Raw genomic sequence first — 224168 nt, forward strand, 5'->3', positions numbered from 1 at the left:
GGCTGGTAGGTTGGCTCGGGCTGTGGCTGGGTGGTTCCTCCCTCCTTCCCGCCCGGAGGCGGGCAGTGCTGACGGCTCGTACTGACGCAGGCCCCTGCGTGTGGGCGGCTGCCTGTAAGTCTGTGTGTCTCTGTATGTGTGTGTGGTTGCTGGGGCCTCCGAGGTCTCCTAAATGGGGGTTTCCTCTCCCTGTTGTCAAGGAAACAAACAGAAGCTCCACAACTCCAGGGCTGGGGCTGGAAGGGCAGGGTCCCCGAGCCCTACACACCCATACATTTCCAGAAGGTGAGGCAGAAAAGGATTCCCTGTCCCCCTCCGCTCTCAGGGTACTGACCAAACGTGACCAAACAGTGGGGCCCTTAAACTGGAGTAGCCGCCTATCCTGTTTGCAGAGCACTGGGGAGTTTCCTAAGACAAGGGAGTAGTGGTGCTCAAACCAGGACAGGTCCTGGCAAACCCGACAGCTGGTCTCCCTACATGTTCATCCAAGTTTTGCGGGGAGTCTCTTTTTAAAATATAAGAATATCTTTTACAGATTTTACACAGATATATGACGATGTGGAAACACGGGCAGACTCCTCTGAGGGTCTTGGAAAGGCCTGTGCAGCTGAGGGTCCCTGAGCTTCCCCTTCATCACCTTCACTAGAAACCCACCTGAGGCCCCAGTCCCCATTGCCCTTGAGCTCCGTGGGTCGCTTTGAAGGCTACCCACCTCTCCCACCAGGCACTCACACTAGGGGGATCCACTGGGAAGGTGAACTCTTGCAAGGAGGATGGTGTTAATCTGCAGATTTCCTGGTGGGTGGACCGAGCAAAGGGTTCTTTCTGGAGAAGTGGTTGGGCTGCCAGGTGGGGCAGGTGGCTCGGCAGCGTCTCTGCCAAGATCAAGAGCTCCTGGAGAGAGGCGTCATGGGTCAGGGAGGGACTGTATTGGGCCAGTGCTTCATCATTCATTGCCTAGAAGCCAGAACTAAGGAGCTGGGAGGAGTTAGGGCACCACACAGACCAGCCCCCTCATTTCTAGACCCGCCTTGGTCAAACTCCCTAGATTGCCCCGTCCCACCATCCCTATGCTGCCCACAGGCCTGCCCCAGAGTAGCACCCCGTTTGCCCTCTTTGTCCAGTAAATCCAAAGCTTACAGGGCACCCTGAGAGCCCACCTCACTTTGGCCCTCGACCCTTGAGGGGGTCTTCATCAGAGTAACAGATAATGGGGAAACCACTGGAGCAGGGTGAGGCAGCAGGGGCTGGTCGGGAGAGACAGGATGCATGGGCTGAGGCTGTGCTCCCAGGCTGCCCAGGGAGGGGCTGAGGGGGCATCTGTTTCCTCTTGGCCAGGATTCCCTCAATCTCATCCCCAGAGGAGGTGAAAATGGTCCTGGCTTCCCAAAGCAGAGCTTTCCGGCCTGGGAATGGAGGATGGTTGAGGTGTCTATCAAAACATCCCGTATCCCCTCTCTTCCCTCTGCCTGGAGCTTCAAGGAGCTCAGCTAGGGTTTAGGGGTGGGGGCACACTTCCTGTTGCAGCAGAGAGTTGAGGTCCTGGGGCTCAGTGAGCACCAATGATGTACCTGAAGCTTTAGCCAGGCTGGACTCTCAGTGGATGTAGTGGGGTAAGGGAAGGGGACTTGTCTGGCTCGGGGTGTGGGGTGGAGGTGGGGGCCTCACCTTAGTGGATCATGGGTGGAGGATGGACCAGAGAGAGGTGAGCACAGAGGGTAAGTGGGGATGAGGGAGACATACGAGTGAGTAAAGGAAGGAGGTTAGGGAAGAAGTCTACCGTGAGAGACGAAGAACTGAGCTTTGAGGCAAGGGGCAGGGGGTCAGATCTGGAGCCCAGGCCAGGGGGGACCAGGAGGAGTGGCAAGCTGGGCAGAGGGGGAGCCCAGGAATTGAGGAGAGGGGCAGCTAGCTGCCCAAGCTGACGCCAGCACTCCAGCCCCAGATCCTGGTGGGGCAAATATTTACCAGGCAACAGTTGCTAAGTAAGGAGGAAGGAGGAGGAAAGCCAGTAGCTAGAGGGCTTTCCAGGCTCCTCCCATCCTCACAAAAGAAGAGGGTGAGCCATTCTGTTCTCCTCAGCCCTCCACCCCCACCACACAGGCGTGGCCACATCCCTTCACGCACACATATCCTGGAATCACCCCTACCAATGCCCCCCCACCCCCGCCCCACCAAACCCCAAGCTGGTAAGAGGACAGAGGGCTGGGCTAGGGGCAACTTCATCCCAGGGCTGCCAGGCCTTCCGCCTACCCTAACAGCTCTGCGGGCTCAAACCTTGTGAAATTCCCCTTCCCAATCTGTTGTTCAGTGGGGGCTGGAGAGGAGGGTGGTCCAAGCAGTCAGGATACAGTGAGGGAGAGGATGCTGAAGGATGGAGTCAAGATGTCCAGGGGGTGCAGGCTGCAAGAGAGGATGCGGAGGCGGAAAGGCGGGGAAGGAGTGACTCCATTAGAGGCTGTTCAAGGGCAGGCAACTGGGGGCTGCTGGACCCAGAGAAGAGGGATTCTCAGGAGTCCCTCCTGCCCTGGCCCCTGGGCAGAGGAGGGGGAGGGCAGAGGAGGGGGAGGGCAGAGGAGGGGAGGGTGTGCTCAAATGGAGCCAGATGTGGCCCATGTGATGTGGGCTGTCGTTGGCATGGGCACAGTAGGGGGCAGGGCATACAACTGCCGCCAGAAAGAATTAGTCAGAAGCTGGGAGGAGACAGGGGAGAAGGACCGCTAGCCCAGGACCCTCGGGGGAGCAGATGGAAGCTCTGGGGAAGGGTGGGAGGGCTCACAGCCTGCAAGAAGGGGTTGAGATGACCTCCCAACCATTGCCCTGGCTGAGCCCCGATTTCCTTATGCAGAAGAGACATCCTGACATCCCTTCCCAGGACAGAAGACGTGCCGAGGGCCCAGCTCTCGGCCTGACACGTGACAGGGGCTCTCTTCTTTTTACCCACCTTCTCAGGGTGAGGTCTCTGCTCTGCAGGGCTTCTCTTTGGGGGTCAGTGTGTTTAGACCCTCTGGAAATTGGGGCGCAGGAAGGGGAGGGAAGGGCACAAAGAGGGCGCTGCTGGGGCAGAGGCGGTTCCGAGCCCAGGCTCCCTGGCGCTGATGGAGGTTCTTGAGGGTCGAAGGGTCGGCCAGAGTGACTGCAGGCCCCATGGGTCCACCCTGAAATGGAGGTAGATGGAGGGCCTTCACTGTGGAATGGCACCAGAAAAGAGACCAAGGCACCTCCCCAGGGGGTACTTCCAGGAGCCCAGAGCTCACACAGCGTGAGCCAGCAAGAGGGAGAAGGGCTTGAGATCCCAGGAACCAAGGCAGACTTGAGGGGTGGGCCAGGGCACAGCCCTGTAGAAACAGAGGGACCCTTGGCTGGCCAGGTCCAAGCTGGCAATGGAAAGAGGGTTGCTTTCCAAACTCCCGTCGGAAAGTTTGAAAAATACACATGGAAACATGACTCACTGCCCCCTCCCCATGGCCCCTCTTTCCTGATTTCTGTGATTTTTTTTTTCTCCCAAGAGTTAATTCAAGTCACATTCTCATAGAAACCATACTTAATGAGGGAGGGCAAAGGGCAGGCTGAAGGAGGCAGAGAGGCACGGCAGGAGCTGTCTAGAGAAGGAGAGGCGTCCAGGGCTGGGCCAGACCAGTGAGCGGCAATCTAGCTGCAGGGGAACACCTCAGACAAGCTTCCAAACACTGAAATGCTCAAGGGAGGGAAGCAGAATCCATTCACACACAGCCAAAGCTGCTGCAGAGTGACTGCTGCGCCCTGTGGCCCCGTGTAGCTCAGGCCCAGAGAGCGGCCTTCTGGCCTCCTCCTCAGAATCCATTCCGGAGGCCACAGCTGAGGCCAGAGGCCCAAGGAGGTGGGAGTGGTGGCGGAGCTCCCTGCACTCATTGCCTCCGCGGCTCCCTCCCCAAAACGTGTCCTGGAGCTGGGCTCTCACCCTCTGGGCTGGGGAGGATCCCGAGGGCCGCCCCCCCCCCCCCACCCCCACCCCACCCCGTAGGGTATCCCTGGGCCAGGAAGTCTCAACCTATCCAGAAGAGGCCAGGGAAAGGGAAGCCCGGCCCTGGGCCAAAGGTGAGGGGCCCTTCCACTCTAGACAGCTCTCAGGAGAGGCCGTACAAGATTCCCAGGGCAGGGGTGACTGCTGAGCTCCCACACTTGCCATCCCTCCTTGGATGTCCCACATGGAGCTCCTCAGGCCTCCCCACCACCAGCCCAGCCCCACCCTGTGCCTCCTCCTCAGCCTCACCCTTTCTGTTTCCCTCGGGGAGCAACGCCTCCCCCCCTACCACCACCAAAGTCCTCTGGATCCAGAATCTCTCTCCGTTCTGCCCACTGCATCCAGCCCCTGTGGTTCTTTCTGTTTTGTTTTTTTGGCCATGACACGTGGCTTGTGGGATTTTCGTTCCCCCAAGCTGGGCCCTCAACAGTGAGAGCGGGGAGTCCTCACCACTGGACCGCCAGGGAGTTCCCCAGCTCCGACGTTCTGATATCACACCTTCAGCCCTCGCCTGAGGAACTGCAGGAGCCTCCGGCCAGTCTTCCTGCTTCCACCTTTGCCTCTGTTCTGATCCTTTCTCCTCCCTAAACCACAGCCATCTTTCCAAAATATAAACCTCGGCGTGTTTCCACAAGACTTCAGACTCCCTGACTGTATTCGGGATAAAGTCCAAATTCCTTGAGCTGCACTGTAAAGCCCTCCTTGACCCAGGCTCTGCTTGTTATCTTCAGCCTTGCCGCTTGCCTCACTCTCAGTTCAGTTCAGTTCAGTCGCTCAGTCGTGTCGGACTCTTTGCGACCCCAGCGACCCTATGAATCGCAGCACGCCAGACCTCTCTTCCAGCAATCCCGATCTCTCTCGTTTGTTCTGAGCTAACCTTCTGGGACGTGGCACACGCTTTGCCCTCTGACCAACTCCTCCTCATTCTCCAGGCTCAGCCAAGAGTGTCCCTAAGTCAGGGTTAGGTGTCCCACTAAGCCCCAACATCTCTTGTCATGGGAAATTGACCCAGTGTTCACCTCTGTCTTCCCACATCAGGGGAACTGCTTGAGGGTAGAGGGTGGGTGGATCTGGTGCTGGTGGTTTAGTCGCTAAGTCGTTTCCAACTCTAGAGACCCCACAGACAGTAGCCTGCCAGGCTCCTCTGTCCATGGGATTCTCCAGGCAAGAATACTGCAGTGGGTTGCTATTCCCTTCTCCGGGGGATCTTCCCAACCCAGGAATTGAACCCAGGTCTCCTGCATTGCAGGCAGATTCTTTACCAACTGAGCTGGTGGGTTTGTCTCTTCCCTTTATTCTGAGACACCCAGCATGGTACATAGGGACAGAGAAGTTTCTCTTCACATGTGAGCCAAACATCTCAACATATCTCCCTCCTGAATGGGTACTCCCAAAGCTCTATTTCTCCCTCTACTTTTTCCACTCATCCCACTCTTCACCACCTAATTCTAGCCCCGCCTGCCTCCCACGTGCCTCTTGCTGCCTCCCTGCATTGGAGCTCTTCCTGTGCCCTGCAGCCAGGCCTTTCTCCACACCCAGCCCACAGTTCAGTCAGTCGCTCAGTGGAGTCTGACTCTTTGTGACCCCATGAATCGCAGCACGCCAGGCCTCCCTGTCCATCACCAACTCCCAGAGTTCACTCACACTCACGTCCATCGAGTCAGTGATGCCATCCAGCCATCTCATCCTCTGTCGTCCCCTATCTCCTCTTGCCCCCAATCCCTCCCAGCATCAGAGTCTTTTCCAATGAGTCAACTCTTTGCATGAGGTAGCCAAAGTACTGGAGTTTCAGCTTCAGCATCATTCCCTCCAAAGAAATCCCAGGGCTGATCTCCTTCAGAATGGACTGGTTGGATCTCCTTGCAGTCCTAGGGACTCTCAAGAGTCTTCTCCAACACCACAGTTCAAAACCGTCAATTCTTTGGCGCTCAGCCTTCTCCAGAGTCCAACTCTCACATCCATACATGACCACAGGAAAAACCATAGCCTTGACTAGATGAACCTTTGTTGGCAAAGTAATGTTTCTGCTTTTCAATATACTATCTAGGTTGGTCATAACTTTCCTTCCAAGGAGTAAGCGTCTTTTAATTTCATGGCTGCAGTCACCATCTGCAGTGATTTTGGAGCCCAAAAAAATAAAGCCTGACACTGTTTCCACTGTTTCCCCGTCTATTTCCCATGAAATGATGGGACCGGATGCCATGATCTTCGTTTTCTGAATGTTGAGCTTTAAGCCAACTTTTTCCCTCTCCTCTTTCACTTTCATCAAGAGGCTTTTGAGTTCCTCTTCACTTTCTGCCATAAGGGTGGTATCATCTGCATATCTGAGGTTATTGATATTTCTCCCGGCAATCTTGATTCCAGCTTGTGTTTCTTCCAGTCCAGCATTTTTCATGATGTAGTCTGCATATAAGTTAAATAAGCAGGGTGATAATATACAGCCTTGACATACTCCTTTTCCTATTTGGAACCAGTCTGTTGTTCCGTATCCAGTTCTAACTGTTGCTTCCTGACCTGCATACAGATTTCTCAAGAGGCAGATCAGGTGGTCTGGTATTCCCATCTCTTTCAGAATTTTCCACAGTTTATTGTGATCCACACAGTCAAAGGCTTTGGCATAGTCAATAAAGCAGAAATAGATGTTTTTCTGGAACTCTCTTGCTTTTTCCATGATCCAGCGGATGTTGGCAATTTGATCTCTGGTTCCTCTGCCTTTTCTAAAACCAGCTTGAACATCAGGCAGTTCACGGTTCACGTATTGCTGAAGCCTGGCTTGGAGAATTTTGAGCATTACTTTACTAGCATGTGAGATGAGTGCAATTGTGCGGTAGTTTGAGCATTCTTTGGCATTCATTGCCTTTCTTTGGGATTGGAATGAAAATTGACCTTTTCCAGTCCTGTGGCCACTGCTGAGTTTTCCAAATTTGCTGGCATATTGAGTGCAGCACTTTCACAGCATCCTCTTTCAGGATTTGAAATAGCTCAGCTGGAATTCCATCACCTCCACTAGCTTTGTTCGTAGTGATGCTTTCTAAGGCCCACTTGACTTCACATTCCAGGATGTGTGGCTCTAGGTCAGTGATCACACCATCGTGATTATCTGGGTCGTGAAGATCTTTTTTGTACAGTTCTTCTGTGTATTCTTGCCACCTCTTCTTAATATTTTCTTAATGCTTCTGTTAGGTCCATACCATTTCTGTCCTTTATCGAGCCCATCTTTGCATGAAATGTTCCCTTGGTATCTCTAATTTTCTTGAAGAGATCTCTAGTCTTTCCTATTCTGTTGTTTTCCTCTATTTCTTTGCATTGATCACTGAGGAAGGCTTTCTTATCTCTTCTTGCTATTCTTTGGAACTCTGCATTCAGATGCTTATATCTTTCCTTTTCTCCTTTGCTTTTTGCTTCTCTTCTTTTCACAGCTGTTTGTAAGGCCTCCCCAGACAGCCATTTTGCTTTTTTGCATTTCTTTTCCATGCCCAGAGCCGAGTCTCAATACCAGTAGTAACAACAGCTACTGTTTACGGAGTGCTTGCTATGTGTCGGGGCCTGATCTAGGTTCTTTCCATTCATTGGCTCATTCGATACCAGGCAGAAGCTAAAAAAAGAGATTGGCCCAAGAACCTGACCTGTCCGATGGTTCAGTACCAGTCTCTCCAGGAGTTCATAATTCTGTTGTCACTGTGTGTAAAGGAGATGGGTTATATGCGAGGCCCTCAATAAATGTTTATTGAAGGAATGAACAATGTAATTGCCTACCTGTGAAGCAGGTCCCATCACTACTGAAACATTATCTCTGAGCAGCCCTGAAAGGTGAGCAGGGCAAGGGCATTATTCTCACTTTATAGAAGAGGACTTGGTCCAAGTGAGTGAGGAGAGACCTGCTTCTGGCCACACAGGTGGTAGTGGGCTCCTGTTCAGTGGCAGCACCTCCGGGCCTTGCAGAGGGTCCCATGTGGCACAGACAGGGAGCTGCTGTCCAGAACGGGGGTGAGGGTGGGGAAGGATTTACTTGAGAGTTTTCAGGAGTCATGGCTGGAGGAAACCCAGTGGTCTCAACCCTCACTGGGCAACAAAATCACTTGGCCGGGGTGGGGACACTTCCTCTGTGGTTCAGTGGTTAAGAACCCACCTTCCAACCCAGGGTACATAGTTTCAATCCCCGGTCAGGGAACTAAGATCCTACAACTAAGCCTGAGTGCGGCAACCACTGAGCCCAAGCGTTCTAGAGCCCATGCTCCGAAACAAAAGAAGCCCCTTCTCGCCACAACTAGAGAAAGCCCACGTGCCACAACAAAGACCCAGCATAGCCAAAAAATGATAATAATAAATAGCTTGGGAGAGGGAGCTTTCAAAACTGCCAGCCCCCAAAGTCTTAGATATTTTAATTCAATAATTCGTCTAGGGTGGCTGCTGCTGCTGCTGCTAAGTCGCTTCAGTCGTGTCCGACTCTGCAGCCCCATAGGCGGCAGCCCACCAGGCTCCAGTGTCCATGGGGTTTTCCAGGCAAGAGTGCTGGAGTGGGGTGCTATCGCCTTCTCCCGTCTAGGGTGGAACTCTGGCATTTTTCGGCAAACACTACTTTAGTCTTTCGTTTAACAGATGGAGAAGCTGAGGCTGGAGTAGGAATCACAATGACAGCTGATACCGAGTGCTGATGATGCCCGGCTCTGCTCTAAATAGAGCGGGTGGATTTTTCACCTGATCCTCACCGTAACCCTGCATGGGAAGGACTGTTATTATCAGCTCCATTTTACGAGTGAGAAAACAAAGTCCAGTGGGTCCAGAGTCACACAACCAATCAGCGGTGGAGCTGGGATTCAGATCCCAGAGACCTGGCTTGGAAGCGCACACTTTCAACCCCAGAGTTGCAAAGGAGCCAGTGGTGGAGCCAGTGGCAGAGCCAGGCCCAGCCAGGCGCCACCTCTTCTAGACAGAAAAGTCAGAAAGCTGGTGAGGGTGGGTAAACTGAGAGCAGAGAAGCCACAGTACAGATGGGAGCCCCTCCCTCACAGAGGGGGAAGGGGATGGGTGATGCGCGGCTGGGCAGTGAGACAACTTCCCCATGGGACCACCCTTCCACCTGTCTGCCTCCCTGGCCTCCTGGAGAGGAGCCCTGACCAGCCCCAGCTGAGCCGGTACCTACCCTGTGCTAATTGATGGAGCCTCCTAATTGCTGATCACAAGCAGTCAATTAAGTCCAATTAGGGAGCAAGAGCTAATTAGTGCTCAGCTTCCTACAGCCTCTGGGCACCCCTGGGGTCTGCAGGAACCTGCTGCCCACCTCTCCCCACCCCCAGGGAAGAGAATTGCTGCTTGTAGTGAGTGTGTCAAAAGTTCATTTGGCTTCCTTGCTCTACTAAGGATCCAGGGTCAAGCACCTCGGCTTATCCACCATCTCTGCACTCCAGGGCAGCTCTGTCTCCAGTCCCACCACGCAAGACTTGCCTTCCTTGACATCTGACAACATTCATGTCACCCCATAATTCATAAGGATCATCCCATTCATCATCCTGAAGCCTGGAGGTAGGGCACTCCATATCATCACTGAGGCTCAGAGAGGGTAAGTGATTTGCCTAAGATCACACAGTCCACTTTGACCAAAGATCCTATACCCCCTGACATATGTGATAAATCTTTCTGATGATCTCCCCTCTATCATTCCGGCTGTAACATGGCAGACAGGTGGGGCATGAGTTGTGTTCCTTCTTTTCACGTGCTATACTATGGGCTTCCCTTGTGGCTCAGTGGTAAAGAATCCACCTACCAGGGCTGGAGACACAGGTTCGATCCCTGGGTCAGGAAGATCCCCTGAAGAAGAGAATGGCAACCCATTCCAGTATTCTTGCCTGGGAAATCCCATAGACAAGAGGAGCCTGGCAGGCTACAGTCCATGGGGTCTCAGAAGAATTGGACACAACTTAGCGACTTAACAACAGCAAACCTATACTACATTAGGTTTCTCCACTTAATCTGCTGTCCTCCCACTGTTCCTCGGCCTGACTCCAGTTCCAAGAACCAGCGTCAAATTCAAAGAGGTTCTTTCTGAGATCACAGAACAGGGGATATAGTTCTCTCTTCTACTAATTCATTCTGTGACCTTGGAGAAATTGCTTCCCTTCTATGGGCCTCGGTTTTCTCATCTGCAAAACAGGTGGACTGGGCCGGAAGATTTCCAAGGCAGTTTCACCTCCATCCCTTCTGCTTCAAGGGAAGAGATAATGAAGAGCTAGAGCTCCTTCTTGCATGTCATCAGGGCCACGGGATGGGACAGGAATACTCCTTTTCATACTGAAATTCTGGGGGCCCCACAGCTAGACAAGAATGAAACTGTGCTGGGACTTCCCTGGTGGCCCAGTGGTTAAGATTCCATGCTGCCAATACGGGGGCATGGGTTCCATCCCTGGTTGAGGAACTAAGACCCCACATGCCATGCAGCACGGCCAAAAGATTGAAAAACAAAAAATAAATATAATAAAGGATACATTGGAAACATAAAAAAGAATGAACTGTCCTAATAGCCACCAGCGAATGCTGGGAATTGCCCCGCTCTAGCAGGGGCTGGGAGTGGGGAGTAAGGGGCAAACATGATGACCTTTCTCACTGTCACTGTCTCTCTCTCTCTCTCTCACACACACACACAACTACCCCAAGGACCAGGATACACGGAATGTTGTGGGGGATATTGGATGGCCAGAATTAGGGCCTGCTTCTTTGGACTTGGAAGATGGTGAGAGGCAGGCTAGATGCAGTTTCTGGCTCACATTAGGCTGTACATTTTGCCAAACTCCCTCTCAATCAGGGTCGGATTCACAGAGGGCAGGGCAGGCAGGGAGGCTGGGGGAGGTGGAGGGAGTCCCCTCCTGTCTCCTCCTGGGTCTTAGCCACACTGTAACTTCCATGCCCCCGATCTGCTTTCTGGATCTTCACAAAGATGGTTAGAGTCAGACTAGACTGGATCCCACTCTTCACTCAGTCACTCATGCCCTACTTCAGTCACCCTTGGGTCACTAGAGTCACCCTTGGCCAGCCTGAGAGTTTCCTCTAGTTTTTCCTCTTCTGTAAAATGGGGTAACACTAATTCCAGGGGCCGTTGTGAGCAACAAGCAAGATGTGCATGTCCAGTGAGGAGCAAGGGCCCTGCCCCTTGTCAGGGCTCGATTCCCCGCGAAGCATCTGAAAGAGCACAGGTCCAGGAGCTGTGGTTGGGGGAGCGTGTGCTGAATACCAAGAAGGAGCCACACGGCATCCGGTGCCTGGCACCCAGTCCCTCTAGCAGCTTTCCCTTTCCTGTGGTGAATCACTCCTCACCAACCCTGGGGACTCAGGAGTCCCCAGCTTACCACAAACACTACCATTGTCATAGAAACCGGGCCTCCCCTTCCTCTCTGACTGACTGATTTCACCACATTGTCCCCCACTCTGTCTCTGGTTCCTAGATCTCGGCTTTTGACTCACTGATTGAATCGCTTCTCATTCCTGTCCCCAAGATACTATCAACCTCATCCCCGCTTCATGGTTTGCGCCCGCAGCCCCTCAAGCAGGGCCCCTTTCCCCAGTGGCCTCCCCTCCCTTCTCTGCCAGGTTGGGCTGGGCGCCCCCTAGAAAAATGTCTGCCCAGAATAGATGAGTGAGCGTCAGCCCGGGCTCTGGCTGCACCCCCACCTTCCACGTCAGGGGCCCAGTTCAAACTCCTTTAGCGCGGGATTGTGAAACCAGCAAGGGCAAGGGAGGTGGCCACGGGCAGAGACTGACGGGCACTGGCGCCACCTGCTGGCCCCGAGGGGACCAGCCTCATCTTCTCCCTATAGGTGGGCGTGCCCAGGCTAGTCCTGAGTGGCAGAAGGCCCTGGCTCTGTGTCCTGTCAGGGCAGTCATCCCCATCATCGTTCGTTCCTTCATTCACAGATATTCACAGATTTGTGTGCCCCAAAGAGCTCTTTTCCTCATGGAACAAGCAATTAAAATGGTACGACTACCCCCAAAGATGCAGCTCTGGAAGGCAGGGACAGAGAACCAGGCCCCTAAGCAGGGGTGACTAAGCTAAGTCCTGAGTAACAATCACCAACATTCATGAAGCACTTTCTGTCTACTAGACACTACGTCAGTACTTTACATGCCTCTTCCCACTAATCACACGACAAACCCATGAGGTAACTGCTATCATTATCTTCGCTTTATTGATGAGGAAAACAAGTTCAGAGACTTTAAGTAATTTGCATAGGGCTCATGGGTAGTAGGCAGCAGTACCACCTGCCTGCTTGTAGCCCAGGTGTGGAGGACAGCCACTCCATGGGCTCCTGCTTGAATAGCTGGGCAGAAAGGCCGGACAAAGTGCATGTCAGGTGGAGGAAACTACAGGCCTGGGAGCCACTGGCCCTGGGGACAGAAGAGGAGAGATGAGCAAAGGAGACTGAAAAAGAGCACCAGGCAAGTAGGAGAAAAGTCAGGGAGAAAATAACGCATTTGGAGAAGGAAGCCGGGACCGGCAGGGTCAGAGGTCAGTGTTCGAGCAAGATTGAAAACGGGACTGGACTCAGCCCCTGCTCTGAGGGAGCCGGTTAGTGTGGGAAGGTGGGGCCGGGAACGCCTGGAGAGCAGGGCAGGCAATCCCTCTGCACAGGTCTGACGTCAGGGCTTGGGCCAACCAACAGGCCTGGAGCAGCCTGGGAAGGCTGTCTGGGAGGGGCATGCAGAGTTACCACCGGGCAGGTCAAGGAAGTACCTCAAGAAAACTGGCAATAAGGGTGATAATAAGGGTATAACTGGCTTCCCACACTGCGCTACTAGTAAAGAACCTACCTGCCAGTGCAGGAGATATGAGACACACGGGTTCGATCCCTGGGTCGGGAAGATCCCCTGGAGGAGGAAATGGCAGCCCACTCCTGTATTCTTGCATGGACAGAGGAGCCTGGTGGGCTTCAGTCCATGGGGTTGCAAAAGAGACCCAACTGAAGTGACTTAGCCAAAGATATAACTGGCAACCTGGGTACAACTAGCCAAGTCCCAAACTGGATACAACTGGGGAGCAGCCTGGCCTCCCTCAGGCTCTGGTGCGGGGCGGGGGGCGGGGGGCTGCTTATGCAAGGATGTTAAAACAAGAAAATGCCTGGAAGGCCTTTTAGCCCAAGCCACCCCACCTGTAGTCCTGAGTGGGAGGTGGCTTGTACCTGTTGGTAACAGACCTTGCTCACATTGAAATCAGCCATGGTGATTGACACCCTGGAAATTGACAACCACCACAAACCAGAGCTTCCCCTCACCCCACCCATTATTAAACATGTGCAACTACATCTCTGTTCTACCTCTCCTGCCCCTACTTTACAGAAGAGAAAACTGAGGCCCAAGGATGGTATGACTTTTTCAGTATCATACAGTAATTTTCTTCTGCTTGTTCGTTTATCATTTGCTAGCACAAATTTTTATGGAGTGCCCCCTCTGCTAGACTTTGGGGAGACATGTCCCTTGTCCTGGGGGCACCTGAAGTCTGGACTGGCGTACAGAACATGTACACCGGCTGTGATGGCACTGAGGGCTGATAACCACAAAAGGGATGGGTGGCAGAGCCACGGCAGACTCGGGAGGAGCGCCAGCGTCCATCAGCACGGCCAGGAAGGCCTCTCACAGGACAGGACTCCTGAGTGAAGCTCTGAAGGATGAGTGGGAGACGGACGAGACGATGGGGGCAAGAGGGCTGGAGGCAGAGAGAACAACATCTGCAAAGGTATAGCCAGGGAGAGGGCCTGGCAGGGGCACATGACCTGTGGGCACCTCTTCGTACTCTCAAGGACCCTAGGTCCAAGACTCCTTTTACCAGCAGCAACCGAGAAGAAGGGTACACTGCTTAGACACCTTCGGAGCCATCAGTCAGAAGTCACACCAGTGAATTAGCACCAGTACTGAGTTCCTGCTGGATGTGAGTTCCAGACTAGGCACTGGGGAGAGGAGGAATCCAGTGAGGGTGTATCTGAAGCATGACCCCCTAGAGGATCAGAAAAGGAATGTCTGTGACGGCCGGGGTGGGGGCTGGGGAGAGCAGGGGAGAGATGCCATTGGGTGTGGAGGGTGGGAGGTATGATGGAAAAGCAGAGGGAGAAGATGAATATTTGGTGGGGTATGGAGGCCAGAGGCTGTTCAAGAGGAAAGGATGGATGAGTACGCACAGCTTCTAAGCAACAAACGTTAAGCACTTGCTGTGTGCCAGGCACAGGTGTGGGGAATACAAGAGTAGACTAGAGCCCATCACTGTCTTCAAGTGGCTCCCAGGTACTGGGAGACAGAACTGTAAATGGACAGTTACAATATAGTGTGATGAATGGTAAGACATCCCCAAAAATGACCAGGGGAGATTCCCGGGGAAAATAACATGTAACTTGAGTCCCACAAGATGAACCAGCATGAGCCAGGTGAAGTGTGAGGGAACAGTAGATGGGACAGCCCAGGCCAAAGCTGAATGACAGGCAGAACAAGATGTACTGAAAGCCCTGAAAGAGGGCCCATGTGGCTGGGGTGGAGGGCGGAAGGGCAGGAGCAGCTGGACTGCTGGGCAGAGGGAGGAGCGTGAAGGACACTCTAAAACACACTAAGGAGGGAGCTAGTGGCTAAACTAGTGGTCCAGAGGTTAAATCTCAAGTGTTTCCAATCCCTGGTAAGAAAACTACGATCCCACGTGCTGCATAGCCAAAAAAAAAAAAGGTTTTTAAGTAAACTACCTGAGGGCTTCCCTGGTGGCTTAGTTCTAAGGTAAGTCTGCCTACCAATCCAGGAGACACGAGTCCAACCCCCAATTCGGTAAGATTCCACATGCTGTGGAACAAGAGATACTGGTTTGATCCCTGGGTTGGGAAGATCCCCTGTAGAAAGAAATGGCAGCCCACTCCAGTATTCCTGCCTGGAGAATCCCAAGGACAGAGAGGGACCTAGTGGGCTACAGTTGATGGGGATGCAAACAGTTGGACACGACTGAGCACAGCACAGCACAAACCACGCCAAGGAGTTTGGTCTTGGATCTAATGACAATAGGGAGCTAATAAAAGGTTTTAAGAAGAAGAGTTTCATGATCAGATTTTTTTTTTTTTTTTTTAAATGATCTCTCTGGCCACCTTGTGGAGAATGGATTGAAGGGGCAGGGGAGACAAGAGTGGAGAAGAGAGACCAGTGAGAGATTACTGCAGACAGGAAAGGATGATGGCTTGGATCAGGAGGGTAGCAGCAGCAGTGGATGGATTTGGGAAATGTTTTGAGGCACAGTTGACAGAACTTGTTGATGGGTTACATGGGAGGAATTAGGGAAAATACTGGAATCATAGATGGCTTGAGCCACTAGGTGGAGGGTAATGTCATTTACCAGAAGCAGGGGATGGGGGAGCAGCTTTGGACTGTTGTCACAGAGCCGGGACTAAAAACTTAGGACTCCTGATTCCAAGCCAGCACCTGTTTTCCCTGGGGGGACTGCTGGGAGAAGGCCGGGAGAATGTGGGACAGAGGAAGAGGAACATGGACATGGAGAGGAGAGGAAGCAAAGGGAACAAGATAACAGTAACCACTGTTAAGTCAGTACCAGGCACTGTGCTGGTATACATGCCCAGTTAAATTCTCACAACATGCCCATCCTTTCTAAATTAGCCACCTCACCTTTCTACCCCCATATCCTGCTTTGTTCTTCTTCACAGTGATTACCACTACCAGAAATTACATGATTTACTTGTTTATTCTCTATCTCCCCTCTCCCACAGAATGTCCACTCCATGAGAGTAAGGACCTTGTCTGTCTGGTTCAGTGATATCTCCAGGCACCTGGAACAGTGCCTGACATGACAAACGTTCAATATGTATTTACTGGATGAAAACTTACAACTCCTTATCAGTTTTATTATTATTCCCCTTCGGATCCAAGTCGGTGGTACTCAAATGTCTGGTTAGCCTGGCCCTGAACAGTGTCTTCCAGGGACTCAGAAGGTCAACTGGACATGAACCAGTCTTAAGCAGCTGGAGAGGGCTCAGGATGACCTGGGGAGCTGGTCAGACCATGTGGATGCCCAGGTTGTGGCCACCTGGCTTTTTCATCAGACTGGTAACCTTATCTCCCGTATGTTAGATGGCCTGCCAGAAAAGGGCAAAGTGGAAGCTGGAGATGACACCTGAGGAGGCAGGATGGGTGCGGACCCCTAGCTTGGGCAGGAAGAAACCTCTGGGCCCTGGTGTCCAAGCCCACCCTGGAGCCGCTCCCGGTAGCTGGTCTGCAGCGCCACCTCGTGGCCAAAGTTCAAAGACGCTTTTCCTCCCCCTGTCCCCTGCTGCTCAGAATGCAGGCAAGCGGGCCACTAGTCCAACTTGTAAGCTTCCTGAGTACCTCTGGGATCAGTCTTCATCCATCTCTCCAGTCCTTTCGCTTTGAATGAACCTCTCTCATCCTCAGGGACTCCAGATCCACTTCATGCAGGAAGCCTCTTCTGGTCAGTGATCACTCTCCTTGGCCTCCAGACTACTCACTGGGTATCACTGTTTACCTCTGGGTTCTTAGCCTCTGGGGTCAGACAAATCTGGCTTTAAACACTGGGGTGTCCATTTACCAGCTGTGTGACCTGAGCAAGTTACTTAATCTCTCCGAGCCTTAGGTCCCTGATGCTAAGCAGAGATGGCAATTCCAGTCTCACAGGGTTGTGAAGAGGATTAAGTGAGATCAAGTTTGTAAATGTAAAGAAGAGAGCCTAGCAATAGGCTCGGGAAATAGAACGTCCCTTCCTACCCCTCTCTAACTTCCTCTTCCCTTTCCTGAAAAAGGAAGCATGATGAAATAGAAGGCGCAAGAGTCACAGGACCTGGGTTCTCTGGGCCTTGGTGTTCTCGCTGTCTGTAAAATAAGGCCATGAGACAACTGCTAAATCTATTTGTTCATTTGCTCATTCACTCACTCATTCATTCAGTTTCTAGTCCACCTACGACATTCTAAACAGTGAGTATGTCTTTTATATCCATTCATTCACCTGTGCCAGATGGTGTCTTATGCTTCAGTATCAACCTGTTAGTTTCCAGCCCAGTGCCTGACACAGAGAGGGCACTGGAAAAAATCCTTCCCCAACAATCTACCAAGAGCATGTTTCCTGCCTCCCCTTCCCTGCCCCAAGAGAACACCCAGCCCTGCCTGGCACCAGGTGCCCCTCCCCCTCCTCAGCCTGAGAAGCCAGAGCTGGCGCCACTGGGTGAGGAATCTGGGGACCAACTGTCACAGCTCCGGTATCACCCGCCCCTGGGACGCCTGGGTCCGGCCCTGAATCCCAGTGGGGCTCTATCAGCCAGCTGTCCTGGGGGACCCTAGCTCTGCCCCAGCCCCTCTGAGCTGCTCTCCCTGGGGAAATCAGAGAGGGCGGGTGACCTGCTGGGGGGAGTTCCGGAGTGGTACTGGAGGAGGAACAGAGAGGAGTTTGTCTGTCCAAGTCCAAAGCTCAGGCTGGGCGGCAAAGTCCTTGGAGGCTGGATGCACAGCGGAGGGCCCAGAGAGGCCTCCTCTCTCCCCCAAACTCTGCAGGCTGCCAAGTCCCAAAGACTGCTTTGCCCTCACGTTTGTTCCCGTTTGGCCCTGTTCCGTGGGTCAGATAGGCTAGTTTCTGTGTCTTTCTGTGGGCAGAGAGCAAGTCTGTCGTTTCCTTTGTGTGTCCTACAACAGAATTTTACCCAATACATTCTCGCTAATGGAAATTAATGAGTTGGGTGCATTTGAGCAATACACCCAAGAGGGAATACTGGCTGCACTCTCAGCAGCAAGGATGATGTTAGATCACAAGGCAGACTTCCCATAAGGGAAGAGTATTAAGAAAAGAAAACAAAAACCCCATAAAGTTTAGTAGAGGAGGTTCAGTAGGACTGATGGAGATGGCTTCTCAAGAGCAGCAGGGACACACAGGTGAGACAGCCTCTGTAAGGACCAGCCAGCTTAGAAGGGCAGCCTTGGTGGTAGCCTCCTGTGTCTGCCTCCCTCCCCAGGGGCTCTGAGAATAGGACAAGGGAGGGGCGGGCATCAGGTCTGTGCCCCATCCCTTGATACCTGATGCCTGGACAGCAGTAACAGGTGCCCAGTTTTGCTAGAAAAGGGACATAGATGCACAGAGATAGCACAGTCCCGATCACCCATCTCACTCCTGTCCTCCAGCCTCCACTGGAGTTCTGAGCCACCCCACTCTCAACTAGGTCACCTTTCCTGCCTTGCAGCCAGACCTGTGGGTACACATCCCCACCCACACATACACAACTTGCACACAGACACACTGCTCGTATGGCCAACTCAACAACTCCACAGGGGCCTCTGTTCCTCAGGCCTGAGGCTGTGTGTGTGAGAGACATATAGAGTTCGCCTGCATTCCAGGGCTCAACAGGAATTATGTTTGGATCTCTCTGTTTGTTTGTTTGGGATGATCTTATTTCTGCAAGTCTAGATCCAGAACTGACTTCAGTTGACTCACAGTGGGTCAGGATCTCCTCCAGTGCCTGGCACGTCCTAAGAACTCAATAGGAAGTAGTTAGCTGAATGAATACATTAAAATTAATTAATGAAGACCACAGTCTAGCTAAAGTCAATTGCCAGCAGAGAACAACCAGGGGCCCAAAACTAGCATTGATTGAACATCTAAAATGAGCCAGACACTGTGCTAGGAACTTGGCTTATTATTTCCATTTGAAAGATGAGGAAATCGAAGCGCAGCAGTAATTGCCTGTTCAAGAAGCGTAAAAGGGACTTCCCTGGTGATGCAGTGGATAAGAATTCACCTGCCAATGCAGGGGACATGGGTTCGACCTCTGGTCTGTAAAGATTCCACATGCCATGGAGCAACAAGCCTGTGTGCTGCGACTACTGAGCCCGCGCTCTAAAGCCCTCGAGCCACAACTACGGAGCCTGAGTGCTGTGGTTCCTGAAGCCTGTGCACCTAGAGCCTGTGCTCCACAAGAGAAGCCACTGCAGTGAGAAGTAAGTAGAGTAGCCCCCGCTGACTGCAACTAGAGAAAGCCCGTGTGCAGCAACGAACACCCAGTGCAGCCAAAAACCAACAAATAAATAAGAAGCAGAACTAATAAGCAGCGCTCTTGGCTCCAGAGGTCACCTCCTTCCTCTTACACCACGATGCTTGGAATGTGCAATTTCACTCACCACACCCTTACAGAGTTTCTGCTCCGAGGAGGGTTGTGTGCTGGACACTGGGGGACCAGGGTGGGACACAATGACAAAGTGAGACACACAGTCCTGTCCTCCAAGGTCCTGAAGGGGAGATATGCCACCTACCCACCTTTCTGGTCATAGGCAGAGTGAAGCGTGGGGAGGGGTGGGCACAGCTATCTATTTCCAAGCAAAATTGTTTAAGTAAGGCCTTCGGTCCTTATGGTCATAATTCTAGATTGAGTAGGCAGGGACTTCCCTGGTGGCACAGTGGGTAAGAATCCACCTGCCAATGCAGGGGAAACGGGTTTGACCCCTGGTCTGGGAAGATTCCACATCCACCGAGCACCTATGGCTGTGTGCCACAACTTCTGAGCTCCTGCTCTAGGACTATAAATACCGAGCCTGTGTGCTGCAACTACCGAAACCCGCTGGCACTCCCCAACATGAGAAGTCACGGCAGTGAGAAGCTTGGGAACTGCAACGAAGAGGAGCCCCCGCTTATCGCAACCAGAGAGAGCCCATGAGCAGCAATGAAGATCCAGTGCAGCCCCCACCCGACCTAAAAATAATACTGATAATATGATAAATAGACTGGGTAGGCAGAGGGAGAGGAAAATGGGAGCTGCTGGACAGAAACTTAGCTTGGCCAACATGTCAGTGGATGAGGGGAGTCCCCTGAATAAAGGAGGCCACCCACTTCTGGAAGTGAGGAAAGAAAGTGGGTGTGTTAGTCGCTCAGTCGCGTCCAACTCTTTGCAACCCCATGGACTGTAGCGCCAGGCTTCTCTGTCCATGGACTTCTCTAGGCAAGAATACTGGAGTGGGTTGCCATTTCAAAGGACTCATCAAATAAGTTATTTAAAGAGTTCAGAATAGGGAACCTCCTGGCAGTCCAGTGGTTAGGACTTGAGCTTTCACTGCCAAGGGCACAGGTTTGATCCCTGGTCAGGGAACTAAGATCTCACAAGCCCCTCAGCCAAACAATAACAATGACAAAGCCCTCCCCGCTCAAGGTGCACGCTCCACCCCCTCTGCTGCTGGGCACTCTGGCAGGTCCCCTGTAGGTGAATGTACCCCCACACAATTTGGAGGCACACACCTCTGTGTGTACACCCATGCCCCAGACCTAAGTGTGTTCACACACAGCCTGCCCTCCAGGTGCCAAATGCCTCTCTTGCTTTGGATATTTGGAGTCAACGGGACCCTGAGGATGGACCCATGGCACATGAATACACCCCGGGGGGCTGATTAGTCCTTGCCGGATCAGTGAGGGGGGTCCAGCAGGGACTGCCCCTTCCTCTACCCCCCTCTTTAGTCTACCTCTTTGCATTCAGCAGCTGTCCCCTCCCCACTCACTTACACTTGTTTCTGTTCTTTGTTTTCCTCCCTGGCCAAATCCCCAAGGCTTCTTTGGTCATTAACCTCCTGCTTTAATTAGCTTAGTGGGGAGGAAAGTGGAAGCAGGGAAAATTCAGGAGTGGGTGTCTAGGGGGAATCTCATTTTGGTGGGGACAGGAAGGCTTGGACCAGCTGGTGACAAAAATGCCTGGCACACGGTCAGACCTACAAAACTGTCTGCGATTTCTGATAATGTGAAAAACAGTCGCCTGGTCCACAGAGCAGGAGGCTTCCCCCATGGCTCCCAGGTCCCCCAACCTGGGTTCCTGGGGTAGGAGAGAAGACAAGAGCAGGGAACAGCCACTCTCAAAAGGTCTCATCTCTCCAATTCTTCCTCTCTCACTCTTGCTTAGAGGTGGGAGGACTCAATCCCACAAAAAGGTTTGTTGCTAACTTTGTTAACTCCTTGATCCAGAGGGCATCTCATTCCCAATTCTGGGGCCTTCCAGGGTCTCTCTCTGTCATGGCTTCCCTTCCCTGGATCTTCCGCTGGGCAAAGCAAGAGACCTACAATAAGCCAACTCCCACGCCCTCCTGAGATCCTCCACCTTGTCTCCCACCCTCCCCTTGGTGTGCAAATTTACTCTCTCCAAGAATCAATTTAGGGAACTGGGCTTCGCAGCTCAGCCCTCACGGCCTCACAGTGCCTGGTCTATGAGGTCATCTCCTTCGTTCCCCCATCCCCCTGCCTCCAAGCAGGACGTTACCTCACAAACTAGCTCAGATTTTTGGTTTCCAAGGCACTCCAAAAAAGAACACCCACCCATTCTTATCAAACTCTTTTGGGAAGTTCTTAAAAGTCCGTCCTCAAGCCCTCAGGTTGCGGTGCCATCCTTTCTCCTACTGGGAAAGACCCAGGCATAAAAAGGATGACAAAAATGCCGAAGCTCTGGGATAAGGGGAGAAGAAAAGATTGCATTACACTCCAACTTCCACAAACTCCCCTAAAAATACTCAGCTCTCCAATTCATGGCTTAAAAACTGATTTTTCACTTTCACCAAATTTCCAGAGTCAAAGGAGCTGAATTAGTGGGTTTTCAACGGGGGAGAGGTGGGTGAGGCAAAGTGGAATGATGGTGACGGCTAAAGAACAGTACACCCCCGAGCTAAACGGATGGCCCGGGCGGAGGAAGTCTGGGTCTCCATTCCACCCGGTGCCTTCTTTCCTCCTTCCGTCGCACCCAAAGCTCGTGTGGCTCTCACCCGAAACTGTTAACTCCTATCATGCCTTTAAGACTTGCCTTGCCTCTCCGCTCTCGGTCCCCTACTTCTCTCCACCCCTTCATCCTCCTCACCTCATTTCTCCACAGCCCTCCCAGCTCCCCTCCACTGATCAGAAGGATGTTAACTAACTCACCTCCCAGTCGGTGCTTCTCTGATCTCCGAGACTGGGGGGAGGGAAGGGAGGAAGGGGGATGGCTTGCCGCTTGGGGAAGAGGGGACCCCGTCTTTTGCCAGGGGGTCCCACCCTCCAACCCGGCACCCCATCCCGGCCCCCCACCCCCACCCCCCAGCGCGCAGAGCCGTGTTCTCCACGCATCGCCTCTGCGGGCTTTGTCTGCTCTGCGGAGAACCTCTGCCCGCGGCCCGGAGCCGGGATCGACTCTGGGAGAACGGGAGGGGGGGAGCGGAGAGCGGAGAGGGAGCGCGGCAGGGAGGGGGAAGAGGGGAGAGAAAGCGAGAGAAAGCCGCAGTGACCCAGCCGGGACAGCTCCCCGCCCTCTTCCCCCCGCCTCATTACCATAAGAAAGAGGGACCTAAGACTGGCCGGGATCGCGAAGGAGCCCGTTTTGGGAGGGGGGCACACTCCATTAGCCTGTTTTCAACCCGTTCCGTTTCTGTACACTGACTCCTTTCCTCTTTAAAAATGAGGGACCTCGACTGCCTTCCCACCCCCAGCTTCGCCTCCCCGCAGCGGGTAAAGACCGAAGGCGCATCCCTATCTTCCTCGGGTCAAGGAATTCGTCCCCGCGCCCCCGAGGGCGGGAAACTACAACTCCCGGCATGCCCCGGGCGCCCCCGGCGCGCCCCCCTCCCGTCAGTTCCATGCTGCTCCATCCAGTTCATTTAAAACAAAAGAGTTTGAGCGCTGGAAGGGGCTGGGCTCTATTGGGGGCCACTGAGCGCCGCTCCTGGACTGGGGCTCGGTGCGGGAGCCTAAGGGGGGCGTCTGGACGGTGGGGTCTAGAGACTCCCGGGACCGAGGCGGGAGGGGTGGGGGCAGAGATCCCGCAGCCCCCCGCCCCCCCGTCACCCCCGGAGAGGAGAGGAGATCTGCTTTCTCGGTTTTGCTTCTCTATCCCCCCACCCCCACCCCGGGGGCTGGGGCGAGGGGAGTCGGGTTACAGGGTGTTTGGGGAGGGGGGCTTAGAGGGAGGGTCTATCTTTCTATCTCGCTTTCTTCCCCCCTCCCCAGTTCTTTGTTCCCCCCTCCCCACACACCCCCCTCCTCTCCTCTCCCCTCCCCTCCTCTCTCCCCTTTTCCCTTCCACCACCTCTCTCTCTCCCTCTCTCTCTCTCCCCCAGCTTTTGTTTCGCCATGCCTAGTCTAGTGGTATCTGGAATAATGGAAAGAAATGGGGGCTTTGGAGAACTAGGATGTTTCGGGGGAAGCGCTAAGGACCGAGGGCTGCTGGAAGACGAGCGCGCCCTTCAGCTGGCTCTCGATCAACTCTGCCTCCTGGGTTTGGGGGAGCCCCCCGCCCCCACGGCGGGCGAGGACGGGGGAGGTGGGGGGGGCGGCGCCCCCGCGCAGCCGGCCGCCCCCCCGCAGCCGGCCCCGCCGCCGCCGCCCGCGGCGCCCCCGGCCGCCCCGACGGCGGCCCCCGCGGCGCAGACGCCCCAGCCCCCCACCGCCCCCAAAGGGGCCAGCGACGCCAAGCTCTGCGCTCTCTACAAAGAGGCCGAGCTGCGCCTGAAGGGCAGCAGCAACACCACCGAGTGTGTACCAGTGCCCACCTCCGAGCACGTGGCAGAGATCGTGGGCAGGCAAGGTAAGCGGGCGCCGGGACCGCGGAGAGGGACTGGAGTTGGGGGGCACCCCATCCCTAGCACGGAAAGTTCACTTCCTCCCTCCTTGCCCGCCTCTGGCTCAGTCCCTTCCCCACAAAGGGGGACCCGCCCCCTACCCTGATTTCGAAGTGCCTCAAAGTTCCCTGCTACCCCCCTAGTTGGAACTGTCCTCCAGATCCTTCCTTCCCTAGGGCTCTGCCCTTAGACAAAGAAATATCCTCTCTCGGAGAGAGGGAAAAGGGAGGGGGATCGGTTTTCCAATCCGGGGAGGCTGTCCGGAGGGGGTGTCCACTCGTAGCCAGAAAAACTGGCCGAATGTGCAAAAGAGTTACTCAGGAGCCTCAACTACGGCATCTACTAGTGGTTTGGGGAGGGGGCACCCCTGGGACCCCCAGCCACCTGGAGTTACAGACTTTGGGGGAGACCTGGCCCAGGAAGGCAGACTGAGTATCTGTCTCTTTGTTGGGCTGAGTGTAGGAATGGAAGGGGGTGTGGCTCATGGGAGGGTCCCAGCCTGGGGGTGAGGTGGGAAAGGGGGGCTGCTGGGAGGAGGGAGTCCTGTGGTCACCCGCACACTAAAGTTGGATGGTCTATGGGATTTTGGAAGGGGTGCCTCCAACGAAGTGCCACGTCCCGGTGTGGACCTCTTCTCCTCCCTCTCAGGCTTTTGTTCTGGGCTGGCCACGGCAAGGGGCCAGAGGCCTGCAGAAGGGTCTCTGGTAGTGAGAGAGTAGGACAGGGTGGGAAGGGGCGTGCTGAGGGGTGAGGAACCATCACCTGGAGATTTGCTGGAGGGCATGGGTCTGGGTGTGTTGTTGGGGTGGGGGGTGGGTACAGAATTAATCCAATGTAGAGTGTCTGATACCACACCCTCCTCTGCTCCAGCATCCCTGGGCGGGTGGGGGTGGGAATGTTGGTAAGGGTCCAGATTGAGCAGACGGGATCCTGGGGACCCTTCCCTCTCCCAGTTTCCCAAAGGGGAGTGGGGGGGGCGGGATTTGGAAATTGCAAGGGGGCTGGACTGGGGAGGTGTGGGGTGGGGGAGGAGCAGGGGAGGAGCTGTCCCACAGTGGGGAACAATAGAGGAGCTGCATTCCGGCTGGGAGTGAAGGAGGAGGCCGGCTGCTGGCTGGGGAAGAGGGGAGGCAAGTCGGGGAGCCCCTACTCCACATCACACCTCGTCTACCCGAAGTGTGGGGGGTTGGGGGGATTTTGCTGGGAGATCCAGAATGGAGGAGGGAAAGATGCCACTCCCCGGCGTAGCCCTCATCCCCCTGGGGCACCCCATCTCTTGAGATTTCTGGTTTTAAAAGTTGGATTTCCTCTTGTTGTCAGAAACTAAGGACCCAGAGCCCTGGAATTGGGTGGGGACACTGTTATCTTTTCTTGGGTGCGGGGGTGGTCTTGGGAGGCCCCGGAATTTCATGGAGTCATTCTTTCCTCTTCTGCCTCCGCATCAGATGGGCCTGTCTCTCATAAAAGTAGGGGGATTTCTCCTATTCAGAGAAGACAAGCCTCCCCCTCACTCCTTAAGGGAATGGAAGTCCTTTCTCTTGTCTAACCTCCCTTCTCCTGCTGTGGCGTCAGTGGTGCTCTATTTGACCTCTAGGAAGGTGAAGCCAAGTGGGTCTTCCCTTCAAGAGATGTTTCTTCGGGGTTGGGAAACGCAGGACGAGATCCGCTACCAGTTCTGCATCTATAGGCCTCTAGCTTTTCTCCTTACTTTTATACCTGGCCTGTTCTCCTCACCCCAATTCCAGCCCCCAAAGACACCTATAACAGCTCTCATGTAAGTTTAGGGGCCCAAAACTTAGAGCCAGAACCCAGGTGCCTATCAGATGCCATACATTTAGAAGTTGTAGAAGGCTCTTCACTGTTCCTTCCCCCGCCCCCCATGCCTCCCAAACAGAACAATCATTTACTGACATTAAAGCAGCAAAGATGTGGGCTTGACAACAGGTAGGACTTCTCAACTGCCAAGAGGTCTGAAGACAAAAAGGGAGGAGCAAATTCTCCTTCCTAAGGTCTCTTGAAGGTGAGGAGAGCTGCCCCCAACCCACTCTCTCCTCCCACATGCCAATCTGGTAGGTTTGGAGAAGAAGCCATCTGGAGTGGAGGAAGGAGAGGGAAAAAAAGATGAGCTCACCTCAGGCCTATGGTTGGAGGGTTAGGCAGAGTCAGAAAACTAGGACCACTGACATTGGTTGGGGAGTGAGAAAGGGAACTGTAAGTGTGTATATGGAGATGGGTATGAATGTTTACATGTGAATGGGGGCAAAAGTTGTGGGCAGGGGTGTATAGGAATGTGCTGCATGTGTCCTGGGAATGATGGGGATAGAAGAGTGGGCTGGATGAAAGGATGAAACACTGGGAATCCATGTGTATGGGGGAGAGGGGTATGTGAAAGTGTGCTTTAGACTTGCACCAGAAATAACATTTAGATAAAGGCAAGCTGCATAGCGGCTTCTAGGTCCATGTCTGTGTCTATGCATGTACACACACACATGTAGCATGTGTGCTTTGAGAAAACATGTGAGTCTCAGAGGTTCTGTGTGAAGACAGGGGCAGGGATAGGGAATTGGAAAAGGAGGAGAGAGGTTTGTCCAGTCAGCCGTCAAGGTCTGCCACCTTTAGACTGCAGTCTGGCCATCCCAGCTTCCCTCACTTTTCTCTTTCCCCTTCTCCCTCTTTGTCTCTCTTTGTCTGGGCCATTCTCCTTTCTCTTCCTGCCTCTCTCCCCAGCCTCTCAGCTTTTACCCACTCCTTCTTCAAAGCAGGAGTATGGGTCGAGAACACCTTCTCCCCCCACCCTACTCAGCCCGCAGCCCATCTTGGCTCTCCTGCCCCAGGGGACAGGGTGGCAGGAGTGTCCATGAGGTCAGGCACTGCGTCCCTCACACGTCATTATCCTCCTTTCCTTCCTAAAACTGATTCTCAGACCCTTCCCGACCTCCCACACTCCATGAGTTGCTGAAAACTTGCTGTGAATTTGGGACCGGCTGAGAGACACTAATGGGTGGAAGGCATGGGAGCAGATGCGGGTCAGTCGTCCCAGTGTAGACTGGAAGACACTTTTAATGCATGGAGATCAAGTGAGGAGTAGACTGTAGGCTTCTGAGGCAAGATCAGGGTCAGTGACAGACTGGAGATCTCAGTTGCAGGGCAGGGTGGGTGATTGAGTGATTTGGAAGTTTGTGAATAGCCAGAAATCAGTAGAGAAATTGGGGAAAACAGCTAATGGTTGTCGAGGAGTTAGTGAGTAGATTAGCAGCTTGTCTGGGAAGGTCAGTGATTATTTCAGGATTTCAAAGGGTGCATAAATTTGGAGGTCCTACATGGAATTCAAGGGAAAGTTGCAACATTTTGCAATCTGTGGCTGATAGATACACTGGATAGATTTAAGATACAGTAAGTGAATTGTTCTGGTTAGAGTAGGGGGGAGGGTTTCCTAAGGGTAGATAGAGGTTCCTGGTGGGCTGGGTATCGGAGTAGGAGCAGGAGCTTGTTGGTTCCAGCACAAACCTTCTTGCCTTGTGAGTTTATTTCTCTCTTCCCTTCCCTATCCCAGGCTGCAAGATTAAGGCTCTGAGGGCCAAGACCAACACCTACATCAAGACGCCCGTGCGAGGCGAGGAGCCAGTGTTCATGGTGACTGGGCGGCGGGAGGACGTGGCCACAGCCCGCCGGGAAATCATCTCAGCGGCCGAGCACTTCTCCATGATCCGCGCCTCGCGCAACAAGTCGGGCGCCGCCTTTGGAGTGGCGCCTGCTCTGCCCGGCCAAGTGACCATTCGTGTGCGGGTGCCCTATCGCGTGGTGGGACTGGTGGTGGGCCCCAAGGGGGCAACCATCAAACGCATCCAGCAGCAGACCAACACGTACATTATCACGCCAAGCCGGGACCGCGACCCGGTGTTCGAGATCACCGGTGCCCCGGGGAACGTGGAGCGTGCGCGCGAGGAGATCGAAACGCACATCGCGGTCCGCACAGGCAAGATCCTCGAGTACAACAATGAAAACGACTTCCTGGCGGGGAGCCCCGACGCCGCGCTGGATAGCCGCTACTCGGAGGCCTGGCGGGTGCACCCTTCCGGCTGCAAGCCCCTCTCCACCTTCCGGCAGAACAGCCTGGGCTGCATCGGCGAGTGCGGAGTGGACTCTGGCTTTGAGGCCCCGCGCCTCGGCGAGCAGGGAGGGGACTTTGGCTATGGCGGGTACCTGTTTCCTGGCTATGGCGTGGGCAAGCAGGACGTGTACTACGGAGTGGCGGAGACTAGCCCCCCGCTCTGGGCGGGCCAGGAGAACGCCACGCCCACCTCTGTGCTCTTCTCTTCCGCCTCTTCCTCCTCCTCCTCTTCCGCCAAGGCCCGCGCTGGGCCCCCGGGAGCGCATCGCTCTCCTGCTGCCTCCGCGGGTCCCGAGCTGGCTGGACTCCCGAGACGCCCGCCGGGAGAGCCGCTTCAGGGCTTCTCTAAACTTGGGGGGGGCGGCCTGCGGAGCCCCGGCGGCGGGCGGGATTGCATGGTGTGCTTCGAGAGTGAGGTGACTGCCGCACTGGTGCCCTGCGGACACAACCTGTTCTGCATGGAGTGTGCAGTACGCATCTGTGAGAGGACGGATCCGGAGTGTCCCGTCTGCCACATCACAGCCACGCAAGCCATCCGAATATTTTCCTAAGCTCCTGGCCCCTGGCCTCCTGGGGCCGCTCCCCAGGGGCCCTTCCTGGAGCTGTTTTCCACTGGGGCCTTTTGCAAATCAGTGGTTTGAGGGGCAAGGTGCTTAGATACTCGCTTGCTGGGGGGGCGGGGAGGGGAGGCGATGGTGGCTGGAGGGCGGGGCCACTTTCAGAGCCTCTGGTCCCCCTATCCTGGAAAGGTTGGGAGGGGGGCCAGGCCGGAAATTTTACTAGAGTTACAACTCTGATACCTCAACACACCCTTCAATCCGGAAGCAGCTAAAAAACTTTTGTTTTGCCAGAGGTGGCCGCTAAGGCATCCTGACTCCCTGCCCGCCCAACTCACACTACCCCTTCCTCTAGGGAGGGGATGGGGAACGGGAGAGGGAGAGTTACCATCTGTATCTAGAGGTGCTCCAACAATCCCCAAGCCTCTGGTCCTGACCTCTGACCTCCAACCACGACCCTTTAGACCCTCCACCACCTTGTATTCTGTTTGAGGATTTGTTCTGGGCTTCCAGCAGTATGAGGGGGTTGGGGCCCTTTCAGAAGTCTGAATGGATTTTCTGAGGGGGAAGGGGAGGAAGTATGTCAATCAATAAAAGGGCTCAGAACTCGTCCCTCCCCACAAAGCTGGGCTAGAGGAATCTGGAGAGGGGTGCTCCTCTGCTTTCCCTACACACTCTCCTCCCCGTCATCCTTCCCTTTGGGTTTTCCTCTCTCCTTAGCTCTGTCCTCCAGCTCTTCTCTCTGCTTCCCCTTGCCGGCTGTCACAACCAGCCCTGCCTGTCTTTTTTTTCTTTCCTTCTCGCCTCTCCTTCTGCTCCATCCAGCTCAGCTTTGGGGGACACTATCCCCTGGGGAGAGGCAGAGGGAAAAAACATTTTGATGGTCCCCTCAATTCCTCTTTGTCATTCGGAGGCCCACTTTTCTCCTCCTCCAAAGAAACACCTCAAATTCTTGATAGAATGTATTCCTGTTCTCAGTGAATATTTGAAGAGAGGACTAATACTGGGGTACATAAAGGGTCAAACCTCCACCCTTATCATCTTTGGGCATTACATGTAGGGAGCAGTTTGGGGGCTGGGTTTTCTGGTGGTGGGATGGGGAGAGCCAGGGTAGTGTGTCTGCTCTTGGGGAGCAGGAAAGAGGCAGTAGGAGATGCTGCTGGAGGGAGGCAGGGTTCCTCCTCCCTTGCAGTGCCCCATTCCCTGCGCCCCTCTCTGGACCTCACCTGAACCCCTGTTAACAAATTAATCATGAAGTCTCTGTCTCACTCATTGAGGAGAGACCTTGTCTTCAGAGAGGGGTCACTCCAGAGCCAAGCAGGACTGGGGTGCAGCCGGGCCTGTTCTAAGAATCATGTATTATTACAGGCCTTGCACCCCCTTTGCTGCTTCCCTACTGCTCACCTGGGGCAATCACCAGCCTCCCACCCTCCTGGTTCCGCTGGCCGGGCTAGGAGGGGATGGGGGATGGGAGTCCCCGGGGGTCCTAGGAGATTCTTGTATATAGTAGGGTGGGACTGTTCTAAGTGATCTCTGAGCCTTGAGGCTCGGGAGTCCCATTCTTCCTGGATGGAGAGGGGGTGCAGGGATGGGGGCACAGAGGGGATTTCCTCCTCTCCTTCCTCCTGTTGTGAATTAACTCACCTCTCCTCAGCCTGCCCCTCCAGACCACCAGCCAGGGAGGGGAGCGGAAGGAGGTCACAGCCAGGAAAACTGGCCTGTGACAACTTCCCTCCTTCCCGCCAATGTGAGCCATCCTGAGATGTCTGTACAATAGAAACCAAACCAAACCAATGGGCACCCCTCGGGCGCCGAGGGGGGGTGGGGAGGGGGGTGGGAAGATGGGATGTCTGTCTGTCGATCCCCTCCCCCTCTCCACTCTACCCACAAAGGCGGAAGACTGTTACACTAGGGGGCTCAGAAAATTCAATCCCACTCTTACTAATTGAGCCAAACCTAGAAACCAACACAAAACACATAGTGAGAGACAAAATAGAGGAGAGAAAGAGAGCATGAGAGGGAGCGAGATAGGCAACCAACACAGAGGAGAGAAAACAAAAATAGAAAAAAAAAAAAGCAGTTCTTTATAATTTAATATTCTATTTTAATAAAGGCATTTATTACCGTATAAATGTAGCAAAGAACCTGGGCTAATATGAAAAAAAAAAAGACTTTTTATTAGGTAATTTATTATATGAAAAGGATATTTTATTTTATGATAAAGTGATCCTTAAAAAAATAAAAAAACTTTAGAAGGTTTAGAATATATGTAGGGAGAGAAGAAGAAAAAAAAATACATTTGTATTCAGAGTTAAATCTTAAAAAAGTGTTTTTAATATATGTTCTGGTTTACGTTCCTTTTTTCCCCCACATTTTTTTGGGGAGGAATGTCGTTTGCTTTTCCGGGGGAGCATCCTGGGATGGCTTGTGGAGACGGGCTAGGGGAACCTGGTCCCTCTGGGGCCCTGCAGGTAGATTGGATTTCACCCCCAAGGCTCCCCCTCCCTCTCCCCCTCCCCTTTGGGGGAGCCGGCAGAGCCAAACAAAGAAAGGGATTAAGGAGAAAGGAAGAAGCAGTAGGACTGAGGATCCTGGGGTGTCCCCCCCCGCCCCTTCCCCTGTCCGGTCCCAGGGGCAAGTAAGGTGGGGAAGTCCAGAACTGAGGCCTAGCAGGCCTATGGGAACCCTCAGAGAGGTGTGAGATTTAAGAGAAATAGTTTCTTTTTTGTTTTTTTTTTTAACCAAAAATGAGAGAAGAAAAACCGAGGGGTTTAAAAGAAAAGAATACTACAAAATAATAATAATTAATAATAATAATAATTCAAATTTATTTCATATAATCCTAGAGACAAAGAGAAAGAATTACTAGTTACTTAGTAGACGATATTCAGATAGCTTAAAGTTTAGTAGCATTGAGGGCCCCTGGGTCCAGTAGAATGTATAAAAGTCATAATGAAAAGGAAAATAGAGGAGGGAAGTGGCTGAGTCCACCCTGAGCCCCCCCCCGCCCCCATCTTCAGATATCAGGGTGGAGCAGGTTGCTAGTTATGGTTGGGAGCTTCCTTCCAGTCTGCTGGGGTTGATTCTAAGAATCCTTGGATTTTTAAATTATAGGACAAATAGATGAGGGGCTCAGTTCCCAGGGTCTTTGAAAGCATGAACACTGATCATTTCAACCAGAGGTGGGCTGGGTTAGGGACAGCTGAGGTGGGAGAACATGGTTGGCTCCCTGTCTTTGGGCAGCCCTTACTCCAAACATGTCCTCTTGGGGCTCTCTGAGAGGGGGAAGATTGCCCAGCTTCAACCCTCCAGAGACAACTTCTCCCAGGCCTAACTGAGGAAGTCCTTCCTGAAGTATAACTGCAATCCATTCTACCTCTGATTAATTCAAGAGCCTGGTAGGTCATTCCACCAACAGACACACATGCACACGCTTCTTTCTCTCCCAGAGCTTCAAGGGGACTGGAGGGTATCTGTCCCCCATTCTTTTCCCTCCTGCTTAGCTTCTGACCTCCATGGCAGCAGGTGAAAGAATGATCTCAACAATCAGTCTCCTTTAAAGCTGCACTGTGCTTTACAAATTTGCAGAAGTGCTTTATTATCTCTTAGATACCAAGGACTTGCCACCCACTGGGGTGGAATGGAGACGCTGTCCTTGAAGGCCTGGGAGAACTGGCCCCCAAGGGTACAAAGTCAGGGGGTGCAGCAGGGACTTTAGGTGACCCTCAACCCTAACCATCTGTTCTAGTTCACTGCCATCTGTAAGAGTTCAGGTAGAGGTCATCTGCTGTACCCTGACCCTCCCCATAGAAAGTTGGGGAGCTTGGCTTTTGCTTGTGCACTTGCCTTCTACCAACCCCAGCTTGTAATCAGTTGGTCCCCCCACCCTCACTCCTGTCCAAGGGGGTGTAGAGGCCTCTTGACTCTTGGCAAGAAGTTCCATGACACTAATGACTCTGTCATGCCCCTCCCTGGCCCTAGACCCCAAACATATCTCCTCCCCAATTTACTCTTCTCACCCCACCCAGGGACAGACTTTTCCCCTGCTCTTTTTGTCCTAGGAACCCCGCTAGTTTGGGAAGGTAGCGTCTGGGGTGGGGAGGGCTTCCTCTTCCCTGCTCGAGGGTGCGGGTGGGGTAGGGTGGGTGGGGGGAGACAGCCCTGGGGCAGGGGAATGGTCTCTCCACTGTAGAAAGTAGAGTAGGATTGTGGTCAGACTTAATTTGAGGCATCTAGTGAAGACACGTTACAAATCCACCAGGAAAACCATTTCAAAAGCAAAATAAAGGCGGGAAACAAAACGGACCCATGAATAATCAAGTCAAAGTGATGTTGCACAAAATGCAGAGAAACCAAGAAGGGGGAGGGTTAATGTATTAAATGTGCTATTAAGAACTTAATTTTATTAAAAGTATTATTACTTAAGGCTCAGGCTTCTTTCTTGGCTTGTTGGTCAGAACCACCTTAGGGTGAGTGGGGTTTTCTCTGGTGTCATTCTGGGTGACCTTGCTTACCTTGCATGAAGTGGGTGGCTCCTATCTGTTTGCTCTCCACAGCTCCCTACTTGGGTCTCTAAGTACTCAACCCCTCTTTTCTCTCCATTTACCTCCTTCTATTCCTTGGGGCACCAGGAGACCTCATTCAACCTTGCCTTGCAGAACAGGGGAAGGCGAGGCAGGGCCACCTAGACCTTGCCTGGAAAGCCAGCTTCCGGACTTGATGGAGAAAGGGCTGAGCTGAGAGCTCGACCCTCCCATCAATTTGCACCAGATTCAATCCATCCCTACACCCCACATCTTCTCTTCAGGGTCAAGCAGAAACCTGGATGGAAGACTTAGGCCTTCCACCTCCCAGGCTTAAAATCCCTTCCCCAGCACACACAGCCTGGGCTGGCCCTGACTCCCCTTTTCTTAAACATCCCCCCTGCCTCCTCCCCTCACCCCTGGCATTGGAGTGACCTCAGCTCTTGGCACCAGGGCCCAGGGCACCAGATGGTACCCGCTGATGGTTTCCTTTGTCTGTCCTTCCAGATACCCCCTCTCTGCCATGCTGTGCTCCCTCTTCCACCTGCCCTGGGGGTTGGCAGAGGGAAGGGCGGGCACCTCCCACCCCCTTGGCACTGTCCCCAGACCACAAGACTCCAGAGACAGCTGGCCCTGGGGGGCAGTGGATACGGTGGTGGGGATGAGGGGAGGGAAAGGGGAACAAGGACTCAGAGGAGGGCCCAGAGATGAAAAGGAGGCAGCAGGATGGTCAGGCTTGATATAAAACACAGCTTTATTGGAGGGCCGTAGTCTGTAAGAGGGGGACCGATAATAGAGATCTGGGGGCAGGGAGGGGCACATGAAGACCTTAGAGCTCTGCAGGGTTGTGGACAGGGACTGGCCCCTCTGACATCTGGACCAACAGGGCAGAGAAAGCTCCTGGAGCTGGGCAGGGCTGGGGGGCACCGGAACACAGTGGGGGCAGGTCAGAGGCTGATGCAACAGGCCCTCTTCTCCCCAGGACCCAGCTCCTGCCCAGCCGGGCCACTGCCCAGGGTGACGGCATTGGTCCGGGCATTGTTCTGCCTCTGCTTGGACACCTTGGCGAAGATCTCTGTGAGGGCAGAGGGCAGTGATCAGGGCAGATGAAGATTAGAAGCCCACCCTCCCCATAAACACTCTGCGTGCCCCTTTCTGAACACTGGGGGTTTTGCTGGAAGGAAGAGGAGTTTGGGCACCTGGGTCCCGTCGACTTACGTGGGTGGAGCGGGACTAAGAATCAGGTCCCTGGGAGTGTGGCCTTCTGGTTCTTTCCCTAAGCTCCAGGGGTGGGGGTGTATGAGGGAGGCTCTGAGGAGGCTGGGGGGGCCCACAGAGGGGATGAGGAATCGGCTGGGGCGGGCGAGGGCTGGGTGTCTGCGTTCCTCCCGCTGCCCGCAGAAGCCTCAGGGGTGGGATGGCGGTGCCTGTCGAATGGAGGCAGGGGCTCTACCTTTGAGGACAGTCTCAAAGGCCAGCTCGACATTGGTGGAATCCAGGGCCGAGGTCTCCAAGAAGAGCAGCCCATTGTTTTCTGACAGAGAGGAAGCACACCGTTAGTTGTGAAGGGTCAAGACAATCATATTCACTTCACGTTTTACCATGTACGTTCGTTACGCGCTAAACCCTTGGCATGTGTGGCTCATTTAAACCTACAGACAAACTGGAAGGTAGGTCTAAATACTATTCCTCTCTTTTAGAAGAGGAAACTGTAGCCCAGAAACAGAGAGAATGAAAAAAGAACTTGCTTTGTGTCCCACATCTAGTCACTCACCAAGAGACACGGGCTAGGCCACGGGACCCCACAGCCTACACCCTTAATCCCTGTATCCTGCTGCCTCTAAACCCCAGAAAGCTCCTGGGGAAAGTGTGACAGGAGACAGTCAAGGGAAGCCCATCTGCCACACTTAGGATCTCTGAGCACGGCAATGTGGGCTGCCTTAAAACCAGCTATGAATAATTGCCCATAAAGACAGGGCAAATGGGTGGGACATAACGAGGGACACAGGGTCACTGAGGGGAAGGTCTAGGAGATTCTGAGGCAGGCAGAATGGAAGTGGGGAGCCTGGGGAGGAAGTCCAGGCCAGAGCCCTACAGGGGGACCAAGGGCTGGGATTACATTGGCAGAGCAGCCGGAGGGGTCCAGCTGGGTTGTGGTGGGCTCTCACCAGCAAACATGCGGGCTTCCTCAGTGGGCACCTCCCGGGACTGGCTGAGGTCACTTTTGTTACCGACGAGCATGACGACGATTGTGGCCTCGGCGTGGTCGTAGAGCTCCTTCAGCCAGCGCTCCACCACAGCATAAGTCTGGTGCTTAGTTAGGTCAAACACCAGGAGGGCCCCCACAGCACCACGATAGTACCTGGGTAGGGGGTTAGTGGGGTGGACAGAGGCAAGGTCAGGGCCATCAAGTCTAACCTCAGAACAGAACTCTTAGGCCAAAAGCCAGAGATGAGCACCAGAGACAGGGAAATATGAAGATTACAGTCCAGAGACCCAAAGCGCACAGGGCAGTCCAGAGCTCCCGTGTCTGATGCTGAACGCCTTCCAAGGATACTGGTCTTGGAGTCTCTGAAGACTCACCTCCCTTCTCCAAAACCACAGGCTCCCTCCTCCCTCCTAACCCCTCTGCTGCCTCTGGTCTTTGTTCTGATGTTAGCCACAGCTATCCACGGATGTATCCAGGGCTCTGGTCAAACTAGCTTCTTGGATGCCCAACACCCCAAATCTCCCTCACATAGCTCCTTGACCCCCAGTGCTTTTCTCTCATGGCCATCTTTCTAGAACTAGCTGAATCTTCCTGACCATCTGAGGCACCCTTACTAAGTATCCAGTCTCACTCTTGGAAGTTTGATAGCACTTCTTCAGACTGAAAGAAAGAAAGTAAAAGTGAAGTCACTCAGTTGTGTTCAACTCTTAGTGACCCCAGCAGGTTGGTCTTCCCCACTCCTGACTCGCCGATCAGCACCTCCTGCAGCCTCCTAAGGCTCCTCCATCCATGGGATTTTCCAGGCAAGAGTGGGTTGCCATTTCCTTCTCCAGGGGATCTTCCCGACTCAGGGGTTGAACCCGGGTCTCCCGCATTACAGGCAGACGCTTTACCCTCTAAGCCACCAAGGGAAGCCAGACTGTTGCTGCTGCTGCTAAGTCACTTCAGTTGTGTCCGACTCTGTGCGACCCCATAGACGGAGCCCACCAGGCTCCCCCGTCCCTGGGATTCTCCAGGCAAGAACACTGGAGTGGGTTGCCATTTCCTTCTCCAATGCAGGAAAGTGAAAAGTGAAAGTGAAGTTGCTCAGTCGTATCTGACTATTAGCGACCCCATGGACTGCAGCCTGCCAGGCTCCTCCGTCCATGGGATTTTCCAGGCAAGAGTACTGGAGTGGGGTGCTATTGCCTTCATATATAATTATTCCCTTTGTACTGAGGCTTGTAAGAGTCAAGTAACCAGTCCAAGAGTGATGAATATGCATAAACAAAGCCACAAAACCCCCAACTCCTGCTTCCTGCCCCCTTGCAGGTGCTACCCGCCCCCCCCCCCCCCCCCCCCGCCGACACACACACCATCTTTGGCCTGACACTGACTGGTAGACGCTCTGTGTCCAGTATCAAGAGGCTTATGTTCCTCTGTGTCCTCTGAGTTTTGTAAAGTGTGGTTATGGGGTCCAGCCTTTCACCTTGCAGTTAGATAGTGAAGGTTGCCAAGTGCAAAGCACTGCAGAAGTGAGGGGGAGGTGCTCTCGATCCTAGAATATGTCCCCATCACAGCTGCACCCCAATTTCACCTGCTTGAAACACAAACTTCTTATCTAAAGAGGGATTAATGATAGCACCTTACTCCTGTGGTATTTGGAGGATTACATAAAATGCCCAATGTAAAGTGTCCTGTACCTTCCCTGGCACATAGTAAAGACAAGTAAGTGGTGGTGATGACTCCTGTTTTTGGCTCCAGCAGTCAGTATCATTGCTTCCTGTCTCAGACTGTTCGTAGCTCAGAGTACTCCTGTCTTCTCCCCCAAGCCATGGTGGCCCCACGGTCCCATTCAGGGAACTCCCTGCTGAGTTTCCTTGCCTCCTCCTCCTCCACTCCTCCTCCAATGGTACCCCCTGACTTCCCCAGCACCCCAGCACCCCAGTACACCCCCAGCCCAGGGCTCACGCCGACGTGATGGCTCGGTACCGCTCCAGGCCAGCCGTGTCCCAGATCTGAGCCTTGATAGCGGCGGTGCCCAGCATGACAGTGCGGGTGGAGAACTCAACCCCGATGGTGGTGCGGCTGTCGTGGCTGAACTCATTGCGAGTGAATCGGGACAGCAGGTTGGTCTTCCCCACTCCTGACTCGCCGATCAGCACCACTGAAGGAGTGGAGAGATAAGGACTGAACTTAGAGGGTCTGCCCATCAGAAAAGACGAGTAGCTCAGAAAACTGAGGAGGGAGCCAGGTCTCCTGGCAGAGCCATGCACGCACGCTCAGTTGCGTCCCACTCTTTGCCACCCTATGGGCTGTAGACTGCCAGGCTCCTCTGTCCATGGGATTCTCCAGGCAAGAATATTGGAGTGGGTTGCTGCGTCCTCCTCCAGGGGATCTTCCCGATCCGGGGATCTAACCTGCGTCTCTTAAGTCTCCTGCATTGGCAGGCGGGTTCTTTACCACTAGCGCCACAGGAAGCCTGGCAGAGACAAGGGTCTCCAACTCTACATGATGCACCCACCCTGGGGCAGAAGGGATGAGAGTCTGAAACAGGCTGAGGGGCTTCAAGGGTTCTAGGCCTGGCCTGTTGCAACATAGCGGCACACATCAGCCCAAGAATTTGGTGAGGGAGTGATGTCTATGGGCTGTTTGTGGATAGTGGCGTCCAAGGGTTATGAGGTAACAGGGAGGGTAGGGGGTCTGTGTGTGGGGGGGTGCACATTTCTGGGCGAGAGGATCTGAGAACATGGGCGTGTTTCTATGTATACAAGCTGGAAGGAGAAGTGGGCAGTTTGTGTGTGTTTGCGAGGGGAGAATAGCAATATGGGTGAGGACAAAGTTGGCAGCTGACACTTCTGTGGGCGGGGGAAAGGTATGGGGGTATGTGTGCAGAAACTAGGATCCCGTTATCCCCAAGAAGGGGCAGTCTTGCATGCTTCAGACCATGGAACTGGATGTGGGGCCAGTTATGCATGGCTTCAGCAACTTATTATTCTCTTTCTGATGAAAAAAATGGGAATAACAATTTTATCTGTGAGTTGTTGCAAGAAGTAAACAAGATATTGCCCAGGATATAGTGAGTGTGCAAAACTGTTACTGTCATTATTGTTGGTGGTGAAAAGTGAAAGTGTTAGTCACTCAGTCGTGTTCGACTCTTTGTGACCCCAGAGACTGTACCTTGCCAGGCTCCTCTGTCCATGGGATTCTCCAGGCAAGGATACTAGAGTGGGTAGCCATGCCCTCCTCCAGGGGGTCTTCCTGACCCAGGGATCGAACCGAACCTGGGTCTCCTGCGTCTCCTACATTGCAGGTGGATTCTTTACCCACTGAGCCGCCTGGGAAACTCGTTGTTGGTAGGCTGGTGCTTTTACCTTTAGGTTTTCATGGACAAGGATACACCAGAGGGGCCATGAAGAGCCTTTGGGTTGAAGGGCAGGATCCAGGGCCCTGCCTTACCCACTGTGAGTGAGCTAGGGGCTGGCATTAAAATGTGGGGGCTGATGTTAAATATAACCCATAATCCACTGGCCCGGAGCTACCCAGGGTGGTTCTGGAAAGGCCAGCTGGTGCCCCAGGACTGGGCACTGCATAATCTGGGTGCTGGTCCCCACTCACCCTCTGACTAGCTATATGACCCTGAACAAGTGGCTCATCTTTTCTGGGTCCCAGTTTCCCTGTTCATTAAATCTACAAAGGCTCACTCCAACTTCAAAAATTCCTTATTTGTGTAGGATAGGGAAGAGCTGGGAGCTGTATGGATGTTTGTAGGTAAGAGGATTTATGAACATGAGTGTGTGTGTGTGTCTCTGCTATTGGGAACCTCATCCCCATCTCATCCCTCCCACGAGGTGGACTCTGAGCCAGGGCTTTGAGTACTGACTGTGCAACCTTTTGAAAACTATTTGTTCTGTGTCTTATCCTCTGAAAAATGGAGATACTAATGGTTAACGTTTTTTGAGCCCCCTCCAGTATGCCCGGTGCCCTCCTGAACGTCTGACCTCATTTAATCCTCACAACAATGCTACAAGGCAAGTACCTCTATTAGGATCACCCCATGTTTACAGGGGGTGGGTGTTCAATGACTTACACAAGATAACACAGCCAGTGTGGTAAACGTGAGCTGTGCTGCCCACATGAGCCTTCCAGGGAGGCCTTGCCCCCAGCCACAGGGAGTGCAGGCAGCACCCAGCCTTCAGCTGTTGCTCCTTCAGCATCTGCTTCTGAAATCGAGGCAGCCTCATCTGGGCTCATGCCTCTCCCTGGGCTGCCACACCCAGTGCGCAAAGAGAGGGGAAACCCAGAGCTGCTCGCCCATGGTCAAGGCTTTGTGTTCCTGCCTTGCAGTGTGACTTCTCCCTCTGCCCAATCCTGTGTCCTTCCTCTTCCTTTCACTGCTGTTGAGCCACAATAAACATCTCACACCCCAAACTTCTCCGGGTCTGCCTCTAGTGACCCTAAATTGCAATAACTCCTAAGTGGCGGGGCTGAGATCTGAACTCGGTATTGCCCCAGTCTACTGTGACCCCTTACCTTGTCTCCCTTCCTGGGAAAAATGCTGGGAGTACAGGTTTCCCAAGCCCTGGTCTCCTGAGAGTCCCAGCTCAAGGGAGGGTGGAGCTGAGGCTGGGAGGGTGGAGTGGCTGGACAGGGAATCGTAGCCAGTCCACCCTGCCCTGAAGGAGGTGCAGAGGTGGGGGTAGGGAACACACGACTGGCTAAACACAGGGGCGAGATAAAGGAGCAGGAAAGATACATGCAAACTTCCAGGGATAGCCTAGTTAAACCCAGTTCCTGGTATTTGAGCCCAGGGGGTCTGCCAAGGGACAGACCAACGAGCCTATGGTGCTGGGAGTTCTCCAGATTCTATTAGACCCTGGTCCCGATTCATATCTTCCCTGTGTCTTCCTCCAGCCCTGTATGGTAGAGATCTTCCTATCTCCTTTGCTGTACAGCTGCCCGGAAAGGTGACTTTCTTCCTCTTAAGTCTGCTTGTCCCTCCTTCTCAGGAGGGAATCCTCTCTGAAGTCTCACCTCCATCTCTTGTGCTGCAGTGGCTAACTCTTCCGAGGGACTGGGGCTTCCCTTAGGAGTGGGGCAGAAGAGCCTGACTTGCACCGTTAAGGAGTGATCAACATTATTTACTTCCGCAGAGCATTCTGGCAGCTCCAGGACTTTTGCTCCTGTAAACAGACCCCCCGCCCCCCCCCACTCCTTAAGCTTTCTTTCTGATCTGAAGGAATGATGAGCCCTGGGAGGGGGGCCCTGCTAATTGATTCAAAAACAGGAAGGGGCCCTCTGGCTCTGCTGTTCTCTTCCTGGGTCTCTCTCAGGTATTCTTTCTTTATGGACCCCCGACTCACCCTTGAAGACAAAGTTATAATCTTCCTCGGCTCTGTTTCCCATCTTGGCTCCGCATGGAGGGCACAAGTATCTTCGAGGGCAGAGGTGATGGGTCTACGCGTTGGCTCAATGCCCTCAACTCTCAGCTCTCAAGACACCTGGATCCGTCCTTCCTCTCATTGAGAGTAAAGAGACTTCTGCAGTGAGAGGGATCGAGGGCCGACTTTAGGCTAGCCAGGGCCTAGGGAGGCTCAGTTCTGGCAGGTGCAGAGCTGTAAGGAATCTGAGAGGAAGGAAGCTGAGAACAGGAAGAGTGAGCGGCTGGAGACCTAGAGCCCAGGTGGGTGGAGAGATGATGACGTCAGACAGGTTAGACAGGTTGGGTTTCTGCTCTCAGCCTGGGCTCTTGCAAGCAGGTGAGCAGGCTCAAGGGAATGACAATGGGGGCAGCTAGGACAGGGACAGGACCTTCGGAGAGCCAGCTGAGGACTAAATGTGCGTTGCTAGGCTCCTGGGACCTGTGGCTGGGGAGTCCCACCCACTAGTGAGAAATAGTCCTTCAGGGAGCAAGAAACTACACAGCCTTCTGCTATTCCTTGGAACCGAGTAGGAGTGGTAACTGGGGGCACCAGAGGAAGGGCTGTGGGGGGAGGGGCTGGGGTCACCCCACTGCAGGGCAGAGCTCGGGGAGGGGCATCTTGGATGCAGCAACTTCTACCCTTCCCTGACAGCCTAGGACCTGGGATGGGCAGTTTCTCAACCTGGGTGGAGCTGGGACTTGCAACCTACCAGCTTCCCTGGGATGAGTCCCTTCCTACAGCACTGGGAAAGGTCCAGCCTTGCTCTAAGGACTCTGGACTAGGGGGAGCTGGGGCAGAAACAGCCAGGTGCAGAGACGGGTCTCACTGTTGGGCCAGGACTTCTTAATTGTTTCTACTCTTTCCCCAGGACCTGAAGCTTCAGGGCAGATACTTCCTGTGTGCAAAGGACTTCCCGATCTGGAGAGGGGTCTGCGTAAGCTTGTGAATGCCCAGAGAAGAGGGAAGGGGTGACCCTCGTAGGCCACTAGGGGGCACACTCCCAATCCCAAGAGTAAAAAAGGGGCCCCCCAAAGTTGGGACTGAAGGACACTGAACTCCCACAGCCTGTTCTCTCTTCATCCAACACGACCCCCACCAGCCCCTTGTTCCTCTTGGCTCACTCCCAAGGTTTTGACAAGCAGGTGGGTAAGATTCTTCTCTGAGTGGCAGGGGCCTGGTGAAGTCACAGCACTGAACCAGCCAAGGGAGCCTAGGCACCTCTGCCAAAAACCGTGTGGTGGTTGGGGGTCTCAGTGGTGTGGGAAGCATCCTAGCTGAATGCGAAGAGCATGATGCACAATCCCTGCTCCTTCCTCTCCTCTGATTCCCCCCATCCAAGCAAACAGCCAAGACATGAGACAGCAGTTGAAGTTTATTCTTGGGAAGAACAAAGTCCCCCCACTCCAATCTCCTGCAACAGTCCAGGAAGGTTTCCCCGGGGAGCCGTGCCCCACCACATGGTCATCTCACTCTTCTGAATCCCAGGTTCCACCAACGCCCATTATGATGCTGCTACTTGGGTGAGAGGCTCCTCCAAATACTGCACCAAGGCCTGGGCCTGTGGGAAAGGGAGGAGAATCCAGTCCCACAAGGCCTGCCACCTGAGGGATCTTAAATTCAGGTCTACTCCTACCGCTGAGCCCCCAGCCCCTAGCTGCTGCCTGTGAGCCCACCCCAGATGTTGACTGGGTGACATGAGAAAGACTCTGGGAAGATGGTGGGGATGGGAGTGGATACAGTGATGGAGCATGAAGGCTGAGCCCAGGGGTATACAGGAATGGGCACATACACACCTTGGCCTTGAGCATTCCGAAGCCAACGGTCTCCTTGGCATACATGCACAGTAGCAGGTTGGCCACTCTCGTGATGGCTACACGGCCCTCCTGGTGGGGGTGGTATCAGGGGATGTGATATCTGCTTGCACCCTTTGCCCCTTCTTTCCCCAAGGGCTCCTCTTGAGAAGGCCTGTATCTTCCTTTCATGCCTCAGGCAGGGCAGGAGCTTCCGCTGGGGGACTTTAGCCACAGCCCTGAACCTGAAGTCCTGAGCCCATTCTAGCCTCAGCACAGTCACCTACTAACCAAGTTACCCGAGAAAACTCCATCTCCTAGAAGCTTTGTTTCTCTTTCTATAATCCCTACCTCACTCCAGTTGGTGAGGCTGCTAATACACAGGAAGGAGTCCGATGTCTAAAAGAGCTGTTAGATGGTTGATGTTATTATGGTTTCACCCCCAATGACACTGTAAGGGGAGAACACAACCCAACCCAAACGAGTTCTCCTCGTTTCCCAACATAATATTTTTCAAACTGTAGGTTTGCCCCAGGGCTAACTAGCCCCAGATCAATTAAGAAGGTTGATCAGCATTAAAAGAGAAATAAAGTGTATTGCATACCGCAAAGGAAGTACTATTTCATGAAACTTTTGTTTTACTAGACTCTGACTGAAAATATATTTCTTATGGCTGGGTTGTGGTCAAGACATTTGAAAACTATTGCCCTTATGGCACCAGCTCTAGGCCAGGGACCCTACGACTCATCATTTGAACTGGCATCTGGTTCTGAACTCCCTCCTTAACTGAACTGATTAAGGAGGGAGTGAGGAAGAGGTAGGTGGCTGAGTTGCAGTGGAAATCCTTCCAGGAGAATTCACTCTTGGGGGGCCTTTCCAGTTTGGTTCAGCAAATTTTCACTAAGTATCCACCATGTGCTTGGAACCAGGAGTTGTGCCCTCTGCCTCTCTGGCATCATCCTACTAACCTCTCCCATTCTCATGCTACGCTAGCCACTTCAACCTTGTTATCCCTGACCAGGCATTATTCTGCCGCAGGGCATTTGCATTTACTATTCTATCAGAAATGTTCTTAACCCAGACAGCCACACGGCTTACCAGCTTCCTTTAGATGGATCTTTGATGAGGTATCACGTTTTCAGCGACGTTGTCCCAGATACACACATCCTCTCTATCTTACTTCCTTGCTTTTTCTCGATAGCATTTTCTTCTAATTTTTACATTATTTTATTTTTTTGGTAACGCCACATGGCTTGCAGGATCTTTGTTCCCTGACCAGGGGTCAAACCCGGGGGCCCCTGCAGTGAAAGCACCGAGTCCCAACCATGGGATCACCAGGGAAGTCCTCCCCTAGCATTTTCAATACCTATACACTACTTTTTAAACTTACATAGATGTGTTACAAAACATATTCATGAACTTATTTTACAATAAGTTCATACGTAAGACTGTAAGCTTCATTAGGGTGGCAGTTTTTGTCTGCCCTGTTTCCTACTTTTCCCCTAGCCCTGAGAACACTGCAGGGACATAAAAATATGTTGACTGGACAGATACAAAGATGTATGAGCCAGTTTCTGTTTCCAAGAAGTTCACAGTCTAATGGCCACTTCCCCTTTCTGGACTTCATGACCTTTCTCTGTAAAGTGAATGGACGGCAGGGTCTAGAGACTCTGCCACGCTTCTGGGTCTGTTAATCTCAGATGACAACACTTTGTGTCTGCATATCGCTCTACAGTTTATATTCACCCTCTCCTTTGATCACAAGAACCCTGTGTGCATGGTGTGGTGGAGGAGATTATTGTTTTCACCTTGGAGGTGTGGTCAGAAAACTCAAAGAGGTTAAATCACTTACCCAAAGTTTCACCAATGCTAAAACCAGAACCCCAGCCAGACCTCGGTTCCAGGACTTCTTTCTCATCAATACATAGGGTCCTGCCTATCATAAATGCTGCTGCAGACCAACTCTTAGTACTATCTTCCAGACATCCTGTCCCTGGCCCTCCAACCATCCAGGATGGGGTCCAGGTTGCCCTTTGGGATCCCCTTAGGGTCAGAGGAATGGATCCCTTCTTCATACCATGCAGTCCATGAGGATGAATTTGAGATTGTCTTCATTAAACGCTTGGTTTCCGTTCCGGTCGTAGGCCGCCCAGATGTTACTGGCGATGGCCGCGGTGACCCGGGCGTCTGTATCCCCATAGCCGGAGTAGGCCAACAGAGATCCTTCGTTATTCAGCAGCCTGGTGAAGAATCAGGAGGGATATCAACGTGCTCAAGAGGGAGTCAAACTCCTCGGTACCCATCCCAATTCCCGCCACTGGGACTGAGTGTGTCCTGGGACGTGCCCAGAGCACCCAGCACGTCGGTTTCCTTTTCAAGAGGGGCTCTCCGTCAGATTCACCTAGTTGCTGCCCCCTCTGCCACCTCCTCCCTTCCCAGAGAGCCTTCCCCAGCCCTCCCTCGGAGAGTCGCGCGCTGCCCCACGCCAGTGCTCGCCACCCGGCTTCTCGGTCCGCACTCACAGGGTGCTCTGAACACCTCCAGTGTTGGCCTGGCTTAGCACCTGGGTCAAAGCCTTGGGACGCAGCATGCCTGAGCCTCCTAACTCGGTTTTTGCACCCAGAACCCAGAGTTTCTAATTGCTGGCCTCCGCCAGTCGCTTTCCGTAGTCCAGCTGCCCTGCTCCGGAACGCCCTGGGAGTTGTAGTTTCCGGGCCTGATTTTGTGGTTCCGACTCAACCCTGCCCCACAGCGGTGAACGCTGGGAATTGTAGTTCTCCGCGGCTTCGCGAGGCACCCTGGGAACTATAGTTCGCCTTTCCAGTGCGACCACGCGGTGATGCGGGGAAAGAGCGGGAGTGAAAGGACAGTGGCAGTATTGGAAGGACATTTAATCCCCTCGGGCAGAGGAAAGTCATATCCGCATGACAAGTAACGATTCAGTAATTAAAAGAAAGTAAAATCCCTATATTTGTCAGGCACATCTTTGGTTACTTTTCAAAGCAGTTTTCTACATTATACAGTTTGGTGAGATGAGGCAAGAGATACTGTTGAGGAAAGCAAGGTTCAGAAAGGCCGCGCAGGCAAAATTCAGGTCTCTGGAACTGTACTTTGTAGACTTCGTGCAAGCCACTACTCGCAGGGGAATAAAGTCAGTCCTAGAAACGAGGTTTTGGGTGGACATCCAGGAGTAAGAAAAGTCAACCTCAAAGTCGGGATAGGTCTCAGGCCTGGAAAGGATTTGGGCTTCCGGAGAAAGGCCAGTTATCACAGGGAACGGAGATAAAGCGGCGACACAGAAAGTCCTTTGTCCCGAAGCTGGAGTTACCCGCGGAGGGGCGGGGGCAGCTTTGGGCCCAGGGGGCACCTCGGCTCGGCTCCGGCGGGCTGCGTCGGGCTGTGGTCTCTCGCGGGGAATTCGGCCCCCGCCCCGCAGTGACCGACACGCCCCGCCCCCGCCCCGAACCCTCGGGGGCTGCAGCCCTGCAAGGCCGGGTCCAAGCCGACGGACCCCGGGCTCAGTCCTGGGCGGACCCCACTGCAGTGGCCCCCCCAGTCCGCCCGGGGCGCTGTGGCCGTGGCGGGTCCGGAGGGGGCCGGTGAAGCCTTGGGGAGGGGAGGGGACAGGGGAGTGTTGGAGGCGCCGGAGCCAAGCCCGGCCGGCCGGGCGGGCGGGGAGTAGGAGGAGGAGCCGGGGCGGGCTGGCGGGCGGCCGGGTGGCGGCGGTGGCATGGCGGAGCCGAGCGGGGCCGAGACGAGGCCCCCCATTCGGGTCACCGTCAAGACCCCCAAGGACAAGGAGGAAATTGTGATCTGCGACCGAGCCTCGGTCAAAGAGGTAGTAAGGGTGGCGGGGGTGGGGGTGAGCGCGGAGGAGGGGTCTGCGAAGAGGCGGGTGGTTCTGAGACTGTCGGGCGTGCGGGAGGGCCGGGGAGTGGAGGGCGGGAGCCCAGCAGGCACTCGGAGGAGCAGGAGGGTAGGGCAGGCGGGTAGGGGGCATCCTGCGAGGGCGATTTAGGGGAGCGTGGCGCGTGCTGGGGAAGGGAGGCCGGGGTTTGCCTTGTGGCCTGGGCTGGGGGCGTGGTGGAGAGTGGGAAGAGGACACCTTGCACTGGGCAGGGGGGAGGACCCTAGGTTTGAGGGGAGTGTTCGCCCCGGTTACTGGTCGGGATTCGAGGCGCAGAGGCTGAGTGGGGGCCGGGCCAGGTGCTGAGCCCGGAGAGTGGGCGGCGGGGCGCAGGTTGGGGGGAACTCTGGGCGCCTACTGTGCGACTCAGAGAACGCCCAGAATTCTGACGCCTGGTTGGTGGGGGGAGGATTTCCCTCTGCCTGGATCTTTCCTACTCTTTCAAATTAGAGTGGATACATTTGATTCTCATCCCCTCTGGGATTTACACAGTGTGCAGTAGGTGCTTAGTAAAATATGTTGAATGAGTGAATGAGGGAATATTGCCTGTGTTCACCACCTCCCTGTGGCTGCTCCAGAATTTCACAGAGGCGGGGCTTAAGATAGGCGTCTGATTGGAAGGGAGGGGTCTGGAAGCTGCCTTTGCTTAGCAAGTGCACCCTCTACTTAAGAGTGTGTGTTTGATTTGCTTGGGTTGATGGGGGGCGGGGACGGTGTGTGTGATAGGTTTGGGGAGTCTAACTCTCCCCAGCCAGCCTTTGTTGCCATCATTGCCCCTCCCCCTGACCTTATAAAATGACCACATTCCGTAATTTAAATAATTTTTGCCTGCAAAGCTGAATTTGAAATCAGCTCTAATTGAGAGCTCCCGCCACCCCGCAGCATACATTTGGTAAAGAGGAGCCTGGGCTTTGATGTCAAGACCTGAGTTCCAGTTTGCCCAGGGCAAGTTATCTAACTGCTCTAATCCTCAATTTTCTGGTCTCTGAAATGGAGATAATAATTAACATGTGTAGTTAGTGCTGTTATAAATAACTGGGACTTATTTGTTGTAGTTGTTACAAGAAAACTGGGAATAAAGAGAGGAAAGAGACTTGAAGTCTGAAGAGAGAAGGCTGAGGGGAAACAGGGTTGGGCCAAGGAGTTTCCATGAGAGAACTGCCCAGGTAGTACCCTCAGGGGGAACTTGGGACTGAAGAGGGAGTGGACAGAAGCAGGGCTTGGGAGGGTGAGAGATCCTGGAGTATTGCTGAGAGGAGCCTCTCACTGGTCCAGCTCCCTTGGTTAAGAAAGGAGCAGCTTAATTTCAGCTGGAGGGATGGAGTCAAGACTGCTGAAAGGACTTCCCACGACTAGAGGTGGGAGCAAGGGAATGCAGAAGCTTTGAAGGAGAGGCAGGGTCCCTGGTTGGTGGAGCCCAGGCAGCCTCCACAGTGACCTTTGCCTCTTGATCACAGTTTAAAGAGGAAATCTCCCGGAGATTTAAGGCACAGCAGGATCAGCTGGTCCTGATCTTCGCAGGCAAGATCCTCAAGGATGGGGACACACTGAACCAGCATGGGATCAAGGATGGGCTCACTGTTCATCTGGTCATCAAGACCCCTCAGAAGTAAGTTCAGGAGAGGAGCAGGTCCAGCTTCAGATTGGGCTTTCTTTGTTTCTCCCCATCTGACACTTTCTCACCCATTGTTCAAGCATATGTCTGTGGAAGGTCTGTGGAATGCCAAGACCCAGGAAGGTGGCTCTTCGATGGGCTGCCAGAAGGCCTTGTGATCGGACCTGCAGGGCTAGGGAACTTGACTTACCTCGCCCTAAATGACCTGGAGATAGAGGATACTGGCTCCTTTCTCCCTCTGCCCAATTTCCTGACTGCCCCCGGCATCACCCTGCCCCAGCCTCAGGGTTACCTCAGAGGTGGCTTGGTCTAGGGCTGTAGCTGCGCAGCACAGGTAGAAATCATGGTCTTCCCTTTTGTGTCCACTTCAATGAGGATTTTTCTTTCTTTCTCAGGGTTCAAGATCCAGCTACTGCCACTGCTTCTTCCCCTTCCACCCCAGACCCAGCCTCAGCCCCCTCCACCACCCCTGCTTCACCTGCCACGTCTGCCCAGCCCTCCACTTCTGGAAGTGCCACTTCAGATACAGGCAGTGGAAGCCGAAGGGGCAGTGGAGGGGGTACCTCCCCAGGGACTGGGGAGGGACCTCCCAGTGCCACTGCATCCATACTCTGTAAGCCTTTAGGGAGGAAGGCACCACACTGTTATAGTCTATAGAGTGGGAGAGAGGCCAAGAAGAGGGGAATGTTGATCCCTGCTCCTGATCTGATGGGGATTGGGGCCCCTGAACATAGGGTTCCAGACACTGGTGCTTGAGCCAAGTTGGGAGGAAACCAATCTGCAAGGGCTTCCCAGAAGAGGGGAGCATGGTGAAATATTAAGGGTGAAGGGAGAAATGGGGCTGGGGATGTGGAAAACCGAGGGTATTGGAGTTTGGGAAAAAGGTGGGCCCAACAGTATCCAGTTGGAGAATATTTATTTGCTCATTCAGGATGCCGTCACTGATTGCCCTCTCTGGGTTCAGTACCGTGCCTGCCTGTCAGCCTTGGCCATCAAAGAGGTCTCAGTCTAGTAGGCTCCCATCTCTTTGCCAGCAACAGATCAGGGCTGGGTCTGTGGAAATGATTGAGAAAGGGAGATGTGAGAAGCAGAGGGGGCCCATCCTGGTTCCTTCAGGTGATTTCAGTGGCTCTGGCCAGGTAGAAGAGTCTTGGGACAAACTGACCCTGCTCCCCTCCCGCACAGCTGGCTTTGGGGGCATCCTGGGCTTGGGCAGCCTGGGCTTGGGCTCTGCCAACTTCATGGAGCTGCAGCAGCAGATGCAGAGGCAGCTGATGTCCAATCCTGAGATGCTGTCGCAGATCATGGAGAACCCCCTGGTCCAGGACATGATGTCTAACCCCGACCTGATGCGCCACATGATCATGGCCAACCCCCAGATGCAGCAGCTGATGGAGCGGAACCCTGAGATCAGTCACATGCTCAACAACCCTGAGCTTATGAGGCAGGTGGGTCTGAGAGAAGGTTGGGGGGGCGTGGAGGACCCCGGGCACCCAGCTGTACCCTGTCTTACCATTTCCTACCTTGTCCTACCTTGATATGTTCATTCATTCAACAGCCACGTTTTGAGCACTGGGGGTACAGTGATGAAAAGACATAGGCCTAGCTCTCTAGGAACTACTTCTTTTTTCTTTTATTTTTAGATTTGTTTTATTTATTTATTTGTTTTTGGCCGTGCTGGGTCTTTGTTGCCGCGTGGGCTTTCTCTAGTTGCTGCGAGTGGGGGCTGCTCTTTGTTGTGGTCTTCTCATTGCGGTGGCTTCTCTTGTTGCAGAGCACAGGCTCTAGGGCACACGGGCTTCAGTAGTTGTAGCTTGTGGGCTTGGTAGTTGCTGCTCTTGGGCTCTAGAGCTCAGGCTCAGTAATAGTGGTGCACAGGCTTAGTTGCTCCATGGCATGTGGGATATTCCCAGACCAGGGATCAAACCTGTGTCCTCTCCGTTGGCAGGTGGATTCTTAACCACTGGACCACCAGGGAAGCCCCCCAGGAACTTCTGGTCTCAAAGGGAAGTGGGACAAGTAAGAAGGCATTTATAGTACAGCGTGGATAGTACTATCATAGAGATGGTCACAGGATCCCTTAGGAGCACACAGAAGGGCTCCTGACCCTACCCTGGGGCTCAGAGGGGGCCATAAAGGAAGTGTTGCCCAAGCAGAGACCCAAAAGAGGAAGAATGAACCAGAGGGAAAAAGAAGAGTATTCAGGGCTAAGGGACAGCAAGCACAAAGGCCTGGGAATGAAAAGTAGGATTGGAGACCTTTGTGGCTGGGCAGGGCCAGGTGGATAAGGGAGGGTTAGGTGAGTGAGGAAGACCCAGGCAAGGGGGTCTGGTGTTGGTCTTCGGGAGCTCTGTCTTGTGGCCACCCACTAGGGGATGAGGGTAGATGATCTTAGCAGAACTGTGGACGCTAGTGCTGGACTCACCAGAAGGTAAGTCCCAGAAGGGCAAGACTTTGCAAATGTTTTGTTCACTGCCTAGAACAGTGCATAGTGTATAGCTACCACTGGTGTATAGTTACCACTCAATAAGTACTTAGTAAGTGAATGACTTGTGGAATAAGAGATCAGAGGCTTATCATAGGCATAAAAGTGTCTTAGAAGAGGCATGTATGGAGCAGATTTAGGAAGAAGGACAGGGAAAGCTTTCCAATGGATGAGAACAAGAAGCTGCTGTACTCAGTGTCCCCTCGTTATTGAGAGTGAGACATTGGCTCCCAAGAGAAAGCCCTCATCCTATTTCTCAAGATTCAGTGAGGCCAAAGACCTGTAGTGAGATCCAGAAGGTGTTGGAAGCATCGTCCCAGCTTGAATCCTTTCCCCCCACCAATTTGTGGTCATTTATCAGAAGCCGTAATCTAGTCTTGGTCAGACAGACCAACCTGGCCTTGAACCCTGTCTCCACCGCTAACTGACTGTGGGTACTAGGCAGTGAGTCTCTGAGCCTATTTTCTTATCTGCTAAATAGGGACAGAAAAACATACTTGGGATAGTTATCATGGGGATTAAATGACTTGAATTCTGTAAATTACTTAGCTCAGTGCCTGTATGTAGTAACTGTTCAATAGATGTTAATTTTCTCTCTTGCTTTCTCCCTTTTCTCATGTACTTTCTTTCTTTTTTTTAATATTTATTTAGTTTACTTACTTGGCTGTGCTGAGTCTTCATGCAGGATCTTTAGTTGTGGCATGTGGGATCTAGCTCCCTGACTAGAAATCAAACCCAGGGCCCCTTGAACTGGGAGCTCAGAGTCTTAGCCACTGGACCACAAGGGAAGTCCCTCTCAGGTCCTTTCTTATTGAACTTCCTTGTGTTCCCTGATACTTCTGCAGATCCCCTGAACCTGAGAGAGGAAAGCTGCTGCCCTCACCCCATCTGGGATCATTATACCCCCAAAAGTCAACCAGAATACCCACAGAGAGGCAGGGTTGGAGCCAAGATGACAATAGAGAAAGGAAATCCAGTTCACCCTCCTCCCAGCCACTCTGGGTCAGTTTCTGGGCCCGGGACCCTAGTCCTGGTCCCCCTTTTCAAGGCCCAGTCTTTTTCAAGCTTGGTGACGCCCTGGTTCCAGAGTCATTCTCTCTCTTTTCCTTTTCCACCAGACAATGGAGCTTGCTCGAAATCCAGCCATGATGCAGGAGATGATGCGGAACCAGGACCGAGCTCTAAGCAACCTGGAGAGCATCCCTGGAGGGTACAATGCCCTCCGCCGCATGTACACAGACATCCAGGAGCCCATGTTCAGTGCTGCCAGGGAGCAGGTGGGGCCAGGGGCTGGGCTGTGGGAGGGCAGTCTGAACGCAGGAGCACCCAGCCCAGACCCAGGCAAGCCTGAGGTGCTATCTGCTCCTCTTTCCTTCCCTAGTGCCCTGAGGGTAGGCCTTGGCTTGAAGGTGGTTTTCACAGGGCACAGCCGGGGATGGTCCATCTCGGCATGGGACTGAAGCCCTGGGGCAGAAGACAGCAGGGGTCCCTAGGAGGTGGGGGCAGTGCAGTATCCAAGGGCTTTGACATTGTTCTGGCAGACTTCTTGCGCGGGCTCAAAGGTTGTGGGGCAGGCCTGAGGTCAAAGAGCCCACCCTTCCACAATGTGTCTCAAGTGTGGTCCACAGATCACCTGCATCAGAAGCACCTGGGGTGCTTGTTAATCATGAGATTCCTGGTTCCCATCTTTGAGATACTTATTGAATCAATCTCTGGAATTAAGCGTTGGGAATATGTGCTTTCAAAAATGCTTTGTGAATTTTTTTCAAATATACAAAAAGTACAGCATTCTCTCATATTAAAGTTTAATTTACACTAAATACATTATGCATTTACCTGTTTCAAAACTCAGAAGTTACACAAAGTAAACAGAAGGATATTTAAAAAGAGTGGAAAGGTATCCAAGCTTAATAAAAGTATACAAAAGAGATCCTTCTATTTCCATCTCCCAGCCCTCTCTTTTCTATCCCGGAGTTAATGAATATTTTTAGTATTTTGTGTGTTTTCCTAGATATCTTTAACATTGGCAAATAAGATATTACACATGGAATTGCAGCCGTCACATGCCCCTCCCCCATCCTATGCCTCTCTTTCCCTCTCGGAGTCACTACCACCCTGAAGTCGGTGTTTGTCGTTTTGATTCTTTTATTATCTATGTATGTATCCATAAATAATCTGTGGCATCATTTTGCATATTTTTTCAATCTTATGGAAGTGATATGCTGTTTGTATAATTTTAGACTTGCTTTTTAAAAACATCTAGAAATGTTTCATTTGAAGAATAATATAGTTGCAGAAAGGTGCACATATCCTAAGTGTTTGGCTTGATGGATTTTCACAAACTGAACAGTCTGTCCCCACAACCAGCACCCAGGTAGGAGAGTGGGACCTCACAATACTTTTTCCTTGTGGAAAGGAAAAAGCACCATGTCCTGAGCAGTCCATGCCATCCCAGCAGATTTCTTGTTCATGGCATTGCTAGTGGTAGTGTTATTCACTCAGTTGTGTCTGACTCTTTGTGACCCCATGGACTGTAACTTGCCAGGGTCCTCTGTCCATGGGATTCTCCAGGCAAGAATACTGGAGTGGGTTGCCATTCCCTTCTCCAGAGGATCTTCCAGACCCAGGGATCAAACCCAGGTCTCCTGTGCTGCAGGCAGATTAGTGTGCACCTTGCTGGCTTGGTTCCTATAATGATACCACGTTGTCTTAATTAAGCCTAGGCATCAGGTAGGGTGACTCTCCCCTCCCCACTGCAGCTTATTCTTCACCGTCATCTTGATGATTATTGCCATTGCTCTTTCAAACTTTAGAAAGTGCTTATAGAAATTGAAAGAAAGTGCTTATGAAGATTACCTGTGGGTTTTTAGTTTATTTAAGTTTTATTTTACTAAAGTATTTAAAATGTATATCAAAGTAATGCATGTACCTGGTTAAAAAAAAAATTCAAGTAGTTGAGCAAGGCTTAGACCAAGCCCTCAGCTAATTCTGATACACTTTAAGGTGTGGGAACCACTGGCTCAACTAAAAGAACAGCAAGCCTGCGTCCAAACACCTGCCCCACCATTCTTCAGTGGTGTGGTTTTAAGCGAGTTGCTTCAGCCTCCCTGAGTTTTCTGCTGCCTCATTTTCAAAATGGAGACAATGTATTATAGCATTGTCCTCAATCATTTTGGTCTCTGGATCCCTTTATTTATTTATTAAAAAAATTTTTTTTTTTTGCCTTACTGCACAGCATGTGGGAGGGATCTAGTTCCCTCACCAAGGATCAAACCCGCACCCCTTGCAGTGGAAGCCTGGAGACCAAACTAGATTACTAGGGAATTCCACTCTGGACCCCTTTATATAGTTAGGACCCCAAGGAGGTTTTGTTTTTGTGGGTTAGGTCTATTGATATTCACTGAATCTGAAATTAAAACTGAGAATTTAAATAAATATTTATGAACTCATTTAAAAATAACAATAAACCCATTGCACATTAATATAACCAGCATGCTCTTTTAAAAAATAACTTTATCTCCCAAAACAAAACTTTAGAGGAAAGAATGGCCTTGTTTGACATTTTTGCAGATCTCAGATCAGATCTGCTTCTGTATTCAGTCCATTGTATTGTCACATGTTATGTAGCCTTTGGAAAACACCCCTGAATACTTATGAGAGAATGAGAGTGAAAAAGGCAAATAATGTCTTAGGGTTATAAAAATTGTTTTTAAACCTTGCAGAGGTCCTAGGACCACACTTTGAGAACTGGTGTATTAGAGGGATATTATAAGCATTAGAATGAATGGGTCAGGCACATAGTAGGTGCTCAATAAATGGCCGTTGTTATCAGTTTTGGGAGTTCTGGCAAAGAGATTTAGGCCTTAGGGTGTACTGGGAAGAGCAAAGCAGGACCCAGAACTAGCTGGGGTTGGGTGCTAGGCAAGTTAGCAGAACAGGAAATCTGCAATGATGACAAAGACTGAAACTGTGGTACACGTTCCCTGGCCTGCAAACGCTATTATCTGAACAGGCATCTGGTAGGGCAAAGGAACCACAGCTCAGAGCAGGAGCTGGCCCCCTGTTTGAATAAACAGGAAAAGTAACTGGATATGAAACTCCCTGGTGCGGTGGGGCTGAGGCTGCTCAGGTACCTCCTGCATGGGTAAGGCCTGCCTGGGGACAGGAGAGGGAGGCTGAGCAAGGGGAAGAGGCCTGGGCTCCCTCAGCCATCACATGCCTCAGACAGAGCTCTTTCCTGGCTATCAGCGGGTCCAGAGGGAGGAGATTCAGATGCAGGCTCGGGTGTCCCCTTGGGCAGCCCATCATGTAGTGGGGTGCAGACCCTGAGACAATCCTGGGTAACATCCTAGGGGGCCTGATGCTAGGGGGTACTGTTTAGCTGAAGCAGCCAGTCTAAGAAGATGGGGGTGGGGAGGAGAAAGAAGAGATTACATGGAGGAAGCAACAGAGGACAAGACCTAGGGAAGGGTGCTCAGCCAGAAGCGTGCCCCTCTGAGGGGCTCCACGTGATGTTCCTGGATGGGCAGAATGCCACATGGGGGATCTGGAGGTGAGGAAGAAGGTTCAGCGGAGTTAGACTTGGACTGAGGTGGCTGGAAAAGGGAGAGCTGAAGGCAAATAGGGGTTGGAGTAGTCAGCTCCCATCAAGCCAATAGTTACGTATTGAGCACCTACTAGTGTCAGGGGCCAGGTGTGCAAAGGTCAATCTGACATTGTCTCTGCCCCTTAAGAGCTAAGGAAAACCAGTATCTCGCGGCACAGTAGGAAAGGTGTGTGTCAAGTACTATAGAGCACAGAGAAGACTAGAAACCAAATATTTAGAGCCACCAGGGGAGATGGGGATGTTTCCGGTGATCTGAGGGGTTCATTTATCCAGTCATTAGCATCAGCCAACTCCCACCTTGCAGGGTGAGGGTGAAGTCGGCCGTTGTGAGGCCAGAAATTGACATGAGGACCTCCACAGTTTTAGATCTCTCTCCCTTTCCTGGGGACCAGGAGGCTATTAGGTGAGAAGAAAGAAAGGGCCTAGCCCTTCTCCCTGATCTGTTTCAGTCCTTAACCCAAAACCTTTCCCTCCTCCCAGTTTGGCAACAACCCCTTCTCTTCCCTGGCCGGGAACTCCGACAGCTCATCCTCCCAGCCTCTGCGGACTGAGAATCGAGAGCCCCTCCCTAACCCCTGGAGCCCCTCGCCCCCCGCCTCCCAGGCCCCCGGGTCCGGTGGGGAGGGCGCCGGAGGATCAGGGGCCAGCCGGGTGCACCCAACGGTCTCCAATCCCTTTGGGATCAATGCGGCTAGCCTGGGGTCAGGTATGTCCTGGGGTGGGCGGAGCTGAGTGGGGTCACCAGGGCAGTCCCCTGCCCCAGGCCTGAAGGGGGTTCACACTGCTCCAGAGTACTGAAGACAGAGGTGAGACTGTATCAGAGCCACAAACAGAGCTCTGTGGGCTGGAGTAGTGGCTTCAGCCCTCAGAGGGTGAGGCTTGGTTCTAGCCCTTTCCCAGTGTCCCCAAGAGCAACCTAAGTAAAGGCTCGTGAATAAACCAGGCCCCACTTTCTAAGCTCTTTCAACTCTGCTGGTATTATCCAGTGTCAATGGGTTAGACTGGGGATGAGGGTGTGTGAGAGGAATGAGGGACGGGTAGATGTGAGGCTGGGTGAGAGGGATATACAGAGCTGCCTTGTACAGAGTGTAGGTTATACGCTGTGCAACCCTGGGAGATGCCCCATTTATCAAGACTATGACTGTAATGGCCCTAGGGATGTCTGGTAGATGCCATGATTTCTCTGTACTCTGTGGAATATCTTGGTTGGGATAGTCCCTTCCCCTCTATATGCTTATTTCATAAATAAGGGACTTGAACCTGACCCATGGTTTCAGAATTATACTTCTGAGTCTTGAGGGGTCTGGACCATTGCCAGGACGGGGGAAGACCACATGGGAAAGGCTCCAGGCCTTCTGCCCCAGCTCCAACCAGACCGTTGACATACTTGGTTTCCTAGTGAGATTTGGTTTGAGGAAAGGGTCTCTGCTGCTAGGACAAGTTTGAAAACCATTGATCTGGGTCATCTTTAGTCAAATCCTTTCCAACTCTAACATTATCTGACCTGTGGCAGGAACAGAGGGATAGGAATCAGACCCAGTTTGTAACCGGCTTGATCATAGCAGAGCAGATGGTGAGGGAGCCAGGCCAAAGCAGGGCAAGATGACCTCAGGGTCAAGAGAGACTTGGACCCACTCCCCGGGATGTGGGTGCCCACTTTACTGTTGCCTTTCTGAGTTTGGCAACCCCTCAGTGCCTGAAGTAAGGTAGATTGAAATCAGGCATCTGGTTTCCATTTGGACCCCTTTTCTCTTGTTTTGTTTTTTTTCCCTTCCTATCCTAGGGATGTTCAACAGCCCAGAAATGCAGGCCCTCCTCCAGCAGATCTCTGAGAACCCCCAGCTGATGCAGAACGTGATCTCAGCCCCCTACATGCGCAGCATGATGCAAACGCTTGCCCAGAACCCCGACTTTGCTGCTCAGGTATGGGACTGGCATGAGGGGGAGTGTGCTGGGGGCTGTGACTTGTGATGATCCAAATGCTCAAGAGCCAGACTGCCTGGGTTTCTGTATTGAGCTCTGCCACTTCCTAGCTGCATGAGCCAGGCAAGTTATTTATCCCCAGTTTCCTCATTGGTAAAATGGTAATAACAATAGTACCTGCCTTGGAGTTGTGAGGGTTAAGTGAGTTAATAACATAAAGTGCTTAGCACATGGCCTGGCACAGAGTAAGCCCTGTGTACTCAGAAATGTTCGCTATTATCATCCTCATCAGACTGGCTTCTGACTCTAGTCCTTGTCCAGAGTATAGTTCCAGTTCCTCTCACTGTCCCACCTAGGACTTCAGGATACTCTGAGATCCTTGGAAAAGCTGGCCCGGTTTCCTACAGTGGTGGGGTGCTGAGGGAGATGAGGCGGTGGGGGCATTGTGAGGGTGGGTAGGCCCAGGCCTCCCCCTGCTACCTTCACCCTGGCAGATGATGGTGAACGTGCCGCTCTTTGCGGGGAACCCCCAGCTGCAGGAGCAGCTCCGCCTGCAGCTCCCAGTCTTCCTGCAGCAGGTAAGTGAGGAGCCTAGATGGGTGGAGGTTGAGGGCCACCTGGGTAGACCCAGAGGCCCAGTGGGTGAAGCTTAAGGGAGGGGCCGCGCCTAGCTCTGGACTCAGGGTCTAGGCCGCCTCCCGTCTCCTGCCACCTCCTTTCCGTGTTGTTTCCCACCAGATGCAGAACCCAGAGTCACTCTCCATTCTCACCAATCCCCGAGCCATGCAGGCGCTGCTGCAGATCCAGCAGGGACTGCAGACCTTGCAGACCGAAGCCCCAGGGCTGGTACCCAGGTGAGGGGCGGGGGCAAGTGGGCAACAGGGATCTGGCTCCTCCTCCCCCTCAAGCCCTTTTCCTGCTGCTCTCAGCAGCCCTTGTGTCCCTGAGGATCTGTTTTCCTGTTCCTTCCAACTGCTTTTCCTGCTGGATCTCACGTTCCCACCCTTTTCTCAGAGGCCGTCTCCCCCTTCTCGGTCTCTCCTGCCTGCAGCCTTGGCTCTTTTGGGATGGCCCGGCCCCCAGCATCCTCTGCAGGCAGCAACGCCGGGTCTGCGCCCGAGGCGCCCACCTCCTCGCCAGCCCTCCCAGTCACGTCATCTCCAGCAGGGGCCTCCAGCGCTCAGCAGCAGCTCATGCAACAGATGATCCAGCTTCTGGCTGGAAGCGGAAGTTCACAGGTACGCAGGGCAGCGGACTGGTGCTAGGACCCTGCGGTGCTAAGGGTGGCAGTCAAATGGAAACAGCAGGCTTTGGAGTCAGCCAGACCTGGCTTTAGTTCCTGGTCTGCTACTTTCTAGCCTTAGGTAAGTAACTGATCTTCCATAAGTTTAGTTTCCACAGCTGTGACATGGAGATAGTAATAGCACTTACTGGGTCAGCTGAGTACTGGTCTATGTGCCTTGTATATATGAGCTCACTTCCTTTACTCTTCACAGCAGCCTTCTTCTTACTCTTTCTGTGTTACAAAGGGGGGAAGCTAAATCCCAGAGAGGTTAAGTGGCTTTCTCAGAGTCACAGAGTGAGTAAGTAATGAAGCTGAAATTCAAACCGAGGCATACTGGCTCCGGAATTTACACTTTAACCACTGTTTTACTACTTCTACTGTATCAGAGGACTCTTGATAATTAAAGCAGCCTCTGTCTGGGACTTCCCTGGCAGTCCAGTGGTTTAAGACTCCACATTTCCACTGCAGGGGGCACGGGTTCTATCCCTGGTCAGGGAACTAAGATCCCACATGCTATGTGGTGCGGCCAAAACAAAAATAAAAATGAATAAAGCAGCCTCTGTCTGTGAGACTGGAGAGGAGGATTCTGGGAGGAGAGGTGACCAGAGCCCTGGGCTACAAAGTCTTAGGCCTGGGGCTTGGGGGCAGAGCAGGGGATTACCTCAGGGAAGCCCCTTAACCTTTTTCCGACCTCTGTGACCTCTGGGGAAAGCCTTTCAACAGAAATGGAAGTGTGCCCAGCTCTGTGCGAGGCACTGAGAGGGCTGGGTGAAGCGTTCTCCAAGGCCCAGTCTAGCTGCGTCTGGAGCCCAGTGTGGGTGGATCATGCTGAAAACATCACAGAGTGGCAAAGGGCTCCTGTACTGCGGGTTGGGCGCTCTCATTGCTGGGCTCCTTCCAACCCTGAGTCTTCTGTTCGTGATCTAGGCTATGGCTTCCTGAACATCCCTGGGGGAAAACGTTTCCAGGAGATGTGTTTTGGAGTGTCAAAAATGAAAAGCCTCCTCTTTTGTAAATAACTGTGTTTGTTGATGGGTTAAACACAATTAAACAGGTTCGTGTTTTCCGGGGGCCCTTCTCTGACCTTTAATGTGATCGTGTGTGTGACAGTTGCCAGGAGCAGGTTTGGAGACGGTATTTACCGACCACAGAACATTTGGCTTTTGGACTGCCTTTTAACACCTCCAGAGTGCTGATGGAAAGCAGTTAGGAATATCGGCTGATCTAGACCTATTTGTTACTTTGAAATTTCAAGAAAGATGCACCCCCCTCCTTATGATGGCACAGCTGTTTAGTGATCTGGGACGCCGGCTCCCCTGGCCTCTGTTTGCTGGTCATCGACCCCTGCCCCATTGGTTGATTCTGAGGAGGACTTCGTCTCTCCATCATAAACCCTCGGAATCAGCTAGGCCTTCTGGGGTTGGTCCTGAGCCCACTTCACAAGGCTTGTCCCCTCCAGGTGCAGACGCCAGAAGTGAGATTTCAGCAGCAGCTGGAGCAGCTCAACTCCATGGGCTTCATCAATCATGAGGCCAACCTGCAGGCTCTCATCGCCACGGGAGGGGACATCAACGCAGCTATCGAGAGGCTCCTGGGCTCTCAGCTCTCCTAACCCCTCAGCCCGGGCCTCTTGCGTCTCCCCTCCCTTGATGCCCATGTTTGGCTCCTCTGTCAGCCTGGCCCTCTGCAGCTTGTCATCCCTTCTGCTCTTCTCCCTTGTTCTCTCCAGACAGCAGGGTGACTTTAGAGGGGTGGGCCCAGCCCTGTGGCTCTGATAATTCCACTTTTACTTCACCTCTTGTAGAACCTTCTCTACTGGTCCTGCCTGCTTGAGCAGAGCTATTTAAACAGTTTTCAGTTTTTGCTGATCGGCCCCACCTCCTTACTCCACAACCATCTTTTGCAGCCTTCACACTTCTCAGTGGCAGTGCAGAGTTGAAGGAGGAACCCACTGTCTGCTTTATTAGAACAGGGTCTTCTGTCTCTACCACTAGGATTTTTCTTGTCTTATGATTACTTTTGGTAACTCTTCCTCCTCTCTTTCCCCTCATCCCCTCCCACCTCCAGCCTACCCAGCACTAGACTTCCATCCTCTGAAGGAGGGGCAGGTGAAGCAGGCTGTGATTTTCCTCCTCACCCCATGTTCTGATCACTTTCAGGGGGTCTGTTGGGATTCCCAGTGGAAGGAAGATGCTTGTTCCCCCTGTCTGAAGGGAGACATGAGACGCGGCCCCCCTGGAGCAGGAGTTAACAAGCCCTGAAGTGAAGTTGCTCAGTCGTGTCCGACTCTTTGCGACCCCATGGACTGTAGCCTGCCAGGCTCCTCTGTCCATGGGATTCTCCAGGCAAGAATACTGGAGCGGGTTACCATTTCCTTTTCCAGGGGATCTTCCCGACCCAGGGATCAAACCCGGGTCTCCCGCATTGCAGGCAGACGCTTTAACCTAAGCCCTGGACCAGCCCAATAAGGGGATGAGGGAATGAGACTTTCTGGAGGAAGGGAATGGGAGAAACAGCGTGAGCAGAGGACTTGAAAGTTGGAATTGACAGGGAATGGAAACACTAATAGTTCTTTTAGTCCACAGAGTCTAGGCTTTGGCCTGGCAAAGGAGATTTAGAGATGGTATTGAGTTGAAGAAAAGGGTTCAGAGAAGCTAAACAGTATGGCTCACAAGGGATTATATTGGCTCCATTTCCTCAAACACACATGCTTCTGTACATTCACACACATTTCCATGAACCCAGGACCTGCCCGCATCTCCAGGTACCAGTGATTTAAGCCCCGCTCAGAAGACATGAAGAGGACTGGGGTCTGTCTCAGCAGTGAGGGTGTGTGTGGGTGGGTGGGTGCATGCACGCACGCGCACATGTGCATGTGAGTTGAGTGGGAGGGTGGATACCTTATTGATTTCTGGTTTAGAGTTTTATCCCACCAGACAGAAGTAGGCAGAAGGGCCTGTCTAGGTCAGGAATATATACACCCTGGAGAGCTAGGTCCCCTAGGCCTCTGGATGCCTGGGTAGTGTGGGGACCCCTTCTGAAGCTATCAGGGCTGTGACTGGCACCCTTGATTACCCCTTCTCTTATTGCTTTTGGGGAATAGTGGGGGAGGAGTCTTTCTAGAACCCCTGGCCACTCCTGCCCTTGAGTTTTCACTGTTTCCCTCCAGGCCAGAAAGTTCTATTTGAGGAAGGGAAGGAGAGGGCAGCAATGATGCCTTTGATCTGGAATTGGACTTTACTCTAGTGGAGCATAGGGGAGGCTCAGATCACCTCCTCTCTCTGCTACTTAGCCCAGCTGCTTGGAGGACCCGTTACGGAGGCAAGAGGAACTGAATTTTCTCCCAAGTGGGAAAGGGTCCCAAGCAATCCAGAGAGGATGTCTGTGTGGCTTTCCCTCCCTACCTCCCCCAACTCCTACACTGGCCTTTGTAAATAAATGATATGGTCTTTGTTGTGAGGGTGTCTTGGTGTTTGTTTCCTGGGGTAGAGGAGGCTGGCTGAAGACACTTCTTGGTTTTAGAGGGCTTTTGTAAAGCCGTATCCAGACCAGTGGTTAAGAATCTGCCTTACAATGCAGAGGAAGCGGGTTCCATTCCTGGTTGGGGAACTAAGATCCCACATGCTGCAGGCAACTAAGCCCACATGCTCCACAACTCCTGAAGCCTGCTCGTTCTAGAGCCAAAGCGCCACAGCGAAAGATCCCTGCATGATGCAAGCAAAGTCCCGTATGCTGCAACCAAGACCTAACACAACCAAATAAAATATTTAAAAGAAAGTGTTCAGAATCATTGAAGGTAAAGGGATAACTGATCATGCAGCTATCTGTAATCTGTGGTTTAGGAATGGAAAGGATTGTTCTCTTCCATTCCTCATTGCCAGACCATAAGTTATCAGGTCCCACCCCACCCACCACTCCCATAAGTCAGGGCTGGGAGAGGAATGTATGAAAAGTGCTAGGAATATGGCTAAGTCCTTGCTTCCATCCCCTGATCTCTTGGCAAGACTATCCTCTCCTTACCCCGGGTAAAAAGGTCAAAACAAACCCTTACATCCAGATTTTATGTAAGTGGAGTTTAGCAGTTATTAGTCTTAAGCTCTGAGGCTAAAATCTAGCTCTACAACGGCTGCTGCTGCTAAGTCTCTTCAGTTGTGTCTTACTCTGTGACCCTGTGGATGGTAGCCCACCAGGCTCCGCTGTCCATGGGCATTCTCCAGGCAAGGATACCGGAATGAGTTGCCATGCCCTCCTCCAGGGGATCTTCTCGACCCAGGGATCAAACCCACATCTCCATGTCTCCTGCCTTGGGAGGTGGATTCTTTACTGCTAGTACCAGCTGGAAATCCCTGCCCTACAACTAATCAGTGTGAGTCTAAGGAAGTCTTCATATGTCTACAGTTTTATCTTTTGTATAGTGAGGTTATGGGCTAGAGTTCTGTGATATCTGCAATAAAGCGAGTGGGAAGTTCCACTTCTAATAATGGTAGGCTGGATGTTTCAGACCAACCCTCAGAAATTTTAAATACGAAAAGTATCAAAAATCAAAGGACTAACGAAGATTGACTGGGAATCCAGAGAGAAAAGAAGACTCCAGGGCTGCCTTTGCTCAGGGGGCTTTTCCAATTGGGAAAAGGCTTCTGAGAGGCTGTGCTATGCTTTTGAGGGCCTTGAAGGATGAGAGCTAGAGGAAGAAAAAAATCAGAATCTGGGATAGCTAAATATAGGGATGCTGGTAAAGATCCACCTAGACTAGGAACCCCTAAGGATGAATCAGAAGGAAACCAGTTGTATTCTGCCTCCTGGTGTGCCACCATTCTGGGTGGTCCAGAAACTCTCAAGTCTTGAACTTGGAGTAAGCTGATCCATATGTGTAGCATCTCCAGAGGCTTGGGAGAAGCAAGCAGAAATCTCAAGGAACTTAACACCAATCTAGACCTCAAAATTATTATAATTAATAATTTTTCAAATATGACATCAACCACAATGAGAATTAGTCAAGAGACTGAAGAAAGCAAACCTGAAATGACACCCTTAAAAGGAAATGAGAGGCAACAAATAGACAACTCCATGTAGCAGAGTTATGCAGAAATAAGTGTATGACAAGATAAAAGCAAGGCTTGCAAATTTCAGCAGAGACCTGACGCTTACACAGACATAGCACAATCGGAAAAGGACCAAATAGAAATTTTAGCTAGAAAAAAAAGAAAAAAAAAATTTTTAGCTAGAAAAATAAAATAAGTGAAATTAAGATCTCAAGAGATGGGTTTAATAGCAGGCTAGACATAGCTGAGGAGAGAATTGGTAGATTATAGAAACAGAATGAAACTTGAAAAGTAAGGATGGAAAATACAGAAGAGACACGAAGTTGGGCTAAATTATGTTTACCTGGAGTCCAAGGAGAGGAGAGAAACGGAAAAAAGCAACCCGAAGAAGTAATGTCAGAATTATGTACAATTGATGAAAGCCATCAGTTCACAGATTCAGGAAACCCAGTGACTTAAACTCTGCAAAAAGAAAACATCCTAAAGAAACTAGGGAATAAAGATGGTTTATCCTCAGAGGAACAACAGACAACCGCTTATATCTCAACTGCAAAACTGGAAGGCAGAAGAGTGAAATGCCATCTTCCCTATGTTTAAAGAAGGTGGGAGCCCAGAGAAAACATCATTCAAAAAATGAAAACAAAACAAAGATATTTTCAGACAAACGAAAACAGCCCACAACCAGCAGTCTCATACTAAGGGAAATTCCAAAGGGTAATAGTCTTTAGTCATAATAAAAAGGAAAAAAAAAAAGGAAAAAATATCATATAATGATGGGTGCATGCCAAAGGGATACAAGAGTCAACTGAAAGAGCTCCCGATGGCCAAAGCTAGAACAATTTAAGCAGCAAAACAAGTAAGTATAAAATAAATGCTCTTGCATCTGTACTGATACAAATAAATAATTGAATAAATAAACGAGTGAGAAGACACAAATCTGTGTAGAAAAATTACAAACAACGTATGTAAATATTCTGCCCTCAAGGAGAGGAACAGAATACCCATTCCTCACTTGTAGGCTGCACACGCCTACCTAACAGAGTATAGTGTGGAAAGGGCTGGAGTGGGGGGCATTAGAGTGGGGGACACTACCTCAGTCAGGTGACCAGGGTCAGTGATAAAGCATGTTGAGAGTATGTACTCGTGAGATGATGTGAGGAAAGCTACATTTTACCTCTGTTCTCTTCCTCCTCCAAACTTATAACCTCAGTCCAATCATGAGAAAAACAAACATGTTCCAACTGGGGACATTCTACGAAATATCTATCCAGTACTCCTGGAAACTGTCAAGGTCATCAAAAACAAGGAAAGGCTGGAAAATTGTTACAACCAAGAGGAGCCTTAGGAGAAAGGAGTAAATGTAATGCCCTAATGTTCCAGGACAGGACCCTGGAACAGTAAAAGGATATTAAGTAAAACAAATAAATCTGAATAAAGTATAGACTAAGTTAATGATAATGTATCAGTAGTGGTTCATTAATTGTAAAAATGTACCATAGTAATGTAAGATGATAATAATAGGGAAAACCAGGTGTGGGTATACAGGAACTCTTTTACTGTCTTTACAATCATTCTGTAAATCTAAAATTAGTCAAATTGAAAAGTTTAAATAAGACAAAGCCAGAGAGAATATACAAAATAGAACTTCCACATAATATGGCAGATTTAAACTTTAATATATAAGTAATTTTATTAAATGTAGATGTATTAAATGCTTCAATTAAAAGTCAAAGTTTGGGACTGGTGGTCCAGTGGTTGGGAATCTACTTTGCAATGCACAGGACTCAGGTTTATCCCTGGTTCAGGAACTAATATCCTGAATGCTAGTTGCTGTCTAGTCATTAAGTTGTGTCCAACTGTTGTGCCACCCCATGGACTGTAGACTGCCAGGCTCCTCTGTCCATGGGATTTTCCTGGCAAGAATACTAGAGTAGGTTGCCATTTCCTTCTCCAGGGGATCTTCCCAACCCAGAGATCAAACCCATGTCTCCTGCTTAGCAGGCAAATTTTTTACCACCGAGCCAACAGGGAAGACCATCCTGAATGCTATGTAGCAACTAAGTCTGCACAGCTGAAAAAAAAAGAACTCAAAGACTGTGAGGTTGGATCAATAAAATAAAAATGTAACTACAAGGCCCTGAAGATCTTGTGAATGGATGCTCTGATGTGAGCCTGCAGGACAGCCCAAGCTACATCCTATCCTACATCTACTGGGGACACGGAGGCCAAGTCCAGAAGGCCCCAGGCTCACTGGTGGTCTCCTCTGCAGGGAGGGGAGGCACTGAGCCTGCCCTGACGCTGAGCAGGGGTCAAGACACCCCAAGGGCACTCACAGAGCCCATGGTGGGTAGCTCCCAAACCAGCTGCTTTGTGGGGAGGAGCAACCTTTCATCCCAGAGGCCTTGCCACCACCTGAGTCATAGCCTTCTTTGCAGAGTGATGGGGGAGGAGAGACAAGGCCCAGCCTCAAAGAGAGGCTGGTGTCCAAGAGAAGACACGTAAAGGTCTGGTTTTAATCACTCACCTTTATTTTTCCTTCTTTTTTAAATAATTTTATTTATTTATTGGCTGTGCTGGGTCTTCGCTGCTGTGCAGGCATTTTTCTGGTTCTGCTGAGTGGGGGCTACTCTTTGTTGTGATGTGCAGGCTTCTCAGTGCGGTGACTTCTCCTGTGGAACACAGGCTTCAGTATTGCAGCATGTGGGTTCACGCTTGGGCTTAGTTGCTCTGCGGTATGTGGAATCCTCCAGGACCAGGGATCGAACAAGTGTCTCCTGCATTGGTAGGCAGGTTCTTTACCACTGAGCCACCAGGGAAGCCCAATCACTCACCTTTAAATGAAACATTCTGAATTCCTCAGTGGGTGGAGCTGGGGGTAAGGGAAACAATCTAAATGTATCCTGACCATAAGACATTTATTGAACATAAGAAAATAGAAAAATTCAAAATAACAGTTTGGAAAAAGATAAACTGTATCAACACAAACCAGAAGAAAATTAGGATAGCTATATTGATAATAAACTAGCTAGAATTTCAGGCAGAAAGTAACACTTAAGAGTTAACTCATAAAGATGAAAGGTAACATTCACCAGAAAAATATATAACCATCTTAAATATTAATATTTATGCATCCAATAACATGGCCTTAATATATAAAAAGAAAAAAATTGAGAGCACTACAAAGAGAATTAGAAAAACTCCCAATCATAGATTTCAATATACCTATCTCTATAATTGATACAACAGGCAGGGAAAAAGTATCAGTGTTAATTAACTCTAAAAGTGAAAGTGAAAGTGAAGTCGCTCAGTCGTGTCCGACTCTTTGTGACCCCGTGGACTGTAGCCAATCAGGCTTCTCCGTCCATAGGATTCTCCAGGCAAGAATACTGGAGTGGGTTACCATTTTTTTCTCCAGGGTATCTTCCCGACCCAGGGATCGAACCCGGGTCTATTGCATTGGAGGCAGACGCTTTAACCTCTGAGCCACTGATAGGGTTTTTTGGTTTATTGTTTGTTTGTTTTAATCCGTCGGTATCCCGGTATTGAGTTATAGTTTAATTGGTAGCATTTTTTTAAACTGATAACATTTTAAAGCTTTTTGATAGTAAGTAAAGTAATAGTGTGTTATATGTTGGACTGTGTCTCTCAAAAAGTCATATGTTAAAGTCGTAACCCTCAGTACCTCAGAATGTGACCGTACTTGGAAAGGGGGCTTGGGTCATTGCAGGTGAAATTGATTAAGATGAGGTCATACCAGGAGTAGGGCTTCCCCAGTGGCTCAGCAGTAAAGAATCGTCTGCAATGCAGGAGATGCAGGAGACTCGGGTTCAGTCCCTGGGTCAGGAAGATCCCCTGGAGGAGGAGCCAGAGTCGGACACAACTGAGCGACTAAGCACAGCACATACTGATACTAAAAATTACCAGCAAACCATCAGATGCTAGGGGAGAGGTATGGAACATATTCTTCCTCCAGCCTTCCAAAGAACAAATACTGCCAGCACCTTAGTCTCATACTTCTATCCTCCAGAACTGTGAGACAATAAATTTCTATTGTTAGAGCTCTCTGTTTTGTGGTACTTTTTTTAAGGCAACCCTAGCAAAAAAAAATACTGGGTGCATCTTATTTTCAATGAAAAGCAATCCGTATAATACTACATCCAATAAACTAGAATATACATGTATATACATATTTTCAAGCATACATGGAACATCTGCAAACACTGAACATATGCTGGGAATATAGCAATTTTCAATGAATTTTAAAGGATAGAAATAATACAAAATATCAAGACTTCCCTGGTGGTCCAGGGAAGTGACTGGTGTGTGGGTTCGATCCCTGGTCTGAGAACTAAGATCCCAACTGCTGCTCTGCCGAAAAATTATAAAATGATAATACAAAGTACAATCTCTAATCTTAATACAGTTTTCTAGAACTCAAGATTTTTGGAAATAATGAAATATACTACTAATTAAACCATCGGTCAAAAAGACATAACAATGTGAATTATTATACGATATTTAAATAATGACAAAAAATTACCTGTAAAAACTGATGGGATGGGCTTTCCTGGTGGCTCTGTGGTAATAAAAATTCTGCCTGCCAATGCAGGAGACATCAGTTTGATCCCTGATCTGGGAAAATCCCACATGCCTCAGAGCAATTAAACCCATGAGCTGCAAATAATGAGCCTGCGTTTTAGAGCTTGCAAGTTGCAGCTACTGAGCCCACACCCCAAAAGTACTAAAGCCTGCACACTCTAGGACCTTCAAGCCGCAACTAATGAGCCCCCATGCAGTAACCACCGCAGCCCACATGCCTAGAGCCCCTGCTCCACAGCAAGAGAAGTTATCGCAGCGAGACTGAGCATCGTAACCAGAGAGTAGCGTGTGTGCAGCAAGGAAGACTTGGTGCAAACAAAAATAAACAAGTATTGCAGTGTGCATATGTCATTTTTTAAAATTAAAAATAGAATTATATTATGGTCCAGCAATTCCACTTCTGTGTATATACCCCAAAGAACTGAAAGCAGGGTCTTAAAGAGGTATTTGTACACCTATGTTGGTAGCAGCATTATTCACAATAGCTAAGATGTGGAAGCAACCCAAGTGTCCACTGGTAGAGGAATGGATATACAAAATGTATATAAATGTATACAATGGGGAGCAGGGGCCCGGGGCTGCGGGCTCATAGACCATGGGCTCTGTGTCACACCACCGGTTTGCAGGTGGCTGCACCAAGGCGCCAGAGGAGGCGCCCAAGGAGCCACAGGTACTCCACAGTGCTGGCTTCTATGAATGCTTCAGTGTGTGCTTGGCATTTGGCGTCCTGTCCATGACCCACCCGGGTAGGGGTCGCGATCAGCCCTGCAGTGGATGTCTCTGTGCACCAGAGCAAGCTGCACCTGGAGGGCTTCTGGCGCTTGAAGGAGGGCGAGGCTGTGGAGTTCACCTTTAAGAAGTCAGCCGAGGGCCTGGCCTCTATCCGAGTCACGGGCCCTGGTGTGCTGTTCTGTGTTGGGAGCGAAAGGCGACCCAAAGGAAAGAATATGCAGAAACACAGGTCAAAGGGAGAGATGTGCTACAATTGTGGAGGTCTAGACCATCATGCCGGAGAAGGCAATGGCACCCCACTCCAGTACTCTTGCCTGGAGAATCCCATGAACAGAGGAGCCTGGTAGGCTGCAGTCCATGGGGTCACTAGGAGTTGGACACGGCTGAGCGACTTCCCTTTCACTTTTCACTTTCATGCATTGGAGAAGGAAACGGCAACCCACTCCAGTGTTCTTGCCTGGAGAATCCCAGGGATGGGGGAGCCTGGTTGGCTGCCATCTATGGGGTCACACAGAGTCGGAAACGACTGAATCAACTTAGCAGCAGCAGCAGCAGCAGACCATCATGCCAAGAAATGCAACCTGTCACCCCAGTCCAACAAATGCCACTTCTGCTACAGCACCAATCATATGGTAGCCTCATGTCTGTTGAAGGCCCAGCAAGCTCCCAGCTCCCAGGGAAAGAAAGCCTACTTTCGGGAGGAGGAAGAGAACCGTAGCCCTGCCACGTTCCCAGAGGCCCAGAATTGAGCCACAGTAGGTAGCAGCTATCCTTTCGTGATCAGAAAGTTTTGAGAAGCAGGCATCAATCGGCAGAGTGGAGTAAGTGGGGACAGGGTGGGTAGGGGGCAGCTGCACTGCCATGTATCTCAGGCCAGGGTGCAGAGCATCACCCCCTCTTCTCTCTTGGTGGGAGGAAGTCATGAAACGAAGGAACTCCAGTCACGCTCTCTCCAAACGCATGTGAGGGCTTTGGGGGTTAACCCTCCCTGCATGCTTTATCTGAGTCTGCACCCCCAGAATCTCCAGCTTTTGAAAGTGGTCTGGATAGAGAATTTGTTTTACTCTTAAAGGAGATGGAATAATATTTCCCATGCCAGAGTGAAAAGATTAAGCATGAGACCAGATTGATGAACCCAACCCACAAGTCACTGCATTCTGTGGGAGGAAATTTGTCAGCAGGGAGGCAGGGTTTTCCACATCTTGTCTTCTCATAACCCCCTCTTGGAATGGAGTGCTGAGAACTGTCCTAAGCAGTGGGTTGTGATGACAGGTGAAAGGGATGGTCTGAAGAAACAGCTGCAGTCCTGGTGCTTCTAAGCTCACTCCCACCCCATTCAGGACCAATACAATTTTATTTATTTGCTGCCCTTGGTGACTATGCCTTGGGTCCTTCTTTCTCCAGGATTCCAACCACACTAGTTCTTGGGGAATGACGTATCTTGTGTATTTTAACTATTTTTTCATGATATATAAATATTCTGGTTTTGTATTCTTGTATATTTTAATCTAAGACCCCATACCTGCACTGTGTTCTCAGGTATGTGAGCAATCTCAGGGGTGAGTTGGCAGGAGCTCTGGGTCTGCACGATAGGAATGCTTTTTGTTGCTCTATCACCAGAGAGAACAACTATTTGAAGTGTATAGCCTATTGAACTACCTCATTTTTGCCAGTTAGAGCTGGCTTTTATGCCAGATTCCCTGGTAGCTCAGCTGGTAAAGAATTCGCCTGCAGTGAGGGAGACCTGGGTTCGATTCCTGGGTGGGCAAGATCCCCTGGAAAAGGGAATGGCTACCCACTCCAGTATTCTGGCCTAGATAATTCCATGGACTGTATGGTCCATGGGGTCGAAAAGAGTCAGACACAACTGAGTGACTTTCATTTTCACTTTCTGCTGTGGTGTCCTCTTGAAACCCCTCCATCTTCAATGTTTCATAAGAGACTAGGTTTTTACTGGGTTGCTGCATGACTTAGTCTTCTACTGAAAGATTGGAAATTGGTTTGAATAGGGAGAGGTGGTGCAGAGAGGTTAGGAAAGGCTGGGCCAGGTAAAAGCAGAGAGGGGAAGCTAAGATTAGGCAAAGGTCCTCTGTAGGTGTGATAAAGGATCCCATTCTAGACCTCTAATCCCAGGGCACAGGACTCACTTTACATATCAGATCCATCCTTCACTGGATTGGGTTAAACCTACCAGGCACAGCGGGCTTCTCTGGTGGCTCAGACAGTAAAGTGTCTGTCTACAGTGTGGGAGACCCGGGTTCAAGCCCTGGGTTGGGAAGATCCCCTGGAGAAGGAAATGGCAATCCACTCCAGGACTATTGCCTGGAGAATCCCATGGGCAGAGGAGCCTGGGAGGCTGCAGTCCATGGGGTTGCAAAGAGTCAGATATGACTGAGCAACTTCACTTCACTTTACCAAGCACAGCAGGGTATATTGTATGTGTGTGTTTTTTTTTAATAAAAAACGTGAGTTGGTAAAGATAGGTTTTAAGAGCAATGTCTCTGTACCCATTTTGAGCTGCCCAGGGTTGGATACATGAAGCAAGGACAAGATCCTTAACTTTATACAATTCTGGGCATTTCCTGCTTGTCTTCCAGGGAGACCATCAGCTATGGCTTCTTCGTGGTTCCCAGAGCCACGGTCCTGCCCTGCTGCAGAAGTGACTAGTATCATGGTGGCTAAAGGGAAAAAGGGAGTTTCATTTACATGCTGTGAGATCCCTGCAAATCTACCTCATAGTGTTGTAAAGGAGCAAATGCAATAGCACGCATTGGGTGATGTGGGTCTGAGCCTGGGTTCTTGTCTCCCCCAACTGCTACTCCCCCTCTAGTTATAACATTTGTCTGGGCTTTGTAGGACCTCACAAGTAGCTGATTTGGCGATTGCTGGGTGGTATAGTTTGTGTAAATATAATGTGTTGGTCTTCTCCATGTTCTTTTAGAGTTTTATTGTTTACAAACTTCTTTCCATTTTGAGAAAAATAGCCAGAGCATCTTTGACAAAAGGTTTTGCACCAGGCAAAAAGATCTGAAACATAAGCCTGGGGGCCCCTCTTCTTGAAGTAGGGTGTCTTGACCCACACTTTCTTTTGTCTTCCCCTTCCCCTATTTCCTATTTTGAACAAGATTGTCTGTCCTAAAAACTAGATTCCTACTCGAGCCTCTTATGTCCACCTTTGTGTCCCCTAAAATAGCCCATACACCTGTATATTTAATTTGTGGGGTGCCTGCGTTTAAATGATCTGTGCAAAAATCCTGAAGAAGCTAGGAACTCTTCATCCCTTGTTCCCAGTCTCCTGAGTCATGACCATTCCTTGATGTGATTCACGCTAAGCAGACTGCTGTCTTTGGATGGATTAAAACCTATTTTAATCTCAAGTCTGACGGTAGACAGGAGCAATGGGGGAGTTTTCCATGTAGAAAGTGGGGTTAGAAGACCACAAAAGGAAAGATGAATGTATATCCAAGTCACGTAGGAACTTTTATGCAGGTGCGAGAAATTGATATCCAATAGGTGACAAGATTGTTTAATAGAAGATGGATGAATATAACTCCATGTTTACTGCTAGAAGCCATAGGTGTGAAATCTTAAATTTATGATGAGGAAAGGGGGTAGAAAAGCATGTACCCATCTGTTCTTTCCTTCATCCTTTCCTCTCATTCCCGAACTACAGGAAACATAGCCCTCTTGGGCTTTGGCAACCCCATCTGGGCAGTGTTTATTTGATGGTTGATTTTGTTGTGCCGGGTACTTCCTTTCCCACTTGCTATCATTTTGTAACACACATTCTGTTTTCCCTTCCCCTTTTTTTCCTTGGGAATATACAATGAATAAAGACTCATTCAGTTCAGTTCAGTCGCTCAGTCGTGTCCGACTCTTTGCAACGCCATGAACCACAGCACGCCAGGCCTCCCTGTGCATCACCAACTCCCAGAGCTTACCCAAACTCATGTCCATTGAGTCGGTGATGCCATCCAAACATCTCATCCTCTGTTGTCCCCTTCTCCTCCTGCCCTCAATCTTTACCAGCATCAGGGTCTTTGCAAATGAGTCAGCTCTTCGCATCAGGTGGCCAAAGTACTGGAGTTTCAGCCTCAACATCAGTCCTTCCAGTAAACACCAAGACTGATCTCCCTTAGGATGGACTGGTTGGATCTCCTTGCAGTCCAAGGGATTCTCAAGAGTCTTCTCCAATACCACAGTTCAAAAGCATCAATTCTTCGGCGCTCAGCTTTTTTTTATTGTCCAACTCTTACATCCATACATGACTACTGGAAAAACCATAGCCTTGACATAGCCTTTGTTGACAAACTAATGTCTCTGCTTTTGAATATGCTGTCTATGTTAGTCATAACTTTCCTTCCAAGGAGTAAAAGTCTTTTAATTTCATGGCTGCAATCATCATCTGCAGTGATTTTGGAGCCCCCAAAAATAAAGTCAATCACTGTTTCCCCATCGATTTGTCATGAAGTGATGGGATGGATACCATGATCTTCGTTTTCTGAATGTTGAGCTTTAAGCCAACTTTTCCTCTCTCCTCTTTCACTTTCATCAAGAGGTTCTTCAATTACTCTTTGCTTTCTCCCATAAGGGTGGTGTCATCTGCATATCTGAAGTTATTGATATTTCTTCCTGAAATCTTGATACCAGCTTGTGCTTCCTCCAGCCCAACGTTTCTCATGATGTACTCTGCATAGAAGTTAAATAAGCAGGGTGACAATATACAGCCTTGATGTACTCCTTTTCCTATTTGGAACCAGTCTGTTGTTCCATGCCCAGTTCTAACTGTTGCTTCCTGACCTGCATGCAGGTTTCTCAAGAGGCAGGTAAGGTGGTCTGGTATTCCCATCTCTTTCAGAATTTTCCACAGTTTATTGTGATCCACATAGTCAAAGACTTTGGCATAGTCAATTAAGCAGAAAATAGATGTTTTTCTGGAACTCTCTTGCTTTTTCGATGATTCAGCGGATGTTGGCAATTTGATTTCTGGTTCCTCTGCCTTTTCTAAAACCAGCTTGAATATCTGGAAGTTCACAGTTCAGGTATTGCTGAAGCCTGGCTTGGAGAATTTTGAGCATTACTTTACTAGCATGTGAGATGAGTGCAATTGTGTGGTAGTTTGAGCATTCTTTGGCATTTCCTTTCTTTGGGATTGGGATGAAAACTGACCTTTTCCAGTCCCGTGGCCACTGATGAGTTTTCCAAATTTGCTGACATACTGAGTGCAGCACTTTCACAGCATCATCTTTCAGGATTTGAAATAGCTCACCTGGAATTCCATCACCTCCACCAGCTTTGTTCATAGTGATGCTTCCTAAGGCCCACTTGACTTCACATTCCAGGATGTCTGGCTCTAGGTAAGTGATCACACCATCGTGATTAACTGGGTCATGAAGATCTTTTTTGTATAGTTCTTCTGAGTATTCTTGCCACCTCTTCTTAGTATCTTCTGCTTCTGTTAGGTCCATACCATTTCTGTCCATTATCGAGCTCATCTTTGCATGAAATGTTCCCTTGGTATCTCTAATTTTCTTGAAGAGATCTCTAGTCTTTCCTATTCTATTGTTTTCCTCTAATTCTTTGCACTGATCACTGAGGAAGGCTTTCTTATCTCTCTTTGCTGTTCTTTGGAACTCTGCATTCAGATGCTTATATCTTTCCTTTTCTCCTTTGCTTTTCACTTTTCTTCTTTTCACAGCTATTTGTAAAGCCTCCTCAGATAGCCATTTTGCTTTTTTTCATTTCTTTTTCTTGGGGATGGTCTTGATCCCTGTCTCCTGAACAATGTCACGAACCTCCATCCATAGTTCATCAGGCACTCTGTCTATCAGATCTAGTCCCTTAAATCTATTTCTCACTTCCACTGTATAATCATAAGGGATTTGATTTAGGTCATACCTGAATGGTTTAGTGATTTTCCCCACTTTCTTCAATTTAAGTCTGAATTTTGCAATAAGTAGTTCATGATTTGAGCCACAGTCCGTTCCCAGTCTTGTATTTGCTGACTGTATAGAGCTTCTCCATCTTTGGCTGCAAAGAATATAATCAACCTGATTTCGGTGTTGGCCATCTGGTGATGTCCATGTGTAGAGTTTTCTCTTGTGTTGTTGGAAGAGAATGTTTGCTATGACCAGTGCATTCTCTTGGCAAAACTCTGTTAGCCTTTGCCCTGCTTCATGCTGTACTCCAAGGCCGAATTTGCCTGTTACTCCAGGTGTTTCTTGACTTCCTGTTTTTGCATTCCAGTCCCCTGATAATGAAAAGGACATCTTTTTTGGGTGTTAGTTCTAAAAGGTCTTGTAGGTCTTCATAGAACCGTTCAACTTCAGCTTCTTCAGCATTACTGGTTGGGGCAGAGATTTGGATTACTGTGATATTGAATGGTTTGCCTTGGAAACGAACAGAGATCATTCTGTTGTTTTTGAGATTGCATTTCGGACTCTTTTGTTGACCATAATGGCTACTCCATTTCTTCTAAGGGATTCCTGCCCACAGTAGTAGATATAATGGTCATCTGAGTTAAATTCACCCATTCCAGTCCATTTTAGTTCGCTGATTCCTAAAATGTCAATGTTCACTCTTGCCATCTCCTGTTTGACCACTTCCAGTTTGCCTTGATTCATGGACGTAACATTCCAGGTTCCTATGCAACATTGCTCTTTACAGCATTGGACCTTGAAGTAATTACCATAAAATTCACCGCAGTGGTGACCTCCGTGGGAAATAAGAATCTGTGATTAACAAGGAGGCTGCTAAGTTGCTTCAGTCGTGTCCGACTCTAGGGTACCGATAATGTCCTATTCCTTGAACTGAGGATTGATTGCTATGATTTCTTAGAATGAGCATTTATGTTTTGTTTTGAAATAATTTTGTCCTTATTTCTCCTTGCTTTTCCAGTGGTCATGTATAGATGTGAGAGTTGGACTATAAAGAAAGCTGAGTGCCGAAGAATTGATGCTTTTGAACATCAATTCAAATGGATGGTCCAACCAGTCCATTCTAAAGGAGATCAGTCCTGGTGTTCATTGGAAGGACTGATGTTGAGGCTGAAACTCCAATACTGATGCAAAGAGCTGACTCATTTGAAAAGACCATGATGCTGCGGAGGATTGAGGGCAGGAGGGGAAGGAGATGACAGAGGATGAGATGGTTGGATGGCATCACTGACTCAATGGACATGGATTTGGGTGGACTCTGGAATTTGGTGTTGGACAGGGAGGCCTGGCGTGCTGCGGTTCATGGGGTTGCAAAGAGTCAGACACGACTGAGTGACTGAACTGAACTGAACTATTTCTCCTTACAGTTCTTCTGTAAGGAGAAAGACTTACAGAAAAATTACAAAAATAGTACAAATATTCTTCACCCAGCTTCTCTTATTGTTAGTATCTTGCATGCATGTGTGCATGCTAAGTCACTTCAGTCGTGTCTGACTCTTTGTGATTTCCGTGTGTGTGTCTGTGTGTGTGTTAGTCGCTCAATTGTGTTTGAGTCTTTGTGACCCTATGGACTGTAGCCTGCCAGGCTCCTCTGTCTGTGGGATTCTCCAAGCAAGAATACTAGAGTGGGCAGTCATTTCCTTCTCCAGGGGCCCTTCCCAAGCCAGGAGTCCAACACACATCTCCAGCATTGGCAGGCAGGTTCTTTGAGAGTGTGCCACCTGGAAAGCCCAATATCTTGCACAATCACAGTAAAATTACCAAAGTGAATTAACGCTGATATGATAACATGAGCTAAACTACAGACTTTATTTGACCTTTACCACTTTGTCCTTTCTGTTCCAGGATCCAATCCAGAATCCCACATTGTATTTATTAATAATTGTCCACTTTCCTTAGTCTCCTTTACTATGTGAAAGTCTTTCAGAGCCTTGGCACTCTTTTTTCGGGATTGTGGTGAACATTTTTTAAAATTCATTAATTAGGAACTATACTAGCTGTCTAGTGGTTAAGACTCCCCCCTTCCAAAAAAAAAAACAACAAAAGCTCCGCCTGCCCATTGCAGGTTGGCACAGTTTCAATCTCTGGTTGGGACTAAGATCCCACATGCAATGTGGCATGCTAAAAATATTTTTTAAATCATTTTTTAAATTTACTTTTTGAAGTATAGTTGATTTACAATGTTTTGTTAGTTTCTGGTGTACCGCAAAGTGGTCAGTTTCATATATATATATTTAATATTATTTTCCATTATGGTTTAATACAGGATATTGAATATAGCTCCCTGTGCTATACAGTAGGATTACAGTAGGACCTTGTTGTTTATCCATTCTGTATATAATTGTTTGCATCTGCTAATCCCAAACTCCCAATCTATTCCTCCCTCATCCTGCCTCCCCCTTGACAACTATATATCTATTTGAGCCTTGGCACTTTTGAGGAGTATCGGTCAATCATTTTGTACAACGTCTCTCAGTTTGGTGGTTTGTCTGATATTTCTCATGCTTAGACAGAGGTTATGCATTTTGACACGCGAGCCTTCTCAGCACACCATATCAGGGGTACACAATGTCAACATGTCTTATCATTGGCAATGTTAACCTTGATAACTTAGTTAAAAGGAGGTGGGATCTACTGTGTTTCTGCTTGTAAAGTTATTATTTTGATCTATGTAATTAATAAATACCTTGAAGGAGGTACTTCAAGACTGTGCAAGTACCCTGTTTCTCCTCAATTTTTAACCCATTAATTTCACCTTCCATGGTTGGGTGTTGCTCCAACAATTATGACTCTTGATGTTTTAGTAGTGGTTTTCTATCTCTCAATGTGTTCATTGCAGTTCTTCTGTAAGGACAGCTGCTCTTTCTCCATTTTTATGTTAACTTTTACGCACTTTACTGTAATACATATTTTAAGCACACCTGGGACATTTACAAAAATTAAGCATATCCTGGGAAACACAAGAATTTCAATGAATTACAGAATTGTCCTGCCCAGATTCCCTTTATGGGGCCACACACCCATTTCCAGCTACTATGGAGTTGATGACTAACAGCTCACAGTCCTTCACCAAAGAACTGCCTTCAGTCAGCAGGGAGGCTACCTCACTGGAGAACCTCGAGCAGCCCACAGTGACTGACATGGGCTTACAAAAGGCCAACCCCCTGCCTCAAAAGTGCAACCAGTTTTGAGATGTAACCCACAGGTCAGAGCTCTCAGGGATCAGGTGGACACAGACTTAACTGTTAACTCTTAACCTGCCTAGCTTTCTGCCCTGCCCTAATCTGCTTCCCTCGTCCACCTTCCCTCTTGTGAGAACATCTCTCAATAAAACCCTTGATAAGAACCTCCATCTCAGGCTCAGCTTCTAGGGAATCTGCCCTGAGATATTTTCCTGATTTCTAAGATTCCTTCTGAATGATTAGTGAATATGTGGGGAAGGGAGAAGATAGAACCTGGAGGGAAATTGTCTCTTTTTTTTTCTCCTTTACTCAAGCTAAGGAAGGAAAAGTGAGATGGCAATATAAATTTGGAAGCTAGTCTTAAACTTTGTCGCCGTGATGGCAATCTTGAAAATGGCCTCGAGAATCCCTTCGGGCAGTTTTTTTGCTGATCTTCTTATTTGCTACAATCAGAAGCTCAAAAGTTTTGCTATATAGAGCGGAGAGTTATGAGGGAGAAATTGAGACAAGTCTGGGGTTGAAACCCGGAAAGCTAGGCCTTGAAGCCTCCCTCATTAATTACCCCAAGACTCTTCTCTTCAGGCTGTTTTTCACCTTCCTGGAGTTGCAGGCCTCAAGGGTTTCAGAAGCCTCCTGACTCCTCTCCAGGTCTCACCCACCCATACACTAGCCCCACGTTTCAGAGATGGAAATTCACATAGTATTAGAAAGGATGAGAAGATGTTCAGAGAGATGAAAGGGGAGGATGAGGAGGAAGAAAGTGGATACATCTACAAAAATAATTAAGATCATCAATTGGGTTCGTACATACCATCCATAAAAATAAAATTTGCTTTATTTACAAGTTGACGGATTACACTCTCTGTTCTCCTGGCTTTTGCCTGGAACTTCCCCTGGAGTTCCTTCGGGAGCCTGTTGCCTCGCTTGCTCGTTAATAGAACCTGTGACTCCATTCTCCTTTTCATCTGGGTTTCTCCTTTCTTTGGAATCTGATGCTTTGTTCTCCTCCACTAACTTCTGCTTAGTTCGGCAGCACATACACAAGTATTGCCGGAACTCCATCATACTCCAGGGAGATGACTTGGTATTGGAGACAGTCGTGTTCAAGTTACTTTCCGAGATGCCTGAATTCTCCTTTTGCTTTGGTTGGCGGGTCTTTGAGTATGCGTGTTGCTTCCGTCTCACCCTAGGAGAGCGCCCTGCCTTGTCCTCCTCATCCTCCTTGTCATTCTCATCTTCCTCCCTCACCTTATTTCTCCTCATCCGGAAAATGGCAATCTTATTCCGCTTCTGTCTCTTGCCTGGAACAAGGCTGGGATCTTCTTCCTTGAAGAATCCGAGAGCAAGGAATGAAGTGTGCTCTCCACTGACCCATCCCATTACATATGGGACTTCGAGTCTAAGGGGGGGAAGTGAGGCAGAGAAGGATTGAGATCAGAGGGAAAGATTAAGCCAAGCACCCACCTGCTGGTGAGTACAGAGCGGGAAGCACAGCTTTAGACTGCCCTGCCCAGGGAAGACATGCGCTTAAAATGACCCAAGAGAAGTTACCAAGCAGTATCAGCCAAGGACACACAGGCATATTCTAAGTGTATCCAATGATAGCTCATTATTTTAAAAAGGATTCAAATGCTTTGGTTAAAGAATCCCTTTAGAAGTTAGGTAATAACCCTCTAATTTATCTGTTCTAGAAATCCAGGCGGTTCCTATTTGAAGGTGATGGATCTGTTTATTATCTTGATTGTGGTGATGGTTTTGCAAGCACATACATTGTCAAAACATAAAGTTGTACACTTTAAATATGTATAGTTGTATTGTATGTCAATTATAGCTCAATAACAAAATTACAGCTAGCATTTAAACCCTCCCCCAAATAAACAAGCAAGTAAGTTCATATATCAAGTGTGTTCAACAGCGTATAAATGTTGAGAAGGTACAATGGAGCGCACTCATAAAAATGGAGTAGCTAGCCGGAGGCAGTTTTGTGTGTGAGATTCTGAGTCACACAAACTGAGCTCAGACTCTAGCATCTTTTAGGCAATCTTGGGAGAGTTACTTAATTTACCTTTGTCTCCATTTCCTCATCTGAAAAATGGGGATAATAATAGTATTGACCGTACAGGGTTCTTATGAAGTTTAAATGAGAGATAAATTTTCATAAAATGGCATGTTGTAAGTATTCAGTGGATATAAGCTGTGACTACTATTACTGTTGGTATTTTTTCCTGGAAGGAGTCAATTTGAGCCATGTTTAGTAAAAATGTGAATTGGAAGGACATAGACAAGATATGGAAGGTTGCCACAGAACATCAAAGGGGAGGTCAGTGACCTAAGATGCCCATACGGTGGTAGAGCAAGGGGTGGGAGACCCCAGAGGAGGGGTACTCACGCTGGTCAGGTCCTGGCTCCCTTGATAGCCTAGGTCATCAGTGAAGCTGTGGATGGGTGTCAAGGATATATCAGTGGTGTTAAAGGAGGGGTTTTCTACCCCTGGGGATCCCCAAGCTTCTTTAACCTCCTAAAGGGAAGAAGAAGGAGAGGTTAGTTAGAAGTGGAACTGCTCACACACAGGCAGAACTTCAGGAGTCACCCTGCTTTGCACCTGCTGTGTCCCATCCTGCCCTCCTACTTCGAGATTCGAAGACAGAGACATATTATCTCTCTTCTTCATTATCATAAAGTTCTATGATCACTAACGCATTGAGACTCTGGTGCGTTCCCTCTCTAACCCCGCACTCACAATTCTTTACTCCCTACGTCCTCATAGAAGCAGTTGTCATAGCAATAGAAGGGTGGGGTCCCAGGCTCATAGGTTCAAGGAGGGCTCCTCTGAGGGATGTTGAGAGGGTGCACACGCACACATGCACACATACACACCCTTCCTTCTCCTTCACTCTCAGCAAGAAGAGGCTGCATTTGCTCATCCCCCTTCCCCCCGCCCCCACCAGGGCTCCGAGTAAGAAGACTGAGCTTAAGAAGAAACGCTGTGGACTTCCCTGGTAGTCTGGGGGGAAGAATCCGCCTGCCAATGCAGGGGACACAGGTTCCATCCCTTGTCTGGGAAGATTCCACATGCCGTGGGTCAACTAAGCCTGTCCACCACAACCACCAAGGCCGCGCTTCAGAGGCCAGGAGCTGAAGCTACGGAAGCCGATTCACCCACAGCCCACAAGGAGAAGCCCGTTTCCCTCACCTAGAGAGTAGCCCCTGCTCCCTGCAACTAAAGAAAACCCAGGCACAGCAACAAAGACCCAAAGAAAATAAAGAAAGAAATAAGAAAAAACACTGACCAAATCCTAAAAAGTGGGACCAAACCCCAAAGGGCACCAAGACATGGAAGATAAAGATCCCAGAATCCACCCTGGAATCTGCATCTGCTAGAGAGAAATTTGGCATGGAGCAGAAAATAGTCCATGACCCACTTTGGGTGGCCAGGCCTGTCTGAGATCTTCAAGGATCCAAGGACTTAGTAGGAGACCCTTCAATGTCTATTTCAAGAGCCTGAGCTCTGACTGAGCCTTCTCCCCCTTTTCTCCTGCCATCCTCTCAGTCTCTGAAGGTAGTAACAAAGGCTCTATCTTTCATGCATTTCTCTTTGTCCACAACTCTCCCTGGGAGAAACTCATTTCATTGAATTGGCACACATTTATTGATTAAAGCAATGCTGCAAAGTCGGTTTGTTGATAGGATCCTAGATTTTTTTTTGTCTTAAATAGCATTTTGGCAAAAACTGAATATGGATTCTAAACCTGAAAACAGTGTGTTATCAGTGTCAAACCTTCTGTTTGGGTTCATTGGGTTTATGGAAAATAATATTCCTGCTCTTGGGAGATACAAGCTAACGTACACTGGAATGGAGTGTCATGATATGCAACTGACTCTTGAATGGTTCAAAAAATGTATATGTGAATGTATGACGTGTGTATGCAAACATATGTTACTTTATATGTAGAGAGAGAAAATAAATGGAGAAAATGTAAGCAGCTGGTAAATCTTAAGTGAAAGGTACATTGTTGATTAGCAGCCAAGTCATGTCTGACTCTTTTGTGACCCCATGGACTGTAGCCCACCAGGCTCCTCTGTCCATGGGATTCTTCAGGCAAGAATACTGCGGTAGGTTGCCATGCCCTCCTCCAGGGCATAGGACTGGATGCCATGATCTTAGTTTTTTGAATGTTTAGTTTCAAGCCAGCTTTTTCACTCTCCTCTTTCACTTTCATTAAGAGGCTCTTCAGTTCCTCTTTGCTTTCTCCCATAAGGGTGGTGTCATCTGCATATCTGAGGTTATTGATATTTCTCCTGGCAATCTTGATTCCAGTTTGTGCTTCATCCAGCCTGGCATTTTGCATGATGTACTCTGCATATAAGTTGAATAAGCAGGGTGACAATATACAGCCTTGACGTACTCCTGTCCCAATTTGGAACCAGTCCATTGTTCCATGTCTATTTCTAACTGTTGCTTCTTGACCTGCACACAGATTTCTCAGGAGGCAGGTAAGGTAGTCTGGTATTTCCATCTCTTTAAGAATTTTCCACAGTGAGTCAAGCTGTGTCTTTTTCAGAATGTGGCATCTGTAAACCAACCAACCAACACGCTGCTCTCTTGCTAACAGAGACCATCTCTCAGAGCACAAGAGTGATCTGCTTTTATGCTAAAATAGCTCCTCATTCCTGGAGATGAGGGTAGCGGGGAATAAAAGGGTGAAGGGACTATTTCTGAAGTTGGTTTTTTTTTTTTTTCAATAAAGCATGCCACATGTCTTTATATTGAAAACAAACAAATAAAAAAGGGTGAAGGGGCTAAGGGTGGTCCGGTGGTTAGGACTTGGTGTTTTCACTGCTAGGGCCTGGGCTCAATCCCTGGTCAGAGAACTAGGATCCTGCATGGTGAGTGGTGTGGCCAAAAAGAAAAGGCAAAAAGCAGAGGGAGGAAAAGGAAGAGGGAGAGAGAGGAGAACTGTGCCTGTGGAGGTCTGGGATAAGCCTGAGGGGGATGACCTGTGCTCTGTGTGAACTCACACCTGGGGACAGGCTCGGGAAGTCTCAGTGGATGCCAAAGAGGACAAGTATTGATGACCAAACACCAGAAGTATTTGATCCCCTCTCTCCATGCCTGTAGCACATCGGCAGCCCTCTAGAAAATTAGAGGCACCTCTGGAGAGAATGGCTGGGGAGTCCCTGCAGAAATAAAGATTTAAGTCCTTGCTACCTAATGGAACAGGGGCTGGAAGACGAAATTGGGTTTGATTGTAGAAAACTAAGGAAGTTAACATGTCTTAAACATCTGAGTTTGCATCCTGATATTTATATCCACTATTTTTATACCCACTATTTCATTATTGTTTGATTTTTTAAAATAAGACTATAAACCTATAATATTTGTGTAAATTAAAAACAATTTTTTAAAATGATTCCATTTACATGGGGTACCTAGACTAGTCAAATTCATAGAGACAGAAAGCAGAATAGTAATTGCCAGGGGCTGGGGACAGGAGAAAGGGAGTTAGCATTGAGTTATTTATTTTTGCCTACGTTGGGTCTTCACTGCTATGTGCAGGCTTTTCTCCAGTTGCGGTGAGCAGGGTCTGCCCTCGAGTTGTGGTGTGGGCTTCTTGTTGCCGTGGGCTTATCTTGTTGCAGAGCATGTGTTCTAGACACTTGGGCTTCAGTAGTCGTGGCACGGGTCTTAGCTGCTGTGTGATATGTGGGATTTTAGCTACCCAACCGGGGATCAAACCCGTGTCCCCTGCATTGCAATGTGCAGTCTGAACCACTGGACCACCAGGGAAGCCCCGGGAGTTAGTATTTAACGGGTATGGAGTTTCACTTTGGGAAGATGAACATTTCTGGTGATGGATGGTAGTGATGGCTGTACAATAATGTGAATGTAAATGTACATTTCAAATGGTTAAAATGGTAAACTTCATATTATGTGTATTTATCACAATCAAAAAATGAATGTAAAAAAAAAAAGATTGCTGCAAATTTACTGTAATAACTTTGATTCTGGATATTTCATGAAAAGTGGCGTGGTTCATATTCACTCCATTACCACTTACAGAGTGTCCTTCTGGCTAACTTTATGTCCATTGCAGGCCCCTAGGTTTGACAGCATGGCTCTATTTCTGAGTGCTTGCTTAGCCACCAGCTGGAAAGCGGTTTGCCACTTCCTTCTCAGCTTGGTCACACATTCTCTTGGTGGCCCTCTTGTTGCAGATCCCAAAAGAGAAGTCAGTGGGCAGCTTGGGCTCTGTCTTAAACACCAAGAAACAGGACATAAAGCCAGTGACACCATCCTGGGGGCACAGTAAGCACCCTAGGTAGCCTGAGGCTGGCTCTGCCCTCCTCTGTTCCTAGCACACAGTGCCCTGAACATCTAACAAAGTTCTACTCAAGCTCTTGGTTTGGGGTCCCCATGAGGATGGAAAGAAAAACTTGTATTCTTTTGGAAGTCTTTCAACAGAAACATCTCCCTTAGCAACTGACTCGCTCTCTCTTTTGGCCATACTGTGTGGATTGAATCTGCAGTGGAAGCGTGGAGTCCTAACCACTGTGCTGCCAGGGAATTCCCAGCAATCGACTCTCAAAACCACCCCTCTAGTCAGAATAGATTTCAATAGGGAGACTGTAAACAGAAATGATGAGGATTCCTCCAATCAGCAGATATTTCTTGAGCACCTCCGTGTGTTCAGCATCACTGTAGGATCTTTGGATAAATGTATATTAGACAAATTGCACCTAATCATGAAGGTGAACTTTCCAGATCAGAAGCAACCAGAAAACAAACAAAAACCTACAACATGTCACTGTGGTGCTGCTGTAAAAGAGCAATGCAGTCTGGCAAAGCCAAGGATGGCTTCCCAGAGGGGATGAGACTAGGGCGGGGATGAGACTAGGGCGAGGCCCTGAAAAAGGGCTTGGATTTGAATAGGAAAGAGAGGCAACAGAGAATTTTTTGAGGGAAGCCACACACAAAGGAAGTAGGAGATTGTATGTAGAGGATTTGTTGTGAGTCATTCCTGGAGTACATCCTGTGTGCTGAGGCATGACACTAAGCAATGGGAAACAGACCACCTGTCCTCAAGGAGCTCTGGGAAACGGTGAATGAAGGGGCTACTAAAGCAAATACAGGTGATGTGTATTAGTCTACAAGAATGTTAAGCCCCCAGAAAGTAGAAACCTTACCTGTTCTGTTCATCTCTATATCCTAAGTACCTAGAACAGTGCCAGGCACAACTATGTGCCCAGTAATTGCATACTGAATGAATTCATGCTGCAATGGAGATGTATAACAGCAATATTGATAGTTACCATTTATGGAGCACACACATGTGCCAGACAATATGCTAAGAGTTTTACATACATCATCCTATTTTATTCTCCAGCATTTTGAGAGTACTATAATTATCTCATTTCACAGACTTGGAAACCAAGGCTTATAGAAGTTAACACTTGCCTTAAGGTTACCTAAACTCTTAAGTGACAGAACAGAGATTTGAATACAGAATTCAAAATTGCCTAACTTCACTATCCATCCTCTGAACATAGAGTCAAAATGCTGTTTGGGGAAGTTTGTCTACTAGCTGACTGAAATGTGCAGAGAAAGACTCAAGAAAGTGAGACTACTGCAATGAAAAATAGCAACAGCAACACGTATAAACTAAAGCAGTTACAGGAGAAAAGAAGAAAGGATATACTTTCAGGGGACTTCAGTTCAGTTCAGTCGCTCAGCTGTGTCTAACACTTTGCGACCTCATGGACTGCAGCATGCCAGGCTTCCCTGTCCATTACCAACTCCTAGAGCTCTTTTTCTTGGGGATGATTTTGATCACTGCCTCCTGTACAATGTTAGAAACCTCAGCCTATAGTTCTTCAGGCACTCTGTCAATCAGATCTAATCCTTTGAATCTATTTGTCATTTCCACTGTATAATCATAAGGGATTTGATTTAGGTCATACTTGAATGGTCTAGTAGTTTTCCCTACTTTCTTCAATTTGAATATGGATTTGGCAATAAAGAGTTCATGATCTGAGCCACAGTCCACTCCTGGTCTTGTTTTTGCTGACTGTATAGAGCTTCTCCATCTTCGGCTGCAAAGAATATAATCAATCTGATTTCTGTATTGACCATCTGGTGACGTCCATGTGTAGAGTTGTCTTTTGTGTTGTGGGAAGAGGGTGATTGTTATGACCAGTGCGTTCTCTTGGCAAAATTCTGTTAACCTTTGCCCTGCTTCATTTTGTACTCCAAGGCCAAACTTGCCTGTTACTCCAGGTATCTACTGATTTCCTACTTTTGCATTTTAGTACTCTATGATGAAAAGGACATCATTCTGGTGTTAATTCTAGAAGGTCTTGTAGGTCATCATAGAACCATTCAGCTTCAGCTTCTTCAGCATTAGTGGTTGGGGCATAGACTTGGATTACTGATATTGAGTGATTTGCCTTGGAAATGAACAGAAATCATTCTGTTGTTTTTGAGATTGCACTCAAGTACTGCACTTCAGACTGTTTTGTTGGCTATGATGGGTACTTCATTTCTTCTAAGGGATTCTTGTCCACAGTAGTAGATATAATGGTCATCTGAATTAAATTCTCCTATTCCCATCCATTTTAGTTAGTTGATTCCTAAAATGTCTATGTTCACTCTTGCAGTCTCCTGTTTGACCACTTCCAATTTGTCTTGATTCATGGACCTAACATTCCAGGTTCCTACGCAGCCCTTTGAAATCCCCTTCAAAGGGCTTCTAAAGAAAGTTCAGGGCTTGGTGACTTATTTGATACATGGGATGACCAAATTTCTCGGCTGGAAATACAAAGAACGGTGGTAGCCCCAAGAGAAATAGCTTTTCTCTAATTCCAGTTTGACAGTACACTGGATAGATAGATTTTAGACAGACGACTCTAATCTCTAGATTTGTCAGTTCCACAAAACAGTCAGGAGCTGGGTGTCCACAGTAACGGCAAGTCAGATTGAAAAGTCATTCTGGAGGGCAGAATGATAAAAGCGAGAAAGAAAGAAAGGAAAGAAGGGGGAAAAAAGAGAGCGAGGGTGCACAGATAAGTCTTTCCTAGGAGCGGTCGCATCCCGGAGACCAGCGGGCACTACAAAGGGAAAGGTGGGGCTTATCTAAGAACTACAACTCCCAGTAGGCATCGAGAAGAGCAACCAAGCTTCCGGCCAGAGCTTATTTCCGGTCTTTCGGGTGCTGACGCTCTCTTCCGGTTTTGAAGGCCCCTGAAAGGGTTTGGGGGATGTGCACGGTGAGTCCCGACAAGTGGGAGCAGGGGAATCTTGTGTCCTCACTACACTCAGCGGCTAAAAGTTAGCTCCAGGAGGTCAGGGAGGAGAGGGCATGCTGGCGGGAGGACGTGTAATCTTGGCAAGAATGGGGGAGGGGACTGGGGCCACGAAGGGCCCCAGAAAGGGATGTGGAGGGCGAGGACGAATGGGATCCCTGGGAAAGGATGGAGGGTGGGATGCAAGAGCGTGGGGGAGGACCCCGCGAGCGCGCCGTGGGATCCCAGGGGAGCTGGTGGAGGAGGACCAGAGGGAAGGTAGCAGCCGTGGGGTGCTTCTGCGTAAAGGAAAGCTAGAGGCTGCTGTGGGTCCGAGATCGGCCGAATCCGGCAGCCCAAGGAGCGTGGGCTCATAGAGTCCTCTCAGAAGATCCTGCCAGTTAGGGAGCATCCAGGGCCCAGGTGGCTTAGAGACTGCTATGTTGGGAGGGGCTGCCGCTTTGACAGACTCAAAAGAGCTTTGACAAAGGTTGAAAGAGCTGTCAGGGAGCTTTTGGTGGTTTTACGTGCTTGGACTGACTGCTCGCTTTGCTTTTTTCTCCAAAGATGAGGCTGCTGGCATTCGCGGTGTTGGCTCTATTTGCTGTCACTCAAGCAGAGGAAGGAGCCAGGCTTTTGGCTTCCAAATCACTGCTGAACAGATATGCTGTGGAGGGGCGAGACCTGACCTTACAGTACAACATTTACAATGTTGGCTCAAGGTAAGGAGGCACTGGAGCTATAGGTTGGGTCCTTTTCAGGTTTCCTAAATTTCCTAGCTGGGAACAGGGACCAGCAGTGATTTATTTTTGGGAGATTTTCAGCAGCAGACATCATGAGTGAATGAATGAATATACTGCTGGATCTGCTTTTGGAAGAGGAGGACATATTCTTATCTAAGTTACAAGAAACCGTCTTCCACTTTTTTGACGTGAAAGAGTTTCAGAGTGGGGAAGAAGCAAGAATTGTGGTGACATAGGGAGAAGAAAATGAGAAGGCAGGAAATGTATAATCCTTTGTTACCTTAGGGATTTAGTTTCAGCTTCCTTTCTTAGATTGGCTTTTTTGTTGTCTTTCACTGTTTTAAAAAAGTAGACCTTTTATTTTGTTTGGTTGGGTTTTGGGTTGTGTGTTGTTTTTTTTTTGCCACGCTGTGGGGCATGTGGAATCTTAGTTCCTTGAGCAGGGCTCAAACCTGAGTGTCCCACGTTGGAAGCACAGAGTCATAACCACTGGACTGCCAGAGAAGTTCCTTTTTATTTATTTATTTGGCTTCGTGTCGGGTCTTAGTTATGGCCTGCAGGATACTCATTACTGCGTCCCCTGGACCACCAGGAAAGTCCTCTCTTTTACTTTATTTCCTTGAATTTTCTTTTCCATATGCATTTTGCTCCTCTTCCCCTCCTTACACACACACACACACACACACACACACACACACGTGAGAAAAAACTAGGGCAAAAATGGATTCGGGCCCATTCTTTCCTAGATACTTTGAGTATTTTATTTTGGCGCCCAGAATCCAGGCCTTGAGTGCGATTCTTCAGTGTAACTACGTAACTCATATCTGTCTTTTGTAGTTCTGATTTTTTAGGACAGGCAGACAGATTTGATTGCTAACTGCTTTAATTTTATAGCCATTACTTACTAACCTTTCTTTGTTTCCTCCATTCTTTAGTGCTGCATTAGATGTGGAATTATCTGATGATTCCTTCCCTCCAGAAGACTTTGGCATTGTCTCTGGAATGCTCAACGTCAAATGGGACCGGATTGCTCCGTATCCTCTTGACACTGGCTGATGAAGGCTAATGGGATGTTGGAAGGGATGTTGCCAGCAAAGCAGTAGGGTCACATCAGTCTAAGTGTATATGGCCATTCTTGCCACCTCTCTGGATAAGATGTGGCAAGAGAGACTAGTGAGAATTGTGTGTGCATGATTTCGGGTGGGCCTGAGGAAGGAGGTTCCTGAAGTTTAGGTTATAAAGCCCTAAAACATTCCATATTGGGAGAATGTAGACAGATGTTTGTGGCTGGTTGATGATCTTTAAGGTGCTTTTAAAAGAAATTCTGTGGGATGCTAGTGTGATCTGGGTGACCTTTTTAAAGGCTCTTCTTATTCAGTGAACCCCTTATTTGGATCAACTGGTAATTTCTTGAGTGTTTTTAAAATGCATTCTTTATTCATTTATTTTTGGCTACACTGGGTCTTCGTTGCTGTCTGCAGGCTTTCCCTAGTTGCGGCACGCGGGGTTTCCTCTTGAGGTGGCACGTGGGCTTGTCGTTGCAGTGGCTTCTCTTGTGGAGCGCGAGCTGTAGGGAAATCGGCTTCAGTAGCTGTGGTGCACAGGCTTAGTTGTCTTCCCGGACCAGGGATCAAACCCCTGTCCCCTGCATTGGCAGGCAGATTCTTTACCACTGGGCCATCAGGGAAGGTTCCTTCCTGAGTGTTTTGATTTAGATTATTTTTTTCCCTTGTGAGTTATAGTATATTTAGATTTTCTGACAAGGTTAAGTGTTCTCTTTGTATTGTTTTTGTTTTGTATTTTCAAGAATTTCCTTCTGTTACAGGCAGCAAAAGGTTTTCTGTGACCGTAAGTGACTAATTTTTCATCTATAACCTGTATTGTTTTATAACATTTCAATATTGAATATGTCATAGACCTCTTAAAACTTGATTAAAAAGATATCATATAATACCACCCACTTCAGGCTTAGGTACAAAGCCTGTGTTTACTATTTTTGCAGAGTATTTTAGATATGAAATATTACATGTGTTAGCAACTCTTTTTGTGAACGTGCATTTAGTCCCTAAGTTGAAAGTTTGTTACGACTGTAGCTTCATCCTTTTCCCTCCTTAACTCTGAGTCAGTGCTAGCAACGTCTCCCACACCGTGGTCCTGCGCCCTCTCAAGGCTGGTTATTTCAACTTCACCTCAGCAACTGTGACATACCTGGCCCAGGAGGATGGGCCTGTTGTGGTGAGTCACCCACACCCTTAGCTGGCTGGGGCTCAGCTCTGCCTTCCTTTGCAGTCTCTTGCAGAGAATCTCCAGAGCAGGCGCTAAATTCTGAGGAAGTTAAGAAGGACCCAAAACTTGAGGTATTGTGGTAGGAAGGAGCATATTTCAAAGTATGTTATAAAGTCTCAAAATCAAGCAGTGAAATGAACAGGAAGGAGTACTGCCTGGTTGCCTGCCTTCTCCTTCACCTTCGTTCTGTGCAGTGTCAGGTGCCCTCTGCTTTGGTACCATGCTTGCCTTTCCAGTCCACCTTCTATGCTGCCGTCAGATCACTCCCTGTCTCCGCTGTGTCTGTGTCTCTCCGTTGCTTAGAATGCGCCTGCTTCTCCCATCAGGGCCACGCTTTTCCTTGCATACCCTTCAGTAGTCTTGCTGGGTTCTGCCTCTCCCTCCAGTTCTCTACCCGCCAGGATCCTCGGTCCAATGAGGCCAAGCGCCTCCTCTCTCTCAGTGCTCCTCGTTTCCACTCTGCCTTTGTTCTCTGTCTGAAGTACTCTCTCTCCTCCACTTCGTTATCTGGCACCTTCTCAAGACCCAGTTCTGAACTGCATCTCCTTGATTCTGTCTCCTGCTTTTACAATTCATATGGCTCTTTCCTACTCATTCTTTCACTAAACATTCATTGACTGCATCAAAACGTCTGTAGCTCTTAAAATCCATGCCACTTGAACATTTAATTATTGACTGTCTTCAGTAGTTCTCTCTTATATCTAGGTCTTTTCCCTCACCCCCACCTCTCAGTTTAATTATAAATGCCTCGAGGTGAGGGACTGTGTCTTAGATTTCCTTCTGTTTCCCATATAGGATAGAAGTCCAATGTAAACAGTCTTTTGATTGATTGATGTAAAGGTCAGCAGACATTTACTGAGCCCCCGCAATGTGCTAGATGATAGGAAATACAAAGAAGATTAATAAAATACTGTCGTAGGCCTCAAAAAGCTTAGGTCATGAATTTATAAATACACATGGGCTTTAGGCTCCTTAGTGAGTGCACAGTGGGGAAGGGACTTAACATAGTCAACCATAGAACTATAAGAAATTCAAGAGACTCAAACCTTCATTGCAGTCTCCGAATTATGAACCTGTGGAAATATATTCTTGTAATTCTGGTTATATTATTTTCACATCTTCCATCCTGTGTGCTTTAAGAACCTCGTTTGGGATTCTCTGGTTCCACCTGGTCCTTGATGGGTTAAAAGACACAGACGTCAAGGCTCAGCTGCCACTTTAGAACAAAGTTGTTTGCCATGTGCTCCAAAGTCTTGGCCTGCTCTCCAAGACGAAGGAATGTGGGGCAGACTCAGCCCCTCCTCTGGTAATGTACATTTGGGTAGGGCTTGAGACTTTACGGAATCCTTCTCATTATTTCATTGGAGCCTCATGTCAGCTCGTGAGTTACAGAAGAGTGTTTCCACTTAAGGAATGGGGAAATGATTGCCAAGGGCAGAAGGGCCAGTGGTGGTGAGCAGCTCTCTCCAGAGTCTGAGGCTGAGGTAGAACGATCTGGCTTTAATTACCACAGCATACCTGGCCTACCTTTTTTTTTTTTCTTTCTTTTTTTAAGTAAATGCTCATCAAGTGTCTCCTGGCTCCTAATTTACTCATCTTTACAACACACGAAAGAACCATCCATCTTCTCTAGTTCAAAAAGTTTTCCTCATCTGGATGTTTCTTGGGCCTTTGGGAACTAAGACTCTATTGCTTAGAACTGGGTTCGTTGAAAAACTGCCTTTTTCCCAAATGAGAAAGAGCTGAAGACTTGCCTTCTTTTCTTCTTTTCAGATCGGCTTTACCAGTGCACCTGGACAGGGAGGAATCCTGGCTCAGCGGGAGTTTGATCGAAGATTCTCCCCCCATTTTGTAAGCTTTGCAGGCCTCATCACTCCCCTGGCAGGAGAACACCCTTTTTGTTGTGAGACCTCTTGGCCTCCTTAGAAGATACGGATAGTTGGTTGGTTCTTGTCATATCTGTTTTTTGGTGTCTGGTACACACAGCCATCAAACATCATGATTTAACCATGGCTAGAGATTTTTGGCAATGAGATCACAGTTGCAAGAACCAAAAAAAAACTGCCGTTTTTCTCTGCTCAGCCTTGAATAAAGCCCCACCTTGGAGTCCTGGGTCTAATTCAAGGATGAAAAGAGTATCTGCTTCGATTCAAAGAGTCGCCAAGCATTGGGAGGTTAAATGGGAACTTTGTTGTAGTCTAGTCTAGGAGAGAATTTTTTGAAGATTTGCCTAAAGGACTGAATGAGGAGATTCATGTATTCATTCCTTCAGGGAATAATTATGAGGTTCCAAATTACGTGCTCGCTTCTGTGCTTTGCTTGGAGAAACCAGCGCAAGACACAGTCCCTCCCATTGAAGATCTTATGGGCTTATGGAGGCCTCAGTGGAGGGAACTGCTGTGATAGCAGTCATACACAGGGCTCAGGAGGAGATGCAGCGGGAACACCTAACCTGATGTTGAGAGTCAGGGAGGATTTTCCGGGGGAGAGAGGTTTCACTAATTAAAGAGGAGGTAAGGAAGGGGACGCACCCCAGGAAGAGGGAGTAGCTCTGAAGTGAGAAAAAGCGTGGAGTCCAGGAATAGCAGGTAGTTTCGGAAGGCTGGAGGGCGGCATGTGACGCAGAGGAATGGAAGAGAGAGGCTGGCAGTGTGGGCCAGAGTTAGTTTGCAGGAGGCTTGACTGTCAGGGCAACACCTGGACGTCTCCCTCCTCAAAGATTGTCTGGAAGAGAGAAGCTTCTCTTCCAGAGTGGATTGGGTCAGGTGAGGCCTTTGGTTTCATAGCTCGAAAGGGTGGTCTTTAGTGAGCCATTCTGTGTCTGCAGTGGCCAGAGAGGAGCCTTCCTGCTGACGCTCTGCTTATTTGGGCTGGCTGCTCCCTTTTCTCATTGGACCCTTCCATCCTAGTCCCGTCCTGTGCCCTAATCCAGGCTTCTAAGCAAGGCCTTTGTTGTCTTCCACAGCTGGACTGGGCAGCCTTCGGGGTCATGACCCTCCCTTCTATTGGCGTCCCCCTGCTGTTGTGGTACTCCAGCAAGAGGAAATATGACACCCCCAAAACCAAGAAGAACTGAGTGGGGCTTCCACAGCCCTCCCTGCCCAAGAAATCCAGGTGCTTTCCAGACTCCAAAGGGAATCTCAAATGCAGTGTCTTCTCCTTTAGCCCCTGGCCATCTTCTCCTGGATCCTGTCCTGCTCTAACTAGAGCGAAGGACTAGGCCTGGGAGTCTGTGAGCGCCTCTTTGGTTCCATCATGAAGCCGGACAAACAGGAATGCCTTCGGCAGCCGTCGTGACCTCGGGGCCCTGTGTTGCAGCACTGAGGTGCCGGGGGTGTGTTGCTGGCTATGTGAACTCTCAGAGGTCCAGGAAAGGGCATTTCGGAGGCTGCCTGACACCACCCCATCCCCCACAACCCCTCTCAAAAGAGGGTGGAAGATAAGATGAAAGCTGTGGGACTCTTGGAGGCTACCCAGTCTCTGTACTGGCTTAGAAAGTTCTTACCACATGGGGTTTTCTAATAAAAACAAATGCCACCCTGACTTGTCTGTTTTCCCATCACCTGGATGAACTCAGGTTACTGTTGGTGCACAGGCCCTGACTACTCAGGCTCCTGGACAAGTGAGCTGAACTCCTGCCTCCTTGCTCCGGGGAGTGTGGGTCCTGTCCCCCAGAGGCATTCTGTCCATCCACCTTCATGACCGTCTTTGCTTCTGTCTCTTGTTTCCCTGTTTTCACCAGTCACCACACGCTCAGTCATGTCCAGTTCTTTGCAACCTCATGGACTATAACCTGCCAGGCTCCTCAGGCCATGGAAGTTTCCAGGCAAGAATACTGAAGCAGATTGCTATTTTCTCCTCCAGGGGATCTTCCTGACCCAGGGACCAAACCCTTGTCTCCTGCTTTGGCAGGCAGATTCTCTGTGCCAGTCACCATATAGTCCCCTAAACCTTCCTTGCTTGTGAGCTCCTCTCCACAGTAGAGGAGGGAAAATGGGGAAAGATGGTCTGCATTGTTCTATCCCCAGATCTTCAGAGAGCAATTTAGTTCATTATTTTTAAAAAACTATTCATTTGGCTGTGTCAGGTCTTGGTTGTGGAATGTGGGCTTAGTTACTTTGCCTCGTGGGATCTTAGTTCCCTGACCAGGGATTGAACTTGTGTCCCTTGCACTGCAAGCTGTATTCTTAACCACTGGACCAAGGAAGTCCCTTCACTGACTGTTTTTGAAAAGCTATCGATTACACCTGATTCTAGCCCTTCCTGTGTTGAAGACTTAGCTTTTCTCAAGTTTAAGCTTATTTTAATGTCTCTGCTTTGAGCTCAGGCCAGGCCGAAGCGCCTGAACCCCCCGAGTTGTTACCTAAGCACAGCCTGTGGAAAGGCAGTGGGTTTTGGCTATAGCAGCAGTGGGGAGAAGCCACTCTGAGCTGACTCTGTCCAACCCAGGAATGCCGTGGTCCGAGAACAGCCTCCCCGGCAGGAGAGAAACCCAACAAACACCCGCTTTGTTCCTGCCACCGTTTCTCAGCTTAGATTCTGGTGGGGTATGGGAGCAGTCAGTGCTGCCCAACTGGTTTAACCTTTCCTTCGCCCAGCAGTTGGAGCCTCTGGGCTGAAGGATGAAAAGGACATGGAGACAACGGGAGGCTCTGAATGGAGTAGCCCTCCACCAGCTCACATCCCTCCTTCAGGGCCTGCGGCTCGGACACCCCAGGACTGGCCAGGTCAGAAGGCAAGGAGGATGTGTTTGCTTTTGTTCACTGTGTTGCTGGTGGAGACTTGGGATCTGCTCAGGAGAATGGGGGAAAGGACAGTGAATCAGAAGCTTGGGGTTGAGAACAAGTATAGGGAAGGAAAAGGGAGCTAGTTTGATACGTATTGTCTTCCTCTTTAGCACTATAAGATGTTAGTCTTTGGAGGCGGGAACTCACTGCCACCTGTGTGGTGTCTGCTGGAAACAGTGAGGAGTTAACCTGTAGGAGGAGTTCTGGTTTAGAGGCTAGGATAACCTTCATAACTTGGGAAGGCAATATGAGATTTCTTCCTCAGTCTGAGTGCTGGGAGGTACTCCTTTTCTGAAAGCTGGGGCAGTCTTTACCTTTCCTTGCAGAACTCCCACTTTGCATCCTGGCTCTTGTTACAGAGAAGACTAAAGGGGAGCCCAGGTCTGACCCAGATGACAAGCAAGTGAAGGCAGGGTCACAGGCACCTTGGAAAAAGGCCAAAACCAGATACTTCATCTCTTGAGAGACCAAATTCCTTGGAGTCAGGGTGGAATTTGAGCCTCCCTTAAGCAGTGGCGTTGGAGAATAGAAGAGCCTCTAAAATCTATAGATGGCGAGACTTAGCTGGAATAGTTACTTTAGGATTAAGCCCTCTTCGTGAGATAATTTAATGGAGGATGAGTAGCAGATAGTGCTTCACTCTAGTGAAAACCACCCTAGGAAGATGGGAACCCTGACCTCCAGATTTCGTGCAGGTCTGCAAAGGAGAGAGAAAGTAAGCACCCACCCCACATCCTTTCTGGAGATTGGGTACCCAACCTGAGAACTTCCTCCCTTAAAGGTAAAACATATAGTAACCCATCTGTCAATGTCTTCCAGATCCCCTCCACCCCCGGAAACCAGCCCTCTATCCCTCCTATGTCATGCAGGCTTTTAGCTGGCACTTGCTCACCCACACCCAGCCCCACTACCAGGAGGAGCCAGGGCCAAGATTATCACCTTTTTTACATCCTAGGCTTTGGGATTTCACCTGAAGAAAGTCAATGGGAAATGGGGATAAGGGTTCCCAAAAAGCTGGGGATAATGAAGCAGCCTGGTGACAGCATGGGAGTTTTCAAGGCTTGATAGCTGGAGAGAGCAGCTCAGGATGGTGGAAGGAATGCTGACCACAGACGCAGCAGCGCTGGGTCCCCGCCCACCTCCACCACCCACTCGCTGGCCGACTTCAGGTGAATCACGCCTCCTTCCGGGGCCTGTGTCCTCATCTGTATCATCACAGGATTGTTTAATCAGGATTTCTGAGGATCCTCCACCACAAAACAGGTAGCTGTTTCCCCTGTATTCTTGAAAGAAACAACTCGTATGGTCATATGGTTTGGAGCCCAGCCAGGTAGGAAAAGGGCTTCCCTGGCGGCTCAGACAGTAAAGAATCTGCCTACAATGTGGGAAACCTGGGTTTGATCCCTAGCTCGGGAAGACTCCCTGGAGAAGGGAATGACTATCCACTCCAGTATTCTTGTCTGGAGAATCCCATGGACAGAGGAGTCTGGCAGGCTACAGCCTGTGGGATCGCAAAGAGTCATGACTGAGCGACTAACAGTTTCACACAGATAGGAAAGAGCACACAGCTTCCACATCTGGCAACAGCTGCCCTCTTCCTCTCACCCAGAGTGAGGGTTTGAGAGCAAGGATGGACCATGGATCACATAATCTCATCTAATAGATGAGGGAAGGCAGAAAGTGGAGGGGCTTATCCAAGGTCACAGCAAGTGGCAGTTTTATTGAAGAGCATATTTATTGAGTAACTATTATTTATATAATAACTATTATGGACCCAGCGTTTAAGTGCCACTATTTGTACATCTGTCATTCACTATCCCCATTGTACAGAGGCGGCGATGAGGCTACCAGAATAGGTAACTTCTCCAAGGCCCCTTATCTAGGGAGTTGGCAGAGGCAGCCAAACTCTTCCAATTGCAGCATGTCCTTTCCACTAGACCATGGGCCTGGCAGGGAGGAGGCTCCCCGGTACCTCAGGAAGTCCAGTGTCTGCCCACGCCATCCTCTGCCCCAGGGAAGCAGGGAAGGTGAGTCAGCACCCCCAGAAGCGGTTATCAGGGAAGGGGGTGGAGAGCCCGTCAGATATCCTGTGCCTGGTATCCACAACACTCTGGGAGTGGAGCTGTGTGTGCCGAGCTGCCAGCTCACCCTGTTCCTGTTGGCCGAAGGAGGGCCGTCTTCAAATGCAGCTGCCCTTGTCAGCGCTCCTCCCTGCACTTTCATCACAGAAAATACAGTCTGTCCTCCTCCCCCTACTGTAACCTGCCTCTTAAAGGGAACCACCAGCATTTGGAAACCAGATTAGAGAGAGAGCAAAGGACCTCCCCGACCCCTCTAGGACCTTGCTGTGAAGTAGGGTGCCGACCATCGGCCTTTCCCTGAGATGTCCTCTTTTTCCTCTCAGCTCCACCCTGTCTCCACTCGCAGGTGGGTGAGGGTTCCCTGGGATGTCATTCCCAAATACTCTCCGCTCAGAGTGACCCCAGCTTGGCTTCCTGGATCTGTTTCCACCTGTGACTGAATCTGATGGCTGCCCTTTGGGGAATGTTAAAGACAGGAGAACCCAGGAATCCTCTGGACCAGCGTTGGCACCAAAGGGGTTAAAGACCGGAGCCCAGCACTGTCAAGGGTGTTTGAAGTAGGGCGGGGAAGGGAAGGGCTAGAGTTGTTGGAGAGGCAGCTGGTCTGGACTGGAATGAGTCCCCCCTGTCTCCTAAGCAAACTTCTGGACCATGAGCAATTCCCTTAAAAGGATCAAGAGAGAGGTACCCCCATTAAGGTGCTGGACTGGATTCTTAGAGGGGCTACCTGAAGCGGGACTTCCTCCCATATTGAAGTCACCAACCGAGGGCAAGAACGGGTCTCCCATCTTTGGGATATCTCCTGAGTCTGGTGAGTTTCCCTTTTCCCTTTCCCTGAGTCCTTCCTTCATGAGTGGGCATTCCCCAGAAGTAGAGATCTTCAGGAACCCCTCAGCACACCCAGGAAGTGGCAGAACAATTCTCCACCAGTCTCCTGTATTAGTTCCCGTTTTTAACTAAGGTGTATTCTGTTTGTGTCTGTGTGAGTGTGCACAGGTGTACAAACAGAAAATCACCAAAATGGCCAACAGTTAATTAGCACTACTTGTGCAACCAGTGATGCCAAAGCTTGTTTATGCACTCTTAATCCTCACAATCCTGATGAGGTTGGCATATCACAATCCCTGTATTAAACGTGAGGTTTATCCTTCTGTCCATGGGATTTTCCAGGCAAGAATACTGGGGTGGGTTGCCATTTCCTTCCCCAGGGGATCTTCCCAATGCAGGGATCAAAGCTGGGTCTCTTGCATTGGCAGGAGGCTTCTTTACCACTGAGCCACCAGGGAAGCCCAGTTAAACAGCTAAACCTTGTCAATTAAGAGGGATTCAAACTCAAGTTCACCTGGCAGCAAAGTCCATTATGATGTCTTCTAGTCTCTTTTTCTTACTCAAGAGGTATGGACAAAAAGGATGGCTAGAGTTTTAAAATTTCAAGTCCGAATTCACCCAGGGTCCCCTTCCTCTAAGGCCTGGCAGTACTCCCTTCATCCGTCTGAGTTAATTGTAAGATTTAAAGGGCCACCAACTCATGTCTGAGGCTCAGAGGCTTCCAGATTCCATATTACTCCATCCATTCAGATTAGGGGCTTCCTACTTCACCCACTACCTTTAGGTGTTCCCTGGGATCTAATGGGTTAATTCCTTGGGACTCTATGGTCAAAGTCTTCTCAGGTGTGTCCCTCTGAACCTCAGCCCTTCTCTTGCCCCACCCTTCTAGCATGGCACCCAGGATGCAGGCCAAGAAACTGACAGGAGGTGGAAAGGGACTGATTGGTTTTGCCCCTCTTATTCCCTAGCACCCACACATCATGGGCTAGCCTGGGTCCCAGCAAACCTCCGGTAAAAAAAGCACACAAGCCTAGCAGAAAGAAAGGACAGGATCCCTAGGTTCAGTTTGCAAATCTATTTAAAGAAAGAAGATGGTCACACTTGGAAGCCCAAGGCAGCAAAAGTCCTGATTGCTTTGTGAGCCTAACATATCAAAGAGGCGGGGGTGATTTGGGGTGGGTGTTTCAGATGCGTGATGGCTGCCCTTTATGGAGATGTGGTGGGACTTCCTTGATGGTCCAGTGCTTAAGGCTTTGGGCTTCCACTGCACGGGTTCAATCCCTAGTCAGGGAATTAGGGATTCTGCATTTTGAACTGTGGTGTTGGAAGACTCTTGAGGATCCCTTGGACTGCAAGGAGATCAAAACCAGTCAATCCTAAAGGAAATCAGCCCTGAATATTCATCGGAAGGACTGATGCTGAAGCTGAAGCTCCAATACTTTGGCCACCCGATGCGGAGAACTGACTCACTGGAAAAGACCCTGATGCTTGGAAAGATTGAAGGCAGGAGGAGAAGGGGATGACAGAGGACGAGATGGTTGGATGGCATCACCGACTCAATGGACATGAGTTTGAGCAAGCTCCAGGAGACAGTGAAGGACAAGGAAGCCTGGAATGCTGCAGTCCATGGGGTCACAGAGAGTTGGACACGACTTAGTGACTTAACATATTTAGCATATATTTCTTTAGCACCTATCAGTGTCCGACAGGGCCCAGAAAGGTCTATGTGCAAACACAATGGTGGGGCACTGTGGTCATACATGACTGCTAGAAAAAGCATAGCTTTGACTGTACAGACCTTTGTTTGCAAAGTAGTATCTTTGCTTTTTAGTATGCTAAGTTTGTCATAGCTTTCCTTCCAAGGAGCAAGCATCTTAATTACAAAATTATAAAATTTAATTATGAAATGAACAGTGCCATAAGGCACTGCTGTCGTTTAGTCACTAAGTCGTGTTCACCTCTTTTGCGGCCCCATGCAGTGTAACCCACCAGGCTCCTCTGCCCACGGGATTTTCTAGGCAAGAATGCCAGAGTAGGTTGCCATTTCCTTCTCCAGGGGATCTTCCCAACCCAAGGATCTAACCCGAATCTCTTGTACTGGCAGGTGGATTCTTAACCGCTGAGCCACCTGAAAAGCCCTCGCTTACACAATGTCAAGCACATACCAAAATCTTGCATGTCTCACACTGAGAAACAGAGCAGTGGTGAAGCCAAGTCAGGGTGAGGTGAGGCGGTATTAGAAACTTGGGTACTGTATGACCCGCTGTAGAATGGGGTGCTCGGGGAGCAGGGAGAGGTGGGAAGGAACTGTGGTTACTGAAGCCTTCTTTTTTTTTTTTAAACTGAAACCTTCTTTACTTGAAGCACTGCTGTGGTCTTTTATGTGGGATACTGTTGGATTAATGATTTACTTTCTGTGCAAGAAGAAGCAGGTATATTAAATTTTGAACTATCAAAGGGTTTTCTATGACCCTGTCCCCCAGGGCTAGGAGACCCCGAGGAGAAGCCCACAGATCATGCCATCTGGCCTCTCCCTTCCTCCCCATTCTTTACTTTCTAGTTTTTTCAGGTCTTCCCCGTTATTGCCCCCTTGGGGAGATTTAGGACCCCAGAGCCAGACCCAGGAAGCCACCAGACTGTGAAGGGGCCCGGCAGCATTGCCCACCATCCCACATGCCCAGCTGTGTGGTTGCTCTCAGCAGTTCCTACCCTCAGTGTTTGCTGGCAGCAAACAGAAGCAGGCCCTCCCTGCCCACCACCCATCACCTCATTCAGATATCTAAGATCCAGAGGGAGTAGAAAGGACAAATTTAACTTACCCCCCATCTAATTTCTTCTGGAAGCTGCGTTCTCTCTTTGGCTGGTGTGGAGAGGGCAGAAATGATGATGAGAATGGGAGTGAATAACAACAGTGCTGGATTTCTTTTTTGTTTTTTTTCTTTTGGCCGAGCAGTTTGTGGGATGGACTCTTAGTTCCCTGACCAGGGATTGAACCTGTGGCCTCGGCAGTGAAAGCATGGAGTGCTAACCACTGGACTGCCAGAGAATTCCCCAGACTTCTTTCAAAGCTAGCCACTTATGCTCACTGGGAGCTTGCCTTCTGGTTTCAGAGGAGAACTCAGGTTCTGCAGTGCGTTGGATCTGCTGTGAAAACTCAACTCTACCTCCTACAGCCCTGTGACCTTGAGCAAGTTACTTTCCCTCTCTGTGCTGCCTGTTTCTTCTGATGTAAAATAGGAATACTAATATCTATTTCAAGAAATGGTTGTGAGGGTCCCACAAGATGATGTAGGCACTGATTGTGGATTAAGCCTCTACCCCTGTAGGCTCAGATGCTACTTAGGAAATGGATGAGCTGGGGTCTTTGATGTCCCTCTTTCCTAAGCTGGTTGGAGATGCCTGGCTGGTGAGCAGTAAGCCTTACTGTCTCTCTGTAATCTCTTTTTCTCTCCTTCCTGAGATTCTGAGGCCCAGCTTCTCTAAATCAAGAGCCTGCAAACTTTTTCTGTAGAGACCCAGATAATAAATATTTTCGGCTTTACAGGCCATATGGTCTCTGTTGCAACTACCAACTTTGCTATCGTAATGCAAAAACAGCCATATACCGTATGTAAATGAATGAACATGGCTGTGTTCCAAGAAAACCCTTTATTTATGAGCACTGAAGTTTAAATTTCATATAATTTTTATGTGTCACAAAGTAGTGTTCTTCTTTTGATTTTTTTCCCCCAAGCATATAAAAAAGAAAACAGTACAGATTTGACCACAGGCCATAGTTTGCCAACCTCTGCTGCAAATCACCAGAGGCTATCGCCCCTCCCTTCTCTTTGAAGAGTGCAGGTTCATCAAGGTCCTTCTTGCTCTGGTTGTTTGCGTTCTTTTATATCAGAAGGACTTTATGATAATTAGTCCCCATCACAGTTGTTTTAGTGTCAGCCTGTGGGTTATTTATTCACTCTCTTTTTAAGAGATAACAGTGAGGTAACCATCATATAGCGCTTCTCTCTTGGGCCTTCCTCTCTCCAGAACCCCATTTCTCAATGCTCTGCCTTCTCTCTGCCTCTAAATAACAGCAACCACAACAATAGTAGCATTTACTAAGTACCTAATATGTGCCAAGCACAGTATTAGTTGTATTTACCGACATTATCATTAAGTCTTTCAATATCCTTGCAAGGTAGTATTATCATTCCCATTTTACAGATGATTCCAGAGCTCAAACACATGAAATAAGCAGTGTCATGTGGTTATTTATTGAGATGCCCAAGGTCACTTGGTTTATGAAGGTGGCAGAGCTAGCAAATCTGCCGAACTTCAAAGCCACTGTAGCATCCTGAAGAAATTACGGTTTCGGAGTTCTGAATAAGAGAACTATTAAATAATAATTAAATAATACATGCCTCCATCTCAGCACACACTGGAATGTGTAACGAATCAATGGCGACTAGGGAAATGATGGAGATTACACACAGAGGAGAGATCAGGAGATGCTGATGGTCTATGTTGGTGGGGAAAGCATCTGATCCAGAGGCAGGAAGAAGAGTAAAGTGACTGAGAGCCCCTTCTGGCTTTCCTCTCCTGCCCCCATCCCCAGCATCTGATCCCAGACCTATTTCAGAATCTCCTATCTCTGCTCAGCGGAAGCAGTGATGTGACACGATGTGATCTCATTCAGGAGCTAAATAAAGCCATTGTGTGAGCCCCAGCCCTGGCCGCTCCCTTGTACCATTTCCTGAGCTCAGGAACCCAGGGAAAGATGGGAGGGGGCTGGGAGAGAACTGGTGTGAAGAGCAGCAAGGAAGGGAACGTAGAGCCACAGAAAGCGGAGGGCGGAATATCTCTGGGAGGGGGATGAGGAAGCCTTGCTAAACCTCATCACTTTGAAGGAGAGAATGAAAGTTATTGACATTATACCATGAAGGAGTGGAATTTAGAAAACAGAAAAACTTTCCGAAGAATGGAATGAAGATATGAGGGAGAAGGAGTCCAGTGAATTCCATTTTCACAGAGGGCGGAGACCATGAATGACATGACAGAAGAGGTTAGAAAGAGGGCAGATCTTTGAGCAGAGGTCAGATTCAAGGTGGTCTCAGTTGGAGGAAGGAGGGTGAGATCCCAGGACATGAAGATCTCAGGATTAAAAATGTCTGTCCACCAGGCTAAGGCAGCAAGGTACCACCTCCAGCAGGAAGCATCTCCAGGGATGGAGGGAAAAGAAAGGGCTTCCATTCACTGCTTTTCATTCATCCAGTCAAATCCACCCCATGAGCAAAATCCAGCCAGGAAGAGCAGGTAGAAGCTGGGTACAGGTGTGTAGGTCTAACAGCTTTTTCTCTTTTGTGAGGTCATTGAATGCCAGATCCAAGGTCCGCATGGTGCCCCTCAGTGCCCATTTCTGTCCTATTCCCAGCCTCTGTTGCTCTTTTTCTAGTGAGCACCCCAAGTTCCTACTCTTTCCTCCCTCCCAGCTTCCCTCAATACTTTTTTGTCAGTACCTCCCGCCCCTTGCCCCAAATCTCAGCTTTGAGACCCCTGGTTGGCAGGGATCATGCTGTGGCCCTCAGGCTCTGTCCTGCTCCCTGCAGAACTGCCCATCCCGTTTATTTTATTTTTTAAAAATATCTGTATTTGGCCGTGTCGAGTCTTAGGGTCTTCTAAGATGGGATGTGGGATGTTTCGTTGCAGCGCATGGACTCTCTAGTTGAGGCACGTGGGCTTAGTTGCCCTGTAGCACGTGGGATCCCAGTTCCCTGACCAGGGATCGAACCCACGTCCCCAGCTTTGCAAGGTGGATTCTTACCACTGGACCACTAGGGAAGTCACCGGGCCATCCTGTTTACAGATGGCACATCAGATGACACGAGGCCCAAGTCTGTGGACACAGAGGATGGGTCCCAGTGGCTGGACGAGAGGCCCCCTCTATGTGGCTTCCCGATGTGCTGAGACACTAGGCCTGGGCTGGTCTCCTAGGCCTCTCCTTTCCTATTCTTAGACCCACCCGGCAGGGCAGCAGAATCCACCTGCAGAGGCCTGAGTACTTGTGTCCTCCCTTCCCCATGGTAGACAGGCGTGCAGTGGGGCACAGGCACCATCTCCGTGGTCCTGTCTGCAGCGGCAGCAGGTTGCAGTGAGAGAGGGAGCAGTAGCTGGAAGGGACGACTTGCCAACAACCTGGACTTTAGGGGTGTGTGTGTGTTTGTGTGTGTCGGGGGCAGGGAATAAAATAACCTGCAGAAGGCTTGACGCCCTCACAGGAAGCCTGGGAGGAGGGCGAGTTCTGGCTCATTGCTTCCTGGTCCTCCTGGGTCCTCCCAGCATCTCAGTTGCTTCTCTCCTGGGGGAAGAGGAGCCTGGGAAACTCATTCTAGCAGAAGTTCTGCAGAGACAGGGCCTGGGAGGGAGTGCAGAAGTAGATGCCGCTGATGTGAGCTGCCCTCCTGCCCCTCCGCCACCTTGAAACTCTGGTATTTGGTACTTGTTTCTGGAGCGGGGTTTATCATTTTCAACTTTAAGAGCTCCTGAGGGTTCTTAACTCTGAGACACACTGAGGCAAGCCCTGACAGCCTCCAGGAGTGTTGGGCTATGAGAACAATGCCTACCTGGAAGAGAGAGTGAAGGAATTTCAACATGGCTAATTTGGGGGCCCTTTGCTCTGCTCCGTGGGGAGAGGTCAGAATAGCTGTCTTACTACCCAAAGGACGGGAGTCTTAGAAGGAAGAAGTCATAATACTGTCACTCACGCACCTTTTCTCCCTGCTGTTTTATTTGCCTAGACTCCTCCCTCTCCAACGTGGCCAAATCCTAACCACTCCACCCTTCCAGGCCCATCTCAAAGGCTATTTACTTCCTTCTGTTTCCCTTTTCTGAGTCCTCCAACTGGTTATATGTACTCAGCACAAAGCCTTCTTTTTTGAAACTTTTCTTGTGACATTTGACAAATCCTGGCCAGTTGTTTGTGATCTGTGCTTTTGTCTGCGTGCACACATGCACGCACTCACTCACCAGAATGAATTCCTTGAGGGTAGGAACAATATCTATTTCTCTTTGCTTGGCATGGCTTCCTGTCAGATAGGTGCTCATCAGATGGAATGATAATGAGTGAACGAGGGTGTCATTATGTACTGGACAGAACACTAGACTGGGAGTCAGAAAACCCACGTTCCTGGTTTGACTCCTCAGCTAATTCTTTGTGTAATCTTGAGCCAACCATCCTCCAGTTCTGTGCCTTGGGGAAGGGAGGAGTGGGTAACAGGATACTCTAGGCCTGGCTGACTATGACACTTTCCTAGTTCCAAGGTTCCAGAGTTCTAGAACTCTGCTCAGCATTCTCTGTCTTCTTGATTCAGACTGGCCTGTGTGCAGCTTCCATGAACAGAGAAGTCCCAGAGGTGTTCCTCGCAGGTGGAGATCTGGTGCCCCGAGGCCACACTCGCCGCTGCCTCTCTGCGGTGGAGTCCAGAGCGCAGCTGGAGGAAGAGGAAGAGGAGGAGAATCAGAGGGAGGGGAGAAAAAAGGAGGGCGAAGCCTTCCATGCTGTGCCCCTCCGAAGGTCGGGCGCTTTTCGTGCCCACAGCCACAACTACGACCCCTTCAAAAGGCATAGCTGGGGGCCGGGCAGGGAGCTCCAGGATCCACTGAACAGGTAAAACACTGGAGACCTCCTGTCTCTCCTCTCAAGTCCTAGACCCTGGAGAAAGTGGTTGGGAAGGAATGACAGGAGTTGAAGAGGCCTGGGCCCCTAGCCTCATGCCTGGAGAGTCTGAACCCAGGCCTGTGGCAGGCCTCTGAGGAGAATGGACCCTGCCTTTCAGTATGTGGCTCTCTCTAGTGTCCTAGCCCCTTCCTTCTACTAGTCTCCAGGGCAGTGGGTGAGACTGGAGAAGGGGAGGTGTGGAGGGGCGGTGAGAAGCAGGACACTCGGGTCTTACTGTCTCCTCCTCCCACTTGCGTTTAGCACATACAGCAGAGTTAGAGCTGGAAGGGACTCAGGGATCATATGGCCCAGTTGCCTCATTTTACACATGAGGAAACAGGCCCAGACAGCTTCGGAAGTTTTCTTGAGCCGTGCTCCCAGGGTTGGGACATGGGACCTAGCCCCCTTTCCCAAATTGCTGCCCGCCTGATGGTGCAGGCTGAGGCAGGCCCATGGTGTTTTGACATCGTAGTCCAGCCCTACAATGGGGGAAGACCTCCTCTTGCTCAGGGTTCTATATATGCATGACAAACCGGAAGTGAGGGACCCAGCTCTTCCCCTCTCCTGGAAAAACCCTGACCACTTCCCCAAAGACAGAGAGGAAGCCAGAAAGAGAAGGCCTGGGGGTCAGCGTGAAGGGTTCAGTGTGAGTGGTGCCTGTGAGTGCCTGCCAGCCTTGGAAGGGCCTGTCTCTCTGCTTTGGCAATGGTCCCCTTGGACAAATTATCTTAGCCTGGTGAGTAGACCAAACTTCTCGAGCTCCTGGATAGGGCTGGCTGGGTGTGTGAGAGGAGAGGACCCTTGCCCCTGAACTGGCTTGGGAGGGAACTTGGGTGAGAAGCCTGGTCTTCAGGACTCACGGCACCTTCCTAAGAGCAGCTTGTCCAAGGCAGAGATGCCTTTTGTGATGCCAGCTGTATCTCAGGATCTTCGAGGTTCACCTTCACGATCAGGCACTAATTCTGTCCCTTGGGTTGAGAAGGAAGGGCGCCCTAGGCACACCATTTATCTGAGTAGGGGCTAAGGTTCTCATCAGAACCCCCATCCCCTTTCCCTCCGCGCTGACCGCCGACCGTCTTCTGGAGGGCAGTACTGCCCTTTGACCAGCAGGGGTCATCCTTGCCCACAGCCAGTGCCACAGCCTTGCCCAAGCACAGCCCGAAAGGGAGGCCAGTTTGGGTCTGGCCTGCGCCTATGCCAACAGGAAGGGCTGGGCTGGGGGCAAGCAACAGGGACTGGGCTGAGGCGGTGTTTCTCCCTGGTGCCCGTCACTGGCCACTGGGTACGGAGGGCAGTGGTGGCAATGTGTGTTTCAGGAATAAACTGCAGGCATCGGGATGCACAAGCCCCAAGGAGCCCTCCTTACTGCGGAGCCAAGAGGAACTGGACTCCTTTCTGGACCTGCAACACCAAGGTGGCCAACCCTCCTGCGTGGTATGGACAAACAAATCCCCATGGAAGCGCCCACCTTCCCCCCGCTCTCCTGCCCCTTTGCCTGTCCAACCACCAGTCTGTGCCTCTTCTGTTCTGCCAGCTGCTGAGGCTCTCTGTGCCCAGGGATCACTTTGACTTCATCTGACCAAATCTGAATCTGGTGTCTATACCCCTCTGTCTGCTTCCCTGGGTCTGTGGGCTCTGTTCCCCGGCCTTGGTATCCTGCCTCTGCCTCTTTCTCTGAGACCCTCTGTTCCCTGCTTTCTGTGTCTCTGTGCTGATGTGGGCATCTCTGCCTCTCTCTCAGTAAAAGGCCCCTGTTCCCCTAGTTATAACTACTTCTTTCTGTGGACCCCACATTTCTCAGATTTGGAGATGAACTTACTATTTGTAGGATGAAACTAGGCATCTGGTAACCCTGAAAACAAGATAATTATAGGACTATCAAGTAAGAAAGGATATAGAGATTGCTCAGGCTTCTGGCTTAGGGGACCATCACAGGGAAGATCTCAAACCAGGACCTAGGGACCACTGAGGATACACAGAGGTTTTAGAGACACCTCTGGGTCTGCTAGCTAAGAGTCCCTGAGTATAGTCAGCCCTCGGTATGCACAGGTTCAGCATCCATGGATTCAACCAAGCATGGGTCAAAAATACTTGAAAAAAAAAAAAATTCCAGAAAGTTCCAACGAAACTTGAATTTACCTTATGCTGGCAAATATTTACATAGCATTTACATTATGTTTGCAACTAATTTATGCGGCGTTTACATTGCATGAGGTATTATAATTAATCTAGAGCTGATTTAAAGTATATGGGAGGATGCGCATAGGTTATATGCAAATATTATGCCATTTTGTGTAAAGGACTTGAGCGTCCTTGGATTTTGGTATCCATGGGATCCTGGAATCAGACCCCGTGGATAATGAGGGACAGCTGTACACAGAAATGCCTCAAGCCCAGTGACTTAAGGTTACCTCCTGTCCAGCACATACTGGCCAGTGTACCCACCCGGCCTCAAGATCCAAGTGCCTGTGGCTCAGGCGAGAGGCTGAGAAGAAGGGGCTGTTACAGTCTGTCAGGGAAGCAGCAAAACCCATCTTATCCCAGGTCACACTTTTCTCCATCACCATTTCTGCATTTCTTCCCTCCAGCCCAGTTCGATGTGGTATAGTAGAAAGAACAGCGTTTGGGAGTCACACTAGTTGAACAATGCATTATATCTTTCTGAAAATCAGGCTACTAAAACCTGTCTTTTCAAGTTGTGATTGTTAGACTGGGGAAAAAAGTGTTGAAGTGCCCAATACTGCGACTAATACATGGGAGACAGTGGTTTTTTTTTCCTCTTCTTCCCTCCAGGCCCTTCTTACTTATTTCCCCCCTCTTCACCTCTCTCTTTGTCCGGCTGCGCGCTTCCTGGTATTATATGTCTCCTTCTTTTCTCCCCTCTCTAGTGTTGTGTGTTTTTGTTTTGTTTTTTTTATGCCTTCCTTCTCTCATTCCTCTCCTGTCTTTATCTAAGTACTTCCCTTAAATTTCTCCTTGTCTGTCTGTCTGTTTTTTGCTTGTTTATTTGTCTGTTTCTTCCTGCAGCAGCAAGTTGGTGTAAGTCCTCTGCAGTGTCCATAGACTGAAAGTCTGAAATTCATTAAACTAGACTGGGGCTTGCAGACTGACCATGAGCCAAGTCTAGCTCAAAATTTATTTTGTTTGGCCAGCACGGTGTTTACAATTTCTAAAATTCAGATGTCCTTAGATGAGAGCTTTATCCTCCAGTTTGCCAGAGTTGCTAATATTCTGTATTGTATTTTTCCATTGTCTTAAATGTAATATTGAAAAATGAATGCCTAATCAACCAACCACCCATCTCAAGAACAAGAACATTACTAACACATTTATCTTTGCTTATGTCTGCCTCTCTTCTCTTATTCCCTTGCCTCCCCTCCAGAGGTAATCACTGTCTTCAATTTTCTTAATAACTCATTTACTTTTTAAGAGTAGTTTAAAAAATTGTTTTAGCACAAAGTATTACCTAGTAATACATTATTTCTTTTTTGTTTCTAACTTTAAAATCAATGATGTTAAAAAAAATCAATGATGTTATATTCCACAAAATTTTCTATAACTTGCATTTTCACTCAGCATCCTGTTTCTAATTTTTATCCGTGTGTTGCAAATGTAGTCCATTATTTTCATTCCAGTCTTCTGTTGATGGACATTTGTATAATTTCCATTCTTTGCTATCATGAAGAGTGTCATTATGAACATCCTTCTACCCATCTTCTGGTGCTCATTTGCAAGAATTTCTCTGCAGTATATCTTGGAGTAGGATTATTGGGTCACAGAGTATACAATGTTCATTTTTTTGAGATAACGAGAAACTTTTTATTTCTATCAGCAATATATAAGTGCTCCTGTTGATTCACATGCTTTCCAACATTTGGAATCATCAGATTTCTTAATTTTGTCAGTCTAGTGGTTATAAATCTCATTGTGGTTTTAATTTGAATTATCCTTATTACAAATGGGATTGGCATTTTTTTCCCTTTGCCTTGGTCATTTGTGTTTCCTCTTCTGTGAAGTTCCTTTTCCTATCTTTTGCCCACTTTTCTATTGGATTCTTTGAAGGTTTTTTCTTTATTGTTTTGAATGTGTTCTTTACATATCCTGAAACTAATCCTTTGTTGTTATATGTGTTGCAATGATCTTTTCTCAAGATTGAGAAAAGTGGTTTGACTTTTTCCTCTCTATAATGTCTTTAAAGAGACAGTTTCTTAATTTAGAAAGAACATATTTATTGAAGTATAACTTATGTATAAAACATGCATTAAAAACTTTTGAGATTTTGATTGGCGTTGCATTAAATCTAAAAATTATTTTAGGAAAAGTGGGCATCTTTACCATATTGCTTCTTCCTACCCATGAAAACAGGATACTTCTCCATTCAATGTATTTCAATAAAGTTTTATCATATTTTTTCCATACTGTTTATAGATATATATTAGATGTTTTCTTAGGTATATTATACTTTTTTTTTAATCAAGATTTTATGGTGGCTCAGAGGTTAAAGTGTCTGCCTGCAATGCGGGAGACCTGGGTTTGATCCCTGGGTCGGGAAGATCTCCTGGAGAAGAAAATGGCAACCCACTCCAGTATTCTTGCCTGGAGAATCCCATGGACGGAGGAGCCTGGTGGGCTACAGTCCACGGGGTCACAGAGTCAGACACGACTGAGCAACTTCACTTTCACTTTATTGAAGTACAGTTGATTTACAATGTTTCAAGTGTATAGCAAAATGATTCAGTTGTACATGTATAGATAGGTAGGTATTCTTTTTCAGATCTATTTACATTATAAGTTATGGTCAAGTTTTTTTTTTTTTTTAAGATTTTAATTTTAGCCATTCTGGTGGGTGTTTTTGAATTGTCTCATTCTGGTTTTACGTTTCATGTCCCTGTTGAAAAATTTTACTGGGCACCTTTTCATATTCTCATTGGCCATCCAAATACATTGTTTTGTGAAATGTCTGTTCTAGTCTTTTGCTTAACATTTAAAACAGTTTGTCTTTCTCTTATTGATTTGTAAAAGCTCTTTATGTATTCTGGATTTGAGTCCTTTGCCAGATATGTGTATTGTGAATATCTTCTCACAGTCTTTGACTTGCATTTTTATTTTAATACTGTGTTTTAATAAACATGAGTTTTTAATTTAGATGAAGTCCAATTTATCAGTTTTTTAATGCTTAGTGCTTTTCGTCATGTTTAAGAAATCTTGCCTACCCCAAGAATGTGAAGATTTTTCTCTAATGTTTTTTTCTAGAAGCTTTATAGTTTTAGCTTTTCATGTTTAGGTCTGTGACTTATCTAGGTTCTAGTATATAGAAGAAATAAAAAAGTTTTGTTTTTTTTCCCCCATAAAAATATATATTTTCTTCATTAAAAAAACTTACTTTCTTACCTGAATTGCTGTGGCATCTTTGTTGAAAATCAAGTGGGTGCATTTGTGTGAGTCTGTTTCCGGAGTCTATTCTCTGTTGCATTGATCTATTTGTCTATTTTTATGCCAGTATCACATTATCTTAGTTAATGTAGCTTTATTATGAAAGTGAAAGTGTTAGTGGCTTAGTCATATCCAACTCTTTGTGACCCCACACCCACAGACTGTAGCCCGCCAGACCCCTCCGTCCATGAAGTTTCCCAGGCAAGAATACTGAAGTGGGTAGCCATTCCTTTCTCCATAGATGAGTTTTTTTTCTTACAAGTTTTATTTATTTATCTATTTTTTTGGCTAATGTAGCTTTTACTGTAAATCTTAAAAATGTAGTGATTTAAGTTCTCCAACTTTCTTACTTTTCTTTAAAATTATCTTGGCTATTCTAGGTCCTTTATATCTCTATATGAATTTTCTTTTCTTTTTTTCTTTTTTTATTATTATCTTATGAATTTTAGAACCAGCTAAAATTCTTGCTGAATTTTTATTGAGATTATGTTGGATTTAAAGATTAATTTAAGAAAAACAGACTTCTTTCTAATATTGAATCTTCTTATCCATGAAAAATGATATCTCTAGTTAGTTAGGCTTTCTAAACAATATGTCTTTTAACAAAGTATTAGTTTTCTTCATACAGGTCGTCAATCTTTATTAGATTTATTTCTATGTGCCGTATAGATTCTGTTGCTATTATAAATGCTTTCTTATATAAAGAAATTGTGTTAATTGTATTTTATAATTATTTTTGGTTTATAGAAATGTAGTTGAATTAATTATAGTTATTCATCTTGTTAACTCTCTTTTTTTCAGTTATAACAATTTGTGGATTTTCTTTTTGGCTTTTCTAAGTAGACAATTATGTCATCTTTAAATGAACTTTGTTTTCTTCTTTTCCAATAATTTCTTTCATTTCTTTTTCTTGCCCTACTGTGCTTGGCTAGGGGTCTATTGCAATGCTAAACAGTAATGGGGATAATGGCTATCCTTGTCTTTTAGAGGGAGTACATTTCATGTTTTACCATTAAAATTGATTTTTGGCTGTAAGGTTTTAAAAGATACTCTATCAAGTTAAAGGGCTTCCCTGGTGGCTCAGCTGGTAAAGAATCTGCCCACAACGCAGGAGACATGGGTTTGATCCCTGGATTGGGAAGATCCCCTGGAGAAGGGAACGCCCACACACTCCAGTATTCTGGCCTGTAGAATTCCATGGACTGTTGCAAAAGAGTCGGACACAACTGAGCTGAGCAACTTTCACTTCACTTCCTGAAGTTAAGGAAGATTCCTTCTATTGGTAACACTCAGGCCTTTGGTTTTACAATGAGTGAATGTTGGATTTTATCCTGTGATTTTTTTTTTTTGCTTTTACTGAGTTGGTAATGTTTTTTTCTCCTCTAATATTGTCATTGAGGTAAATTACATTTAAAGATTTTCCTCATCTTAAACCACCTTCATTTTTTAGGATAATTCCAACTCTTTCATGATGGATTCTCTTTCTTATGCGCTGCTGGAATTCATTTGTGGCATCAATTATCTATTGCTGCATAATAGATTAACCCCAAACTTAATGACTTAAAACAACCACCTTTTTTTCCCCCTCAGAGTGCTATGGATGGTTAATTTTGACTGAGCTTAGCTGGGTATTCTTCTGCCAGTTCTACGTGGCCTCACTTATGTGGTCACAGTTATCTGGTGGCTGAAAAGGACTGATGGTCAAGGATGGTGATATTCATGCCTGTGGGTTGTTAGGTTGCCTTGTTGTGATACTTTGGTTCTCATCCATATGGCTTCTCCATCACATGGAAATATCATTCTAAGTGGGCAAGAGAGGAAGCTTTGAGTTTCTTGAGGTATAGTCTCAAAAATCACATCATGCTACTTCTGTCACATTCTAGTCATCTTAGTAAGTCACAGGCCTGCCCAGATACAAAGAGTGAAGAAATAGATTCCTTCTTAATGGTAGGAGCTGTAAATAATTTGTGGCTATTAAGGCCATTTAAAATCTATTACAGTTTGCTAATATTTTGTTTGGAATGTTTGTACTTTGCATAAGAGAGATTGGCCCATAATTTTCCTTTGTCATATTGTCTACGTGTAGCTTAAGAATCAAGGAAAGGGTTTGAAAGTTTTTGTTTTCTATTCTTTGGAAGAGTTTGGATCAGTGTTCTATTGCTTGAAAGATCTATTCCTTGACTATAAAACTGTTTTGGCCTTGTGTGTTTTGTTTATAGAAAGATTAACTACTGATTCCATTTCTTTAATAGGACCATTCAGACTTTCTATTTCTTCTAGATTCAGTTTTGGTAAGTCATATATATATATTTTTTAAATAATTTATCTATTTTGTTTCCATTTTCAAAATTACTGGCATTAAGTTATAGATAGCATTATCTTTCTAGTCACCTTTTGCTCTTTCTATAGTTAGATCCACTTTTTCATTATACTTTTATTTGCACATCACTTTTATCAAAGTTTTGTCTATTTTATTGGCCTGTCTCTTGGCATTATTGATCCTATTTTATGCTGTTACAACTTCATTGATTTCTGCTTTTATCTTTATGATACCCTTTACCCTTTTTTCTATTTTCTTTGGGTTTGTTTTGTTGTTCTTTTATCTAACCTTTTAAGTTGGCATAGCTCATTAATTTTCAATTTTAAAAATTTCAATATAAGCATTTTAAAGTTATAAATTATCCTTGAGGTACATTTTGACCGTCTCCTACAAGTTTTGTTGAGTAGTATTTTCATTATTGTTGTTATAAAATATCTTTAAATTTCCATAATGATTTCTTCTTTGATCACCAAGTTTATTTGGAAGGGTATTTTTAAATTTCTAAATATATGGATATTTTTTTAAAAATTTGAAATATACATACAGAAAAGTATATAAAACATATCTGTACAATGTAATGAATAATTAGGAGGCAAACACTCATGTAACTACTCTAGGTTAAAAAAAAATAGAGTACCACCAAACCCAGAACCCCCATGGGGTCCCTCCCCACTCACAGCCCTCTCCTGATAGAGAGGACTACTTTCTTGACTTTCAAGGTCAGTTTTCCTTATAGATTTACCACATTTATGTGCATCTCTAAACAATATCAATAAGTTTTACCTGTTTTAAATTTTATATGAATGTGGCACCCCACTCCAGTACTCTTGCCTGGAAAATCCCATGGGCAGAGGAGCCTGGTAGGCTGCAGTCCATGGGGTCGCTAAGAGTCAGATACGACTGAGCGACTTCACTTTCACTTTTCACTTTCATGCATTGGAGGAGGAAATGGCAACCCACTCCAGTGTTCTTGCCTGGAGAATCCCAGGGACAGAGGAGCCTGGTAGGAGGCCGTCTATGGGGTCGCACAGAGTTGGACACTACTGAAGTGACTTAGCAGCAGCAGCAGCATCCATTATGTATATAAATTTTTTGTATCTTCATTCTTCCACTTGGCATTCTTTGTGAGGTTCATCTGTATTGTTGGGTGAACTATAGTCTGTTTATTTTTATTGTTGTATATATAAATATACCATAGATTCGTTATTCAGTCTGTTGTGAAAAGGGACTTCTGGATTGTTTCCTATGATCTCTCTGATAAAGATTATCTGAAGTATGTTAAATTTTGCCTTATGGACTGATATATAGCCAGTTTTTGTAATGTTCCAAGTAGGGTTGAGAAACAAAAAGGGTTTGAAAGATTGGGTGTGTAGTTTATGAATATTTCTATTCCCTATTGTTTTAAAACCAGACTGCCCCGTTTTTTTTTTCTTTTTTTTTCACTATCTGCCTGACCTCTGTAGATTGAGTTTGTCACTTTGGAAACCATTCAGGGTAAATCTTTTCTAGGATATATTCTATATTAAGGCAGCCTCGATTTGAGTTGCAACAGAGTGATGACTGCTAAATAGCAGGAATAACTTCCTAACTATTTCAAGTGGAATGTTCCAGATATGGGTAGTAGGGAGGGGTAGAAGGCCTGAAGGGCCTTTTGCTGTGGGAAAGTGAAGAGCCTGGGGGGAAGATGGTTGAAGCTTGGTCTTTGCATGAAGATTCTTGATTCTAGGATCAAGGTTCCTGTCACCCACCAGCTGGCCCTTTGGACCACTCAGCCACTGGTATGCTTTCCAAGTCTGTATCCATGAGTGGCATCAATTGCTTCTTGGGCTGCTCAGACCCAGCTGGTGAGTAAAAGTGGGGAGCAAAGCAGTGGTGGCCCCTTCTTCTGGCAGTCTCACCCCAGTCCTCAGAGCCAGCTGTAAATTTTGGGTTCAGAGGTCCTGCGTTGTGTTCAACCACACACCTTTGGAAACTCCAAAATGCCTTTATGCAAATGAGAGACCTGAATTCAAGACTTTGGTACTCTGAAACGCCTTTATGCAAATGAGAGATCTGAATTCAAGACTTTGGTACTCTCCTTCCAAGGAAGGAGAACACAGGACAGGAAGAGGCTCTCCAGGTTCCCCCTTCACCAGAGAGGGGGACAGTTACCTTCAACATGCCTTGTCATCAAGATGAGGCTTTGGGAGCTCAGAGTGAATCCTCTGTCCTTTCCACTCACCGGAAACAGAACTGTGACACTGGCCTCCAGCCTTTCTCCACACAACCCCCCAGGGCTCTGTTACCCTGGCTGCTAAGTCCTTCAGCTCTGCTCTGCTCAGACCCGCCCTCCTTCCCTGCTCCCCAGTGCCCGCCCTCAGGAATGGCGTCAGAGGCACCTGCAGCTTGGGAACCTGACCCAGGTGGAGCGGGTGGGGGAGGCAGCTCTGAGCGCCTTTGTCTGGCTTTAGCTGGACACCTCACGTCTCCTTTTGTGTTGGCAGGGAATTTGTCCCAGTCTTCTGGCACTGACCTGAGCCAAAGGTAAGTTTGGGGGATTCAGAGCCTCTCAAAGGCCTGGATGGGGGAGAGGCAATGGGACTGGGCCAGGAATTTTGTAGCCTCAAGGGTCTCTGCAACATTGCACCCCTTAACGTTTTTTGATCAAAGATCTCCAAATATCCTTCTCCTTGAACTGCAAAGAGTTGCCCTTCTTCTCATTGGGCAGGGAAGGCAAAGAAGGTTCCCGGTAGCTCCATGGGATGAGGAAGAAATTAGGGAAAGAAAAGGAGTATCTGGACCCCCAGGGTGTGTGTTGAGTAAGAGAGTGGAGGTTGATGGCTGCTGTCAGGGTCAGAAGGTTGGCTGCTGTACAATCTTAGGGAGAGACTGTGACCAAGGACCAATGGGGAGTGGCCCTAAGAAGAGGTGGGCATGGGCAGTTGAGCCCCTAGGGGAGAAGGCAGGGGCTGAAGGCATGTAGTTCAAGGACAGAGGTGGAGGCTGGGAGCTTTCAGTGTCTGTGTAAATAAGCATGCCGAATCAGCACCTGTTTGTTTGACTCCTGCAGCCAAAGTCTGATTAGAGTGGGTCAGCCCTCTGAGACAGTGTGGGTGTGTGAGCTGGGAATGGGCCCTTTAAGATATCAAGCTCTGATTTGTGGTCCTGAAAATCTCTAGCTGACACATCCTCCTGGCTCTGGGTTTGGGATTAGCTCATGGGATGGGGCTGATGAAATCCCAGGAAATTCAGTCCTTATTGGCGGTAGGCCCAGAGGCCCTTTCCACACAGCAGAGAGGGTCGTACACAGGGCTCTTGTTTTGTGGGGGAAAAACGTCCTCTTGGAGAGCCCACCACACCCCATATCATTTCCGTTGGGAAGCAGTATGAAAGAGGTTGGTCCTGGATTAGGGAGGAGGGGAGCGTCTGTATTTATCTGGGAGGAGCCTGGAGTTTCCCTCATATATAGAGGGGCCTGGGAAACTGTAGTGACCATAGCCAGAAAATCCCAGGAGATAGGGGGTGGGAGCCTCTTCTTTTTAAGTCCTCCTTCCCTTGTCCCCATCCTTCTCTCAGTCTTCCCCCTGTATCTCCATTTTCTCTCCCCTGGTTATGGCACCTTCATCCACCATATCTCTGGGAGTATCTTGTTCTTTTCCAGCTCTAGCTCCATCCCTTCACCTGTTCTTTTTCTCTCTGCAGCTGTAGCCAACTGGAACGGAGCTCAGGTACCTGGGCAGGCTCCTCCCTGCGACGGACACTCAGCTTGATCTTGGGCATGACCGGAAAGGCCAAGGTAGGAGTCAGGGGAACGGGAAGCCTGGGCCCCCTGCCCTCCCCAGTTCCCTTCCTCTCCACCTCACCACCTGCCCCCCTCCCCAGCTTCCCCCAGTAGGCAGAGACACAGGGCAATGGTTCAAGTTTTAAGGGAACACATTATGTCTCTCAGGCTCCCTCCCTATGTCCCAGTAAATCTCCTTTCCTCTGCTTTCCCCATGCCTCTAGCTTAGTAGCCAGCTGTAGACAGCTGGAAGAAGAGAAGGGCCAGGGCCTCGGAAGCTAAGGAGTGCCCTAGCCTTCCCTCTCTTTAGGCCCCACATAGCTAAGAGGTGGGCAGCAGAAATCTTAGCCATTGGACATAATGATGATAATAATTACAGCAACACTTTTTACTTCTTCAGAGAGTATTAGGGTTTGCAAAGTGCTTTTACACTCATAATTTTATGGGCGGATATAGCAGCTGAAGGACTTGAAATTAGACCATAGGGAGAGTGGAAGCCAGGAGTGTATGATTATGGAAGCGCACACACAGCGCCCACGTGGGGCTGTGTGCAATTCTGACCCCAGGAAGATGAAGGCACATTGCTCTCTTCCTTATTACCAACCCTCAGGCTCTGGTGAAACCGGGAGCTCTGCCTACTGCTTGAATTCATTTCTACTTTCTTCATTTACTGGCAGAATGAGCCATCCCCCTTTTCCTCTCCTGGCTTACCCAAGTATGCATGTATTTTCCCACCGGGGTAGCTTCTGAACATTGACAGAAACCCCAGACGAGACATCATCAGGTTCACCTGGAAACACCACAGGTTTCTACCCAGTAAGGTTCTCACCTGCCCACAGTGCCTGGGCCCTCTCTCTGTCAGTCTTTTAGCCAGGATTCTCCTTCCTCTGGGTAGGCAGGGAGGGCAGAAATGAAACCAGGTTCTTAGCACCTTCTCACCGCAGGCTGTAGTGAGAAGCTGAAGCATGAGATCAGGCAGTCTGAGACCAGAGCAAGCTGGGCACACTGAGGCTCCTTCTTGCCTCTTGGTGGGGAACAGAGCTCTCTAGGGAACAAAGCCAACACTGAGACCTTGGTTCTGGGGCCCCTCACCCCGCAGGCTCTCAGCGCAGAGTAGGAGTCTGATGGCAGAATCACCCTCTTTTCCTGCAATGTGAATGAGAGGGGAAGTCGATGCTGCCCAGGGGCCGTCTGGATCCCAGTTGGTTTTCATTTGCTCACCCTTGGCCTGGCAGTTTGGTGAGGGGATGAAAGGGAAAGTGGGCAGAGACGAGCCCAGGCCAGCAGCAGGAAGGACTAGCATCATCAGGACATTGTCCGCGTCACCTTTCCTCACCAGGGCTCTGGTCCTGTCTACCTGTTTCCCTCTTTGTCATCTCTTGGTTCATCTTGCTCCCACCCCCATGAATGTGTGTTCTTGAGTCACTAAATCTCTTCCTTTCCCCTCCTCCTAGCTCAGGATAGGGGCCATAAGCAGGTAAACACCAGAGGTGTGGCTGGAGAGCAGCTCAGTCAAGCATTGAAAGAAGGAAGTAGCTTATTTCTTCTTACTTGAGGAGCAATGTAAAGTTGACAACAACACTTTTACAGAGCTCAACTCATCTCATTTTTTAAAAAAATTCATTTTTGACTGCGCTGAGTCTTCACTGCTGCATGTGGGCTTTTTCTAGTTGCGAAGAGCAGGGGCTACTCTCTAGTCGTGGTGCCCGGGCTTGGCATTCGGCACCTTCTCTCGCGGAGCACAGGCTCTGGGCGCACAGGCTTCAGTGGAGCACCCAGGCTCAGTAGTTGTGACTTGCTGGTTCTAGGGTGCTCGGGCTTCAGTAGTTGTGGCACAGGGGCATGGGCTTAGTTGCTCAGAGGCATATGGGATAGTCCTGGACCAGGGATGGAACCCATGTCCCCTACACTGGCAGGCGGATTCTTATCCACTGCTCCACCAGGGAAGTCCTCATCTAATTCTTATAACACTCTGGCAAAGATAAGTATTTGAATTTCCATTTTATGGCAAGATATCTTAGAGGCTAAGCCACTTGCCCAAGACCCCACAGTTAGTAAGAGGTGTTGCTGTATTACAATGAACCTAGAGCTTTGACTATATACTGTCGCCTCTGCCTCTGTCAGTAAACCTACGGAACAGTTGATTTCCTCTCTTTACTTCTTCCACCATTTCTTCTTTTTTAAATATTTATGTACTAGGCTGTGCTAGGTCTTAGTTGCGGCATGCAGGATCTTTTAATTGTGGCCTTCGAACTGTGGGATCTAGTTCCCCAACCAGGGATTGAACCTGGGCCCCCTGCACTGGGAGCAAGGAATCTTAGCCATTGGACCACCAGGGAAGTCCCCTTCTTCCACCATTTCTGATGGATTAATCATCCCCTCCACAATACACAAGGGAACAAAGTAATAAGAAGTAAAACAAACCTCTTGGCCACCATAGGACTTGGGCCCAGGTATCTCTGTGGCTTTCTCTGCTCATCTACTGGACAAGACGCTGACAACCAGGTTCTTCTCTGGGATGGCCTCCCTACCCCTGAAATGTGGGGGACTTATCTGTCAAGTTAGGGCATCCCAAGTGGCACTAGTGGTAAAGAACCTGCCTGCCAGTGCAGGAGACATAAGAGACACAAGAGACATGGGTTCAATCCCTGGGTTGGGAAGATCCCCTGGAGAAGGAAATTGCAACCCACTCCAGTATTCTTGCCTGGGTACTCCCATGGGCAGAAGAGCCTGTCAGGCTACAATTGATGAGGTCACAGTCGGACACGACTGAGCACGCAGGCACTTCTCTGTCAAATTAAATAAGCTAAAGAAGGGGTGGTTACTTTTAGATTCTGGCAGAAATTAATATTGGCTTTTGTTTTTGTGTATCTAAGAAAATAATTTCAGAAAATCTGGGAGGCATCACTGGTAGAAGGAACAGGGACTGGGATGAAAACGGTTTGGAAGAAAGGTCAGGGGATGCCAAAGCAAAAGGAAAAGGGTTCACTATTCCAGAGGATACAGAAAGTAGAAATTAAGTCAAGCTGCAGGCCTAGCCCGCTAAAAGCACAGGTGTTCTTAAAGGTAGACTGAGTCCCTTTACCCACTCCCTAAGTCCCCTTCTTACTATTCACCTCTTAAGAGGAAGAAGAGGAAGGGTAAGAGGGAAGGTAACAAAGAGCAAATGGGTGGAAAGTTTATTGAAGATTGGGGTGGGAAACAGAAGAGGGCTATGAGATTAGGTCCTCTTCTTTCATATAGAGACCTTCTAAATTGCGTTTAGGGACTGAGATCCCTCACAGAACTCTGGGATTCAGGTCCTGGGTTTACTGCATATCCAGACTGGAGTTTGGCCCTTTAAGATTCCATCCTTAGCTTGCAGCACCCTCCTACCCCAGGCCTGGGAGAAAAGCCGAGGTCTCAGCCTACCCCTTGTCTCTGGGCCCCCAGTGGGCGGAGCCTTGCGGCTAGGATTCTGGCTTCTGGCTGTCTGTTTTTAAATTTAGTACATTCCTCAGCCCTGGCCGCCCACTGGGGGGAGGTAAGTCTGGGGTAATGGGTCTAGGAGCTTCAAGACCGCTGCTTTTGGGAGAGTTCCTAGGGCCTTCCTGTAGGTCTCCCCTGCAGGTGCAACCCTGGAGAAGTCAGCCTCCCTGATGGCCCTGGGAAGTCCCTTCTGCTTTCTAGTTTCCATTCAGCCTAGAACTGGGCATGGTTGTTTTCTCTCCTTTTTTTCTGGTCTTTGCTATATAAGGATCCTAAACAGGGGAATGGGTGAAGAAAGAGGTGAAGGAGTTGCTAGGCAGGAGGGGAAGTCAGAGGAGCAGTGTGGGGGTGAAGAGCCCAAGGAGCTCAGCCAGTGGTGAGGCAGTGGAGCCCAAAATAGTGGCAGAGGCTAAAATTGGCACCTACAAGAGTGCTGAGCTGGGCTTAAAACCTGCAGCCAGGCCCTGCTGCTGAAGCCCTGCAGGGAGCCGCTGGGTCTGGGTTGGGCCTCCTCTCCTCCCCTCCTTCCTCCACACCTTTGAGGACCAGAGTCAGGCAGCACCCTACAAACTTAAGATGCTCTGTTCCAGGACTCTCTGTGCTTTTGGTTGCTCCAGAGACACGGAAGTTCTGAGAGGTAGAAATGAAGGGCAATGTGAATGATTATAATTCTAGGGGAGGAGGTGTTTCCCCCAAAAGGTGGAGGTTGCCTCAGGCTGGGGCAGAGTTTCCAGAGAGTGTGTCCCACTCCACCGCTCCTCCTCGTGGAGACATGGGCCATTCTCCAGTGGGGCAGATTGGCTGCTGGGCTTTCTGGTTCTGGTCTAACTGGCAACAGAGAGAACTGGGGTTAGACACAAGGAAGGACTTCCTCAGCGTCTTGGTCCCACAACCCCTGGCCCCAAGCCGTCGGTGGAGGCAGAAGCAGGAGGGAAGGGGGTGGGCAGAGTGCCGGCCTGGAAGGCCCCAGAGAGGCTTGGGGCTTGGGGAAGGACTCTCTCCTCTCGGATTCTTCCTCCAGGCCCTGTAAAGAACTAAAACCCAGCCTTTAGTTCCCCTTTGATTTCTCCGCCCTCTCCCCACCCCTGCCCCGATCGTAAAAGGGGGGGTCGGTCGGCTCTGGCCTGCTTTGATGGGCCCCCAAAGGCCAGGAAGGAACTGGTCCGGATTCCCTGGAGAGCTGGGAACGGCTGGAATCCTCCGGCCCGCGGGTCTTTCTAGACTGATGGACTGCTTTGGGGGAGGAGAAGGGGAAGGGGAAGAAGATGAACGTGGGGTGAGGGCTACGGGGCCGGCCAGGGAGGGTTTTAGGAAAACTGCAGCCGAGGCGGCTGGGGTTAGAGACACCCCCCCCCCACCCCGCACCCCAACACACACACACACACACAGGCACACACCGGCGCTGGACCTCCAGTCCACGACCCCGTGTACTCGTGCGAGCCGCCCCTCCACTGACCGAGGCGTCCCGTCCCGTCCGGCGCGCGGCACTCCGCCCTCCCTCCGCCCCGCCTCCCCCCTTCCTGAGCTCGGGCGGGGGTGGAGACTCGGGTTTGAGGAACTGGCGCTGGGTGCTGGGCGAGGGGAGTCAGACTTCCTGTCCCCCAGACTGACGCGTGCGGGGCAGACCCCTCCCCGCCCTCCCCCCACAATAGCCGGACGCCTGGGTCCGCGCCGCATCCTCCCGGGCGCCCCTCCATTGGATTATGTCTCGGATCGAATCCCTCACACGGGCGCGGATCGACCGGAGCAGAGAGCTGGCCAGCAAGGTGGGCTCTGAAACCCCTGTCCCTCCCGCCCGCGGTCCTTGGGGTGCCCTTCGATCCCCGGCACCGGCGCGGCGCTCCCGGGTCTCCCCGCCTGCTTTCTGGGCGCCAAAATCGGGCGGAGCGATGGCCGGGAAAGCGGCGGGACGCGGTGGGTGGGGACTGTGAGTGAGTGGGGAGGGGGCTGGGGGAGCCGTCGACGCGACCCGCGCCTCCGTCTCTGAGCTGATTCTCCGCTGGGATCCCGGGAGAGAGCGGGCCAGGGGTTGGGCTGCTTCCGATCCGGCGGGACTCGGTGTTTTGGGCCGCGTGAAAGAAAGTTGCTCCGGTAAGGGACGGAGCGGGAACAGGGAGGTGTGTGTGTCGCGGGGGTGGGCGCGGTGAAGGCTCTCGGAGACCCCCTCTCCCAGGGTCCCACCAGGGTGCTCTCTGTGTACCCCCTCCCCGCCCCCCTGCAGTCGCTGGCGCGGTCGTTCCCTCTTTGTCCCCGCCATCCGGCCGAGGGGTGGGAGGGGGTGGTTTCCCAGCTTCCTCCCACCACCAACACCACCCGCATCACCACCCGTGCAAGACAAAAGTCAGCTCCTCCTCTCCTCGCAGATGGACTTTCCAGCTGTGATTCAGTTCTCCCCAGCGGTGGGCGGGTGACTGGGGTCAGGACAGCGTAGGGACAGCTTACTTCCCCCCAAGCCATCACCCTCAGGTGAAGGGAGCAGAGGTCTTTGTGTAGCTAGGATCCTTTCTTCCATCCTTAGGAAGGTTCCTGGGCACCCCAGTTCCTGAAACATCAGGGTCCCCCACCCCTTTTTGCCCCACCAGCTTCCCGAAATAACCTGAAACCTTTAGGCTGACCCACTTGGCACTGTGCCCTCCTCCCTCCTCCCCACCTCTGCTCTTAGCTCTTCATCTTGGGACGGTTCTGTCATTTCTAGAGTTTGGATATATAATTAGCCTAGTCCCCCAACCCTATCTGGAGCTCTTGGCCACTCCTTTCCAAGTATCTTTTTTTTCTGCTTTTGTACCCAGGCCCACTGCCAAAGACTGTGACCTCTCCACACCTCAGCCCCCAGGAAATGATGAAGCTGACTTGTATGTGAATAAGTGAGAGCTGGGAGGAAGGTGGTGCATGCAGGCAGCACCTCCCAGCTGCCTTAGGCAGCCACACTATACCCATTATTGGAAAGGCCAAGACCCAGTCCATAGCTGGTTTAATCTCTGGCCTCTTTCCAATCCCAGTGTTCTGCCCTGGCAGGCAGCCTATGCTGATCACCATCACTGTCTTCAGACATGGGGGCAGCACTCCTTTGGAGCCCTCAAAGATGATGGAACCCTTTTCCTCCACTTCCCTCCTAGCTCCTAGCCTGGCCACCTATCTAGAGACCAAGTTGGGAGAGAGTCTGTCCTGGAACTTTTCCTTAGGGGGGCTGGGTTAAGGTTCTGCTGACAGGAAAGCAACTGGGGGTTTGGGTAGGGCCTAAGACAAACAGAAGTCCAGAAGAGTGGCGGCTGAAGTGCCGTGAAACAGCGGGGTGGCAGGCAGGCTCTTCCCAGCCCTGCGCCAGGCCAGGCCCCAGCTATGAAAGTCTGTTTATTTTTCAACCGTTTGAGCTGAGACTCTGGAGTAGAGCCAAGGGGGGAGGAGAGGTTTTTTGAAACCACGGAAATTTGGTTCCACCCTAAAAAGGAAAGCCGTGGGGGCACCGATGAGGGGCTATAGACAGGGATTCTGGGAAGGTAGATACTGGGGTCCCTTTTCCGTTATTGAGAGGAGTTGGGGAGCCAGATAACTGGGTCCTAATGTCTTGTGGGGGGTTTGCATTTGTTTGTTTTGTTTTTGGTCATTGGAAGGACTGGGAATCTAGAAGCTTGACTTTTTCCATCCTGGGGTCCTGGGGCTGATCTTGGTTTGGGGGGTGTTGGGAATCTGATTGGGGGTGGGGATGTGGGGGGCTGAGTGGGTAGATCTGAGAGGGCATGGAGGCCACTGGAGGAGGGTGCTTGTCAGTTTGGGCTGGTCGGAAGGGGAGGGCCACCTCCGGAAAACTGTGGTTACAGAAGAGGGGAGTTGGTTCTTAGCCAACAAACCCTGGATCCCCTCTTCCCCCTCCCCCAAGCACACCAGCTGTCTCCTTTCTTTTTATACTGCGGTGGGAAGGAGAGGGGGCCTGCTGGAAATGAGATAATTTGAGGAAGATGGTCTCCCCTGCTGCCTATTTGGGGGGATGCTTCACAGCAGGTCCTGACAGCCCCCGCCCCCCACCATTCCTTGCCTTCCTCCTTGGGACTTCCTTGAAGAAGAAGGAATTTAAGTGGAACCTGCCGCTTTCTCCTTCCCACTCTCCTGGAGTCTATGCAGCTCCCGCATCACCACCCATGACTCCTTTCTCTTTTCACTCCATTTCTATTCTTCCAGGCTGTCTTCAGTCCTCCACCCCCTCATTCTCTGCGCTCTACTTCTTACCTTCATAGGCCCCAAACCCCAGAGGTCCCTCTTCTGTCTTTCCTCCTCTGTTCCCACCTTCCTCCTCCCCCAAACCTTAACTGTCTCCTCTCTCAGAACAAAGAGTCCTTTCCTCCCTAGAAGGAAGCAGGGACCAGAGGATCAGGGATGGCTCTGGAGGCTAGGGGGTCCCCCTGGAATCTAAAGGACCCCAGCTTTGGAGCGTGGTGGTGGGGGAGAGGAGAGAGACTATTTCTTTGTTCTGACTGTTGGAGAGGTGGCTGGCTTTGTGTGCGGGACTGGGAGTGGAACCGGAGAGGAGGGCTGGGGGAGCCCTGGAGGGAACTGGCGGTGCTGGCAGTCTGGGAGGGAAGTTGAAGAACTAGGGGGTCTCCGGAGAGGCTGAGGCCTTGCGGGGCATAGGAAAAGATTCTTGGGGCCTTAGAGGTTAGGAAAAGAGCTGAGGGGGAGGGGAGAAGCAAGGATGGGGGAAGGGAGTGTAATGCTTAAGGTAGTGGCTGAGTGACTCCAGGGGGTCGGATGGCGCCTAGAGAGGGACGTGCCTGGGCTGCCCGAGGGATTTCAAGAGGGGTTCAGTCTCAGTCCCTCTGGCTTTCCTGGAACCCCTGACCTTGGAGTCAGGGACGGCAGATCTGAAAGAGTGAGTCCCGTGTGTGCACATGTCCTGTCCTGTGTGTTGGTGTGGGTGTCTGTGTCTGTCTGTCTGTCCCCAGATGCTCTGGGTCACTGTTTGAATGATGGTCACCAAAGTAGGGGGCTCATTGCACTCTGGACGTGAGGAAGTAGTTCCATTCTTAGCTCAGTCTCTCCTTTGAAGTATCATCTAGGAACGAGAGGGAGCAGATTGGTCATGGTTCCTGGAGCTGATCGGAAAAATGGCTGAGAGGTGCTGGCTGGACCCTTCTGGGTTTGTTTATGTCTCCTTGGGGGAGGGTGGGGGAGGGGCTGCAGGCAGCAGCTGCCCCCCTCCCAACTCAGCCGGCCTGCCCTGTGCCAGGAGGGCAGGGAGTCCTGGCACAGCTATTGTTCGCCTGCACAAATGCCCGTCTGTTTGCATCACTGCCCCCCTCCATCTCTGCTTGTCTTTCTCTCCTGACCCGACAGGTGTGGCCTGGTGGGGGGGCAAGCTGGGTTTCAGGATGCCTGAGTCTTATGCTTTCCAGCCCAACTTTATTCCCTATGGCCCTCAGCACCCCTCTTCTGCTCCACTCGTGTGCCCACCCCCACCGTCTGCTATCTCATCTTCATTCATCAAGCAAGCGTTTATTAAGTGCCTTTGTGTGTTCAGCGATGTCTTTTTGTGTTATGTTGCTGGCTTTGGTGTTAACGTTTCGATTTGGCCGCCGTCTCCTCAGCCTCCTGCCTTCATCTTATCCATGGAAGCTCATAAAGGAAGCAAAGCCTGGCTGAGATCACCCCACACCCTCTTCTCAGTCCCATGGCCAGGAACCCCCTCTCGCATTTCCCAGCCCTAGAACCCATCCCTCAGGACTCATGGCCCTTTGCAGCCTATGACTCTGAACCCCTGCTGTCCAGGGTCTAAGCCACAGTTGACTTGAAACCTGGTAGAACCTTCCAGGGACCTTCTGGGCATCAAGCACGGCCTGGACAGAGACTGTACCACCTTGGGGAAGAGGCTGCTACCCCTTGCCCAGAGGTCATTCTCAGCATCATGTGACCTCCAGAGGTCTTGGTTTGGACATACCTGATGGAGGAACAAGGACACTGAGAGTTTAGGCTCCGTTTGGAGAGGCTCTCACTCCTCTGGGTCAGCTCCGCCACCCTCTGCTGCCCGCTAGGGAACACAGGAAGCCAAAGTCCTGGCTCTGGCATCTGTGGCCTTTGCATATGTCACTGCCTTACTCATCTCTCGCCTGGGAGCCTAAGCCAGAGGAAGGGGAGACTGCCTGTGTGTTTGAGCCAGCAGCCTCAATGCCCTCTGCCATTTGCCTAGTCTTTCTCCAAAATGACCAAGGTCTGGGATGACAGTGGAAAGGAAAGTCTTCTTCTGACTTTCAGAGGATACCATCTGAGCCTAAATTCAAAGGAATTAGGAGTGAAGTTCTGGGAGGAGGGAGGAAAGACTAACAAGAGAGGAGGAGACCAGAATTCCCTGGTGGTCCAGTGGTTAAGACTCCACGCTTCCAGGGCACAGGGCACAGGTTCAATCCCTGGTCAGGGAACTAGGATCTCACAAGTGCATGGCTCAGCCAAAGAGAGAAAGAGAGGAGGCGGAAGGGGAGACTGAAAGCTCTGAAGCTGTGGTAAAGAATGAGGGGATCCCTAGAGCAGGGGCAAGGGTGCTGCTAGGACCCCTTGTCTTGGTGTCTTGGCCATCCATCCGTCCTTCTTTACTTCCTCTCTTCCCAAGCATACGTTGAGTGCCTGTTATGTTCCAGCCCTTGTGCTTGGTGCTTACCCGTGCTTTATTCACTCCATCCTTGATGCAGCAGTGGCGGAGATGCAGGCTGTGTAGCAAGACCTTCTGTGAGGGTTTGTAAGAAAGCAGGACTCTGGACGCTGGACGTAGAGGACTGAACCAAGCAGGAAGGGCCTCTGAGTGTGCGAGTGGTTGTTGTGGATTGGGGAGTAATGGGCCCTTTTCTTGGTGGACAGATGGGGTCGTGAGGTGAAGGGCTGTCCTGCTGGCTGGTGGCAGGCAGGTAACAGGGGTGATCTTAAGAATACTTGGAAAGAGGGCAGAGAAGCACACAGGGCCATTGACAGGGAGCAGGCCGCCTTGGGGTGCAGGCCCTGTGTCCTTCTTGCCTCACCAGCCTGAGCCCTTGGGGAGGGTGCAGACTGCCTCCAGGACAATAGCACTAGGCAGTGCCAGGGCCGCTCGCTGCCGGGCAGTGTCTGTGTTGGGATGTGCTGCTGCTGTGGCTGCTGCCCGCTGCTGGCCCACCTAGACAGGGGGTCCCTTGGAGAGAGGGTGAGTGTTGGGAGGCGGAGGAGGCTGGGCCCTTGGAGCCAGAGAGGGAAGGTCCACAAGAGTCCCTGTCCCCTGGCGGCCCCGGTCCTCTCGCCCTCTTTCCCCGCCTCTTCCCCAGGTGAGTGCTCCTGGAGGCCTGAGGGCAGAAGGCAGAGGGCAGAGGTCGGGGGAGAAAGGGAGTTGTAGCAGCTCTGTAGCGGATCTGCAGGACTGCATCTGCAGGACTGCCCATTTTGGAGCTGACCCTGCTTCAGATATGTCACTTTTTTTTTTCTTAATGTAGTTGATTTACCTTATTATATTAGTTTTAGTATTTTTACAGATTATGTATGCTCCATTAAAGTTATTACAAGATAATGGCTATAACTTCCTGTGTTATACAATACATCCTTGCTTCTTTTCTGTTTCGGTTTTTTTTTTTTTTGGTCATGCTGTATGGATTTTAGTTCCCCAACCAGGGACTGAACCCTCAGCAATGAAATTGCAGAGTCCCAACTACTGGACCACTAGGGAATTCCCTGCTCATCTATTTTATACACAGGAGTTTGTATCTCTTAATCCCCTACCCCTAATTTTCCCCTCCCCATGTTGCTCTTTTTAATATGGTCACGGTTTTTTGTTTGCTTACTTTTAATTCAAACATAACAATTCCTCAAACTTTTCTCTTTGTGGGAGGGCAGGTGAGGAGAAGAGAAGGCAGAGTGTAGGGCAGTGAGCTGTTTGGACTTGGACTTTGAGGTTCTATGGTGGTGGTGGTTTAGTTGCTAAGTCCTGTCTTAGGGACCCCATGGACTGTGGCCTGGCAGGCTCCTCTCCATGGGATTCTCCAGGCAAGAATACTGGAGTGGGTTGCCATTTCCTTCTCCAGGGGGTCTTCCCGACCCAGGAATCGAACCTGGGTTTCCTGCACTGCAGGCAGACTCTTTACCGACTGAGCTATGAGGGAAGTCTCCCAGGTTCTATAAGGCCATTTTATTCAGAGGAGGATTGGATTTCCTAAAGAGCTATAATTTGGAGCTGGGCATATGGCGGTTAGACCAAAGAGAGAATTTTCTAGTGGTCCAGATAGGTAGGTACCAGAAAAGAAAGAGGGAGGTTACAGTGAGAGGTTGGTGAGCTTCCCTGACAAGGCCTAGGAGGAGGGGGGGGAGAGGCCAAGAGCAGCAAGGGTGGGAAGGAGGTGGGAGGCCAGGGATGGGAAGGAGAGGGTGTTGTAGGAAGAGCAGGAGGCTGGGAGGGGAGGAGAAAGGGAAAATGGGTGATTGGTGGGGCATGACCTCGAGACCTCCAGGCTCTGCTCACCATCAGACACACCTGGACTTCTGAGGGTCGGCGGGAGAGAGAGGGATCTTGGGGCACCAGGAAGCCCTGAGACCCTCGGGCACCACAGTCCAGTGCCCTCTGGCCCCTGTGCTGTTGACTCATACTGTCCCTCCGCACTTCCCTTTTCCACCCTCGCCCCAAGCCAGTGCCTCTCTTCCCTTCCCCCACCTCCTAACTGCTAGAGTGACCTCAGCTGAGAGTCAGGACTGGGTTCCCCACCCCCAAGTCCAGACTGCGGATTCTCCTCTGAGTTTTGATTGGCTGTCCCAGGGCCCCACACAGCATCATCTGACTTGGGGCTCATTACCCTCGGCCATCAGTATCTGGCCATCAGGATCTCGCTCTTCGGTTTCTGAGAGAGGCAGGGAGGCCTTGCAAGGAGTGGTCTTGTCATCTCTGCTTCCTGCTCTCAGTTCTCTAAGAGTGGAGGGAAAATCCAGGGATCTGAGGTGACCACTGAGGAGGGTCCTGGAATGGGTGTAAAGCACGGTGTCCCATCTTCTCATCTCCTCAGGTTCAGGGAAAGCTCAGGGGCCTTGAGGAAGGACAGAAAAGAGGTCAGGGAGAAGGACTTGACCTGCAGAGGTGGGGGTCGGGGGGTGAAGCAGGAGATGAGAAAGCTGATGGGAAATGCCTGCTTCTGAGATTGTGCAGACAAGCCCAGAGAGTGCCCCATCCAGACAGAGCAGGGCAGGAGGAACTGGCGCTGCAGCTGGGATGGAGGGCGGATGCCAGAAAGGACTTCCTAGACGAACTGGGTGAGGAGGAAGAAGGGAGCGATCCTAGGATTTGGAGGGGAGCGTGAGAAGGATAAAAGTTAAAACTGCAGAAGAGACTTCCTGCCAGGAATGAGACCTTGATGGCCAAGTTTCCTTTCTTAAAGATCCCAGAGAGAACAAGTGAAGAGACTGAAACCAGGCTCCTCCTCCCTGAGGTTAGCGGGGGACATGCTGCCTCCTGCAGAGGGGCCCTTCGTCCCTGGGCTGAGCAGACTGGGCTGAGCAGACGTGGAGGCCTCTAAGGTTTGGGACCTCCTGTTGAGGGTGGCAGTGGAGGCATCCTGCCCCCTTCAGCCAATCTGATAAGGGGCTCTCCTGCCCCCCCACTGTGACTGCCACTGCCACGGAGACAGCGGCTCCACCACCGGTTGTCATGGTTATAAGAGGAGCTAACTCCCATAGATTTGAAAGCACTGGTGAGCTGGCACCTTCTGCTTTGCCTGCTCTCCCCTCCTCTCTGCGCATCTTCTCCCGGCACAGAGAAGAGAGTACAGCAGCTTGGGGGCGAGCAGAGCTAGAGCCGGGAGGTGGAGTGAGGACGCGGAGGTCTAGAGCTGTGGCGATGAGCGGCAACAGGAGGCAACCCAGCCGCAGGGGCCAGGTAGGTCAGGGGCCAGCTCGGCCCTTGGGGATGGCCAGTCACTCCTGGACAGCTACCTCTGACACGCTGCGGCAGGCTCTGCTTCAGGAAGTGGTGTGTTTCTGGCAACCCCAGGAAGGCGTTGCTCTCTCACCTCTGCCCTCGCCTGCCTCTCTGGACTTCTCAGGCACCCTGGCATCCTCCAACCTCACTTCCTGTCTCTCTCGCCCCTTCTGCAGACCAGGGAAAAGGAGAAGATGAAGGAAGCCAAGGACGCACGCTACACCAATGGGCACCTCTTCACCACCATCTCCGTTTCGGGCATGACCATGTGCTATGCCTGTAACAAGAGCATCACAGCCAAGGAAGCCCTCATCTGCCCAAGTAAGTTCTTTGGACCCTGAATGTCACTCTGCCTCAGTGCACCCTGACCCTGGTCCTTCCATCTGTCCTTTCTGCTCTGAGCCCCAAATGCCAGGGCTGGATGCTTGATCCCTTTCTCCCTTTCCTTACGTCTAGGACTAGTGGCGGTCAGAATATGGCATAAGCGGGACTGGGGGTGGGGAATGGGGGAGGGGAGGCCAGGGTGGCTCTCCTTGCAGCTGTCGTCCGCTGGGTATCCCCCAGCTCCCCGAACAGCTGCTGAGGGTCAGAGAACTGATTGGAGAAGGAGCAGGAATGTTGTGTGTCTGGGGAGGTGGGGTGGATAGGGGAGCTGGATGGGAGGCTGCCAGCCTTGCAGCTGCTCTGCCGATCTTCCTGGGCCGAACTGGGTGTTCAGGACTTCAGGGTCCCCTTGCCCCCTCCCTTTCTGTTGACTGGGTGGAGGCTGAAATCTCTAAATCTCTGAAGGATTAGGGATAAGGACACCCATCTCAAATTTCTAGTCCGACTGATACATAGTGAGAAAGAAAGGATATGGCAGCAATGTGTATGTTGAGGGAATAGCGGTTAGAACTCCTGACCTTCAGCCACATCTCAGGATAGCCCTGTATTAAGTACAAGCCAAGATTTCTTCCTTCCCCAAGATGCCTATACAGAGGGCTCCCACCCTATCCACCCATCCACCCCCAGACTTATGGCAAAGAGCTGCTTCTGGTTTGAGCAGGACGGCCCACTGCGGAACAGAGGAGCGATAGTTTTAGCTTCTAAATCTCTATGGAACCTGGCAGGGAACCCCAGACAGAACCAGTGAGGCCTCCCTCCCTCCTCACTGTTCAACTTGAGTTTATGAGGGTGAGGAGGGAACCCCAATCTAGATCCCTCTAGAGACCTGACAAAATTCCCAATCTGGAAGCTCGTTGCCAGGGGAACTGGGGAGGCGGGCAGCAAGCGCTATTTTGAGAGCAGGTGGAAAGCGGAGGTTCGATCCAGAGACACTGCGTGCTGGAGTAGAGGAGAGCTCCAGCGGGGTGGGCGCAGCCCCAGCCCCCACTTCTGTCTGCCCCTCTGCCCCACCCTGCTCGCCTTGTATTTGTGGAAGTAAGCCTGATGCTGGGTATTGTCTGAAGGAGTTAGCAGAGTTTCCGGTGTTGTTGGATGGGGGAGGGGAAGCTGGAGCCAGCCAAGGGCTGAGGGCACATCAGGGAGAGGGACAGGACAGCCGGTAGTCCCGGCGCCCAGGCATGGCTATCCCTCCTCGCCTCTTCTCTCCTACCCCACGGCAAGGTGGGGTGGGTGATGCAGGAGAAGCAGATGGAGTGTGGGAGCTGTGGGTTTGCCTTACTTGGAGAACAAGACTCCCCGGGCCCGGAAGGGAGACTGGAGTCATAGCAAGCATGAGCAGTACAGAAGGCAGGCAGGCATGGCCGGCAGGGGCAAGGCATGGCCAGTCCCCACTCTGCTGGTGGATCCATCAGCCTCTGCATTGCTTAGGCCTAGCCAGGGTTCACCGGCAGACACGTGGCTCCAGGTAGAACCCAGACACCCCTGAGTTAAACCCCAGCTCTGCCACTAAGACCTCTGGCAAATGATTTAACTCTCCAGGAGACAGGTTCCTCATCTGTACGATGAGGATCGTTGCATCTGCTAGGATCCACTTCATGTGGCACATTTCCTCGCTGCCCAGGGGATGTTCATTCCCCCCCTGCCCCTAGCCCCCATCCCAGCTGCTCCTGTGCCACCTTCTGTTCCGTGGGCGTCCTTTCTGCCATCTGTCATTCTCAACCACCTTTGTGCCTCTTGAGCTCATCTCTGGCAGCCAGTAACCCCTTCTTCCCTCTAGTCCACCTCACAGGTCATCTTTGAGTCAGGATTATCCCCCTCCTATGGCTTAATTGTGGTCCATACCTATCCCCCCTCACTTCATCTCCTGCTTGAAGTAAGGGGGAGGCGGGAGGAGAGGGACTGGGATGTGGCAATGGCCAGGGAGTCTGGGGAGGGGGTGAGTCTCCAACGGTGTGGCCAGGGGGACATGGGGGTCTGCATGTGGGTGTGTCCTGTCCTGTACCACCCGGCCCTCCCGTCACCCTCTCTACCCCACCCTCCCAGCCTGCAATGTGACTATCCACAACCGCTGTAAAGACACCCTCGCCAACTGTACCAAGGTCAAGCAGAAGGTGAGATGGCAGGGAGGGCAGAGGGCTGGGGGAGAGGGTAGCGAGTATGCGGTACCCTCGTGCCTATTCCGTTCATTCCTCACCCTGTGTTCCTGCACCCCTCTCCTCACCACGGGGCTGCCCAGACCCTCCACCCTAGACCTCAGGCCCCACCGGAGGGGGCCAGCCTGTTGCTCTGGACACATCCCCTGGGCACTGGGGTCAGCCACCCTGGTGCCCTTAGCCATCGAGCCAGCTTTCTCCCGAGGGGGTCCTGGGCCTATGGAGGTGACCCTTGGGTGACAGCTGTTCTTGGTATCTCTCTTGCTCTCTGTCTCACAGCAACAGAAAGCTGCCCTGCTGAAGAACAACACTGCCTTGCAGTCCGTTTCCCTTCGCAGTAAGAGTGAGTAGTGAGGGTGCAGGAGCTGCCATAGGACCCTGGACCCCCAGGCCTCTCGGCCCATGGGCTCTGCTGCCCCCCTGAGGTTGTTCCCTGGCACAGCACCTTCCTCCCTTCAGTTGGAAGCTGATGGCGGCCCCACAAGGGAGATCTAGACCAATGGGCCTGGGGGCAGGACAGCAGAATTCAAACGAGGTTGAAGGCCTGGGATTGACTGGTCATCTGAGCCTGCTCTCACTTTATATTATTATGATCAGTTATTTACATGGCACTTGGGGATGTTGGCAGAAGTTGTTAAGGGCCAATTCAGAAAGATCTGGTGTGACAGCAAGAGTGGGATGCTTAGTCAGGAAGACTAGAGTCTGAGTCTGTGCTCAGCCACCAGCTGAGTCACCCCAGACAAGTCCCTTCACCATCCTGAGCTGCAGTTTGCTTATAGGCTTGTGGCGGGGAAGAGATAAGAAAAGCTCTTTGTAACCATTAAAAGTATTGCACAAGTTTATGGGTAGTGTTATAATCATCTTTCTCTGACTAGAACTGGGCTAAAGGTGGGGTTGGAGAGGAGGCTTCCTTTCTAGTCAAGGAGCCTGGGAGGCTTGAGTCCTGGGAAGGCACCAGGTTTGAGGCTTGCTTGCTTGGTATCCCTTCCGACAGCTACCACTCGGGAGCGGCCCAGCTCAGCCATCTACCCCTCCGACATCCGGCAGTCCCTGCTCGGCTCCCGCCGTGGCCGCTCCTCCTTGTCTTTAGCCAAAAGTGTCTCCACCACCAACATTGCTGGGTGAGCCTCTACTTGGGGACGGGAGAACCAGTCAGGCAGAGTGAGGCGGTGGAGACAGGTAGGGGGGAGGGGCTGAGAGATCCTTCCCATCCCTGAGTTCAGAATGATAGGTAAGGAGAACTTAGGGTGACTGCCTCTGGGATCCCGCCTTGGTTCCCCAACCTGGGAAGGGATCTCTTGCCCGAGTGAGTCGGGTGATGCAGCCAGGCTCCACTCCCCTCAGACACTTCAATGATGAGTCTCCCCTGGGGCTTCGCCGGATCCTCTCACAGTCCACGGACTCCCTCAACATGCGGAACCGGACACTGTCGGTGGAGTCCCTCATCGACGAAGGTGACCGTGCCCGGACCTGGGGGAGACCCAGGCGTGAGGGGCGGGCGGGAGCTGGCCTGGGAAAGGCAGGGTGGAAAGGGATCTGGAGAAGGGCCCAGGACCCAGGGAAGAGGTTTGGGGTCCGAGTCGTTTCCCCCACTTGCGTCCAGGTGCCGAGGTGATCTACAACGAGCTGATGAGTGACTTTGAGATGGATGAGAAGGACTTTACAGCCGATTCCTGGAGCCTTGCAGTGGATAGCAGCTTCTTGCAGCAGCATAAAAAGGAGGTGATGAAGCAGCAGGATGTCATCTATGGTGAGCCAGGAAGACCACCCCAGACTTCTTGTTTATCACCAGCCCTGTTTCTCTGTGTCCTTCCTCTGCCAGCCCCTACCTCTCAAGACACTTTCCTCTTATCCCATTGGCCTTCAAGACCCTGCCAGGGATCCCATAAGTAGCTACGAGGTCCCCACCTTTTGAGGCTGTTGACCTCCAAGGCCCTTCTTTATCCCTTCTTTCCATTCAACTCTTAGTCTTTCCTCTCTGCCCATCCCATGCCCAACTCTGTGCTGGGGACTGTGGGAAGCCTAGACATGTAGGGAACACATAGTTTTTGCCTTTATGCCTTGGGATGGCAAGGCATAAAGATAAATGATTAGAAAAATGATCTAAGATCATAATAATGCAGAATATTAGCCTGGAAGGGAAACTGAAAACCTCTGATGAGCCTGAGGTCTCCAGCCTGGGCCCCACCAGTTGTGGCCAAGCCGGATGTTCCACCGTCCCCACAGAGCTGATCCAGACAGAGCTACACCACGTGCGGACGCTGAAGATCATGACCCGCCTCTTCCGCACGGGCATGCTGGAAGAGCTGCAGCTGGAGCCGGGAGTGGTCCAGGGCCTGTTCCCCTGTGTGGACGAGCTCACTGACATCCACACGCGCTTCCTCAGCCAGCTGCTGGATCGCCGGCGCCAGGCCCTGTGCCCTGGCAGCACCCGGAACTTCGTCATCCATCGTTTGGGGGACCTGCTCATCAGCCAGGTGAGAAAAGCCAGGACCCCTGAGCAGCAGTCCTGGGTGGGGCTGTGCCTAGAGTGGGCATTTCTCATCTCCAGACTCTGGGGGGTGGGGCAGAGACAGTTGGAGAGGCAGGAAGCCAGTCTGTTTGGCAGGAGGCGAGAGGGCATTGGGGATGAGATGTGACTTTGGGGGACATGCTGACACAGCCTTGCTCTCCCAACTTCTAGTTCTCAGGTCCTAGCGCAGAGCAGATGCGGAAGACCTACTCAGAGTTCTGTAGCCGCCACACCAAGGCCTTAAAACTCTATAAGGAGCTGTATGCCCGAGACAAACGCTTCCAGCAGTTCATCCGGGTGAGCAAACCTCTCCAAGACCCACCCTCTGCCTCCTCTAGTGCCCTGGCCCTAGTGGACACAGCTGCTTGCGTTTCCATCTGTAGCCCCTCAGAGTGCTGGAGCGAGAGCTTTCGCTCCTTGGGTCCTCACAGTAAACCTGTGACCTTGTCAGCCCATTTTCCAGAGTCATTAACTTCTGCCAGCCGGCATGTGGTCAATGACCAAGTTGCAGGTCAATGACCAGGGCTTAGGCTCCAAGTCCAGCGTCCTTTCGGTCGCCCTCCCCGCGGGTCCCCCTCTGGCCCTGAGCCCTGACCCTTGCTTTGTAGAAAGTGACCCGCTCGGCGGTGCTGAAGCGGCATGGGGTACAAGAGTGCATTCTGCTAGTGACTCAGCGCATCACCAAGTACCCGGTGCTCATCAACCGCATCCTGCAGCATTCCCACGGTGAGAGGGCGAGTCCAGGAGGGAGGGGGACTCGAGAGGGCTGTCGGGAGCGGCGTGGCCCTGAACAACCACCGGGAGGAGGAGGGTCAAATATGGAGCCCTGGGCAGCCTCTGAAGGCAGGATTGAGATCAGTGGGATGGGGACTTCTATGAAGTTGGCTGGGCCACCCCTTCCTCACGCCGACCTCTGTGTCAGGGATGGAGGAGGAGCGCCAGGACCTGACCAAGGCCCTGGGGCTGGTGAAGGAGCTGCTGTCCAACGTGGACCAGGATGTGCACGAGCTGGAGAAAGGGGCCCGCCTGCAGGAGATCTACAACCGCATGGACCCTCGGGCCCAGGCCCCGGTTCCTGGCAAGGGCCCCTTTGGCCGAGAGGAGCTCCTGCGGCGCAAGCTCATCCACGATGGTTGCCTGCTCTGGAAGACGGCGACTGGGCGCTTCAAAGGTCAGTGGACAGCTTGGCAGACTGGGCAAGAGTCCATGGCCAGATATAAAGAGGGAGAAGCCTCCAAGCCCATAGGCCCTCTTTTAATGTAGCCCTGGTGAGACCCAGTGGGAGGAAAACGTGAGCTCTGTTGTAACAAAAGTCAGAATTCTGGATTTAATTTCATGGGCGATACAAGGACTTTGTTGTCAGGATTTGTTCATTCCTTTGGTCCTTGTGTGCCCAGAAAGCTACCAATTTTGATGAGAAAAACAGAGAAATTTCAGGATTGGAGGACTAGACCCGGGTAGTTGGTTCTACCAGCTGGAGTCCCAGCCACTAGGACTGGGGAATGGGCAGGCACTTTGGGAACACAGCTGAGGAAGGCCCTTGGAGAGGGCGGAGCCCAGGGAAGGGCGGGCCAAGTGGAGAAGGGAAAAGACAGCAGGGAAGGTGTGTTCGGGGCGGGGCGCACTGTCCCAGCCTCTCTTCCCAGACTGCACTGGCCAAGGCTTGCCTACCTAAATCAAAGCAGAAGAGTCACAGACCTCAGCTTTAGATGTGAGGAATGCTACCTGAGGCCAGAGCTTGCCTGCACCTCTGTCCCGTGTCACGAAGTCCCCACTCCATAGGCTTGAGTATTGCAGGCTTTGCCAGCCACTTTCCTCCATCCTTTTCTCCTTCCCATCCCTCCCACGCAGCAGCTAAGAATATAAACCATGGGGGGGTTAAAAATAGCAAGGCTGAAGAGCTTTATTTCTGAAGCCTTTAGCAAAAGCCCTCCCCTTCTGTGTGCCCACAACTTAGAAAGATCTCCAAGGGCAGGGGATGCATGTGTATTTTCTTGACTGTGACATCGGACTTTCATGGGTTGACCTTTGTCTCCCCCAAGTCTTAAAGCACAGGACCCCGTAGAATGTGAGAGCCTTGAAGGTGGGGCAGAAAAGGAAAATGAAACCAGGGCCTACTGTTGTTGAAGGAGATTGGGATTGTTCAACGATGGGAGAAATGAATAAGGAACCCAACTGTTCCCCTCCCCATGGAGCACAAAATAAGAAGTGGGGAATATGCTGGGGTGGGGGGAATCTTAGACCAAATATCCAAAAAGATCTTATATTAGTTGTTCAACATGGAACTGAAAGGCTCCGGGAGTCGTTTTACCCTCACAAGAATTCTGGACCCTTTCACACAGAAAAACACACGTGTGATAGATTAATATGTAAAAATTACTTATGGAACTTTAGAGGATCTACAGAGCCTCTGAAGCCTGATAGTAGACACCCCTAGGTGTCTGCAGACCGCAGGTTAAGGAACCTGCATTCATTGGATAAAGAGGCTTTTATTCAAGGCCGCTGAGTGATTGCTTATAGGCATCTCTAGCCCAAGAAACTGTTTTATCTCATGACACATGCGTTCCCCCCCGCCCCCACCATTTCTGAGCTGTAGGAATGGGGAGAGGCGGGAGGTCTGCAAAGGTGGAGGAAACAACCAGAGGGAGAGAGCTCGGGGAAAGGGAAACAGCTGCTCGTAGCCTCTAACGCTGACTCTCCTCCTGCCTTCATCCCCTGCCAGATGTGCTCATGCTGCTGATGACAGATGTGCTGGTGTTTCTCCAAGAGAAGGACCAGAAGTACATCTTTCCTGCCCTGGTGAGACCTTCCACCGTCTTCTTTCTCAGCATAGACCAGTGTTTCAGACCCTTCTTACTTTCCTACCCCGGCCAGGAAATCCTCCAACATCAAATAGCTATTATTGTAACCACTACCATAATATAATCAGGAAAAATAAGAAGAGCCAACGTGTATAAATATGATCAGAAGGAATAAGAAGAACCAACGCATATTGTTACTATATGCAGCCACTTTTTTTACACATGTCAGGAAGGCACATGATTATCCTCTTTTTGTAGATGAGGAAAGTAAAGCTTAAAGTTAATTAAATTGTCAAGGGTCACAAACGTTTCTAAGTCCACTCTGGCTGGCACCAGAGCCTGAGCTCTTAACTTGTATTCTCGGCTGACTCTTCAATCCTTTGGGTACTCCAGGAGGACTGAAGATTCAAATATCCAGGGATCAGGATTCCCAGCTTTAATCCTTCCTGTGCCCCAATTGGCAGGACAAGCCCTCGGTGGTGTCACTGCAGAATCTCATCGTGCGGGACATCGCTAACCAGGAGAAAGGGATGTTTCTGATCAGTGCGGCACCCCCTGAGATGTACGAGGTCCACACGGCATCCCGGGATGACCGGAGCACCTGGATCCGCGTCATTCAGCAGAGTGTGCGAGTGTGAGTGTGTGCATGGACTTGTGGTTCCTGCAGTTTGGGGCCCCGGGCCACAGCACTCCCAGGGAACAGGGTTCAGAAGTGGAAGCAGAGGCCAGGAGAGAGACAAGATGGCTCAAGGCAGGCAAGGTCATCTACATTCTCTTGCCCGGTAAAGTTGCATTTTATACAATGACAACCCAACCGCCTTCTGAATGCACCTTGAGCTGACAGGCCAAAGGAATACTTTAAGTTGGGACGTGCCGGCATCCCTGCCAGTCAGCAGTGCAGTTTCACCTCCATTAACGTCTTAGTCCGTAGGCAGTGGGCCATTATTTGGATTGTATTGTCTTTTACCTTCATTTTCTAAAAATGAATGAAAAAGAGAATAATGAAAAAAAAAGAAAAAGGATAATGAAAGCATTGATACTAGTGATCAGAGGAGCAAGACTCAAACAAACTCCATACGATAGAGGCTACAAAGAAATCATTTTGTGTGCTAAAGCAGCAAATCTTTGGCTTCTGTTGGACACACATCAGATCTGAGTATGTGTCTGTTGTGATAAAAAAAAAAAGTAAAGGGGCTTCCTTGGTGGCTCAGACCAAGAGCTGCCTTCAATGCAGAAAAAAAGTAAAGTGCATGTAAAATGTTGAAAATGGATTCTCAGGCTTCCCTGGTAGCTCAGTGGTAAAGAATCGTCCTGCCAATGCAGGAGACACAGGTTCAATCCCTGATCCGGGAAGATCCCACATGCCTTGGAGAAGCTGACCCCGTGCACCACAAATATTGAGCCTGTGCTCTAGAGCCCGGGAACTGCAGCTACTGAGCCCACGTGCTGCAGCTACTGAAGCCTGAGCGCCCTAGAGCCCATCCTCCACAACAGCAAAAGCCACCACGGTGAGGAGCCTGTACACCGTGACTAGCAAATAGCCGCCACTTGCCACACCTAGAGAAAAAGCCTGTGCAGCTCTGAAGACCCAACACAGCCAAAAATAAATAAATAAAACTTTAAAAAAGAAAGTGCATTCTCAAGGATAATGCCTGAAAAATAAACTCAGTTAGGATGTTTATGATTTTTTTTTTCTTTTACTTTTCAGGGAATGGATTCTTCTCTACTTTATAATATATAAACCTATATATTTTTTTTCACTTCTGCAATTTAGACTTTTGAACAAATTTTTCAGAAATTTGTGCAAAAATATGAAATTACCTGTTGTGGGAAAACAAGACCAAAGTTCCTATCCCATTGACAGTAGATCTATAGTTGCCTCTTTATTAATAATGTTAATATTTGTAGTTGTGAAAACATTATTCATGATAATTGTTTTATTGAGCTTATGCCACGTTCAAAGCATTAGTACATTATTTCATTTAATCCTCATACGAAAAAAACAAACTGTGAGGAAGAGATCATCCCTGTTTCTCACATGAAGAAATAGAGAGGTTACCAGCTGGTAAATTGTTGAGCCAGAATCTGAGCCCAGTGTGCTTGATACCAAAACCTGTAGCTGTCCTTCTGCACTACGCTGCCGCTCTGGGTGACTCGGAGAGGTACTGGCAAGCAGATGCAGAGCATCAGTGCCAGGAAAAGGAGAGGGTCAAGAGCAGATGAAGCCAGGGCGTGGAGCTGATGAGTCTTGTTGGGGAAGTATAGAGCGCATTTGGGAAGGAGGGAAGGCAGACTCCTGGTGTGTAACCTAGCTTCCTTCCCTGAACCCCACCCAACCTGTGATCCCTCCAGATGCCCATCCAGGGAGGACTTCCCCCTGATTGAGACAGAGGATGAGGCTTACCTCCGGCGTATCAAGAGTAAGTCCAGGGGAGTCTGGGGGAGAATGGATGCATGTATACGTATGGCTGAGTCCCTTAGCTGTCTATCTGAAACTATCAGAGCACTGTTAATCGGCTAAATTCCAATACCAAATAAAACGTTTAATAAAAAAAAATTACATGATGTTTTCAAAAAACAAAAAACAGTACGTCTACCCACAGAGCTTGTTTAAATAATTTATCAGTATGATATATCCACACAGGGGAATACTATCTTAAAATGAGGTGGCTGTATGAGGGCTGATGTAGATCCACAACCAGAACATTTAGTTAAGTGAGAAGAGCAAGATTTGAAACACTGTGAAGTATATGCTGTCACTAGTGTGAAAATATTGGGCATAGATATGTGCCATGCATTTTGTGTATATGTGTGGAGTGTCTCTAGGAGGATATTATTACTGTGGTTTCTCTGGGAAGGGAAACTAGGAATAACAGGATTAAGATACTGACTTTTTTACCATAGATCCGTATGTTAACTGGGGGTATGATCTAACTGCTATACAAAAAAATGAACAAAAACCAGTTGGTCACATGAGGTAGATTATTTCTCTCCACATAACAGTCCGGAAGCGAGAAGAGCAGGGCGGTAGCGCAGCTGCGCCCTCCTTGTCATGAAGATTCCCCATCTCTATGTCCGCATCCCTCCTCCAGCTTCCTCTCTCACATCTGCATCCCAGCTAGCAAGGAGGGGTCGAGGACAAGGAGAGTTTACACTCATTTCTTTTAAGGCCGGATCAGGAAGACATTCCCATCCACTGGTCAGAATTTAGTCCTGTGGCAATGCCTAATTGCAAGGCAGATTGGGAAATGGCATGTAGCTGGGCAGCCGCATGCCCAGAGGAAATTTGCGCCCCTTGTCTAATTAAAACGTGGGGAGATGAAAGCTGGCGGACAGCCTGCAGGCCCTGGCACACAAGGTTTCACTTTTGTTTTGAAGACAACACTGCATGTGTTACTCCCTCCCCTCCAAAAGTTCTCTTCTTTTGCGTAAATGCCAAACCCCCCCAAAATGCAGTCCTGCCGCCCCACCCATACCTGGCTCATCCCTGGGGCTGCTGCTCTATGGCTAGTGGCTCTTCCGGGTGCTCACCTGTTTCTCATCCACAGTGGAGCTGCAGCAGAAAGACCGGGCACTGGTGGAGCTCCTGCAGGAGAAGGTTGGGCTATTTGCCGAGATGACCCACTTCCAGGTGGAAGAGGATGGCAGCAGCGGGGTGCCCCTGCCCACCCTGCCCAGGGGCCTCTTCCGCTCTGAGTCCCTTGAGTCCCCTCGTGGCGAGCGGCTGCTGCAGGATGCCATCCGTGAGGGTGAGGGAGCTTCTGGGGAAGAATCTGGACTCACCTCTTCACCATCACACAATAGGGGACATGTGGCTAGACAAGGGGGATGTCCATCCCGTAGTCCGGAACTCCCCCGGGTGCCTGTTGGGTGCCGGATGCCAGGAATGACGGGGGAAGATGGCCCTTGCTACTGTTTGCCACCTCTCATCCTGCACAGCCCTGGGCACTTTAATGACCTTTTCGTCGTATGTGGTGGTGGCACTGAGACCCCATTACCTGTGCGGGAGCATTTCCCTAGACACCTGCATGTCCTGTGAATCGAGTGAACGGCAGCCCCTCCCACCCCCTGCAGAGTTCCGACCCCCTGTCCTCACGTCTTCTTTCCGCACAGTGGAGGGCCTGAAAGACCTGCTGGTAGGGCCTGGAGTGGAGCTGCTCTTGACACCCCGGGAACCACCCTTGCCCATGGAGCCAGACAGCGGTGGTAACACGAGTCCTGGAGTCACTGCCAGTGAGTGCCAGGGAAGGGGACCACGGCAGCAGATGGGAGGAGTTAAAGATAATGGGGTGGTACCAAGGTCTGAGTGGTGTCATGGTGCTGGGGGAGCTAGCCCGGTGCATCATTTTCCCCTTCTCAATAGACGGTGAGGCCAGAACCTTCAATGGATCCATTGAGCTCTGCAGAGCCGACTCAGACTCCAGCCAGAAGGTAGGTTTCGGGAGGTGTCAGGACTTAGCTAGAGGGTGGGAAATGGACTGCTGGCCTATAGACCCTTGACACAGCTATCAGGGACAGGCACCAGGGACTCGTGTGTCTGCTGATGCCCTATCCTTGCCCGTTTCTGCAGGATCGAAATGGAAATCAGCTGAGATCTCCCCAGGAGGTGAGATGGGCTTGCGATGGTATGGGAGACTGAAAGAGGGGTTACTCTCAGCTGAGAAACTGGAGCCCAGTTTGGAGTGGGGGGTTGCTGTATACACCTCTAAATACCTGCAGTCTTATTGTCCCCACACCCACACTTATTCAACTTCTGGTCAGTTCTCCCATCCTGAAGCTTGGACTCTGTTCCCCCCCTCTCCTCTGTCCTCAGGAAGCGTTGCAGCGATTGGTCAATCTCTATGGACTTCTGCATGGCCTACAGGTCAGTGAGGGCAGGGGCTCCAATGGGAATGGGAGGGGCCAGGCCAGAGCTGCCCACTTAGCTAGAGCAGAACCATCGTAACAGGCCTGTCTAAGCCTTGTTCTGATTCGAGCTCTATGGGACTCACAACCTGGGCCCTGGGGAGTGAGGGACAGAAGAAATGGGATTCTGATATATCCCTTCATCTCCATTCCACCCCCAGGCAGCTGTGGCCCAGCAGGACACTCTGATGGAAGCCCGGTTCCCTGAGGGCCCCGAGCGGCGGGAGAAGCTGACCAGAGCCAATTCCCGGGATGGGGAGGCTGGCAGAGCCGGGGGTGTCCCTGCGGCTCCTGAAAAGCAGGCTACGGAACTGGCGTTGCTGCAGCGGCAACACGCACTATTGCAGGAGGAGCTGCGACGCTGCCGACGGCTCGGCGAGGAGCGTGCGACTGAGGCCGGCAGCTTGGAAGCCCGGCTCCGGGAGAGCGAGCAGGCCCGTGCCCTGCTGGAGCGGGAGGCCGAGGAGGCTCGCAGGCAGCTGGCCGCCTTGGGCCACACGGAACCCCCACTCGTGGCTGAGGCCCCCTGGGCCCGCCGGCCTCTGGATCCGCGGCGTCGGAGCCTCCCTGCTGGCGATGCCCTGTACTTGAGTTTCACACCCCCACAGGTGAGGACGCTTGAAATAGTGAACTAACCTGGGGTGGACGTCAGGGTCCAGGAGAGAATCTGAGAGGAATTGGAGGCCAAATGAAATCAGCCATTAGACTTGAAGGATATTAGGATACTGATGGGAGGGCTGAACAATTTCGATGGGTGCAGAAAGAAATCAGTCAGTGGTAGATGTACTGAGAGTCAAGTCTTCACACTGCTCATTCCCGGACCTCCTGCTTTTCCCGCCTGCTGTCCATAGCCCAGCCGAGGCCACGACCGCCTGGATTTGCCTGTAACTATTCGCTCTGTCCATCGACCCTTTGAAGACCGAGAGAGGCAGGAGCTGGGCAGCCCCGACGAGCGGCTGCAAGATAGCAGTGACCCTGACACCGGCAGCGAGGAGGAGGGTAGCAGCCGTCTGTCTCCACCTCATAGTCCACGAGGTGAGGTCCTGGCAGAGACATGGCTTAGAAATGGGGTGCAACGTGGGTACAGACCTTTGGGCTGTAGTTTCCAAATGGAGCCTGCATCGGAAAGCACAGGAACGTTTAGGATGGTCCCTAACCAACCACTGAGGTCCACAGGTCGACTCTTGGGACGGGCCCAGAGTGCTTCCTGGTTTGCCTCCTGGTAAACAGGTAGTGGATCTCTCAGAAGCAGAAAACGTAGGGGCCTCTGCTCCAGTAGGTCCATGATTCCCAACCTTTTCAAGCAGAAATACACTTTCAGAGTGAAAAAATGTCAAAGACCTCCAAGTTCTTATAGTTGGCTCAGGAAATACAAAATAACGCGAAGCTACTGTGACTTCATACAATACTCATCTCAAAATACTTTGTATCTTATTAACCATATTGTATCTCCATGTATTTAACAAGGTACCTAGGTATGGATCCATTATTTTGTGGACAGTTTTCCCATCACCCAGGGACTACAGACCTCTGCCGTCCCTCCCAGCTCTCTGAGCTGCTCAGCCCACAGACAGGGAGGCATCCGTGTAGGGGTTCAGCTGATCATAGGAGCCTCTGTTCACTCACTGACTTTGCCCCTTCCTCCTTCAGATTTCACCCGAATGCAGGACATCCCGGAAGAGACTGAGAGCCGAGATGGGGAGCCTGTAGCTTCTGAGAGCTAAGGGGGCCCCTCCCCCCACCCGGTGTCCCCTGAAGAACATTACTGAGGGAGGCAAACCTTGGGGACTCCAATCTGCCAATGACAAGGGAACATTTGAAAGAACTGCTTACTGTCCTTGCCAGCTCTTGGTATCCTTGGATACCTGGGGGCCATTTAGGAAGCTGGGGGAATTAGGCCACAGTGCCCTCTGGTGGCATCCAGAAGCTACACTGCAGATGCCAATTTTTCATGCCTTCTTCCCTCTACTTTAGTAAAATTTATTTATTTATTGTTTATTAGTTACGGAGGGAGAGGGGAGATTTAGAGGACCAGGGACATGGGAACCAAGCCATAGGGATCAGGGGGCCTTGTCCTTTAACACTACTGGGGTTTATTCAGGCTTAACCATGCAGCTGCTGGGTTCTAGCCCTGACACCCCTCCTGAGCAACACCCATCTTTGAGGAGAGGCTGCAGCCGTAAGACCCTACTGCCCCTTCAGGAAGGGCTGTGGTCAGGGCCATGTCCCTCTCCCCTTCCCCTCAACCTCTTACTGCTGTTCTCCCTTCTCTCTGTCTTCTATGGAAACCCCAGGGACTTAACCTGGCTTCCTAGAGTTGATGGAATAGAGGTTGAGGTGGCCATAATGGTTTGTTGGGGGGTGAGGGGAAAAACTCACAGGGACCAGAATGGTTTTTTTTGTTGTTGTTGTTTTCTTTTTTTTGTACCAAAGCCAACTGCACGTGTTTTATATTTTTAAGAGAAGATTGTAGGCAATTAGAAATTGCAGCCTTCTATCTCTAAATCTCTGAAGAACTTGAGGGATGGGGGGAGCATTGACTTCTCCACTCATCCATAGTAATGGGGGGCCCCATTCTGACCTCTTCCCCAGTCATTTGGAAAAACAGTTCTAGGGTGAGTTGGGAAATCTCTCCAAACCCTGACCTCACCCCCAACCTCAGCAACCATGACCTGAAACCTCAGTGTGAATTTGGGGGATTTTTCAGTGGATCCCCCCTTCTTGCCCAGTGGCCACCAGCCCCGGCCAGTTTTCTGCCAATTTGATTATTTTAAAAAAAGGAAAAAAATAGAAAGTCGGGGGTGGGGGGGATAAAGCAGGGAAAATTAAAGTCCTGGAACCCCAGGAAGTGCTGTCTGTTAATATCTGCGAGTTCTGAGGATGCTGGTGATGAGGACAGCCAGGGAGGGCCCTGTGTTCCTCTGAAAGGAGCCTCTTCCTCTCCCAGGAAGGGCGACTGCCTCCCTGAAGACACAGGGCACTAACAGAAGAAACTGGTGCCAACCTGTTTTTGTTGTTGTCTGTGATACTCACAAGGATAAAAATGAAGGGACACTTAGGTTCCAGCGGCTGTTGGGGGGTTCCAATATTAAAAAACCTGTTTTCATCTCATTTGCATGCTGTGCTCAGAATTACATCAGCCTCTTGCCCCCTTCTCTCCCTCTCTGCACAGTTGCAGTTCCCCTTAGCATCTCCGCTCAGATTCAGCCCTCACTCTGCTCTTGTTCTTCAGTGTCAGAATCCTGGGGTAACCTCTTAACACAGTTCCCCTCTCCCCTCATAGGAGCTGCTCATTTGCCCTTAGCATTTTGAGAGGCAGTGAGAGACTAGGTAGGTTTCGGTTCTTATTTTTGGTTAATTTTTTGCTTCCTGTTTCTGGTTAATAGCCTGCTCTGGGGCCGTGGGGGAGGGAGGCCAAGAGTGACTAGCGTTGTATAAATGCTGGCAGAGTGCATAGTCTTCTGTTGGAGCCCATGGAGTAAGATGAGAAGAATGGGGCTCAACCTCAGCTGGAAAGAGGAATTGAAATCACATGGGGTGTGGGCAGGCTTGGGGGAGCAGCCAGTACCCTCCACTCCTGTAATTCTCATCTGTTGGCATCTGGCCTTGACAAGGTGCTTTCTCATCCATCACAGAATCTGTGAGGTAACAATTTTCTCATTTTATAGAGAAACCTGGCTCCAGAGGGTTGCCAGGCCAGGAGAGCAGCCAGGGAAGGGCCAGTCCTAGCTGCAGTCCCCCATTCCCCTTCTCAGTTGCTCTGCCGAAACACCAGAGTGCCAGGTTTCCAACACACTGGCCCATGGCTCAGCAGCTGGGACCCAACGCCATAAAGGCAGAGCAGGGGGACGTTAGCATCCAAAGACCACCAGATGGGAATGTAGGCTCCCCCAGTGTTCTCACAGGTCCAGTGAAGGGTGCTGGTCGGCAGGAAACAGGAGCCTGGAGACAGAGCCTAGAGCTTGAGTTGGGAGAAGCCCACAGCTCACAGGACAGCTTTGCTGTCCCTCCTGCTATCCCTGGGCTGAAACCCCCTCATCCTCGATCCCAGAACATGACACAAATTTCTCTGACGTGGCAGTCACATCTCTCAGCATTCTGTCTGTTGTCCCCTCTCTGTTCCCGTTTTTGGAAACAGTCTTGCTCTCTGTCGGTCCTATTGGCAGTTTTGAAGCTGTTGGGCTTGTGCTCCAGAGCCCAGTCTCTTGCCGCAGTTGTGCCCCCTCTCCACTGCACCATTCCCTCCATCTCCCGTCCCTGGGGGTGGGTCTGCATGCATTCATTCACCTCTGACTTGGACCTGTTTAAATTTTGTCAATATTTACCTCTGGGTCCCATAAAACCCATAAAGCACTGATGCCCCCAGAGGAGTCAATATCCGGAGCCCCAACAGCTCCGGAGCCATTGGAGGAGCTGCAGGGGGTGGGAAGAAGGGCACTTGAGTGGGGGAGGATTTTCCATCCTGAATTGGCTGGGAACAGATCTGGAGTTTTGATACCAGTTTAAACATTATCAGAGAGAGGAAATTAAACATCAAGAGGCTAATTAAATCTCTTTAGCATGGCTTAATATGTTGTGAATTAGGTGACTCTTTAGAGCCTCTTCTGTTCAGCAACTGGATGGAGCTGGTGCAGGGGGGTGCCCCTTCCAGAAGTAGCTCCATGCACTTGGGAGGTGCTGTGCCCAGCTATTGCCCTGGGATCTTGAGTGGCCAGAGTCCTCCTGGGTCAGAAGACCTGTTAGAGCATGGGGTGGGGCAATGGCAGTGGAAATTCCACTCCATTTTCCCTCTGTCACCTCCGTCCTTTCCAAGGGCTGCCCCCAACCTTGAACATCCCTTCTGGTGGCTGACTGTTGTCGTTGCTGCAAATCCATGGATATATGGATACAGAAACCAAAGGGGAAAAAAAAAAAGAAACCAAAGGGGAACCCCTCCCTTTAGTGCACACCTTTATTAGGGGCCACCCCCTCACTCATTTCCTTACACCTTTATTAGGGGCCACCCCTCACTCATTTCCTTTTGTGACTTTAATTTCACTCCAGAACTTGTAAAAATTCCAGAAAAGATCTTTATGGTTTCCAGTCACTGTCTCCCAGTTACCCCCCTTATTTCCTCCTTTTCCTTATCTCTGTTTCCATTTTACACAGGGTGTGCGTGGGTGCCAAGTCGCTTTAGTCGTGTCCGATTCTTTGTGACCCTGTGGACTGTAGCCTGCCAGGCTCCTCTGTCCATGGGATTCTCCAGGCAAGAAAACTGGAGTGGGTGGCCATGCCCTCCTCCAGGGGACCTTCCCGACCCAGGGATTGAACTCGCATCTCTTAAGTCTCCTGCTTTGGCAGGCGGGTTCTTTACCACTAGTACCACCTGGGAAGCCCATGTGGAGTGTAAGAATCTATTCCAGGCACCATTAAATCCTTAACAGCCCAACTTAAGTTGAGAAAACAGGTACAGAGAACTATTTAACTTACTGAGGTCCCTCAGCTGGTTAGTGTCAGGCCTAGGAGGTGAATCCAGGTGTTCTGACACCTGAGTTGATGCTCTGAGCTAAGAACGTGGGCAGGAGGAAGACTAGCACCTCTTTCTGCACTTTCATCCTGGTACCCAAGTGGTGCAGTGGTGGAGAATCGCGGCTTTGATCCCTGGATTGGGGAGATCCCCTGGAGAAGAAAGTGGCTACCCACTCCAGGATTGCTGCTGGGAAAACCCCATAGACAGAGGAGCCTGGTGGGCTGTAGTCCATGGAGTCTCAGAGTTGGACACAACTGAGCACGCACACATCTGCACCTTCAGCCACCTCTTCTCCCAGCTCCTTTCTGAATCTCACCTCTCTATGCCCCACCCATGTCCTTGGCTTGTCCTTATCTTCACTTCTTCCTCCAAATCCTGATTTAAGGAGAGACGGGGTACTCCCAGCCAGAAGCAGGGGTTTGCACTCCAGGCTTGGCTGGAGATAGGGATCCGGCAAGGTCCTGCAGACAGCAGGGGGAACTCCAGCTTTTGCCTCGGAGGTGTCTGTGGGCACCAAGTTTCTACGGGTGCTACTGAGATGGTAAGAAGGTAGAGATGGCCAAGGGAGGAGGGCATATTTGGCCTCAGCACCAGAGAAGGACAAGGGTACACCCCATTTGAGGTGAGGGAGGGAAGATGGAGAGGACGGAGGGAGATAGTTACTGACCTATGACTCAATTAGTCTAGAACCCATAGGGAAATTTTCCTGGGAATTCTCACAGAAGGCAGAAAAGGGGCAAAGAATCCTTTTGGCCACACTGACCTAGAAGGGGAACTGAGATGAAAGGTGCAGACACTGTGGATAATCCAGAGGTTTATTCTTCGATTCCCATTGCCACGTGGAGATTGAGCTTGGTCGTACCCAGCCCTGACCTGGGCCCTGGGCGCCTGCCTTTCCCCATAGCCAGAGCTGGGGATCAAAGATCAGACTTTCCCTGAGGGTGTTGCATCAAGGCAGAGAGGCCAACCTCTCTTTCCCTAGGACGCGTGGATCCTGTACTTGGCAGATAACCAGAAAGAGGAGGGGGTTTAACTTGCCGCCTTCACCCAGGGTTCCCTTTGTCCAGGTTGGTGAGCATGGTAGAAAGGCCACCCTCCTGAGGGGTGCTCTCCGTCCACCGCCTGCCCATTTCCTTTAGGGCCACCTGTTCCACCCAGCCCCGACCCTGGGGCCACAGCCTTGCTCGCAGGTCCCTGAAGGTGTCTGCCAGGGCCCGCCGGGGCTCCTGCCTGAGAAGGCAGTACAGCACGGGGTTGAGGCAGCTGTTGGTGTGCGCCAGGCAGGTGGTGACGGGAAAGACATAGGTGTGGACGGTGTAGAAAGTGCTGTCCCAGGGCACCAGGTCAAACTTCACCAGGACACCCCAGAGCGTGACCACATGGTTGGGGAACCAGCAGAGGAAGAAGGAGGCCAGAAGGATGCGGATGGAGTGGGCCACGCCCCTGCTGTCCCGCCATCGCCGCCGCCGCCGCCTCAGGAAGGCCAGCAGCAGCAGGTAGCTGGTGGTGATGATGCTCAGTGGCACCATAAAGGCCAGGACCACCCTCTGCAGCTGGTAGGCCCCCAGCCAATACCTGCTGGGGAAACGCAGCAGGCACAGGCGCACGCCACTCACCTCGCCCTCGGCCCCAAAGACAGCTGTGGGCACCGTCACCAGAGAAGCTGCCACCCACGTGGCCAGGGTGGCTACACGGGCCCAGAAGAGCGAGAGGTGGGTGCCTGGCCCTGCAGCCATGGCCACCACCCAGTACCGGGCGACGCTCAACGCTGTGATGAGGAAGATGCTGGCGTAGATGTTGAGGACGGTGGCCGTTAGGACCATCTTGCAGAGGGCACCTCCGAAGGGCCAGTGGAAGTCCAGTGCCGACTCAGCTGCCCAGAAGGGGAGGGTGAGTGCCAGCCCCAGGTCTGCCAGAGCCAGGTTGAAGACGAAAGTGTCAGAAGGTGGGCAAGGGGCTCGCTGAGCACAGTTACCCAGCACCCACAGCACGGCCAAATTTCCCAGCAAGCCGACAGCCCCCACAAGCCCATAGGCCAGGGCAACCGAGACCCTCAGGGCTAGGAATCCAACAGGCATCGTGGCATCAGCAGCACTCAGCACGCTGCCTCCAGAAGCGTTGACCCAGAAAGCGGGCAGGGGGGCAGAGGTGTTGGGCGTGGGCATCGCAGGGCATCCGACGTCAGTGGTGCTGGGCAGAAGGGCCAGTGAGTGCCTTACCAGCCTGGCAGGGGGCACCTAAGGCGTTCAGCAGGACACTGGATCAGAGCGCTTGACTGCTGCTCTCAGGGCCTCTGGCTGCCTGGAGACCCAGCCCACGCCCACACCTAAGGGGGCGGGCTGTGGACAACAGGACAGCCTTCTTCTCTGTTGGTCTTGGTGGTGGGTGGGGCAGGTGAGGGAGAGGTGAACATTGGCACAAACGTGTGTGTGCATGTGTGCCTGTGTGTGCATGCATGTGTGCGTCTCTGTGTGTAGAGCCCCATGTGAAAGAGTGGGAAGGGGGGAGGGAGAATGATCCTGCTACGGAGGGCAGCCCCACACCTCCGCTTCGGGGAGAGGCCACAAATACCCCACCTCAGGGGTGACAGGAACTGAATTGGAGCCCCCCTCTACTCCTTCTGGTGTTCAGGGGCCCCCTTCTCTGCAGCAAATGTTCCCTTGGGGCCTGGAGGAAGGGGCCTGGGAGTGTGCACAGAGGCAGAGAATCAGAATAGGATCTGAGAGAAAGAGGAGAGGTTCTGGAGTCCCAGGGCTGCTCCCTGCTGGCTGTGTGACTGTGGGTGAATTACTTTACTCTCCTGAGCCTCAGTTTCCTCGCTTAAAATTTACAGAATGGGTGTGACAAAATGAGAGAACACCTGTGAAAAAGCCCCTTGTTCATGGCTATTTGCGTGAATGTGAATGATTACTATTTCAAAGGAAAAGTTGGGGGCATCTGTGGCAGGAGGGAGCAAGTGACTCCCTTCTTATAATGAGCAGCTCTGATCATCGTGCCTGGGGAACAATGCCAACTAAAACAGGTTGGAATTCACTGCAGCAGCCAGTGACCTTGAGGTTGAGGGCAGGGAGGAAAAGGGGAGAGGAAGTCACAGCTTCCTGTTCCCTCCCCACTGGAGCCGATGAGGACCTGAGCAGGCCTGGGGCATGCCCTCAGGCCTCTCCCTGCTAAGCAGTCCTGCTGACCTCTCACTCCCACGGCCATTTCACCCTTCCCTGGTCTAATCTGTGGAGGCAGAGGTCAGCGGTAACCCCCACTGTCTCCTCCAACCCCCAAACCCCATTTCAGAGCTGTGGATGCTGAGAAACACCCTTACCATGCCTCATCCTGTCTCCCCACGATCTCAGTGCTAAATGGGGTGCGTGCTTCAGTGGCTCCTCGCCTTTTGTGCCTGTATCCTTACCCGTTGCAGAATTTGCTGTGATGGGGGTGAGGGGTAGGAAGAATGAGGCTTTTGCAAAAATATTCAACCACCTTCTTGCCCTCTGCCTGCGAATTAAGATGTTTGACGTTCAGTTTCCTTGAGTGCTGGGGGAGGAAAGGGACCCTTTCAGGATAATCAGCAGCGGGTTTGATGAACCCTGTAGGAGAGACCCAGGGGTGAAAGAGATTCAGAATGGGTACCCAGATGTTTGGGTTCGCTGGCAAGGGGTGGATGTGAAGGGAGTGCCCAGCCCAAGTTCAGGTGAGCCCCAGGGGCCGCCTCCCAGCCTCACGACTGGCCCTGTGTGACTTGTTAATCACTGCCTCCTTCACAACTGCTTTTCAGCATCCAGCATCACCATGCTGATCTGGCAGCCACCATATCTTTCAATGCGTGGGACCTATTGTCCCTTGACTTGGAAAACAGAAGCTGGGTCAATTTCAGGGCTCTGCTTTCCATTTGAAATATCCGGTCCTCTGGTCATTTCTTTTTTTTTTTTTTTTTTACCTTTATGTGTTTCTAATCTAAATCCTTTCCCTTGGTCTGAGACTAGCAACACTCCCTTGTGGTTATATAGAGAGGTGGTGCCACCAGCTGACTGAGTTTAAGAACTTCCCTTCGGGCCCTTTCATTTTAGTGTCTTGTTAGTTCCCTCCTTGATCCATCCACTCATTCACGAATCACAGCATCTCTTGAACACTTATTATGTGTCAGGCATTGTGCTAGACGTTGGGGAGACAAAAACATTACATGATCCCTCTCCTCAGGAAATACAGTAAGCTCTTTGAGGTGGGTGGAATCCTTTACATCATTTTGTTCAACTCCTCATTTTATAGAGAGTGAAAGTGACTTGCCCAAGGGCACCAGGAAGTAGTGTCAGAGTCAGGATTTGAGATAAAATCTTCTGACTGCTAGACTCTAGCTCTTTCCAATACATCACAAAACCCTTTGGGCATTTCTTTCCACCTCTAATCTCTTCTCTTTCTAGAGTGCCAGACCCTGCCCCTGGGAAGCCCCACGGAAAACAGCAGCAGGATACGCACAGAGGGATAGTGACAATTCCGCTTTCAGTGGTCTTCACCCACAACTCCTGAGAGAGGAGGAGGAACTGGATTCAATAAAAATTATTTTTCCGTCTCTCATGTTCATATTACCCTCCAGAGCCATTCTTTTCCAGCCCCCTTTTCAATCTCAGAATCCAGGGATTCTGCAGTGGTAGATCACAGAGTCTCCCTTCCATAAAAGGGACTTGTAACATCTGGGCCTTCCCCTTAGTCACCTGAACACCCTCCCCTTGTGCAGTCCACGTGTCTTTTCAACCCCACATCCCTGTCCTGCACTCCAAAGCCTAGGAAAGAAGAACTGGGGGAGAAGGAGGATAGGACTGAGCTATCCCTCCACAGAGCATAAAGAGAATGGATCTTTGCCCAAAAACATAAAGAGAAGGAATCTTTGCATCTGTATTTACGGTGGAGGCAGAGACTTAGCAACTGAACTAAAGCGAACAGAGACTGCTTGGAGGACTGCCGAGTGGCCGAAGTAGGAGCGTGCGTTCTAAGTCACTTCTGTCACGTCCGACTCTGCAACCCTGTGGACTCTAGCCCGCCAGGCTCCTCTGTCCATGGGATTTTCTGGGCAAGGATACTGAAGTGGGTTGCCATGCCCTCCTCCAGGGCATCTTTCCAACCCAGGGATTGGACCCACGTCTCTTATGTCTCCTGCATTGGCAGGTGGGTTCTTCACCAAACTTCTGAACCAATCTCTGTCGCTCTCTCTCAACTTTATTTTTTTTCCCCAAGGCAAGGGATTATTTTTTCCTCTCAACTTTGTATTTTGGCATAGCTTTATATTTACAGAAAAATTACAAAAGCAGAGATGGTGATCCACCGCTTATTTTCCATATTAAGATGAAGCTGCTAGAGCATCAAAAATAAAAAATAAAAATCTTAGAGATAAATCTGACAAGAGGTGTACAGTACTGATATATTGAAAACTATAAATGACTGCTGAGAGAAATTTAGATTTTAATAAATGGATAGAGAGGCATACTGTGCTCATGAGTTTGAAGACTCAATAATAAGATGTCAATTCTCCTCATAATGGGTCTGTAGATTCAATGCAATTCTAGTCAAAATTCTAGCAGCTTTTTCAAAGAGAAACTGACAAGTTGATTCTAAAATTCATGTGGAGAAGCAAATAGCCAAATGATTTTGTAAAAGAGCCAAAACAATTTAGTATAAAGATAATAAAATTGGAGTAGTCATGTACCCAATTCCAAGACTTACTATAAAGCTGCAGTAGTCAAGACAACGTGGTATCAGCAAAAGGTTAGACATACAGATCCACGGAGTTGAGAGTCTTGAAATAGGCCCACACGTTTACAGTCAACTGATTTTTGCCAAAAGTGCAAAGGCAACTCACTGAAGAACAATAGTCTTTTCAACAACTGGTTCTATAACAGCTGAATACTCACATTAAAAAGAGTGTGCGTGAGAGAACTTTGATCCCTGCCTCGCACCATGCACAAAGATTAACTCAAAAATGGATCATAGATCTTTAAGATCATAGATTTTTAAATATAAAGCCTACAATGCCAAAACTTCTAAAAGAAAACAAAGGAGACATTTTTATGACCTTGGGTTAGGCAAAAAGTTCTTAGATACAACATCAAAAGCACAGTCTAACTGCAAAAAGTGAATAATTGGGCTTCATTGAAATGAAGAACTCTGCTCTTGGTTTTGTTTTTTTTTTCAGTTTATTTTTTATTGAAGTATACTTTATTTAAAATCAGAGTGTTTTTTTTTTTCTTTTGTCTCTTTTGAATTTGTTACAATGTTGCTTTTGTCTTAGCTCCCTGACCAGAGATTGAATTTGCACTCCCTGCTTTGGAAGGCAAAGTCTTAACCACTGGACAGCCAGGGAAGTGCCCTCTTGAAGTATACTTTATTTGCAATGTTGTGTTAGTTTCTGCTGTACAGCAAAGTGATTCAGTTATATATAAAATATATATCCCTTTTCATATTCTCTCCCATTATGGTTTATTATTACAGGATATTGAATATAGTTCCCTGTGCTATACAGTAGAACCTTGTTTATCCATTCTATATATAATAGTTTGTATCTGCTAATCCCAAACTTCCAATCTATCCCTCCCCAACCCCTCTCCCTTGGCAACCACAAGCCTGGAACTTCTGGTCTTTGAAAAATACTGTTAAGAGAATGAACAGGTAAACCACAGACTAAGAAAACATTTGCAGATCACAGAACTTATAAAGAAACATGTCTAGAATATCTAAAGAATTCTCAAATTTTGATAATAAGAAAACCACCTTATTTTTTAAACAGGGTAAAGGATTTGAACAGATAGTTCATCAAAAAAGATATAGGGATAGCAAATAAACACATGAGAAGACACTCAACATCATTAGCCCCCAGGGAAATGCAAAGACTAACCACAGTGAGACAGTACTATTTTCTGATTAGAATGTCTCAAATGAAAAACAAAAACAAAAATACTGATCATACCAACTGCTGGTGAAGAAGTAGGGTACCAAAACTTTCATACATTCCTGATAGGAATGTAAAATTGTATAATCACTTTGTAAAGCAATTTGGTATTTTCTAAAAAGTTAAACATGCACCTCATATGTCCTAGTCACTCTATTCCTAAGCATTTAACTCAAGAAGAATGAAAGTACATACTCACATGAAGTACACCAGTGTTCACAGCAGCTTTATTTGAAGTAGCTTAAAATAGGAAAGAACTCAAGTGGATAATCTAATTTTCCATGAGGTAAATGAGTAAATAGACAGTGGTGTTTTCGCACAATGGAATGCTGCTCAACAATGAAAAGGAAGGGATCACCGCTGTGGAATGGTAGAGCAGCAACCGTGGGGGGAAGAGCCCTGCTGACTGCCAGGCCAAGGCCGTCCCTTCCCCTTTGCCTCACAGAAGCACCTGTTCTTCCCCGAACATGTTCAGCATTCCAAGTTCATCTGCACTGCAGCCGAGTCCTGCCTGCCTAGCCTGCAGTCCTAGCAGTGCTCCTCTGAAAGAGGACAGCCTCATTGCTAACTCCATTTGCTCGGGACCAAGTTCACTCTAGAGCACCTCACACTGGGGGTCCCAGGCTGTGGCTCTGAGAATCCTAGATTTTCTGTCTTCTGAGGCCCCCCCACCTGAAAGATAGGTTTCCATGGCAGATGACAGGTGTTCATCTTCCTGAGAAAGGAATGGGGCAGATACTTCCACACGCATGTAGATGACCAGAGGCTCTTCCGGGGGTTACTGTTCTAAAACCCCCAAAAGTTTAAGTTTTCAGTAATGGACATACGTGTTAAGTCACTTCAGTCTTGTCCTACCCTTTGCGACCTTATGGACTGTAGCCTTCCAGTTTCCTCTGTCCGTGGGATTCTCCAGGCAAGAATACTGGAGTGGGTTGCCATGCCCTCCTCCAGGAGATCTTCCCGACCCAGGGATTGGACTTACCTCTCTTACGCCTCCTGCACGGGCAGGTGGGTTCTTTACTACTAATGTCACCTGGGAAGCCCCAGAAGTAGGAGACCCTAATCCAGATCTCTAACCTCACATCAGCCCAATCAGCCACCATCTCTACTCTTTCATGTGCCAGAATGAGAAGCCACTAAAAGTTTTTAATCTAAGCAATGACAGAATCACATCTATTTTTTGTCTATTGACAATGTGAAAGATCGTTTCAAAGAGGCCAAGAATGGCAGGAGAAGAAATATCAGTTAGAAGGCTTTTGTAAACAGGTGCTAAGATAGTTAGGAAGTAGAGGAGGGAAGGAATATGGATTATATTTAAGAAATAGAATTAATTGACTGGGGATGTAATAAGAAGAGGGAAGAAGGACTTCCCTGGTCGTCCTTCCACCGCAGGAGACACAGGTTTGATTATGCTCAAAATCCTTCAAGCTAGGCTTCACCAGTCTGTGAACTGAGAACTTCCAGTTGTACAAGATGGGCTTAGAAAAGGAAGAGAAACCAGAGATCAAACTGCCAACATTCGTTGGATCATAGAGAAAGCAAGGGATTACCAGAAAAATCTCTACTTCTGCTTCACTGACTACTATAAAGCCTTTAACTGTGTAGATCACAAAAAACTGTGGAAAATTCTTAAAGAGCCAGGAATACCTGACTACCTTACCTGTCTCCTGAGAAACTTGTATGTGGTTCAAGAAGCAACAGTTAGAACTGGACATGGAACAACTGACTGGTTCAAAACTGGGAAAGGAGTATGACAAGGCTGTATATTGTCACCCTGTTTATTTAACATATATGCAGAGTACATCAGGCAAACTGCCGGGCTGGATGAAGCACAAGCTGGAATCAAGATTGCCAGGAGAAATACCAACAACCTCAGATATGTAGATGATACCACTCTAATGGCAGAAAGTGAAGAGGAACTAAAGAGCCTCCTGATGAAGGTGAAAGAGGAGAGTGAAAAGTTGGCTTAAAATTCAACATTCCAAAAACTAAGATCATGGCATCTGGCCGTATCACTTCATGGAAAACAGATGGGGAAACAATGAAAACAGTGACAGACTTTATTTCTTGGGCTCCTAAATCACTACAGATGGTGACTGCAGCCATGAAATTAAAAGATGCTTGCTTGCTCCTTGGAAGAAAAGCTATGACCAACCTGGGCAGCATATTAAAAAGCAGAGACATTAGTTTGCTAACATAGGTCTGTATAGTCAAAACTATCATTTTTCCAGTAGTCATGTATGGATGTGAGAGTTGGACTCTAAAGAAAGCTGAGTGCCAAAGAATTGATGCTTTTGAATGTGGTGCTCGAGAAAACTCTTGAGAGTCCCTTGGACAGCAAGAAGATCAAACCAGTCAATCCTAAAGGAAATAAACCCGGAATATTCATTGGAAGGACTGATCCTGAAGCTGAAGATCCAATACTTTGGCCACCTGATGTGAAGAACCAACTCATTGGAAAAGATCCTGATGCTGGGAAAGATTAAAGGCAAAAGGAGAAGAGGGTGGCAGAGGATGAGATGGCTAGATAGCATCATCGATTCAATTGACATGAATTTGAGCAAACTCCAGGAGCTGGTGAAGGACAGGGAAGACTGGCATGCTGCAGTCCATGAGCTCACAAATAATAGCAACTGAACAATGAACGATTGGAAACTAAGATTCCACATACCTCATGGCGAGGCCAATAAAAAAAAGGAAGAAGAAAAGGGAGGAATTAGGTTGACTACTCGGCAATCTTGAGGAATTAAGTGAATGAAGGGTACATGATTGGATGGCTGGATACATGTATCACATTGGCATCAGAAAATACAGGAGGAAAACAAGGTTGAAAAATTTGTGAACCACTTGGGTACAGCAACCCTATATGCAGTTGGAAGAGTCTGGAAAGAGACCTGGTCTTGAAGATCTGAAATTAGATGTCTTCAGTAGAAGGTGGTCATGGGTAAGCCATAGAAGAAAAGGTCCAGTAGTTTTGTGACCGTGTTTGGTTGTTTTCATAGTATCCATGTCCCCTTCTTCCTTTTTTTTTTTAAATAATTTTTAAAATGTATTTATTTTTGGCTGTGCTGCGTCTTCATTGCTACGAGGGCTTTTCTCTAGTTTTGGTAAGAGGTACTCTCTACTTGGGGTGCAGGTGCTTCTCATTGTGGTGGCTTCTCTTGTTGCAGAGCAAGGGCTCTAGAGTGCAGGGGCTTCAGTAGTTACAGCTCCAGGGCTCTAGAGCACAGGCTTAACAGCTGTGGAGCATCAGCTTAGTTGTTCCATGGCATGTGGAATCTTCCCGGGCCAGGGATCAAACCAGTGTCTCCTGCATTGGCAGGTAGACTCTTTACCACTGAGCCACCAGAGAAGCACCCCTCTTCCTTTCTAAAGAACTTAATTTTGTTCGTGTCCATTTCTTCTCAACAGAGCTCTCATGACTTGGAGGAAGCTAACTCCATCTTCAGCTCTAGGAGTGGATTCTGATAAGTTTGAGTCAATCACTATGTCACCATTCTCTTGAAGGTAACTGTTTCGAGTCAAGGATTGGACTTCCCTGATGGTGCAGTGGATAAGAATCTGCCTGCCAATACAGGAGACACAGGTTTGATCCCTAGTCCAGGAAGCTTCCTCAGGCTGAGGATCAACTAAGCCCATGGGCCGCAACTATTGAGCCAGAGCTCTGGTGCCTGCGAGCCTCAACCACTGAGCCCGAGTTCTGCAGCTACTGAAGCCGGCGTGCCTAGAGCCTGTGCTTCCCCAGAGGAGCCCATGTGCCGCAAGCAAGAGTAGCCCCTGCTCCCTGCAACTAGAGAAAGCCTGTGCAAAGCACAAAGACCCAGTGCAGCCAAATAAATACATAAAATTAAAAAAAACATTGAGTTATAAAAGTCAAGGATTAAGCCTATCAACCTCTGACATCCTGATGAGAGTTTCTAGTCCACAGGTTGGTCCAATCAGAATGAAGGTGGGGGGGGGGGAGGATTTTTCATTCTGATTGGCAGAGGGAATTTATTTCTCCTGTTGGATCTAAACATAGAAACATATGCCTCAGTTGGTGTTGGCTGTCATCCTGTTAGAATGAAGGAAGCCAGTTTAAGGACAAAGCCTTCCCACGGAGGCAGGCAGAGCAGAGAAGCTGGGCATACACCATCTTTGGGCTTGTAGCTATAAGACAGAATACACTTATTATTGCTTGAGACATTTGAGCTAGTTTTTCTGTTACTTGTTATGAGAAGCATAACAAGTTGGTTTAAGCAGAAAGGAATGCAGGTATGTCAGTAAATATTATTTTTTATGACAGAAGGAACCAGAAATGTTCACTAAATGTATTGCTTACAGAAAGAGAGGGACCTCCCTGGTGGCTCAATGGTAATGAATCTACCTGCCGACGGAGAAGACTTGGGTTTGACCCCTAGGTCAGGAAGACACCCTGGAGAAGGAGATCTTCAATATTCTTGTCTGGGAAATCCCATGGACAGAGGAGCCTGGTAGGCTACTGTCCATGGGGTTGCAAAAGAGTCGGATACAACTTAGTGACTAAATAACACAATAAGAGAGAGACATCTTGGTCAGATATTATCTCTATGGGCAAAGCAGACTGTAAATCTTCTAGCTACAGGGTTTGGGGAAACTAGTGTATTTTCAGAGGCATACATAGATAGACATCATCCTTGGAAGATGATTACTCTTAGGAGACTGCTGTTGATTGAAGACTCTCTGACTTTGAGAAATGAGGGGTTGACACTGGACGATGTTCACTAAGGCAAGCTGTTCATTGATTCAACAGGTTAAAACAGGTTTTGATGGCTACATGTTACCTTGGCTTTTGTGGTGGTTGTGGTTTAGTCAGAGTCGTGTCCAACTCTTGTGACCCCATGGACAGTAGCCCGCTCTGCTCCTCAGTCCATGGGATTTTCCAGGCAAGAACACTGGAGTGTGTAGCCATTTCCTTCTCCAGGGTGTCTTCCTAACCCAGGGATCAAACCCAGGTCTCCTGAACTGCAGGTGGGTTTTTAACCAACTGGGCCACTGATGTGGTTGCAGAATAAAAAAATCAGTTTGGGTTTTTTTTTTTTTTTAATGTGTGTGTGTGTGTGAATTTCTTTTTCTAATTAGCAGGATGAAGTATTCCTCTTCCTGTTTAAGACCGATCTCTCCATCTGTGTTCTTAAGTCCTTCCCTTTCCAGATCCTGCTCCATCAGTCATTCTCTTCCTCTTAGTTTTTTTTGTTTTTGTTTTTTACAGTTCCTCTTTTATTGCAAGGAACCCCCATGAGTTGCTTCTAGTACTGAAACTTGTATCTAAGGACAGGTTGATGTTTATCATGCCAGAGTCCTGGGAAAATCCTCACTGTTTTGACTGCCTATTCCCACTTCTCTTTCCTTTCTCCGCTGCAGCTGGTGGGCACGTTGGCGTTAAAGAGTAGAGCCAAGAATGCATTTTTAGAGTTTCAGTAGATCTGAATGGATTCAGGTGGGATAATAGGAAGACAAAACAATACAGCCCTCAAGAGACCGAGTTTTATTCCTTTTGCTTTTCATTTGGTTCCTGTTTCTGATTCTCTCAGCACATCTGCTCCGTTCTCTTGCTTCTCTTTGCAGATCAGCTGCATCTTACACCTTTTAGAAAATAAGTACCCAGACATCTGATGTAATCACTAGAGGAAAAACACAATTACAAAAAACTTCTTAATTAAAAGGGAGAAAATAGAAGGTATCCTCCAGTATATCAACACCATACATTGGTCAAGTCCTCAGAGTTGTTTCACATCCCTCAGCTCAGTAAGCCGGTGTTGTAGGGTAAGCCCTGGATTGATACTACAGGGGTACCCACGGCTGGGTGACTGTGTGTTTGAACACGATTGAATTTCCAGCACCAGTTTGCTGACACATCCTTACAAGTAGAGAGCGTGCCTTAGTCAAAACATTTGATTACATCGTTTTTGCTTGTTGGGAAGTTTTCCTTTTAACACTGATCTTCGGATTACCCCTGAGATAGACACTGATGAAAACTTTCTCCATAGAATTGAACTAAAATATTTCTTTTCTGCCATTACCCTCTTTACTTGGGATTAAGCATTGCTGGAGAGGTCAAGATGCCTTGCTATGTTGATATGAGTCAAATTCAGGACCCAACAGTTCAGATCTGCTGTCTTTCTGGCAATTCAGTTCTTAAAGTACTTTAGTGGGTTGCCTCTCCTTTTTAAACACTTCTAAGTTTGTTTTAATGTTTTGATAGTTTTTTTCTTCTTCCTTTTGGTATTTTTTTCTTTTGACATAATTACTGATTTAGAGAAAGCTACAAGACTAGTACAAATAATTTCTGTATCCCCTTTACTCAGATTCCCCAAATGTTAACATTTTTTCACATTTGCTTTTAAATGTAACTAAATTACATCTAATTTTTTTTTCTGAACAATTTGAAAGTAAATTGCAGACCTGATGCTCCTTTACCTCTAAATTTTTCAGTGTGTTTCCTGAAAACAAGTATATGCTCTTATGTGACCACAGTACAATGATTAAAATCAGCAAATTAACAATGCTACAATAATCTTGAAACCTTGTTCAGTTGTTTCCAATTCTCCCCTTAATGTCTTTTTAGCAAAAGATATCTGAGATCATGCCTTACACCCAAGTGGCATGTCTCTTTAGTTTCCTTTAATCCAGAATAGTTCCACAGGCTTTGTCTTTCATGACATTTTTTGCTATGTATTTTAAAAGAGTAAAAGCTATTTTGTATAACAATTTTCCACTTGGGTTTGTCTGCTATTTCCTTATAATTACACTCAGGTTGTGAAATTTTTGGCAGGAACTATGTGATGTGTTCATTTAACAGCATTGTATTAAGAGGTGCATGACATCTATCACTTGGATCATTTAGTTAAAGTGGTGTTTGCTAGATTCCTCCGCTGCTGTAAACATACATAAATGTAAACATATTATTTCCCTTTTGTGCCTAATAAGTATCTTGTGAGGAAATACCTTGAGACTATGTAAACATGCTGCTACTCCTCTCTTTGATACACTAGTTTTAGCATTCATTGATGATTCTTGTCTAACTCCATTGTTACTATCATAGTTGCCAAATGGTGATTTTGATGGTGGTTTTAAAGCCATGACCTTTTTCTGACAGTGGTTATTTCTCTAGGAAAATTAGTCCTGCAGGAATTTGTCGCCTGGTGGGAACCCAAGCTGGGAGAAGGCAATGGCACCCCACTCCAGTACTCTTGCCTGGAAAATCCCATGGACGGAGGAGCCTGGTAGGCTGCAGTCCGTGGGGTCGCTAAGAGTCCAACACAGCTGAGCGACTTCACTTTCACTTTTCACTTTCATGCACTGGTGGAGGAAATAGCAACCCACTCCAGTGTTCTCGCCTAGAGAATCCCATGGACGGCCAGGCCTGGTGGGCTGCCGTCTATGGGGTTGCACAGAGTCGGGCATGACTGAAGCGACTTAGCAGCAGCAGGGAACCCAAGCCTGAATTTTGCCCGTCCCCTCTGCTGCTATTCTAATGGCTTTGTCCTTGGGCCCTTGATGAGGAACCACATTTGAGACAACACAATGTTTTACCTGCAAGTCCATTCATTATTATCCTATGAAAAGTCATGTTTTGGTGGGGGAAGTGTTGCATTGACAAGTGTTTTTAAGCAAACCAGATGCTAGGGGTTTCCCCACCTCTTCTGGCTCTCCCAGGAATCCACATTCCAATTGTCAAGAGCCTAATCATGGCCACTCAGTGCATTAACTTTAGTCACAATAACCTAGTATGGCAAATAATTTGGTACGACCTAAAATATGACAAGAAAAGGTTAATCTTCCTCTACCTGGCCTTAAGTAGTTTCAGCCTACAGAGTGAAAGAGTTTTGTCTAACAGGATTACAAAAATGCAGTTTTTGGTTTTTCTTTTTCCTATGCCTTTCATCAGAGAAACCTGGAACAAAATGTTGATCTCTTTTGGGACTGTGCTTCTCCTAAGGCTCTAAAGAATAATAAGCGTGGAGTATAATCCTCCCATTCTGCTAACAGGGCCTCTGGGCTTTGCTGTCTCCTGGTTTGGCTTTGTCACGGCTGAATTCTCCGTCGGGAATGGGTTAACTGATACTAGCCAGTCACAGTTTCACCGAGGGTCTATGATTTGCAAACCCACTCTTTAAAAAATTTTTGTTTTGTTGAAGTATAGTTGATTTACAGTGTTGTGTTAATTTCTGCTGTACTGCAAAGTGATGTATAACATCAGTTATACATATATATATATATATATATATACACATTCTTTTTCATATTCTTTTCCGTATGGCCTATTGGATATTGAATCCACAGGATATTGAATATAAATTCCTGTGCTATACAGCAGGGCCTTGTTTATCCATCCTATATATAACAGTTTATATCTGTTACTCTCAAACTCTTAATGAATCCCTCCCCCATCCCTCTTTGGCAATCACAAGTCTGTTGTCTGTGAGTCTGTTTCTGTGTAAACCCACTCTTAGTCATCGACTTATTTCTCAATTATACAAATAGCCAAGGCTCACTGAAGCTAGCTCAAGTGAGGCGGAGGGAGGGGGAATCATAGTTTACTTATTTTTAAAAAGATTTTTATTCTTTTATTTTTGTGCCTGGCCGCACCAGGTCTTAGTTGTGGCACTCAGGCTCTTCTGTCTTCATGGCACCATCTTAGATCTTTTAGTTGTGGGAACTAGTTCCTTGACCAGGGATTGAACCTGGGCCCCCTGCATGGGGAGTGAGAAATCTAGCTGCTGAACCAGCAGGGAAGTCCCAGGAATCATATTTTAAAACTACACTGGGAAACGTCCTGGCTATAAAGGACTTAGCAAAAGTATAGCCAAGACTCAACAGAGGCTGAGCTGGGTCTAGACACTCTATTTCTTGAACAATTGCTCCATTCTTCTCTTTTTGACAGACTTCTCATTGTAAGAAGGCTTTTAGAGGTGATAGCAGATTGTGTTATCTGCTACCTAAACTGTTTTTATAAGTGATAGCAGATTTCTTCATAGGAAATCTGTTTGGAAAGATTATTCAGAAGCACTTGAGGGAGGTTACACCCCAAAGGGTGCTGGTGAATATACTGGAGACCGTGTGAAAGCTCACTCTCCATCTTTTCTTCTTCCCCATCATTACTCCCACTGCTGTGGGTGAGAACATCAGGCCAGAATGGCAAGATCCAGTGTCCTCATTTTCCAATTTGGGGCTGATAAATGGAATCAGGGAGATACTCAGAAGGCAGGTATGGATGTGTACCACCACTATTTGGATTGTAGACAGAAAGTGCCACTGAAACGATGAGGGAGTGGCAAGTTTCAAGGGTCAGGACAGGATATGAACTCCAAGCTGTCACTGCCTTAGAGTTGGTAGATTACCTAATACTACCCAAATGAGCACCAGGAAATGCACAGTCATTCAGATTCATGTCAGTTTTTTTTTTTTTTGACCATGCAGCAAACAAGAAGGAAAAATGACCTCAGCCTAACCTCTCTCACTTTAGAGAGATTTTTTTTCAATTAGCAATATCACAAAGTGCGATTGAATGAAGTGTAGAAAATCAGACTTGGTTGTACCAACAAAGAAATTTTCTTGGGGAAATTCTAAAAGAATTTTAAATAAGTAAACTGAGCATTTGACTTAAGGAACTAGGAAAAACATTAAATATTACCAAAAGGAGAATATAATGAATAAAAACAAAATTTTAGGGATTTCCCTAGTGCATTTCCAATGCAGGGGGTGTGGGTTTGATCCCTGATCCCACATGCCTCACGGCCAAGAAACAGAACATAAAACAGAAGCAATGTTGTAACAAATTCAATAAAGACTTAAAAAAACCCTTTAATTTGCTATCAATGAATTGATGAACATATTGACGATTAAAACTAAATTATGGATTTTTCAAAAAGTTGAACAAATAGACAAGACCCTGGCAAGGATAGGGAAAATAAAAAGAAAAGAAAAAAGATAGAACAGAAAGAAATAGTCATACAAATGAGATTAAAAGAATAAGAGACCTTTAATCAAATTTTATGCAAAACATTTTAAATTCTAGGTAAAATGGATGATTTTTAAATCAGTAAAACTAACTCAAGAAAAGTGAAAAGGCAACCTATAGAATGGGGGAAAATGTTTGCAAGTCATATATCTGAAGGGACTTGGATTCATAATAAATAATGAACACTTACAACTTAATAATAAAAAGATAAATAACCCAATTTTAAAATGGGAAAAGGATTTCAGTAGGATTTTCTCCAAAGGGGTACAGAAATGATGAATATCTATAAACAGATGAGTGGATAAACAATGGTGGTATATCCATACAATGGAACAGTATTCGACCATAAAAAGGAATGAAGTACTGACACATACTACAACATGGATGAATTGTGAGAACATTATACTAAGTGAAAAAAGCCAGACACAAATGGTCACAAATTCTGTGATTCCATTTATATAAAGTGCCAGAATAGGCAAATCCACAGAGACAGGATGTAGATTAGTGGTTCCCAGTAGCTGGCCAGAAGGGAAAATTGGAAGTGACTGCTTATGGAAGCAGAGTTGCTTTGTAGGTGATGAAAATGATCTGAAATTAGATAATGGTGATACTTGAAGAACTTTGTGAATATACTAAAAAACAATGAATTTTACCTGTAAGATACTCTTTCGAAAAGAGTAAATTTTTACAGTATGTAAATTATAGCTCAATTTTTTAAAAAAAGGAAAAAATAAACACAGTGTAATTTCAGTCATAATCCTACCAACATTGTGTTTTGGGGAGACAACACAAGGGGAAAACAACGTTTTTAAATCTGAAATTCATTTGTAAAAACACACCTGACAATGTAAGCAAAGGAATGTAGGAATATGGGCTTGCCCTAACAGATATTAATGTAGACATAAAATTGTTACAACATTATAGTAAAAGAAAAAATTGATTCATGCAATAGAAAAGTGCAGAAATATGACACATATAATTTCATATATAATAAAGGTGGCATTTGTATGGAAAGGACATTTATTAAATGCTGAAGGAAAAACACTATTTATTTGACTTTCAAATGAATTTGTATTCTATTAATCCTATGAGATGGCTTCCCTGGTGGCTCAGTGGTAAAGAACCCGCCTGCTAACGCAGGAAAGGTGGGTTCTATTCCTCGGTGGGGAAGATCCCCTGCAGAAGGAAATGGCAACCCATTCCAGTATTCTTGCCTGGGAAATCCCAGAGACAGAGGAGCCTGGTGGGTTATAGTCCATGGGGTCACAAAGGGTTGGACACGACTTCGCGACTAAATAGCAATCCTACCACAATGTAAACGTATTTGAAAAATACCATTATACTTCATTTACTCAATCTAGAGACTCCTTGCTGCTCTAAGATACCCTACATGCTGGTAATCTCTGGCTTTCAGAATCAACTCAGCCGGTATCCAAGGGCTTTCCGGATCCCGCCCGGCACTCGGCCAGTCCAGCCGTAAGTAGGCAGATCCAGAACACGGTGTTTCATAACAAACGCTGGATCACTCCTCCAACCATCACCTGGAAGTTTAGTTTCCGTTTCTTTCAAATACCTGCGTGTAAGCTCCACCAAGTTCAGCATTCTGTCTTCTTCATCTTTGCTTATCACACAGTCCTATTCTATGTAATTGCCCGCGTGCCTACCCCGCCACATTATAACTAACAGAAAGGGAGGACCCGCGGCTGGTTTGTCATAATTTATATGCCTCGCTCTTAAAATGGGGCTAGGCGCACAGAAAAGAAGAAAAAAAAAATTCTTCGAATAACCTTTGAGAGGAGGAATCGTTTCCATTTTCCTAAACATGTAACTGAAACGTGAAGTTCGTAAAAGTCGTGGGAAAGCACACTTCCAAGCCACAGGCTGGGACTCCACAGGAATGTTAGTGAATTTGGGGTAAAACCTGTTTAATTCCCTGACTCATGCGTATTGTCTTCTAGGCTACCAACTTGCCCACAGCAAAGATGAATTCTCCTTGCCCCAATTCTTCCTTAATATGAGGTTTAACAGCCATCTTTTTGAAGGGCAAGGCGCAAGCAGGAAGGTCAAACCCTAGAGGCTCCCACAACTCCAGATGCCTTGAAATCAGAGTCCAATAGGAATAGACGTTTACACCGGAACCGCTATGACTCACGACCGGAAGAGGCTCTGCGTAAGGGCGTTGGGGGCGGAAGTGACGGGAAGGTGGTAGTGGAGTAGTTGGCGGGTGGTTGATCAGACCCGGTCGCCATGTCCGCGGGGAGCGCGACACATCCTGGAGCCGGCGGGTAAAGCTTCGCGGGAGAGGGCATCTCAGGGAGCGTGGGGAGCAGGAGAGGCAGAGGGATCATGGGAAGCAGCGTATGGGTGGAAGGGCCCTGAGGTGGGAAGTGGACATATTGGAGGGCCGGACCTTTGGGGCGAAGGGTGGTGAGCAGGCCTGGAGTCCCTGGGAAAGGCTGGCGGGGATCAAAAAGAGGAGAAAAGCAGGGACTTCGGGAAGGCCGAACTAAGGGGGAGGCGGAAACGAGGACGTATGGGACAGAGTGGAATCTTAATAGGGATGACGGAGGAGAAAGGAAGTAGATTCTGGAACGAGGTTGGAAGAAGTATTTGGGGAAATGTTGCAGTAGTTCTAAGGAGAGACGGTAATTCCATTTTTGATAGGAGAGTCGAAATTGTAAATGCGTGTTAAGGTGTCGTAAGGGGAGAAAAATATAACTGAAAGCTTTGATGGGGCCTAATATTTTTTCTTTTACTTCCGTAGGCGCCGCAGCAAATGGGACCAACCAGCTCCAGCCCCTCTTCTGTTTTTGCCACCGGCGACCCCAGGGGGGGAGGTTACCAGCAGTGGGGGAAGCCCGGGGGGCTCCACAGCTGCACCCTCTGGAGCCTTGGATGCTGCTGCTGCTGTGGCGGCCAAGATCAATGCCATGCTCATGGCCAAAGGAAAGCTGAAACCAACTCAGAATGCTGCTGAGAAGGTATTTGAAGTTGAGGGGACTCTGCTAATTGCAGTATTAATGGGGGTTATTTTGTAATCTCCCAATAATTTGGATGAATGAAAGAGAAAACAGAGATACAGTAATTAAAGATACTTATATTTGAAATGTATTTGATAATATCTTGTGATTTGTTTTTAGGAGGTAGTGTGATTGAATTTATTTCACTTAGTTCAGCTTAAGTTCTATGTATATGACAAGAATACTGGAGTGGGTTGCCATTGCCTTCTCCAGGAGATCTTCCTGACCCAGGGATTGAACCCTGGTCTCCCGCATTGTAGGCAGATCGTTTACTGTCTGAGCCACCAGGGAAGTCATAATTATCTAAAGCAGTGGTGTAGTATGTCTTTTGATAACATGTTCGTTTTCCCTGAAGTCAGAAGAGAAATTCAGATAAATCGCGTGGTTTAAATTGTCGTGTCCAGTTAAAAAGCTGTAGATTCAGATATCTAATGACTGCCTAACTGAAGTGCAGTTAAACATCAACTAAAATGATTAATTGATATGTGAGTTGTTTTGCTGTTTTCATACAAATTAGGAAATTATTTGGTCGTTTTATAAAATCCCTGTTAAAATTAGAAGCTTACAGCTGAAATGGGTCTGAACTTTGAAGCCTTTATCTTGCTGCAGAATGCAAGAATTTTCCTACAGAACAAGGAGCACAGTTCTGTTTATATTGCTAGAATACAAGCTTTGCGGTCAGGGGGAGAAACAACCTTGCGACAAGTATGCAGTGGATTATTGTCACCAGTTTATAGATACGGGAACATTAGGTTCATGAATGGAAAGTTAACTTGTCTTAGACCTGTAAATGGTAGACGCAGATGTCTGACTTCAGTGTCACCTCAGACTCGGGGTGTTTAGCTTTTGTTTGGAGTTGGAGAATTCAGTTTGTTCCAAGACAGCCCATTCCGTTGTAGTTTTCATGTGAAAAACAATTATTTTGGTTTAATTAAAATTGCCTTCCTTGGTACCTGTGAAGAGTTCTGCTTAAAAACGCAATGTATGTGGTGATGGATATGTTAATTAGTGTGTTTGGTGGTAATTATTTCACACTGTGTGTGTATATATTTGTATCAAAATGTAAAATTGTACACCTTAAATGTTTACAGTTTTGTCAGTTGGTACTTCAATAAAGCTGGGTGGGCTGGGGGGAGAAAGGAAACACAATTCCTCAGCCTTCCAGTTTGTCAATAGATAATATCTATCAGTAGGCCAGAAGCTGTGTGGATGTTTTAATGCTTGAGTTCTGTGGATTTGTTGAAAACTTGTAGTGAATTGGAAGTTTGTTATTCATTGTATTTTTTTGGTTTGAAGAGATCATGTGAATCAATTGTTTCTTTGTAAAATCTAGAAGGAAATACTAAAAGCACATTGATGGAGATGGATGCTTGAATGTTAAAATTATTAATATTGATGTTACTCATTTAGACTTATTTTTTTCTTTTAAAAAAGTAATCTCTAAAATGGTAATTGAACCCAGCAGAAGGCAGCATGGTGCACAAATACTGGATTTAGAATCAGAATACCTACATATGAAACCTAGAATCCCCAGTTACTGGTTGTAAATTTCAAGATTTAGTTCCTTGGTTATGTTAGCCACATTAGTCGACGTGTGGATGGTGACACCCATATTGGACTGGCAAGTGGAAAACAGAGTTCTGTTGGACAGCACTGATACGCACCTTTAAAGGCATAAGGATTCAGTGAGATAAGGTGTGTAAATGCATTCTGAAAGTCAGTAAAGGAAAAGAGAGATTGTGGAGTTTAGTGTGCTTCCACATTTTTAAAATCCCTAATGTGCAAATAAATAATCTGTATTTTACTTTCTTTGTGCTGTCCATGGCAACTAAGGGTTGGGGAAGGCTATCTTGAGGTTAAAGTTTTTGAGATAACACTCAAATTCAGCTATCTGGAGTTGCCTGTAGTTTATTTTAATTATTTTAGGGGGCCATGTCACGTAGCTTGTGGGATCTTAATTCCCCAACCTGGGATTAAACCCAGACCCTCAGCAGAGAAAGCTTGGCATCCTAACCATTAGACCACCAGGGAATTCCCTGTAGTTTATTTTTAAAATTTTTAAATTTTATTAACTTTAAAAAATTATAGTTGATTTACAAAGTTATGCTAATTTCTGCCGTACAGCATTTTTTTGTTTTACTTTTTATTAAAGTATAGTTGATTTTACATTGTTGTGGATTTGCCCATAGTTTAAATTGAGAGAAAACAGTCAGGTTTTAGAATCTTACTTGTCTTTTCATTCATTCTCTTTGTTCTTCCTTAAGAGAGTAATGGGATGTGAACTGGATACAATTGAAGGATTTCTGAGGTTTCTGTAGGAATAGAATTTTTTGTGTTGTGACCTAGTGTTGGCACACAGGCAGCTTTCTACTACACGGATGGGGTGTGCGCGTAGTTGGGCTCAGGTAGGTTGTGCATGGACTCTGCCCTATATTTTACTACACCTGTAGCTATCTAATTGAGCAGTAAAGCATCATAACTTGGCCTTTAATTTTCCTTTTGGAGATTGCAGCTTTTAGTCCATAGCGTTTCTGTAATCATATGGTCATAAAAATGCACACAGGGCCAAGGTTACAAAGATATCTAATGATGGCCTTCAAGTAAATTGACTGTGTGTGGTGTCATTTTATGGAGGTTTTGTTTGCTTTCTTATTTTGTTGATGACGAATGACCAAGGAATATTTCCAGGTGTGTTTGCTAGGTGGAGGGGATCGGTAAGGAGTTAGTGGCACTTGGGAAAGTGTAGTTTTAAAGTGAACAGCAAAGAGATTATTTCGTCATATGAACTTTTTAATGTAATTTCTCCTGTTGCAGCTTCAGGCCCCTGGCAAAGGCCTAACTAGCAATAAAAGCAAGGATGACCTGGTTGTGGCTGAAGTAGAGATCAACGATGTGCCTCTCACGTGTAGAAACTTGCTGACCCGAGGACAGACTCAAGATGAGGTATGGAGATGTTGGGCCTCTGTGGGGAAGGTGGTGGGTGGATGTAGTGTCAGAAAAACAAGGCCTTTAAACACAAACAGGAGTCAGATTTTTATTAGTGGTTTTGGGTCTGCAAAGTCAGGATCAGGTTTAACTGTGGAAGAACTTACTCATGACAGTAAAGAAACAGGGGTGAATTCCTTGAGTTAGCTTCAGTTAAAATTTCAGATACTAGGAGGGAACTCACTCCTACGTATTGATGGAGTGAATGAATGGGGGAAATCTATATCCTGCTGCCTGTCATTGAACTCAGTGAATTGCCCAATCATCTAATGCATTGTTTGCTTTTTAGATCAGCCGACTTAGTGGGGCTGCAGTGTCAACTCGAGGGAGGTTCATGACAACTGAGGAGAAGGCCAAAGTAGGACCAGGGTAAGTATGCATATCCTATACTTTGGGGAAGAGTTGGATATAGGACTCACAGTAGCTTCATATTCGTTATTTGTAGGGAATATGTGTACATGCTTGCTTGGTTAGTAGCTATACACACACGCATGTGCGCACACTCATTTTATAGCAGAATTTGAGACATCTCGAAACAGATGTAAGAAGTATTGGCAGCTGTTTCTTTCCTCTTGCTGTTTGGTTTTTTACTTGACAATGCTTTTACTGGAGGAAATAAATTAGACTAAACTGTGAGAGAAGACAGTAGTTGTTAATATTTACTGTATATCTAAGTTTTTTTCTATGGAAATATTTCCCCCAACAAGTGGGTTCCTACTTTGTTATACTCTCCGTTTTAGAAAAATCCTTTTATCAGATTCCTTATTACCACTGTGATAATTACAGGTTGTAAGTGGTCCATATAAAGGTTTCATCTCAGTTTAGTTTCATTAGTTCCATTATCCAGTTTTTGAGGGCAGGTATTCAGGCAGTGCAACATTTTTCATATTGGCTTAAACTTAATATAATTAGGAGGCAAAATTTGCTCTCTACCTCAAGCTAAGACTGTATTTTAACCTTGCATATGTGCTGGTTATTGTTTTAAACATTTTTTTCTTTAAACACAGTTATATTTTGCCGACAGCTTTTTATTAGTATGGTTGTTGATCACTTTATTGTTATAATCACAATTTAAGTGAGTTTCTGGTTTTGATTTGTTATTTTTGGCTGTATTGGGTCTTCGTTGGACTTCAGTTGCAGCAAGCAGGAGCTACTCTTTGTTGTGGTGCGTGGGCCTCTCATTGTGGTGGCTTCTCATGCTGCGGAACGTGGGCTCTACGTGCGTGGGCTTCAGTAGTTGCTGCCCACCAGCTTCGTTGCTCTGCAGTGTGTAGCATCTTCCCAGACCAGGGATCGAACCCATGTCCTCTGTATTGGCAGGCATATTCTTAACCACTGAACCACCAAGTAACCCCGTGTTATGTTTAGAGGCTAAAGAGGCTTCTCAGTTGGGTGTGGACCTTTAAAGAAATACACGTGTATGTGTGTATATATATATGCCACCACTCTTGGCACATTAGGTTGGATAGCCAAGAGCCCTTTTGTCCATAACTTAATAGACAGCCAACAGAAAGAAATTCTGTTCTCAAACATTGGGTTATCCAGAAGACAAGAGATTAATGTTCATGAGCCTATAGAGCATATTTGATCCCTGTGTGGCCCCATTTACTTTAAGCAGCCAGCAAAATATTCATTTGCCAGCTATAAAACCATGTTCTTAGAAATTTAACTAGCAACAGGCATTTTCATGTATATGGTCTCCTTTACTTAATTAGAAACATTCGAGTGATATCAGATTAGGTTTGGTGACCCATTTGACGCCTTTGGTTGTGACCAGCTTGCTATCATCATTTTAATATTTCTCTTTATAGGGATCGTCCATTGTATCTTCATGTTCAGGGCCAGACACGGGAATTAGTGGACAGTAAGTAATTGTTTTGACTCACATACTGCTTTTTGTGAGGAGCAAAGTATTACATGTAATAAGTTGGCAAACTCTTTGTTCCTGGTGGCTGTTTTAACTCTTCTTTATGAACTGCTCATGAATATATTTGGGTAGTCCATAAAATGGATTAAAAACACAAGTAACTGAGGATTGGCCTGTGTTTATCATTGTTGTTTATCTGTTTGTTCATTTCTTTAATGTAGTACTCTACTGTCTGTGTTTTTCCCTAGGAGCTGTAAACCGAATCAAAGAAATTATTACCAATGGGGTAGTCAAAGCTGCAACAGGGACAAGTCCAACTTTTAATGGTGCAACAGTCACTGTCTATCACCAGCCAGCACCCATTGCACAACTGTCTCCAGCTGTTAGCCAGAAGCCTCCCTTCCAGTCAGGGGTATGTTTTATGGAGAGATCATTAACAGTGTTATCATTTCTGTAAAAATGATATATGCCAAATACTATAGGGAGTATGAAGAAAAAAATAAAACCCTGAAGTTCCAACCTAAAAGTTTACCCTGTTGATAATCCTATTAATGGACCATTCAGGTTAGTGAACATCTGAACACACGTCTCTTTATACTGATACATTCTAGATGTCAACTTAAAAAAAAAAATGCATAACATGAGAGTTGAGAGTTAAGTTTTATTTGGGCCAGTATGAAAACTGTAGCCTGGGAGATAGTGGCTCAAATCGTTCTTAGAGACTGTTCCAGAGAGATAGAGGGGGAGGACAGTATATATGTGATTTTGGTAAAGTGGGAGTACATGTAATTAAGCATGTTTATTTTTTAGGAAGTTCTTCTGGTCTCATAAAGCTTCTGCCAGTCACGAGAAATAGTCATCACCATGAAGGATTTTAGTGCTTTTCTAGGTACAAGGAGATGTAAAAATTAGACTCATAGAATCAGCTCTTGAGAATAGCTAGCTATTTGAAGACCTGTCCTGCCAGTTTTCTGGGAGCGCAAGAGTGCCTCATTTCTGTTTTCCACCCTGAACGCCTTTCAGAGGGTACTGAAGGTCAGCAGTGGCCGCAGCACATGATTTAATCCTTGCAGAGGGAGATGGCAAGCATACATGGCAAGTGCCGGTTTGTGGTTGACACAGAAAAGGGACTGATAGATCAAAGAGTACACATACTGTGCATTTTGAAGTTAGTTGTTTGGTTTAAATTAGTAAACTTAACTGGAGGACTAAGAAGGCTGAGTCTGATGAAGCAAGACTCTGCTGATACAATCCTCCTAGAAAAAAAGGGTTGGAGAGAGCAGCCCTCCGTGTGTTATAGAATATCACAGGGTTGACTGTATGACCCGACATTCTACTCCATTTTTACAGGAGACTGTCTTTGCTATTTCTTATACAGTAAGTGGATATACTTACTCAGTATTGAATCTTGGGTTTTCACTTCTTAAGTAGATTTCACTGAACAGAGTTAGATGTTAATGTTGTAGGTATGTACGTGGAATATGTGGTTTGTGTTTAAATTAAGCAACTTGATAGGGTTTATTTTTTAGGTTCATGGTAGTAATTACAGGGCGGGTGGGGCGTCTTTATTCTGGAAGTGATTGAAAGTATCTGGAGGATTAAAGTATTTTGCCTAATTTTCATTTTTAGGATTTATTTATGTATTCTGTTTTAATTAGAGATATTCTGTTCTTCTGCAGATGCATTATGTTCAAGATAAATTATTCGTGGGTCTTGAACATGCTGTGCCCACTTTTAATGTCAAGGAGAAAGTGGAAGGTCCAGGCTGCACCTATTTGCAGCACATTCAGATTGAAACAGGTGCCAAAGTCTTCCTACGAGGGAAAGGCTCAGGCTGCATTGAGCCAGCATCTGGCCGAGAAGCTTTTGAACCTATGTACATTTACATCAGGTATGGATGGATAGAGCCAAGGATATTTGGATACTTGTCAGCTGATCAGTACAGGCAGAAGTGACTCAAGAGGAGCAAGAGAATATGAGCTTAATAAGTAGTAGCATTAGGAACTTAAGTAAATAATAGCAGTAATTGCTTTGTAATTAATAAAAACTGAAGTAGAGGTGTGATTGGATTTTTTAGTATTTACATCTTTGGGTTTTATAAGAGTCTGTGATCATTAAATGAGCTGCGGTAAGCTTGAAATAACTTTCATTTAAACCTATGACACTATTAATACATTTTAAAATAATTTTAGCAATCTTTAAATAGGTTTTGTTTATATCAAGAAATACCATTACTCAAAGGAGAACATAACATTTACGGTAATGATATTAGTTACATCTTGAAGGGCTTAAGGACTCTTTTTGTGTTTCTGTTTTGTGATATTCAGAAACTTAGATTTGTGCTACATTGACTATACTGCATTTATAAAACAGCATACAAAGTGGAAGCAGAATTCTGTGTCTTTTTCTTTCTTTCAAATTTATTGGTTCTTACGTCTTTACAGTCATCCCAAACCAGAAGGCCTAGCTGCTGCCAAGAAGCTCTGTGAGAATCTCTTGCAAACAGTAAGTTATATTTATCTGTCTGAAACTCATTTAGAAGATCTACTGCCATCTTGGACTGTGTCTTAGCTATTTTTCTACCTGTATGAGTTTCCTAGGCCTCCCATATCAAATTCCCACAAACCAGATGACTTAAAACAACAGACCTTTATTCTCTCATAGTTCAGGAAGCCAGAAGTCCAAATTCAAGGTGTGGGCAAGCTTGGTTCCTTCTGAAGGCTCCGAGGGAGAATCCATTCCATTCCTCTCAACTAGCTTGTTAATAATTAACCTGCAGTCCTTGGTATTCTTTGCCTTGTGTCAGCCTGACTCTGCCTCCATCTTCACCTGGCTTTTCCTGTGTCTCTCTTATCTCCTCTCATAAGAAGGAGGAGATTGGATTTTACGGTCCACTCTAATCCAGCATGACTGCAACTTAACGATCTCCATCTGTAAAGACCTTGTTTCCAAATGAGGTCATATTCCAGTGTTCTTTGGCAGACATAAATTTGGTAGGGGGTTGAAACAACACTTCAAACTACTGCATTATTCCAGCAACTGATACTCTTCTGTAAGGATGTCAGACTCCCCTAGCCAGGGTCACTGTTGACTTGCATTTCTTCTTCAGGAGCTATTTCAGTATGACATTTCCACTATATAGTATCATACAGTCTGAGTGTTGTCAGTTATTTAAATACCACTATTAATCCTGGTCAGGTTGTTTATGATCTGAATTCCAAATTTAGTATTAGCTTTAGATGAGGTGGGTTGAGTTATCACAGTTGGAAGCCAGTCATCCTTTGCAGTATCCTTTGGGCTTCTTTGTCCATTCTGTTTATTCTATAATCAAATAACCAGAAGTTAAAATAAACTGTAGGTTTTTTTATAGCACCTAAAGGAAATCAGGTTCGAGGGGTTGAATATGTTCAGTCTTGCATTATTTGGTAATTTAAGGAATTTGGTATCAGGCGTCTCAGGATGAAGCTGTTATTTCCTTTGCTTTTGTAAGGTAACGTGATTTACCAACCCTTGTCTCATATAACTTCCTTGACCAGTTCCTCATCTTTTTCTTTGTTGTTACTTACTAAGTAGCAACAAAGTTGGACTTAGTAAGATCCTTACAATGAAGAACTGGATGGAAGAGGTAATAAACCTTCATTAAACCATGAGCTCCTTGAGAGCGAATTACCCTTATTGGTAATTCTTTTATTTATTATAAAAGAATGAATGGTTTCTCTACAGTTAAACAGAAAACTTAGAAATATCTTAACTGCTTAATTTCTGTGGCTCTGTGAATGATTTTCTACCCTAGAATTGGGTCAGTTGGGGTGGGGGCTTAGGATGCTCCCCTCAAATTGCTTCCCTAATGCTGCAGACCCCAGTTCGATCCCTGGGTTGGGGAAGATCCCCTGGAGAAGGGAAAGGCTACCCACTCCAGTATCCCGGCCTGGAGAATTCCCATAGTCCATGGGGTTGCAAAGAGTCAGACATGACTGAGCGACTTTCACTTCACTTAGGGTGCTCCTGATGTCTATGTCTCTTGTTCCCCAAACCTGGGTTAGTAATTTATTGGTGTGCCTTATTAGAATTAAGAGTGTGTGTGTGCTCAGTTGTGTCTGACCCTTGGTGATCCCATGGACTGCAGCCCACCAGACTCCTCTGTCCGTGGGATTCTGCCAGCAAGAATACTGGAGTAGGTTGCCATTTCTTCCTTCAGGGAATCTTTCTGACCCAGGGAATCTAACCCATGTCTTCTGCATTGGCAGGTGAATTCTTTACCACTGAATTACCTGGGAGGCCCCCAAATTTAGATTAAACAAGTCTAATAAATTTGATTGAAACATTGATAGAAATGTTTTGGCTTCTAATTTGCTTTGATCCTAGAATTATATATCCTTATATATACACTAAGTGAATAGAGTGTTCCATATTGATTTGTCTTCCCTTCACTTTTCAGGTTCATGCTGAATACTCTAGATTTGTGAATCAGATTAATACTGCTGTACCTTTACCAGGTGTGTATGTCTTGAAGTGGTAAAAAAATATTTTGGTAGTGATATTAATGAATAAAGTAAGATACTTGAAGTTAAAGTAACTGTGCCAGGGCACTAATAATATTCACTTTAACTTAGGGTAATTTGGAAAGCCATTTGTGCCTCAGTAGTTTTCTTCCCTAGAGATTAAGTTTAATATTCAGCTAAAATGTCTCATTCTGCTGCAGCTGATTAAACACTTTTTTTCTTCCCCCTCAGGCTATACACAACCCTCTGCTATAAGTAGTGTCCCTCCTCAGCCACCATATTATCCATCCAATGGCTATCAGTCTGGTTACCCTGTTGTTCCCCCTCCTCAGCAGCCAGTTCAGCCTCCTTACGGAGTACCAAGTATAGTGCCACCAGCTGTTTCTTTGGCACCTGGAGTCTTGCCAGCATTACCCACTGGAGTTCCACCTGTGCCAACACAATACCCGATAACACAAGTGCAGCCTCCAGCTAGCACTGGACAGGTAGGATGCCTGGATATGAAATATGAGACCGTTGAATTAGGAGAAATTGGGGCAGGGACGGGGGGGAAAGGTGGTGGTATTATTCAGAAGCAACTGGAATTCGAGGTGTTTCTTCCTGTGTTCTCACCATCGAACTACCTGAATACTTTGGAAAAAGTGTGTACATGTGTATATTTATCCTAAAGTTTACAATTTTATAACTTTTGCCACCAAATACTACTTTAGAGCACAAGTTGTTGAGCTTTTCACGAAGGGCTGGAAGATAAATATTTTAGGCTTCGTGGGCCATACAGTTTCTGCCATAAGTACTGCATTCTTGCTGTAGCGGAAAAGCCATCGCTACACGAGGAAATGGATGAGCATGACCATGTTCTAATAACTTGATTTACAAAAACAGATAGCAGGCCAGAATCATAGTTTACGTGTCCTGGGCTTTGCAGTGTTAAAGTTCTCATGGATTAGGGCTGGCATACCACACTCGTCTAAATGATTGGAACTGATTTGCTAATCTTAGAAGAAATATATCATATACAGGTGTTCTAGGCCAAGAGGTATGTGAGCTTTCTAAATGAAAGGATTATAAATGCTGGTATGTATTTCTCAAGCTAGGAAAGTAGAATTTTAGAAAAAGAATAAATAGCCACCTCATTTAGATTATGTACCCTTCTTATAGGCAGGGGAAGGAATGATGAAAGCATGGTAATGGATTTATGGCAGGTCCTCCTCTGTGGGCCTCTCATAGTGTACCCATGCCAGAGAAAACAGCCTCGAACCATTGCCCAGTCTCTTTACCTGTGGGCTGTGAGCACTGAAAGCGGTTGTACAGGGTGAAACCAAGAATGGGCTTATGAACTCATTTCTGTTTGTGGTCCCCTATCATAATTATTTTACCTTACATTTAGGCAGAGCTATAGTTCTGCAGCTTTGAGCCACATTCTCTCGTAATTGGGAAGCAATATAGCAGAATGGTTAAGAGTATGGGTTTAGAGAGAGACTGGCAGGGTCCATGATGCTTCCCCATTTTTGAGCTGTGTGATCTTGGCAGAGAACTTAATCTATCCAGGCTCTAGTTTTCCTTGTATATAAAATGGCATAATCATTATATCCCAGAGTTGCAAGGATTAAGTAAGCAGTCAGTAAATATTAGCTGTTATTAATGAAAGTTTTGCTTTTAGAAGTGCTTGTTTTCTCTAATATATCTATCTTTTCCTTTTTGGAACAACCTCTTAAAACTATTATACTTGTTCTTGACATAGTTTATCCATGGAAATGATAGATGAAGTTGTACTTGCCACACAAGCCTTAGCAGCATTTTTGATCCAGAAAGAGCTAATTACATTGATGAAAGGGCCTTAAATAAGAGAATGTTCTTGCTTGAGAACTTCTGAACTAAGTAAGTGACTGGAGTGTCTGTTGTTTGTTCATGATCATGTTTGCTCCTGATGGCAAAAATGTGCAGCAGGTTTTTCCTGAGAGTTCAAAACATTTTAGTTTTTCAATTTCATGTTAGCTGCTGTGAAGGTAGGAAGACTAGGTGGTACTGTTACCAAATTTATACTTGAAGGAAACTTAGGACCAGAAGATGAAATATTTATATGTATCATATTGATCACAAGTATATTGTAAACATCCTTTAGTTAATTTGTTAGTTGGGCATTCTCACACTTTCCTCCTTGGTTTGTTTTGGTCCCAGAGTCCGATGAGTGGGCCTTTTATTCCTGCTGCTCCTGTCAAAACTGCCTTGCCTGCCGGACCCCAGCCCCCACCCCAGCCCCAGCCCCCACTCCCAAGTCAACCCCAGGCACAGAAGAGGCGATTCACAGAGGAGCTACCAGATGAACGAGAATCTGGACTTCTTGGATACCAGGTTAAATAAAATATCCTGTCTTACTTTTTTCACCTTACCTTACTGTATTCTCCCTTTAAAGAAAGATAAGTTCACATCTGTGTCAACTGTCCTCCCAATACTAGGATTTCTGCATTCTGGAATCCATTTAAGTAAGATATTTATCCTTAGGGATTAAGTTAAACCAAGATGATTCCTTTTGGGTGGGTTTTGTCTTTGGGTCAGTGTGATAAGAGAATACAAAGCTCTCCACCTGAGAGAAGTCTCCTATGACTAGCATCTGGAAGTTCTGTAGAATTCTGCACTTCCTCTTTATACAGCAGACTCTTGAAAGCCTCTTACAGCTTGTAGTGAAATGAGTAGGGAAGAACTGTTACTCTACCAATATATGGTTTGTATTTAAAACCTTGGCACTGTTCTTTTTCTCCCTGCTAAACAAGAGGGTGGTGTCATTCTCCAATTCCTACACCCCTGAAAAAGCGATAGCCAGAAATGCAGTGATTCTGTGCATGGATGTGATTATAAACTCATTCACTGATGAGTCTTTTTAGATTATTAAAATACGTAATTTTGGTACAGTCTTGTTTTATCCAGAGAAGTACTTTACCAGAATTCTCTGAAGCATTCTTTGAACCAAACATTCTTTGGAGCATTTTTGTAGTTTATAACTAGATTTATACAAACCAGTTAAGTCATAGATAATTGAAAACATAAAGACATAGCATAATGAAGCACAAAATCTCTGGCCAAGTCCCACAGAGAAAAGTGATAGTCTGTGCTCTGAGTATAGTTAACTCCAAATCCCAGAGAGCTATGTAGTACGGCTTACTGCAGTTGATCAGAAAGATGAGGCACTTGACAGTTACGTTAAGGAGCTAAAGTCAATACAGCAGTTGTAGATTTGCTAATGCCACTGTATTTTTCTGCTCATAGCATGGACCCATTCATATGACTAATTTAGGTACAGGCTTCTCCAGTCAGAATGAGATTGAAGGTGCAGGATCGAAGCCGGCAAGTTCCTCAGGCAAAGAGCGAGAGAGGGACAGGTAAGTTAGTTGGAACATAATTACATGGATATGTTCAGATGCTATTTTTTTTTGCAACACTAATGTGAATAATGATTGTTGCTACGAGCACCGATGTTAAACTGAAATGAAATCATTTGGATCAAATAATCTCCTGTTCATTGTAATGGATGCGGTAATGGAAAATACGATGATATCCTTTACACAGTCTTAGAATCACTTATGGAGAAGGCAATGGCACCCCACTCCAGTACTCTTGCCTAGAAACTCCCATGGATGGAGGAGCCTGGTAGGTAGGCTGCAGTCCACGGGGTCGCTAAGAATCGGACATGACTGAGCGACTTCACTTTCACTTTTCACTTTCATGCATTGGAGAAGGAAATGGCAGCCCACTCCAGTGTTTTGCCTGGAGAATCCCAGGGACGGGGGAGCTTGGTGGACTGCCGTCTATGGGGTCGCACAGAGTCGGACATGACTGAAGCGACTTAGCAGCAGCAGCAGAATCACTTACACTCAGCCTTGAATAGTTCAGTACTTGATTATTCAGGTATCTGCCTTTATTTTTTTTGTCTGTGTCTTAGCCGTTTTCCTAAGGATAGACAGTAAAAGAAGTATTACACAATCAAACCATTTTTGCTACTTAGAATCATAGAATATCATGGATGGAGGTACTTGAATGAGAGTCCAGCCTGCCACCCAGTGCTTGGATTCTCCTCTCCTATGTTATGTTAGCCTTCACAAGATGGAGCTGGTTTTTATCACAACAGTTCATTCTTTCTGTTTTTTTTTTCCATAAGAATATCATACTTTCTTTTTTTTTTTTCATACTTTAATTCTTGATGCATCGTTTTATAAACTGCCTAGAAATATGTACTGTGATTGGCAAATCCCATTAGTGGATATACTATGTTTTACAGTAGTTAAAAGTATACAAAGGCATATTCAAACAGAACAGTTGGGACAATTACTTTCAGGTCATGACAAAGATAATTTGCATTGGAAAGACCTTTTTTTTTTCTTTTATTTTGAAGTATAGTTTATTTTTAATGTTGCATTAGTTTTAAGTGTACAACAAAGTGATTCACTTGTACATACATATCTTTTTTTTTTTTTTTTCAGATTCTTTCCCCTTTGAGATTATTCCATAATGTTATATATAGTTCCCTATTACAACTTTAATTTATGTTTATTTACTCATTCTGTTATAATCTTACAACTTTTGTTTTTGGCCACACTGCATGGCTTGTGAGATCTTAGTTCCCTGAGCAGGGGTTGAACCCAGGGCACTGGTAGTGAAAGTGTTGGGTCCTAGCCACTGGACTGCCAGGAAATTTCCTAATCTTACAACTTGATAATCGCTTGAAGAATATGGTGTCAGGTAGAAAGGGTTGAAATTAATGGTTAAAATGAACTTTTATTTGTAGATTATATTGTTATTCAACTTCTTATCTATTGGAAAGGTTGAATGTGTCTGAAAAATTATTTTTAACTTTTAACAGGCAGTTGATGCCTCCACCAGCCTTTCCAGTGACTGGAATAAAAACAGAGTCTGACGAAAGGAATGGGTCTGGGACTTTAACAGGGAGTCATGGTGAGTAAGGTGTAGCTGGGGGAGCAAGGAAATGGCAAAGACTGGTCTTAAGCTATTAGTTTTCTAATCTGATATTCATTCAGGTTGACTTATTCAGGTGTTTAATCCAACCTCTATAATCTGTTGGCTAATGAGAATACTTTTTTTTTTGTTTGTTTATAAGGACATCATATAGTTACACAGCCTTTTATTTTCAACCGACGTGTGTCTAGAAAAAAGTCAGTCGACTTACATTTTATACATAGCATCAGTGACATTTAGGAAAAAGTAATGATTGGTAGGTCATTTCAAAATTTTGTTGCCTTTGTTGTTTGAATACCTGGAGGTAACCTGATGCAGACTTAAAAGATTTTCGTGTTGGGAGCTGAGCTACCTCTCACCTTATATCTCTTACTTATTGGTTGGGAATGGTCAACCAGTTTCTTTTTTAAAATGTTGCTTCTTAGTATCTCAGAACTCTAAATTTGGAGAGGTCCGTAAATGGGATTATTTTTTTGTTCTTTGCTTGTAGTCTTAAAAATGAACAGAAGAAAATACATTTTTTTCTTTTCTTCTTTTCTTTTAACTTTTTAAAGGTGAAATATTAGACTCCAGAGACTGACTTGCTAACTTTCCTTTCTTTTTTTTTCTTTTTTTTTTTTTGTGTGTGTGTTTCTTTTTTCTTTCTCTGTTTTCTTACATGGTTCTGGTGGATTCCCATTTGCTGATGCTGGTGCTGTTTTTCATGTGATCTTCAACGTTTTTGGGTGACCATTGACCCTGTGACCTCAAAATGGTGTCCAACTAACCACAATTAACATCTTTTTTTTAATTAACGAATTTATGGTATTATCTTTTTTTTTTTTTTTTCCTTCTTGGTGGGGAATGGGGTTGGGGTTACTTTTCTCTCTTCTAGATTATCCCGTCAAGAAAATGAAGACTACAGAGAAGGGGTTTGGCTTGGTGGCTTATGCTGCAGATTCATCTGACGAAGAGGAGGAACATGGAGGTCATAAAAATGCAAGTAGTTTTCCACAGGGCTGGAGTTTGGGATATCAGTATCCTTCATCACAGCCACGAGCTAAACAACAGATGCCATTCTGGATGGCTCCATAGGCAACGGTGGAGCAGAGATTTGAGCCTTGGTGACTCTCTAGCAATAATGCATGCATTTGATTTAATAAGACTCTGGGGCCTGTACGGGGAACCATCTTGGACTTTTGCAGAAGTCAGTGATGGGGGAAAAAAAAAACAGTGATGAGTGTTCCCTTTTTTAAAGGGTTTCCATTCTTTAAAAAAAAAAATCCTTATTTCTGCAGTGGCATAGCATCTGTTAAAATTTACTTAGAATCACAAATTTGTCTCAAACTTTTTAACAGTTGGTGAAATGTGCTTGTTCAACAGGGTCATTCCAATATACCCTTGACCTGGTCCAGCCTTTTCCAAATGAATAGCCCCTATTCTGACATAAAGCAAGTTTTATTTGTATTTTACTACTGTGGTCAATTTTGATAATAACTGGTTCCAAACAAAGCCTTACTATTTATTAGTGGGTAAATGATTTTAAGACCATCCTTTCCTTTCAGTATTTAAATCTAAAAACTTCCTCATCTCTATTTCATTTTTTGGATTCTTTGTTTTGGAAAATGCAAATGCATTACTAATGCAGAACTGTTGGATATAGCTGAATCCTGGGATATTGAAGGTTTTTTTCCATTGGGATGAGTCAAAGCTGGTACCTTTCAGGCACTCTTGTCTCAGATAACCATTGCTGTTTTTACTGCCCGTCTAAGCTCCTTGTCTTCAACTGGGTCTGAGAAAATTACTTGATCAAAAGCTGGTCAGCACTCATCACAGAAGTGACATCCAGTGGTCTGTCTCTCTGAGAACTGATTGCAGCTGAAACTAGAGAGATTTGACTGCTTGGAGTAAATGGTGGACTTAGTGACTGAAATTGCAACTTGTCCTTTTTCTTGGCATTATAGGTTTTGCCAAAAGAACTTTTTTGTATCAAATATTGATGTGTGAAAGTGAAGGAGCTAGTCTGCTGAACCAGGAGTAGTTTGAGATACTGAACTGTCGTTTTTGCACATTTGAATACTTTGCAGACTGGCTTTGTATAAATGTATCCTCTGGTTTCCTATATGTTGTAAATATTTAGATCATAATTTCCTTATAAATAAATGTATAAATATTCTGCTTGTGGTTTCTTTGTTCTTTATTCCACAACCCATCCATATGTGAAAATTCATAACCTTTTTTACTCATGTGTTTTAGCCGCTCAGTGGTGTCTGACTTTTTGCAACCCTGTGGGCTGTAGCCTGCCAGGTTCCTATATCCATGGAATTCTCCAGGCAAGAATACTGGAGTGGGTAGCCATTCCCCTCTCCAGGGGATCTTCTTAACCCAGGGATTGAACCTGGGTTTCCCTCATTGCAGGCAGATTGTTTACCGTCTGAGCCACCAGGGAAGTCCCAACATAATGCTATTATAGCTCCATCAGAAAAATACATACTTAGACCCAAAAATTTGCATGTAGTTCCAAAAGTTTTATGACTGTACAAAGTAAACCCTTAAAAATTCAAATGAAAACAGGATTTTTATGATGGATATTTTTCACTTTCATATTGTTGTCCTCCTTTATTGAACATGGTTAAAGGTACTGAGTGAAGGAAGCATTTTTAAAGGAAATACAAATTATTCTTGGAAAAATCTGCTTCAAAAAGAAGGAAGGGTGCAAAAGTTGCAATAGAAAAATTCCCCAGTGTAGTTATTTGTGCTACCTACAGGTGAATATAGTTGATAACTCCTTCATCTGTGCTGTATTTAAGGCCACCTGAAAACTCTTGGATTATCATTTCCTGTGGGAAGGCATTATATTCCTTAAAAATTTTTTTTAAATTATAAATATTTCACTTAACATTTGCTTAAAATATGTGCAGAAATCTGATTAGTCTAACTAGTTGTCTTTGAGACCTGATTGTCTCAAGTCATTTAAGAGCCCAATTCATTGCTCTTGTCCATTTGGGGAAAGTTTTCTTTTTCTGCTGTTAAGCCTTAAACTTGATCTTGGTCCTCTTTTGGGGAGGATTGGTGGGTGCTCGTTTCCTTTGTTTACCCATTATATTTGGCTAAATTTTTTTATATACAGTACTGGGTAAGTTAATTGTGTTAACGCCTTTGTGGGCTTGGGCCCTCAGCAGTGAGGCGCGGAACTGGGTTTGAGGACCTGGAGGGACGATGGCCCTCCCCGGAGGGGGTGTGGCCAGCTGCGGGCGTCACGGGGCCCGCCCCGCCCCTCCAGTCGGGACGCGGGCGCTGGTGGCGCCATCTTTCCCGGCTGCGGGAGGGGTCACAGGTCAGTGTCGGATCCTCGGCGCGGGTGAGGAGGACGAAGTAGGTGATCAGACCGGCCGAGACCTTCAAGTTCCGACCGGTAAGAGCAGCAGGAGAAGGCTGGCTCCTGAAACGGAAGGGTGGAGGGCCTGAAGGAGGGCCGGAGATGCAGCCGGGGGAGGGGGCCGCAGAGAGGAATGGGGAGGGGGCGGAACCTCCGGGTACCGCTGTCTGGAGAGGACCCTTGCGGCCTAAGGGGAGGTGTTCCTTTGGTCCTCAAACCTCCGCCTTCTCACTGGGCTCCTTCCTGCTGTGTCCCGGTTTGAAGATTTCTTTGTCTCTAGACTTTCTGGAAAATGTAATAATTCGGGAAACCTGTGATAAGTCATAAGACTGAACTGTCGGGGAGGGAAGGTGATGGTGAGGATTTCTTCTACGGCCGCCAGAAAGGGAGCAGGAGTCATAGGCCAGCGTATGGGAAAGCAGGGCGCTGACTAGGACTGTCGTCACGGGTGCCTCCATCCTGGATTAAATATTTTCTTTTATTCTAGGTGCCTTTTCCTCGGGGTAGCCCGGGATTCTCCAAGAGGACAATGGATTCTGGGACTCGCCCAATTGGTAGCTGTAGCAGCCCTGCAGGGCTGTCTCGGGAATATAAACTAGTGATGCTGGGTGCTGGTGGTGTAGGGAAAAGTGGTAGGTGACGTTTTTCTTCCATCTTAACAAGAAATAAGAATGAAAAATGCTTACAACAAATGCCTTCCACCCAAATCAACTGGGAGACTGGCTAGCATGCAGTATTGATACTTAACAGTTCTTTCCATGGGTCATCTTTGTGTGGATTTTACCTTTCATTTCTTGTTTTAAAGCCATGACCATGCAGTTCATCAGCCACCGATTTCCAGAAGATCATGATCCTACCATTGGTAAGTCAGAGTATCACTTATGTTTTACAAATAAACCTCATAAAAGTTTCTTTTTTTTTTTTTTTCATAAAAGTTTCTTTGTGTCAGTTTTTGAAACAGTTTTAAACCATTTATATTTTGATCCTTTGTTGGTGCCTAAACAGACTTATTTAATAAGCCTATCATAGTGATTGCTAAGCAAAAGCTTAAGCTTTTTTCCTAGCTTAAGTCTTTATGTACATCAGCCATCTTAGTCTGTCTTTTATTGAACATTAATGGGACACTTTGTTATATTTTTATGGGTGGTATACCATGTTGCCAGGTTAAAGGAAAAACTTAAGGGCCACTTAACAGAAGCCTTTTGCTATCATTTTTCTAAGGGTCTGATTTGAGACTGACTCTGTAACTATGAGTCAGCTGGTTTGAACTTCCACAAAAGGAAGCAGAAAAACAAGTAGAGCCAGCCTGCTGAACTCTTTACAACCCAGACATCCAGAGCCTGGACTTACTTGTTCCACGAGAAGCGCGTCATTTACTTCCTTATACCTCAAGTTCATTACATAGCAAGGTCTTTCTTGTCTTTCACAGTCCTTAATGCTCAGTTGTTAGTAAAACAGAGAGTAGAAAGTAATTTTTTTAAAATTGCTATTCTCTGTAAACACTAAGTACATTACTGTTATTCCTGAACCATAAGGAGACAGGTTTGATTTTTAGGAATTATATCCCAGGATTATAGAAAACTTGTGATGGGAATGGGGAGGCACAGAAGGCCGGCTGTATTAGTTATGTTTTCAGGAGGTGACACTGTGTCGGGTCTCGGGAGAATTTCCATTGGGTCAAGCTAATGAGTGTTCTGTGCTAACCCATCTTTGGATGTGGTCATTTTATATAGTAGGTGCTTTTGTGGCTTGGGGAAAATAGAAACAGTTCTTATTTTTTTCATGTACTATATTAAATTTAGAACATTGTTCACAAATTCACACAGTGGTGGGAATTTTAGAAACAAAATTAATTTAGGGCTTAGTATAATTTACTTAGAATTATCTTTTCCTGGGACTTTCCTGACGGTGCAGTCCAGTGGTTAAGACTGTTTCCATTCGAGGGGGCACAAGTTCCAACTCTGGTCAGGGAGCTAAGATCCTGCAAGCAGCATGGTGGACCCCCCCCCCCAAAAAAAAAAAAACTAAACTAAAAACTTGTCCCCTGAAAAAGTTCCCCTCCCCCCCACTCAGCTGCTCTTCTGACAATATCATCTGATTCAACAACAGATACTTTTACCTATTGAGTTATGTGCCAAGCACTGTGTTAGGCCCTGGGGTTACAGTAGTGAGCAAAAAGATATGGGTGTCTGCTCTCATTTGTGCTTCCCTGGTGGCTCAGAGGGTAAAGCGTATGCTTGCGATGCAGGAGACCTGGGTTCGATCCCTGGGTCAGGAAGATCCCCTGGGGAAGGAAATGGCAACCCACTCTAGTACTCTTGCCTGGAAAATCCCATGGGAGAAGCCTCTCATTTAGTTTCGAATTTAGTGCAAGTTTGTCACAAACTTTGGCTGCTAAATCTAAGAAGAAAATCTTTATATTGTAACATGCACATATAAGTATACATTTGTATATATGTATATGTAATTAAAATACCATGAAACTCTATTTACCTCACTACTTATGTTGCACTTTTGTATTTCCTCTTTCATTTTAGATATCTCCTTGTTTATTTGAATGCTGGTCCTAACCCATTAAATTCATCCACAACTCACAAATACTGATGGGTGCATGACCTGTAGTTTGAAAATCATTGGTTTAGTAGGCCCTTCATCTTTGAGGAAGAGTCAGAAGCAGGGTTTCAAGAAAAACTGTTTGAAGGAAATACATCAGGGTGTAAGGAGCAAATGTTTGAATGGTGGAAATAGTGAGGCTTTTTTTCCAAAATTACCATAATAATATACATAAAGAAATAGCTCTCATAAAGGAGACATTTTGACTATATGGATTCTCTAGGAGACTCTGATATTTCTTTTTCCTGTATTAAAAATGAGGAGGAACTATAAATAAAGCTTTAATGAACTTTGTACCATTTAGGTTTTTTTTTTAATCTGTAAAATGGAGTTAATACCACCTCACTGAATTATTGTCACTATTGAATGAGTTAATATATATAAATCACTTAATATAATGCTTAGTGTTTAATAACTGTTTATTAAATGGTGAAGTTTTATGGCCTAACACTTTTCAAAAAGATAAATCTCTGAGCTCTTTTTTAGTTTAGAATTGTAGGTGAAGTCTGAGAAGTTTAAGATATGAATAAACTTAGGTCATGGCTTATGTGGAAGAAAAAAATTAGTTGAAGACCCAATTTACATATCTGAATGGATTTAGGGGCTTCTTTGAACATCTGGGCACTTAAAGAAACTTATGTGTAATCATCTTCTCCGTAAGATGAATTTCAGAATAAGTTTGCATATTCCTGCATTTATGAGTTGATAGTACTGCCTCTCTTCCCTCCTGTAGAAGATGCTTATAAAATCCGGATCCGTATTGATGATGAGCCTGCCAATCTGGACATTTTGGATACAGCTGGACAGGTATTAAATCTCAAAATGCTATGAGTAAAGGCCTTTTCATGCTAGTAAAGGGGAGGGAAAGACTTAAGCAGAGAAGATCACTGGTTCATTTCTTTTAATTTTTCATGCACTCTGACTCAGGACAGCAGGTAACAAGCATCTCTCTTTGTACTAAATAGCTAAAGTATGTATGGTTTTAGCTTGTATCAGTACACTAATGACCCTTGTTTCCCTCTAGGCAGAGTTTACAGCCATGCGGGATCAGTATATGAGGGCAGGAGAAGGGTTTATCATCTGTTACTCCATTACCGATCGTCGAAGTTTCCATGAAGTTCGGGAGTTTAAACAGCTTATTTATCGAGTTCGACGTACTGATGATACTCCTGTGGTTCTTGTGGGAAACAAGTCTGACCTAAAGCAGCTAAGACAGGTGAGGATAGACTAGAAAATGCTATATGTAATTGTGTGAGATTAGTCATTTGTGTTTCTTGGTTTATACATTTCTGTGCCTTAAAATGAAAATTTAAAATTAGCTTCTCCCCAGCCTGGAAAATGTCCCTATATCTTGCTATTATTTTGGGTAAAGTCTGGATTGTAGGAATCAGTTTACAGGACAAAATCCGCAGGTCACAAATCAGATGACAAATAGGATACACTTTAAGTGAGGCATCATGGACTACCCTGATGGCTCAGCCAGTAAAGAACCCACCTGCAATGCAGGAGACACAGGAAACGTGAGTTCGATCCGTGGGTTGGGGAGATCTCCTGGAGGAGGACATGGCTACCCACTTGAGTGTTCTTGCCTGGAAAATTCCATGGACAGAGGAGCCTAGCAGGCTATAGTCCAAAGGGTTGAAAAGAGACACAAGTGAGCATAAGCACAGATGGAGGTATCATGGGATTTTCATTTCCTAAAACCTCAGAAATAAGTCTCTTTATGTTGCAAAGAGAGAAACTTCGGCTTCAAAGTATACTTCCTGATGGTGAGGATTATGATCCCAGTAAAGGAAGAATAAGAGAAATTGTGGAGGATTTTAGAATGAGTGATACCCTTCAAATTAGCAGCAGTGTTTAAAATTTTGCTTTTTGGTATAGAGATGAAGGTGTAGTGAAAGGGGCATATTTATCAGCACTAGTGAAGGCAATGAATGGTACAAAATTTTTAGAAGTAATTGGATAGTTAAGTTCGTGATGTTTCTTGGTTGCTTCCTCTTCAGAATAATCTATTCAGGGATTTATATATAAAATATTTGTTGCTAGGCTATTAATGGCAGCAAAAAATTGGAAAAAGGCTAAATGTCCAAAAGTAGGAGAAATTATGTTATATTCATAATTTGATATGTTGATTTCAGGTTCTTATGGTTTTCAGTATTGTAGCTTAAGTATAACTTCTCATTGCCTTGTGATTTACTTTCTTGAAATGTATGAGGAAATTAAGATTGTATATTTGACATCTATAAATATTCCCTGTTCCAAAAAGTTACCTTTAAAATAGACTAGAAATAGAATCACATAATTTGAAGATGGAAGGAGTCTTAGAAGTGAAATAATCCAGCCTCTCAACAATACAAATATCACTGTGCTCTGCTTGTTCATCTCCGGAGTTGGAGAGGTCTCTTCCTGTTACCTTCACTTTGGGGCGGCAGTTGTAATTATTTTCTACTGTTGTTGTTCAGTCGCTGAGTTTTGTCTGACACTGCGGTCCCGTGAACTGCAGCACACCAGGCTTCCCTGTCCTTCACTATCTCCCAGTTTGCTCAAACTCATCGAACCACCGAGTTTCAGTGATGCCATCCAACCATCTCATCCTCTGTCATCCCTTTTCCTCCTGCCCTCAATCTTTCCCAGCATCAGGGTCTTTTCCAGTGAATATACAGGGTTGATTTCCTTTAGGATTGACTGGTTTGATCTCCTTGCTATCCAAGGAACTCTCAAGAGTCTTCTCCAGCACCACAGCTAGAAAGCATCAATTCTTCAGCACCCAGCCTTCTTTATGGTCCAGCTCTCACATCCATACATGACTGCTAGAAAAACCATAGCTTTGACTATATAGACTTTTGTTGGCAAAGTAATGTCTGTGCTTTTTAATATGCTGGCTAGCCTTGTCGTAACTTTCCTTCTGAGGAGCAAGCATCTTTTAATTTCATGACTAAAGTCACTGTCTGCTGTGAATTTGGAACCCAAAAAATAAAATCTGTCACTGTTTCCACTTTTTCCCCATCTATTTCCCATGAAGTGATAGAACCAAATGCCATGATCTTAGTTTTTTGAATGTTAAGTTTTAAGCCAGCTTTTTCTCTCTCCTCTTTGACTTTCCTCAAGAGGCTCTTTAGTTCCTCTTCACTTTCTGCCATTAGAGTGGTATCATTTGCATATCTGAGGTTGTTGATATTTTTCCGGCAGTCTTGATTCCAGCTTGTGCTTCATCCAGTTTGGCATTTCGCTGATGTGCTCCACATATAAGTTAAATAAATAGTGTGACAGTATACAGCCTTGTCATACTTCTTTCCCAATTTTGAACCAGTCCGTTGTTCCATGTAAGGTCCTAACTGTTGCTTCTTGATCTGCGTACAGGTTTCTCAGGCGATAGGTAAGGTGGTCTGCTTTCCTGTCTCTTTAAGAATTTTCCACAGTTTGTTGTGATCCACAGAGTCAAAAAGGCTTTAGCGTGGTCAATGAAGCAGTTTTTCTGGAACTCAGTTGCTTTTTTTATGGTCTAACAGATGTTGGCAATTTGATCTCTGGTTCCTCTACCTTTTCTAAATCCAGCTTGTACACCTGGAAGTTCTTGATTCACGTACTGCTGAAGCCTAGCTTGAAGGATTTTAAGCATTACCTTGCTAGCATGTGACATGTGCACAATTGTACAGTAGTTTGAACATTCTTTGTCACTTCCTTTCTTTGGGATTGGAATGAAAACTGACCTTTTCCAGTCCAGTGGCCACTGCTGAGTTTTCCAGATTTGTTGACATATGAGTGCAGCACTTTAACAATATTGTCTTTTAGGATTTAAAATAGCTCAGCTAAAATTCCACTATGCTATTACCACTATAAGTTTTCTCTTGTTTACATTTTTAAAGGTCACCAAGGAAGAAGGATTGGCTTTGGCCCGAGAATTCAGCTGCCCCTTTTTTGAGACATCTGCTGCATACCGCTACTACATCGATGATGTATTCCATGCCCTTGTCCGGGAGATTCGTAGGAAAGAAAAGGAGGCAGTACTGGCCATGGAGAAAAAATCTAAGCCCAAAAACAGTGTATGGAAGAGGCTAAAATCACCATTCCGGAAGAAGAAAGATTCAGTAACTTGAAGGAAAGATGTAAAATGTTTATCTGTGAACTGCAGTGCTTAATCAGAGCAGTCCAGTAATCTGCATTAGTGAGCGTGATGCTTGTTCTTTCTCCTGTTATGACTGTTATTTTAAAAGTAACTGATGAAGGGGACATGCCCACTAGGAGATTTCAATGATGTGGTATTTAAAGGATTGTCTCTTAGCTAATTCTGATTTTATTAACCCAGTGGAGCACTGTCTACTTTTTAATTTGCCACATTAGAATTTGATCTACCAATGTTTTGGATTCTGTTGCTGACATTAATTAATGTAAGTTTTTTATGCCCAGGGGAATATGCATACCATATGTGTTTGACTAAGCTCACAAGAGGAATTTTTTGCCATGCACTATTCTGCACTCTCTTGCAGTCCCAACTGCAATTTCCTGGGAAGGACTTCTGTCTTTTCTATTCATGCTGTGCTTCCTGGAGACAGAACAAAAATCATATCGGGAAATCAGTTCTACAGAGATCAGTGCTAAAGTTCAGCCGATAGCTATGGAACTGACTCCTCTTGCAGATAGTGATGAGAATGGGGAAATCAGGCTGTATGTTTTTGCAGGAACTTGCTAGAAAAAGGTAGGATCAGAACAGTGCTCCCCAGAGGAGCCTGTCTTTTCTAAGTACACATTTGACCCAAATTCACTGGGATGAATGAGAACAAACAAGTAAAATGTAATGAAGCTTTCTTTATCCTACAGTGTTATCTTACTGTTTCTTTCAGGGTTATACCTTTCTTTACCTTCAAAGGTAAACACTTTGGAAACCATTACTAGATTACTAAACTCTTGTTTAATCTAAATCCTTGGTTGGGATAGCCATTGCCTTGTACAGGTTTATTTTTTTCCCCAGAGATGCACTCACCAGTACACTTACATTAGTTGCTTCCTAGTGCTTTCCCCTCACTTCTCCATGCTCTCTAGAAGAGCTAAGCCTGGCAGAATGTTTTATAGGCCCTTCGTCAGACTGACTGCATTTTCCATACAGAAGAGACTAATCAGGAGTTAGTAAAATTGTGTATGTGCCTCCTTGACATAGACAATCACTAGACTCAGTGTTCTAAGAAAGCCTGTGGCATTTCTGTTTAATGAGCCAATCTTGAAGCTTTAAAATTCCCATGTGTTGAGTTTCTCATTGAAGGTTTCGTTATAAGACCTTGCTAAGTACCCCTCAGGGTTTTGTCTGAGCCTTGACAAAGCTTAGCCTAAGAGAATACCACTTTGATAACTGCATAGTGGAAAAACTATCCTATCTTCTTGGGAAGAATCAGCTTTAAATATTGGTGGTGAGCTCTTTCTTTTAGAACCAGGATTATTTTGATACCTGAACTTGTTATGTGTGGAGATTAAGTCCAAAAGTGCTAAGAGTAATGTAGCAGATGTTGAACGTTAAATGTCACTGAAGCAGTGTTTGTGACCACTTTCAGAACATGACTTTGTGTAGCACCTTTTAAAAAGTACACAGCTCAACTTACTGTTTTCCACTTTTATTACCAACAGAAGGATGGGGTTTTTCCTTCCAATCAGTGGTATATGTTCTGGGTTTAAAGAAAAGTGATGATTGTAACTTTTTTAGCTGAGCAGTGATCCCTTTTGAAACTCCTGGAGATGTTTTTGCGACCAAATAAATCATGTTTTATGGTACTCAAGCCATCCAAAAGTGAAAGACACAGAATTTGAATCTATGCAGGACAAATATCTTAATGGAATCATAGCACTTTGGAGAACCACGGCAGAAGATAAGTACAGTGCAATTCTATGAGTAGTGTTTCACCACGTTTAAACTGGCTTAGAGCCTGTTGGGTTTACTGCCTTAGCTTCTCATTACTAATGACTTAGGGAATTGTTATTAGCAGCAAGCAAGAAGTTCAGGACAGTCAAGGCAGCAGAGAATATTGCCAGAAAAAAAATCTTTAAGACAGGAAGGAATTTCTATTGTAGATAAGAAAAATAACAAATGAGTGTTTTTAAGACTATCAGTGTCATATATTTGATCATTGGAATAATTAGCCCATCAATTAGTATTGAGAATTCTGTTCATGGTGCTAAGTAGTTAGAGGGGTGTAATGTGTAGGTCATAGTTCTATTGTTAGTGATTATATAGTGTAAATAATTTATAAGCTCTAAATAGTCAGCTTTATCTAATTTGAGGGCATTAAAATCAATTACTGCCTGGAACTTTGAAGAGAGAAAAATTCAGGGATAGATAAGTTGAAAAGCACTGGAACTGTTTATGTCCATACCAGATTGGTAAATTACAAAATTTGGAAGCTGGTGTCTAGAATTAACTGTTTAGAATTCAAAAGGGGACATAATGTTTTACCTTTGTGATCTATTAGCAAGAATTGGTCTACTGTAATGTTTGGGGAGCAAAGGGAAGAAAAAATTTTCACTTATGCACTTGTTTTTGAAGACAGTTTGTATGACACAATACAAAACTTTTAAACAACTTATTGGGCCTTTCCTTTATTTACATATGTGTGGGTAGAAATGTTTGGAATTGGTATACAGAGGTCATTTTAAGAAAAAAATACTGTGAGATTTTATATTCTGGAAAATATTGACTGAAAAAAGTTTTGAGTGTCTACCATGTACAGAACAGCTGTGTCAAGTACTCAGGAGCATGCCATGGAATGCCCCTTCATGCAAAGAGATTACCTCGGTGCTCACAAAGCTTGAGGGGCAAGGAGGGAGGTGGAGGTGCTGCGTCTAACGGCCTTGTCTCAGTGAGCTGAGGTCCCAGTTCCAGGCACCTCCTGGCTCTGATTCCTGACCTCAAACACTGTCCCCATCCTGGAGCAGGTAGACCAATGACACTTGGTATTTGGCCATGCCATTGGAGAAAGTGGGGTGCAGAGTGAACTGCTGCCTCCAGGTGCCTGAGGGACCCTCTTGAGACCCCAGCATCTCTGGGAAGAGGCAGAGGGATGAGGCAAAATTTTGTTTAAAAAAGAGCTTACCTCTTCAGTGAGAAGACAGAAAAAAGCATGTTTAAAGTAGTACTGCATTTGCCACTTGATCAAGGGTTAATTCAAGTTGTTTCAAGTATATAAGCTAAATGTGAGAATGAGGAATAATCTTTTATGTGAAGGTCATTGCTTTTATCTCCACTACTCTAAATAGGCATCAGTGTTGGTAGAGAGGACTTAATTTAGACACTGAAAAAGTGAAAGTGTTAGTTGCTCAGTCTTGTTCGACTTTGTGACCCCATGGACTGTAGCCCACCAGGCTCCTCTGTCCTTGGATTTTTCCAGGGAAGAATACTGGAGTAGGTAGCCATTCCCTTCTCCAGGGGATCTTCCTGACCCAGGGATCAAACCTGAGTCTCCTGCATTGCAGGAAGATTCTTTACTGTCTGAGCCACCAGGGAAGCCCAGTTTAGACATTAGAGAAATATATTTTGTGTCCTCATTTAACACTTATTGAGTAGGTCAGTAACTATCAGAGTGTCCACTATTAAACGGGTGATGGAAGAGGAGCATTCCATATTCTAATGTAACCGCTTAGGATAGGCAGTGGAAGTACAGTTGAAATATTTATGGACAGTTATATGCACTAAGCCCTGTTTGCTTAGAGGTGTGAGGGTTTCTGATACAGTCAGAGGACTAAAAAGCTCCCGGCTCTGTAGCCTTGATAAAATTTGCATATACAAAACAACTAGAGATCAATCTTTAATAGATTACATGCTTCAAAGTGGGAGTGTTAACAAGGATTCAAAGGAAGGATTTACAATGGCCTGGCAGATCAGTGGAGTTGACTCTCTAAGGTGGAGGGGTCTTCCCTGGTGATCAAGTGGTTAAGGATCTGCCCCTGATGCAGGGTAACCGGGTTTGATCCTTGCTCAGGGAACTAAGATCCCACATTGCCATGGGGCAACTAAGACTGTGCTACAATTGAAGAAGCCCACGTGCCACAACAGAGACGCAAGACTGGGATTTCCCTGGTGGTCCAGTGGTTAGGAATCTGCCTGCCAAGGTAGGGGGCATGGGTTCCATCCTTGCTCTGGGAAGGTTCAACACGCTGTGGGCAACTAAGCCCGTGTGCTACAACTATTGAGCTGGTGGGCCCTAGAGCCCGTGCTGCACAATAAGAAGCCACTGCAATGAGTAGCCCCTGCTCACTGCAACTGGAGAAAACCTGTGAGCTGCAAAAAAAACCCAGCATGGCCAAATTTTTAAAAAAATAAATGAGAAGGACTTCCCTGGTGCTCCAGTGGCTAAAATATACGAGACTACTGTTCAGGGAACTAGATCTCACACGCTGCAACTAAAGATCCTGCATGCCTCAGCTAAGACCCAGTGCTGCCAAGTTAAAAAAGTGAATGGAAGAGGAGACAGATTGAGGAGAGATTGCATTTGACCAGAATAGAATAATGAGATAACATCAGGTATAATTTCTGAAATTCCTTATTCCTGGTATTTATTACTTATTTAAGAAGAAATTGCTTATACAAGCTTAGTATGCCATTGAAAAATGATTGGCCACGTTGCACTTTTTCCAAACTTAATCTTGAGAAAGATGAGATAAATTTGAAGTCTTATTTTTAAAAGTCCTTATTAACACTGACAGGACACTTGGCTTTAAAAGATGGCTTAATACTGAAAACATTGGAGTTGATTTGTTCAGCTTCAAATTAAAATTTATTTTCAAATCTTTATTCTCACATTTCATTAGCTCAGCTGGAACTGAAACTCAGACGATAATGTCATACAGGGAAGTAGTTGGAAATCCTAGATTTATGACTGAAGATATCACTCACCCTATCTTCAAAGTATCTCTAAATGTTCTCATTGCACAAATTAATTTTGTCTTTCTTTCTCCCCACTAAGTATTGGCCATCAATAATTAGGTATAGCATGAATTAGAATAATTAGCAACTATATATTTTACTCAGAAGTTTTCAGTTTTTTTTCAGTGAAAGTTGGAAAATGAGTCTTGCTATTCCTTGCTGTTTTATTGGTTAACTGTTTCAATGGTGTGCTCTTCTCATGTTTGACTAGCCTACACCCATACCCATGAAGAAAGCTTATTGTTGTTTAGTTGCTAAGTCCTGCCTAACTCTTTGTGACACCATGAACTGTAGCCCGCCAGGCTCCTCTGTCCATGGGATTTCTCAGGCAAGAATACTGGAGTGGCTTGTCATTTCCTTCTCCGGGGGATCTTCCCAACTCAGGGATCAAACCCACATCTCCCGCATCTCCTGCACTGGCAGGTGGTGGATTCTTTACCACTGAGCCACCAGGGAAGCCCCTGGAGAAAGCTGCTGCTGCTGCTAAATCGCTTCAGTCGTGTCCGACTCTGTGCGACCCCCTAGACGGCAGCCCACCAGGCTCCCCCGCCCCTGGGATTCTCCAGGCAAGAAAACTGGAGTGGGTTGCCATTTCCTTCTCCAATGCATGAAAGTGAAAAGTGAAAGTGAAGTCGCTCAGTCGTGTCTGACTCCTAGCTACCCTATGGACTGCAGCCTGCCAGGCTCCTCCGTCCATGGGATTTTCCAGGCAAGAGTACTGGAGTAGGTTATGGAGAAAGCTAGAGCTGCCTTAACACTTGTCTACAGAAAGCACATTCTCCTTTAATGAGGAGTTGAATTGACTTGCCATCTGTTTGGCACCACTGTTTAGAAGTGAAGGACCTAGTAAGGCCTGCAGGAACCAGGATGGATTTTAATCTTTAGGAAAATGTGATCAGAAAGCATAAGGGAATCAACCCATCTATAGAGGCTTGCAGACCTATTTCTAGTCAGACCTGAGTGTGGCCATCTTCCTTAGGCTAAAGTAAGTTAGTTAACCTAACTAAAGACTCCTAACACAAAGTTTCTATTCCCAGCAGTTTACATTTGGTAGGGAAGACAAAGCAATCCGTAGGAAACATAAAAACAGAATTCCCTGGCAATCCAGTGATTGTGCTGTCACTGCCGAGGCCTCGGATTCATTCCCTGATTTGGGAACTAAGATCCCACAAGCCATGCAGCACAGCTCCAAAAAAAGAACAGAACAGTAAACTAATTTTTAAAAATTGCAAGATCTAGGATTGAATTGGTAGGTGGAATTAGGCCATGAAGATTACTCCAAAGGAGGAAAAGTGTGACTTGGGACAAAAAGTTGAGTTGTGTCTGTAGGACAACTTCGATGCAGGATTCGAAACTAGAAAAGTCAAGACCACAGTGTAGTACATGGAATGAGGATAACAAAGCAAGCTTGGGGTTAAACAGTAAGAGGTGGGGTATAGCAAGAGCCCATAGGGCAGGGTGGAAAAATGTGGAGCCTAGTCTCAAGGGTGCATGATTTTCAAATATCTGTTTATTCAGGGTCAGAAACAATGGAGGGCTTCCCTGGTGGCTCCGTGGTAAAGAACCCGTCTGCCAATGCAGGAGATTCGCGTTCAATCTCTGACCTGGGAAGATCCTGCGTGCCGGAGAGAAACTCCCATATGCCACAACTATTGAGCCTGTACTCTAGAGCCCGGGAACTGCAACTACTGAGCCCACGTGCTGCAACTGCTGAAGCCCATGCAGCCTAGAGCCTGTGCTCAGCAAAAAGAGATGCCAACACAATGAGAAGGCCGAGCTCCAAAACTAGAGAGTAGCCCCTACTCCTTGCAACTAGAGAAAAGCCTGCACAGCAGTGAAGACTCAGCACAGCCAAAAAATAAATAAAAGTATTTTAAAAAGAAAAGAAACAACTGGAGAGCTGTTTTATTTATTGTTTCTCATTTTCTCACTTTAGCCTCTGGAGATTTCAACTTCATAGCTTTCTGATAGGACCTGATAGGGTTAAAACAAAACCCTCCCAGGTGATTCTGATTGCAATTACCTAGCCATTCAGCCGTTCCTGGGTTAGGGATCACTGAACTGGATGATGTCCAAGTGTCTTGGGAGATCACTTGGGAGATCATAGGTTGTAGTTAACAGGTGTGGAAAATTGTGGCTCTATATGTAACAACAGAACGGTGTGGGGATGGGGAGCAGCTGGGAGTAAGCAACAAGAAGGCTGCTGTAATAGTTAATGAGTAAGCAAACAAGGGCTTTGGCTGTGGGGACAAGCAAGAAAAATAAACTCATACCTTGTTATGAAGGAGACCACTGGAGAGCACAAAGGACTGTTAGGTCCTAATGTTCAGGTTATTTTGAAATCTCTGACCAACTTTCAAATATGAGTTGACCTGGGAAAAAAATTACTGAAATATTTTAGCTTTGTCTAATAGTCCTTGCTTTAAAAAGAGAAAATACGATGAGCAGCTTTTGGTTCAGTGTGTACATTCTGCAGCACACATGATTATATCATTAAGTCACCCAGTTTTTTGAACAAAAGCTGCTGGGGTGGGGACATGTGTCATTTCCTGCCCTTCCCAGAGCTGGTTATTGCTAGGTTTATTACAGTTTGCTCTGAGCCAGGAGAAAGTCTTCAGCTCCCAGAAATATCCCCACCAGATGCGTCTCTAATTTTCCTTGCAGAGGAGTGTGTAGGTAAAGTCCTGGAGGCAGAGAAACTTACAGTATATATGAAGGTGAGCCCAAATATGTGCTCAAATACAATGTAATCCAACATAAAAATTTCTGCTGGCCTCTGTGGAAGACACACATGCACATACAATTTAGTCAGAAATATCTTGCACAGTCCCACCCAGAACACTGAGGCTGCTCTTATTTTCATATCCTTAGACTCCTCAAGAGAGTATGTGGTTCTGGTTGCAGCTAAAATACATTTACCACCACAACCATCACAAAAAAAAAAAAAAAAAAACTGTCACAAAAACAACTCTAGACCAAACTTCTCTTGAAACTCTAACTCAGTAAATAGGAGGAAGAAGCAAGGGCTTTGTGTCTGCCTCCTAGACAATATTTTGTTCACTGCCTGTCTACCTTTATTGGACAAATCTTTACTGCATACAGCTCTTGGAGTCTCAGTTCTGTTCTTTGGGCACCTCCAGTTCTAAAATGTGGAATCTCCTCTGAGATTTGATCAAAGAGTGGGAGAGTGTAGGGAAAGAGCAAATTAGCCAAGACGGCGGTGGTCAGGCTCTCTCGCCCCACGCCCTCTCGCTCTTGCCCCACGTTTTGTAAATAATGATTATGTAACAGCTGAGATCACTTACAGCACTGCGCACGCACATCACAAGGTGCTGGCTTGGCCACAGGCTACGCTTGTTCTGTAAGCATATATAAGCTTCACCTGACTCGCCCTCAGGGCTGCATTATAGCTGCATTATGGCGGAGAGGCTGCCCTTCAGCTGTGTCTGCTGGGTCAGCCACCGGAAGAGAGAATACAGGGTGTCTGCTGCTATGGCTGCTGTGCCAGTCAGGACAGAATAAACATGTTCGCAGGTCTTACAGCTCCTTGCACTTTCTTCCATCTTCTCTGCTCTAGCTTACCTACCCTGGGTTCAATGAACACTGTGCACAGTGAAATACAGTGAGACAATCGGCATAGTTGGCAGGATAAGTGAGACAGAGAGTGAAAAGAGGTGAAGAACAAGCAGTATTTCAACCCCTTGGTGAACAATAACGTTTAAATATTAACTTGGAAAATGCCTAAAAATAGACTGATTTGGTGTGACTGAATGTAAATCATAAAAATGTCCAGTTTCATACAATAACAGATAAGCAACCCTCTAAACGGAGAAGGCAATGGCACCCCACTCCAGTACTCTTGCCTGGAAAATCCCATGGATGGAGGAGCCTGGTAGGCTGCAGTCCATGGGGTCGCTAAGAGTCGGACACAACTGAGCGACTTCACTTTCACTTTTCACTTTCATGCATTGGAGAAGGAAATGGCAACCCACTCCAGTGTTCTTGCCTGGAGAATCCCAGGGACGGGGGAGCCTGGTGGGTGCCGTCTATGGGGTCGCACAGAGTTGGACACGACTGAAGTGACTTAGCAGCAGCAGCAGCAACTCTCCAAAACACTTAAAAAAACTACAGTGTTTTTACTTTTTGGCTGTGCTGCACAGCATGTGGGATCTTAGTTCCTCTAGCACAGATTGAACCCACACTCTTTGCAGTGAAAGCTGGGAATCTTAATCACTTGACTACGAGAGAAATCCTAAAACATTCTTGAGGACATTGGCATCAAGAGCATGAATGAGCACAGCGACTTCCCTGGTGGGCCAGTGGCTGAGGCTCCATGCTGTGAATTCAGGGGACTCGGGTTCGATCCCTGGTCAGTGTCCTAGATCCCACATACTGCAACTAAAACCTGGCACAAATATGTTTTTTAAAAAAGTATGAGCACATTCTAATTTGTATCAGTTCCCGTAGCCTCTGTTTGCATCTTTCTTTGAAGTCTCTACCAGTACTGATAGTGGAAGAAAGAGATTCTGGGGTCAGAGGTCCACAGGGCGAATCCAGGATGCATGGCTTATGAATGGCGTAAGCCACTGGTAAAGTTGTTAAATGGGGACGATAGTAGCACATATCCAACAGGGTTGTTGGAAGGATTGAGTTTTAAATGTGTAAAGTGCTTAAAACGGTGCCCAGCATTGATAAGCATTTGATCATGTTAGCTTTTTTTGCTATTAAAAGAAAATGAGACCCTTCTTATGGCCTTGTCAGAGCTTTCCAATTAGATTGAGGTTTACCAGAACACTTGAGGTGAATTACCAGCTCAGCTCCCCAGAACTGAACACAAAAGCAGCTAATGAATTACCGGGCTCTTATCGATTTATCTGTTAATACATCTATTCCTGGGCCTGCTGAGCCTTAAGACCCCCTCCAAGAGTTTGTTCTTGAATACCAAGCAGAGTTTTGAGCAATTCTTCCAGGTGTTCAGAAGGTGTGTTTGACCTAATATGGTATTTGGCAAATGAGATACTCTCCAGTTCACTATCTTGTAAAAGTTACACTGAATAAGAATAGATATGTTTTCAGTTTTCCGAAAAATTATGCCCCATGGCTAAAACTTATGTTACTCTTGAATTACTTAAAGAGGACTTCCAGCACTAGGCTGTTCGTCTTTTCAAACCGCTAGCTATAGGGAATGAATGAGATTAGAAGGTGAGGCACATGGTAGGTTAGGAACTCTTATCCAAGAGTTTGTTATAAGATCATAGGATAAAATACCTTGGAATGAAAGGTACTATAGGAACCTATGTAGGAATTCCTGGGTGGTCCAGTGGTTAGGATTCTGTTCTTTCACTGCGGAGCCTGCATTCAATCCCTGGATCAGGGAACTAAGATCCCACAAGCTGCACAGTGTGGCCAAAACCAAACTATGCGATGTTCTTTATTCATTGCCCACCCAGTAGCAATTCCTTCTTCCAAAGGAAATGACATTTTACTCAAGAATCTACCCATCTTCCATACTCAGTTCCAGGGCAGTACTAAATGGTCTGAAGATAATCCCATTGTCTTTGCTTGTGATTGGTTCAGAAATGACCAGGTGATACACTTTGGACCACCAAGATAAGAGGAAAGAATAGCTACAGGCTTCTGTGAATGATTGACCTTATTTTTCTAGGAGAGGTCCCAAGGCGATCTCCTGAAAGTGCTTCTATAAACATTATAAAAGCCTTACTAATGATTTTATGCCTTAAACTAGCACTGAATATCAGAATGGCCCTCAGAAAGAACCTGGGCCCCTCATAGTATTGGTGACTTTATTGTGTCAACTCTGAAGCTTGACTTGCCTTTGGACTTCCAGTTAGGTGAACTGACCCATTTCCTTAATGTTTAAGCCAGTTTGAATTGGGTTTCCTGTTAATTAAAGCCAAAAATATCTTGAGTGCCAAGATAATCTTACTATCATTGTTATTACATCATCACGTTAGAAAAAAGTAATATACAAAATTACATAGCATGATTTGAATTATAAGGTTGTTAAATGGGAAGGACATGTGCCAAAATTAGTACTGTTTGCCTGTGGGTGAATTTTTTTCTGGTTCCTATGAACATATACTTTATGTATTTTCTAATACGATCCTGAATAATGTACACAGGGAAGAAAATGCACAAGAAATAAGATTAAATGACAAAAGGATTGTTAAGGTTTTGGAATCTTGACTTTTTCCCCTCTTCTCTATTTTCCAATGTTTTTATAATATGCTTATGATGTTAGTTTTATCATTTAAAAATGTTTTATAGTTTCACTGAAACTTGTTTTAAACTTTTTCTCTTGCTTCCCTCTCTTGCATGCACACACAGTGTTCCTTTTCTCAGTTTATAATTAAATATTTATTAGTGTGATTGATTGATTAATGCTTATCCTCTGCTAAGCTCAAATGCAGTACTCTTGCTTATCAATGTCTTGTATTCCCAGTACCTGTCATATGATAGAAACTCACTTTAAAAAACTGTTTTGGGGGAGGGAGGCTCACAAGGGAGAGGATACGTATGTATATAATTATGACTGATTCACATCGATGTGCGGAAGAGACCACCGTAACATCATAAAGCAATTATCCTCCAATAAAAATAATAGAGTCTTGACTAATGAATAAATCAGTCAGTCTAAGCATTGCTTTTGATATATTTTCAGTTAAAGAGTCAGACTTATTCTCTGCACTAAAAACCATCAACTCTCACTCTGGTGGTTATTGTCTTAAATACTACATTTTAAGAAGAAAATAGGACAAAAAGGAAAGACTCTCAGTCTAGGACCACATCTTGGAAAACATGGTGTGTGTGTGTGCGTGCGCGTGTGCACACGCATGTGCTCAGTCGTGTTCAACCCTTTGACCCCGTGGACTGAAGCCCACCAGACTCCTCTGTCCATGGAATTTTCGAAGCAAATATATTGGAGTGGGTTGCCATTTCCTGCTCCAGGGGGATCTTCCAGACTCAGGGATCAAACCCAACTCTCTTGCTTCTCCGGCACTGGCAGGCGGATTCTTTACCACTGCACCACCTATTGGAGTCTGAGTGTTCACACCATTCATAGTCATCCAGCTTCAAGAAAACCATGCTGAAGTCATCGGGCCTATTTAATGTGAATCAGTCTTTATTCCGCACTTGTGTGGTGCATTAACAAATTCAACATACAAGGTAGCATTACATATTGTAGGTTAGCATTACAGCATTATGCAGTTTCACACAATTCATGTTAGCTTTTTCGATTTTTTTCTTTTTTTAAAATTTGACACGTTTATTTTATTTTTTGAGTTTCATTTTTACAAGAGAAGACACAAGGTAAAGAAAGACGACCACATCGGAGAAGGATCACGGTGAGGGCAATGTCACTATTGTGGCCATAATAAAAGCTTCCCAAGAAAAAGGACTTGCATCGTTCCCTCTCCTGAGCAAGCCGCCCCTGTCCCATGAACCAGTCTGTTCTCATATCCCGAGCACCGCTCCTAAACGTGTACCTCTTGGCTGTGCTCCACTGAGATGAACTGAAGGAAGGACTAACTCATAAAGGGACTTTTTGTTATTAAGAAAAGCTCTTGCCTTCCCAAGGAATCAAGATATCAGCAGAGAAGGACTGACTCTTGGAAAACCAGAAGTGACCATTCCCTAACCTATTCCTGATCATGAGTGCCTTGTGTGAAAGCTAGAATGTAACTCTCTTGTCTTTCCACCGACTCTTAGGAGTAGGCATTCCTCCTCCACCCTTATCAGTTAGCTCTGGGAGGAACAAATGTGAAAGCCAAAGTCAGCTAAGAAACTTTGGGATGGCTGAGTCAAGGGCACGACGGATCAGGCCTGAGGTAGGAGGGAGGAACCTGGGACTGTCTGCCTCTTTGCCTTTTTCTGAGAAAGACACCGAGGCAGTTCCTAGGCTACAGAACTATGGGTCCCTCTCCTGCCACCTCCACCCACCGCTCAGTAGATGCAAAGAATAAAGCTACACGGAGATGGGTAAGAGAGGAGTTGGGTGAGGCTGTTTTCCCAGACTTATGTCAGGAGGAGCTTCAGAGGCACACACAGCAGGGCAAAGACCACACTTTCTCCACCTGTTGCTTTGCATTGTTTCTGGGAAGGAAACAAAAGCGGGTTGCTCAGCAGTTTCTGATCTTTAGACATTAAGGCGATGGAGAGGAACCATTTAAAATTTTTCCTAATGGGGCTTCAGAATGCTCCTGTCAGATTTACATTAAACTATCTCAAAATGCATTTTTAGAAAACAAAAATTATTTTTGTCTACGTATGATACAGTATTTACATTCCATGGAGTATTGGATAGAAACCAGTGATGTGAACCCAGCTGATGGTGAGATTGTGAGTCAGATTCTGGGGGTTGGGGGATGACAGGGACAAGAACAGAGAGTGGGCTCTGTGCCTGCTCAGAACTGCTCTGCACTGTCAAGAATCCAGGTTGAAGAGAAAAAAAGAAGAATGGGGTTGGGGGGGTCAGGGAACAGGTTGGTTTTAAATCCACAAGAGTTATGGAACGGCAGAGGCAACATCACCACTCTCTCCATAGAGACTCAGCTTTTCAACTCTTCTCAGAAGCAAGTCAGATAGTGATGTTCTTGTATGAATGTGAAATTTCTGTCTCTACTAATCTTTCAGGCCTTGGTTCAAGCTGCTGCTTATCTGAGTTCCTCTTCAGGCTGGCAAAAATATCTACTGCCTATCCGGGCTTTCTTATCATCCATGGAGTCTCTGCCATCTGAAAAGTCTCAACTCTAGAGGCATGGCTGGACTAGGGATAAGGAGACATGAATTCTAAAACGGAGGCTGAATCTCTCTCAAGCTCTGCTGTCCACTGGCAGGTGGAGGACTGAGCTCTGTGGTTTCCCCATGCCTTCACTGTACCTTGAGATTCAGGAGTCCTAAGAACTAAGCACGTTGTTTACAGGGAAAGGATGCTCTGAAAAATCCAAGTCATCTTTATTACTAATTTAGTCATGTGCTCGTTTTACTCATTTAGTTATTTTTAAGGGCCATTATTGAAAAATTTGAGGAGAAAGAATAATTTCTCAAGGTCCTTTTCCTTATGAAGTAAAACTAACCTCACGTAAACTACTTGAGAAGACTCTAAAGCTTCTCAGCGGTCAGCATTTCTGGAAAAACAAAGGCCAGTCTAACCCTTCAAACCACAGATGATTCCTAACACATCACCAAAAAATGGCTATCCTTCCAAACACAGCTACAAAGGGCGAGGCACTCATCTCATTTTCCTTGTCTTCATAACTACATTTGGGATCAGCAAGATATAGTCAATGGTACTATCCTGTAGCTGAACTTGAAGTCCCAAAGCTCTTTCTAGAGAAGTCATCTAGTTTTGTAAACCCAGATTCTACCGAAAAGTCTGATGCCTTCGTGTAATTAATGACGTATTAATCAAAGAGAGTCTTTTACCCCTTTCCAGCAGGAGTGCTGATAGCAAACACGCCTCATTTCTCAAATACTCTTTCTCCTGCAAACCCTGCCTTATCCATTCCACCTTTGTATATTCGCCTACTGCAGACCTCTGGTTCTTAAGCTCAAAGAGCAGAAATGTAAGCGGTAATAGGGTGAAAAGATGGGGATGATGAAAACATGAGGTTTTACAAGAGCAAAAAGATTCTTCCACAGAGGTGGGGGATGAGAATAACTCTCCAGAGAAGCCCAATAAAAAGAGACCAATTTCAGGTAATCAGCAAATACAATTCGGCACAAAACACGATTTTCATGGATTAAAATCTGTACCTTGATATTGGCAGTTAGGCTAATTTCTTCAGTTTGTATTAGACATGCAAATATAAGGTTACATTGTTATATATAGACTTGTAGAGGTCTTTCCCTCTCTTTTTTTCCCCATTTGAAAAAAAAAAAAAAAAGGATTTCCTAGTGCCTTGCAAAGGAGAAAAATCATCATTGCTAAGAACTGAACTGCAGCTGTGGTCATGTGGGGTGTTCTCTGTGGTGTTTGTCGTGTAAGAAATTTTCTTCTACAACTAAGATGAGGTTTTGAGTCCGCTCCTCTCAGTCCTCTCTCTCCCCGCCACGTCCCTGCCCGGCCTGGCCCCAGGGTTAGAGGCAAGGAGAAGAGGATTAGTACTCGCTCAGACTGTGCCACTTGGCCACGGGCTTGCGGGGGCTCTCGCACACCTCTCTCCAGTGTTCGGCACCGCTGGCTGTGACACTGTGCGCCCCCAGGATCAGCCTCCCCACTACCTCGTTCTTGGTGGTGCGATCGAAATCGATGACCAGGAACTCGATGCTGATGTCAGGCAGGAGGTCGGTGGGGATGTCGTAGATGAAAGACTCGTTGAAGACTGGGTTCAAAGTGCACTTCTTCACGTGGGTTTTCTTCTTGGCAATGCGCTTTCTGCCGTAGTAGACGTTCACCTTGACATAAGGATCTGGGGCCCCCAAAGAAAAAAGGGAGACAGGCCAATGACACAGTCCTCTCCTATGCAATGTCAGGGAGGAGGGGCTTCTGCTGTCCATCTCCTTGATGTCCCCTCTCTCACCCCGTGGGGTCTTTGGTGGTTGCACACTAAGTGTACACTGACTCTGTACACATCTGCCTGCCTGGACAAGGGGTCAAGGAAACCAGGCAGACAAGGAACAGAAAAACCGCCTCGAGTCAGGGCCGAAGAAACTCCATGACACCAAGAAGCATTTTCAAGGGGGCACAGGGACTACCAAAGGCTGCAGGCTTTCTGAGAAGTCTCACCTGGAGCAAGGGCACAGAGGCTGGCATGTATACCACTGTGAATACCTCGCCAAAGGTAGAGACCATTTGCTTACCCAAAATACCTCCCTGGTTACATTCATCAGGAAGAGAATGTAGACAGAGAGGAACGGGTGGAGGGTGAGAGGTGCAGGGGTCCTGAAAGGTGGGTGGGGGGAGGTGCTTGGATCACAGGCGAGGGGCAGCGGGGCAGGGAGGGCAGACAGACAGAGATAGGTTGAAGTAAATAGCTGCTACCTGAGAGACCGGTGATGTCCATCTTCGGCAGGTGTCTGGCTTTGAGGACCACCACTGTCATTCTCTGCGCCACCGGCTGGTATGACAGAGACACCTGGAGCTCGCCTCTGCTAATGCACTTCTGTGGGGAAGAAACAGCAGGTGAGAACCCCAGTCGAGGGGGCAGGCCACGGCACAGAAAGTGCGGGGGCGAGGACAAAGGAGATGTTCTTCTCACAGTCCTGACAGTAAGCAAGGGGATTCCCGGTGGCCCGGTGGTTAAGACGCCACACATTCACTGCAGGGGGCGTGGGTTTGATCCCTGGTCAGGGAACTAAGATACCGCATGCCACATGGCGTGGCCCCAAATAAAATAAAATAAAAAATCTTATAGTAAATAAAATCATTTGCACGGAGAGGCAGCACAGCACAGACTCTGCAGTCAGACTGGCCTGGATTCAAATCCTGACTCTACTGCTTATCTGTCTGAGCTGGGACAAGGTCAGCCCTACTTGACCTCTCTGGAGTTCTGTTTCCTCTTCTGTAAAATGGATATGAAAACAGTAGCAACTTCCCAGGACTAGTAAGAGGATCCAGTAAATTAGTGTGTACCAGAGACACGCACTCTCTCCTGCTTTCTCATTTGGTTCTTGTGATAAAGTTTTGAAGGGAGATAGGAAACTCGCATTTGAGTCTTAACTTTGTCATTTACTCACCAGCTAGCCCTGGGCAAGTCCCTGAACTTTCTGGAGCCTGTGGCTCCATCTCAGAAGGTGAATATCCACACCTGCTCTGCCTGCCCCAGGGTATGACCTTCTGAGCATCTTCTCCGGCCACCCTGGTTGCCCACATCTTTGTTTCCCCACCTTGAAATGTTATGCTAGGCTCTATTTTGAGCTTGGAAACAAGACAAAACAAAACAAAAACTCTAGTCCTCCAAGAACATTTTAAATAACATTTGGATACTAATTACATGCCAGGTGCTGGGAATTCAGAGCTAACAGGAATCAGTCATTGTTCCCAAGGATGGAGTAGAAGATTCAGAGACGTAAACAAACATGTTTACTTGTCAGGAGAGTGAGAAGCCTCGGAACTCCCTGGTGGTCCAGTGGTTAGGTCACTGTTGAGGGCCGGGGTTCAATCCCTGGTCAGGGGACTAAGATCCCACAAGCTGCGCGGTGAGACCAAAATAAATGCTTCAGTGCTGCTGGGAGATGCAGGGGAGGTTTTGCCAGCTGACATCAGGGCTGAGCTTCTGGAGGGTGAGAAACAGACACTGAGGCAATGGGCAGAGAGAAGATCCTGCGTGGCAGGGCAGCCGAATGGCTGGCTTCGGGCTGAAAGGGTAAGCTATGTTCAGAGAACGGGGAGAGGTGAATGTACCTGATGTTGGAGTCCTGGCAGGAGGGATGGGCCAGGAACCTGGAGAGGTGGGTTAGGTGGGGGTGAAGGGCATGGGGAGCAGGGGGAGTAAGCTAACCAAATAGCAGAGCCAGCAGCAGCAGCCAGGCGAGAGGAGGTCTGTAAGCATAGGAGCGACTTCTGTAAGCATGATGTTACTGCTGTTGTTAATATATTAATAATCATATTATTCTAGTTAAAGCTGGAGAAAGAACTAAAGATGAAAGTCAGAAAACCTGGTGAAGAGGCTGCTCCCACAGGCTAGGGAAGAGAGGGTGAGGGCTGGAACCAGGGCTGTGGCAGAGGAGATGGACCTGGGATAGTCTCAGAAAGAACTGTCAGGATTTTCTGGGTGGGGGCGGCTAACTGGATGTAAATACAGGGGAGAGGGAAGAGAGGAAGGAGTGTTTCTTGTGTTTCTCTCTTAGGAAGTGGGGATGAGGCTGGGGTAAAGAAAACGAAATGTGGCGGCACAGGAGGAGCTTAGGACATAATAAGTTAAATTTGGGACAAAAAATTTTGAGACCAAATCACTCCTCCACTATCAAATTTTATTCCTTATACTCTTCATAGCCCCAAAGGAAGGTCACCAACTCGATGAATTCTTAGATTGAACAAAAATAGACCAAACTCACCACCAGCCTTACATATGCCACATACCCACCAAAATGACTTGCTGTGCATTAAGAGTGCCAGGCAATCTTCTAGCAGCTAGGGCTGAAAAGATGCACCCCTACCCTCCAGAAGCTCACAGGCTAGTGCCTGCCCAGGTGTGTCTGGCACAGGAAAGAACAGCAGTAAATGGTTTGATTAGCTCATCAGTGAAAAACAAAGGGAAAACCCTAATAGCTTATGCTTTGATTGATTATAAGTCGTCACCTCAAGGAATGAACTGTGATAATATTTCCATTTGGTTTAAAAAATTTCTTGAGGTGATGTTTCATACCAGGAGCGTATGGAAATGTCTTTCATAGGGTACTGAACGTGACTAAACTTTAAACACAGCCGTTAGCTTTAGAAATTGAAGTACAAAAGAAAACAAGCTTTAGAAATGATTTTCATGGTTTTCTCTGCTAGATGAAGCCCTACATCTTTTCCTTACCCATAACATACAGTCGGCTCTTGACTGTATCCACAGGACGCACCCCGAGCCAGTGTAAAATCACAGGCTGGTTGCTCCTGCCAACCAGTATACTTCTGGGTCACTTCCTTTGACATAAGTCAGAACTTAGTCTGAGGATGTGCGCTCATTTGTACTATCAGTCACAGCCCAAAGGCATCAGGAAGGTAATCCCTCAGCAAAAAGAAAATACCTTCCGAAATGTTCAGAACTGAACTGCTCAATACCGTAGCTGGTAGCTACATGTATCTATTTAAATTTTAATTAACATTAAGTAAAATTAAAATGTTAATTCCTCAGTCACACTGGCCCTATTTCAAGTGCTCAGTGTCCACACGTGGCCAGTGGCTACCATGTTGGACATATGCAAATATAGAACATTTCCATCATCAGAGAGAGTTCCAGTGAACAGTGCTGATCTATCTAGAAAGAACTTTTGGATTATTTGAGCCACTGCTCCCCTCCATTTCCATGAATAATGAAATGTTAACTAGTTTTGATATCTATATCTGGGACCTTGAATATTGGTATCTAAATATTAAAAATATAATCTTTAAATATAATCTAACTTTATATACAGAAGAAGGCTAGGGAGGGTAAAAAGGAAATTTTGATTTAAAAAATAAAGTTTTATTTGTAAAAATAACATCAATTACAAGATGATACTTAGGTTTTCTGATTATTTAAAACTGTTTAAAAAAAACCACACACAAACTGTTTCCTAAATCATCCATTATAGCATAATCACCCTAATCAAAGTCCCGTGCGCCTTCCCTAGTTCTTTGGGAAAGTGGACAACTTCTGGTCACCTTCACAATCCTTTCCTCCCCTAAAATCACTCCTCTGGCAACTGTTCTCCATCTGACCCACCCTCCCCCCTCACCTTTGGCCATTTTACATGGGCAGAATGCCCGTCCTCATTCAGCTGCCCCTTTGTGATGCTCAAGTCTGCCGCCACAACACCACCTGAATGCCATTCCATTCTGCACTGAAGGCCAGAGTTTCAAGTCCCCCCTGCTGCCTCCCCTTCTCTTTCCACCCAATTCCCATTGCGAGCGGCATTGTCAATGGCTCTTTCTCAAGGGCTCTTTGTCAAGGGCTGGGAGCGCACTCTGTTTCCCAGCCCCTTCGCCTAGTGAGGTAAAGACCCTGTTGGGGGGTGGGCGAGCAGAAGGACAAGGGGGAGAAAGGGTTTTATCCATGCCTGACAGAGCCGGGAGGCTTTGCTCTCAGAGTACAGGATCCTTTCTCAGTCCGTGGAAAAGAGGAACAAGGGCAGTGGTCCGAAAGAAGACGTTAGACTGAAGGAAACACATAGGTGAAGGATAAGTCTCTTTCTTATAATTAGCAGAGCCCCTACGGAATGACTTTTTCTAGCCAGAGCATCTTTGCAAAGAGGAGGACTCAGGCATCCTCAATAAACCTTTATAGGGACTAGAAGTTCTCAGTGCTACCTCCACATTAATCACAGTCATGAGAAAACAAAAGAAACAAAACCCTCAACATTCAACCACATCCCTCCTTGTCTTCTCCCCAATACACATACACAGCAACTTCCTTTTTTGGTGTGTATGATTTTATTTTATTTTTCTATAGCAAATTTCTTTATTGTTTATGGAAAATTGACATTCCTTGTTCTTTCTTTTCACTCCCTTTTGACTAGCCTGGATGACCTCCAAGGTCTCTTGTAAATCTGAGATTTTAAGAATCCTCTCATTCCCATGACCACTGTCCCAGGTCATGAACACCAATCTGGCAGCAGAAAGACAGGAAATGGTTTGGGAAACAATGACATGAAGAAATTAGGAGGAGTCTAACAACTCTCTATTATCCACCCTGTAAATCACTTCTTTCCCACTGTCTCTTCTTTAACCCCAGCCCTCTCTCAATCACTTCCCTTCTCCTTGTGAGGGGTGTATTATGGAAATGTAAATTCACTTTTATTTCTTTCTGAATAAAATACTAAGGCGGTAAAAAAGCTGCCACTAAAGGGAAAAAAAATCCAGTTCCAAAGTCCAACTCAGATAGTTTGGGTGTTTGGAGTTTATGCTGTAAACTTGTTTTATTAATAGTCAAGTGTTAATTTTTAATGCTTCTTGTATCTTTCCGTATATTCACAAGAGCTGAGAGTGCTCTCACAAAGTGACCCCATTAGCCTTTATGATCCAGCCAAGAGGGAGACTGAGGCCCAGAGAAAGTAACTGCACACCCAGAATTAGACACTGAAATGGACAGAATCAGAAATCATGACCAGTCCTGGCTTCTTCCAACTGGATTACACTGAAAGAGCGGAAAGGATAAGAGCTGAATTTTCTGCTACAGGTCAGGAAATGCAGTTAGGGGTTGGGGACTGTCTAGAGAAATGCAATTCTCACCAGTCTCCACCCAGGAAACTTTGATCCCATTACTATAAAGGGATACCCTACCCAGATCAGGAAAGACTCTTACAGTGTGGACTCTTCCAAAGCAGCTCTAGCTGATGAGCCAAGGGGAGACCCAGAAAGAGCAGACTATTGGCTACAGTAGGGAGGATTTAAGGTGGACATTTGGAGGCTGCACTGCTAGGGAATCAGGGGTACAAATGACTAGGGAGATGACAGCCACGACCCAGGATGAAACATAGCCCTGCCCACTGGCACTGGCTGGGGAAAACAGGCTTAGGAAGCCTGGGAGGCTGCAGGGCTCTGGGTGTCCCGTCTGGGGCCTCATCCAGGGAGTGTGCTGCTCAGGATCCCACCCTGGCTTATCCCTTCTGAAGGGAGTTAATAAAGTGGAAAGAAGCTTGGCTCTTGCCAAGAGCCCCTGGCAGTTTAGCAAATGCCATTGTCTATGCTCCCTGCCCAGTGTCCTGGATTTGAGGCTTGTTTTGTTCCCAGCCCAAATCAGTCCCTTTTCTTGCCAGTATCTTCCCAGCTGCAGCCTGGCACAGAGCCCTCCTCCACACTCAGCCGTGGGCTGAGAATGCATGAGCCGTCTGGGGGAGTCCAGCTAGTTGGTGGCTTTATCAAGGCTAGTACTCCAGAGAAGGCTGTGCTGAAAAGAACCGCCCAGTGAGGAGAGCTGAATGAAGGCAGGGGGTAGGGTACTGGAGCTGCTATAATGGGGAGTCAGGAGTCAGGGGAGCGGGCTGGTAGAATCTGGAGGAAAAGAAATGGAGGGAGAAGGGAGAGGATGCAGGGAGATGAAACTGGTCACTGCTGCAGCTTCTTTGCGGGACTTCTGCCTCCAAGCTCAGAGGATGCAGAATTCCTGCTGTGTTGGACTCAGCTGTGTCTCACTGTATCCTGGCAATGGACCAGTGTTCATGCCCTGACCAAACACCTCTAATATTCTCTAAAGTGTTCAGACTTCCCCTGGCCCTTGTGAGCTGAGCGTGCCACATGGCAACAGCGGTTCTCTGGGCAGTGGCATGACTAAGCTGACTGCAGTGGGGCAGGCAGAGATGGTGCAGGCGGCAGAGACGGTGAGAGCACACTCCCGGGGGAAGGGCTCCCTGCCTCCCCTCCCCAGCCTGGCGCGGCACAGCACCCTTCAGCAATGGCCAAACCTGCTTCCCAGGAGCTCACTGCCCACTCAGTCCTGCTGGCCTGGAAGCCTCTTGTACGTTCCTGAGCCTTCTGCCTCCCCACTGAGTCCAGCATGGGTTTGCAGCTGGAGAGGGCAGTAACAGAGAAGTAACGTACCTGCAGGCAGGGCTCTTTCTGGAAAACGTACAAGTGTTTTTAGTGACCCTGATATCCTTTCCAAACCTCCTACCATCTTCTCCACTGATCTAGCCTTCCTTGTCTTCCTTTACTTTATCAAAATAAAATGTAAATATCTGCAAATCACATATCTCTCCCAGGGATCAAACTTTAATAATAATAATCCTGGTTAACATTCATGAGAGTTTACTATGGGCTAGGGACTATGCAAATGCATCATTTTAATTTCTTATAAGAAACAGAGACTCAGAGAATTTAAGCAGCTTGCCCAAGGTCACTTAGCTGGTAGAATTTAGATTCAAACTCAGGTCTGACTTCAAAGTCCTTGCTGTGCTGTGCTTAGTCTCTCAGTTGTATCCGACTCTTTGCGACTCCATGGACTGTAGCCTGCCAGGCTCCTTTGTCCATAGGATTCTCCAGGCAAGAATACTGGAGTAGGTTGCTCTGCCTTCCTCCAGAGGATCTTCCCAACCCAGGGATTGAACACAGGTCATCTGCATTGCAGGTGGATTCTTTACCATCTGAGCCATCAGGGAAGCCCAAGAATACTAGAGTGGGTAGCCTATCCCTTCTCCAGGGGAACTTCTCAACCCCAAAATTATACCGGGGTCTCCCGGCATTGCAGGCAGATTCTTTACCAGCTGAGCTACCAGGGAAGCCCCAAAGTCCTTGCTATCAATTCCTTATGTTAAATCCTGAAAAAGGAATGAAACTCTTAAGTATAAAATTTCAACAACTTCTTTCACAGCACACTCACTATACGATAAATGCCAAGATTTCTTTTTTGTCTTTCTCCTCCACTAAGTAAAAGCTACATGAAGGCAATAAGATGCCAGCTATATTATTCCATTTGATTCTCATAACCCATAAGGAAGGCAATATTATCAGTTCCATTTTACAGATGGGGAAATAGAAGTTGAGAAGAGTTAAGTAACTCACTTACATCATACCCCTGGAAAGTGGTGAGCTGGAAGGTGAAGCTAGGCAGTCAGATAAGAGCCCTCCTGCCAAACCGCAGAACTGCACTGCCTCCCCAGTTGAGAATGAAACAAATGAACTAGTGTGGCTGGGAGCACAATTCTTGCATCCCTGAAAGGATTCAAGAACCAATGCTAGCTCAGTGGAGAGAAGGCAGGATGGAGGGCTCTCATGCCCCTCTTAATGCAAACAGGGCAGAGAGGAGGAACGGAGAGAGAAGTACCCGTGGCAAAGGTTTTGGCCTGTGTGAGGGGCCTGAAAGGTCAAGCAGTTGTATGCTATGAATGCTAAGTTGTTTCAGTCGTGTCCGACTCTTTGCGAGTCCATGGCCTGGGACCCACCGGGCTCCTCTGTCCATGGGATTTTCCAGGCAAGAATACTGGAATGGGTAGCCATTTCCTCCTCCAGGGGCTCTTCCAGACCCAGGGATCGAACCCGTGTCTCTTACATCTCCTGCACTGGCAGGTGGGTTTTTTACCACTAGCAATACCTGGGAAGCCAAAGCAGTTGATGAAGTTGCCTTTATAAAATGGTTCTTAAAAGTCACACAGATGCAAACCTACTTTTATCTCTAGGTTTGGGCTGGGAAAGGGAAGCCGAGGGGAAAATTACTGAATACTTCCACAGTTTCTCAGTTGTAAGGAATAAGTTCACAAGAGGAAGATCACACATTTTGGAGAAGAAATTGGCTCCCATATGCCTGAAATGAGGAGGTCTAGGACTGGAGGGCTAGCCTGCTCCAAGCAAGCTGGATGCAGCATCAGGATGTCAACCACTAAGAGCAATTTCAGAAGGCATTTGCCCGTTTCTCTTCAGGAAGTTGCTTCTTGGAGGAGGCCTAACCTGACAGGCTCTCTGTCTTACTCTGACCACTGTTCAGTCTTGACATCCAAGAGCTTCCTCTCTACAGCCCCTCCTTGCCATCCATCCCACTTCTCCCTGCCATTCATCCCCTTCTGTCCCCCAACCTACCATTCCTCCCCAACAACTCTTCCTCCTCACCTGGATGTTCCTTTTGATGATGTCCCTGGTCAGCTGTACCTTGCCCGTGCTAGGGTCCACCCCAGCCAGCGGCACCATGACCTCCCCAATGACGTCATCCCGGGAGAAGCGGTCAAAGCTGAGGACGAGGAAATGCAGGACCAGGTCTTGCAGCTGGCTGTATGGGATGCCATAGAAGGTGAAGGTTTCATCAAACACAGGGTCCAGGGTCTTCCGCAGCACCCTGGTCTTCACCCGATGCCGTTTGTCAGGAAGGATGGTCATTTTGATGTAGGGGTCAGAGCCCTGGGTCTGGTCATCCATCACGGGCAGCCCATGAGCCTCCTGGATTGTCACCACCAGGGCTTTTTTCGGGAAGTTATAGTCCACTGAGAAGGTGAGGGATCCTAGCATGACATCCTCCTCTGGAGATGATGGAGAAGTAGTTTTGCTTTCCCCCGGGGTCAGGCTTGCAATGGGGCTCCTCAGTTCTTCCCCATAGTCCACTTTGATGGGCAATTGGTCTACACAAGATCCAGAGCTAGGTCCCTTAGGACTCTTGTCTTGGCCCAGCAGGCCAGCCTCTGCTGCATCTACCAACAGGTTCCCGCGTCCACCTTCCCTCCCGGGGCCATCTTTGTCTCTCCGCACTTTGATGATTTTCTTCTTGTTGCTGAGGGTTTCTGGATATATGCTGATGCCTTTGAGCATGTGTATGAACTTGTATGGTGGGTTCTTGTGCTTCTTCTCTGCCTGCTGGTGGCAGCATGTCCAGACAAAGACGGTCACTGAGACACACACCACCAGCACAGAGGCCCCGATAAGGCCAGCGACCACTGGTGAGACATCTGAAAGTGGAGACCAGAGATGTGTCAAGGCGGCTGGACCTCGGCCTCTGCCAGAGCACCCCTGCTTAGGGCCTCCGGCTGGGGCTGAGCTAATCTGCAACCCAGCCTTCTTCAAAGCAAAACTTGCTCATCTAGGCTTAGGAACGTCTCCCCTCTCTTAGAGATGCCCTCACCCATCCCTCCAACCAATCTGTGGCTCTTTCTTCCCACCAACCTGGATGAAATACTTACCTTCTCTAGAAAGCCTCCCCTGCAGTGCGCCACCTGACTGCCTGTTCTTTTCTCGGCCTTGCCTCTGCACTTACGGACTTGGTTTGCTCAATGGATTTGTATTTCACATAAAGTGGCCCCGTAAGTGTTATAGGTCACCCTTCTACATAGGAGCCATTCACCTCAACTGTTCCACAAGGGCATGAGCTGTGTCTGGTTTCGGGAGGATATTCCACAGCATGCAGCACAGGGTTTGCCACAGTGGGTTTGTGTGGGCTGACTGATAGGTAGGGTGGAAGGATGTGGAATTGACTTTGGATGGGTTTGGTAGGGTGCCCAAGGGTGATAAAAGTAGGTGAGTGGTAAGAAGTAGAACTGTGGGCCTAAGTCCTTTTGAAATATGTTTCAAATTTCAGCTCCCAGGCATTTGAAATACTTGTATTTTAATGTAAAATACAAATATTTAAAAATAAAACACAAGTATTTTAAATAGGAAGAAATAGGGACCATGGAACATGTCAGACCTTGTCACCTTCTTAGTAAAGTCTTTCCTGACCAACCTATTTAAAAATGTAACCTTTTCCACCCTTGAGACCTACACTTCTGGCCCTGCTTAATTTTCTCCATATGACATGACATGAGTTCTCTCTTTCATAAACACACACACACGCATGCACACATATACAAACACTCACATATAATTGTATTAGTTATTGTCTATCTTCACTAGAATGTAAGTTTCCTAAGGACAGGGATCTTGTCTGTTTGTGTGCTGTGCTCAGTCACTCAGCCACGTCCAGCACTTTGTGACCCCGCTGACTATAACCCGCCAGGCTTCTCTGTCCATGGAATTCTCCAGGCAAGAATACCGGAGTGGGTTCCCCTGCCCTTCTCCAAGGCATCTTCCCAATCTTCTGGGATTGAACCCAGTCTTCTGAATTGCAGGCAGATTCTTTACCTTTTGAGCCACCAGGGGAGCCTTTTGTTTGTTTAGTTCCTGTCTATATCCCCAGCACTAAAAACACCCAGCAGGTACTTAATATTTGTTAGGTAAACAAATAACTAAAGAGAAACAGGTTTTTTTTTTCTCTTCCCTTTTCTAGTCTTGTCTTTTCCTGCACAAATTGGGCCCCTGACTTAGATAATTTGGTTTTGGGATTTCTTTTCCCTTAAATGCACTGAAGCTAAATTGGGTTTAGGCCTTAAAGATCTAGATAAGGCCTATAGTTATCCATACTACGCATTAGGGTAAGTCTCAAGTAGGGCAGGGGGAACTAAGGAAATAAATGTGATTCTTGCATATTCTAGATTTTTCCTAGAAGATCCGTCTATCAGGCATAGGCCTGGCCTGCTGCCTCACTCACTGCAGGCTTTTGTTCAAACCTCATCAGAAAACATTTCCTGTCTGTTCCAAGGAAGATAGTATCCCCACTACTCTGATTGATTTCTCTTTGTAGCACTTATTACCTCTGGTATATATTTATTTGTCAGTCTTCTCTTACTAGGTAATTTAATAAGACCAGTGACTGGCTGTTTTGTTCACTGCTACATTCCCAGGTCCTAGAACCATGTGGCACATAGTAAGTGTTCAGTGAACAAATGAGTTAGTGAATTCAAAACAGCTTCCACTTTAGGAGCTTGGGATTAACAGATAACAAACTACTATTTAAAAAATAGATAAACAGCAAGGTTCTACTGTATATTACAGGAAACTATATTCATTATCCTGTAATAAACCATAATGAAAATATATATATACACACATATATAATTAAATTATTGCTGTACATAAGAAACTAATACAACATTATAAATCAATGATACATCAGTAAAAAATTTTTAAAAACCCAGTTGCCACAGATTGGAGAAAGAGGATGAGGTCAATATGACTACATATAACAGGGATAAATGTAAAATTCTATTTAGCCTTCAAAACCTATTGATAGGAAATAGGAGACCTTACTTGATAAAATCTGAGTAAAACTAACTTAGTAGTTTAAGTGATCACAAGCTTGGAGTATACCTAGGCTGACTTATACTATCAGTGTGATGTCTAAATCATAGAGGGGCAGTATAATTTCATCTGCTCTGGTCATGACACACATGAAGTGCTCTATCTATTTCTGACAAGAATAAAAATTGCTGTTTTTTGTGTGCCAGTATGATACCCGTGCCAGACACTGTGTTAGAGCTTCCTCAATTTGACTCAAATAACTCACTGAATAGGTACCATTAATAGCCCAATTTTACAAGTGAGGAAGCTGGGGACTCAAATCTGCTCTAGACCACAAAGAAGCAAATGACAGTGATGAGATTTAAACCCTGGTCTATCTGACACCAGAATGTGTCTATATTATGGATAAGCAGGATAGAAGAGGACCTAGAAACCATATTAAATGAGGAGAAACTGAAGAAGCTGAAGCTGAAGGGTCTGGGAATAACAATTTTATTTAATTACTGAAGGTACTTTGCTGGAAGAAGGTCTCATCTGATTTTACTTCGGAGGGCAGGTCTAATACCAGTGCATACAGGCTACAAGAAGACAGATAAATTCAAAGAACTGAATTATTGTTAGAACTGCCTCTCAATGGCCCAGATTGCTTCTGGAGGCAGTGAATCTCTGAAGACTTTCAGAGACTGGATCACCTTCGTCAGATATATTATTCTAAAAGGAATTTCCTTAACAAGGATTGGAATCAACATCTCTGAAATTCTTTCTGCCTCAAACATTCAAAGTTCTATGAATGTTGGGACCAGGTAAGAAAAGAAGTGGTAACATTTTGAAATAATACAGATGAGGAGTAATGCCATTTAACAAAAAGTATATCAAGGTGACTGTGTCCATGGCCATGCTGAATAATAATAGCATTTATTTTCAGAATATCAGGTGAAATAAAAACTGTTAGGGAGAGGTTTCACATAATGGGAGCAGCCTTGGCTGTAAGCTCCTTGAGAGCGGGCAGAAATTATAACCTGTTTACCTTTGAATCCCCGAGTCTCTTGCATCAAACAGAAGCTCAGTAAATACTTGCTTGAACAATTGATTGGGTTCAACTGTAAATCAGAATGGGCACAATCTGAAAAATCGGCTCTCCATTCACCTATGAGAGATTTTCCTGAAAACTGTTTGCTACTGATTCGTAACACTGAATATTATCTCTGCAAGAAGAGAAAAGCAAGAAACTACCAGGACAAGTATATTTTTGAGAATGATTTGAAAGGGAGCCTAAAGGTCAGGTTGAGAGACATCTGAGTGATCCTTTTGGTTCTACCATAAATTTACTGTGTGATCTTGAGAGATCCCACTGCTGCTCACTATGCCTCAACTTTTACTGCTAGAAACCAGTGGATCAGTAAAAGAGAAGATGAAGGATGCTTATCTTTCAGGAGGGTGGAGAAGGAAAAAGATGAATGGTTAGATAGCATCACCCACTCAATGGACATGAATCTGAGCAAACTCCAGGAGACAGCAAAGGATGAGGAAGCCTGGCATGCTACAGTCCACAGGGTCACAAAGAATTGGACATGACTTAGTGACTGAGAAACAGCAACACAACGCTTCCACCTCGTTTCCCACTTTCGCTCTACGTTCTTCTTCATTTTAGTATTTGTTAATCGCTATGTCTCTCCCCCACACCCATGGCAGCAAACTAGAACAATCAGAAATGTTGAAACTCAGGACTCTCTGTCTAGTTTTAGTCAAAGGCTGAGTGGGAAAAGTAAGTTAGAACTAAAAGCTGAAGTAAGTGTTTTCAAGTAGCTGTAAATTGCAGTGACCCATGCTGCTTGCTCCTTTTGTCCTCCGAGGTCACAGATAATTGAGTGTTGGCTTGGTGTATCTCACAAGGGCTATGGAGTTTGAAATGAAGTACTCTATGAGATGTGAAAAAAGTCAGAAGTTCTACAGGGAGTTCTCGGTGGAGACCTTCCATATGGATTTGAAGATCTATAAGACATAGCTAGGTTTGTTCAGCTCTCTCAGCTTCTGACCAGACATGCTTATTGACATTTCCTTTGCAAAAATAGCCTTTCCTGGTCAAGTAGGCCAGCATGATACAGTGAAATAAGAATGAATTTTGCCATCAATGGGAAATTTGTTTAAATCCTAACACTAACCTAACTAGTTTGACTTTATCTCCCTTAGCCTCAGTTTCCTCATCTAGCAAATATATATATATATATATATATATATATATATATGTATATATATATATATATAATGAATACACTGGAGGGTATTTATAAGTCTTTTAGTATGTAAAAGGTTGATATAATTTCTTTTCTTTTGTTCACTAATATTACCTCTAGATGACATCACTATATTATGCTCTATAACATCTAACTTTCCAAGGAATCTGGAACTGCAATTAGAGAAAAGAATATAATGGAAAGGAGGCATAAGAAGAAAAAGAGAGAACTAGAAGAAAATCACAGAGTACTCATGTAATCAGAAAAGGGACATCAATTTTGGAAATTTAGGACTCAAATAATAAAAATGCAGAAGATGAAGTGTAAGAAAAATATAATCAAGATTTATCCTTGGGGAATCAGTGTGAACCAGTAGTAAATGGGTGTGATCTGTTGTCTGTATACTTTCTCTGACCTGATATTCTTCCTGACATTGAAGGGATAGAGCAGGCTGGGTTTTGTTAATTTCCATAAACCTTCTAGTAGGGAGTGAGAAAAGCCATTTCCTAGTTGGATTGTGACCCCACCCTAAACACTGGAGTCTGGATGCTCAAACCTTCTGGATTGTCTGAGACATAGAATCTCTTAAGGGAAATGAAGGAACCCTAGGCTGACAGCAACTCTCACCTGCTTCTCCCATCCAAACTGGGATAGGACTGAGGCAGAAGCAGGGCAATTCATTTTTCTTTGGGGGGCAGGAAAACAGCACAGGAAGTTTGCTATCTCAGCACATTTTACAGGAATCCCCCAGAGGAAAAACTTGCATCTCGAGCTTTTCTTTTCCATCTGCTTCCCTATTTTCCACCCCACTCTCTGCTCCAGGGAGTGTAACTGATCTTGGAGCCTGTAGGGTTAGGTCTGGGACCAGCCGCTCCGAGATGACGTAATGCTTTCTCTGGTACACAAAGCGGCCTCCCCCGGGCTCGGCCTTTTGCGCCCCTCCCCCTCTGGGCCGGATCGGGCCCCCGCCAGCACCAGCGCGCGAGTCCCCCTTTTTGAAAAGCCGGCCCAGGGAAACAGGGAACAAAGGCCTGAGAAGAAGAGCCTAGGCGCTGCCAGGAGGCCCAGAAATAGACATCACGTCATCCCCCAGCCCAGCAGCGCCAAGCGCCATTTGGTAGCATCGGACGGACCCCACCATTACGATGCAGAATAGACATGGCAGGGCTCACGTTTCCTCCCGGCCCCAGCATCCAGCTGACCGGCTTCAGGAGTGGCTTCCTTTTTGCTCCCCACCCCCGCACCCCTCTTTCCCCAGAGGCCGCCGCCTCCCCTGGCTGCCTGCCACCCAGCCCACAGTCTCCAAGCTGCCATCTTGATGCCCCATCCCCCTTGCCACCTCCCTCCCCCGCAGCCCTGAGGAGTGGGAGGGGGAGGAAGGGGCACCGCCCTGCGTGCCCCAAGGGGGAGGGCTCGGCCTACCTCGCCTCTCCTCCCCTCGAAGGAGGGGTTCACGTCCTTGGCAGGCTCTCGGTTTCTCACCTCCAGCGGTACTCACAGTGCACCATACAAGGTTTTCGCATCCTGGACGTCCCCACCCTTGCTGTGACTCTGGCCTTCTCGGCCCCTGCAGCCCAGAGCTCAGGTTCGGACGCTGTCCACTGCCGGCGATACCACCACCGTAGGCCCGATTCTACCCACCACCACAGGCCCGATTCTAGAGGGGCTGGCACTTGAAGGCCTTGATCTGGGCTTCGCGTTCTGCCCAGACGCTGAGCTCCCTTGGCTTGGCAACGGTTTAACCTACCCCAGGCTTAGTTTGCCGGATTTTTACTTACCAAAGCTAGGTCGGATGTTGGTGATCTCAGCCATGTCGTAATCAGAGGCTATTGCTATAAATGCTTTTGCAATGGTCGGTCAGACAAGTCTGGGACCTCCGGTAAGTACCGGAGGCCGCCGCTGCAGAGCGCTAGGTCAGGGGAGGGGGAAGGTATCTGGTGGATGCCTCCTGCGACGGTCTGGTCCCTGGTTGACAGCTGCGGTCGCCTCTTAAGATGCTCCAGGGATGCTCTGAGCTAAGGATGCAGGTGCAGCCAGACTGGTCCTGATGCGAGGTAGGCCCCGCCTTCCTCCGAACGGCCCTCGGCAGAAGACTCCGCCTCTGTCCGAAAAGTTCCGGAAGGCAAGCCCCGCCCCTTTCCGGAAGATCCGTGGGAGGGGACCCCTCCCGCTGCCAAATTTTCAAGAGAATGAGACCCCGCCCACTGATGGGCTTGTGGGTCTGTAAAGCGAAAACCCCGAGGCCTGACTAAGGAGAAGTTGTAAGAGATTCTTTAGATCTTGTGATTCCGATTCCCT

General features: G+C 47.6%; 11 protein-coding genes, 1 long non-coding RNA gene, 2 other non-coding genes and 1 pseudogene across 29 annotated transcripts; 9 read left to right on the forward strand and 6 right to left on the reverse strand.

Annotated features, from left to right (window-relative positions):
- Window positions 1-22618: 22618 nt before the first annotated feature.
- Window positions 22619-28380, forward strand: MEX3A (mex-3 RNA binding family member A). The gene is made up of 2 exons (XM_019953347.2): window positions 22619-23541; window positions 27129-28380. Exons 1-2 carry the CDS (start codon window positions 23088-23090, stop codon window positions 28235-28237), a joined length of 1563 nt encoding a protein of 520 aa, XP_019808906.2. The 5' UTR covers window positions 22619-23087; the 3' UTR covers window positions 28238-28380.
- Window positions 28381-33496: 5116 nt separating this feature from the next.
- Window positions 33497-40627, reverse strand: RAB25 (RAB25, member RAS oncogene family). 2 transcript variants are annotated; one of them, XM_019953364.2, is made up of 5 exons: window positions 40318-40627; window positions 36932-37121; window positions 34935-35128; window positions 34220-34300; window positions 33497-33841 (listed from the first exon to the last, which is right to left on the reverse strand). In XM_019953364.2, exons 1-5 carry the CDS (start codon window positions 40358-40360, stop codon window positions 33714-33716), a joined length of 636 nt encoding a protein of 211 aa, XP_019808923.1. In that variant the 5' UTR covers window positions 40361-40627; the 3' UTR covers window positions 33497-33713. The 2 variants fall into 2 exon arrangements, with proteins under 2 accessions (XP_019808923.1, XP_019808915.1); XM_019953356.2 differs by having other exon boundaries at window positions 36926-37121; window positions 40318-40622.
- Window positions 40628-41731: 1104 nt separating this feature from the next.
- LAMTOR2 (late endosomal/lysosomal adaptor, MAPK and MTOR activator 2) lies at window positions 41732-44883 on the reverse strand. 2 transcript variants are annotated; one of them, XM_019953373.2, is made up of 4 exons: window positions 44690-44883; window positions 44245-44407; window positions 42171-42260; window positions 41732-41935 (listed from the first exon to the last, which is right to left on the reverse strand). In XM_019953373.2, exons 1-4 carry the CDS (start codon window positions 44755-44757, stop codon window positions 41879-41881), a joined length of 378 nt encoding a protein of 125 aa, XP_019808932.1. In that variant the 5' UTR covers window positions 44758-44883; the 3' UTR covers window positions 41732-41878. The 2 variants fall into 2 exon arrangements, with proteins under 2 accessions (XP_019808932.1, XP_019808942.1); XM_019953383.2 differs by lacking the exon at window positions 42171-42260.
- A 962-nt stretch (window positions 44884-45845) lies between these two features.
- Window positions 45846-61447, forward strand: UBQLN4 (ubiquilin 4). 2 transcript variants are annotated; one of them, XM_019953403.2, is made up of 11 exons: window positions 45846-46005; window positions 47532-47683; window positions 48085-48302; window positions 48875-49137; window positions 51293-51451; window positions 55261-55486; window positions 56564-56703; window positions 57198-57281; window positions 57442-57557; window positions 57755-57941; window positions 58916-59059. In XM_019953403.2, exons 1-11 carry the CDS (start codon window positions 45898-45900, stop codon window positions 58928-58930), a joined length of 1668 nt encoding a protein of 555 aa, XP_019808962.1. In that variant the 5' UTR covers window positions 45846-45897; the 3' UTR covers window positions 58931-59059. The 2 variants fall into 2 exon arrangements, with proteins under 2 accessions (XP_019808962.1, XP_019808952.1); XM_019953393.2 differs by lacking the exon at window positions 58916-59059 and adding an exon at window positions 59448-61447 and having other exon boundaries at window positions 45847-46005.
- Window positions 61448-68224: 6777 nt separating this feature from the next.
- Window positions 68225-69110, forward strand: LOC109556987 (protein lin-28 homolog A-like; annotated as a pseudogene).
- A 9100-nt stretch (window positions 69111-78210) lies between these two features.
- On the reverse strand, window positions 78211-80182 carry LOC139179946 (uncharacterized). Of its 2 annotated transcripts, none has more exons than XM_070780627.1 (3): window positions 80082-80182; window positions 79869-79997; window positions 78211-78805 (listed from the first exon to the last, which is right to left on the reverse strand). In XM_070780627.1, exons 1-3 carry the CDS (start codon window positions 80154-80156, stop codon window positions 78314-78316), a joined length of 696 nt encoding a protein of 231 aa, XP_070636728.1. In that variant the 5' UTR covers window positions 80157-80182; the 3' UTR covers window positions 78211-78313. The 2 variants fall into 2 exon arrangements, 1 of the variants encoding a protein (XP_070636728.1); XR_011564253.1 differs by having other exon boundaries at window positions 78213-78878.
- Window positions 80183-86617: 6435 nt separating this feature from the next.
- Window positions 86618-93330, forward strand: SSR2 (signal sequence receptor subunit 2). Its single transcript, XM_019953415.2, has 6 exons — window positions 86618-86743; window positions 87326-87480; window positions 88437-88535; window positions 89628-89736; window positions 91561-91638; window positions 92753-93330. The coding sequence occupies exons 1-6, from the start codon at window positions 86735-86737 to the stop codon at window positions 92861-92863; spliced, it is 561 nt and encodes a 186-aa protein (XP_019808974.2). The 5' UTR covers window positions 86618-86734; the 3' UTR covers window positions 92864-93330.
- Window positions 93331-97251: 3921 nt separating this feature from the next.
- On the forward strand, window positions 97252-145927 carry ARHGEF2 (Rho/Rac guanine nucleotide exchange factor 2). 9 transcript variants are annotated; one of them, XM_070785067.1, is made up of 28 exons: window positions 97254-97466; window positions 104830-105125; window positions 106493-106610; window positions 112862-112900; window positions 114656-114773; window positions 115413-115452; window positions 116611-116704; window positions 130238-130382; window positions 132489-132556; window positions 132878-132941; window positions 133593-133719; window positions 133943-134052; window positions 134202-134348; window positions 134825-135075; window positions 135282-135407; window positions 135719-135836; window positions 136033-136281; window positions 137833-137909; window positions 138376-138545; window positions 140264-140331; window positions 141460-141660; window positions 142025-142144; window positions 142275-142342; window positions 142482-142517; window positions 142725-142775; window positions 142978-143424; window positions 143668-143851; window positions 144467-145927. In XM_070785067.1, the coding sequence occupies exons 2-28, from the start codon at window positions 104851-104853 to the stop codon at window positions 144538-144540; spliced, it is 3585 nt and encodes a 1194-aa protein (XP_070641168.1). In that variant the 5' UTR covers window positions 97254-97466; window positions 104830-104850; the 3' UTR covers window positions 144541-145927. The 9 variants fall into 9 exon arrangements, with proteins under 9 accessions (XP_070641175.1, XP_070641168.1, XP_070641171.1 ...); XM_070785074.1 differs by lacking the exon at window positions 141460-141660 and having other exon boundaries at window positions 97252-97466; XM_070785070.1 differs by lacking the exon at window positions 112862-112900.
- On the reverse strand, window positions 119854-121649 carry LOC139181613 (uncharacterized). Its single transcript, XR_011565419.1, has 2 exons — window positions 121555-121649; window positions 119854-121390 (listed from the first exon to the last, which is right to left on the reverse strand). It is a non-coding gene; the product is annotated as an uncharacterized lncRNA (long non-coding RNA).
- A 3357-nt stretch (window positions 145928-149284) lies between the features above and the next one.
- On the reverse strand, window positions 149285-150613 carry RXFP4 (relaxin family peptide/INSL5 receptor 4). Its single transcript, XM_070785096.1, has one exon. The coding sequence runs from the start codon at window positions 150488-150490 to the stop codon at window positions 149369-149371; it is 1122 nt and encodes a 373-aa protein (XP_070641197.1). The 5' UTR covers window positions 150491-150613; the 3' UTR covers window positions 149285-149368.
- A 16783-nt stretch (window positions 150614-167396) lies between these two features.
- On the forward strand, window positions 167397-184735 carry KHDC4 (KH domain containing 4, pre-mRNA splicing factor). 3 transcript variants are annotated; one of them, XR_002180042.2, is made up of 14 exons: window positions 167397-167523; window positions 168003-168219; window positions 171073-171201; window positions 171533-171612; window positions 173055-173107; window positions 173359-173522; window positions 174790-175001; window positions 175555-175615; window positions 177549-177606; window positions 177844-178097; window positions 179791-179964; window positions 180905-180989; window positions 182468-182559; window positions 183455-183572. XR_002180042.2 is itself a non-coding variant. In XM_019953494.2 (14 exons), exons 1-14 carry the CDS (start codon window positions 167486-167488, stop codon window positions 183652-183654), a joined length of 1845 nt encoding a protein of 614 aa, XP_019809053.2. In that variant the 5' UTR covers window positions 167397-167485; the 3' UTR covers window positions 183655-184735. The 3 variants fall into 3 exon arrangements, 2 of the variants coding, with proteins under 2 accessions (XP_019809053.2, XP_070635615.1); XM_019953494.2 differs by having other exon boundaries at window positions 180877-180989; window positions 183455-184735; XM_070779514.1 differs by lacking the exon at window positions 183455-183572 and having other exon boundaries at window positions 182468-182826.
- On the forward strand, window positions 174310-174444 carry LOC139182390 (small Cajal body-specific RNA 4). Its single transcript, XR_011566055.1, has one exon. It is a non-coding gene; the product is annotated as a small Cajal body-specific RNA 4 (non-coding RNA).
- On the forward strand, window positions 178792-178925 carry LOC139182387 (small nucleolar RNA SNORA42/SNORA80 family). Its single transcript, XR_011566052.1, has one exon. It is a non-coding gene; the product is annotated as a small nucleolar RNA SNORA42/SNORA80 family (small nucleolar RNA).
- A 139-nt stretch (window positions 184736-184874) lies between the features above and the next one.
- Window positions 184875-195116, forward strand: RIT1 (Ras like without CAAX 1). 2 transcript variants are annotated; one of them, XM_070779531.1, is made up of 6 exons: window positions 184875-185974; window positions 186426-186570; window positions 186744-186800; window positions 189285-189358; window positions 189576-189767; window positions 192418-195116. In XM_070779531.1, the coding sequence occupies exons 2-6, from the start codon at window positions 186468-186470 to the stop codon at window positions 192646-192648; spliced, it is 657 nt and encodes a 218-aa protein (XP_070635632.1). In that variant the 5' UTR covers window positions 184875-185974; window positions 186426-186467; the 3' UTR covers window positions 192649-195116. The 2 variants fall into 2 exon arrangements, with proteins under 2 accessions (XP_070635632.1, XP_019809070.1); XM_019953511.2 differs by lacking the exon at window positions 184875-185974 and adding an exon at window positions 186115-186232.
- Window positions 195117-204578: 9462 nt separating this feature from the next.
- On the reverse strand, window positions 204579-223952 carry SYT11 (synaptotagmin 11). Its single transcript, XM_019953522.2, has 4 exons — window positions 223649-223952; window positions 216646-217472; window positions 208459-208582; window positions 204579-207889 (listed from the first exon to the last, which is right to left on the reverse strand). Exons 1-4 carry the CDS (start codon window positions 223680-223682, stop codon window positions 207579-207581), a joined length of 1296 nt encoding a protein of 431 aa, XP_019809081.1. The 5' UTR covers window positions 223683-223952; the 3' UTR covers window positions 204579-207578.
- Window positions 223953-224168: the final 216 nt, after the last annotated feature.

The sequence above is a fragment of the Bos indicus genome, chromosome 3 (assembly GCF_029378745.1).
Source record: "Bos indicus isolate NIAB-ARS_2022 breed Sahiwal x Tharparkar chromosome 3, NIAB-ARS_B.indTharparkar_mat_pri_1.0, whole genome shotgun sequence".
In the NCBI taxonomy this organism is placed as follows: domain Eukaryota; kingdom Metazoa; phylum Chordata; class Mammalia; order Artiodactyla; family Bovidae; genus Bos; species Bos indicus.

What these genes read in the sequence shown, in the direction of transcription:
- LOC139179946 (XM_070780627.1), bottom strand. Translation starts at nt 80,156, where the DNA reads ATGATAATGAAGAAGAGAGATAATATGTCTCTGTCTTCGAATCTCGAA. An exon ending in GGCAGGATGGGACACAGCAG is followed by an intron (nt 79,998 to 80,081) that starts GTGCAAAGCAGG and finishes TCTTCCCTTTAG; the next exon opens with GAGGTTAAAGAAGCTTGGGG. An exon ending in GGAGCCAGGACCTGACCAGC is followed by an intron (nt 78,806 to 79,868) that starts GTGAGTACCCCT and finishes GGATTCTTCAAG; the next exon opens with GAAGAAGATCCCAGCCTTGT.
- RXFP4 (XM_070785096.1), bottom strand. Translation starts at nt 150,490, where the DNA reads ATGCCCACGCCCAACACCTCTGCCCCCCTGCCCGCTTTCTGGGTCAAC.
- LAMTOR2 (XM_019953373.2), bottom strand. Translation starts at nt 44,757, where the DNA reads ATGCTGCGTCCCAAGGCTTTGACCCAGGTGCTAAGCCAGGCCAACACT. An exon ending in TCATCCTCATGGACTGCATG is followed by an intron (nt 42,261 to 44,244) that starts GTATGAAGAAGG and finishes CACCCCCACCAG; the next exon opens with GAGGGCCGTGTAGCCATCAC. An exon ending in TCGGAATGCTCAAGGCCAAG is followed by an intron (nt 41,936 to 42,170) that starts GTGTGTATGTGC and finishes CCTTTCCCACAG; the next exon opens with GCCCAGGCCTTGGTGCAGTA.
- ARHGEF2 (XM_070785067.1), top strand. Translation starts at nt 104,851, where the DNA reads ATGAACAGAGAAGTCCCAGAGGTGTTCCTCGCAGGTGGAGATCTGGTG. An exon ending in GCAGGATGCCATCCGTGAGG is followed by an intron (nt 141,661 to 142,024) that starts GTGAGGGAGCTT and finishes CTTTCCGCACAG; the next exon opens with TGGAGGGCCTGAAAGACCTG. An exon ending in TCCACCTCATAGTCCACGAG is followed by an intron (nt 143,852 to 144,466) that starts GTGAGGTCCTGG and finishes TTCCTCCTTCAG; the next exon opens with ATTTCACCCGAATGCAGGAC.
- RAB25 (XM_019953356.2), bottom strand. Translation starts at nt 40,360, where the DNA reads ATGGGAAACAGAGCCGAGGAAGATTATAACTTTGTCTTCAAGG. An exon ending in TACCGAGCCATCACGTCGGC is followed by an intron (nt 35,129 to 36,925) that starts GTGAGCCCTGGG and finishes CCCCCTACCCAG; the next exon opens with GTACTATCGTGGTGCTGTGG. An exon ending in CTTTGAGACTGTCCTCAAAG is followed by an intron (nt 33,842 to 34,219) that starts GTAGAGCCCCTG and finishes CTGCCCTCACAG; the next exon opens with AGATCTTCGCCAAGGTGTCC.
- SSR2 (XM_019953415.2), top strand. An exon ending in AGGAGGATGGGCCTGTTGTG is followed by an intron (nt 89,737 to 91,560) that starts GTGAGTCACCCA and finishes TCTTCTTTTCAG; the next exon opens with ATCGGCTTTACCAGTGCACC. An exon ending in GAAGATTCTCCCCCCATTTT is followed by an intron (nt 91,639 to 92,752) that starts GTAAGCTTTGCA and finishes TGTCTTCCACAG; the next exon opens with CTGGACTGGGCAGCCTTCGG.
- MEX3A (XM_019953347.2), top strand. Translation starts at nt 23,088, where the DNA reads ATGCCTAGTCTAGTGGTATCTGGAATAATGGAAAGAAATGGGGGCTTT. An exon ending in AGAGATCGTGGGCAGGCAAG is followed by an intron (nt 23,542 to 27,128) that starts GTAAGCGGGCGC and finishes TCCCTATCCCAG; the next exon opens with GCTGCAAGATTAAGGCTCTG.
- RIT1 (XM_070779531.1), top strand. Translation starts at nt 186,468, where the DNA reads ATGGATTCTGGGACTCGCCCAATTGGTAGCTGTAGCAGCCCTGCAGGG. An exon ending in TGGTGGTGTAGGGAAAAGTG is followed by an intron (nt 186,571 to 186,743) that starts GTAGGTGACGTT and finishes CTTGTTTTAAAG; the next exon opens with CCATGACCATGCAGTTCATC. An exon ending in AGATCATGATCCTACCATTG is followed by an intron (nt 186,801 to 189,284) that starts GTAAGTCAGAGT and finishes TCCCTCCTGTAG; the next exon opens with AAGATGCTTATAAAATCCGG.
- UBQLN4 (XM_019953393.2), top strand. Translation starts at nt 45,898, where the DNA reads ATGGCGGAGCCGAGCGGGGCCGAGACGAGGCCCCCCATTCGGGTCACC. An exon ending in GTCATCAAGACCCCTCAGAA is followed by an intron (nt 47,684 to 48,084) that starts GTAAGTTCAGGA and finishes TTTCTTTCTCAG; the next exon opens with GGTTCAAGATCCAGCTACTG. An exon ending in CTGGAAGCGGAAGTTCACAG is followed by an intron (nt 57,942 to 59,447) that starts GTACGCAGGGCA and finishes TGTCCCCTCCAG; the next exon opens with GTGCAGACGCCAGAAGTGAG.
- SYT11 (XM_019953522.2), bottom strand. Translation starts at nt 223,682, where the DNA reads ATGGCTGAGATCACCAACATCCGACCTAGCTTTG. An exon ending in CAACATCCGACCTAGCTTTG is followed by an intron (nt 217,473 to 223,648) that starts GTAAGTAAAAAT and finishes CTCCACTTTCAG; the next exon opens with ATGTCTCACCAGTGGTCGCT. An exon ending in CATCACCGGTCTCTCAGGTA is followed by an intron (nt 207,890 to 208,458) that starts GCAGCTATTTAC and finishes TGGGGGCCCCAG; the next exon opens with ATCCTTATGTCAAGGTGAAC.
- KHDC4 (XM_019953494.2), top strand. Translation starts at nt 167,486, where the DNA reads ATGTCCGCGGGGAGCGCGACACATCCTGGAGCCGGCGG. An exon ending in GAGGACAGACTCAAGATGAG is followed by an intron (nt 171,202 to 171,532) that starts GTATGGAGATGT and finishes TTTGCTTTTTAG; the next exon opens with ATCAGCCGACTTAGTGGGGC. An exon ending in GACACGGGAATTAGTGGACA is followed by an intron (nt 173,108 to 173,358) that starts GTAAGTAATTGT and finishes GTTTTTCCCTAG; the next exon opens with GAGCTGTAAACCGAATCAAA.